At 41.6% G+C, this 288,358-nt stretch overlaps 4 protein-coding genes across 4 annotated transcripts in view; 3 read left to right on the top strand and 1 right to left on the bottom strand.

Moving 5' to 3' along the window:
* The first annotated feature begins 105,937 nt into the window (after positions 1–105,937).
* LOC117492041 (core histone macro-H2A.2) lies at positions 105,938–124,306 on the top strand. The gene is given in 10 exon segments (XM_034142179.1): positions 105,938–105,997; positions 113,047–113,224; positions 115,088–115,194; positions 116,662–116,736; positions 116,738–116,860; positions 117,349–117,447; positions 117,591–117,690; positions 117,772–117,861; positions 121,742–121,916; positions 123,793–124,306. Coding segments are annotated over 9 exon segments (1,107 nt in total). The 5' UTR covers positions 105,938–105,997; positions 113,047–113,052; the 3' UTR covers positions 123,959–124,306.
* A 4,979-nt stretch (positions 124,307–129,285) lies between these two features.
* On the bottom strand, positions 129,286–226,405 carry gbf1 (golgi brefeldin A resistant guanine nucleotide exchange factor 1). The gene is given in 40 exon segments (XM_034142161.1): positions 129,286–131,866; positions 131,868–131,902; positions 132,849–133,019; positions 133,135–133,312; positions 134,086–134,199; positions 137,328–137,429; positions 137,553–137,683; positions 139,490–139,640; positions 140,477–140,697; positions 143,263–143,494; positions 143,830–143,987; positions 146,933–147,158; positions 149,007–149,160; positions 149,474–149,568; positions 149,710–149,781; positions 150,526–150,649; positions 151,128–151,192; positions 151,850–152,026; positions 152,678–152,771; positions 153,724–153,960; positions 154,082–154,164; positions 156,428–156,553; positions 157,659–157,782; positions 157,939–158,141; positions 158,249–158,337; positions 158,427–158,564; positions 159,860–160,049; positions 162,242–162,436; positions 162,564–162,662; positions 163,141–163,352; positions 163,476–163,644; positions 163,806–163,990; positions 164,497–164,644; positions 170,336–170,390; positions 172,777–172,837; positions 173,534–173,642; positions 174,727–174,845; positions 182,449–182,580; positions 224,428–224,494; positions 226,310–226,405. Coding segments are annotated over 40 exon segments (5,544 nt in total). The 3' UTR covers positions 129,286–131,659.
* Positions 226,406–235,656: 9,251 nt separating this feature from the next.
* Positions 235,657–257,378, top strand: pitx3 (paired-like homeodomain 3). The gene is made up of 4 exons (XM_034142169.1): positions 235,657–235,836; positions 243,965–244,082; positions 252,393–252,598; positions 255,935–257,378. Exons 2-4 carry the CDS (start codon positions 243,974–243,976, stop codon positions 256,502–256,504), a joined length of 885 nt encoding a protein of 294 aa, XP_033998060.1. The 5' UTR covers positions 235,657–235,836; positions 243,965–243,973; the 3' UTR covers positions 256,505–257,378.
* A 24,109-nt stretch (positions 257,379–281,487) lies between these two features.
* Positions 281,488–288,358, top strand: part of LOC117492038 (inactive pancreatic lipase-related protein 1-like) — a 16,135-nt gene continuing 9,264 nt past the window's right edge. The window contains exons 1-7 of the mRNA XM_034142175.1: positions 281,488–281,536; positions 282,595–282,746; positions 283,254–283,373; positions 284,409–284,543; positions 285,404–285,512; positions 285,845–285,964; positions 286,364–286,480. Of these exons, the coding sequence (XP_033998066.1) occupies positions 281,488–281,536; positions 282,595–282,746; positions 283,254–283,373; positions 284,409–284,543; positions 285,404–285,512; positions 285,845–285,964; positions 286,364–286,480 (802 nt within the window). The remainder of the gene's footprint in view (positions 281,537–282,594; positions 282,747–283,253; positions 283,374–284,408; positions 284,544–285,403; positions 285,513–285,844; positions 285,965–286,363; positions 286,481–288,358) is intronic.

The following is a 288,358-nucleotide window of genomic DNA, read 5'->3' as shown; positions in this document are numbered from 1 at the left end:
CTCCCCAGGGCTTCTCTGATTCGCTTGGGAGAAAAGTGGGAAGGAAGAATCGACAAATCTCCGCCCCAAAGACAGATAGAAATACTGACGTTTGTGTGTGTAAAATTGCTTTTGGGTTTGGTGAGTGGCAGGTCCTGAGAACTGTGTCCGTATCGCATCACAAACCTGAAGTCCAATTTCTTTTTGGTTTGATGAGTTGGCGGGTCCTGACGCATTTGTCCGCATCGCATCACAAATCTAAAAGCCCGGGGTACCCGGAGTACTCTGTATAACTTGTATATGTGTTTGATTTCCTACCAGTAAACTCAGATAATTGTTGTAACTTTTGATTCCGGTGTTTTCAATTCCTTTCTTAATTTAATAGAGATCCAGCCTCATCCAACGAACGGCGCGTAGCAGAGGTATTCTACTCCTACAAGTGGTGACTCCCGACGTTTGTGAGCTGATCTCTAGAAAGGAACACCGATAGCCGGGGGACAGAATCCAGTCCAGGGGGAGGACACAGAGATACTGGTGACAACTAAACCAATGGCCATATACAAAAGGTGAGCAGACACCTGTTTTGATTATCGAAAATCTGTGATTGATTATACTAAAAAATTTAGAGTTGTCAGCAGCGTTCTCAGTGTTTTTAGTCACGGTGGGAAATACAATACATATTCTAGTTAAATTAGATTATTAGTGCTTAGAGAAGGGTATTCAGTCCTGGATCTAGAGCAAAAATAGTGTTTGAGTGTGGCGGGTAGATCCCAGCCCTTCACTCACTAAATACGAAGGCTGCAAGGCTAGAAAAAGAGGGTTAAATTCCCCGCAGATCATGATAAGATTGATTAATGCGGTTACCTTGCAAGCGCTTTTATTAAAGACTACAAAAGGCGTAAAAAAGGGTTGCATTCCCCGCAGGTCATGATCAGATTGATTAATGCGGTTACCTTTCGTGGTGCTTTAAATGTATAAAATGTCTGTAATTGTTATATGGTGGGTGATAGAGGAGGAGAGAGACGCGACCTCCAACTAATTATTTGGAACGACCGTATCTCATCACAAAACTGTTGTGGGGATAATCAGGCTCATTAAACGTGACGATAAAGAGATTTTGTTGACTGAGTTTTTAACTCTTGACCTGAAGTCGCAATCACCGTGAGGAGATTGTAGAAGCCTACTTCTGGAAGTCACGCTATCTGTTGAAATAAACATCGCATAATAAAAATTTGCCTGTATGTGATATGATAAGGTATGAGAAGCTCTGTGTGATTTTTTAAAGTCAAATCTGTGTAATACTTGAGAGACAGAGAGCAACGAGAAGGTGGTATAATGTCTGAGACCCTACCTCCACCCTAAGGAGATAAGGGCTCACAAATGCCACTTATGAGTATCCCATCTAATACTCCTAAAGGAAAACACATTGTTAGACCTGATATTCAGGGATAAGGAATGTTGGAAATAGTAATGGAAGATATTGAAAAATCTTAAACTGGATCAACCAACCATGTTAGTGAACCCTGCTAATATGGAGCTAATACATGTAGAAAGACTAGCAGCAGCTCTGGCAAAGACAATAGGTCCTAGCATGCAAGCACAGAGCGGTAATATGATAAGGGCTATTAAACTGACCCTTTTTGGAAATGGGATTTTCCGTTACATAACGGAAGACTCGATTCAGGCCTTAAAGAACGCTTTACAAACAAGTCAGGGAGTGTTAAATGTGGAGCTATGTTGCTCAAAAGGGAACTTACACTTTTGGGAAGAGATCTCCCTTTCTATGTCCTGAGGTGCTGCAGATTCAAAGCAGCATACAGGGTCAAAGACAGGCGTGACCTCTGGAGAGGAAGAAAATCTAAAATCTGAACAGACCACAGAGCCCATTAAAAGGTTTTATGGCCTCTACACTGAGAGGAAGATCTGGAGATTGTAAGGAACTCTCCCTGAATATCCACCCCCACACCATTGAGGGGAAGAGTGTTCCTTTCACCAATAAACAAATCATCTCTTAACCAAGTCAGATTTCAAAATAGCCATACCTCAAGTTGTTAAGAAAAGAGGGAGATTCAAAAAGTTATAGATAATTGCCCAGTATATTAAATAAATACAAACAGACACGTATCAATATAAGTCAGATAATGTAGACGAGGTCAATCATGGAAGAAGGCTGACATTTAATGCCTCATATATAGGTAATAGTAATAATAAATATATAGCTGATATTAAATAACTGATGTATAAGGCTCGATGTTTCTGAAAATAGGAACACCGTTAACGGCGTTCTATTTCAGTAAAAGGGGGAAAAGGATAGGATATACATCAGACAATATGTATGTGAGATTATTACGTTTTTAGGAGAAATTTATCAATTTAAAATACTAGTTATGGTATTTTTTGTTTTGTTTTATTTGTTGCTTTTAAGAGAAATTGATACAGTTAAAATAATCTAGCTTTGGTTATTTTTTGTTTTGTTAGTTTGTTCCTTTTTTGTTTTATTTTTATTTTTGTTCTATTTTTTATTTTTATTTGGATTTTTGATTTTTATTTTTGATTTTTATTTTTTGAGATGATTTCAAAACCATATACAAAAGCAACTTAAGGGCTTGGTATGAGACTTCTCCACACAGGCTGCTGACGTCAAAAGGGGGACCCGAGAAACACAAGGCCAACACAGCAGATTACGTCTGGTTGGAGGGGACCTCCCATGCCGTCCGCTCAGATGGAAAGGGAGACAACTGGTACCACTGGAGCCAGTGTGCGGTCGGGAAAAACACCTGCGAGGACCCTGGACGACATCAGGACAGAGTTGGCCCTCGTTGCGAGGACCCTGGACGACATCAGAACAGATCTGGCTCTCGTCAAGGCAGTCGACCCAGGAGGCGCCATCAGCGGGCCGGAGGAGGAGGATCAGGACATCTCTCCAGCATCGACCCGGAAGCCGCCATCAGCGGGCCGGGGGAGGACAATCAGGCCACATCTCTCTAGCAGGCACCCCAGAAGCCGCCGTCAGCGGGCTGGGGGGACGAAGACATGGCAAACCAAGACGGCACAGGGAACTCCATTTCCCGCTGAAACAGGTTGATATAGCCGGTGTGGAACTTTGTCTGAACAATCCATTTTTTTTGAGGAACTTTCAACTTTATTTTTATATCCCATAATGTAAGGGATTTGTATTTTTTATTCTACAGAACTATGTGTTACCAAAAGAGGGAAAAGTATGATAATGTCTTTCCTGATTTCTGTGGCTACTTTTATTGCCATTTTGGTGACATGTGGTTGTTGTTGTGTGCCTTGTATCTGCTCACTGTGTGTAAGACTCATCAGTTCCACCATTGAGGGAAAAGTAAAGATGACTCAGCTGACAAGGACTTTGCTTTTTAGACATATTTTATTCTCCCTCCACTGTCATAATAAGTTGTTGTTGTGGACTGTTCCTAAAGGTTTAAAGTGCTCTATATCCCAACTTCTGATGGGTTTATATAAATGTTGGGACAGACACAGTAAGAAGAAAATTGACAGTGGTAATGTTTCAAATGCTATATGTTGATCTCGTGAGGTGAGATCAAAAGAGGGATTGAAGTAAGAAGATATGATTCTACACTGTATTGAAGTAAACATGTATTGTTTGAACGGGTTTTGATAATCACTTAGAAAAAGAATGTTATTCTCACTTTTAAATTCACTGACTTAGAGATTCTGTGTTTCACACACCAACATTGATCCTTATCACCACTAAGAGCCAGATGCTGTTTCTAAGTCGTTAAAGACATCGTAAAATAAGAAAAGATCCCCTGGAAAAGGTAGGGAGGGGAGATCGGGACGGAGATAACATTGACTTTTGACCTAGTGTGGTTTGGGGTCTCACTCTGTTCGAAACTCTGATTGACCTCGGCCAGAAGTGAATCCAGCCAATCAGGACACTTGGAGGAGGTGGTCAGTTTAAACAGCTCCTCCCCAGGGCTTCTCTGATTCGCTTGGGAGAAAAGTGGGAAGGAAGAATCGACAAATCTCCGCCCCAAAGACAGATAGAAATACTGACGTTTGTGTGTGTAAAATTGCTTTTGGGTTTGGTGAGTGGCAGGTCCTGAGAACTGTGTCCGTATCGCATCACAAACCTGAAGTCCAATTTCTTTTTGGTTTGATGAGTTGGCGGGTCCTGACGCATTTGTCCGCATCGCATCACAAATCTAAAAGCCCGGGGTACCCGGAGTACTCTGTATAACTTGTATATGTGTTTGATTTCCTACCAGTAAACTCAGATAATTGTTGTAACTTTTGATTCCGGTGTTTTCAATTCCTTTCTTAATTTAATAGAGATCCAGCCTCATCCAACGAACGGCGCGTAGCAGAGGTATTCTACTCCTACAAGTGTTACACACCAAATCGTACGGACTTTAACACTACATCGATAGACATTAAGATATTATTACTGCTGAATATTAAATGGTCTAGTTGATCGTAGTGTTTACAGATACGTGAGAAGCTATGACGTCAGAGGGAATTTCCGTAAAATAAGAACTGCCGGAGCGGAACCACTAGGACTTCTAAACTAAGTATTACAGCTGTTTATAAGGTATTAAATAGAAAGTCATGACAGAGATAATGAGGAGAAAATGCTTAAGGAAGTAGGCAGAGAATATCAATGTCGAAATCATCTGTGCTCTCGCGATATCGAACCGGCAAATGAGTAGGGGGCCACCCACTATTTGCACAGCGGGAGACGACGAGACATGGATAAAAACAGCGGACAGAGGACCGCTCGCCCCTTTTCTTCGCTGCAGCCTCCCTGAAGACAACGCCGGCTTTGTCTCTCCATTACCCATGCTTGTTATTCAACCACGTTACTTAATTAAACTACCCATTTGAACCTTTTCAGAGACTCCATTAGGTCTCGTTATTTTAAGTTTCTTTCCTGGGAGCGAGAAGATCACGATTTATCAACATTTGGTGCCCCAGACATGTGATCGACACTGGGAGAGAAACCGCTAGTTTCGACGGAGATTTTGCGAACCAAAAGACACACAAAGGGCCCATACACAAACGGTAAGAAGAAGCCAGTTATATCAAATTCTTCAATAGCTTATATAGAACCATTTAGATTTGTGTGTTTTGAGGCGAGCAGGACATCCTGAGAACCGCTGTTAATGTAATGTTAAATATCTAAATTTAAACCAAACCACGTGGCGTTGTTTTATACCAAGCAAGGGTAAGTATTTTCCTTTCTTTGATTCATTAAACCAACTGCATGTTTTTAATATTAATCTTTTAAAGTCGGTTCAGCCGATACAAGTCGTTAGGGACGATAAATATTGTGTAGGACAATATTAAATGACACGGAGGGTGTGAAAGTCGTTAGGGACGACAAAACTAGTAAGGAAGGCTAGTAGGTGTTATACTGTTGTGTTTTCAACCAAGATATTGCAGAGTGGATTACGGTAATAGGAGTTACAGCAGCATTACGTTATATATGACGACGGTCTGTTCTTGGTAGCTGATAGGTCTCCATATTGGTCCCACACTAGCGTGTCTAAGCAACATCAGATAATCACCAGACCATAAGGTCAAATATTACGTGGATAGGTTTAAGGCTTATGACGTAAGGGCTCCTCATTTTAAGATAAGGATATCTCTAGGATAAAGCCCATATTCATCGAAATGTTATTTTGAATATAAAGTATAGTTTTGTGTTGTATTTTTAAACTTTGTCATACCACACCAGGGTTTCCATTTGTCCATTTAAAGATCACCAAGCCATTATTTGAACTTATCAGTTAGAACCACATGGGATATTTTCAACATCTTTTTGTTCTGGGGGTCAGAGTTCGAAATAATCAGTAGCCATCTTGTTTTGACTGTATTTCAAACAAGACACAAGGCAGTCGCCATTTCAAGAAATGCTAATTCGACAGACTCCTTTGTTCTTTGTAATCCATGTGGTCCTTTTTCTGACCTCCATCTTGTGAAGAATAAACCATTCTTCTTGACCCAGTTGGATTTAGGAAATAGTACATTTTGATAAATCAGGTTACCTATAGATATTGGAGTTGGTGTTTGGATCTGATCTTAAAAATTGTGTGTGCTGATGGCTGTTTTATGCTTTGTCGATTAATCCTAAAAATTGTGTGTGCTGATGGCTGTTTTATGCTTTGTCCATTAATCCTTAACATTGTGATTGCAAGTGTATTCGCTGGTTTAAGTTTGACTGTTTAATCATAAAGTCAATTTATTTCCCATATCAAAGGTAGTTATTAAGAAAATAAGCTTCTTGTTAAAAAGAAGTCCGTTTTTAGAAGAGCTAAAAAAGCTGAAAAATTACAACAGCACACTCTGCTGGTTGTACAGAATTGTTGCACAAGAAATAGGGGTAAAAGGACAAACGTATAAATACAACACCAATTGATTATAATTATGCTAAGGTTTACTTTCAAGTATTATAGATGAACACGTACTTCATCACACATAGATAGAATCACAGGTGGTTCCTGATATTAAGATAAGAAACCTTACATAAGTCTTTCAACCTAGACTGTAGAATACCTAAACACCACACAATTGAAGTAAAAACATAGTTTATGACATTAGCATAATTTCATGCACTTTGGAATACACTATACACAGTAAAGCTAGATTTTTACGAGATTTCTATTTGCATATTTCAAAGCCAAGCCACTGTACAAGGTTTATATATAAAAAAAAAAAAAAAATTATTAAAAAAAAAATTATTAAAAAATTAAAAAAAAAAAAATTAAAAACTTTTTTGCATATTTTTACTTTATTAATCTTTAAAAAAAAAAATAAAAAAAAGATTATTAAAAAAATTAAAAAAAAAAAAACTTTTTTGCATATTTTTATTTTTACTTTATTAATCTTTAAAAAAAAAAAAAAAAAAAATCCCAGGTATTGAAGTTAAGTTCGGATGACAGGATATTTTCTATCAGGAGCGAAGGTACTATTCAGAAGATTAGTGATTCATCTTGGATACATTTAATAACTATATCCAACTACTTAAGCAATATGTCGCCAAAATACACTAAGTTAGGAGCACCCGCAGAGCCAGGGTCAACTGCAGACATCAAGGCAAAGGTACATGTCAGATCAGATGCCACAACACATGCATCAGACAGACAAAAGAACTGGAAACAGATACAGGAATTGTTTGATCAATGGCAGACGAGAGGATTGATTCCAGCAGATGATCAACCTGGCCCAACAAAAGCCCATAGAAAAGCTGTAGTTGCTTATGAGAATGAGAGATACTTAGACCAGCAAGAAGCATGGATCCACACCAGACACCCCTTTTGGTATGGACCTGAAAAAAGCGCTATGAACAAAGCTGAAAAAAGAAAAACGACAGTTACAAGTCTGCTGCTCCATCTGAAATATGCCAGCCAGGGATTGACAAACAGCATACATGTGTTAGAAGCGGCAGATCGGCCAGTGAAGGAAGACACAGCAGGAATAACAGAAGAGGCTCCAGTTATCCAAACTCAAGAGCAGAATCCAAGTCTAACTGAAGTGTTTTTTTCCAACATATCAGAGAACAACCCTTTTCACCAAGCCCCTATAGGAGAAGTATTGGAGTTGGATGGACTCCCCACAGCTACACGTGTCAAAGACTTGGAGTATGAAGTAAGGATGCTATCTGGTGAAGTTAACCAGCTGAAGGAGGAACTCAAAAGAAGAGAGGAAGACGGATCTCAAGACGCTACAACAGTAGCTATAGCTGGAAGACTCAAGAACTGCACAATCCACATGTTACCGATGATAGCAGCTGGAGAAGGAGGATTTCAATACCAACCATGGACTCACAGGGACATGGAAACATTAGTGTCCAAGCTACCTCCACTCACCAAAGGAGGTCAGAAGTGGGTGGATGATCTGGAGAAGTACACTGTCCAAGACGACCTGTGCTTGGGAGACATGAGGGCACTGCTAGGACGGATAGAAGGAAGACTAAAGGCAAGAGCAGTAGATTTCGAGGCCAAATGCGCCAACTCTGCAGATGACATTTCATTCAACAAAATCAGGTCGAGCTATTGGGCTGCTATTCGTCACATCTACCCGACAGCATACAGTTTACATGCCCTCACCAGCCTGAAAAAAGGAACGGAGGAAGACATGCATGCCTTCTTGAAGAGATGTGAAGGAGTGTGGGAGGACAGCACTGGAGAACGACATGACGTTTCTCCGGCTGTCGTGATGTTGTGGAAGAATGCGGTCATTAAAGCCCTTCCCCAATCCGTGCAGGCATGCCTGGAAGACAAGGTGGGATTAGACATTAAACCCATTGAAGAATGGAGACAACATCTCATTCACCAAGACATGACATACCAGGCAACACAGAGGGAAAATGACGAAGTGATGAAAGCACTAAAACTAAGACTTTTGAAGATGCAGGTAGCTGAGAAAGACATTGAGGCTTGTAGGAAGAAGACAAGGAGAAGGGAGGAGAAGCTTTCAGAGATAGCCATAGAACCAGAGAAGGCAGGGCGAACACCTCTAACAGTTCAAACTCAGGAAGAACCAGAGAATCAAATGCAGAACCAACAAAGCGGAGGAGGAAGTTTCAGAGGAAGACGTTTCCAGAATGGTGGCTGCTACACATGTGGTCAGACGTCACATTGGTCCAATGCATGTCCCACACAACTCCAGCAACAGCAAGCACCTGTGTATCTTCCTACCCAAGTACAGCCACAAGCACCACAGTATCTTCAACAGCAAACACCTGCATATCTTCCTACCCAAGTACAGCCACAAGCACCACAGTATCTTCAACAGCAAACACCTGCATATCTGCCTACCCAAGTACAGCCGCAAGCACAGGTATACCCTCCCATACAACGAAGGGGCAGAGGAGGACGTTTTCAATCAACAGCAAGAGGTTCCCAAAGTGAAGGATGCTTCAAATGTGGTCAGCTGACACATTGGTCCAGAGAGTGTCCGCAGAACATTGCATCAAACAACGGCCCTCCACAAAGTTACCCCAGGGGAGGTTTCCATGACTATAACAGAGGCAGGGGGTCTCAGGGATGGCAAAGAGGAATAGTATTTCCAAACATGAATGTTATTTAACAATAGTGAGTAGCATATTGCATTTAAATATAAATCATCCACAGATTAGTATAAAAAGATTAAAACATAGTAGAACATTTAGCAGACTATTTTTGTAATTATGAGAAGGAAAGAGATTACGAGTGATGTTGTTCCCCCACACAGAAAACTATTGTGCCCACACAGCTAGAGAGGTCAAGACAATGGTTTTCGCCCAAAAGATGAAGATGAAAGCCTAGTCCTCGCCCAAGACGGAGGGTCCTTACCAAGTCCTCCTGTTTAAATCGACTGCAGTTCAAGGGGCAGTACAGGCTACACCTGATGTGCAGCTGCTAAGAAAAAAAAAAAAAACAGAAACTCGATTCTGCTGTGGTGAAGTCTGGCTACAAAGGGAGGTGTTTCAATAAGATCGCTTGTCTCAAACCAGTGAAGAAGTCAACAAGAACCCAGCAGAACTAGAGAGTGACTGTTAGCGGGAGAACAGTGACAGAGTGACAGAAACTGGCACAACATTTACCAGCCACCATAGATAGACCCCGTCAGAAGACCGGGGCTGTGTTTAAAGGGGAACTTCATTTATTAAGTTGAGGTATATATGGAGTCAGATTACATTCTCTCATAAACACATTTTTATAATAGGTCTGAAGTTTCTGATTTAAGGCATGAGCTGCCAACTAAATAACATAACACTGAGCTTGGATGAAGAAGTTGTAGGGTTTTTTACAACAGTTTCAAGAATCAGTCTTCATTTATTTATGTTCAAGTGAATTTGTTGATTTATAAAGTAGTGCATAAAGCAATATCTATTTTTAAGTGAGGGACATCAGCCCTTCATGTTCTTCTGCGTGCAACCCTCTGTGAGAGTAGTTCGTATTTCCCACTAGTTTAAAGACATATTATTTTGTCATGATTTGTTTGTTTAACAGTGTCAGCCAATCTCTAATACTAGAGCTATTAAGACGTATTAGCAACACCAGTGTGGTTTTTTCGCAGCAACACTGATACATAGTACCATGACAAAAGCCATTATTGAACTAACAAGAAGTAAACTATATTTTTGTGCTGATGGCAGATTTTTAGTCAATGTGCATTTATACCATTGGAAGACGATACATCACACAACATCTTTGTACGCCTTGTGGGTACACAGAGGATTTATATGTGTTTGCTACGACGTTATGGGTTTTCCATGTCCTATTCATAATAGAGTAATCATTGCGATATTAATTGAGCATTTTATGCTCAAAGGAGGGAAGGTCATGATTAGTCAGATAATGGATTTCGGTAACGTTGTAGTTGATAAATACTAACATGCTGTCAACAATAGGTCGCATAACAACAAAAGGTATACCAAAGCTTGGGCCTCCTCCAAGGAGGGAGTGGTCCAGTTTTAGATATTAGACAAATAGAAGTGGATGAATAAGTCAGAGCTCTGAGTAATATTTTCCAAGTTTTTGTCTACACAGGCTAGGAAAGACTGCACAGATACCAGACGAGACATCAGAAGAGACTCCTGTTCGGCCAGGTGATTGGGTGAGGGTGAAAGTTCCCAAAACACAGTGGGCTGATCCCCGGTGGTCGGAACCGTGACAAGTTGTAAAGAACTTCCCACGCGCTCCGGTTTAAAGGTAAAGAAAAAGGAGCAAATTGACACCACCTCACACATTGTCACCCTTCACTGGCAACTTCCAGAAAAGTTATTGGAAGCTAGGACTGATTTGGCAGAGCTGGAACAAAAACAATAAATAGAAATACGATTAAGATCAACAGCTCAAAAGACGAATTGTCTTTAGATTTTTATAGATTGTACACTAAAGTGAAAACCTATTTTGTTTTTTCACCTGAAAAAGAGTCCAACGTTTTGTTTCTATTTTCGTATACGTTATTTTTGTACTCATTTACATTTTATAACTGACACAACCATGGATAAAATGTCAAGAACAAAGCCAAAGCAATTATGGGGTCCCCTAGGGATAAGAGTCAGAATAGCATTGTTGATTGTGCTCATTACACTTGGCATCTTTCTGGTTGGATGGGGAGTACGATATCATGAAAGACATGGATCCATTAGTTCACTCGTAGAAAATGCCCACATCACTAACAAAACACCAGCTGTGTTTCAGAGACTTTCACTTATCCCCAGAGCCAAAAGATCAGTTGAGCAACAAGAGGAGGAGTTAGAAATACTCGTTCCCAAAGATGAGGAGGTTACAATCAAGATCATTCACCCCCCCTATATGCAGTTCTTGTATCAAATGATGAGATGGGTTTAAGTGATCGGAATATTTAAGTGATGGGAATTTACAATTTAGGGGAATCTCCAAATACACTGGACCCATGTTTTAGTCTGTACCAGAAACACCCCCGTTAAGACTATGGACAACCGACTGGTGACCTGAGCACAATTATTGAAAAGTTATTACAGTAGAAACAGGGTACTAACCCACGAGGACAACTGTATGTACAAACTCTATGAACAAAATTCCCCAACAGATTGTGGCGACTGTGCACAGATGTATCCAGTCACAAAAGTTACTATTGTTCTAAGTAATAGTGAGATTTAAAATATTGGAGAATATATGGAGACGTCCTTTTATAGTGTGTGAAACATGTGGTGCTTGAAACATGTAAGTATTTCAATTTATAGAAGAAAATGGTTTCCTGAAAGAGTTATTTGGAGTAGATGTGTTACAGTGGGAGAAAAAACAATGTTTAGAGATATAGTACATTTATTAGTAGACATTAATTGTGTTTAGATGGCATTTAACAATTAAAACAGATGGTATGATTAGAAGATAGAGTGGAGAAGGTTAGATTTACTTTACCTCAGTGTGTTAGAATTGCTATAGGTAATGCGTCCCGAGACCTGGACTCTCTCTCTCTGCCTGTCAGACTGCTACGACCCCTATCAGACAAAAGACCTCACTACAGGAGACTCCTCCTCCTCCTCCTCCTCCATCGAACAGACAGAGAACCAGAGCTGAACCAACAACGACAAGACTGCATCCAGAACCTTCTCCACCTGCGGCATCCAGAACCTTCTCCACCTGCGGCATCCAGAACCAGAACAGCATGCTGACATAAAGAGGCATACTCTCATCAGTCCCTAACCCAGGACATGAAGTTCCAAGCTGAGCCACGAGATTTGGCACAAGAGCAGAGTGTGGGACATGAAAGCAGAATACGCCCTCCATACAACAGCGAAGAGACTGTAAAGAAGGATGCAAATGCAAAGCAGTTGGGCCACTGAAAAGAGTACCAGCGAAAGGATTTAAGAGCTGATGGACTGAGGAGAAGACGGAACCAGAGGAGTTGGCATGGTCTAACAGAATGTGAGGGGGTCGTGGCTTGAGACAACAAGAGGAGGAGAAAAGGAAAACGGGAGTGAGTGAGTTTATACATAAACACACTTATTCACAAACAAACTTGAATTGACTTGATAAATACGTAAAGACAAAAAGATTTATTAGCCATGAATTAATAAATTGGTAAATTAAAATAGTAATAAAGAGGAAACTGTTAAAGTAAAATGAGGAAATAATCCTAAAACACACTGAGGGTACTGTGAGATAAAGGGGTAGACATGATGGAAATATTCACCACACTTTACACTTTAAGCAGTGATTGTTGTGGGACTTAGGAGTACAGAGTAGAACATATTTTTCAATCTTTCCATCATGGAAACAAATTATTCCCTAAAAGATTTTATTCATGGGTGAATTTGGTAGAGATCTAATGTGTTACAATATTGATCTACAGCTAAAGGGATAGTTTTAGTGACCACTCTATAAGAGCAGACAAATCTGTGTTTGTTGGACGATGTTAAAGGGAGAGCTAATACCAAGCCAAATATAGTATCCCAATCTAAAGTATTGTTTTCGCCATTGTAGCATAGTTATTACCATAGGATAACTGTTAAGGTGGAAATAACATTTGTTTGTCCAAGATGTAGAGTTTTAAAGGACACTGGGCAAAGAGCGATTGCAAATTTAATTTTGGAAAAAGCAATATAATTGGGAGTAATACATGCGGGGCCTTGGATCACTCATTGCAATGATGCATATTTTTGACAACCCATATCGTTTAGAGAGAAGGGGTCACTCAACCCACCCAGCAGTTGTTTTAAATCTTACTTGTAGCTTCACAGGGAGCGCACGGCACCAAATTATGAGTTTAAAAGACAAGCGCCACCACCTCCTGATGGTCATCCATTTAATCAGGGATGACCTGAAATTTAGAGATGTTATTTAAAGTAGAAACATATCCGCCATACAGATGAAGCGTCTTATTTTGGACAGTTTAAAGTGCGAGGGTCGTGATCGGTTCATGCACGTTCCGTGATGGCCGGCCGGCCCCCAGTCAGACTTGATACCGCCCCCATGATAAATACATTTAATTATTGTGAAGCCAGCTGCAATGGATCATTGATCCACCAGGGGGTGCAGTGGGGTTCCACACTGGAGTCATGTGAAATCAACTTCTAAATAATAGATGTTGTTTAGTCGGAAAAAACGAACGAGCCGGCTCTCCCGATTTTTAATCCTAATTTAATCATCATCATTGATGTTTATGTTCGCCGAATTGACATGAAATCACTGACAAATATGAATATTCTGTATTCAACTTCATTGAAACGATCAGGATGGGTGTTATTTTTCCCCACAATGACCAAGTCGCTGCAAATGATCCCATGTATTACATGTACATGGCCACATTCTCAACAAAGTTACATAACGAAACATTCTGTATTCCTTGCTTACTTTTTATTTAATGCTTTATAACAGCTGGAATAGTTCGTTTAGAACAGGCACCTCACTCGCAATCTGCTCCTCCGCAACGCCTACCACCTACCTCCGGCTGAAATTATGAATGTACAGTAAGGCATAGTAATCATAGATAACACGGCAGGGACCGTTACAGTTTGTTTTCATCTGATTTCAAATATTTCAAATGTCTGAAGTTAATAAATACATTCTCAGTGTTCAAGTCAATAATAGTCATATAAGAAAAGTACTGATCTAATAACAGAGATTTTATAAGGACTTTTCAATGTTCGACATCGCTCATGTGAAATACAGTAAACTGGATGTTGTGGTGCCGAGAGGCGGGGTATCAAAAGTACAAGCTAAACTTTTATTTAGCATCTGAACACACTTGTAAACAACGTGATGCCCGGGAAGCGAAGACCCGGCGGAAACAGCTGGTCTGGTTCACTAAAATGTCCGTGTACAGTATAGCTTTATAACAAATGAATAACGACTATATATTATAATAAAACTATATATTGAGCTTTAAAACAAATGATATATATTATAATAAAATAAACACCGGCTGTTGTTATGCCTGCTGTAACGTTTACTTTCTCCGTTCTCCGCTTAAGTAATTATTACTTCCTGGTTAGCTTTCCGCTCGAAATTTAAATCTGAAAATGGCAAAATAACGGAGAAAAAAACGTTCACAGAGAAGACGACAACAATTGTCACTTGCACTTGTCATTTAGCATCTGAACACACTTGTAAACAACGTGATGCCCGGGAAGCGAAGACCCGGCGGAAACAGCTGGTCTGGTTCACTAAAATGTCCGTGTACAGTATATCTGGTACTAATGTATAGCGGATCTTTGTTAAGATCCATATGTCAGTAGAGATGGGATGGCAGAAGGTGGGGTGCTATATATATATATATATATATATAATTCCAAAGCTGGTAAAGACCTTTCAAATTTAGCAATAATAGTCATATAAGAAAAGTACTGATTTGTTCTTGAATCAACTTTTTTATGGAAAATGTTTTATGTAATTTTATTTCATTTTAAATAAAATGAAAGACATTCACAGTTAATGTAATTAGATATACATTATTAATGCCATACATTTTTAAATGTAATTAGATATACATTATTAATGCCATACATTTTTGCATAAATATTTATTCAGTATGATAGCTGTCTAACAGAAGTTAAATCCATTTCTCACTTATTCTGACAATGTACTTAACCCCAAATAAAAGAACCCAATAAAAATAGTTGTTAAATAATAGTGAAGTCACGTTGTAATAACAATAACTCATCTCTCTCGGTTTTTTTTGTTTTCTTTGTGTGCTTTGCCAAAAGCCACTGTGTCAAGTGTCCTAGTTGGGTTACCGTAACGAACAGCAGCCGGCTCTCGATTTTTAATCCTAATTTAATCGTTTATGTTCGCCGAATTGACATGAAATCACTGACAAATATGAATATACTGTATTCAACTTCATTAAAATGTTATTAACGTGCCTAAACTCAGTAATTCACTAAAAATTACTGATCCCTGGGTGTTATTTTTCCCCATAATGACCAAGTCGCTGCAAATTATCCCGCTTATTACATGGCCACATTCTCAACAAAGTAACGACATGACTCCCAATATTAATTTAAATGCTTTTATGGATTTAGAAAATATTTTTATTGATTTAAAACATAGTTCTATGTATTGATTTAAATTTACATGCATCCGCTAAGAAAAATAGTCCGTTGTTACCGTTTTTTAAACAGTCAGAATGAAACGGCAGCTCTCAGCTGTGTGTTCACACTCCTAACTCTGATCTTTCTTTTCCAACAGTTAAGTTAACTGTAGGTTACTCTGAGTGACAAGCTTACAGTTAGTGAAGTAACACTTTTTTTTTGTGAGTCACGACCTCGCTGTTTCATTCTAACATAACGCTCCAAATATGACTGTTTCCACTCGGACTTCAATACAGCAACACCATTGTTTGGTTTCCATGGTAGCGTGTCTCTTTAGTAGCGTGCACTCCTTTCCTGTAAATTACAGGTCCAGCCAGGCAAAACAGTAATATGAAATATGAACGTTAGTTTTTAACTGAAATGATCAAATAAAGTGAAAATGTCACAGTGTTTACAAACATTGACCATACCGTTCACCAGCCCCCACCCCACTCTTTGTTTAAAACGAATTGGCCATCGGAATGTGTGTGTCCCAACCCCCCCCTGTGATATCTCTTCACAGGGGGGGAGAGAGTTAGACGCTCGTGAATTGTCAACGGGGGGGGGGGGCCTCTCTGCACGGAGGAGCCGCGGAGAAGTGAATCACAGTGATCTGCTATTTTAAAGTAAATTCAACACATATCGACCCTAAATATAGCATATATTAAGAACGAGAAAGTGTTAACATCGTTTTTTGTAAACATATGACCAATGTGCGAGGGTGATGACATCGTCCTATGGGCTTAGCCCCGGACAGGTACAACAGGTATTCACTCAGAGGGGGGTAGTTACTCATTTACATGTCAAAAAGCAACATACAGTAGGCGGGTGGGGGATGGTGAACGTTTACATTTCTCTACAGCAGTGGTTCCCAAACTCTTTGTGCCCAAGGCACACCAAAGGACAAGTAAAAATCTCAAGGCACACCTATTGTGCGAAATAGCCCTTATAACACGTGTTATCACTCATATCATGTAAAATATCTGTAAATGTGCATAATTATTTACTAATGCCAAATAAAATGTATAGATAGAACAATCAGTGGTTCAAGTTAGTATATTCCTCAGTGTAACATATCCACTAGTTGCAAAGCTTAAACATTTTTATATATTTTTTTATTTTAAGGGAAAGGATGTTTTCACTACTCAGTTTGTCAACTATGTTACGGACAAACTTGATGTCATTACAATCATTTGATTAAGTCCTGCACTTCAAGTAAAATCAAATTTGAAAGGCTCTTGAGTCTATTCTACCATATATCCAAAGATTTTTTAAAGTTTAAAAAATAATTGTATTAAAGTTTTGTTTTTTCATGTGATATGTTCAGCACTGTCATTAAGTTTAGGGATATTTTGTATTATAAAACTACCATACAGGTCATTTTGATAGTTTTAAGAGATGTCATGTAAAACTCCAACCTGTGTAGATATACATTATACTATAAAGGATATCAGAAGCACTATTTTAGATATTTTAAATTTGAAAAAATGAGGTGCAACATAGTTGACAATGAAAGTCAAACATTTGACGCAAATAACATAGTTGACTGGACACATTATTAACCATCAGCACTATGTTAATTTCAAGGCAGAAGTGCAAAATTCCATTGATAATGATGTGTAATGACGTCTACATGTCGTACAAATTGTCAACTAGGTTACCTGTCAACTAAGTTACTACAGTTATTACAGTACTGGGTAACTCAGTTGACAGGTAACCTAGTTGACAATTTCCCTATTTTGACCCATCATTTCAATGGTAGGCCTTGCCTGGATGACCACATGTCATTTTCTTGAACAGGTTAACATCACATTTGCACATATAATTGAATTAAAATCATTAAACAATTGTAAACCATAACAATGTACGTAACATTGTTGATTGTCAATGAGTATATTAATTGACCATGTGCTATTATACATAAAATATTGTAAAAATGTAGAGGACAATCACCACAGTGTGTTCAAAATGTCTGCCAAAGAGGAACATGGCATCATGTGATGCTGGTGACATGGTATTGGGACAAACAATTTTTGAGTTAAAGGGGGAAGTTCTGTTAGTAACATAGTTGACAGAACTTTTGCGGACATTCATATATTAAGATATTTAAATTATTTAAAGGGGGAAATCAATTAAAAATATGTTATTATTCTTTAGTATTTAGACTTTTGAAATAAATGAATCATTTTTTAAATTTACTTTAATGGTTTTTATTCATTATTTTGAATCCAAGACACCCTCAACTGAAAAACGGACATAGCAAAAACTGACAATTTAAGAACATCATGACACATTTCAAGCTAAATAAAGCATAGGATGCACATAATGTTTGTGTGATATTATAACATGCTTTCCAATAATAGGCAAAATATGATATTTTTGAAGAAAATAGTTAGAATAATTATAATTATCATCAATGGACATCAATGGACATGGAATGTACCCTAAATTGTAGAATCACTCAGCAGTTACATACACCAAACCTTCCAGTTATATTCCTATCAATATTATGAAGGCTTTTACAGAAGGGTTTGGTCATATATAATTCATAGCCTGAATTATATAACATTTTATACCTAAAAACATGGTGAAAATTGATATTTTAGGGCTGTTGACAGTATTTTCTGATTTATGGAGTGATACAAAGAGATATCCAAAATCCCTTCTGTAAAAGCCTTAGATACTAATATGACTACAAAATGAAACAATAATTTTGATCCTGGCTTTATCCAAAGTTCAGATTTCGGTTCCTGAAATGTGTTAAAATATGCGCATATTTCATGAGATAATGGTTCATTTGGATATTTAAACATGCTATTTCAGAAAACTTGTAATACAAAAAACAATTGCCTTATTGTAAGTAATTAACTGGAGAAATATTTAGCTGATATCTTTAAGTTAAAAATACCCTATTCACCTGGGGTGTCTCGCCTTAATTAGATGTTTGATAAGTGCAGATCACATAGTAAAACACGTACACAGATACATTATTTTGTATTTTTATTAAATTCGACAATGTCAATTTCACTTTCCACTATGTCCACCGTTGTTTTTCACAACCAATGGCAGAACTTTATTGAGGCCTGTAATTAGTCAACTACAGGTCTCTTGAGTCAGTCTTTTTCTTCCAAAAAGCTTGTGACAAGATGTTATTGCTCTTGGGGCATTAAAAACAAGATTTTAACTTTAGTTTTTTATATAATATCTGCATTTTCTATTGTGAAAAACTAAGTCTTAGTTATTTAATATATAGCGCCATCTCCTGGTTAAACCCTGAAATTGGAGAATAGTGGGAGGGCCTAACATTCCTGAATACTGGTCTTTGGCAGGCAACTGGCTGGCAACTGGCTGGCAGTCGGCAGGAAGCTGTATGCTGGGGTCCAAAATAAGAGGCTCCATCTGTAAGTGAAAATTCCTAAATTGAACTACAAACCATGGATGAAATAACTACTGTTTTTAAAATCCTTGATAGAGGAGGGAGTAACTGTTACATGCTCGGACACCCAAGGTTCCACACACTGTTAAAGGGGTTAGCATAGTTCTTTAAACAGACTAGAATTGAAGATAAATTAGTGAAATGAGTTATTGATATTCCACCGGTTTTCACACCATTTAAGGAACTTTATCACTGCATTAGAACAGACCACCCAAAGGTACTGAAGTAGGAACCATAAGTGATGAAATTCTCCAATTGTTGTAACTGACCAAAATCTTCTCCCAGAAATGACTGTATGAAATGCCGTATCCCAGAGTAGATGTTTGATGGTATCATGGAACTAAACCCTTGTATGCAGTCTTGCTACAGGATTAGACTGGGACCTGTGCACTTGTACAGCCAGTGATGTTTTATATGCAGTACCAATGACAGTGGGGCAGTTAATCAACATGGCGAAACACCCCAAAACCAGTAGGGCTAGGAGACCAGTCAAAGGAGGGAGTTTAGGCTCCACAGTGTACAAGGATAGCATAGGGGGGCCCAGGGGAGTGCTAGATGTTAGTTGCATTCCATGTACCCGCACCCTAACGTACCGATTGATCACCACGGCCTTTTCTAGAAGAACATATTACTTTCATACTTTAAAAAGTATGAAAGGGGGGAGGGTAAATTTCTCATAAGGGAACAGTTTCAATTGCTAGCAGAACAAGACGACTCAACCCATATACAGATATTGATGAAAATGAAGACAGTGTGTAAATGATGTTAAATGATATGGATGATAAATGATGAGATTGTTCAAAGAATGTCCAAATCATGTGATATTTCAAATGATGAAATCATTAGAATGAAGAACCAGCTACAAAGTGGTATTATTTTCCACTATTCTAAAATAGTTTCTTTTTTTTATGTTTTATACTGTTACCAGTGATGCGATTTTAAATTGTATGTTTTTTATGCTTTGTATAACAAGTGCCTTAACAACTGAATGTGGTATGGGAACGGTTTCTGTGAAAGGGAGTAAGAAATGTTCCAATACCACAAGTTGCTGCTATATTGAATGATTAAAACTAGAAGTTATGCACAAGGGAACACTTTTATGTTTGAAGACCAGCCAAAGTATTTTTTGTATTTGTTGTATTTTTGATGATGGTTATTTAAACCATTACATTTATGATTTTATGTTTTTTGATATGAGATATGTACTATGCACAGTTCAGATGAAGAACTCATTACTTTCAGTATTGTGTTCACACCTTAAAAGGTGTGAAAGGAGGGATTGTTAGAAATTAAAATTCAATGTTTTATGGCATGATTTAGTCTAAAACATACCGTCAGTTTAAAAGCAGTCAGATGAAGAACTTATTACTTTTAGTATTGTGTTCACACCTTAAATGGTGTGAAAGGAGGGATTGTTAGAAATTAAAATCAATGTTAAACAGCATAATTCAGTCTAAAACATATCGTCAGTTTAAAGCTGTTTTATTGTGGAAAAGCCCGGAAGTTCTCAGGAAATCAATGCCAAGCTTTTATTCTGAAAAATCCTTTATCCGGTTAGCTTGTGACTAATGTTGCGTTTTCTGAATGTAAAGTGAAAATGACTTGGAGTGTTACACACCAAATCGTACGGACTTTAACACTACATCGATAGACGTTAAGATATTATTACTGCTGAATATTAAATGGTCTAGTTGATCGTAGTGTTTACAGATACGTGAGAAGCTATGACGTCAGAGGGAATTTCCGTAAAATAAGAACTGCCGGAGCGGAACCACTAGGACTTCTAAACTAAGTATTACAGCTGTTTATAAGGTATTAAATAGAAAGTCATGACAGAGATAATGAGGAGAAAATGCTTAAGGAAGTAGGCAGAGAATATCAATGTCGAAATCATCTGTGCTCTCGCGATATCGAACCGGCAAATGAGTAGGGGGCCACCCACTATTTGCACAGCGGGAGACGACGAGACATGGATAAAAACAGCGGACAGAGGACCGCTCGCCCCTTTTCTTCGCTGCAGCCTCCCTGAAGACAACGCCGGCTTTGTCTCTCCATTACCCATGCTTGTTATTCAACCACGTTACTTAATTAAACTACCCATTTGAACCTTTTCAGAGACTCCATTAGTCTCGTTATTTTAAGTTTCTTTCCTGGGAGCGAGAAGATCACGATTTATCAACAACACCCATATGAAAAAGATCGGTTTACATTTTAATAATCAAATAAGTATGTGAACATAACCAATAACCTACCATAGCCAATAACAAATAAATGTAACGTATTTTATTTTTGTTGTTCATTTATATCACCAATGTCAAAAATTGTTTTTTTCTTTCCCAGAGCTACCAGCGCAGCGCCCCCCCACCGGACCTGAGGTACAGGCATGGAGCCGTGAACTTAGATTACCATAAAGAATGTATAAACAGTCCAGCAGTTAAATTCAGCAAATATCCTAAAGTAAAGTTTGATTTGTTTACTGTCTGAGAAAAACGTTGCAGCCCTTGATTTCTTATTCTTATTCTTGGAATGCAAACTGAGCCGATGTATTTCTCAGAACATATCACTGCACATATAATTTCATGAAAAGCCATACAGCGGTAATATCCGAGAACTGGACAGGCATTAAGGAATATGAATTTACTTTTCATTTTATTTTCATTTGCATGTTCTCAGTTTGGAGGTCACTGCCATACCCAGCAGTAGCTTAATTAGGTCACACAGTAAGTGTTTCCCAGGCTGCCTCCCTGCTCTCTGTTGCTGGGAACATGGAGCTCTGGCGGCTCAACAAACATCTGTATTTGTATGAGGGCAATTCTGTGTGTCGCAGCAGTAAATTCTCTCTTCTTTTTTTCAGGCACACATGCGTAGTCATAATGCCTTGCCAACCCACGGTGCTGCACGTAATGATTTATGAGCTTGACTTATTTTCCAGATGGATGCTTGACTGCTGCAGGATCTTACCTGCTGCAGCTCTGGCCACAACTCAAAACCACTCCGTCATAGTGTGTGTGTGTGTGTGTGTGTGTGTGTGTGTGTGTGTGTGTGTGTGTGTTGTGTGTGTGTGTGTGTGTGTGTGTGTGTGTGTGTGTGTGTGTGTGTGTGTGTGTGTGTGTGTGTGTGTGTGTGTGTGTGTGTGTGTGTGTGTGTGTCCACATGTGTATTTTGCCCTCATGTACCTGGGAGCAGCAGGTTGGTGGATGACTTATAACATTGGCTCTTTTTGAGGCTCTATCTTGAGGATGATGGAGGTGTTTGATGTTCTCCCATAAGGAACAGATGGTTGAGCGAACAGATATATTTCAATATTTGAGGATTAAAGACAGTTAAATCATGGGTCTGTAAAACGCAACAGTATTGTATTTTAAAGTAGCACAGCTGCTTTATAATGTAACTTACAATTCACCTTCTGTTTTAATCCGCTGCACTCGTACATTTTAAGAATTGCAACTTCAGACAGCTTGAAAACAGCTTTCTGGAGAACTGAAGTCAAATCAGAAATGCACTTTTTTTAAAAGATTGTACTCTTTTTATCTACTTGTACAGCACACAGGAAATGTGTTACTTATTTATAAGGTCTTGCTTTGTGTTAACAATGAAAGTAACACTTTGTTTTGAGGGAAATATGCTGTAGAGGGCTGGCAGGAGAGGGCTCATAAAATCAAAGCGGGCCATGCCAGTAACTGCTGAGTCTATCATCACTAATTAGCCTTCTCCCTGTCATGGAAAATCAGATGTCTTTAGGAAATATGTTGTCGACACTTCATGTGCGACATGACAGCCAGAAAATCAGGCTCGACACTTAGAGTGTTGTGCACAGGCGGAAACTTCTCATCATGAACTCATTTCACATGCCTGGCAGCAGTTTGCCTTTCCAAGCAGCTCTAAAGTCTGCTCCAGTAATGAATTAGCACTTTGCAGGAAGTTGTTGGTGTGAAGAAAGCATAATCTTTGTTTTGGGATGTGTGTAATGGAAACAACAATCCCTCTGTTCCCGAATGACCCGGCTGATGATGGGTGGAAACTCCACGCAGCGTCCTGTGAGCTGGATTCCAATTCATGTGACCGAAGAGGATTATCAAAGTGTTGGCATAAACAACATAGACAAAATGCTTGATGAAGACGGAACTTTAAAACAATTGTTGCTATGCAGGTCCACCTTCTTTGAATGTTAAATGATTCTTAAATATGTCTATTATAAGTGCACACATTTAATTTTACTACAGACTCGTATAGTGAGAACTAAACTCAATTGTGGAAAATTGCACAGGAATGATTACGAATTCCATTTAGCTGTCTTACTGCCTCAATGTCATGGGTTACTGGCACCCTTAAATAGAACAGAGCCATTGTGATTGCCATTAATACTTATTTGCTATTTAAACAATGACAAGCCCTAATGTCTGCTGGGAAAATTCAATTAGCTGTTTTTTTTTTAAATATACAACTGGAGATGTTAGAATGTAGTCAGCAGGCTTTACTCGTGGAAAACATGGAGTATAGTTTTTTGTAGCAGGAAAAAGGGTTTAATAATACCATTAATGATGGCTGTGCTTGATTTAGACGTGCCAGATAGCCTCTTTATGGAAGAAAGCCATATGAATGTGTTACTCCCAGTGGTGGATAGTACAGTAAAGTACATTTACTCAAGTACCGTACTACAGTACTTTACCTGAGTATACTCGGAAATTGGAAGACAATTTGTACTTATTTTTCCACTAGATTTATTTGACAGCTTTTAGTTACTAGTTACTTTTTTAATTTAGATTATTATCTAATACAGAATATAAATCTATAATTAAATAAACGTTGGTTATAATATCCAGCAGCATAATATATATTTAAATGAGCTCTTCATGTATTTGCTGATAAACACACATCATCATAATCCAGTCATTTAATAAGATTCTGAAATGGGCCATTACGTCTACCTTTGGAATTGTAGGTATATTTAAATGCTGATTCTTTGGTACTTTAACTTAAGTAACATTTTTGAATGCATAACCTCGACCTGTAAAAAGTATTTTTAAAATGTGTTATTGCTACTTTTCCTTCTTCTGCCTACTCCTGTTTGACAAGTCAAAGTGTCTGCAGGGACAGCAGTCTGCCCCCTCTGAAGTGTGAGTGAAAGTACAGCTGGAGCAAAGACACGATGGACACCTTACAGTTTGGCAGGGTTTAGAGCAGGGGTGGGGAACCTTTTTCCTCTCAAGGACCATTTCAATTTTTTCAACATCCTCCGAGGGCCGTACAAATGATTGACCTCTGCTTAAAAATACTAAAATCACAGCCCATTCATTTGGCCTTTCTTTCATGCTGTGCAAAGAAAAAGCAACCTCTTAATCCAGATATCTTACCATGACTCGCGCATGCATTCACGTGCACGGTTGTGGCATGACCACAACAACAGAAAGATATTGGACACACGATGTGTGCAAATGTATTTAGTATATGTATTTTATACCTGTTTACTTTATTCTCTTGTTTTTTTATAACTATAATGATCATATAAAGATGTGCCTTTACCTCACTGGTTGGAGAAAAAGCTTCTTATATTCGTTAGCATAGCTAGCTAACCAGATGCTAATAACAAGTTATTGACTGTATGATCAGTATGACAGATGAACAGATCGCCACTGGGCTTTTAACTAAAGACACAGCCACGCAGAAACTGCGGCATGTGTACGGCTCCTTATGGGTAGGCCTACTGCAATTTTTGGCCGGAGCGACGTTCTGGTGCTCTCCGTCAGAACTGCACCCCTTTCAGACGAGACATATACCACGGCTGCGTCTCAGGTCGGTTATTTTCATTTCCTCGCTCGTCGGTCCTCGGTATCACCGGAAGTTGATTTGTCTGCGCCATCTTGAGTAGCGTCCCATGGCGCTTATTTCCGCCAGAGGACCGAGGAGCGATAATGGAGGAGCGATAACCGAGGAACCACCAGACCATCCTCCGGTGAAATCCTCAGATACTCTCCCCGCGGCCCGCCCCCTTACGGACCGTCTACACAGCAGCGTTAAAAAAATCTTGAAACGCTTCACTTTGAATGGGGTGACGTCACTTTCCCTCACTTTTCGCCGAACTGCATTGTGGGCAGGCGAGCGGAGATTTTCAGGATTTTCAGGATTCAAAGTTGAACAATGTTCAACTTTTGAGGCTGAGGTGGAAGCGTCAGCCAATCAAATCCCGTGTACGCAAATCTGACAGTTCAAGCTCTAGCCAATCAAACGGCGTGTATGCTGGGAGAGACATACCGCAGGTCATTTCCTCATATTCCAAAAAATGGAGGAGAAATTAGCGGTAGGGAATCACCCGGTGCTTTATGACCAGACCTACCGGGATATAAACCGGAGGAGCCAGGCATGGAGGGAGGTGGCAGAGACAGTGGTAGGTTTTCGCCTGTTTGGGGAGTTTATATCCAGTTTACTTCAAACTTTTTTGCTTCGTATGTCGCGGGCGGGAGATTCATGTGATTGGTTGTTCGCAAAAAATCCCCAAGCTTCAGATACGCCCACCTCCAAGATTTTTTTAACGCTGCTGTGTAGACGGTCCGTTACTGTGTATCGTTCACTGATTGGACGATGCAGCGCATGCACTGATCTGTTGCTTCTTGACATGAGAGCAGTTTCCCAGCGGAGTGAAGAAAACACATGAAACTCACGGGACTCACTCCTCAGTTTATACTGTGTTTTGTTTCAATGAATGCATCATTCAGTTACAAATATGTGATATATCTGAACAACTAAGTGGTCAAAAATTATTTTATTCATTTATTGGAAACATTTTCATGATCGCTTTTTCGTTTTACATTTTCATTTATTGTCATTTCCATTCAGTCAGTCATTAAGTGCTATTTAAAATGTTAATTTGCTACATATCCACACAAACAAACTAAGTGTGCAATCCAATGAATGTTAATCTAACTGGGTTTTGATAGATAACATATCTCTTTTTCTTCTCTCAATTCTTTTATTTCTATTGTGCACTCTAATCAATATTAATCCAACTATTGTTCGTTTATACATTTTAAGAATGGCGTTTATATTTTTTGAGAATGAGTTCTTATTTTATTTAATGTATTTGGGTCTACAACAGATGATACAAATGTTTGTGTCAGTAAATGTGTACTAACAGAGGCGGGGGTGTTTGTGAAAATAACGGGGACAGAGCTGGCTGCTGTCAGACGAACAGCTGTGCGGCGTCATCACTAACAGACATCGCTTCACGTGACGCTCCGGAGGAAAGGACGTCCCATTGCTCTTAAAACTCATTTCCCTGCTTCTCGTGGTTTCCTTGCGTCTCTCCATGCTTCCCTGGTGGGAGGGACTAAACGCAGGGAAACAACGCAAGTGAGGGACGCAAGGATTCCATTTAATCGACCTGAGAAGCAGCCCACGTGATGAAACGTTAGGCTCGTGTTGTGTTCAAGGACCCTGACCTTGGCCAGGAAAAACAGGCACTCGCTTGTTTAATTTTTTTGCGGTCTAGATTTCTTTAATTTTTTTCTTTTTTGCGTGTGTTTATAAATTACCTCGAGGGCCGTATCAAATGGCCGGAGGTTCCCCACCCCTGGTTTAGAGGGTTACTATAAAAAAATGTGGTTACAAATATAATCAATCAAAAAATCATATACATCATCTATAATGATATATATATATCGAATGTAACGAGAGTACAATACTTTCTGTAATATATATATATATATATATATATATATATATATATATATATATATATATGTATGCTTTGTAACATTGTAATCCCTCTAGTTATCCCCATTTTTAAAGAATGTATCAGTAATCTGATTACATCCGTTTTTATGTAGCTGTAAGTGAATACAGTAACTTTTTTTTGTATCCTGATTACGTAATCCCTCAGTTTTGACAGGACAGTAAGATGTAAATAGCTCCACACAGTAAACTGCCTTCACATGGGCAGCGGTGCAGCACATTGTTTCCCTGATGCTGAGCTCAAGGTTCAAATGATGTCCTCGTTGACCTCAGTGGAGACCTACCTTCCAAAGGGAAACCAATCAGAGAGCAGCTGGAAGTGACGGATCTACTTTTGAATAATGTCTAGCTGCAGAAAGGAGAGCACATCTTGTATCATGGAGGCAGCTTAAGCTGAATGAAGAGACCAACTAACCTAATACATAACTGTACTTTCTGAGATTGTTTATGTTCCCACCACCATACACCACAGCCTTTCTTATATGTTTAAACATACCTGGCAATAAACTCGATTCTGATTCTGATTAGGTTATTTGCAATAATATGAAGTTGAATAAAAAATCAACCTAATATTTTTGCTTTTAACTAATCTAATATAGTTACAGTATGTGAAATCTGTTGACATAATACATTTAATTAAAATCAACGTTTTGTGTGGCTGATTCTTTTCTTTGAGGTCTTTCTATGAAATCTATGTCATTCAAATGTAATTAAAAAAAGCATTACGGAGCAGAGCGAGCTGTATTGTTAAGGTTAACATGACTCACAACTCACTGACAGAAGGCAAGAGCAGTGCTGATTTATACCTCCAACAGGAAGAGTTATAACTCCTGTCTGATTTTGATATATCATATTTCCAAGACCTCCTGGCTAGGTGGAAAACATGTTCTGAAGTTTGAATTAACTTCCTTTGTATGGTTTAAATAGATTTGCCTTGTCTTTTGAAAACGATTCTAAAACAATTTTACTTTACAAAATCGTCAATGGTATGCAGCATAAAATTAAAAGCACACAATTAATATCACAAGAAAGGTGAAGCAACTATGTATTCATGTATATATCAACACACAGTATTGTGCATATACATATGTATATGTATATACTATATGTAGGACCAAGTGAAATGAGATCATAATGAATCAAGAACACAAGAAACACACAATACAGAAATGTCTGACACATGCACAAAGTTATACAAAATCTACAACTACATCGAGACTTCACATACACTGCCTGGCACTAATGTTTCTCCACTTTTCCAACTTAAAAAATAAATGTGCGGCTCTGAAAGAAAACATTCTTGGATACATAAACGTCTACTGATATCATAACAGCTCAACATGGAAAAAGAGCTAAAAATTAAGCATGTTAAAATTTGGTGTTGGATCTAAACATTTCACCCAAATGTCACAACCTTAAAGGTCATCCTTAAATAAAGTGACACAATATTTGTGTCTTTTTGTCTTGAATGCACCATACTTCAAGAGGATAGGGCTGGAGACATACATTTTTAGTTTAATTGTCTTCCCAATCCCATGAAAGGATTGCGAGAGTCCTCCTTTCAATGGTCAACATTTGATCCCTGCCGAGTCGACGCACAACTGTTGATTGGTGTCAGTGCCAAAAAACTTTTTAGGAGCAATGCACTCATGGTATAGATGTGGCACATACATCTTAGTTCCTACTCTTTTCCCTCACCCTATCCTAAGGGAGTGCATGTACGTAGACACGTTGTGCCTCTCCACCTCTGTTCCTTACTTCTTACTTGCTACCCCTTTCCCTCAACCTATCCTAAGGGAGTGCATGTACGTAGACACGTTAGTTTAGCTGCTATAGGCTTAGACCAGGGGTGGGGAACCTCCGGCGTGACCATTTGGTACGGCCCTCGAGGTAATTTATAAACACACGCAAAAAAGAAAAACATTTAAGAAATCTAGACCGCAAAAAAATTAAACAAGCGAGTGCCTGTTTTTCCTGGGTTAGGTCAGGGTCCTTGAACACAACACGAGCCTAACGTGTCTTCACGTGGTATATGTCTCGTCTGAAAGGGGTTTAGAGCTGACGGAGAGCACCAGAACGCCACTCCGGGACTTCACAAATGTCAGTACCCATATGGAGCCGTACACATGCCGCAGTTTTTGCGTGGCTGTGTCTTTAGTTGTAAACCCAGTGGCGATCTGTTCATCTGTCATACTGATCATACAGTCAATAACTTTGTTGTTATTAGCATCTGGTTAGCTAGCTATGCTAACGAATTTAAGAAGCTTTTTCTCCAACCAGTGAGGTAAAGGCACATCTTTATATGATCATTATAGTTATAAAAAAATAAGAGAATAAAGTAAACAGGTATAAAATACTATATGACAGTAAAAAAAAGTGATTTGTAAAATATCCATAAATAAAATCTGCTTACAGTTCTGTTTCATATGGGTGTTGAGAGATGTATCCATAGATCTCCTAATGTTGCTCTCAAAGTGCCCCAGATTGATGCTTTTGACTTCAACATTTAAAAAAAAATCTTCCCGGGGGAGCATGCCCCCCGGACCCCCCTAGAGGAGGTTAGGTCCCCCCCCCACTTAAGTCATGTTCACATGGATAGGAATCTAAATACATTTGCACACATCGTGTGTCCATATCTTTCTGTCTTGGTGGTCATGCCACACCGTGCACATGAATGCATGCACGAGTCATGGTAAAATATCTGGATTAAGAGGTTGCTTTTTCTTTGCACAGCATGAAAGAAAGGCCAAATGAATGGGCTGTGATTTTAGTATTTTTAAGCAGAGGTCAATAATTTGTACGGCCCTCGGAGGATGTTGAAAAATGTAAATGGCCCTTGAGAGGAAAAAGGTTCCCCACCCCTTGCTTAGACTGTCGGGGGACGCCTTACTTCTTCCTTCTATCTGTCTGTACCTGTGTACTCTCATGTTCCGATTAACCCAGCTTCCCCCAAATTTCTTTTTGGTGTCTATCTACGCCGGGATCCTGAGTCGTGGCTGATCCTGTGTCCTGGATCCTGCATCCTGAGTCCTGGATCCTGTGTCCTGGACCCTCTATCCTGAGTTCTGGATTTGAGTCCTGGACTTCGAGTCGTGGCTGAAGCTATCACTGTGGTCCTGCCTGACTCATCATACTACTTCCCTGATGGCTCCCACAGGATTGTTGACATCCTCGTGGATTCTTCTTCTTATTATAGACACATGCATTTCCAGACATTTGGTCTACCTATGCTGTAAAATGTATTATCTCTTCGATTTACCCACGGCATCTATTGCACGTCTGTCCGTCCTGGGAGAGGGATCCCTCCTCTGTTGCTCTCCCTGAGGTTTCTCCCATGTTCCTTTAAACTGTGGGGTTTCTCTGGAAGTGTTTCCCTGTACGATGTGAGGGTCTAAGGACAGAGGGGGTCGTATTGTCATACTGATATTCTGTAAAAACTGTGAAGTCCACTGAGACAAATGTAACATTTGTGATATTGGGCTATATAAATAAACATTGATTGATTGATTGATTGATTGAGAGGAAGACGATGTTCCACCCACACATTGTTGCTTTGAGTTCGAGCATTGGATTTGTTGTCAGTGATAAAAAAAAAATACAAAATCACCATCTTCAAGGTCAGTTTTACATGTTTGAGACCAGCCAGCCAAACAATGTCAGATGTACCCAGAATGCAATGCAATTTAACACAGAGGAAATATACTGTATATATATATGTTTATAGTCTATGGCAGGAAACAGTAAGATGATAGAGCCGCTGAGAAAGGTCAGCTCCTCTCCTCCGTGGTCAGGATGATGCTGCCGTCTACAGATATTTCCAGACAGTGAGATGTTGCAGAGATTTCCCTCTCACAACCGCCACAAAGACTCAATTTGGCCTTTGAATTGCTTTTAGCCCCAAGATATTGTACTGTAGAAACATTCTTTCTTTCAGCACTATATGATTTGTGGTTTGAAATATAATTAAAAAAAGAAGAAGCAGAATCCTTTAGTGGTTTATATGATGGACTGTTAGCATGCATGTATTCTACCCAGCAGAGTCCTCTGTTCACATTTATTTTTCCTCTTCACCTATCTCTGCTGCTATTCTTCCCTCATAGAACACGTTGTGCATCGTATAAACAAAGACGTTCCTCTCTGCTAAAGTGCTGCAGCAGGCTGAGAGCTGAGATGAGTCGCTCATATCAGTTCCCTGAGATCTGAGAGTAGGGACATTAGTGGTCTCCTTCCCAGGGGATGGGACAGCCTGGCCTCCTCAGAGTCCACAGCCAGCCTCAGATTACATTTGTGAGGTGACTGACATGTCATGCTGGGTGTCACTGCATTCCACTTTCATGTTGCAGGAGCATAAATAACAGCTACCGTCAAACCCTCTGCCAGTGTGGCGGTGAGGATCACACGCAGAGTAGAAGTGAGAATAGTAGCAGTAAATTGGTTAAAATGACTGCTTTCACAGTTTGAGGATATGGTAACTTTAATTTGGTTCCGTACATTCTCTAACAAGTGAAATATTGAATACACTGCACTTACCAAAATGCTCAAAGGTATTTTCTTCTATCTTCCATGAAAAAAGTGAAACGTTGAATTTAATTAAATGTATAACGTCAACAGATTTAATATAACTGTATTAGGTTAGTAAGTAAAAAAAACGAGGTTAAACTTAATATTATTGCTTTTAACTAACCTAATACAGTTATGTGAAATGTGTTGACATAATACATTTGGTGTCCTTCTACCGGGCAACCATCGTGCTGTCATACTCCATCTCTGTGTGGTATGCTGGCTGTTCAGCTGCGGACAAGAAAGCCCTGCAGAGAGTGATTAGGATGGCAGAGAAAACCGTTGGCTGCCCCCTGCCCTCTCTGGAACACATCTCCACCTCCCGCTGCCTCAGCAGAGCAAATAAGATAATAAAGGACAGCTCTCACCCAGGTCACAGACTGTTCTCTCTCCTGCCTTCTGGGAGGAGATACAGGAGCTTCAAATCACGGACAAACAGACTAAAAGACTGTTTCTACCCCTGGGCCGTCAGGCTGCTTAACCACCAAACTTAATGCAATAACCGTAATCATCTTCACACATAATACACTTTATACACATTTTTAATGCACTTTTTAAATAATTTTTATATCATTATTTTTAACTATCTATTCCCCCCGTATGATTGTTTATGTTGTCCGTCCTACTGCCGTGTTTTTAATGTTAAGTATGTCCAGTTATTGCACACTGGGACAGGGTTGCACTCTGAATCTCGTTGTATTTTTGTACAATGACAATAAAAGGCTTTAACTTTAACTTAATTAAAGTCAATGTTTCACTTTGTCAGTTGACAAGCCCCAAGGAGCAGATTTCTGTATTGTTTGCCTCCTGCAAATGCAAAAGTGTTCACATGAGTGCCACATTCCTGCCAATGGTGTCACACTATTCCACTGAAGTGCAGGGGGGCGGGGTCTGCCAAGTCATGCAGCGATGTACTCAACACACTCTCACTCCCTGATAGTCCAATAGCGACGCTTGGTCAGGGTCCAGTGGCGTGCAGTTGTGACGCACCGAGGCTCCTTTAGCTTCATAAACGGACGCAAAGAGCTTTCAACTGATTGCAATGTATTCCCATCGGCGGCGGTATTTGACGCTCATGGAAGCACCGCATCGGTCCATGTCGGCGGCATTTAAAGGCAATGTGAGCGTCCATTCCCATTGGATAACGGAGGATTTTACACCCGGAAGTAAGTATTCTCCTTACTGTCGATTGATTTCACAGTGATATCTGCACTACTCATCAACTCAAAAACACCAGATTATCCTTGTTAATTACACAACATTGATTGGTTTAAATTGTGTACAATGCTTTTGTATTTTCCCCCTTCGATTCGGAGAAACAAATATTTTTTCTGAGTTTAGGATGGCAGAAGACACTACACTACCCAGAATCCTCAGCTATCATTTGGGACTACACCATGTGCTTTGCTTGACAAACCCCGTGATTAGTCCTCAAGCTCTGTGATTGGATGTTGGAGTGGCAGTGCGCGAAGTTCACGCCGAGCGTCAAACAGCACTTTGAAATGGAATGAAACCCATCGACGGCACACTATCCAAAACAGGACTCGAACGTGTCCACCCTCCCCCACTTGTATTGGTCATCCGTACGTAGCTACAGTGTAGTTATGACGATGAAATCTTAGGTCACAGGCTCCTCCAACAGTGCAACACAATAAAACAGATACACAGAAAATATAGTGCAAGTAAATACAAAAAGAAAAATAGTAAAAAGTGAAATAGTGCAATAAGAGTCTATTTCCAAGTGATTGGAATATGATATATTAGATAAATGATTTCTAAGTAGCAGCCAGATGAATATTATGGATGTTGTTTCTAAGTTCAGGTGTTTAATAGTCTTCTGGCCTGTGGGATGAAACTGTCCCTGAGTCTGGTGGTTTTAGTCCGGATGCTGCGGTATCGCCTGCCAGACGGCAGCAGACAGAACAGTTGGGGTGATGGGGGTCTTTTATAATCCTGAGGGCTTTCTTTAAGGTTAACCTGGTATTTTTACTACATTTATTTTAGTTACTTTACAGGTTTGGATTAATGATGTGAAATATAAACAACCCTTAAATCAGACTTTAGTTACACCTGAGTAAAATTCAGTGAAGGTGATTGTCAAGTGCAAACAATCAGGCGAGATATTTAATAGTTGGTGCTTGAGAAGACAAAAAATGTATCTGCAGATCCCTATAAAGCATATTCATTACTCGTTATTCTCTAATCCTTCATCATAAACTGTATATAATGGCTATTTTGCACATCCCTTTCAAGATTTCAAGATTTTCAAAGGTTTATTGAAATATCATACACACAACTAGGTGTAGTTATGCAATGATGACAAACTTGGGTCATAGGTTCCTCAACAAGAGATCTATCAATATGTGTGTACCTCCACCATTAAACTGTTATATTCTGCACATTTCTTATTCTATCTACATACATCTTATAAGAGTATAATTAATATGTATAATATCAGTTAAAATAAGTGCTTCAACATAGTTAACATTGCAGGAAAGTTGATTGTCAAGTCCCAAAACAAACCATGCAATATATTAGACTTTAAGTACTTTGTCAGGTTTAATATTTATCTGTAGATAGATACCCCCAAAGCTTTTTGCTTACATGTATTTAAAAGAAGACCTTAACCTAAAGTATTCCTTAATGTTTAAATAAAGGTTAATTAGTTTGTCTGTTTTGCACATCCTCCTATTAATATCTTTGTACATCCGGCACTAAACTGTTTTATTCTAGATACCATTTACAGTATCTTCTTGATATTTTCTATTCTATATTTCTATCACTGACCTTCTACTTTCCCCCTAATTTGTATATACTCTTAATATTTAAATGTTTTCATCAAATATAACACATTTAACAAAACATGCAGCAGACCTTAGTCAAGGCAAGTTTATTTATACAGCACCTTTCAACACAAGGCAATTCAAAGTGCTTCACAAAAATGAAAGACATTAAGAAAAAGGCATTTTAAACAGTCATTAAAAAGCAACACAATCTACCTGCATTGCAATTACTCTAAACGTGTAATAACGTGCTTTAACCAGTAGGAGGTTTGGGTTAAAAAGCTGTCAAGTTTACAGTGTTAACAAAATAAAATATAATGTTGAGTAAGTTTTATGTTAAAAAAGTACAGTAGGGGTACATAGAAACTGCTGGATGCTAACTTGCATATGTTGTGCAATTTGTTTTTGGATCACATCATTTAGCCATAATATTGAAGTTGGTATAATTTAGTGGGAATGCTGTTAACAGCAATCCCACTATATGTTATGCCACGGACGAAAAGTTTATTATTATTCCGTCCAATTATTTTGTCCGTCTTCTCCTCCCACATTCAACATCGCAGAAACTCCGTTCAAACATCAAAACGTTCAGCTCGGTCGGGAATCGACTGCTATTACTTTTATCATTCATAACTTTCATAATTCCAGAGATACATCCCATAATACATCACATTTTTAACCATTGGAGTCAATGGAGAAAATCTTCAGACTTCAACAAATCTTCATGCGACTTCAACTTTCACTCAGAAACCTCATTCCAACTTTCAAATGTCACACATCTTTCTGACATTATCCGTGTAACTCAACTTTTAAATCTGATTCTTATTTTTAGAGATATTAAACATTGTTCAGACCTTGTTAAAGAGGTTTTCTTCAGATTTTAACATTAACTAGAGTGCGTGATGTCACAGCTAGAGGGTGAGAAATCTTGAAATGTGCCTTCATATATTTTTTTAAAACTGCCATAATTCCCAAACCCCACATTCTTGAGACATCATTTTTCATGATAAACGTAGGAATACATCTCGTAGCTTGAAAAATGACAAATAATTAAGCAAAAATAATTAAACAAAATGCCTCTTGAGGGCATGAAGTGACAAAAACGTTCAACATGTCTCCATTAAAGCCCATTGTAATTTCAGGCAGATATTTCCTCACAGCAGCAGCCGCACACCTTTCTTAAACTGCCAAAAAGGCCACATTATTAACCCGAAAGTACACAAAAATTACACTTCAGATACTCAACTTCCTTGACATGCTTCACGTTTTGAAATTTCACAGATATCTGTTATCGTTCTTCCACAAAACGTTCACATGTAAGAGGTTCATCTCTCATTCAGAACAATGAAACCTTTGAAGTCTTGGCACCTCGTTAGCTCAACGATGAACACCTGTGCAATGGAACACGATGATGTCATCACTCCAACTGACAGCAGTCAGTTCTAACTGTTCATTTCATACTCACACACACACACTCTCTCTCTCTCTCTCTCTCACAAACTCTCTCTCTCTCTCTGTTAAAAAAGTGCTCAAAATTCACATGTGTGCTAACAGTCCAGCCGTGAAGACTAGACAGTTTTGAGATTTATTCAAATGCCGTTGCCATAGCAACACAATGCTCGCCATGAAGCACGATGTCGTTGTAAGTCCAATGGACACGGTCCGATCGTCCCCAATCTTAACTTGTATATCACCGGTCCATGCCTCAACAGCTCTACGCCAAATCTGAGATCTCACCATATGCCGTTTCCATGGAAACGCATCCCTCGCCATAAAAGACGATGTCGCTATAACTCCTATGAAAATGTTGAAAAAGTGCTCAAACTTCACATGTGTGCTAACAGTCCAGCCGTGAAGACATCTACGGGACAATTTTGAGATTTCTTCAAATGCCATTGCCATGGCGACAGACCACTCGCCATGAAGCACGATGTCGCTGTAAGTCCAATGGACACGGTCCGATCGTCCCCCAATCTTCACTTGTATATCACCGGTCCATGCCTCAACAGCTCTACGCCAAATCTGAGATCTCACCATATGCCGTTTCCATGGAAACGCATCCCTCGCCATAAAAGACGATGTCGCTGTAAGTCCAATGGACACGGTCCGATCGTCCCCCAATCTTCACTTGTATATCACCGGTCCATGCCTCAACAGCTCTACGCCAAATCTGAGATCTCACCATATGCCGTTTCCATGGAAACGCATCCCTCGCCATAAAAGACGATGTCGCTATAACTCCTATAAAAATGTTCAAAAAGTGCTCAAACTTCACATGTGTGCTAACAGTCCAGCCGTGAAGACATCTAGGGGACAGTTTTGAGATTTCTTCAAATGCCGTTGCCATGGCGACAGATCATTCACCATCAAGTTAGTTCAAAGGTTTGCAGTTCAAATATTCTGCTGCTTTTCCAAGTCTTTTTACTCTCTTTTCTTCTCTCATCACACATTCAAGCCCCCAGTGTTCATGTATCATTTCAATCTAAATTCTTCACTTACTTCTTACACATTACATTTCAGCATAAAGCATTCCCACTAGCAATTTCTTCAGGAATTGCATTCTCTAGTTGCCTTTGTTGTCACCAATATCCAATTTTCAACTCAGTGTATTGGTCCACCTGTTAGGCTTAACAGGCTTTTTTTTCACAAAACTGTGTCTCAGGGCTTCTTAAAATGTAATAAACGATGAATGTGTCATACTCCCTTAACGGGAAGAAACTAAGCTAACTGACAATATGAACCATTTTTACCGAAACAAAACACAAGTTTCACAAGATGCATCTAAATGAGCTCTGAGCGAAAGAATGCTAACGCACTTAGCACAGAACTCTAGGTATAAATCGATCGATATCGGATCTGCACAAACAAGCTTTGCTAGCAAACTGAGATTCCACAGATTCTAGAAATATAAGTATCATCACTGAGCGATCAGAACTCGCGACAGGGAAAGCAAAACCAGACAACACACAATGTAGCTTTAGGTAGCAAAACACGGAGATATGCTCACCTTTTGCTGTTATTCTGATCAAAAGTTGTGTTCAATGGCATTAAAACGAGAAAAACGCGGCTGAAGTTTAATCCATAGGTTAATCCAATGTGTCTGTCACTGAACAAATTATTGATAATCCATAATTAAATTTTTATGTCTAAAACTGAGTTTTCGTATTAGCTGCTAATGATAGCTTCCAGAGTGTATGACAGCTTCCTGTTTTGGCTACGCGTCACTCTCACTCCTTATTTGGTAACGTGTGTGTGTATGTGGAACTTCCCCTCGATTCCATTGGCTCTAACGGTTAAAAAGAGATGTCAATCATCAAAATCGACCAAGGGGGGCCAGAGATAGGTCAAATCCACCTAAATGACCCCAGAAGTGGGTTTTCTTTGCTAAATCTCTCTAAAAAGGTCAAGTTTCACTTGTTTTGCATCAATCTTGATACAGGGTACTTATTATATGTTGTACTTTGGATTCCTAAAGCTTTTAGTCTACTATCGATCATTCAAGGGTGGTTTTCACAATAAGTGGGCTAATGTTTTATTTTTGGACGGACACAATAATTTACATTTTTTTACTATGTTCAATCTGAATTTACTTTAAAATTAAAAAAAATCTATATTGATTCTGACACTTCTACATCCAACTCACAGGTTTATCATTGCTTTGAGAAAAAAGATTATTAATTTACCCCTTTTAGAAGTGAAGTTATGGTCATTTGATCTGGGAATGTCATTTTCGAGCCTGAGACCTGGAAAACAGGCTCGGGGCAGTGTTTTAAATTGTTAGAATAATTGTGGTCGGATATCCTACAACTTTTCACTGAGTTGAAGTAAACTTATTCAAAAAATATAATCTATCTGTACAACAAATGATCCAGATTCCTATAACGCTCAAAATTCCACTCAAAATGTACCAAAATCAGCCCACTTGGAGTACAAATATGACCACTTTCTGGTTAAAACTACAATTTTTATCAGAAATGCATTCAGCATCCTCAATAACCCACAAAACCAATTTTCCAAATCCGCTGTGGCATTTCTTTTTATAATGGTAATTCATGTTAATTAACCCAATTTATGGTTAGTGTGCAAATTATGCAAGTTAGTATCTGGCAGTTTCTATGTTCTGCAGACCCCTACTATACATTTCTGACCAAGAACTTTGGGGTACTCAACAATATGCTGGCAACTAGACTATTTTGCGATAATAAATAATCTTCCTGTGATTTAAATTCAGTCTTTTCACTTTAGTTTTGCCCTCCAAGCTGGTCCTCAAGCTCAGAGACCTCGGGCTCAACAGCGCCCTCTGTGACTGGATCCTGAACTTCCTGACGGGCAGACCCCAGGCAGTGCGGGTGGGAAACATCACATCCTCCACCCTGATCCTCAACACCGGAGCCCCTCAAGGCTGCGTGCTCAGCCCTTTCCTCTACTCCCTGTTCACACACGACTGCGTGGCCACACACAGCTCCAACACCATCGTGAAGTTTGCTGACGACTAGGGATGGGTATCGTTTGAAATGTATCGATTCCGATTCCGATTCCGGTTCTGCTTATCGATTCCGGTTCTTATCGATTCCCCGTTTCGATTCCAAAATTGTTAAAGAAAGAGGTCAAACGTTTAGATAACAAAAATATCTTTATTCTTTTAAGCTTTAACTGACATTTTTACAAAAAAAAATATACATGCAATACAAATGTATTGCACAATAGCTGTGCTTTATTTTAACTGAGCTATGCCTGTGGCAAGCTATTAACCTGTTCCACTCTGAGCCTGTTTTTCAGGTCTCAGGCTCGAAAATGACATTCCCAGAACAAATGACCATATCTTCCCTTCTAAAAGGGTTAAATTAATAATCTTTTTTCTCAAAGTAATAATAAACCTGTGAGTTGGATGTAGAAGTGTCAGAATCAATATAAATGTTTTTTATTTTAAAGAAAATTCAGATTTTACATAGTAAAAAACTGTAAATTATAGTGTCCGTCCAAAAATTATTTTTTACAGATAGTGAAAACTACCCTTGGATGATGGGTTAGTAGACTAAAAGCTTTAGGAATCCAAAGTACAACATATAATAAGTACCCTGTATCAAGATTGATGCAAAACAAGTGAAATTTGACCTTTTTAGAGAGATTTAGCCAAAAACTGGGCCATCTGGGGTCATTTGGGTGGATTTGACCTATCTCTGGCCCCCCTTGCTCGATCTGGTTGGTTGACATACCCTTGTGACCGTTAGAGCCAATAGAATCGAAGGAGGAGACTCACATACACATACATTGTAAAGAAAAAATGTGGCCGCTTCGCGTGTGGAAAGCGAAACTAAACTGGAGGAATGTCTCCTTCTGGAATTTGGAAACTAAAACGCAGTTGTATTGCTTATGGATTATCAGAAATAATTTCAAAGAAGGCACAGACACATAGGATGAACCTATGGATTAACTGCAGCATCGTTTTTTTATTGTTTTAATGCCATTGAAGACCACTTTTGACCAAGGTAAGCCATATTTACATGTTTAGCTTCTTGGCTCCACATGTGATGATGTACGCTTTCGTTGATAGCGTCGCGAATGTTTATCACTGAGTGTTGAGGTGGGCACCGGTAGATTCAGTGTCTCCAGGACACCAAAAAAGAGTGTTTGGTTGTGCATCTAGGATAAGTAATAAGGGAGTTCTGAGTGAGTTTATGTGCCTTTGTAGGTTACGTTTTTTTCGTCGAGGCTAATTCAGAGGCTGAGTGCTAGCATTGTGGGTTTTTTTTTGAAAAAAAAAATTAAAAAGATCAGTTAGCTGAGTTTCTTCCCGTTACATGGATATAACACATTCATAGTTTTATTCAATATTAAGATTCCTTAGACGTTGTTTCCTGCAAATGACGCGTTTATCCGCCCGGTACCGGGGGGAAGGCGTGAAACAGGTTAACAGGCATTACACTGTGCCTTGTCTTTTTCTTTTTTAGTGTAGTGGAGCCTCACTTTAGAGCGTTTACCGCGATCCATCTTTGGTGTTATTAAGTGACTGAGCTCGTGAACTGTCTACGGGAGGGCGGGGGGAGCCTCGCTGCGGGGAAACTGTGGACCTCTGTCGCCGCAACTTACATGATGCCGTTAAAATTAAGGGCGGTGCCGGCCGTCAGCGTACCGAGCCGGCCGTCAACGGCCCGCTGACGACCGGCCGTTCTGTGATTCTCCAGAACACACAGATGGCCAGTCCGCCCTTACCCTGACTGTATTCCACCGGGTCACCGCGGCGCCGCGGCGCAGACGGACCCGCGGTGCAGACGGACCCGCATTTAGGAACCGTTAAGCAGAACCGAAATTGTGTATTTTGTATGGGTACCCGGTACCCGGCATTTTCTTATCGGTTCTCATCTGGAACCGAGTTTCAGTTCCCAACCCTACTTGACGACACGACCGTCATCGGCCAGATCACCGACGGCGACGAGACGGCGTACAGAGAGGAGGTCGAAAACCTGACATCTTGGTGCCAGGATAACAACCTCCATCTCAACATCAGCAAAACAAAGGAGCTGATTGTGGATTACAGGAAGCAGAAGAGAGAGGGACACGCCCCCATCGCCATCAATGGGACTACGGTGGAGAGAGTCAGCAGCTTCAGGTTCCTCTGGGTCCACATCACTGAGGACCTGACATGGACATGGACATGGACTCCACCACCATCACCAAAAAAGCTCGACAGCGGCTCTTCTTCCTCCGCAGGCTGAGGAGGTTCAACATGGACCCCAGGATACTCTGCAACCTCTACAGGTGCACCATAGAGAGTATCCTGACCTTCTACAGGTGCACCATAGAGAGTATCCTGACCTTCTACAGGTGCACCATAGAGAGTATCCTGACCTTCTAGCACCATAGAGAGGATCCTGACCTTCTACAGGTGCACCATAGAGAGTATCCTGACCTTCTAGCACCATAGAGAGGATCCTGACGGGCTGCATCACGGCCTGGTACGGCAGCTGCACCGCCCTCAATCGTAAGACTTTACAGAGGGTGGTGAAAACTGCACAGAACATCACCAGGACTTTTACTCCCAGCGGCTCAGGAAGAAAGCCCTCAAGATTATAAAAGACCCCCATCACCCCAGCCACAAACTGTTCTGTCTGCTGCCGTCTGGCAGGCACTACCGCAGCATCCGGACTAAAACCACCAGACCCAGGGACAGTTCCATCCCACAGGCAATAAGACTGTTAAACACCTGAACTGTTGAAACAACTTCCACAATATTCATCTGGCTGCTACTAAGAAATTATTTATCTATTTACCTAATATATCATATTTCAATGACTTGCATATAGACTCTTATTGCACTATTTCACTATTTCACTTTTTTAAACTATTTTTCTTCTTGTATTTACTATTTACTTGCACTATATGTTTCTGTTTATCTGTGTTTTGTGTTGCACTGTTGGAGAAGCCGCTGTGACACAAGATTTTCATCGACATAACTACACTGTAGCTATGTTCGTTTGACAAATAAAGAACCTTGAACCTTAAAACAGTCCTGGGTGGTTTGGTGACAATTGAGGCCAGCAGGTGTATTTTACTACAACCTGTCCTACAAGTGAAGTTTACCCGTGGAATCACAGTACCTCTGGTGAGGGTTAGGCGTCATCAGGGTTTGAGTTATAAACTCCGCAGTGCCGCCCCCCTCCCTCCGGCTGAAATTATGAATGTACAGTAAGGCATATAGTAATCATAGATAACACGGCAGGGTCCGTTACAGTTTGTTTTCATCTGATTTCAAATAAACAAAGTCTTGGCTTTCAGAATATTAAACTTGTTTCGGCAAATTTAGATGATAAATACAACTATGAAGCTTGTAACGGCATAATTACAAGCGGAGAACGGAGTAATTTAACGTTACACCAGGCATAACAACAGCCGGTGTTTATTTTATTATTATATATAGTCGTTATTCATTTGTTTTAAAGCTCAATAAGGAAGATTTAAACTTTCACACACGTTGACCGGCGAAAAACTCTGCCCGGTTCCCTCGGCCCCCACCACGTTGAATAAACAGAAGGCTGCTTTTGTGGAGGAAGTTACAGCGCTACGTACAGGCTCGGCATATGTACTGCAGCTTTTTCCAGCGGTATCCATAAATCTCTTAATTTTGCCCTCAAAGTGCACCAGATTGATGCATTTAACTTCAATATAAAGAAAAACATCTTCAGTTGTAACAACAATAACATTATAAGTAGTAACATAGCTGAACATGGTATTGCACATTTAGCTTTCAGTGTTACTGACCTGAGATGTTTTTATTACATGAATTAAGGTGACTGAGGCTTTTTAACATAGACTTTTCAGATGTCTGAGTGTAATATCTGCATTTTCTATTTTGGTTTGATAAGGACACATCCTGGGGATTGTGTTTACAAACATTGACCATACCGTTCACCATCCCCCACCCCCCTACTGTATGTTGATTTTTGACTTTGTTTGCCTACATGTAAATGGGTGGCATTTAGTACCTACCCCCCTCTGAGTGAATACCTGCTTAGCTACTAAGTACAGATATGTCTACCCTTTCTTCTTAGAGTTAGCCAAGAGGCTATTTTTCATCTGTAGTTAGTTAGATTTTAAAAGTCAATCTAAAACACATTTCATTTTAAACAAGTAAATACAATATATTTAAAACATGCAACATACACTGTAAACAAAATCTGTAATCTAGGCAGTAAATTGCTGTATTACCCACAGTCATTTACTTTGAATTTGTAATACAGTGTGATACTGTACATTATGCTGCACTCTGGGAATATTATCCTTAGGCGGGAAATGTATGTAAGCTGGAGTCTGAAATAAGCTAAAAATATGTATTTCTTAATAAACTAAATAGGCCACCATTGGTAGCAGTTCTCATTATATACTTCTCAGTAACTGCTCCCCTTAAATTAAATGTATTCTGTAGATTTTGGGGATTCATTAATGCATTTATTGCCATCACCATGCTTTTTCAAGACTCTTTTAAATTCTATCATTTTATAGGCCTATTTAAGTTTCACTTTTCTGAAAATAACAAAGCAGGGTTGAGGAAATATTCCCAACTGCATCTTCAAAAGTAATCCAAATAGCTACATCAGCATCTAGCAAATGAAAAGCTTTCTTTGTAGACACACAGATCAACTGTAGTGACTATTTGGACGTTTTAGGAATATTTTCCCGTCAATTAGCACAAGTCTGAAGTTCTTCAGTAAATACCAAAAAAAGTATGAGACCTTGAGGCACGTGCAAGTCCAGAGGGATTTGTTTTATTTTTTTATTTATTTTTTTTTATTTAACCTTTATTTAACCAGATAAAAACATTGAGATACAATCTCATTTTCAATGCTGACCTGGCCAAGAAGGCAGCAAAGTTACACATAACACATAACACAAACATATAAAATACAGAGAACATAACTAAGAAAACAAAAGACGAAAAAGCAGTCACTACATTGTGCACATTAGCCGCGTTCACACCGGAGTACTTTCACCGTACTTTTCGCGTTTTAGTTCCGTGAGTCGCGTTCACACCAAAAATCGTACTTAATCTCGGGTACTTTTACCCCCATTTTTAGAGCCAACTCAGAGAGCGTACTTTTCTGTGGGTGAAAAGTTCTCCAAAAGTGCCCCAGTGCTGATTGGCTGGGCGAATTGCAAACCACGCCCGTACAACTTTGAAAATGTTGTGTAGAGCCGCCATTGTTTTTCCTCGCTACAAAAACACAACGCTCCGTGCGTTGTGTTTGTTTTTGAAAGCAGTTATGGCAAGCATCAAGAAATGATGAGGAGGTGTCGGCGCTTCTGGAGATCTACGCAGAGGACGCGACCCAGGGAATGCACTGAAGCCAGTTCAGTAGCTTTCACTCGACCTGGGAATGTGCACAGCCCCACGGCACACCGGCTAAAAATAAAGAAACTCGGGCAGGACTACAAACGGCGGATTCAGTGGCCAACGATGACGACCACGACGAAGGTAAAATCAACTACATGCACTGGGGTTTTAATCTGCACAATAATGGTCTCAGATGTACTTTTATTTGCTCAGTAGATCAAGCTAGCCATGCTAGCCATAATAGGCTAACACCGGCCCCGAGCACACAGTACACACACACACTGTAACTTTGTCTTGAAAGAACGTTACGCATCGAACTGATGTTCACAATCATGTTTATTTCATAATATTTTATGTTTAACTTGCCTCAACAACATTAAACAAAGTTCAAGCATACATGAAGCACTCTTCAAAAAGGAACAATCCTCCGTGTTTGAACCTCTTAAATCGCTGCATAGCCGATTTATTTGGACTGGATTATCCCAGAGGGTCTAAACATTCTTTATAACACAGTTTCAGATTTGTGAAACCTTAATTCTATTTGTGAAAATAAAAAAAAAAGGGAGATTTCAGTGCTTTTTTTACATGTAGACCACATTAGACCAGGTCCTGAACTAAAACCACTATACCTAGACTCATCAAATCTGGACTGGATTATCCCAGAGAGTCAAAAGATTCTTTATAACACAGTTTCAGATTTGTGAAACCTTAATTCTATTTGTGAAAATACAAAAAACACATTCCTAGTATGTTGTAAAACTACATGGCGACTAAACTTGTATATTGTATATTGCTTATTTTCCCCTCTTAGGAAAGCGGACACGGGATGCGAATTTCTTTGACACCGCCCAGGCGTTGGAGGACCGGCGTGCCGTGGTGAATGAGTCGCTGCGTGGAGATCAGATGGTGCTGTTCACCAAGGCCCAGGAAACGGAGGACAAGATGCTCACCTCGATGGTGTCAGGGTTGAGTAGCAGGCAGGACCCAAATGCAGATCTCCAAGAATATTCCTTTATTTCAAGGTACGAAGTAGAACACAGAACACTACCCTGTGACACACAGTCAAATACCAACAATGACAGACAGAAAAACCAGAACTAAAATACACACAAGACCAATCACACAAACTAGACACAGGTGAGGAGGGAGGAGAAAACACAGGGGCACCAGGTGAACACAATCGGGCAATCAGGCAGGACAGGGGTGAACACTTTTCAAAACAAAACAGGAAACAAAAGACAGAAAAAGACAAGAAAAAACCCAACACAGACAGATCGTAACAGTACCCCCCCCTCAAGGGATCCCAGACGTCCCAAAAAGTCCCAAAAAGTCCAAAACATTCCAGCAGGGTGGGTGGAGGGGGTCTGGAGGAGGGACGCACAAACAAGACCAACAGGGTGGGTGGAGGGGGTCTGGAGGAGGGACGCACAACCAGGACCAACAGGGTGGGTGGAGGGGGTCTGGAGGAGGGACGCACAACCAGGACCAACAGGGTGGGTGGAGGGGGTCCGGAGGACGGGCCCGGAAGGGGTCCCGGGCGGACGGCCCGGGAGCAAGGCAGAGTCCAAAAAGGGGCGAAGGCCACAGCGGGCGAACTCGGGGACCCAGGCATGAGAGCGAAGGCAGTGGTTGGGAGAGTCAGGGGGCCGGGCTCGAGGGCGAAGACCACGGCTGGGGAACTCAAGGGGCCGGGCTCGAGGGCGAAGGCAGCGGCTGGAAGAGTCAGGGGGCCGGGCTCGAGGGCGAAGACCACGGCTGGGGAACTCAGGAGGCCGGGCTCGAGGGCGAAGACCGCGGCACTCAGGGGGCCGGGCTCGAGGGCGAACAAGAAGGCGTCTACGGGACAGCTCCGGAGGACGGGCAGGAAGGCGCTGACGGGACAGCTCCGGAGGCCGGGCAGGAAGGCGCTGACGGGACAGCTCCGGAGGCCGGGCAGGAAGGTGCCGACGGGACAACTCCGGAGGCCGGGCAGGAAGGCGCCGACGGGACAGCTCCGGAGGCCGGGCAGGAAGGCGCCGACGGGACAGCTCCGGAGGACGAGCAGGAAGGCGCCGACGGGACAGCTCCGGAGGACGGGCAGGAAGGCGCCGACGGGACAGCTCCGGAGGCCGGGCGGGAAGGCGCCGATGGGACAGCTCCGGAGGCCGGGCAGGCAGGCGCTGACGGGACAGCTCCGGAGGCCGGGCAGGAAGGTGCCGACGGGACAACTCCGGAGGCCGGGCAGGAAGACGCCGACGGGACAGCTCCGGAGGCCGGGCAGGACCCAGTATCGGCCGGACAGGAACCGGAGCCGACGGGACAGGCGTAGACGGGATCCTGAACATGACATGGGCTGGTGTCAATGGGACCCCGGATGGAGCAAGGGCTGGTGTCGACTGGACCCCCAACGGAACAGGACACAGAGTTGGCAGGACCCCCGGCGGGACAGGTGTCGGCGGGACCCCCAACAGGACAGGATCTGGTGTTGGCAGGAAATCCGGCGGAGCAGGTGTCGGCGGGACCCCCAACGGGACAGGACAAGGGGTTGGCAGGACCCACAGCGGAACAGGTGTCGGCAGGACCTCCAACGATACTGGACGTGGAGTTGGCAGGACCCTCGGCAGGAGAGTTGTCGGCGGGACCCCCAACGGGACAGGACATGGAGTTGGCAAGACCCCCGGCAGGAGAGTTGTCGGCGGGACCCCCAACGGGACAGGACAAAGGATTGGCAAGACCCCCGGCAGAAGAGTAGTCGGCGAGATCCCCAACGGAACAGGACATGGAGTTGGCAAGACCCCCGGCAGGAGAGTTGTCGGCGGGACCCCCAACGGGACAGGACAAAGGATTGGCAAGACCCCCGGCAGAAGAGTAGTCGGCGAGATCCCCAACGGAACAGGACATGGAGTTGGCAAGACCCCCGGCAGGAGAGTTGTCTGCGGGACCCCCAACGGGACAGGACGCGGAGTTGGCAAGACCCCCGGCAGGAGAGTAGTCGGCGGGACCCCCAATGGGACAGGACGCGGAGTTGGCAAGACCCCCGGCAGGAGAGTAGTCGGCGGGACCTCCAACAGCACTGGACATAGGGTTGGCAAGACCCCCGGCAGAAGAGTAGTCGGCGGGACCTCCAACGGCACCGGACACAGGACCGGCAGGACCCCCGGCAGAAGAGCAGTCGGCGGGACAGGACATGGAGTTGGCAAGACCCCCGGCAGGAGAGTAGTCGGCGGGACCTCCAACAGCACAGGACATAGGGTTGGCAGGACCCCCGGCAGGAGAGTAGTCGGCGGGACCTCCAACGGTACAGGACATGGGGTAGGCGTCGGCCGTAGAGCCAACAGGACACGGGGGGCTGGCGTCGGCCGGAGAGCCAACAGGAGACGGGGGGCTGGAGTCGGCCGGACCACCGACAGGACACGAGGGGCTGGAGTGGGCCGGACCACCGACAGGACACGAGGTGCTGGAGTCGGCCGGACCACCGACAGGACACGAGGTGCTGGAGTCGGCCGGACCACCGACAGGACACGAGGTGCTGGAGTCGGCCGGACCACCGACAGGACACGGGGTGCTGGAGTCGGCCGGACCACCGACAGGACACGAGGTGCTGGAGTCGGCCGGACCACCGACAGGACACGGGGTGCTGGAGTCGGCCGGACCACCGACAGGACACGGGGTGCTGGAGTCGGCCGGACCACCGACAGGAGACGGGGTGCTGGAGTCGGCCGGACCACCGACAGGAGACGGGGTGCTGGAGTCGGCCGGACCACCGACAGGAGACGGGGTGCTGGAGTCGGCCGGACCACCGACAGGACACGAGGTGCTGGAGTCGGCCGGACCACCGACAGGAGACGGGGTGCTGGAGTCGGCCGGACCACCGACAGGAGACGGGGTGCTGGAGTCGGCCGGACCACCGACAGGACACGAGGTGCTGGAGTCGGCCGGACCACCGACAGGACACGAGGGGCTGGAGTGGAATCCACAGGTGGACTGGAGGAGGCAGGAAATGCAGCAGCAGACGTCAAAGTCGAGACCCGAGCAGCGAGGCCCGGGAAGCATAGAGCCAAGGACCGCTGGCTTTCCTCAAAGTCTCGCCACGCCTGCTCATGTTCCTGAGAAATGGCGTGCTGGAACGGAACAGAGGGCGGAACCATGGCTGCCGGGGCCAGAACTGGGGCTGGAACCATGGCTGCATGGGCCGGTTCTGGAGCCGGAACCATGGCTGTTGGGGCCAGAACTGGGGCTGGAACCATGGCTGTGTGGGCCGGTTCTGGAGACGGAACCATGGCTGCTGGGGCCTGTACTGGAGCCCAAAGCATGGCTTCTGGGGGTCGGGCTGCTAGCCTGGACTTGCGACTCCTTCTCCTAGGAGCCTTTTGGAGGCTCCGTGGACCTCCAAAAGCCAGACGAGTGCCCGCGAACGGCTCCTGGACAGGAGCAGGAAATGGGGAAGAAGCAGGGGTTGACTTCAGACGGAACACACCGAGATGTATGGTGTTAGGTTGGGAGTTGGGAGGCAGGGGGCTAGCATGCCTGGGGCTAGCAGGCCGGGAATCACACGTCGAGAGGAAATCCAAAATCCAGTCAGGTAAGAACTTAACTAGAGATGGATCCCCTGTTGCCACCTGGTGAGCCTCTGCCAGAGCAGCCTCTCTCTGCTGAACACTGGACGCTCCCCTCCACCTACTATAGCAGCAAGCCAAAGAAAAGGTAGAATGTTGTAATTCCACCTCAAATGGATCTGCTGGGCCCATTTCTGGTTGGTTCATTCTGTCAGGGTTGAGTAGCAGGCAGGACCCAAATGCAGATCTCCAAGAATATTCCTTTATTTCAAGGTACGAAGTAGAACACAGAACACTACCCTGTGACACACAGTCAAATACCAACAATGACAGACAGAAAAACCAGAACTAAAATACACACAAGACCAATCACACAAACTAGACACAGGTGAGGAGGGAGGAGAAAACACAGGGGCACCAGGTGAACACAATCGGGCAATCAGGCAGGACAGGGGTGAACACTTTTCAAAACAAAACAGGAAACAAAAGACAGAAAAAGACAAGAAAAAACCCAACACAGACAGATCGTAACAGATGGAGCGCCAGGCAGAAGTGTTCAAGCAGCAGATGGAGCGCCAGCAGCACCAGGATGAAGTGTGGGCGCTGCGCCATGAGGAAGCGTCGGCGCAGCGGCAGGATGAGCGACAAACTGCATTTAATAACAGTTTATTTGGTATAGTTTTTGTAAATACTGACACACGACACACAACGTTGCACTAAGGTGTGCATGCTGCTGAGAATATCCCTACACCTGGGACAGTTTATTTTATATTGTTATTACTGTTATGACTTTATTTTATATATAATGTTTACTGACATGTACAACTGACACTTTATTTACATTTAAAATTGTTCTATTTCATGTTATGTCTTGAGAGTGCAATAAAGAAAACCGACATGGCGATTAAGCTTATTTCTCCTGACACTTTATCTTTTGTGACCTGTGTAGCATCCTATACATCACATGTAAGTGATTATTCTGATACCATCATGTTTCATCGGTTATAAACTGGCAAAGCTTTATTTGTCATTTATTTATCATCAATGTTGCAACCTTGTGGGGGAATGGCAGGGGCACATACACAAATATGATAATTTATATCATTTTAAATATTATTTGACCTAAACTTTTAATTCCCCCCCATTTCACACAACACAACATGGAGTCCACTATGGGCCAAAACTAACATGTATGTTTGCATAGTGTTTATGGCAGACGGATGCAGTGGGTCTCAGGAAGATATATAATAAAGGTGGGTTTGCTGCTGAGACTCCCTACACCTGGGAGTTTATTTTATATTGTTATTACTGTTATTATATAGTACAACTGACACTTTATTTTATATTGACAATGTTTACTGACATGTACAACTGACACTTTAGTTACATTTAAAATATTTCTATTTAATGTTATGTCTTGAGAGTGCAATAAAGAAAACCGACATGGCGATTAAACAGATCCTGTATCAGTTTTTCTTCTTCTCTTGTTTTGTAGCGGGTTGCAAACAACTTTAAGGTGCTTACCGCCACCTACTGTACTTGTAATCTTCCCTCAGGGAAAAGTACTCCGGTGTGAACGCGATCTGTACTAAGTACCCTGGGGTTAAAAGCGCCAGGGCTCTTAGTGCCGGAACTAAGTACAGGAAAGTACTTGGTGTGAACGCGGCTAATAGGACAGTAAGAAAAGTACACTACTTGTTACTGCAAGAGCAGCTGGTGGTGAGGACTTCAGACAACTTCAATTTAAAACATGATATAGAGACAAATGCCATCAGTTTTAGGCGGGATTGAAGGTCATTCCAAGACCAAGGACCATAATAAGAAAGACTCCTTTTTCCAGCCTCAGTCCGCACAGCAGGTACCTGGAACCGTATCCAGGCACTGGATCTGAGGTTGTAAGAGTCGCAAACTGGGGCAAATCTGACACATATGTACAGTGGAAGCTTACCTAAAATGGCTTTATAGTATAGGCATAGTAAGTGAGGACCATCCAGTTAGGCTATACAGTGTGCAATGATGAGTCCTATAGGGTGCATTTGATATATAACGCAGTGCAGCATGGTAAAGTGGGTCAAGTTTGGCCAAAACAGTGGGACAGGCAAATCTATAGATTGTATCACCAGCTGGGACAGGAATAACCCAGAGACCAACCTTTTACGGGATGAAATTGAAAAACAACATTTAAGTCTGTAAAGGAAGCCAAGAGTGAATTTCAATTTCTTTGTTAAAACTTCAATATGGTGTTTAAAGTTCAGATTACTGTCCAACCGAAAGCCCAGATATTTGTAGGTATCAACAAACTCAACAGAAACGCCATCAAGGGTGTCAATGGAGAGGCAAGAGGAGGACGCTGACTTGGGAGCAAAAAGCATTGCTTTGGTTTTCTTACTGTTCAATAGCAGTTTGGAATCAAGAAGTGCATGCTGCAGCGTGACACAATCTGATTTTAAATTGGAAACGGCCATCTGCAGTGTGACTAAGCATGAAATTCCTAACTCAGGGTAGCCGCCTATGGTTTGCACGCTACCTCGGCTCCTGCTGAGGTGTGGTGTCACAGCGCTGTATTTATGCTGATGTGCCATCTCCCAACGCCCCCGTGGAAAATGACCAAGAACTCAGAAAATACAGAATAACCTCGGAATGTTAGGCCTCATTCAGAAATGTGCGAATGTTAAAACACAGGCAGTGAGTGGGTTGTAAGGAGCAGAAGATTGGGTCAGTGTTGGCAGAGCGTCTCCCCATCCCATTCAAATTCAAATTCTTGACTGAAAAAGCCTACAGTACATGTAAATAGATAGCATTGCCTATGCGCATTTGAAAATAATTAGTACCCCCCTCTGAGTGACTACGTGTTGAGTTCACATCACCATTCTCCCATATGCTACAAATGGCTGTCTAGCCCTGTTTGTTTTTTTGACCTTTCAGATGTTGTTGTATTGCCTCTGGCAGGGGTTAAATTGGTCCGGGGCTGTCCGGGGCTAAGCCCATAGGACGATGCTCCGATGTCATCACCCTCGCATATTTGTCATATGTTTACAAAAAACGATGTTAACACTTTCTCGTTCTTAATATATGCTATATTTAGGGTCGATATGTGTTGAATTTACTTTAAAACAGCAGATCACTGTGACCGGATATAGTTTTTTCGGCTCAGTGAACGTGTGTCTCTTCCTCCGCGGCTCCTCCGTGCAGAGAGTTTGCAGCGGTGTGTGTCAGCAACGTGCAGTCAGGGGAGGCACGGATTGGCCGTCGGGAGAGTCGGGACTTATCGCTGGCCAGCTGTGAGTTCTGGAGAATCACAGAACGGTTCGCTTACGGCCGACAACTGCCCCCCCCCCCCCCGTTGACAATTCACGAGCGTCTAACTCTCTCCCCCCCCCCCCTCCGTCGCACCTTCTAACAGAGCCCCCCTACATATCAAATCCCAATTTAACCCCTGGCCTCTGGGGCAGAAATGACAGAGTTTTAAAAATGTTTACGTTTTGGTAAGTTTTGGCCTTAGGTGGGAGCAGAATTTCTGTATTTCTACTCACATTGTCTGAATAAATATATTGAACAACTAAGGGTTAATTTGCAGGATTGATTGCTTACTTAGCCCTATATCAGTATATAGCATGAATAATAATCACACATCACTCATATTTGTTATGAATAATCATTTATCATTTATTAAATAGTAAGTCGCTTTGGATAAAAGCGTCAGCTAAATGCAATTTATGAAAGCCTCACTCAGGATTTTTTTACCAAGTGTTTTTATTGCTCTTGGGGCATTAAAAACAAGATTTTAACTTTAGTTTTTGATATAATATCTGCATTTTCTCTTTTGAAAAACTAAGTCTTAGTTTGGCCATAGTTTGGCCACTCATTTTTAATCACACACGTCTCCCCATCCCATTCAAATTCTTGACTGAGCCTATATGCATTTGAAAATAAATAGTAGCTACAGTACCCCCCTCTGAGTGAATACCTGTTGAATTCACATCTTGTACACATTTAATTAGGAGCAAAAACACACACTTCAAGTCAGATCATCACCCTTAGCTATTTTAATTACCTCTCAAACAACCTAAACTAGTTATAAATGTTTATTTTTACTGTCGGCCAGGTCAGCTGCTGCATGAGACAGACACTGAAAAGTATTATCATCTGAAATTAATCATTATGTTATTAGTATTAAATATATATAAGTATTTTTACAGCTTGTATTTTTTTACCAAGTGTTTTTATTGCTCTTAAATGGCATTAAAAACAAGATTTTAACTTTAGTTTTTTATATAATATCTGCATTTTCTCTTTTGAAAAACTAAGTCTTAGTTTGGCCATAGTTATTTAATATATAAAGACTATATATTATTGAATTACAAGATTAGATCTAAAATATTGATGTGTTCAAATGCTCTTCTAAACAAAACTGAAAGTCCATGAAAAGTTGTCTTCCTGTTTTTGTGAATGAAGCGCCATCTCCTGGTTAAATCCTGAAATTGAAAATCTGGCAACGCCCTCTTGGAAAATAGTGGGAGGGCTTAACATTCCCAGATACTGGTCTTTGGCAGGTCTTAGGCAGGTAACTGGCAGGTAGTAGGCAGGAAGCAGTAAGCTGGAGTCTGACATAAGCTGCTCCATCTGTATCTGCCAGTTGAGCTGGTTCTTCCACCAGCTCAACTCTCTGTCCCTCATCATGAACGCAGGAGGCTGGCTGTATATCTGAACTTGCGCCCTCATCGTTCTCTTCATCATCTTGCACTTGTTCTAAGCTGCTGATGATAGTGCTTGTGGCAGCACTGCTGCCAAAAAGGTCTGTCAATTTGCGACATTTATATGCTTCACCTGCGAGTGACTTCACCTATTTTTCTCTTGCCTTCTCAGGCCCACCTTTTTCTTTTCGTTTTCTTTGATTTGTATCCATGTTTTTTCATTCTCCCTGTCTGCCGCGGCGTCTAATCCCTTCTCTTCGTGTGGCCGGTCTTTTTTCTTCTTCGTGTGTGATTATTTGACAGATAAGAACCACACAACTGCATTAGCGGCCGCTGTCGGCCTCTGTCGGCTGTCAGCGCAACTTAAATGATGACGTTAAACAATTTCCTTTTAAAGGGCCGGCCGGCCGTCAACGGCCCTTGACGACCGGCCGTTCTGTGGTTCTCCAGATTCTACAGATGACCAGTCCGCCCCTGACTCGAACCCTGGGCGTCATTAACTGATGTGGGCAGTTGAGAGCCTGCCTGCAGCTTTATCTGGTTTCGAGGTTTGTCCAGGACTTAGTTCAGATTCTGCCTTTTCCCTTTTCAAATATTTATCAATCGCTGTTCATCTTTTCACCGCAACCTCTCACTTACTTAATTATACTGTCTAAAATAACAAGGTCATAATTTGGCCACCTACTGCCACCCACTGCCATGACAGAGTATTTAACTACTTAGCCAGCCCCGACACTGCAGGCACCGACGCTCAACAATGGCAAATTAGTTTTGTCTGTTATGAAGAAACTATAATGTCTTTGTGATGAACATTAAGAAGTTTAGAGTAATGATGGATAGATGAAAGGTTGCATTTATAGCTTAATAATATGAAAGCATCAGCACGACTGGGACTCGCTTTGGGAATGAATGGAACTGCAGCTTTGATTGCTTTAATGTATTTAGTGTTATGGACTATAGCTCTGTTTGTAAAAAGCTTTGCTTTAAGATCAGAGCGGACACATAGAAGAGCCTGGAAGAGCAAAGTGAATCTGCTGATCTATAACATATCTACTGCTCTGTGTTACTTTGTCAACTCTTTTGTCCCTGACAGGATCCTGTGGTGATGGATGTTGGCAAGTTTTTATCTGATCTCTAAAGTTAACCTGCTCTTGAGTGTGCAGCCAAGGTTACCATGGTGATCCACACTTGATGTAAGTTCATTTTGCTCATGCATTTCTCATTATTCATTCAAGTGTTTGACTGTGTGTGCTGCAGCCTGCAGCTTTAGTAAAGATGTTTCCGAATGTGAGTGTGACGCCTGACATTGGTCTGAGACTTAAAAGTCAATAAAGGTCATGTTTGCAGTGTTATTGACAGTGTACCAAAGTGAAACTCTTTTTATTACTTGCTTTTATATTTGGTAAAATAACTTTTACTGAGTACACATATGCCTATCTTTAGCTTCACTTTTTATAATGGGTGGTGATGTGTGCTTCCAAACGCCCCAAATTCACAAGAACAGGAAATGCACATGGTATGGGTATGTTATGTGTTGCCAAGTTTAAATGCCAGCACTAAAAATACCCAGCTGGAATGCAGGACTTGGCAACTGGGACGCGTTGGTGGCCCGGGCTTTGTCGCCACTCTCAGGGCCTATTTCTACACAAGAGGGCTGTCAGGTGGAAACCTGAAGCCGGCTCCTTGGTTCAGCGTCGCTTTAATCTTCTATTTTGCTCTGGGAGAGGTTTTTTTCAGGGGATACTTGCAGAGGCTCCAAGGGCAGATGATAGGGGGATTTGGAGCTGCTATTCCTGGGGAGAGTCTTCTCAAAGTTTTTTTTTGTCTGCCAGGCAGCAGTGCTCAGCCGTCTGGTAGCTATTAATACCTGTTATATGTAACCAGGCCTGACGGCACAACGGATCAGCTTGTTCTAACTTCAAACTTCCTGTTCCACCTCCGCCCCTCTGGGATGGACTCTGTCATTTCAGGAAGATGAGGAAACTGTCCTCCCAAGAAGTACAGCAGCATGCACTATTATTCAAATGACAAAGCAAATTGTGATATTTGGTATAATGACAAGTCTGTCACAGGGGGGCCGACAGTCAACATATATCTAAACCTTAATCATGGAATTATCCTTTTAACTGTCATGTGAACAAGTCATTTAAAATAAGGTTTTTACTTTAACCTAAGAAAATGTTTACCATAGTATTGTCACAGCATAAAATGTAATTATTTTCTAGATTTGTGGACCCAAAGCACCTCCTCTAAAGAAAATGTCAATGCTCTTTGTTGGGGTAGACTAGAAGATCAGCATCGCTTTACTCGTGCGACTTTCACCAGGGCTTGCAGTTCTGTTTACACACGTCATTCAAACTAGATAAGCTGGCGAGGAAGTGGAGCTTATTTCCATAGATACTATATTAGATACCAACAACACAATTAACATATTTTACTGTGATTAAATTGTAATACACGTATCAAAATGGTGCTGAAATAACTACATATTTGAGAAGACGCGAGCAATCGCTACTATCCTTAGAAAAAGGCAGGCATAGGGCAGTGACCACCAACTGGCGGCCCGCGGGCCACATCCGGCCCGCCAGAAATTCTCATCCGGCCCACACGACGGGGGTGACTGTGGCGTTGGCGGAGTGGTTAGCCCCCCACTCATTTTTTTTTTACAACGTCTCGTGAGTAATGTGCAGTACCGGAGTCCAACAGAGAGGCAGCAGCTGCGGGACAGTAGACTGCGTACTGCGAAACCTTCCCTGCCTTGAAGAAGAAGTGATCCTACGTTGTGAAGAGTCTGCTTTATGCGCTCTGCAGCACAGCAGTAGCCCCGCCTGCGACAGTCCAACAGAGAGGCAGGAGCTGCGGGACAGTAGCCTAGAAGTGAGCCTTCGTTAACGTGAAGCGTCTGCTAAGCTTTACGCGCTCAGCAGTAACTGAGCGTGCTCCACTAGCACCCCCCCACCCCCCCCGGTCAACAACTTCAAAATACTGGGCTATATAAAATTTGCTGGCCCGCGAAAGTGTCTATTGGGTACATTTTGGCCCTTGGACAAATGTAGTTGGTGATCCCTGGCATAGGGTCTCCATTGAACCTCATTCCTACTCTTTTCAGAGTTGAGAATATTTGGGCATTAAGGTTACTGTGCACCAAATATTTCCTTGTGGAAAACCAAATATGATGACTCTGTTTCCGTGATGAATGTGGTGTAGAGTATAGGTGTAGCACAAAATTGCACACTCCCCACTCTTCCCACTCCCATATGAAAATCACCTTTTGTAGATGTAATGAATGCAAAGGAGGTCAAAGCCAACATAACAAACAAAAACACACACACACACAGTGGCGGCTGGGGGAATTTTTTCTAGGTGGGCTGTGCCACATGCAATCAATGTATGATTATAAAATGCAATAACGTGCTTTAACCAGTAGGTGTCCCTTTCTATCAGCTGTGCACCGTTATGGTGTAAATACAGCCTATCTACCAATTGGATCAAATATAAAAGTCAGCCGAATTAGTGTTGATACTGCAAGGAGACGTATTGTGTGAAAAGAAATGGAAGATGTTGTTTAATTGCTTATATATTTATGATCCATGTCACGTTTTCAGTTTTGGCGGCAGTTCCTGTTTGTCTAGAAGTCTTGTCATCAGGGCTCTATAAATAGAGTTAACTACGGCAGATATGTCATATTTAATGCAGCCGAAACGTGTATTACAATGCCGTTATGTGATGACTTTCAAAGAGAAAAGCAAGCACACTCGGAATAATGTATTATTTAATTTTTATTAAATGTTTTCGGATTTCACATCGCATAAACACCAAATCCCAGCGTGCATCGCGGAATATCAGTATGAGAAAAACGGCATCATCTGTCCTTTGACCCTCACATCGTACAAGGAAAAACTTCCAGAGAAAAACCCACAGTTAATATGCACACATTCCTTCACATTTAAATTTAAATTTACATTAAAGTATTTCGTGAGGCCTTCTAACATGTTTTTAAATATAACTACGGTTGTAGTTGAAGAGTTTTTAAATTAACATGAACCGAAGCTGTTGCCTGTTGCAATATACAGTCTATGGTTGCTACAGAGGATTGTGGATAATGTAATGTCTTCGGCCATCGAAAACTCATAGAAAACGACTTGTTTCTCAGAATTGAAGGGGAAAACGTGACAAAAGCATTGTACACACACTAAAACCTATCAATGTCGTTTAATTAACAAGGATAATCTGGTGTTTTTGAGTTGATGAGTAGTGGAGATATCACTGTCAAATCAATCGACAGTAAGGGGAATACTGACTTCAGGGTGTACAATTCTCCGTTATCCAATGGGAATGGACGCTCACATTGCCTTTAACAGCCGCCGACACAAACGAATGCCGTGCTTCCATGAGCGTCAAATCCCGCCGCAGATGGGAATACATTGCAATCAGTTGAAAGCTATTTGCGTCCCTTTATGAAGCTGAAGGAGCCTAGGAGCGTCCCAACTGCACGCCTCGGGACCCTGACCAAGCGTCGCTCCTGGACGTTTATGGAGTGATAGTGTGTTGCACCTTGAGATAAAACCAAATTAAGGGCATGTGCATAACAGTGTATGAAAAGTGCCTGTGGGGTCAGTGTATGTTTTGGTCATTGGATTTTCTTTTCAAAAATGGAAATTCAAAAACAAAAAACGACTGGATATTTGATTTTCGTTTTCAAATTGAAAAACCAAAATTGAAATACGGTCAAAAGGGGATTTACTAAACTTAAAAAACGGGATGATTTTCATTTTCTACTTCTCAAAACAAAAAATAAAATCACTAGAAAACAGAAACAAAAAAAACCCCCGTTTTTTTATATTCTGCTACCGGAAGTTACCTTACAAAATAAGAGCGCAGACGAAACTCACGGAAGTGATTTCAAAACAAAAGCACTCGTAGGCTATGCTAAAATCACACTTTGAATCACTACAGTATCCTGTTGAAGCAACTGTGATTATTATAAACAAGGGGAATTTAGCGATCACAATGAAAACGGCCAAGGCACACTTTGAGCCCAGAAAATGAATGTTATAAAGGGCTGTAAATATAATAGGCCTATTTCTAAAATGGACAACATTGTTAGGAGATTTCAACTATACAGCGATTCTGCACTGCGGTCACTCAGCCGTCTGGGTGACCAGATGTCCCGCTTTGTGCGGTATATTGCACAGCATTTTCACGACTTTTGGTGCGTCCCGCAAATTGAAACGATGTCCCGCATATTTCATTTTGATTGGCTAAAACGCCTTTCTAAAATCTGATTTATGACATGAATCAGATGCGGAGAAAGGATTTTGTTCTCAGCAGGGGACTTTGACAGAGGATTTCTCAAAAAGTAAAGAGTAAATTACTTCAATGTATTGTAGTAGTAGGCCAACTAATACAAAGTCAAACAGTATCAATTTCATTAAGAACTAATGGTAAAATTTTCTTTTTATCACTCATCAAAGATAGCAGATAAACATACATTATGTAGGCTACTATGGAGGGGACTCTGACAGAGGATTACTCAAAAAGTACACAGTAAAAGTACTTCATTTAATTTCTGGTAGCAGTCAAACTAGTACCGAGTCCAACAGTGTCAGTTTTATTAAGAATTTGTGGTAAAAAACTCTAGAGTATGTTTGTGCCACAAGTGGGACAGAGCTCTGTCCCACTTGTGGCTTTCTGGCACCTGGTCACCTCAGCCGTCTCTCGAGTTTGATTTTTCAAATCAGCTGCTCTTCATTTTTTTCCCTGCTATATTCAATGAGTGATACAAATATTTTTGTCCACAAGTTCTTAATAAAACTGACACTGTTGGACTCTGTACTAATTTGACTGCTACTGTTACACCACTCAGACCGCAAGGGTATTATAGGTGTAGAAAACGTTCATTTATTAACTTCCACAAGGCACATGTGCAAGATGTCAGCATCTCAAACGATCTCAAAGCATATGGGTGCTTCACTACCAGAAATGAAATGAAGTACTTTTACTGTGTACTTTGTGAGTAATCCTCTATCAGAGTCCCCTCCATAGTAGCCTACACCTGTTGGAGCCTATCTCTAAAGAAGTTCCAAGGTGTAAAAATGCTGCTGCCGGAGTACTGACTGGAAGTAGTGCTGATATCATGTCTACCATCCTCTTAAAATACTCTGTCCAACAATATCAGTCTCAGGAAGAAATGTTTTTTAACGCTTATTAAAAGAAAAACATGCATTCTTGTACTCGCGAGGGGACATTGACAGAGGATTACTGGAAAAGTACACAGTAAGTACTTCATAGTAGCTACTTGTGGGGGTAGTTTCAGTAGTACTGAGTCCAACAGGATCAATCTCACGAAGAACTAATGGCAACAAAAAATGATTCCCTCATCAAACTTAGCAGAAGTGGCTTGATTTTGTTCTCAGCAGGGGACTTTGACAGAGGATTTCTCAAAAAGTACACAGTAAAATTACTTCAATGTATTGTTAGTAGTAATATATCCTTCAGCAAAGTAACACACTGTCACTCTGGTTGCCCTCTTATGATGCTGCTGTCTTTTAATATATAACTATTTCTCAGCCGCTAATTCGTTCCTCGCAGATTCTTCAGTCTCATCAGCCTCATCCTTCCATCAGTCCCAGTCAACGCCTCCAGCACACTTCCAGTGTCTGACTCCATATGATATTGTCCTGATGCTGTAAGGGTGATCCCCCATGATCACAAAATGACCCCTCTAGAGTCTGAGTGCCAAGGACCTCATATTATGTCTGTCATTAATGTTACATCACCCATTATAACAGTTTGCTTTCCTTTTTTCTCTTCTCTTAACTGAATAGTCCTGTCTATATATCTATAATACAATGTAAAGTCCTTTTCCTGCACCATTTTAAGGCTTCAAAAACAGGCATTGTTACTGTATGTGTTTGGAGAAATAACACAATCAATGGCCCAGAATTGTACTTTATAAACTATGAATCTTGTGGTGCTTGAAAAAATACACACTGGCTAAGCCGGCCAGGATATATGCCTTTTTTGGAGCCCTTTTTTTCAATATTTATTCAAATGTCACTAGTTATTTAAACAAACCCCTATCTGAGGATAATACAAGCAACCATAAAACACCCTTTATCTAGAGAGCCATTGAAGCCCATGAAGAATTTATCCTTCCACAAATCTTTTCATCTGCCACGTGTTTTCAAATTCAAGTTAAGGCACTATCTGTCCAGAACATTACAAATATTCTTAATTTGCAGTATTTTATTTTAAAAGTGTTCAGAAAGACTGCATCAAATATGCTATATCTATATATCTATATAATATCAATATTGTTATTAACTTCAATCAAAGTCAATTTAAATAGCGGGCAAGACTTTCCAAGGGGTAAAAATGCTGCTGCCGGACTACTGACTGGAAGTATTGCTGATATCATGTCTACCATATCCTCTTAAAATACTCTGTCCAACAATATCAGTCTCATGAAGAAAGGTGTTTTAACGCTGATTCAAAATAGCAGAGAAACATGCATTCTTGTTCTCAGGAGGGGACATTGACAGAGGATTACTCAAAAAGTACACAGTAAGTACTTCATAGTAGCCTACTTGTGGGAGTAGTTTCACTACTAGCCTACTGAGTCCAACAGGATCGATCTCACGAAGAACTAATGGCAGAAAAAATTATAACAAACTCGAGAGACGGCTGAGCTGACCGCAGTGCAGAATCGCTGTATAGTTTAAATCTCCTAACAATGTTGTCCATTTTAGACATAGGCCTATTATATTTACAGCCCTTAATAACATTCATTTTCTGGGCTCAATATGTGTCTTGGCTGTTTTCGTTGTGAAAACAAATGGACCGTAGATACACGGATTGACCGTCCTCATCTGCGCTCTTATTTTGAAAGACAACTTCCGGTAGCAGAATATGAAAAAACTGGGGTTTTTTTTGTTTCTGTTTTCTAGTGATTTTATTTTTTGTTTTGAGAAGTAGAAAATGAAAATCATCCCGTTTTTTAAGTTTAGTAAATCCCTTTTTGACCGTGATAAAGAAAAACGCCTTGTATTTCAATTTTGGTTTTTCAATTTGAAAACGAAAATCAAATATCCAGTCGTTTTTTGTTTTTGAATTTCCATTTGTGAAAAGAAAATCCAATGACCAAAACATACACTGACCCTGTGGGATCTTTTCCTTGACCTTGGCTTGGACTACGTTCAGCCCGGATGCCATAACGGCAGCACCGTCATAGCACTGTGCAAAACATAGCAGACTCGTGCGGACTCAAAGCCGTAACCGTATAGCAGCAGATCCAGAGATCCAGACTCGTCGTCATGCACGAGTCAACAGCAGACTCAGATTCGCCAAATCGCAAAATAACCCTTTTTTTGTGATCAACATTTTTTATTAAAGCAAAAGACACTGTAGCGGAGGTTAATATAATGTCAGTTTAATATGCTTGTGAAATGCAACAACTTTTCGGTTTCACCGGTAGGATTTCTACGCTCTTGGTGATACTGACTCATATGACTCAAAGGACTCGTATGATCCGGATCTCTTCAATGACTGACTCAGCCGTTTCTCAATGTCGAGTAGAGCTGCTGCAGTGCCACTATTTCAAGTATACTATGTCATCGAGTGGCGCCTAAGGACTGTTTAAATGCATGTTAAATGCCCAGCATTCGGCGGCACTCGATGACGTAGTATACTTGAAATAGTGGCTCTGCAGCAGGTATACTCGACATTGAGAAACGGCCCCTGAGTCCGTAAAAGGATCCGGATTTGCCATCTCTAACTGCAAGAGAGCAGAATCAGGTTACCAGCATGCTTTTTACTGTGAGCTCGATTACCTGATTCTGATCAGCTGTCTGGTGTCCGGCCGAGCCACTCCCAGCAGCCGGCGCTCTAACCACACCCCGCTGCCACAATAAACAATAGTCCTAATCCGAGTGTGGAGTAAAATGGGAGGTGGGGTTGTTGATCAGAGTTTGAAAGTTAGAGTGAATAAGGGAATAAGTGAAATATAAAATAAACTCACTGCGCCTTCAGGAGCATTGCGTTTGGACATGCAGTTCTTACATAAATGTCTTATTAGGCAAAGTGTTTCATAGAAGAAAAAACGTAATATTAATTTACCATGAAAAGTTGTTGATTTACACTATGTCCTCATCAATAATTATTTATGTGCATCATTTTGGATCTACAGGCTGTGTTTCATTTACTGTTAAATCAGGAGCATTTGTCAGACGTTCTGAATGAGTTCCACGTCTCATTTCATACTTCAGTGGCAGCTCCTCAGCACCATCCACCCTCACCACCTGTCAAAATGTTTTTACAATGTCAGGTGGTTTCAGGTGTTCTCAACACTGACACGTTGAATGTTGTTCCAACATCACTGAACAAATTGTTGTAACAGTCAGGACAGTAATTTAGGTACAGCAAATCTCTGACTGAGTCCAACTCAAATAAAGTGATCTGGGGTGGTCTCAACAGGCCCCGGATGCTTCAGGTTCCTCTTTGTGAGTTCCCTGCTTAAGGGCTGAGAGCAGGAGTTATACAGTACTGTAGCCACAGAGCTACACTTTCTAAAACACACCAATGATGCACTGGGTCACATGTTTCTCTATTACAACACACAAACACACACGGAAAATCATAAGCTATACGCAACGACATGATTAACCTTTAACAGTTGTTGATGCCTGCTCCCCATTACTGTACTTACAGTAACTTACACCTGTCCTATAAAAGGTTTTCATACTGTTTATGTCTTAGCATATTCATATTCCATAACTGCCTTTATCTACATTCTATGTATTATTGTTGATTCTACACTAGGTCTGCCTATGTTCTGAGACACATTCTGGAGCTTCTTATGACTGATATGTACATTCTTTAACGGTGTGCAGCAGCTTTTGTCCACTTTCCTGCCAAATTAAACTTTAGTGAAGGCACTGAAGGCTCCTCACATGGTCATGTTATTTATATCTTAACATTACACTTAACACCCTCAGTGTGTCATACACAGTTTTCTTTTGTGTTTAATGCTCATTAATCCATCCTAAAATGTTCCTCCTTTCAGTCTATCGTATGGATAACTTCAGTCAAACCAGCAAAACAAATAGTCCACTATGGTCTTTACACAAATTAAGTGGATGCCAATTAATGGCACCTATTCATCCTTATTTAAGGCTCAATAAAGCAACCCCTGTCCCTTCAAAAGCCCCTTTAGCATTATTCTGCTCTTTTTATGCAAATCAAGGCATTTAATCTACATCCTTAAAAAAATGGGATGATGGTCATCTCCTACCTGCACCACATGTGACCTGATATTGGCACTGTTATGAAAATCAAGCTCTCCAAGACCTATTTAATGCTAAATCATGTACATAATTACTGGGGGTGTACTGGTTAATGGCTGACCATAACATTGCCACATCTGATGAGTTCAACCTGGTCACTGGATATGACCTCTAACTTGGTATTTGTTGATCACATTGAGGCCCTATGTCTGTGTCTGTTTATGGCTGGAGGCACCAAGACCAAAACTCCTGCTGATGTGACTGGGTGGGAAAAAAAGAAAGACTTTGGGCCTGAAGTGCATTAGTTCTTTAAAGGAACACTTAGCGGCTATCCCCGGAGCTAATTTGGATCAAAGATTCTGCAGACCTTTGGAGCCCAGGCAGGCTGAAGTATCAGAAGTAATTCAAAATAAGGTTTGATCATTATCCTACATGAGTCATAAAGGCATGGGAAATGTGGGCCAAACAGACAGAAAGTAAACAGTCAGATAGCTTTTCCAGCTGCCTCTGCAGTACCACCTGAGTGTGGTTTGGAAGACAACTTTTCTAGGGGATCCTCTGCTGGGAAAGAGATCTGAGACCATCCCACATGATGCTGTGTTTGTCACACAGGCTGGAATAGTAAATGGGCTTCATCTGACTTTAATTATAGCGATCATCACAAACCCACAGGATGTTGGGAAGATCAAACAAGCTGAATTGGCTTAAGGGACTGCTGACACACTTTAATATATGTATTTATGTAAGAGGTTGAAAAGAAGAAGAATTACATTTATTATGTATTACTATTTTTCAGACATACAGTAGAGCTGGCAGTGAAATGTCTACATCGTCTTTGTTCCGGAAGCGTCTTGGCTCTTTATTTGTTTTCACAGATATTATGTAATGGAGATTCCAGATGATTCCGCTCATTCAGTCAATAACATCATTTACAGTGAAAGAGTAATGGATAATGTGCAGATAACAGATTGATGTGAGGATAGTATAAGGAAAGGACTATAGTTCCATGATGCTTTATTCAGTGGGGTTTTAGATGGTTGTGTAACAGTTATTTTATTCTTCTTCAGGATAGAGCCATTTTGGCAGCTTTATGAGACGTATGATATGTACGTGCTAATGCTTTGAGCAATATGTTAACATCCGCATGAGAATAAACTCACAATGTTAACATGCTGATGTTAAGCAGGTACAATGTTAACCATGTTCAGCCTTTAGTTTAGCGTGTTAGTATGCTAACATTTGCTAAAGAGTAGTAGCAGTAGATGTCAAGATATGTCATGGTGAAGTGATGGCGCAGACTGACCAATTAGAAAAATGACTAACTTAGTCACAGTACCACCATACAATGTATCTCTATTGGTATAATATTAACACCATCGCTGTCCCGATGTTGCCTGTTTTTCTAAGAAATTATCTAATAAGCGATCATTTTAATCTTAATGCAACATATTATAATTGTTTTTATAATTATACCAGTACTCCCAATACTACTCAATTTGTAGTGTTCCAACACAACAGAGGGTTATTGAACTTACCTGGTCTGAATGATGTCAGGCACTAAGCTGGGAACGGGAAGATAGTGGCAGCTTCCTTTTGGAAAACATTTAATTGGCAATTTGATTGAAGGTGTTCATTCTAAGAAACAAAAAAAGAAATACAGTTAGCACTAGCACAGTCTTGTTTGGAATATATTGTGTGGTGTGCCTGTTTGTAATTACAAAACAGTAATTTGGGGTGTGCAAATCCACCAAGATAAACATGGGTAACAAGCCAGCACAATGGGAAGTCATCCATGAGGAGACTATAACTGAACCCAAGAGCTGAAGGTTAACAATGAATAAGCTTCAACCACAACAGGAAATAACAAGTGTCAGAGTATCATACGTCATTATTCCCTACTCTCATCTGGGCTAAGTGGTCTTTGTTGTGCAAAGGGTTGAAATGCTTCAATTACAAAACCTGGCAGATAGGACCTGACTCCATCACATTCACCCTGACCTGCAGCGTACAGGTCACAATGCAAAGAACAATAGCACTGAAATAAACACAGTGACCCCGAAACCTGTCATATTTGTCCATAAATGGCCGGCAGAGGAAAGGCAGGGTTTCCCTCTCATGTCAGACATGTGTAGGTGACAAGCTAGTCTCGGGAAAAGGATGGGAGGAAGTCCCGCCCGGCCAGCGGGGTCACTTTCCCATGCATGACATACAGGAGATTAAATTAAATTCCTCACCATTTTCAAAATAATTCATCGATAACAGCAAATAAGTAAAGTTACCTGATAAACTGATACTCGTTAAACCTTTTTTTGTTGTTGCAAAAACGGAAGCAATCATTTAATTATTTAACGATGACAGCATTTTCCAGGGGTTTTCACATCCAACAATACTTATTTCCTGGATTGAACAAACAACACACCGATTATTGTGCAACTCTGGTTGGTTGACTTTGTGCTGAGGGTGGCCTGACGAAAGCTTCATTAAAGTTGAATGGTCTCCTCTACCTATCTATAACTTGTGCACATAAGGTGTCACTAAAGAGAGCAGCGAGGTGTCCAAAATGGAAAAGGGTTCATCCTCTTGGAATCATGAATGCAATTATCCTAACAATATCCCCCAGATGTGATCCTAACATTCCTAAACCTCAGAGGGCAACATTGAAGAGGTGTGACTATCTAAAAGTGTGTTATTCAGACCACACTAAAACCCCAGACTTTACACTGTTCTGTGTACTGTGCTGAAAACAACTTTCATAAAGCACAAACTAAACTGTATTTAAAAAGTGTAGCTTCTGTATTGTGTCTGTGTTTGATCACTATTGATAGCCATATCTCTATAACAAACATTCTTATTGGATTCTTCCTCGTGTCTTTGAAGGAATTAATTTTTTTACTTCCTGTTCTGTTCTTTGTGATACCACACAACGCTGAATGATATATGTTATAAGGGTTCTGTAACACTCATTATTAAGTCATAAAACTTGATCTGCTTTCAGAGGTCAGGCTGATGTAAGCAGGTAGACAACATGCATCGAGTAAACTATCTTAAACACAAAGAAATATACATCTTATTCTATAACACTCCACGCAGACAAAGTATTCCCGCCAACTGTCAGCAGAACAAGTAGACCTAGATAAATAATGGTCATGCACCTACAGCAATCCTCGTTCATCATGTCCGACATGTGTCTGTTGCTTGGATACACTCTTAAACTAACAAAAGGGAAAAGTTTGTATGTAGTTAAATGATCAGCCAGACGTTCAGCGGGCCGAAGGATAACATGGAGTCATCCCCTGAGCCTGGCAGTAGATAAACCTGTAGACACATACTGAAGCTTTCTTGTTCTGTTCTATCTGTGTCTGCATTATATATGTGATACAATGTGGTCAGAAGTGTGTAGCAGAACATTATCAGCAAGAACAGCAATAAAGTAATGTGCACAAATTAACTGATATTTCACTCATGGAGTATTTTTTGCAGAAACAGAAGCAAGACTAAAGTTCCAAAACTATCGTAGTATGCTCTTGAGGCTTTACGGTGAATTAGAACTAACAAAACATATTTGTTGGATGTATCAAACAAAACACAATATTATGTCACTACACTGAAAGAACTGAACCGTTGACTTTATTAAATGTATTATGTCAACAGATTTCCCATAACTGTATTAGGTTAGTAAAAAGCAATAATATTAGGTTTAACCTAATATTTTGTATGCAAACTTATTTAGTATTTAGTATTGCTTTCAACTAACCTAATACAGTTATGGGGAATTTGTTGACATAATACATTTAATTGAAGTCAAGATGTTTGCGGTTTGTTTTAGTTTGTCCTGTGGGGGTCTAAGGGAAAGTTCATAAATCCAAATGATTCGTCTTCTCAACACATTTCTCTATGAGGACTATCTGAATATCTATTATTGTCGGCCAAGCGCTGATAGTAGAAACAAATTGAATTGCCTCTGGCCAGGTTGATATTCAGAATTAATAAATGAGGTCACATCTTGTCCAGAAATCTTCAACCTGTATGGCCAGCTTCTATCACCTGACTCTCTGTATCATTTGTATTGCTGTGTTAAAATGTGAACCCACTGAAAAATCCCCCAGCAGTTACTGTACACTGAACATCACATGGCCTCCTGCAGCAGTCTTCCACATTAGGAGCTGGTTTGTTTAGACTACCTTTGTGTCCATGTGTTTTCTACATCCACAGTGCATGCTGACGAAGAGTGTCCATGCCCTCTAGCTGAGGGGCTCCGGGGCCCCCTCCCTCCCTGAAGCAGCAGTGAGGCTGGGGAAGCCATCTGAAGGAGGATGCTAGCATCTGCTACAGTAGTAAGTCCAGCCGTCTTACTGAGCGGACTCATCACATCCTGTAGGTTCAGGTCATAAAAGTGGATCCAGCATCCTGTAGAATCCCCCACAGTGACTGAACCTGCCTGTTCAAACTCACAAGTGCCAGCTCACTGTGACAGACAATCTGAGGATGCTCAGTCTACAGCTCCGTGTTGAGGACGAGCTGGATCATATTGTAATGTCTAATTCAGAAGGAAAAGCTTTGCTGATTGATCTCTTCCCAAAGGTCAGAACTAAAGAGAAACAGTGTCTAATTTAAGGATCACAGATGTTTCCGTCATTGCCTTCGGGAAGCCATTCAGGATTTTTAGACAATGATTATGTTTCTTTTTAAGCGCCTACACAGAGATCCCTGTAAACATCAGACCTGCTCCACTGACTGCAAATGGAAAAAGAAGAATTAAAAAAAGTTTGAAGCTCTATAATCATGTGATGTATATTGTAGCTGTGCTCCTATTTCATTTTTTAAAAGCTCAATCTCAATAGAGTTTAACATTTGTATGCCTGCAAGCTAGCGACAGGTGGCCTTAAAAGTATGTTTAAGACAACAAGTTAATTTGATACAATTTCTATACGTTTTTATAATTAATTAATTTGTGTAATGCGTTAAATTAAACACACATGCGCGCACACACACACACACACACACACACACACACACACACACACACACACACACACACACACACACACACACACACACACACACACACACACACACACACACACACACACACACACACACACACACACACACACACACACACACACACACACACACACACACACAAAAATGGCCCTCTGCACCTGGCCCTGTGATAATCATCCCATATCAGCATAGCAACCACATAGCAACCAGTTGTAATTATTTAGATTGGAGGGGAAAAAATGAATATTTAAACTGAGGAGCGCTCTGATTGGTCACTCGTTTTTTTTTAATTTGTATATACTGTAGTTGAACTTTTGCTCTTCCTCTCTTACATCTTTTTTGGGGTGAGTGATTTGCCCTCTTAGTAACTCATTGTGTAGCTGGCCTGCTAGATGTTCATTTCAGTCTCTCTGATAAGCACTGTTTGGTGGTGAGCTTTGTGTGCTGTTGGTGTGATGCACCATAAAAATCACAACTGGGGACTTCCGGTTGGGCAGGATGGAGTAGAGACGTGCGTAGTCCTGCTCCCGCAAACTTTTATGTTTTAACTTTTCCGAAGCCCGTAACTCTTCTTTAACTTACATTCAAGTGAACATTAATACTATTCCGCTCACAACGCCACCGTAATATGCCGTCCAAATCGGTGAAAATCAACAAAAAATAACAAAACGCCAGGACTGATAGCCCCGAGCTAACTAGCAACAATCTCAGCATGGCGGACATAGCTAGCCTTCTGGAAGACCACCGTAAAGCTCTCTCTGCCGACTTTAAGTCTGCCATCTCAACTCTCGAGATTTAAAAACCCTCAAAGCAAAGCTTTCTCTTTCTTCTCACACGTCCACCACACATTCTCGCGAATTGATTTTTTTCTGCTTGATGATAGCTTGCTACACCTTGCCAGCTCGTGTCAATACCATCCTATAGCCACCTCAGATCATGCCCCTGTATCAATTGACATTCACTTCCCTCTTAGTGTTACCCCCGCTAAGTCAGGGTTGCCAACTCTCACGCATCTGGTGTGTGACACACGCTTTCACTCTCAATCTCACGCTCTCACGCTGCCCAAACTATTCTCACGCCAAAAACAAGATGAACCAGCGATCGTTTTTTGGTTATTTACAATGTTGAGTTGACAGCTGCTCAAGCTGTCAATCCGCTCCCTCCCCGCCCCCACCACTCTTAACAACGTTAACAGACAGCAGAGCAGTGGGAGCCGGTTGGTCAATCCCCGACCCGTATTGCGCATGCGCAGATCTAAGATCCAGTAGAAATGATCAAAAGTAAAAGTCTGCTGCTTATTGTTCTACTTATTGTGAGAGTGTGTTAATTAATATATTTGGCAGTTTGGAGTAAGTCTGTAGATTTGTTTGTGTCTGTGTGTTTCATGTATAGGCCTCTCACGATAATTAATTTTGTTGGATACATTTTCCCGGAAATTATTGCGATAAACGATAATATTGTCCAATATTGTGTATTTGTATATATTGTATATATATCATATATATATGCTAAGGTCCCGCTACTGACACGATAGCAGTCATTTAGTGCGCATATGTGTAATTAAATCCATGATATCAAAATCTCACTCCAGCCAGGTACCCAAAGTTGGCAACCCTGCGCTAAGTTGTGGAGGTTCAGATGACAAGTTTAAGGATTTTGTTAATTCACAGATTCATTTATATATTGAAATTAATGACACTGCTGACGTAAGTTGTGGAACAGTGTGGGACGCTCTCAAAGTCTATGTTCGGGGGCAGGTCATAGCGTATGTTTCCAAACTAAGAAAGAATGAAAGGGTTCGGCCTTCGGCAATTTCGGAAATTAATCGCACATTTTTTATCTGTTCTAGATGTACCTTAGAGGGATATTTTTCAAGTTTTGAATACTCTTATCAACATATGAGTGGACAAATATGCTTTATGCAAATGTTTGTTTATTATCATTTGAACAATGACAAATATTCTAATGAATATTAAACACAACAACCTCTGAACATTACAAATATTCGCCTTTTCAACCTGGAACCTCTCTCATACAATACCATAATACAATACAAAGTATGTGTGTGTGTGTGTGTGTGTGTGTGTGTGTGTGTGTGTGTGTGTGTGTGTGTGTGTGTGTGTGTGTGTGTGTGTGTGTGTGTGTGTGTGTGTGTGTGTGTGTGCAGTTGTCGGCGAAATGCCGCTCCTCTGTTTTCATAACTGTCAAAGCATGAGACTGAAGTTCCCACTGTGGGTCAAAATAATGCGCTGTGACCCCGAGGTAACTGTCATTACTGAGTGAAGTCCAATAGTCTCCGGTGAGCGCAACTGTGGAAGTCTTTCTTAAATCCTCCACTACTTTCGCTTTTTGGACTTCATACAAGTTGTGTATTTTCGACACAGTGGTGGCTCTGGAAGGCAATTCATAAGTGCAGTCGTTGGATGCGACCCGAATTATATCACGCAGCCCCTCGTCCTCCACAATGTTAATTGGCCTGCAAGCTGTAGCCACCCATTTAGCGATCTTTGTTTGAAGTTTGCTGCTCGTAGACGTGTCCAGGCGTCTCCCCCGCACACTTTCAAGTGTGGTCTGCCGCAAGCGGGCGGCAGGAGCGGGGCTGTCTGCATCAGCAGTGTGCTTGGATTGTATAGATGGTATTTTAAACTCGATGCGCTCTGAAACTACGGGCGGCCGAGGATAAAAAATGCACATGCGTTAATCGCGTTAAAATAATTAGTGGCGTTAATATTTTGTTATGTTATTAACGCGTTAACTTGACAGCCCTAAAAAAACCGCATACTATTACATTCGGAACATGACCTTTTAATGACGAGCATAGTGGAGAGACAACAGAGGAAAACCAAACAGCGCTTTTTTGAACAAGGGGACAAGGCTGGGAGGCTCCTGGCTCAACAGGCTCGGACAGTCAACGCCTCCAGATTAATCCCCAAAGTAAAGTCGCCCGAAGGCAATTTAGTCTCTGACCCGATTGAAATAAACAAGTCTTTCTTTGAATTCTATAATAATTTGTACACTTCTGAATGCCCCACAATTGGCACAATAAACCCAAATCCTCTTGACTCCTTAACTTTCCCCCAAATTGACGTAGTTAACGCAGGCAGAATGGGGGACCCCATTTCCACTTTAGAGATACAGGAAGCCATCAAATCTATGCAAAATGGGAAATCCCCTGGTCCGGACGGCTTCACAGTCGAATTCTACAAGGCATATTCGTCTCTTTTGGCCCCAATTCTAGCAAGGATGTATAATGATTCCCTTAAAGAAGGCAGAGTACCTCAAACCCTATCCATGGCATCCATCTCTCTACTATTGAAGAAGGATAACGATCCTACTCTTTGTGGCAGCTACAGACCAATCTCCCTACTAAATGTTGATTGTAAAATACTGGCTAAGATTTTGTCCCTCCGCCTCCAACTCGTGATACCTTCTATAGTTCCGCTTGACCAAACAGGCTTTACGATAGGGAGACAATCTTTCTTCAACACCAGGAGGCTACTTAACGTTATTTTTCTCGCCCCCGTCCAATGTTCCCGAAGTCATAGTCTCACTCGATGCAGAAAAAGCTTTTGATAGGGTGGAGTGGAGCTACTTGTTCTTCATTTTAGAAAAATGTGGCTTTGACTCAAAATGTATTTCTTAGATTAAGCTTTTATATGTCTCCCCTTCTGCATCGGTAAACACAAACGGCATTCAATCGTCTGCCTTCCCTCTCCAACGTGGGACACGCCAGGGCTGCCCACTTTCTCCCCTATTGTTTAACTTAGCTATCGAGCCTCTAGCTATCTGGCTCAGAGGCCACAATGGGTTTGAGGGCATCACTCGCCATGGCCTAGTTCACAAACTTTCTCTTTACGCGGATGACCTTCTCCTATACGTCTCCAATCCTGTGTCCTCTCTCCCTCCTATATTGTCAATTATTGAGCAGTTTGGTCTTTTATCAGGCTACAAATTAAATCTCCAAAAGAGCAAACTATTTTTTGTAAACCAACTGGCAAAGACACTCCCCCCAACTGCTTTTCCCTTTAATATTGCATCAGACGGCTTCAGATACTTGGGGGTGTCCATCACCAGCTCCTTTAAAGATCTGTTTCCCAAAAATGTTCAACCACTCTTAGCTAAATGCAAATCGGATCTATCTAGGTGGTCTTTCCTACCCCTATCCCTTGTTGGCCGTGTCAATCTTATTAAAATGGTAATTCTGCTGAAATTCTTATATCTCTTCCAGCATATCCCAATTTGCATCAATAAATATTTTTTCACCATTCTTTACCGTCAGCTAAATCTCCTCCTCCCCTAGCTCCTTACACTCTGTGATTTACTCCCAGCTTCCCGTAATGACGCACAAAATCTCAGACAACCCAATTGTCACCAGTGCTATTAAGATTTGGCTTCAATTCAGAAGGCAACATGGCCTACACAGAGCCTCAATCCAAGCTCCGATATTAAATAATCACTCATTCTCTCCATCCTGCTCGGACTCCACTTTCCGAATGTGGGCTGCCAACGGGCTTGTCACAATCAGTAATCTATACAAGGATGGGGTTTTCTCTGACTTTGCATCTCTGTCAGCCAAATATCACCTGCCAAACAGTCATCTTTTCCGCTTCTTCCAAATTAGGCATTTAGCTCAAAAGCAATTTCCCCATTTTCCCAACCGCCCAGGAATTGACCAGTTTCTCACCCTTGATTGTGTGTAGCCATGGTCCCTGCTCCAGAACCGGACCTTACAGCCATGTTTCCATGCTCCAGTGCCGGGCCCACACAGTCATGGTACCGTGCTCCAGTACCATCCCACACAGCCATGGTTCCGTGTTCCGGTTCCGTGCCCAGCAGCCATGGTCCCTGCTCCAATACCGGCCCACACAGCCATGTTTCCGGCTTCAGAACCGGCCCACGCAGCCATGTTTCCGGCTCCAGAACCGGCCCACACAGCCATAATCCAGGCTTCAGTTCCGGTCCCCACAGCCATGGTCCCTGCTCCAGAACCGGCGCATACAGCCATGGTTCCGGCTCCAGTTCCAGCCATGGTTCCGGCTCCAGAACCGGCCCATACAGCCATGGTCCAGGCCTCTGTTCCGGTCCCAGCAGCCATGGTCCCAGCTCCAGTTCCAGACATGGTTCCGGCTCAAGTACCGGATCCAGCAGCCATGGTCTCGACTCCGGCTCCTCGTCACCTGTTGGCTCTCCGGCCGACGCCAGCTCCCCGTGTTCTGTCGGCGTACCGACCGACTCAAGTCCTCTCTCAAGTCACCTCTCAAGTCTCCTCTCGAGTCACCTCTCGAGTTCCCTCTCAAGTCTCTTCTCAAGTTCCTTCTCGAGTCTCCTCTCGAGTCTCCTCTCGAGTCTCCTCTCGAGTCCCCTCTCAAGTTCCTTCTCAGGTCACCTCTCGAGTCTCTTCTCGAGTCTCCTCTCGAGTCTCCTCTCGAGTCTCCTCTTGAGTCCCCTCTCAAGTTCCTTCTCAGGTCACCTCTCGAGTCTCTTCTCGAGTCCCATTTCAAGTCACCTCTCAAGTCTCCTCTCGAGTCTCCTCTCGAGTCTCTTCTCGAGTCTCCTCTCGAGTCTCTTCTCGAGTCTCCTCTCGAGTCCCCTCTCGAGATCCTTCTCAGGTCCCCTCTCGAGTCCCCTTTCAAGTCACCTCTCAAGTCTCCTCTCGAGTTCCCTCTCGAGTCACCTCTCAAGTCTCCTCTCGAGTCCCCTCTCAAGTCCCTACCCAATGTCCTGGTCCGTTGGAGGTTCCGCTGGGGATCCTGCCAACTCCATGTCCTGTCCCGTTGGGGGTCCAGCCGACACCTGTTTCGTCGGAGGTCCTGCCAACTCCATGTCCTGTCCCGTTGGGGGTCCCGCCGACTACTCTTCTGCCGGGGGTCCTGCCAACCCTATGTCCTGTGCCGTTGGAGGCCCCGCCGACTACTGTTCTGCCGGGGGTCCGGCCAACCCTATGTCCTGTGCCGTTGGAGGTCCAGCCGACACCTGATTCGTCGGGGGTCCTGCCAACTCCATGTCCTGTGTCCACCTATCCTTTTCGAAGTTTGGATTTGGACGTCTAGAATCCGTCCCTTGAGGGGGGGGTTCTGTCACGATCTTGGTGTTATGTGTTAAGTGTGTACTACCTTGACCAGGTGAGGACAATACCTGCTGACTCAGCAATCTCTGTAAGTTATATTGTTGTTTAAATAGACCTCTCTGTTTCATTTATTCTACTCTGTATAATTGTTCTGTAGTTATTCTAGCTAAAACTGGGCTTTTGTGAGATTTTAAATCTCAGATCTGCTCAAAATAACCTGTTACATAGGACTCAGTGGGGCACTTGTCTCAACTGTGCATTACAATAGGCAGGAAGACTCTGCTGTCGCCCATCAGCTGTAGAAAGTTAATTAATTAAAGGGGCGTGGCCCCACAGCTGTGAGAACTCAGCAATCAGGACAAGCTTCCATGTTAGGCAGCTCTTTCCAGGAGCGTCAGCTTCAGCGTCAGAAAGACGAAGACATTGGATTCCTGCGGGAGTCACGAGGGAGGCACAGAGGAGGCAAATCCTACTTTAAATTACCTAAGTATCGCTGGTGTTTTATTTTATTTTGTTTTTTAGCCCCCCATGCTATAATCATGTGTATTTTCTCCATCTCTGTTCATGTGTCTTCTCGCAATTATTACTACCTGTCCTCTGGACCCTATCCCCTCAAACCTCCTTCAGACTATCGCTCCTGATATTCTACCGTTTCTCACCCATTTCATCAACACTTCTCTAACTTCTGGTCACTTTCCAAACAGTCTCAAGGAGGCAAGAGTAAACCCTCTCCTAAAGAAACCCACTCTCAACCTGTGTCAAGTTCTTCAGGGTTTTGGCATGTACATAGTGATTTGCCCGAACTTGAGAGGCTGGAGGGCAACAGAGGACGCTTGGACAACTCGGATTTTGTTCTTTTTTGTCTTTATTTTTAAAAGACCACTCCAAGAATTTTCATCAGATTGAAAACCTTCAAAACACAAAGGACAAACAAATGTTAGCTCACATGCAAACACAAATTACAAACATTTTGCATGCCTCATTGCATTTTTCCTAATTATAATAACACCAGTCACATAGTCACATTTCTGCCTTTTCAGGGTATTTTGAGTAAAAGGATAAAGTGTGAGTTATTTTACAACCACATCATTACTTAAAGTGGACCTATCATGCTATATTTAAATGATATATTGTAGGGCCATACCTATATAAGGTATATTTATACGCTTCTGTTTTCAAAATACCAAACAGATCATGCATTTTAGCCATGCCTCATTTCGCTCTATGTGCTGTTTGCTGTCTACGGGGCTGATCTCTGTGAGCTGCAGCTGACCACGCCCCCCTGCAGGACAGGGGAGCCGTGCTCTGATCAAGTCAAGAGGGGGAGAAAAAAAGATCTCCGTCCTCCGTGTTTTATTATATAGAGTCGTTATTCATTTGTTTTAAAGCTCAATAAATAACAAAGAAGACCTTTGACCAGCACTTTCCTAATTTTGTCCGGAAGATTTAAACTTTAACGGACATCTTGACCGGCGAAAGAAACTGAAACTGAAACTCTGCCGCACGGTCCCCTCGTTCCTTGGAAGAGGCGGAGAGGTGGGTGTTTGTCATCTGCTGGTGGACTAACCGGAGAGAATTACAGTGCTTGCCTCGACAGGGAGGGATTGCATTGAATTAAAGCAGCGGGAGCAAACGCTTGCCTCGGGGAGGGAGAAAAAAAGCCACAGCGGAGAATAAACAGAAGGGTAACCATGGTAACTATGGGCGGGAAGTCTTCTTCGCTGCTTTTGTGGCAGACTACAGCGCCACTTACAGGCCTGGCATATGTACTACAGCGTCTCCAGCGCTTTCGAGCGGCAATGGCCGGCCGTGGCCCAACCCCACATTCCCCTGATAGGTGGAGAGTTGGCCCAATAGCCGTAGCGCCACTTCTGTGACGTAATAGAAGTGTTCAAATCTGGATCAGTCTGTATCAGATCCGTTGCAGCCCCTTTTTTAGAGATTTGGGTATGGAGGAAAATAGAGAGGGTTGTGTTTTCTGACACTTGGTGAGTTCCCTGGAACACCGGGGACACATATTCATATATAAAAGACGTACAAAAATGCATTTTGCATGATAGGTCCCCTTTAAATTAATTAATAAGAGAGTGTTTTGTTTGGACACAAGCACCAGAGAAAACCTCAACTGAACACCACCTGCGCTGTCTAAAATATACATCAAACAAGCGGAGCGCAGGCAGACCACGCTGCGTAAAAAAACGTTAATTGCGCAACAGCACTCACAAAATAAGGCAACAGATCAAGTACATAAAACACAATAAACACCGGAGAAACATACCAACGGCGTCTCTGGAGCCTCACACACACTGTCGCCAACTTCTCCCTCCGTGGCTTTGGGAACAAGAGACCGGCCATCATAATTCCTGCCCCTTTTGTTGCCGTGTTACCGGAAGCGGCATTAATTCTTTTTAATGACAGCTCGCTTCTCATTGATAAAAAGTAGCCTACGCTATTCAAAATAAAAACGAATACCTGCTATTGAACACCTATAATAACAACAATCTAAATGAAAATACATACAAATAATTATTTGTCCATCCGTTTTCATCAGATATTATTTTTTTCCTTTTTATACTGACTTTCGTCTCGACAACCCATCTGATGTTATAAACTACAGGCCTGTTTCTCTCCTCCCATTCCTGTCTAAAACACTTGAACGCACTGTCTTTAAACAACTCCTGTTATCTCCATCAGAACAACCTTCTGGATCCGCACCAGTCTGGTTTCAAGGCAGGTCACTCCACAGAGACTGCTCTCCTTGCTGTCTCTGAGGAACTGCACACTGCTAAAGCAGCCTCCCTCTCCTCTGTCATCATCCTTTTGGACCTGTCTGCTGCATTCGACACGGTGAACCATCAGATCCTCCGTTGCACTCTCCAAGAGCTTGGAGTTTCAGGCACTGCACTTTCCCTCCTCACCTCATACCTCAAAGGCCGTACCTACAGGGTAACTTGGAGAGGGTCCGAGTCCGACCCTTGTCAATTAACTACAGGGGTCCCTCAGGGCTCTGTTCTTGGTCCCCTCCTCTTCTCCTTGTACACAAACTCGCTCGGATCTGTCATTAGCCCGCATGGTTTTGACACCCAATTAATTCTGTCCTTTCCCCGCTCAGAGACCCAGGTCGTCGCACGCATCTCTGCTTGTCTAGCTGACATCTCTCAGTGGATGTCTGCTCACCACCTCAAGCTCAACCTTGACAAGACTGAACTGCTTTTCCTTCCGGGAAAAGATTGTCCCACTCTTGACCTAACAATCAACATCGGCTCCTCTGTTGTTTCCCCAACTCAGACTGCAAGGAATCTGGGTGTGACCCTAGATAACAAACTGTCCTTCACTGCAAACATCGCTGCTACAACCCGCTGCTGCAGATACACCCTTTACAACATCAGGACGATACGTCCGCACCTGACCCAGGAAGCGACGCAGGTTCTGGCCCAGGCTCTCGTCATCTCACGCCTAGACTACTGCAACTCCCTCCTGGCTGGTCTACCTGCATGTGCCTTCCGACCTCTCCAGCTCATCCAGAATGCAGCGGCTCGTCTGGTCTTCAACCTTCCAAAGTTTTCCCATACCACGCCGCTCCTCCACTCACTTCACTGGCTTCCAGTAACTGCTAGAACCCACTTCAAAACAATGGTATTTGCATACCATGCTGCGAATGGATCTGGCCCTTCCTACATCCAGGACATGGTTAAACTGTACACCCCAGCGCGTGCACTTCGCTCTGCATCGGCCAAACGGCTCGCTGCACCAGCACTGTGAGGGGGACCCAAGTTCCCATCAGCAAAAACACGTCGGTTTGCTATCCTGGCTCCAAAATGGTGGAATGAGCTCCCCATTGACATCAGGACAGCAGATAGCTTGCACATCTTCCGGCGCAGACTGAAAACTCATCTCTTTCGACTCCACTTCGAGCGATAGAATTACTAACAAATAACTGCTAACAGAGCACTTACAGATGGAGCCTCTTATTTTGGACCCCAGCATACAGCTTCCTGCCGACTGCCAGCCAGTTGCCAGCCAGTTGCCTGCCAAAGACCAGTATTCAGGAATGTTAGGCCCTCCCACTATTCTCCAATTTCAGGGTTTAACCAGGAGATGGCGCTATATATTAAATAACTAAGACTTAGTTTTTCACAATAGAAAATGCAGATATTATATAAAAAACTAAAGTTAAAATCTTGTTTTTAATGCCCCAAGAGCAATAACATCTTGTCACAAGCTTTTTGGAAGAAAAAGACTGACTCAAGAGACCTGTAGTTGACTAATTACAGGCCTCAATAAAGTTCTGCCATTGGTTGTGAAAAACAACGGTGGACATAGTGGAAAGTGAAATTGACATTGTCGAATTTAATAAAAATACAAAATAATGTATCTGTGTACGTGTTTTACTATGTGATCTGCACTTATCAAACATCTAATTAAGGCGAGACACCCCAGGTGAATAGGGTATTTTTAACTTAAAGATATCAGCTAAATATTTCTCCAGTTAATTACTTACAATAAGGCAATTGTTTTTTGTATTACAAGTTTTCTGAAATAGCATTTTTAAATATCCAAATGAACCATTATCTCATGAAATATGCGCATATTTTAACACATTTCAGGAACCGAAATCTGAACTTTGGATAAAGCCAGGATCAAAATTATTGTTTCATTTTGTAGTCATATTAGTATCTAAGGCTTTTACAGAAGGGATTTTGGATATCTCTTTGTATCACTCCATAAATCAGAAAATACTGTCAACAGCCAAATATCAATTTTCACCATGTTTTTAGGTATAAAATGTTATATAATTCAGGCTATGAATTATATATGACCAAACCCTTCTGTAAAAGCCTTCATAATATTGATAGGAATATAACTGGAAGGTTTGGTGTATGTAACTGCTGAGTGATTCTACAATTTAGGGTACATTCCATGTCCATTGATGTCCATTGATGATAATTATAATTATTCTAACTATTTTCTTCAAAAATATCATATTTTGCCTATTATTGGAAAGCATGTTATAATATCACACAAACATTATGTGCATCCTATGCTTTATTTAGCTTGAAATGTGTCATGATGTTCTTAAATTGTCAGTTTTTGCTATGTCCGTTTTTCAGTTGAGGGTGTCTTGGATTCAAAATAATGAATAAAAACCATTAAAGTAAATTTAAAAAATGATTAATTTATTTCAAAAGTCTAAATACTAAAGAATAATAACATATTTTTAATTGATTTCCCCCTTTAAATAATTTAAATATCTTAATATATGAATGTCCGCAAAAGTTCTGTCAACTATGTTACTAACAGAACTTCCCCCTTTAACTCAAAAATTGTTTGTCCCAATACCATGTCACCAGCATCACATGATGCCATGTTCCTCTTTGGCAGACATTTTGAACACACTGTGGTGATTGTCCTCTACATTTTTACAATATTTTATGTATAATAGCACATGGTCAATTAATATACTCATTGACAATCAACAATGTTACGTACATTGTTATGGTTTACAATTGTTTAATGATTTTAATTCAATTATATGTGCAAATGTGATGTTAACCTGTTCAAGAAAATGACATGTGGTCATCCAGGCAAGGCCTACCATTGAAATGATGGGTCAAAATAGGGAAATTGTCAACTAGGTTACCTGTCAACTCAGTTACCCAGTACTGTAATAACTGTAGTAACTTAGTTGACAGGTAACCTAGTTGACCATTTGTACGACATGTAGACGTCATTACACATCATTATCAATGGAATTTTGCACTTCTGCCTTGAAATTAACATAGTGCTGATGGTTAATAATGTGTCCAGTCAACTATGTTATTTGCGTCAAATGTTTGACTTTCATTGTCAACTATGTTGCACCTCATTTTTTCAAATTTAAAATATCTAAAATAGTGCTTCTGATATCCTTTATAGTATAATGTATATCTACACAGGTTGGAGTTTTACATGACATCTCTTAAAACTATCAAAATGACCTGTATGGTAGTTTTATAATACAAAATATCCCTAAACTTAATGACAGTGCTGAACATATCACATGAAAAAACAAAACTTTAATACAATTATTTTTTAAACTTTAAAAAATCTTTGGATATATGGTAGAATAGACTCAAGAGCCTTTCAAATTTGATTTTACTTGAAGTGCAGGACTTAATCAAATGATTGTAATGACATCAAGTTTGTCCGTAACATAGTTGACAAACTGAGTAGTGAAAACATCCTTTTCCTTAAAATAAAAAAATATATAAAAATGTTTAAGCTTTGCAACTAGTGGATATGTTACACTGAGGAATATACTAACTTGAACCACTGATTGTTCTATCTATACATTTTATTTGGCATTAGTAAATAATTATGCACATTTACAGATATTTACATGATATGAGTGATAACACGTGTTATAAGGGCTATTTCGCACAATAGGTGTGCCTTGAGATTTTTACTTGTCCTTTGGTGTGCCTTGGGCACAAAAAGTTTGGGAACCACTGCTGTAGAGAAATGTAAACGTTCACCATCCCCCACCCGCCTACTGTATGTTGCTTTTTGACATGTAAATGGTAACTACCCCCCTCTGAGTGAATACCTGTTGTACCTGTCCGGGGCTAAGCCCATAGGACGATGCTCTGATGTCATCACCCTCGCACATTGGTCATATGTTTACAAAAAACGATGTTAACACTTTCTCGTTCTTAATATATGCTATATTTAGGGTCGATATGTGTTGAATTTACTTTAAAATAGCAGATCACTGTGATTCACTTCTCCGCGGCTCCTCCGTGCAGAGAGGCCCCCCCCCCCGTTGACAATTCACGAGCGTCTAACTCTCTCCCCCCTGTGAAGAGATATCACAGGGGGGGGTTGGGACACACACATTCCGATGGCCAATTCGTTTTAAACAAAGAGTGGGGTGGGGGCTGGTGAACGGTATGGTCAATGTTTGTAAACACTGTGACATTTTGACTTTATTTGATCATTTCAGTTAAAAACTAACGTTCATATTTCATATTACTGTTTTGCCTGGCTGGACCTGTAATTTACAGGAAAGGAGTGCACGCTACTAAAGAGACACGCTACCATGGAAACCAAACAATGGTGTTGCTGTATTGAAGTCCGAGTGGAAACAGTCATATTTGGAGCGTTATGTTAGAATGAAACAGCGAGGTCGTGACTCACAAAAAAAAAGTGTTACTTCACTAACTGTAAGCTTGTCACTCAGAGTAACCTACAGTTAACTTAACTGTTGGAAAAGAAAGATCAGAGTTAGGAGTGTGAACACACAGCTGAGAGCTGCCGTTTCATTCTGACTGTTTAAAAAACGGTAACAACGGACTATTTTTCTTAGCGGATGCATGTAAATTTAAATCAATACATAGAACTATGTTTTAAATCAATAAAAATATTTTCTAAATCCATAAAAGCATTTTAATTAATATTTGGAGTCATGTCGTTACTTTGTTGAGAATGTGGCCATGTAATAAGCGGGATAATTTGCAGCGACTTGGTCATTATGGGGAAAAATAACACCCAGGGATCAAGATCCCTCCGCGACGCGGAGGGATCAGTAATTTTTAGTGAATTACTGAGTTTAGGCACGTTAATAACATTTTAATGAAGTTGAATACAGTATATTCATATTTGTCAGTGATTTCATGTCAATTCGGCGAACATAAACGATTAAATTAGGATTAAAAATCGAGAGCCGGCTGCTGTTCGTTACGGTAACCCAACTAGGACACTTGACACAGTGGCTTTTGGCAAAGCACACAAAGAAAACAAAAAAAACCGAGAGAGATGAGTTATTGTTATTACAACGTGACTTCACTATTATTTAACAACTATTTTTATTGGGTTCTTTTATTTGGGGTTAAGTACATTGTCAGAATAAGTGAGAAATGGATTTAACTTCTGTTAGACAGCTATCATACTGAATAAATATTTATGCAAAAATGTATGGCATTAATAATGTATATCTAATTACATTTAAAAATGTATGGCATTAATAATGTATATCTAATTACATTAACTGTGAATGTCTTTCATTTTATTTAAAATGAAATAAAATTACATAAAACATTTTCCATAAAAAAGTTGATTCAAGAACAAATCAGTACTTTTCTTATATGACTATTATTGCTAAATTTGAAAGGTCTTTACCAGCTTTGGAATTATATATATATATATATATATATAGCACCTTCTGCCATCCCATCTCTACTGACATATGGATCTTAACAAAGATCCGCTATACATTAGTACCAGATATACTGTACACGGACATTTTAGTGAACCAGACCAGCTGTTTCCGCCGGGTCTTCGCTTCCCGGGCATCACGTTGTTTACAAGTGTGTTCAGATGCTAAATGACAAGTGCAAGTGACAATTGTTGTCGTCTTCTCTGTGAACGTTTTTTTCTCCGTTATTTTGCCATTTTCAGATTTAAATTTCGAGCGGAAAGCTAACCAGGAAGTAATAATTACTTAAGCGGAGAACGGAGAAAGTAAACGTTACAGCAGGCATAACAACAGCCCGTGTTTATTTTATTATAATATATATCATTTGTTTTAAAGCTCAATATATAGTTTTATTATAATATATAGTCGTTATTCATTTGTTATAAAGCTATACTGTACACGGACATTTTAGTGAACCAGACCAGCTGTTTCCGCCGGGTCTTCGCTTCCCGGGCATCACGTTGTTTACAAGTGTGTTCAGATGCTAAATAAAAGTTTAGCTTGTACTTTTGATACCCCGCCTCTCGGCACCACAACATCCAGTTTACTGTATTTCACATGAGCGATGTCGAACATTGAAAAGTCCTTATAAAATCTCTGTTATTAGATCAGTACTTTTCTTATATGACTATTATTGACTTGAACACTGAGAATGTATTTATTAACTTCAGACATTTGAAATATTTGAAATCAGATGAAAACAAACTGTAACGGACCCTGCCGTGTTATCTATGATTACTATGCCTTACTGTACATTCATAATTTCAGCCGGAGGTAGGTGGTAGGCGTTGCGGAGGAGCAGATTGCGAGTGAGGTGCCTGTTCTAAACGAACTATTCCAGCTGTTATAAAGCATTAAATAAAAAGTAAGCAAGGAATACAGAATGTTTCGTTACGTAACTTTGTTGAGAATGTGGCCATGTACATGTAATACATGGGATCATTTGCAGCGACTTGGTCATTGTGGGGAAAAATAACACCCATCCTGATCGTTTCAATGAAGTTGAATACAGAATATTCATATTTGTCAGTGATTTCATGTCAATTCGGCGAACATAAACATCAATGATGATGATTAAATTAGGATTAAAAATCGGGAGAGCCGGCTCGTTCGTTTTTTCCGACTAAACAACATCTATTATTTAGAAGTTGATTTCACATGACTCCAGTGTGGAACCCCACTGCACCCCCTGGTGGATCAATGATCCATTGCAGCTGGCTTCACAATAATTAAATGTATTTATCATGGGGGCGGTATCAAGTCTGACTGGGGGCCGGCCGGCCATCACGGAACGTGCACAAACCGATCACGACCCTCGCATTTTAAACTGTCCAAAATAAGACGCTTCATCTGTATATACGAATAAAGAACTGGCTTATCTAAAGCCAGTTGAGTAGCACTTGTAATGTTTTTGGCTCTATGAAACCTGATGTACTTATATGATTCTGTTTTCTTCAAGTTTGTATCTTCCTGGTCGAATGTACTTATTGTAAGTCGCTTTGGATAAAAGCGTCAGCTAAATGCAATGTAATGTAATGTAATGTAATGTCACGGTTTTAGTTTTGTGTGTCTGGTAATGGGTTTTGTTTTGCTGTTCTTTTCTCCCTGTTTCATGTTTTCCTCCTTGTTTCTTGTCTGGTCCTTCTCCATGGTTGCTTTCGAATACTCCAAAAAAACAGCTCCTAAGTTCTAACCCTATCGTCTATTCCTTGACCTCGGAGTGAAACGTCATGGGGTTAAGGGATAGTGGATAGGAGAATTCAAAAGGATTTAGGAGAAGAGACTGCGACACTTTAGAGAATCCGACTGCACTTTCACTATCCGACGTGTTTATGATGCGCCAGCGGAGGTCATAAATGTGCGCCTGCTGCTGTGGGGAAACTATGGAAACTACAGTTTTCTATACAGCGGACTACAACATGGATGTTTAATAAGAACGAGGGACTACTGTAAACTCATCTAGAGACTCTGCACCGTGCTCTGATGCTGTTGTTTTATGCTTTATGAACGGGGACAACAGAGAAACATATTCTTCATGACCAAAGTTGGAATTGAAATAAAAAAGGAAAGTGAAACTTATGCTCGTCACCCTCTCCCTCCGGTCCACATTAATACAAATGATCCCAATACATATGATTGTATGAAAAGATCTTAAAATCAATACAAATGTATTTATTATAAACGTTAGTCCTTAACATCTATCACTGTGTATATCACCATTCAAACATCTTTTAAAAGTTGAACAAACCCCACACAGCTCAGTAAAGACTGTGAAATGTTGACTTTATTTGATCATTTCAGTAAAAACTAACGTTCATATTTCTCTTTTTGATTATAATACTGATGAACGTTCAAAACAAAGCACTTTGGCAACTTACCACATACGTTTTAAAATGCTTAATAAGCACCGTAACTTTCATGATATAATTTCTCGTTCATAATCGGTTGTTTCCGTGAACGGCCGACTGTTGTGTGACGGCAAATGCTGCGGCCGCAAGGCATTGTGGGGCAGCATTTTCTCCTCTCCTTTCGGTTAGGGAGGTCCAGTGGTTCCTAGGCTAAAGGAGGTTATAAAGGAAGTTTGAAACCTCCTTTCCTTTTAATTTAGAGAATTCGAACGGCACTTATCATGGCTGCCACTGAGGGACTTCCGGGTCATTTCACTCCGTTAGGAAGGTTCCTAAGCTAAATGGACTATTCGAATGCAACCCCTGTGTTTTTCTTCCCTGTCGTTAGCTTCCCTGGTATGTCTGATTGTGTTCACCTGTTGCCCTTGTGTTTCTCCTTCCCTGCCCGGCTGTTTCTCGTCTCGTGATTACCCCTCCCTGTATTTAGTCTTGTCTTTTCCTGTGTTTTCTCGTCGGTTCATTGTTTGTCTCTAATGTCTCCCTCCATGTTGGTCACGGTCAGTTTTGTGAGTTTATGCTACCTTGTTCTATCTATGTTTTTTGATTCATGCCATGTTTTTGTTTTTCAGCTTTTAAATAAAGCTCACTTTTGTTTATAACCTTTACCTTTTTGTAGTCTGCATTTGGGTCCTACCTTTTTCCGCGATTCTTAACAGTGATTCTAACAGTGAGCTGGGTGTAGACATAACTATTTTATTTTCTTACAGACCAACTTTTCTATGTGTGAACCTACTGTGTTCTAATTGCGATTGTCTGTCAAAAAGCCAATACAAAGATTTTAAAAAAGAAAAAGAAATCACAACTGTATTATTTCACAAACAAAATGCAATGTTGGAAGGCTTGTTTCTCAAAGGTGTATACACTGGAACTGTGTAGTCATATCTTTCTAGTTCAGTCTAACTTGGCATTTTGTAAGATTTCACTGCCGCTTGACCTTTGGTTTAAATTATGTGCACTATTTTATATGTGAATTTACATAGAACTGTGTTGTTAGGCAGAACCCAGTGGCTTAGAAGGGGGAAAGTATGATATTAATCACAGAGTAATGTAAATGTATACTGCTGTGTTCTAATAAGATAATCTCTATGGTTGTTTGTGCTCGTTAATGGAAAGTAGGATTGTCTTTCTGGTATGGTTAAGGTTATGGTAAGTATTTGCTATCATTGCTTGGATGAGGATAACATGTCTGACAGTAAAGACACACACAGACACACAGCTCTAAGTATGGCTCCAGTTTCTTTAAACAAATTATTGAACACTGAAGTAATGCTAAATATGAAGAAAAGTACTGCAAATATGGCAACGGTGGTAAAGACTACAACGGCCATAATCCCATTATTTATGTCATGACTCTCTGCACCTGGCCCTCATATGTCAAACTCATCTCATATCAGCATAGCAACCGCATAGCAACCAGTTGATCTTTTAATATAAATGTTGACTATTTCGATTGGAAGAAAAATAAAGGAATATTTAACCCCAGGACAGCTGTGATTGGTCGCTCTTTTATTTTGTATTTGATATACAGGTATACCGCAGTTCAACTTTCCTTATCCTCATTGTAACTCATTGTGTGGCTGGCCTGCTAACTGTTCTAAACTCCTCTGGACATGTTCCAAACGGCCCAAAACTTCATGTGGTGATGCCTGAAGACATCTATATGACAATTTTGACTTTTATGAAATACTGTTGCCATGGCAACACATTACTCACCATGAAACACGTCACTGTAGACCAGGGGTCGGCAACCTTTTTGATATGAAGTGCCATTCAAAAAAAATGTTTTTATCAGCGTGCCGACGGTCGTGAATTATCAACGGGGGGGGGGGGGGGGTGAAGAGCTCGACGCTCGTGAACTGTCAACAGGAGGGCGGGGGAGCCTCGCTGCGGGGAAGCAGTGTGTGGACCTGTCAGCGCAACTTACATTAGGGATGCTCCGATCGCCGATCCGATCGAGTGGGCGGGTCCTATGGGGATCTTCCATTTAAAGTGATGTTTAAAACTCAGTTAATGGGGCTCATTCACTGGCGCTTCCACAAACAACCAACATAATTGTTACATTCAAATGAAGTAGCCTACATTATTCAAGTTTACATTCACTTTGGATAATAACACGGGAGAAATGAGCTGAAGCGCTCTCTTTTCCTCTCTCCCCCTCTCTCTCTCAGTATCTCATGCAGCTCACTGATCCAGTAATGAGTGACAGTGAAGAATACATATATTTATAACTAGTTCCAGAGGTAGATAAAATAGCTAAGTGTGTTAGGTCTAACTCTTGTGTGTTTCGCTCCGCTCACCGGTCCGTCACAGCGGGTGGAGCTGCAGGATTTCTGCTTCACACACGTTGCATACCGCTATTTTATTGTCCTTTTCGGACACCTTAAAATACTGCCAGACTGGTGAAGCCATTTTGGCGAGCTTGTTTTGCTGCGCACAGAGAAAATGTCATGTATTTTACGTCATGCGATCGGCTCTCGTGATCGGCATTTTTAGAGAGCACCGATCGATCGGCAGAGAGTGAGTATCGGCCGATATCGATCGCCACGCAAAAACTGCGGCATTTTTACAGCTCCTTATGGGTACTGCAATTTGTGAAGTGCTTTCCTCTGTGGTGAAACTATCAGCACTGCATTACTATGAAGGTAGATATGGTGCAAAATGCACTTGTGAGCACTTGCAGAAAAGAAATCTGAGCTTGTGTGCATACATTTACACTTGTATAAAATATCCACGTATCTGTGAACCACATTTGAAGTCACAGAAGAAAAAAAAAAGTTTTGTAGCTTGTAGAAAAAAAATGAACTTAGTGATGAAATGTTCACTTGCAGAAAAATATATATTTTTTAAATATATTTTCCATGACAACTGCAACTTGGTTATTACAACCTCTCAAATCAGTCATTACAACTTCACGAATCTGCTCTGTGGCAGTATAAATCGACGAATCTGCGGCCTTGACTTTTGCTACACTTCTTGTGATGAATGTGTCGCAAAAGTAATTTTCACCTGTAGATGTGGGGGGAGGGAGGGAGGGGGGTTGGAGCGAAGGGGCGGAGCTATCAGAACGACGAGGCTCGGGTCAGTCACACAGTCACAGCCATAGTCAGGTCGAACCGGATGACTGCGGGGCTAACGGTCGCAGCACACTTTTGACCCCCGCAACATATGTGAAAACTCAACAAATTTTGCACGCGCGTCAGAAGTGGCGCAACTTGCGATATGTAATTGGTTCCGGAACTTTGCGTAAAAAATTGCGTAGGCCACGCCCACTTCCGTTTTTAACGTTAACTCCCCCCACTTTAACTTTCACGTAAACTAACGAAACTCGCTACGCATATCTAGGGTGCGGAGACGAACAAAAAAGCCTCTTGGAGGGGTATAAAATAACGTACAGGAAGTCGGCCATTTTGAATTTGGCGTCGGAAAAACGCGATTTATCGCGTTTTTCGTCCTCCGCGCAAAATCTATCTTCTCCCAGGGACTTTATCCGTACGACTCGAAATTCGTCGGGTAGCATCTCGAGACATGGGCAATTCAAAGTTATCACGGAAGTTTGCGTTCGCTCGATGCTAGGCCCATCCCTCGCCATGGAACACGATGATGTCATAACGCCAACTGACATACTCAGAACGCCACCAAACTTCACATGATGGTTAACACTGCGGCCCTGAACAGCTCTACCTCAAATTTGATGTTACTTAATATGGCGTTACCATGGCAACGAATCCCTCGCCATAAAACACGGTGTTGCTGTAACTCCAATGGACACGGTCCCATCGTCCCCCAATCTTCACTTTTATATCACCGGTCCATGCCCCAACAGCTCTACGTGAAATCTGAGATCTCACCGTATGCCGTTTCCATGGCAACGCATCCCTCGCCGTAAAACACAATGTTGTCTTAAATCAATGGAAAAGGTTCCAAACGGCACCACACTTCAGATGACAGTTAATGGTCCGGCCCTCAACAGCTCTACGCCAATTATGGGATGTCATCATATGCCGTTTCCATGGCAACGCATCCCTCGCCATAAAACACAATGTTGTCTTAACTCAATGGAAAAGGTTCCAAACTGCACCAGACTTCAGATGACAGTTAATGGTCCGGCCCTCAACAGCTCTACGCCAATTCTGGGATGTCATCATATGCCGTTTCCATGGCAACGCATCCCTCGCCAAAACACACAATGTTGTCTTAAATCAATGGAAAAGGTTCCAAACGGCACCACACTTCAGATGACAGTTAATGGTCCGGCCCTCAACAGCTCTACGCCAATTATGGGATGTCATCATATGCCATTTCCATGGCAACGCATCCCTCGCCATAAAACACAATGTTGTCTTAACTCAATGGAAAAGGTTCCAAACTGCACCAGACTTCAGATGACAGTTAATGGTCCGGCCCTCAACAGCTCTACGCCAATTCTGGGATGTCATCATATGCCGTTTTCATGGCAACGCATCTCTCGCCATTAAACACGGTGTCGCTGTAAATCCAATGGGCACAGTCCCATCGTCCCCCAATCCTCACTTTTATATCACCGGTCCATGCCTCAACAGCTCTACGTGAAATCTCAGATCTCACCGTATGCCGTTTCCATGGCAACGCATCCCTCGCCAAAAAAACCGATGTTTCCGTTACTCCTATGAAAATCATCCAAATGGCACCAGACTTCAGATAATGGCTAATGGTCTGGCCCTCAACAGCTCTACGCCAATTATGGGATGTCATCATATGCCGTTTCCATGGCAACGCATCCCTCGCCAAAAAACACAATGTTGTCTTAAGTCAATGGAAAATGATCCAAACTGCACCACACTTCAGATGACAGTTAATGGTCCGGCCCTCAACAGCTCTACGCCAATTATGGGATGTCATCATATGCCGTTGCCATGGCGACAGATCCCTCGCCATGAAACACAGTGTTGTCATAACTCGATGGAAAATGGTCCAAACTGCACCAGACTTCAGATGACAGTTAATGGTCCGGCCCTCAACACCTCAATATGACAATAGTGAGTTTTCCTCAAAAGCTGTTGCCATGGCAACGCATCCCTCGCCAAAAAACACGAAGTTGCAGTTACTCCTATGAAAATGGTTCCAAACGGCACCAGACATCAGATGATGACTAATGGTCCGGCCTTCAACAGCTCTAAGCCAATTATGGGGTGTCATCATATGCCGTTGCCATGGCGATGCATCCCTCGCCATGAAACACGGTGTTGTCCTAACTCGATGGAAAATCGTTCAAACGGCACCAGATTTCAGATGATGACTAATGGTCCGGCCCTCAACACCTCAATATGACAATAGTGAGTTTTCCTCAAATGATGTTGCCATGGCAACGCATCCCTCGCCGTTAAGCACAATATTGCTATAACTCCTGTCTAAATGGTAAAAAAGTGTTCAAATTTCACATGTGTGCTAAACATCAAGCCCTCGAGACATATATGTGTCAGTTTTGAGATTTCGTCAAATGTCGTTGCTATGGTAACAAAATGGTCGCCATGAAACACGGTTTTCTCATAACTCCAGTTAACATGCTCCAAACGGCACAAAACTTCACAGGTTTGATAACGATGCAGCCCTCAACACATCTAGGCATATTATGGGGTGTCATCAAATGCCGTTGCCATGGCGACAGATCACTCGCCATCAAACACAATGTTTATGATACTGCTGTAACTCGTACGTATGTATGTACGTTGTCCGATCGGCCTGAAACTTCCCACGTTTGCCAACGGCCGAGTCCTCGAGACACCTACACACACACCTCGACGTGCGGACAACAGCCTGCGGAGCGTTGAAGACCCGCTCAACGCTGCTTGCAGCTTTAATTTTATTTGTATTCATAATAATCTTTTATTTTTCGTCAGAATGTAAAAATTACATTAGTTACGAATTTTTGTTCTCAAAAAACAGTGCATTGTGTGTAATACAACTGTGATTTTTATTAAATTAGTTAGTTTTTAAGGAAGGCCAGAGCTTCAGCTGTGTCAAATAGATTGTTCCCTTTAGTTAACGTTATTTAAAAGATAATTATATTCCTATTTGATCATGTCCCCTTTATTGTATTACGGACGCAAAGAGCAATGTGAGCGTCCATTCCCATTGGATAACGGAGGATTTTACACCCGGAAATAAGTATTCTCCTTACTGTCGATTGATTTTACAGTGATATCTGCACTACTCATCAACTCAAAAACGCCAGATTATCCTTGTTAATTACACAACATTGATTGGTTTAAATTGTGTACAATGCTTTTGTATTTTCCCCTTTCGATTCGGAGAAACACTACACTACCCAGAATCCTCAGCTATCGTTTGGGACTACACCATGTGCTTAGCTTGACAAACCCTGTGATCAGTCCTCAAGCTCTGTGATTGGATGTTGGAGTGGCAGTGCGCGAAGTTTACACGGAGCGTCAAAAAGCACTTTGAAATGGAATGAAACCCATCGACGGCACACTATCCAAAACAGGAATCGAACGTGTCCTACCCCCCCCTAGTCCGGATGCTGCGGTACCGCCTGCCAGACGGCAGCAGACAGAACAGTTTGTGGCTGGGGTGATGGGGGTCTTTTATAATCCTGAGGGCTTTCTTTAAGGTTAACCTGGTATTTTTACTCCACTACATTTATTTGAGTTACTTTACAGATTTGGATTAATGATGTGAAATATAAACAACCCTTAAATCAGACTTTAGTTACACCTGAGCAAAATTCAGTGAAGGTGATTGTCAAGTGCCAACAATCAGGTGAGATATTTGATAGTTGGTGCTTGAGAAGACTAAATATGTATCTGCAGATCCCTATAAAGTATATTCATTACTCGTTGTTCTCTAATCGTTCATTAAAAACTGTATATAATGGCTATTTTGCACATCCCTTTCAAGATTTTAAGATTTTCTAAGGTTTATTCACATATCATATACACAACTACGGTGTAGTTATGCAATGAATGAAAAACTTGGGTCACAGGTTCCTCAACAGTGCATTACAAGACATCTATCGATATCTGTGTTCCTCCACCATTAAACTGTCAAATTCTGCACATTTCTTATACTATCTACATACATCTTATAAGAGTATAATACATATGTATAATATCAGTTAAAATAAGTGCTTCAACATAGTTAACATTGCAGGAAAGTTGATTGTCAAGTTCCAAAACAAACCATGCAATATATTAGACGTTAAGTACTTTGTCAGGCTTAATATCTGTAGATACCCCCAAAGCTTTTTTCTTATTTAAAAGAAGACCTTAACCTAAAGTATTCTTTAATGTTTAAATAAAGCCTTGTTAGTTTGTCTGTTTTGCACATCCTCCTATCAGGCACTAAACTGTTTTATTGTAGATATTATTTACAGTATCTTCTTGATATTTTCTATTCTATATTTATATCATTGACCTTCTACTTTCCCACTATTTTGTATGTACTCTTAATATTTAAATGTTTTCATCAAATATAACACATTCAAAAGTGCTTTACAAAAATGAAAGATATTAAGAAAAAGGCATTTTAAAACAGTCATTAAAAAGCAACACAATCTACCTGCATTGCAATTACTCTAAACGTGTAATAACGTGCTTTAACCAGTAGGAGGTGCGGGTTAAAAAGCTGTCAAGTTTACAGTGTTAACAAAATAAAATATACTGCTGTTTCTGGTTTAGTTTACGACGGATATATTTTGTTATTGTTTTGATATTTGTAACACAAAAGCGATGTAAAAAACCCACAGCAACACAGAAAAGATGGTCTTAACATGACCCAGCGGTCTAGTAGTTAATAAAAAACAATAATATCTCTGTAGATAAATAAAGAACTACGACAGATGTGCAATATTTAATGCGGCCAAACCATTTATTACAATGCATTCATGTGATGACTTTCAAAGACTAAAACAAGCACTGCTGAATGAAGTATGATTTTATCTTTTACGAAACGTTTTTTTTCATATGGAATGCAGTTGGAGGTCAACCAATCACAGAGCTTGAGACTGATCACGGGGTTTGTCAAGCTAAGCACATGGTGTAGTCCCAAACGATAGCTGAGGATTCTGGGTTGTGTAGTGTCTTCTGCCATCCAAGAACTCCGAAAAAATATTTGTTTCTCCGAATCGAAAGGGGAAAATACAAAAGCATTGCACACAATTTAAACCAATCAATGTTGTGTAATTAACAAGGATAATCTGGTGTTTTTGAGTTGATGAGTAGTGCAGATATCACTGTAAAATCAATCGACAGTAAGGAGAATACTTACTTCCGGGTGTAAAATCCTCCGTTATCCAATGGGAATGGACGCTCACATTGCTCTTTGGGTCCGTAATACTATAAAAGGGACATGATCAAATAGGAATATAATTATCTTTTAAATAACGTTAACTAAAGGGAACAATCTATTTGACACAGCTGAAGCTCTGGCCTTCCTTAAAAACTAACTAATTTAATAAAAATCACAGTTGTATTACACACAATGCACTGTTTTTTGAGAACAAAAATTCGTAACTAATGTAATTTTTACATTCTGACGAAAAATAAAAATTATTATGAATACAAATAAAATAAAAGAAGCCTCCCGTGAGTTACTACAAGCTGCCTATAAAGTAGATTTTAAAAACGTTTTATAGAATAAAAGCTCACTGCGGGACGTTGTAAAAATGCGTGTGTGCACCACGACAAAGGAGCCTCATTCACTTTACATTAGGGTTGTTGCGTGGTGCCGACACATAAATGTAGCGTGACTCCACCACGCACTGCGGTGTTAAGGAGTCGTGGTGGAGTCACGCATTCTGGTTGGTTGAGTTGGTTAAAGGACATATCCTGTTCAAAGATAATAACACATGTTGTCTGTCTTTGTTCTCTAGAAGGACAAGTGGAGCATATATTGATATGAGGCTCTTTCAGCAGGATATTACAGTTTTTCTGCTATTGTATTGGTATTGTAAAGGTGTGGGCACTAAAACAACCAAGTAAGGCTGAGGGAAAGATCATGATTGATGTTAAACTTCTTGTAAAGGCTAGCGGACCTTTGTTGCCATGGTACCAGTAATGGCCACTTAGTTAAGGATAGAGAATAAACATGGTAATTTATAAACCAGAATGATTCTTGATTGGAAACAGGATACAGCAGGTTCTTCATCTTCCAGTACAACCTTTTGTTGACTCATCCCCCAGTCCCTGACTCCCCCCTGTGTGCACACTGCATCTCTGTAGTTCCATCTCCTGACTTCCTCTAAAGCAATGGTTCTCAACTGGTGGGTCGCGACCCAAAAGTGGGTCGCAGACCCGTTTCGAGTGGGTCGCAGATGTGTGAGTGAAGAAAAAAAAAGTTGAATAAAAAATAGTTTTTCCTTTTTTTTTTTTTGGGGAAAAAAGTCAAACTTTTATTTTGAAGGCCCGATGTTCTAACGCTGTGCATGCATTAGGCATAGAGACCATAAACGGTTTTGAAAACTTCTGTCCATCTTCTCAATAAAACATCTTTGCTGATGTTTTTTCGAGTCTTCTGGCCAATCAGAATCAAGATTGTTGCCGGAAGTCCCCACGGAGAATAACTTTGCGGTAGAACTATTCTTTATACATCCATGGGTACAACTTCAGATACAAATGAACACATAATGAAATATGACCCCCGGTTTGATGATTGACAGGTCAGAGGTCACAGAACAATGGGAGCTATCTACCCTTACCCACAATTTAAAGTAATTCACACAAACTATCTCCTCTTTGCTCTTCTCTGTGTGAGGAGCAGCAAGTTCAGCTGTCAGAACAAAGTGAAAAACTAACAATGGCATAAAATATTATTAAAATGTCGGGTAGTAATAGATGTATTTATTTTCTTCTCAAGAGTGTACCAGAATGTGTAGTTTATATGTTAGTATTTCTAAAAATCTCCTGGGGGGGTATCCCCGCAGACCCCCCTTCTGGGGTTGGGTTTTCAGCATCTGTGCCTTTTTATGTTATACAGTTCAGCTTTGATTCCATCATCTCATTAAACCTTATTTAAAAGCATACTTTAGTTCTGTGAAGGGATATATGCACTGTACTTCACTTTAATTAATCATGTATGCTGAAAAGCGTATATATTACTGCACGTTTTTTTGTTGAATAGATTTGAGTGGTTCAACATTTCGGGTCGCGATCTATTGACTAAGGAAAAAGTGGTTCCCGAGGCCTGACCAGTTGAGAACCACTGCTCTAAAGAATATGCCACTAAAACAGGGCAGTGTCACCTGATACATTTCCCTAAACAACTGATTTCTTTGGGAGGTTATTCTTTACAGGCTGATCTCCACTGTCTCCAATAACCCTTTCCATTGCAAATGAATCCCTATCAACAGCCTCCTTTTTAATTACAGATCCAATTAATCAATGAAGCTGGTGTTTATCGAGGAGAATCAATATCCTATAATGAAAAACACATACTTCATTTTGCTTCTTAACTTAAGTTATTTGGAAACAATGTACTATGGAACATTAAATATTTATAGAGTTTTAACAGCTTTGGATCCTCTCACAGTTTCTGTAGTTATTCTGTCCAGTTTCCAAACAAGTTCTCTTTGCCAATGAACACTAATTAGCTCCCTCTGTTTGACAATCAGCAGAGCCGGGGTTATTCCTGACACCCTGCAATATTTCTTCCAACATTAACGTTTACAGACATGTGTATGTCACAAACCAAATCAAGATGGAGAGAAAGAGCTAAATAATTATTGAAAGCACATCATTTATGCTAGTCCAGCCCAGCTAATATTGTCATGTTTAGATTAAATGTGTTAGATCTCATCTTTAATCGTGTTTGCTGTGTTGTACAGCAATCCCCCCTTGAACTGAAAATGACTTTAAATGATATATATTTCTCTAACTGTCAGACTGTCTGTCCTGCACTGACATCTGCTGGTGAACATTTAAAATAGCAACAGTTAAGACGATAACCCATAGTGCCACAGAAATAATCACAATTATGTTCACTTTTAATATAAGTCCTATTTATCAAATCACCAATGTATGAACTATTAAATTATATCTTAATGTGTCGCCAATAGTCTGTTTTAGACCAAAAAGATTTCTTTCAATTAAATTATTTCAATTAATTAAACCAAATTCCTCGTTATTAGGTTTGAAACTAGAAAATGCATTTCCTGCTGAAAATGCGTGTGAATGCTGTAAACTGTGTATATTTGTTGCTGAATTTAGCTGAAAATGCAGAAAAAGCTGAATATTGTATTAGTTGAATGGTTTATTTAGCTGCTTTTAGCTACAAAAACCAAGTAAGTGTGTTGTTGAACTTAGCGGAGAAATGCAGAAAAGTATGAAAAATATGTCATACAGTTATTTTGATTTGCTAAATGTATGTTTACATTAAGAACAAAGAATGATTAGATAAATAGAGAAAACAGATATAATTTGTAAGTGAATGTATTAATGTGTTTAATAAATTCTGGCTAGAACGACCAGACAAACGGCAGCAACTTTAGGGTTAGGGTTTGAACATCGCAGAAACTCTGTTCAAACATCAAAACGTTCAGCTCGGTCGGGAATCAATGGCTATTACTTTTATTATTCATAACTTTCATAATTCCAGAGATACATCCCATAATACATCCCATTTTTAACATGGAAGTCAATGGAGAACTCTTCAGACTTCAACAATCTTCATGCAACTTCAACGGCTCCTTCTTCAACTGCTAACTGCTCCTTCATACTTTCACCAGAAACCTCATTCCAACTTTAAAATGTTACACATCTTTCTGACATTATTCGTGTAAGACAACTTTTAAATCTGATTCTTACTTTTGATATAAAACATTGTCCAGACCTTGGTAAAGAGGCCTTCTTCAGATTTTAGAGTGCGTGATGTCACAGCTAGAGTGGAGGACAGATTTAATTTTGCCTTCATATTTTCTTTTAAACCTGACATAATTCCCAAACCCTACATTCCTGAGACATAATTTTTCATGACAAACGTAGGAAAACATCTCGTAGCTTGAAAGATATAAAAACATTAAGCAAAATAATTAAACAAAATGCCTCTTGAGGGCATGAAGTGACAAAAACTTTCAACATGTCTCCATTAAAACCCATTGTAAATTCAGCCTCACCTTTCCCCACCACAGCAGCCGCACACCTTTAGTTAATCTGCCAAAAAGGCCACATTATTAACCCGAAAGTACACAAAAAGCACACTTCAGATGCTCAAGTTCCTTGACATGCTTCACGCTTTGAAATTTCACCGATATCTGTTACGGTTCTTCAACAAAACGTTGACATGTAACAGGTTTATCTCTCATTCAGAACAATGAAAATGCTCTCCTCTCACTAATCACCATGGAAACCTCTGATCTCTGGACACGTCGTTAGCTCAAATATAAACACCTGTGTCATGGAACACGATGATGTCATAACTCCAATTGACATAATTAGAGCAGCAGCATGACGTGGTCACTGGAGTTTAACAGACTGTCTCAGCCTATTCTTTTCCGTCTGATGGAGACTTCATACTGACTTCAACATGTTCCACATATTTTAGACATTATTGGTGACGTATGCTTTTAGTTCTAAAGTTTTCAGTTCAAATATTCTGCTGTTCTCTAGTTCTTTTCTCCTGTTCAACAGGCTTATTATCTGATTACCAGCTCTGCACAGCGGACTTGTAACACTAGCAGCAGTGGAGATGGAGCATCAGAACCTGAAGGCTTCTACTCTTCTGAAGAAGAAGAATACAGCAACAACAACAAGGATCCATTTGAAGATAGGTAAGTGTAAATATTACAGTAATAGTGTACTTGCACTGTGTGGGTGTAACATAGTTAAATAGGTTGTAGTAAAATCCTACTAAATGGTAGAACTACGCCTTCTAGTGTCGTAAATGTGTGCCTGCATTATTAAGACATGGCAGTGGATTTGGGGTAATCATCAATGCGTTGAGGATCGCTAATGGAACGTGATGCACAACATAACAGTGTCCTTTTTATTCGTTTGTCCTCTGCCATGGAATTGAAGATGGAATAAAGCAGCTGTTATCAAAAGCCTGACAATCTCAGAGTGATCCATCAAAAAGAGAAGACATAACACAGGGGTTACATGGGGAATACCGCAAAAATGAACGATAGGTTTATTGATCCATTTTTTGTTATCGATAGTCATGAGCTTTCTCTTGTGACAAAATATACTCTCCGTTAGTAAACGTTTACTCTGTGTAAAAGTTATTTCTGTGTGTAAAAGTGAGGAAACATGTGTAGATGAACAACATAAACTTTTATTCGTCCCACACATATAGATGTATTTATATTTGTGTCTTTGATTTTATACTTAAAGTGGACCTATCATGCTATATTTAAATGATATATTGTAGGGCCATACCTATATAAGGTATATTTATACGTTTCTGTTTTCAAAATACCAAACAGATCATGCATTTTAGCCTTGCCTCATTTCCCTCTATGTGCTGTTTGCTGTCTACGGGTCTGATTCTGCTGACCACGCCCCCCTGCAGGAGAGGGGAGACGTGCTCTGATCAGCTGCTGGGCTGTCAGAAGAGGGGGAGAAAAAGAGATCTCCGTCCTCCGTGTTTTATTATATAGAGTCGTTATTCATTTGTTTTAAAGCTCAATAAATAACAAAGAAGACCTTTGACCGGCACTTTTCTAATTTTGTCCCGAAGATTTAAACTTTAACGGACATCTTGACCGGCGAAAGAAACTGAAACTGAAACTCTGCCGCACGGTCCCCTCGTTCCTTGGAAGAGGTGGAGAGGTGGGTGTTTGTCATCTGCTGGTGGACTAACCGGAGAGAATTACAGTGCTTGCCTGCTCAATGCAATCCCTCCCCGCAAGCGTTTGCAGCGGGAGCAAACGCTTGCCTCGGGGAGGGAGAAAAAAAGCCACAGCGGAGAATAAACAGAAGGGTAACCATGGTAACTATGGGCGAGAAGTCTTCTTCGCTGCTTTTGTGGCAGACTACAGCGCCACTTACAGGCCTGGCATATGTACTACAGCGTCTCCAGCGCTTTTTAGCGGCAATGGCCGGCCGTGGCCCAACCCCACATTCCCCTGATAGGTGGAGAGTTGGCCCAATAGCCGTAGCGCCACCGTCCTGACGTCAGGACAGTGTTCAAATCTGGATCAGTTTTTATCAGATCCGTTGCAGCCTTTTTTAGAGATTTGGGTATGGAGGAAAATAGAGAGGGTTGTGTTTTCTGACACTTGGTGAGTTCCCTGGAACACCGGGGACACATATTCATGTATAAAAGACGTACAAAAGTGCATTTTGCATGATAGGTCCCCTTTAATGTAACATAACTGGAAATACCTGTGTGTGTGTGTGTGTGTGTGTGTGTGGGAGAGAGAGAGATTTTGTTATTTGTGCTTGAGTAACATTCCACTTGAACTTTATTTTAATGAACTTAGTAGTAATTATTGTCCTACATTTTTACAGATTTCACAGCTGCCTGGGCCCAGTGGCCCACAGGCGGCGTTTATCCAGCTGCCTCCACCTCCATCTGTGCCTGTCCCCAGGTCAAGATCTACCATGGTTCAAGGGCCTTCACCATAGCCATCGCCACCAAGGACCAGAGGACCAGCATCACTACAGCTGCCTCCATCTGTGCCTGCCACAAGATTAAGATACACCTCGGTACAAAGGCCTCCACCACAGCCATCACGATCAACCCAGCCAGCAAAGAAGTCTCACCTAGCACACGTACCTCCCACCAGGGTCGGCGTCATGGGGGGTCATTCGCGGGCCATGGCCCACCAAATGAGTCACTATGTCCCCCCAATGCAGGGCGGGCAAGCCTTGCCACTTTGCCGTTTTCTTTTTTTTTAAAATCATATAAGTGAAAACGTTTCCACTAAAGGTTTTTTGTGTGAAATAAATCAGAAATAAAGAATACAAATATAAAGCCTGAGGTGTGCTCACTGCTGCTCTCTGATTGGTGTGTTGCTTGACCAATGACCCCCGACCTTTGTTTTGTTATCTTTACGTGGCTGTGTGTTTAGATGAAAGCCCAGTGGCGATCTGTTCATCTGTTATACTGATTATACAACCCAGTCTCACGGCATTTCGTGTTATTAGTCACGAAATTAATTTAATCTATTGATTCGTGTTCACCAACACGATTTTCACCTTTTTTTCGTGTCACACAGAACGATTTTAAATGCAATGTATTTCTATTGGTAGTATGTTTCGTGCCTGCAACACGTCTTTTTGTCCGGTCGGGTCTTGGAAGACCAGAAGCTGTGTGGTTCATAAAAACATGTTCTTACTCAATATCTTACCCGAAGCCTAACCCTATCCCTTTTATTTTAAATTGTATAATGTCTGAGTTTTTTTGCCGTCAGTGAGGAAAAGAAATGGCTCAGAGCCTCAGAATACTGACATCTGTATTTTATGTCATCTTTTTTTCCTTCTAATTTGTTATTATTTGGTGCAGGCACGAAACATACTATCAATATAAATACATTGCTTCTAAAATCGTTCTGTGTCAGAATACTTAAATCTGTATTTTTTTAAATGTCTTTTTCCTTCTAATTTGTTATTATTTACATTGCTTTTAAAATCGTTCTGTGTGACACGAAAAAAATGGCGAAATCGTGTTGGTGAACACGAATCAATAGATTAATTTCGTGACTATAACACGAAATGCCGTGAGACTGTGTTGGATTATACAGTAAAGCCATCGAAAATAATATGATATACAGTACAAGTACTCCTGGGTCTCTGTGTTTCATTCAAGCTCGGCTCTGTGTGTGTGTGGCACGAGCGCATTTTGTGAGTGCACGAGCGGTAACGTGGAATGTTGTTGTTAGCATCTGGTTAGCTAGCTATGCTAACAGATATAAAGAGCTGTTTCTACACCAAGGTGGAGGAGAGTCCTCTCCTGTCAGACTGAGAGGATCTTATAACGTCAGCTCAGTGAGGTAAAGGACTCTCTCAGTGTTTAGATAGTTAACTTTAGTGCAAGTTATCTCATGCGGCTTTCACACCAGCGCTTTTCCCTTTCTAGCTCCGAGCTAGAGCTTTTCTGGTTCAGCTCCGGTTTCCCTTTTCTGCTCCCGCTCTGTTCACACCACTCAGAGCCGGGATGGTGCTGCCGCTGCTGCGTCATGACGTCACCGTTTACATCGCTGATTTGCTCCCCAACGGCGCTCACAACAACAACAACAACAACGGGGGACTGCGTTGGGTCGATGATCGTGTTGCTTTTAATCATACGAAGCCAGATTAAATTAAATAACGACTTCTCCAACCTTATACTTTTCTCCAGAGTGCCGTGGTTCATTGTTTATTAATGTGTTTCAGCGGCATTTACCGACCGCTGCAGTGCTGGCTGCTCTTCCACGGGAGTTTATTCTCCCGTTAGCTCCGGGTTAGCTCACACGGCTCTAAAGTATTCACTGTCTGACTGTCACACAAGCAGCTGATACATATCCCCAGTTCCCCTTAAGTGAATGTGTGTCAGTCTGAATTGACGCTGTTTGGCATCACAACGCTGTTATGAAAGTTTCTCTGGTATAACATGGGTGATGCTAGCATAGCAACCGAAGCTAAACTGACTACTTGCTAAGCCGTTTTCTACAGGCACATTTTACCGGCGTATTTTTCATTATGATTCTACTTGTGATAGTCGGACATGACAACCTGTGCAGCCCATGTATTGATTCCATCCGATAGCTTCTATAATAAAAAACAAAACGTCTGCCTGCTCTCCACAATGATCAATAACAGTGAACGGATGGTCAAAGTAAGGTACAAATAAACAGAATAACACGAAGCCTGGTTAGTGTTGCCTGACTTTATAAAGTGTGTTTTTTTTTATAAGTGTGTGGTTGCCTTCTAGTCACTTTGCTCAGCGCTACTGCTTTTAGGCAGGCATGACGAGACTCTTCAGTCGACCCATGTTCAGGGAAGGTGGGTTTAGTTTCCTGCACGCCTCGACGTAAGAGAGACGTAAGCGACGCCGCCTCTTAGCTCTGGAGTCTTGCTTCTAGACCGACCATTTTTTGGAGCTGGAAACGAACTGGATTCCGGAGCTAAGAGGCGGCGCCGCTGCGGTGTGAACAGGAAAAACCGGTACTTTTCAGGCTCTAGCTCCGAGCCTGCGCTGAAAACGCGTTGGTGTGAAAGGGGCATTTGTGGGTCTCAAACGGTTTGGTCACCATTTATGTAAACAAGTATTTGCGAGGAACACCTTTATATGATCATTATAGTTATTCAAAAATAAGAGAATAAATAAAAAACAGGTATGAAATACTATAGGACAGTAACACAAGAATAAAGTTTAAAAGGGGAGTGATTAGTAAAATATCCATAAAGAAAAAGTACATCTGTTTACAGTTCTGTTTTATATGGGTGTTGGGAGATGTATCCATAGATCTCTTAATGTTGCTTTCAAAGTGCACCAGATTGATGCTTTTAACTTCAATATTTAAAAAAAAATCTTCCCGGGGGAGCATGCCCCCGGACCCCCCTAGAGGAGGTTAGGTCCACCCCCCACCTAAGACATGTTCACATGGATAGGATACTAAATACATTTGCACACTTTTTATATGGTGGCCTATGTCCATATGTTTCTGTTTTGGTGGTCGTGCCACAACCGTCATAGGTGCCTATAAAATAGCACTATACCCCTGCAATGTGTGTGACTTTACAGCATGTTTTTTAAAATTGAAGTTGCGTTGGTGTTTGTGTGTTGGTTGTTGACGGCAGTGTGTGCCCCCCCGTGGTAAATGATTGCCCCCCATTCGATTTGTTCTAGAGCCGACCCTGCCTCCCACACAGCCACCAGCATCAACCCGGGACAATCACACCTACCTCCCTCCAACACAGCCACCAGCAGCCCATGCACCATCACCCCCACCTGCACAGCAGCCAGACCCATTGTCTTGGAAGACAGACAAAGACGATGACACTGCTCCCCCTGTCAAAAATAGCGATTGGATTAGGTATAGAAAATGTATGGCAACAAAGTGACATTTAATATTATTAAGTAAATGTAAATTAATTTCAGCCAGATATTCAATAAATAAAAAATTAATTTCACACAGATATTAAGTAAATGTTAATAATTTTTACCCAAATTGTTAATTAATTCAAATAAATTTCTCTTTGATAATTTAGTGGGAATGCTGATACAGCATTCCAACTATATATTATTCAAAATCTTGATTCCGCCCGTTATTTTGCCGGTCTTCTTCTCCCACATTCCACATCGCAGAAACTCCGTTCAAACATCAAAACGTTCAGCTCGGTCAGGAATCGATGGCTATTACTTTTCTCATTCAGAACTTTCATAATTCCCGAGATATATCCCATAATTCATCACATTTTTAACCATTGAAGTCAATGGAGAAAATCTTCAGACTTGAACAATCTTCATGCGACTTCAACTGCTAACTGTTCCTTCATACTTTCACTCAGAAACCTCATTCCAACTTTAAAATGTTACACATCTTTCTAACATTATTCGTGTAACACAACTTTTAAATCTGATTCTTACTTTTAGAGATATTAAACATTGTTCAGACCTTGGTACAGAGGCCTTCTTCAGATTTGAACATTAACTAGAGTTCGTGATGTCACAGCAAGAGTGTAGGAAATCTTGAAATTTGCCTTCATTTTTTTTTTTAAACTGCCATAATTCCCAAACCCTACATTCTTGAGACATAATTTTTCATGACAAACGTAGGAAACATCTACATCTTTCCAAGCTACATCTCGTAGCTTGGAAAATGACAAATAATTAAGCAAAATAATTAAACAAAATGCCTCTTGAGGGCATGAAGTGACAAAAACGTTCAACATGTCTCCATTAAAGCCCATTGTAATTTCAGGCTGATATTTCCTCACAGCAGCAGCCGCACACCTTTAGTTAATCTGCCAAAAAGGCCACATTATTGACCCGAAAGTACATAAAAAGCACACTTCAGATACTCAAGGTCCTTGACATGCTTCACACTTTGAAATTCCACCGATATCTGTTACGGTTCTTCAACAAAACGTTCACATGTAACAGGTTTATCTGTCATTCAGAACAATGGAAACCTTTGATCCAACTGACATGCTCAGAGCAGCAGACTTCAGATAATGGTTAATGGTCCTGCCCTCAACAGCTCTACGTCAATTATGGGGTGTCATCATATGCCGTTTCCATGGAAACACATCCCTCGCCATAAAAGACGATGTCGCTATACATTAACTCCTATGAAAATGTTCTCAAACTTCACATGTGTGCTAACAGTCCAGCCGTGAAGACATCTACGGGACAGTTTTGAGATTTCTTCAAATGCCGTTGCCATGGCAACACAATGCTCGCCATGAAACACGGTTTTCTCATAACTTCAGTGAAAATGCTCCAAACGGCCCAAAACTTCACAGGTTTGGTAACGATGCAGCCATCAACGCATCTACTCCATACTTCTACTTCACAACAATTCAAAGGGAAACAATGTACTTTTTATTTAGATTTACTTTAGAAATGTAGTTAGGTACTTCATAAGTTGCAATTTTTACACACAGACCTTAGGAAGAACTTGTGTAATATGATGCCATCCAACATTATATTAAAGTACCAATAAGTAGGTTGACAACAAATTATTGGCAGCAATTTTGCTAATTGTTTAGGTCGTTTCGTTAAGAAACATTTCTCAATTTCAGCTTCTCAAAAGCGAAGACTTGATTATTTTGAGTTTATCTCTGCGATAAGTACCTTTACTCCTTGCAGAGGCAGGTGTCATTTACACTGGGGACGCTGGGGACATGATGTGCCAAACACTTTTTGAAAGTATAACTTAGAAATGTTCCGAAAGATAGCGTGCACAGAGAAATGTAATAAACCAGAACACTGGTTTATTTTGCACACGATAACATGTACATCTTGTAAACAGTTTGTCTGTTCACACTTGGTGGATGTGTTTCTGGGGACCCAAGTCAGTAAACTTAGGCACTGCACACAAAAAAGGAAATGTAAACTCAAAATAATTCCTCCTTACTCTACTGACTCGAAAAGGACCCAAAACATGTAAGGGGCAATGTTGCTTGGCCTGTTAGCTTAAATTAAATGTTGTCTTTTTGGTTTATTCTCTTCTCAAAGAGTACCCAAAATGCATAGCTTGCATGTACAAATAAAAATAAATCTTCTGGGGGGACATACAGATGACATGTCATATTTTTCACAACTTGTCAGTTGCAGGTGTGTGTTTCTGCGTGGAGAACAGGTGGAAGTCTCCTAAAAAAAGACAGAGATTTTTGGCTTCCTCAATAATTTCCCCAGGCACATATAATGGTTCCTACGAAAATAGTGTGTAGCCTGGCACTGTGAACCCTGTGTCTACAGGTGTTGCTGACAAATAGTAGGGAAACTAGTGTGTACATAAAAAAGGGTGGCGCGCAATACAGTTTTATTTTAATCCCCACCACATTTCAACAAAGTGCTGCTGAGAGTCTCTCAGCCTAGGGATTTCCCTTCTGATGATCAGACAGGCTGCCAGGATCCTCTGATCCACTGCCACACTCTGCATGTTCAGGGACAGAGGAAGTGTTCCACTGCCTGTTAGACCTGGTCCTGTGCAGCTTTCACTGAGCCTAGTGTAGCCTCCTGCCTGGCTGGAAAGCATCAAGTGAACTACCCAGTAGGCTATATCCTGCTGCAAGGCCTCATGCGAGGCACATTTAGAGTACCAATTACTGGCCTCAGTGGTACAAATATTTTCAATGTATATAGCCTATTATATTAGGATTGACTTCATGCTAAGTAAGCACACTGCATTTCCCTCAACAACATCATCCCTCTTTAAGCCATGTTAGGGGGGCGTTTTCTGAATTTTTCCCCTTTGCAGCATCAGTAGCACAGAGCCAGCCTCCTCCAGACTACGCTGTTCCTGCAGCTCCGTGGGGTTCCTCTCAGGTTGGGAAGCTAGAACACGGTGAGAAGGACAACAGAGGAACGGAACCAAAACACCGCGCGCCGTCTCTCACCGGGGGCTTCTGTCACGCGCGGATCCGCCTAAAGCAGCACTAACAGGTAGAGAGCAAACACTGGATATGGAGGAACTTGGAAGCTTTTCCGCTGCACATCCGGATTAACTGGACGCTACTTTCCATGTCTGATGTGATACACATGCAGAGGGTTCGATGCGGGGGGGGGGCGCTTCAGAGAAAAGGGTCGTTGTGTTCATGTTGTCTCTATTTAACAGTGCACGCGAAAGTGCCTCGCGGAATATGTAGCCTAATGAGTATTTTTATTTGGACGTACCCAGCCGACCTCTCGTAGCTGACACTGACATACCCTTAGCTTTACGTTCTCTTGAATTAGTGGAAGAATGAGAAATAATAATAAAATATATATCAACGTTTGATTAAGTGTTGCTGTGAAAGGCTTCTCTACGATTTACATAACCAGAAAGTAATTTGAACGTCTGCGTAGCTACGTCGAAAGCAGTTGCTGCCTCGCTGTACGTAATGCTCGATACAGTAGGCTACCGTTAGCTTACATGGCCCCGGTCACATTCCCGTCTTTTTCCACCGAACACGGTACGTACATCCTACGTCCCCTTCTGACAGCAGCTGTGAGCGGCTGTGTTAATGAGTGCATACGTGTAGGGGATGCGGGCTCCAAGGGGTTGCTGCAGGCCGCAGCCCGGCTCCCTGCCTCCCGGCTGGGACTTGTTTACATGGAAGCCTCGGGGGTAATGGTATCCTTTCCACCTTGGTCAACATAGTTTGTTGGAGAAAAAGACGACTGGCTTTCATTATGGCGTCCTATACAGACAGTGGACGTCACGGATGTTTTTCTCCTGCAGCAGCAGCTTGTTTAAAGGCTTCCTTCCCTCCTTCCTCAGGGTGTCACCATACAGTCTATGGGTGTCACTCACCTTGGGCTGATACCTGCCTGACTCCATCAGGTTTTACACTGAATATAATAGGTGAAAGAAGTGTTCGGATTATTTACTCAAGTAAAAATACTAATTTTGCAGAATGGGCCATTTAAGAATTGAATTATTATAAATATTTATGAATGAATGTGTTGATCACCTTAATTTTGCACTTGGTAGAGGCAGGGTTTATTTGAACTACTTTATATACTACTGGGTAGCCTAACCTATATAATATATGATCATTTAATAGTTAATTTATATTTAGAATAAATAATCTAAATCTTCAAAATAGTCAGTAACTAAATATAGGCGCGTTCACACCAAGTACTTTTCCCACAATAGTTCATGAGAACTTTAGTTCATCAGAACTCTTTTAGTTCTGATGAACTAAAGCAGATCGCGTTCACACCAAAATGAGTTCCTGGGGGTGGATTTGGCCAATGAACCGCTGACGTCACTTCTTCTTCTTCTGCTTTGGGTTTACTGGCAGGCCGCAAACAACTTCACGGCGAGCACAGTAGGTGGCGGTATGCACCTTAAAGTTGCAATCCGCCAAAAAACCGAGAGAAAAAGAAGAAGAAAAACCTCCCGCGTATACTGCCGCGCCCACCTGCTGTATATGAGGCGTCTGTTTACCTTCCGACCTCAGACATGAGCTTCGTCTGAGTTATTTAAGCAAACACAAATACAGATCGTCGACCAGTCAAATGCAATAGCAATGCTGATTCGGAAGCGAAGGCGGTTAAGAAGGATTGACAAAAGGATTGGACGACGACATGCACGCGCTACCCTACGTGTGAAATGAATAAACTGTGCCAGGTGTGTCGTATGCACACTAAATAGGCTCAGCAGCTAACACACCTTTATTATATATCCTCCTGAGAGCAACTGCATCCGTCTGCCATGAACCCTACAGAAACCTACGTGTTAGTTTTGGCCCATAGTGGCCTCCATTTGTGTCGTGTAAAATGGGGGAAATCAAAAGTTAGCAAATCCCCATGTCATGTTCATAAAAACATTTAGTTTTAGGTCAAATAATTATTACACTGCTCTGAAACTCACTACACTAACTCCTAAGATGTTCCCTTACTATAATTAATTAAAAATATTGAACTCACAACACTGGTAATAACAAACTTAACCATTTCTCTTTCTATAAATAAATAGTGCTTGTGTTGGACGCCATTTTGAAATACAATGAAATTATCTTTTTGAAAGCCACAATAAATAAAGCTTCGCCAGTTTATAACCGATGAAACATGATGGTATCAGAATAATCACTTGCATGTGATGTATAGGATGCTACACAGGTCACTGTAAAGATAAAGTGTCAGAGGAGAAATAAGCAAGCTTAGTTACATGAAATGTAATGAAAAATGTAAGATACAGGCTCTGTTTAATCGCCATGTAGGTTCTCTTTTATTGCACACTCAAGACAATATCAATAACAGCATCACGCTGTCCCAGGTGTGTCGTATGCATGTAAATAGAAGTTAACATTTTCAATATCAAATAAAGTGTCAGTAGTATCAAAACATATATATATATATATATATATATAATAACAATAGATAGGCTCAGCAGCAGACACACCTTAGTGCAAAGTGAAGTGTCAGTATTAATAACAGTGGCATATATATAATCACAATAATACAAAATTAACTGTCCCAGGTGTAGGCAATTTGGGGTGAAGTGTCTTGCCCAGGGACACAACGACATGCTGACTGCAGTGGGGTTTGAACCTGTGCTCCCCTGATCCGAACACCAACGCACCACACGCCTCCCAACAAGTCATTGTACAGTTTATCAACAACGACAAGTTTTTCTTAATTTTTTTATTGAAGGCCTGTTGGATTTAATCAGCTCGCTTAGCACTGCCAGAAGCCCAGCCTGAAAGGTATTTTGTTGCTCCACCTGGCGCGCCGACACCTCCACCTGGCGCGCCGCCGAGTCAGCATGGCGCGGCATCACCATGAGCAGCTGGTCGTCCGATTCCTGGGCCTTGTGTGAATGCAGCAGCCGTTCGTCGTGCATCTCCTTGGCACGCAGGTCCTCATTCTCCTTGCTGACCATGGCACGGCAGTTCTCCATCACCATGATGGTGTCAAGGAAGCTGTCATCCCGTGCCCGCTTTCCTAAGGAGAAATAAGCAAGATACAAGATCAGTTTGATCGCCTAGTAGGTTGTCAACAGAGACAACATTGGACATGGTGCAGACAGGGACAGGGTACAAAATGCAGGTGTAAAGTAGAAGATAAGATAGCATCAAATAGCTGACGCTCAAAGTGCCCTTATTTATTGTTTTATATTTTTTTAGAGTGCTTAATGTACGCTTGAACTTTGTCCAAAAATTATACGTTTTCTTACCGGAAGTCATGTGACCTCTAGCCCGGATGTTTATGAGAGAGTGAAAAGGGCGCTAAAAGTGTAAACGATGTTTTTTCACGGTGTTTCATAATTGTACCAAGAAGGAAATAAACGTGATTAGTGGACATCAGTTCGATGCGTAACGTTCTTTCAAGACCAGAGTAGTTACAGTGTGTTTGTACGTACTTTTGCGTTTGGATGGTTGAAAAGGAGACGAGAAAGTGCTGCTGTTGTGATCCGGAGGGGAAAGCTCACTTGTTTCCAATCCAGAGAGTTGTCCTGCCTCGCCTGAAACACACAATTAGTGCCATGAGTTAGTGAAGCAAATTACAGAAAACATTACACACTTATTCACAAGTCAAAAACGTTTTTATAGCGGCCGAGAATGATGTTATTAGCCATGCTAGGCTGAACTGGCTAGCAGTGTTAGCCAGTTCTGGCTAGCATGGCTAGCTCGATCTACTGAGCAAATAAAAGTACATCTGAGACCAGGATTGTGCAGATTAAAACAGTGCAGTGCATGTAGTTTATTTTACCTTCGTAGTAGTTGTCGTTGGACAATTCACAGGCCACTGAATCCGCCGTTTCACCACAAGTGCCGGAGAATGAGGGTCTGGCCGAGCAGAGCATCCAATCGATCATACCATTTACGGGTCTTCCGGCCGTTACCACTCTTGTTATTATGGTCTTTTATTTGTTTGTAGTCCTGCTTTAGTTTCTTTATTTTGTCCCGGCATGAGTGTGCGCTGTGGAAGATTCCCATGTCGGCTAACTTTACCGAACAACGCTGATACATTTTGCAGTTGGAAACTGCCTTCAGTAGAAGCTGCTGGATCCCATCCTCCGAGTAAATCGCCAGACGTGCCGACACATCCTCATCACTCAAGGTTCAAGGTTCAAGGTTCTTTATTGTCAATCTGACATAGCTACAGAGTAATTATGCAGTTGAAAATCTTATGTCACAGGCTTCTCCAACAATGCAACATAATAACATAACATAATAACAATAAGAGCAAGAGCAATACAAAAATAATAATAGTTATAAAAATGAAATAAAGTTATGATGTGGAATAGTGCAGTATGAGTCTATATACAAGTTATTGGAATGATATATATATATTAGGTATTAGATACATACTACTGAGTAGCAGTTGAATGTTTGAAGTTGTTTCAACAGTTCAATTTTTTAACAGTCTCACTGCCCGCGGGAAGAAACTGTCTCCGAATCTTCTTGTCCTTGCCAGGATGCTGCGGTAACGTGTGCCAGACGGCAACAGAAAGAACAGTTTGTGGCTGGGGTGATGGGGGTCTTTGATAATCCGTAGTGATTTCTTCCTGAGCCGCTGGGAGTAAAGGTCCTCCATGGATGGCAGCTCCGTCCTGGTGATGTGCTGTGCAGTTTTCACCACCCTCTGTAAAGCCTTACGATCGAGGTCGGTGCAGCTGCCGTACCAGGCCGTCATGCTGCCAGTGAGGATACTCTCTATCGTGCACCTGTAGAAGTTGCAGAGTATCCTGGAATCCATTTTGAACCTCCTCAACCTGCGGAGGAAGAAGAGCCGCTGTCGAGCTTTCTTAGTGATGGTGGTGGTGTGAAGAGACCATGTCAGGTCCTCAGTGATGTGGACCCCAAGGAACCTGAAGCTTTTGACTCTCTCCACCGTAGTCCCATTGATGGCGATGGGGGCGTGTCCCTCTCCCTGCTGCTTCCTGTAGTCCACAATCAGCTCCTTTGTTTTGCTGATGTTGAGATGGAGGTTGTTCTCCTGGCACCAAGATGTCAGGTTTTCGACCTCCTCTCTGTATGCCGTCTCGTCATCGTCTGTGATCTGGCCGATGACGGTCGTGTCATCAGCAAACTTCACGATGGTGTTGGAGCTGTGTGTGGCCACGCAGTCGTGGGTGAACAGGGAGTAGAGGAGAGGGCTGAGCACGCAGCCTTGAGGGGCACCGGTGTTGAGAATCAGGGTGGAGGATGTGATATTTCCCACCCGCACTGCCTGGGGTCTGCCCGTCAGAAAGTTCAGGATCCAGTCGCAGAGGGCGCTGTTGAGTCCGAGGTCTCTGAGCTTGATGGCCAGCTTGGAGGGCACAATGGTGTTGAATGCTGAACTGTAGTCAATGAACAGCATTCTCACATATGTGTTCCTCTTTTTCGGGTCCAGGTGTGAGAGGGCAGTGTGGAGGGTGAGGGCTATGGCGTCGTCTGTGGACCTGTTTGCTCTGTAGGCAAACTGCAGGGGGTCCAGAGATTCAGGGAGGGAGGAGGTGATGAATAATTTGACTAACCGCTCAAAGCACTTCATTATGATGGAGGTGAGTGCTACTGGGCGGTAGTCGTTGGGGCAGGTGATGATTGTCTTTTTGGGGACAGGAATGATGGTGGAGTGTTTAAGACATGTGGGGACTACAGACTGCAGCAGGGACCTGTTGAAGATGTCTGTGAACACCTCTGCCAGCTGAACTGCACACACCCTGAGAACACGGCCAGGGATGCCATCAGGTCCAGGAGCCTTGTGTGGGTTAACCCTTTTAAAGGATTTACACACATCTGCCCTATTTAAAACAAAAGGGCAGTGTAGCTCCTGGTCCCTCTGTACCTCCACAGCCTGGCTGCTCTCAAAGCGTGCAAAAAAACTGTTTAGCTCATCTGGGAGAGATGCGCACGCAGACACTCCCGCAGCACTCCACCGCTCCGATGATTTTCGTATTCTTATTGTTGCCATAATAACTGCTTTCACAAAAGTACTCTCGTTGGTGCGCTGGGCTAATAATGCCAGCAAATACAATGGCCGCTCCAAAAAAAAATTCAGAGTTAAACGGGGCGTGGTATGCATTCCGCACAGCCAATCAGACGTGTGAACTTTTTTCTCCCACGAAAGTCCCTGCTCTCTAGCAGGGACTGAAAACGGGGTAAAAATGGTTCTGATTAACTAATTCAGTTCCTGGGGCTTTTTGGTGTGAACGCAAATATATCGTAGTTCTGATGAACTATTGTGGGAAAAGTACTCCGGCGTGAACGCGCTACTTGATAATAAATGTTGTGGAGTATAAAGTACAGCATTTGCCTTCAAAATGTAGTACAAGTATAAAGTAGTATAATGTGAAATTACTCAAGTAAAGTATAGTAAAAGTACCTAAATGTGTTTTTAAGTACAGTACTTGAGTAAATGTACTGTGATACAAATTATTTATCTAGGATTTTATTTGGCAAATAATCGTAAAAAAAATGGGCTTCTATGAGAGAAAAAAAACACAGCAAAAATCTCTAAATGTCCCAGTGTCTTAACATCCTCTGTGGACAGTTTGCACTCCGGTGCAATTTATTTGTGATCAATTCACTATCAATGTACTTATGTGTTTGTCAAACTAGCACTGTCAGTCCCCAGTTGTGTAGAGCACTCTGGTTATATTCACACAGTTTTTACTTGTATTATAACATTTAAATACACATTAATAATAAATATGTGGCTGGAAAATGTACAAAAGAAAACAATGTTCAAATGCTGTTTTGGTTTTGTTTGTCTAGGTTTTGACATTTGAAAACCAATAATTTAATTTAAAAGTGCGGTTTACAATCTTAACTACTTTAGAACAAAGAAATAGTGCTTATGTAAACGTTTTCTTTGTGCAGGAGAACTAACCCTATGTTCTGTTTCAAAAGCTGCTGTATGTGTCACAGTGTGATGTGTTTCCCCCCACCCCACCCCCCGCCCCGCCCCGCTGTGCAGATCAAGATGTCAGCCAGAGGAGGGAAGAAGAAGGCCACCAAGATGTCCCGCTCAGCCAGGGCGGGGGTCATCTTCCCTGTGGGGAGGATGATGAGGTACCTGCGCATCGGCACACACAAATACCGCATCGGCATGGGGGCTCCGGTGTACATGGCCGCGGTCATCGAGTACCTGGCAGGTGGGTGACACGTTCTGTTACAGCATGTAGTGTAAGGGCATGATTCCAGGTGTACTGTTGTATGTGTAAAAAATACATTATATGTAAATATTCTTCGGTCCAACGGACATTGTTAAAAAATAATCCAAAATATACGTGTTTTAGTTGTCTTCTAAAGGCAATAAAAGTAGTTTCACATTTTGATGTGCGCCATTGTCATGTATCACATAGTTTTACTACTTTAATATCTAGTTTTATGATCTATATGATCTGATGTTATAGTCCCTGATCTTACATACTTATCATTTTATAAAATAAACATTTATAAATAATATAACACCTTTAAAAAGCACAAGACATCTACACTAAAGAAAATATGGAAGAGAATACATCTGCATCTAACAATCTTAAATTAAATTCCAAGCATTATGACTATAAATTATAATAATATGATATTAATTGTAACACAAACATTGTTCATTATAGCACAGGTCTATATTTTTGGATGGGTCTAAGGCCCCGTCCACACGGAGACGAGACGAAAACGAACCGAATTCGATATCAAAAAAGTCTTCCGTCCACACGGAATCGGCTCAAGAAACGTGTTTCCGTGTCGGCCTCGTGTGGACGAACCGTCTATACCAGTGTTTCTCAACTGGTGGGTCGCGACCCAAAAGGGGGTCGCGGACCCGTTTCGAGTGGGTCGAAGATGTGTGAGTGAAGGAAAAAAAAAGTTGAACAAAATATATATATCTTTTTTTTTGGAAAAAAGTCAACATTTTATTTTGAAGGCCCGATTTTCTAACGCTGTGCATGCAGTAGGCGTTGGACTGGAAGTACCGGAGACCATAAACGGTTTTGAAAACTTCTGTCACGTAGTGATCATCTTCTCAATAAAACATCTTTGCTGATGTTTTTTCGAGTCTTCTGGCCAATCAGAATCAAGATTGTTGTCGGAAGTCCCCACGGAGAATAACTTTGCGGTAGAACTATTCTTTATACATCCATGGGTACAACTTCAGATAAAAATGAACACATAATGAAATATGACCCCCGGTTTGATGACTGACAGGTCACAGAACAATGGGAGCTATCTACCCTTACCCACAATTTAAAGTAAGTCACACAGACTATCTCCTCTTTGCTCTTCTCTCTGTGAGGAGCAGCAAGTTCAGCTGTCAGAACAAAGTGAAAAACAAACAATGGCATAAAATATTATTAATATGTCGGGTAGTAATAGATTTATTTATTTTCTTCTCAGAGTGTACCAGAATGCGTAGTTTATATGTTAGTATTTCTAAAAATCTCCTGTGGGAGAATACCCCCAGACCCCCTGCTGGGGTTGGGTTTTCAGCATGTGTGCCTTTTGATATTATACAGTTCAGCTTTGATTCCATCATTTCATTAAACCTTATTTAAAAGCATTCTTTAGTTCTGTGAAGGGATATAAGGGATGCACTGTACTTCACTTTAATTCATATTGTATGCTGAAAAGCGTATATATATTACAGCACGATTTTTTTGTTGAATAGATTTCAGTGGTTCAAATTTCGGGTCGCGATTTATTGACAAAGGAAAAAGTGGGTCCCGAGGCCTGACCAGTTGAGAACCACTAGTCTATACGATAGAGAACGTTAGCGGATTCAACTGATATCGTCTCCGTGTGGACGGGGCCTAAGTTGTCCGGGCCTTAAAGCCAGTAACACAGAGGCAAACAAGATGTTTACTGGATGTTTATTTGCTGTGTCAGGTGTCAGTCCGAACCCGTCGGTTGTTACATTCTTGGTGCTCGGCTGGGAGTCTCACAGTGGGAAGTAACCATGTTTAAATAGCAGAACACACATGTATGTTTGACAGGTTTCCACAATGTGTTTTCTCTCTAAGCTGAGATCTTGGAGCTGGCTGGAAACGCAGCACGGGACAACAAGAAAGGCAGAATAACTCCCCGGCACATAAAGCTGGCTGTGGCCAACGACGAGGAGCTCAACCAGGTACCAGCCGCTCACTGATGGGTGTCTCCATTACAGCTGGTCATGATGAAGCTGCTCTAATCAACATTATCAAGTACAAGCAAATACTTCTCTGACTTTATGTTGACAAAATATATTGGGCTATGCTTATTTCCTAACACAGTTATGACAAAGTTGCTTTCAAAACAAAGAAATATGTGTTAAAGGTCCCATGTCATGGCCATTTCTACTGATCATAATTCCATTGTTGAGGTCTACTAGAATAGATTTATATTGTTCAATGTTCCAAACTCACATTGGTTTCTCATACAGCATCTCTGTAAAGTATGTGTATTCACTCTCTGTCCTAAACGGCTTGTTGGAGCTCCTGCCCCCCCCTCCCTGTGAGCCCAGTGGCCGTCTGCGAGACAGCGAGACACAGCGAGACACAGTGAAACCCAGCCCGAAACCAGCCCAAACACACACACACACACCCGCAGCCTGGCTGGGAGTTTGTGTGTGTGCTCACACACCGACCCGCAGCCTGGCTGGGAGTTTGTGTGTGTGCTCACACACCGACCCGCAGCCTGGCTGGGAGTTTGTGTGTGTGCTCACACACCGACCCGCAGCCTCGCCGTCCCGCCGTCTCAGGGAGGAGAAATCGGCGGAGCTGCAGCTGAGAAAAGATTGAGTGTGTGTGTGTGAGGAAGTCCGTGGCTCCGCGGACGTAAGGTAACGGCTCCACGGATTGGTCCATTTGGACCAATGGGTCCATTTGGGTATGGGCACGTCACTGTACCCAGGAAGAAAACAATGGAAAAAGAGAAATCTCCAACGAGGTGTTCTGAGGCAGCATAGACAGGTCTTTTCTGTGTTAGAGTTTTACAGGGTGTACTTTCAGGGTTTGTGACTTTGCAGACCGGTTACATGCATAAAAACCTTCATAACACACAAGGGGACGGGTAATAACCGGAAAAGCATGACATGGGCCCTTTAAAGGGATTTTGAACTGTGCCCTGCTGCATTCTGAAGTTGGTTCTGGCTAAAAGAAGACACAGAGGAGTAGAAATCTGTTTAATTCAGACAGCATTCAGAATCTGTTTTCACCAGACGTCATTGAAGGGTAAAGTGAGGAGAAGCTTGAAGAGCAGCTGCTAATGCAAAATGAAATCATGACATTTTGAGGGAAGAGTAACAAGCTGAAAACATCTGACATGCTGTAATATCACCTCATCAAACTATTGACACATCACATTAGCATCCATTTGCAGTGATGTTGAATGAATGTCATATTCTCTCTCAGCTCTGTTTTGGTCTTCATACCTTGGCTTAGAAAATAAAGAAATTATTGCTTTATGAGTAACAAGGTTATGTCCTTTCATTGTGATTTGAGTTAAAGTCTTGTTCCTGGAGAGTGAGGTGTGTGTGGTAATGCAAGTTTCAGCTGAGTCAGATGTTTCCGCTGATACACACCTCAAACTCTTTGTTTTGGAAATGTCTCTCCACCAGCTTCTGCGGGGGGTGACCATATCAAGCGGAGGGGTTCTGCCTCGCATCCACCCAGAGCTGCTCTCCAAGAAGAGGGGGGGGCCGGGTGAGGGTGGACAGCCAGGCGTCCGTCCCTGAGAAGCAGGAAGAACGCCCAAAGAGCAAGAAACCCGTCAAACCCCTCAAAAAGGTTAAAGGCAAACGAGGCCGCAAGCCAAAGGTCAGTCAAGGGAACAGGGGGGAGGGGTGGATTCAAAATGAAATGCTTGTCAGATTCTCAAACAACAGAATGCATCTCATTAACACTTAACAAGTATGTTTGCAAAAAACTCAGACCTTCACTAGAACACGTCTGTAGCTATCAGGGGAACAATCATTTCCAAATCATATTTTTCAGTAGCTGAATTTCACACCGTTTGCTTCAGAAAACTGTGAGATATAAAGCTCCAGAAAGAGCTTATGTGGACCTTGTGTTCGGGTCACATATGTAATCTTTATTTCATTCAACCCAATATGCCAAACTGCTCAATGTTTTTGTGTCAAAAAACTGTCATGATCAAATGAGCTAGAGCTAGGAACACTGAGACTCAAGAAATACTGCATATCAGGAGAAAGATTAGGTGAATAAAGAGTATGGTTTTAGGCTTATACTCTGTACACTCTTACTGTTACCTTAAACAATGGAATATATTTTTTCCATGTGCACAGAGCACAGAGAACGAGTCTGTACCAAACTCCACGGTGGAGGACGGTCCTGGAGACGGGTTCACCATCCTGTCAGCAAAGAGCCTGTTCCTGGGACAGAAGGTAAGGGACTGAAGCTGCTGATGCATCAACCTCTAGTCTACTTCCAGTGCAAATATGATATCATGAGAGCCAAATCAGTGTCATTTAGACTCAGTCAGAAACTCAGCAGCTGTTTCTCTGTTGATGAACTTGTGTTTCCACAGCTGTCACTCACAGAGAGTGAAATCAGTAAAATCGGAACAATCAAAGTGGAGGGGATAATCAACCCGACAAACGCAGAGATGGACATGAAAGACGGAGTGGGTAAGGAGACATGTTCACTTGTACTTCATTTCTTATTAAGTCCCCCCAGTCTGGTGTTCACCTGCTGCTGTCCTGTTCCAGGCACCGCCCTGGAGAAGGCTGGGGGCCGAGAGTTCCTGGACGGGGTCAAGGAGCTGCGCAAGGGACACGGGCCCCTGGAGGTGGCTTCAGGTACTGCACTCATGGGACACTGCTGTGCTGTTGAGGCTTTTTTAATGTAGAGATATAACCACACGACAGAATGCAGAGAGATGTGCCCCCCCTCTCCCTCTGTACTCAGACTCGTCTCTCTCCAACCTAGACCCAGCAGAAGGTTTAAGTAGATCTGGGTCTGGGGCAGAGTTGGGTGGGTAATAATATTACTTTTGTCGGTAACGGAGTAGTGTAACGCGTTACTTTTATAATTCAGTAATCACACTACAGTTACCATTGCCCCGACACGCGTTACTTCGTTACTTTTATAAAATCAGTCATAATCACACTGACAGACAAGAGGGGTTTCCACCGCAGGTTTATATGTACGTAATCTGCACGACTTGCGCGTCCACATCTCCACGTGCAGTGCTGCATAAACATGGCAGAGTCAGCTATAACTTTCGAGGGGTGGAGGTATGCCCATTATTTTGAGTTCGTCCGAAGAATAGACAGGAGTGTGACGGTGAGGTGCAAACTGTGTCCAGGCCAGAAGCTGTTATCCACTGCTGCAAACACCACGTCAAACCTCAACAAACACCTGCAAAGAACACATGCTAAGGTGAAGCTAATAGCTAAGGACCCCCGAACCCAGAGTGAGGATGTTGTGAGTGTGCCGCCGCCGACTCCGAAGCAGCACAAATTAGAATTTGGAGGACCGGTAACCAAAGCAGAGATGGACAGGCTTGTAGCATCCTTCATAGTAGAGAAAATGTTGCCCATTTGCACAGTGGAATCACCATCGCATCGTTCAGAGATATACTGCGCAAAATACAGATAGCAGGAGACAGAGAACAGCCATGGTCTGGGGCCTCATTTATAAAGGGATATACGCTCAAAAAATGGCGTACGCCAGTTTCTACGCAATGTTTGCGATTTATAAAATACTAACTTGACGGGAAAATGTGCTGTCCTCCACGCAAACTCTAACCCATGCGTACGCACTAAGCACAAAAACGGGAGAGACGAGAAACTGCGACACTGTTGGCAGAAGGAAGAATGGAGAGAAATATGTGGAAATAATACCATAAATAAAATGTTACCTCTCATTTATCAAATATGAAGAATTCATTTTCAAACATTGATTAAAGCCAATCTTAAAATGATTAAACAAACGCCTGTTTGAGACTCCTCAGTGCACACAAAAACATAACTTGGAGAAATAAATAAATACGGATATGTTATTTAAAACCACCTCGAATATGTTGTGTTAATGTTATGAAATGTTTTCTCATAAATGATGCGGTAAGCAGGAGGACAGAATTACGTCTAAACTGACGCCGTTTTGCATTTCTATAGGTTGTAGATACGAGCATGGTTTTATATACTATCACGTTTAATCGTGTTTTATGCCGTTTGCCAAGACTTGATAAGTCGCTCGTAAAACACAGGAGGTATGGAAACTAAGAACACCATATGTGGTAAATTGTACAGCTAATATAACACAACACATTGTATTTCCTTTAACTGGTGGATTATGGATATATAGTTGCTGATCGACAGCTGGAACACAAACCACCAAATACAAAAAAATAATTCAGATCCAGTCGTCATGACTCCACTCCGGAGGGATTCCCCGATCATTTCTAACAGTTTCTCATCAAGGGGGTGTCTCCTGTCCCCGGTACAAACACACTGCCTGAGGAAGGTTATGTGTATTTTTTTTGTCATTAACTTTTTTCGGACCACTTATTTATTTACTTTGGTGACGATCCGACCTCCATGCTGCTACTCTGGTTCAAACTGCATCCACCAAACAATATGATTTATCTCCACCTCCCCAAAATAACCCAAATCTGACACGGTGTGAGATGTCTTTTTTAGCTGTTGTCGTCATTTCCTGCGATCTTCTTCATGCAGTCAGTCAAAATGAATGAATGAATGGGCGTTTCTTTGACTATTTATAGGCAAATATGGGCGTTACGTGAAGCCTGCAAAAGCTGCGCCGCATTTCGAGTCGATTGTGATTTATAAAGGGAAACAGGCGTAGGAAGTGCCGTACACACTTCCCTCGCCGGTACGTAATGTTTTGTGAATCGGAAAATGTCGGAACATTTCTTTACCTATTTTTTTGCTTTGTACTACGTAAGCAACCTTCCCACGTGAATCCTACGCAAGGCGTTATAAATGAGGCCCCTGAGCTATCTGGATCAGTTTTATGCGACAATGGAAACTGAACTAAAGAGAACATTTGAAACTTTAGCAGTCTGCGTGATCTGCCTGTAGGGAGGGGCGGGCCGGCCCTGCGAGTAAAGTAGCGAGTAAAGTAACGAGTAAAGTAACAAGTTACTTTATGTAGAGAGTAACGAAGTGGTGTAATATATTACTTTTTTTTAATGTAATATGTAATATATTACTTTTTTTTAGTAACGACCCCATCTCTGGTCTGGGGTGTGGTTACTGTTTGAACTTTAAAGACTTGAATGAGTCCAGCACTGTTGAAGCTACAGCTGTTCATCACGTCCACCTGAGTCTGGACCTCAGGCTAAAACAGTTTTCTCTTTAAGCCCTGTTGCCAGAAATCTGAAAAAAACATCTGAGTGTCAAAGAAGTCATATTGTTTTACCTAGTAAATTCACACTAAATCTGTGAGCCCTTCATACCATTTTATTTACAGTGAGCTTTTTATCTTCATATTTTATTTAGGTAATTTATTCAAACTAGATTGAAATACATGTTTTTATTCTAAAGAAAGGCACACTGTCTGATGACTTGAAGCCCTTCTGGGCCTTCTGTCATAAAAACATCTTAAAGCTAAGATCATTTAAAAAGCTTACCTTAGTTAAGAATTCATTGATAACAAATATTTAATTCAGTTTCATGGCTTTGAGAAACAAAACTAAAGAAGACTGATAACTTAAAGGTAGGGTAGGTAATTTTGGAGAAACCAGCTCGAGATCGCTAGGATTTGAAAATACACAGCCGGAAAAAATCTGCCACTTCCTTACAGAGCCCCTCCTCCAACACACACGAACGCGCACATGACCAATGAGGGCACGAGATAAGTTTGTGCACAGATGGAAGGCTGACAGGCAGGTAGGCCATCCAATCATTTTAGCCGGGCCGGCTAAAATGATTGGTCGTGCTTTTTACAGTACTACGGCTTCCACAGATGATATTTATTTATGGATTTTTTGTCAAAGCACTTCAGATATTCATTGCTATCAGGATGTTAAGAGCATTCCATGGAATATAACAAAAAGTGTATCTCGAGCCGGTTTCTCAAACTTACCTACCCCACCTTTAAGATAGTTTAGAAAAAATGTGTTAGTGCCTTATGTTCTTTGTTAAGTGAAATAAAATAAACAATAATGTGTAAATTAGGCAAGGGTAACATCATTTTAAACTAACAAACACAAAAATGATCAAACAGTTTGTGTCATCGTAACACGACCTTCCTTTCCTGCAGCGTCTTATCAGCTCCCTGTCACTCAGCGAGAGGGAAAAGATCAGACAAACATTTACGACAACTGTGACACCAGAGTATTTATACATTACAAGAGGGCTATGAATTAAAGAGTGTGTGTGTGTGTGTGTGTGTGTGTGTGTGTGTGTGTGTGTGTGTGTGTGTGTGTGTGTGTGGGTGGTTGTGTGTGTGTGTGTGTGTGTGTGTGTGTGTGTGTGTGTGTGTGGTGTGTGTGTGGTGTGTGTGTGTGTGTGTGTGTGTGTGTGTGTGTGTGTGTGTGTGTGTGTGTGTGTGTGTGGTGTGTGTGTGTGTGTGTGTGTGTGTGTGTGTGTGTGTGTGTGTGTGTGTGTGTGTGTGTGTGTGTGTGTGTGTGTGTGTGTGTGTGTGTGTGTGTGTGTGTGTGTGTGTGTGTGTGTGTGTGTGTGTGTGTGTGTGTGTGTTTCCACGGTGCAGTGGCAGTGGGCCAGGCCACTGGGATGGCAGCCCGCTTCATCATCCACTGTAACGTCCCTCAGTGGGGCTCCGACAAGTGTGAGGACCAGCTGGAGAAGACGGTGAAGAACTGTCTGTCTGCGGCCGAGGACAAGAAGCTCAAGTCTGTGGCCTTCCCCTCACTTCCTGCTGGACGGTGAGCACCCTCACACTCACCAACACACAGCTCAGATCCTCTCACTGAGACTTAGAAATGATTGGCTGATCCGCAGTCTGTGCACTTCACTCAGCAGGTAACTATAGTAACACTCAACATGGCCACCCTGCAGTCTGATGATGTAAAGAAGACAGCAGCTCAATGTCAAACATAACAAATAAATGTCCAGCACATGAGCAAACAGGAAGAGAGTCCCAACTCCACATCAGAAACTGCTGTGGAGGCCGTACCACAGAATGACCTTTGACCTTCCACTGTTCTGCAGCAGCCCACACACCATTTTTCTCTTTCTGTAACACCTTAGTAGGGATGTAACGATGCATCGTGAACCGGTTAAAAATCGGTACAGATGCGTTAAGATTAAAATCGGTTGAGCTAAAAAATGAATCGCGATGCAATTTTTTAAACAGCACAGGGCGTGAACTAATTTTGATTTGATTTGATTCGCTGGACATGATTGAACGCTATCTAGAACAACAACTTGCCGTGGCAGCTGCTCTCCTCAGTGCAGACGTCCGACGAAATGCCTGTGAAATCGCCACGCTGGATAACTCGGACATCCGTGATGCCGGGGACCAGGGGTGTACCCATAAGGAGCTGTACACATGCCACAGTTTTTGCGTGGCTGTGTCTTTAGTTGAAAGCCCAGTGGCGATCTGTCATACTGATCATACAATAAAACCATTGAAAATAATATGATACAGTACAGTGTCAGTACAAGTACGTATGGGTCTCTGTGTTTCCTTCAAGCTCGGCTCTGTGTGTGTGCGCGAGCGAGCGACAGCAGGGACGGTTCTGGGGGTTAGGGTTAGGGGGCAACATGTAACACTGACCAGGCTCCGGTACTTGTAAAAATAGCACTACACCCCTGCCGAGGACATTGTGAAACTTCTCAAACCACTCAAAACAGCCACCACCATGCTGAGTGACGGAAAAAATCCAACCGTGTCACTCATTGTGCCGTTAAAGCACATGATCGAGCAGAGCATACATTTCAAGCTGCACTTTTTTCTTTCTTTTTTTTAAGGGATTTTTTCTTTTGATGGAGTCATTTTGATGTGGGATTTGTTTTCAAAATCCAATTATGTATCTTTTTGTTATTTAAGATAAAATACAGTTGCACAATTTAAAGTTTACAGTTGCAATTTTGATGAGAACATGTACGTTGTTTTGTACAGTTTATATAAATACAGAAATATTTTTCAGTCATTTGTCATTCTGTTTAAAAAAAAAAAAAACTCGTATCGTGAACTTAAAATGGTTACATCCCTACACCTAGTGATAACCTGAAGACAGAGTGAGAGAGTGACGGATGAAGGCAGCAGGTTACACACTATCACTGAGGGTTTCATACCGGCAGCAGAACTGACCTCTGACCTGATTTTCATCACTTACTGTCAGCTAGGGCTCAGCAGGGGCTTATGTAGCATCACCCGGCAACAAGGATAAACAAAGGCTGAGATTTTGCCACCAAAAAAAATGATGTCATCGGTGAAGGCGTTGTGCTGGCCAATCAGAAACATGCAGGCTCTCACTGGTCGAAGCTCATCTGTCCAGTGTTTACGGTCCGTGTGTAACACCTGACACAACTTTCCTGAAGTTGGAGTATTACCAGAGGCAGAAGAAGTACTCAAACTCTTTACTTAAGTAAAAGTAGAAATACTATGCTATATATACCTAATTACAAGTCGAAATGAAAATGTTACTTGAGTAGAAGTAGAGAAGTATTATCAGGTAAATGTACTTAAAGTAAGAAAAGTAATCTGCTCAATGTCACTTCACAGGATAACTACTATAGAATATTCTTTCTTGACTTGATATACTTGTGTCTTCACACCCTGTCTGTGTCTCACAGGAACGGATTCCCAAAACAAACGGCCGCCCAGCTCATCCTCAAGGCCATCTCCAACCATTTTGTGTCGTCCACCAGCTCCTCTCTGAAAAACATTTACTTTGTTCTGTTTGACAGCGAGAGCATCGGAATATATCTTCAGGAAATGGCCAAGCTGGACGCCAAGTGAGGACGCTGGTTGTGGTTTGTTTTCTAACTGTTGTTTGTTGCAGGTTTAGAGAGGACAGACGGAGTTTGATGTGGGGTCTGTCTTGGTTAAAGAGGAAAAAAAACATAAGTGTGAGTGGAGTGCTGTTCCCTTTCGTTCCAGTGTCCCTTCAACAGATCACTTTCTTTATAGATTAGATCATAAGTCCGTACAGTTTTCCATGATGGTTCCTTGTTTACTAATGTTTTTACTTTCTATGTACAAATATAACAGTTTTCCTGGCCTCTGTAGTTTCTGATACAGTTAGTTTACTAAAAAAACTGTGGTTCTCATTCTGCTTTGAAATAAAACTCAGATGTTTTACACCAATTCGCTCACACTTTGTCTCTATCGCCTCATATTCAAAATGTTTCACATGATAACGTAAGTATATCTGAAGTCTTACAATACAGTAAGAACATTTACACTCAAGTCAAGTGAATACCATTCATTTGTTTAATATAACGTTTGTAATTATACAATTAAATGCTGGAAGCCATTATGCACAAAATATCCTTTGCCTAAAAGAAGCCGCTAGAAAATCAATCTGCAAATGGTAAGGGTTGACAGGACAGAGAGATATATCAATATATCTCTATCTTTAAATCTATATCTGAGAGGTGTGGATTGCTTAAAGGAGAGGTGTCATGCTTTCCCGGTTATTACCCGTCCCCTTGTGTGTTATGAAGGTTTTTCTGCATGTAAACGGTCTGCAGAGTCAAAAACCCTCAAAGTACACCCTGTAGCGAGTAAAACTCTAACACAGAAAATACCTCCCCAAAACGCCTCGTTGGAGATACGTCATTGTCCATTTGATTCTTCCGGGACGGCATGATGTCAACCCGTACCCGGAACGAAATGGACCAATCCGTGGAGCCGTTACGTCCGCGGAGCCGTTACATTAAGCCCCAGCTGATTGGTCCAAATTGACCAATCCACGGACTTCCTCACACACACATCTGTGTGCAGGGAGCAGGCAGCTCAGCTGATTTCTCCTCCCTGGCTGCAGGCTGATAACAGACAGTTGGGATCGCGGCGAAATTCTCTCTGCAGACCCATTCTCACAGCGTTTATCAACCTTTTTCTTACTCAATATCAAGCCACACTTATTGTTTTTACTTCGGCTGTGACTTTGTGTGTGCTCAGGATGAGTTTGGCTGTGTTTCGCTATGTATCCTAAACAAGGAAACAACACCTCCACGGAGCTCAGCGCGATTCACAACGTCCCGACCAATCAGAGCACACTGTGCTCACAGGGAGGGTGGGGGCTGGAGCTATGGGAGCTACAACGAGCCGTTAAAGGCAGAGAGTGAAATTCAGTGAATACACGTAGTTTACAGAGATGCTGTATGAGAAACCAATGTGAGTTTGGAAAATTGCACAGTATAAATCTATTCTAGTAGACCTCAACAATGGAATTATGATCAGTGGAAATGGCCATGACACCTCTCCTTTAATAGTTCACAGAATATTTAAACACTAAATCCAGCTCGATAGTTCAATAGGATTCAGAGAGGAGCTACAGTCAGTGTTCTGTTTAAAAATGATCGTATTAAACTCATATTATATACATATCTACATATATACATAAACTTAACACAAAAAGTAACGAAATCTGCGTTTGGTAGATTATTTCCTTGTTTAAACAATGCTTCTTGGCAATACATATTTTTCTACGCGGCACAGTGGAGGAGGCTCCGTCATGATCTGGGGTGCTTCTTCCTTCATTGGCACACCCCGTCCCGTCCCAGCGCAGGTGACATTGTAGTGGTAGTGGGTCTACCATTTGACTTTTTTGTCCCGTAACCCTCAATATCTTTTAAGAAATGTAAACTGAGCGTCTGAGCCTCGGCAGCGACGGTGCGAGGCCTTCTGCAGCTCAACAGTCCGGCCACGTTCAAACACAGAGAGACTTTCTCTCTGTGCCATCAGGAGGTCATGACCGTGTGAAGGCCTGAATGCAAATGACATGAAAGGCCGATTGTTGAGCAGATTTGGACTTTTTAAGGCTATGGTCTTAAACTTTTGATCAGCTGATGAACAGCCTGTTTGAGTTTAAATGCAGTTTTCAATAAATTGCCTACTCTCTATTTTTGGTCTCTTGCTCCTGTTTCTTCTTTCTGCATTTTGGAGGTTTACAAAAAATCTGGCTAGAATCCACAAATTCGGATTGAGAATTCTTGTAATTTTCCCCCCGGTCTTAAAGGTCCCCTATCCCAAAGTGGGGGTCGCGAGATGATTTAAAAAAAATAATAATAATAATAATACTTTTTTTATAATTATTATCAACGTGTGCTTAGACATTTTTCAGGGGCGGACTGACCATCTGTAGAATTTCCCCGCAGCGAGGCTCCCCCCGTTGATAATCCACTAGCGCAGTGGTTCCTAACCTTTTTCTGTCAGGCTCTGTCAGGCTAATACCTTGTGTAATTGGAAATATTTTCGAGCCCCCCCTAATCCGGTTCTCACCGAGATTGGTAGAATTTATTGTATATAGTTGTACAAACAATACATTTTTTCTGCTAATAATAACAAGACAAAAAGATCCAACTATAATTTTATATTTTATTATGGATTGAACATGAACAAAAGTGCTTGTATTGGCAGATGATCCTGTGCCACTGTGAAATAATGAGGCCTAATTGAAACAATTACAAATACTGCTTAGCGATCCGGTTCTTTAACAGTATTTTTATAGGTTATTTTTTTAGGGGAAAAACTAAACAGAATTCACATTGATTCATTTTATGTATAGTGTGGGTGATGGGCTACTAGCAGACATAAAATACCTGCAGTGGTGGTAGTAAGTACATTTACTCAAGTACTGTACTTATTTTGAGGTACTTAAGTATTTCCACTTTTGCTTTGTAATTCTGCTCCTCTACAGTCCAGAGGTAAATGGTGTACTTCTACTCCACTACACGCATTTAATACCTTTAGTTACTTCACAGATCTGGATGAATGATGTGAAATATAATGAACTCTTAAATCAGACTTTAGTTACACCTGGAGTAAATTCACAAGCTACCCTGCAGTATACTACTTTTACTTAAGTACTTGATCGGAGTACTTCTCCCACCTTACACGTAATTGGAGTAACAGAACTCCGAGTTAAGGAAGTTGAAAACGGTGCATTTCTCCGTATGAATGATGCCTTTTGGCCAGCTGATGGACAGATTGCTCGTGTTTCCTGTCATGACCTGGCTCTTGGCCATAACAAAAGCGTGGAAAGGACAAGATATATGAAAAGATATGTATTAACCACAACCCAACGTTAAACAAAACTAACATAAAGGCAAGGCAAAAGCATAAACGAAAAGGCTGCTCTCCCAAAACAGGTCCTCTGCGGAGAGTCATCGAGAGTCTGGCTCAGGGGCCTCATTTATAACGCCTTGCGTAGGATTCACGTGGGAAGGTTGCTTACGTAGTACAAAGCAAAAAAATAGGTAGTGGCCGTTTCTCAATCGCGAGGATATTGGCTTCCAAGCCAATATTTCAAGGATGCTACGTCATCGAGTGCCGCCGAAGGACTGTTCCAATCTCCAGCATACTTGGAATTCCACCGAGGCCGCGTCCTTGGTTTGGGGGAAATTTCGAGGCTGCACATGGGTAGACTTCGCGTCCTTAAAATCCCCACAATGCTTTGCGCATGGACCAATTTCCCCAAATCTGTGGCGGAAGATGTAAGGCGGGCCTCTCGTATGACGCACACCTGCACACTTGCTAGCCTGTTCCACTCTTCGTTTTCCGAATAGCAGGAAGCATTCTTGCCTTGCTTCTGAAGCAAGATGCTCGGCTCGGCTGTGCTACCAAGCCAGCATCCTCGCGATTGATTAACGGCCACAGACATTTTCCGATTCACAAAACATTGCGTACCGGCGAGGGAAGTGCGTACGGCACTTCCTACGCCTGTTTCCCTTTATAAATCACAATCGACACGAAATGCGGCGCAGCTTTTGCGGGCTTCACGTAACGCCCATATTTGCCTATAAATGGTCAAAGAAACACCCATTCATTCATTCATTCTGACTGACTGCATGAAGAGGATCGCAGGAAATGACGACAGCACAGCTAAAAAAGACATCTCACACCGTGTCAGATTTTGGGGAGGTCGAGATAAATCATATTGTTTGGTGGATGCAGTTTGAACTACAGCCAGGTGTCCTCAATCAATGCTGACAGACAAAGGGAGAACATTAAAGGGCCACACACACAACAGGAGATAGCAAAGCAGGGGTCGTCACATTCCGCGAAAATACTTATGGCAAATGAGCATTGACCACATCGAGCTCTGTAGATTAGATTGTAACTTTTGAACGCTATGTTCTCCACCGGCAGATCTCTGTGTGCACGGTGTTGCAGCGAGTCTGAGCGAGATGCCCCGCCCCCAACACAGACGAGAGAGAGAGAGAAAGAGAAAGAGGGATCTCCGCACCGAACACGTTCGATGTCAAGGGAGATATATGCCTCATCATACATACTTTGTTGATGTGGGCATTATAGCTGAAAGGCCACTTTTCTTTTAACTGCCGGTTGTGTTAAAAATGTGTCAATTCTATTGATTTTACGAGCAAACAATGTTTGTTTACAACTTATTCCCAAGCTTCACGCGCCCACCCTGCAATAGCGCTCCGCCCCCCCCAGGTTGGGGGTCTGAGCTGAGGCTTGGCACGACCATTCGGAGAAACAACCAAAACTGACACAGGACAGGGGAGAGACAGGACTATTTAAACATGAGGTGAGTGGGAACAGGTGGCGATCGGGGGGGGGGGGCAGACACTGATGATGGCGGGAAAAACACACAAGGGGAGGAAGAAACAGGGCCTGAAATGAAAGACAAGAGGTAAGTACAAAATAAAACAAGAAATGACAGACAAAATACATCAACATAACTAACACATTTGACGAGACACAACAGTTTATATAGATTCTTTATTTTTGTAAAATGATTTTACACAGTCTGCCATTTCTTTGGGATAAGTTCTAATGTGGTTTTTCATTTTAAGGCAGCTGACCTGTCAACATTTAAACGGATGAGTTTTATACAAATTAAACCCCCTACAATTTAAAAATAATAATACATTTCATATATTAAAACGCTTTACATTGGTAAAAAAAACAAGATAAGATAGAAGTCTAAATAAAATGGAGCAATCAAACCACATTGATCACAAGCACACGGCATCAATCAACATGAAAAGCTCTATCTTAGCAGCAGACGGCAGCCTGAGAGCCTCAGAGAACACCCAGGACCTGCAGCTCTGCATTGGCTTCACTTCTCAGTTTGAAAGAAAACACCAACACCAGAATGAGCACTTTCTTTACATTATATTTATTACATAGTAAAAAGTACATTACCTTTCATTTATATATACACATTATGTTTATGTCATTTCCTGTTCAAGCAAGACTCCTGATCAGAGTCCCTACAACAGATGAACACACAGCTGACACACTGTCTATAGACTGTAGTGTTACAGGACTCACGCTACTGCAGGGGACTTCTTCTCTCACTAAATAAATAACATCATCATCATCATCATCATCATCATCATCATCATCACTGAGAGCATGTCAGCCACCACATCCTGCTCTAGGTCACATATTTGGCATTTCAATGGAGAATAGTTCCCCTCCCGGGCAGGCTCCATGTCAGCGAACACAAGGCACTGCCAGCAGCTCAACACCTCACTGAACGGAACCACAACTGAACACAAGGATTTAAAGAGCTACAATCATTTACTTTCAAAACTATGTGAACACCTGGTGTAACCTCACGTTTAGGGAACTCAAAGCAGTGCCCTGTCAAAAACTACATTTGTTTTATGTTGCTCAAATGTAGCAAGATTCAAGCCGGGTCAAAGAATCCCCGTCATTGGATGTCAGAAGTGAATAATAGCAACAAACACGTCCACACGAGAGGGGGGGGGGGCTGTGCAGACCATATCGTTAGGCCTGTTTTACTCTGTTATAGAACTGCTAAAATAACAGAACACACTTCTCAGGTGTAGATTATTTTTGCATTATGATGTATGCCTACATGCATGTGTTACCATAGTTACCAGCTGTTATTACAGTGGATGTAAGAATAGTTTAAGTTTGGAGTTAAAAACTGAAATCGCAGTGTTGTAGAAATATTTATGTTGGTTATTTAAATGTGTTATATTGGCTCTTTCTTCGATATGCGTGTGCTCTGCAGTGTAAACCTGTTAATGGTCCCACTGAGATGAATACAGATGTTCAATTGAAATAATGATGTTGAAATTAAACCATTTGAAATAACCTGCTGAAACATGAAAACTGCGTGCATGGAGCTGGATGCTTTTTGAATCAAAATATTTCTCTACATACCATAGTAAGTATTCAGTTATGCTACCATTGAACAAAGAGGTGTTGAGAGGTTTCCACAGATTGGCGTGTGATATGATGAGTGTTACAGAGCTCAGAGTCATGTGTGAAGCAGCGAGCTACAAACATGACAACGTATTCATTCAACTCTAAAGTCACTAGCTGGATCGACCTCTCCGTACAGAGGACCAATCAACAGTCTCCATGTGGAATGTTGGAGATCTGTCAGAGAATGCTGTCCCTCTTTGTTCAGAGGAAGAAGATGCCCAAATTCAAAGCTTGTTTTAGTCGTTCAGAAAGAGCTCATGCAGAGTTCAAAAGAAATCAACAGAACAGGAGAGCTGGCCTCTGAAACTAAAAGTGACTGCTGTATAAATCATTCTGTGGAACAGCTGACTGAAGTCAAAGCCCGGGAGATCCAGTTTAATCAACAACATGCAGCCCCTTTAACTTACTCCTCTGAAACATTAATACGAAGCCATAAGGTCATCCTGGTTGGGGGGTGGGGGGGGGGGTTATCCTTCAAATGGAAATGTCAAAATGATTTCCAACAGTGAGAAAACATGGGAGTGACGTCTGTAAACTAACCCAGCCTTATCATTCCTACCTCTGATAGCACATGTTCATACGCAGCGGATGGAGGGCTCCTAACAACACTGTTCTACTGAAGGCTTGGTGTGTGTGTGTGTGTGTGTGTGTGTGTGTGTGTGTGTGTGTGTGTGTGTGTGTGTGTGTGTGTGTGTGTGTGTGTAGCCACACTGATGCACTGCCATGTTTCTTCATTATCATGAACACACACACACTGCACTTTCTTTGTGAGGTGTTGTTAAAGATGAAGTGTTCAGTATGAAACAGGAAGTCAGAGTATGGAGAGACATCACATCGAGAGTCACATGAGCTCCGGGGCTTAATACGATTTTCAGATATTTAGATTTCTATAAAATTACTGTGGTGTGGAAATACATCGTGGAAATGTGTATTTGACTGTATAATTGTTATATAAATGTAATGCGATTAGTTGGGAAATCAGCCAATTAAAAATCTAAATTCTCCCCCAAATACCTCTAGTATCCCCTGGTCTCACTTTGGGTCTGCATGCTCCTCCCTGACGAGAGAGAGAACCCTACACACACAGACCATGACATGTTCACAGGGATGGGTTTAGAACAATGTCAGTTATCTAGGAGGATTCCTCTTTTAAATGAAATGTGTCTCGTCTGTCAGTTCGGACATATCGCCTCCTGTAAATAAACCTGGGGGGGGGGGCTCTTGAAGCTGTTGAGTGTTGGATCCTGTTGTTAGAGAGGGGGGGGGTCTGAAGATGGGCTTCAGTTCTTACTTGACTTCATCAGGTCTGGGCGGTGGGAGCAGGGGGACGGGGGACGATGCCTCGATGAGGGCGGGGTTCAGGATGATTGGCAGGGACATGGGCGGGACTCCCACCTGCAGAGGGGAGGCGAGGGGCTGCAGGATGAAGGGGGGCTGGCTCCGGGGGGAGGAAGCCTGGGGGGGGGAGGTTGTTAACGGCACCGGCATGGGGGGGGGTGGAGGCTGGGGGGGGAGAGGAGCGGTCCGACCCTGAAACAGAGAAGAGGGGGGGGGTCACACAGCTGAGCTTCACAAAGACACACAGGTGACATCACATCGAGAGTCACATGAACTCAACTGATGGAGATATGTAGATCTAAGTGAAAGAAAACAGTAAAAGTATTCCTCTCCTATTCCCTTTTTTAAGTTATTCATCATATTTCTTTGACTTATAGAGGTCATATTTTTTTGCAGTGTTTGTTTTTTTCTGTGTTTCCATTCTTGCCAATATGCTGAGCTTGTTCTCCTGAAACAGACAGTGGGGGCAGGATGGTGACACTGCTGTGCTCGTACTGCTCATGAACACCAAGGAACTACTGATGCCAAAGAGAACACATGTCAAATCCATGTATCCAGCTCAACCCATCCTGTTCAGACTGAGAGCACAGCATGGTACACCGCATGGTGCGCACCATTGCACCTGCAGGACCTGGACTAAAGACATCCATTTTTGAACTACAAATATATGAGAAAAATAAAGAACATTAACTTAACCGTTTAATGTTTATGACACGACTAGTGCATTAAGGGCGTATGCTCTACTGGTGCTGGTTGTAGGGCCAGTGTGTAGGCACATCATCTGGGTACAACGTAAGGCCCAAGAAGCAAAGAGGGTTTTCTTGATGAATGAAAGGTGTGTTCAACCTCATCAGAGCCTCATCAGAGCCTCATCAGAGCCTCATCAGAGCCTCATCAGAGCCTCATCAGAGCCTCATCAGAGCCTCATCAGAGCCTCATCAGAGCCTCATCCTCTTTGAAAGCCGGGTGCATTGCTAGTTGTATTGCTGATTCAGTGAATAGAAGGAGAGAGCTGTTTTGTGCTGCATTTCTGTCGGCCATGTGAATGGTACACACTTCAGATAGCAGGAATACTGACTTTAGCAGGGATGTGTTGGTCACTACAGACAGTCCCAAAGAGTGTATCTTAAGATTTTACCGTTGGCACTGGCTGCTGGGGGTTCAAGGGGAGACGCTGGCCTGCTGGGGGTCCTGGTCTCTGCAGGGGACACGGGCACTGGGGAGGGCGGCTGAGAAACCCGGGGGGAGGAAGGCTGACCTGCTGAGGGTGTGGGCTGCACAGACTCTGCTGGAGGACTGGGTCCTGGATCTGGAACCATCGAACAGATACACCAGAGTCAAAGCTGCTACCACAACAACTCCCATGTTTTAATACTCCATATATGCGTGTTTCTCTACAGTCTGAAGGGAGTGAAGTGTTGTACCTGCTATGACGGTCTGTTTGAAAAGCTCCTCCCTCAGGAGAGGCAGGAAGCAGTCGATGCGCTCCCAGGTGATCTCCCACAGGTCAGAGTATCCGGTCCGGGAGTCAGCGCTGTGGAAGATCCCCGCTGTGTCCATCACCAGCAGCATGTTCTTCAGAGACTCAGGGATAGCCTCCAACTACACACACACACACACACACACACACACACACACACACACACACACACACACACACACACACACACACACACACACACACACACAACACACCACACACACACACAGCACACACACACACACACACACCACACACACACACACACACACACCACACACACACACACACACAACACACACACACACACACACCACACACACACACACCACACACACACACACACACACACACACACACACACACACACACACACACACACACACACACACACACACACACACACACACACACACACACACTTCAGATTACTGAAGGATTACTTTCATGTCTTGAGATCATTTTCTAATTGACAGGCCACTGAAAACAACCACTGGAGGATTTGAACCTTATTCAGTCTCTGTGTTCATGTTCAGACATGATACATCATCAAAACACAGAACACAGGAGTAAGAGGACATTGTGTGCCAGAACAAAAAATAAATGACAAACTAGAAGTTATTGTGTAGTCCCATGAACTGCTGCAATATTTACATATACAGAAGACATTTATTAGCAACACATGCTAATGAAACCAATATACATTTCATATTTGATTTCTGGTACATCTTCATAGGATCAGCCCTGATTCAGATCCTGCAGAATGCATCCAGGTAGCCTTTAAATAGCATCACGTCAGAGGTGGAGAAGAAAGAGCCACTGAGGTGTGAAAAGGCATCAGATCATCTGTTTGATAATCTCACTACAACACTGTTAGTATTATAAATGTCCTCACTAGTAAGTCACTGGATCCTGCGTGCATGTATTTGTCCATGAAGTCCAGGATGGTGAGCCAGAGGGCGGCAAAGGTGGGCAGAGAGAGCAGAGGAGAGAGGTGCTGCAGGAACACCTGGACAGAGAGGAGCACAGGTGAGCAGCTGCTGCAGTAACCACGGTAACAGGGTTCAGAGGAGACACAGCCCACACCAAAACACAACAGGGAGGTCAAAGTAAATGTTTTTGTGTTGGACGATAAAGGTTTTTTTCTTCCTTCAATGGCAGGATTTAAGCTGTGATGGATTTCACTTAATACAGTATTTGAATCAAATCCATGGGACACATTGCAGCAGAGACAGCATCCAGTGCAAGGGCAGGGTTAGAGCATGTCCAGTTGGGGGTGTATTATTAGATTAGTGAATACAATCACTCGTAGTGTTACATTCATAGTTGTCCAAACTGCCTATTGTAACTGTTGAGTAGATTTTGAATGTATTTGACCTCTAAACTTATTGATTTAGCAGACTGGGTTGAACAGTGATGGTTATGTTTGTGTCGCCCCATGTGCTCCACTGTAAGGCTACTTACTACTGCCCCCCCCGTAATTAAGATCCATGTTGAATTCAAATGAAAGTATAGATTGCTATGGTACATCTGCACTTGCTGTTTCTGAACACGATAACTGGTGCCCAACAGCTGGGGACTGATGACGGGTAATACTGCTTATTCAATGATCTTCCTCTTGCTCACTCTTCTCCTTTAAATCTATATTCTCATTCTCTAAAGGAAACGCTTACATGTTGCAACAGCACTATCAATTAAGCATCTTTTTACAAAGCAGTCTTCATCGAAGAAAGGCCTCTGCTCATGTGAAAACATGTTTTGGTTGATGCAGTGTGTGTTGCAGTGTGTGTTGCAGTGTGTGTTGCAGTGTGTGATGCAGTGTGTGATGCAGGGTGTGATGCAGTGTGTGTTGCAGTGTGTGTTGCAGGGTGTGTTGCAGTGTGTGATGCAGTGTGTGATGCAGGGTGTGATGCAGTGTGTGATGCAGTGTGTGATGCAGTGTGTGATGCAGTGTGTGATGCAGGGTGCGATGCAGTGTGTGATGCAGTGTGTGATGCAGTGTGTGTTGCAGTGTGTGTTGCAGGGTGTGTTGCAGTGTGTGATGCAGTGTGTGATGCAGGGTGTGATGCAGTGTGTGATGCAGTGTGTGTTGCAGTGTGTGTTGCAGTGTGTGATGCAGTGTGTGATGCAGGGTGTGATGCAGTGTGTGTTGCAGTGTGTGATGCAGTGTGTGTTGCAGTGTGTGTTGCAGTGTGTGATGCAGTGTGTGATGCAGGGTGTGTTGCAGTGTGTGTTGCAGTGTGTGTTGCAGTGTGTGTTGCAGTGTGTGATGCAGGGTGCGTTGCAGGGTGTGTTGCAGTGTGTGTTGCAGTGTGTGTTGCAGTGTGTGTTGCAGTGTGTGTTGCAGGGTGTGATGCAGTGTGTGTTGCAGTGTGTGTTGCAGTGTGTGTTGCAGGGTGTGATGCAGGGTGCGTTGCAGTGTGCGTTGCAGTGTGTGATGCAGGGTGCGTTGCAGGGTGCGTTGCAGGGTGCGATGCAGGGTGCGATGCAGGGTGCGTTGCAGTGTGTGTTGCAGTGTGTGTTGCAGGGTATGTTGCAGGGTGTGTTGCAGTGTGTGATGCAGTGTGTGTTGCAGTGTGTGTTGCAGGGTGTGTTGCAGGGTGTGTTGCAGGGTGTGTTGCAGTGTGTGTTGCAGGGTGTGTTGCAGGGTGTGATGCAGGGTGTGTTGCAGGGTGTGTTGCAGTGTGTGTTGCAGGGTGTGTTGCAGGGTGTGATGCAGGGTGTGTTGCAGTGTGTGTTGCAGGGTGTGATGCAGTGTGTGTTGCAGTGTGTGTTGCAGGGTGTGATGCAGTGTGTGTTGCAGGGTGTGTTGCAGTGTGTGTTGCAGGGTGTGATGCAGGGTGTGTTGCAGTGTGTGTTGCAGGGTGTGTTGCAGTGTGTGATGCAGTGTGTGTTGCAGTGTGTGTTGCAGTGTGTGCTGCAGTGTGTGTTGCAGGGTGTGTTGCAGGGTGTGATGCAGGGTGCGTTGCAGGGTGCGTTGCAGGGTGCGTTGCAGGGTACGTTGCAGGGTGCGTTGCAGTGTGCGTTGCAGTGTGTGTTGCAGTGTGTGTTGCAGTGTGTGTTGCAGTGTGTGTTGCAGTGTGTGTTGCAGTGTGTGTTGCAGTGTGTGTTGCAGGGTGTGTTGCAGGGTGTGTTGCAGGGTGTGTTGCAGTGTGTGTTGCAGTGTGTGTTGCAGGGTGTGTTGCAGGGTGTGTTGCAGGGTGTGTTGCAGTGTGTGTTGCAGGGTGTGTTGCAGTGTGTGTTGCAGGGTGTGTTGCAGTGTGTGTTGCAGGGTGTGTTGCAGTGTGTGTTGCAGGGTGTGTTGCAGGGTGTGTTGCAGGGTGTGTTGCAGTGTGTGTTGCAGGGTGTGTTGCAGTGTGTGTTGCAGGGTGTGTTGCAGTGTGTGTTGCAGTGTGCGTTGCAGTGTGTGTTGCAGTGTGCGTTGCAGTGTGCGATGCAGTGTGTGTTGCAGGGTGCGTTGCAGTGTGTGTTGCAGTGTGCGTTGCAGGGTGTGTTGCAGTGTGTGTTGCAGGGTGTGTTGCAGTGTGTGTTGCAGGGTGTGTTGCAGTGTGTGTTGCAGTGTGTGTTGCAGGGTGTGTTGCAGTGTGTGTTGCAGGGTGTGTTGCAGTGTGTGTTGCAGGGTGTGTTGCAGGGTGTGTTGCAGGGTGTGTTGCAGTGTGCGTTGCAGTGTGCGTTGCAGTGTGTGTTGCAGTGTGTGATGCAGTGTGTGTTGCAGGGTGTGTTGCAGTGTGTGTTGCAGTGTGTGTTGCAGGGTGTGTTGCAGTGTGTGTTGCAGTGTGTGATGCAGTGTGTGTTGCAGTGTGTGTTGCAGTGTGTGTTGCAGTGTGTGTTGCAGTGTGTGTTGCAGTGTGTGTTGCAGGGTGTGTTGCAGTGTGTGATGCAGGGTGCGTTGCAGGGTGTGTTGCAGTGTGCGTTGCAGTGTGTGTTGCAGGGTGTGTTGCAGGGTGTGTTGCAGTGTGCGTTGCAGTGTGTGTTGCAGTGTGTGTTGCAGTGTGTGATGCAGTGTGTGTTGCAGGGTGTGTTGCAGTGTGTGTTGCAGTGTGTGTTGCAGGGTGTGTTGCAGTGTGTGTTGCAGGGTGTGTTGCAGTGTGTGTTGCAGGGTGCGTTGCAGTGTGTGTTGCAGGGTGTGCTATGAACCTTTGACAGGAGGGTGCATGCTCTCATCCTGGTCTCCTCCATCCCCCCAACATCTGCTGGGCTGATGTTGTCGAGCAGCTTAGTCAGCAGGGGGAAAAGCACCTACACACACACACACACACAGTGTGAGGACAGGCCAATGATTTGGTTTATAATATGTTTTACACATTTAATCCACTGACTCTCTGTGTGATATAAGAGCAGATGCACCCCCCCTCCTCTCACCTTATTGAAGCAGGACTCCCACTCTGTGGCGTCCAGAGTCTGCAGGTCATGCACCAGCAGCGCCCTCTGCAGGTAGGTGAGGGCCTGCATACGCACCTGACGCCTGGCATCACAGCACAGCCACGCAATGCCTGCAGCGTGAACACAGGACAATAAGACAGGAGTCAGGGCAGCCTGAAACTGACCTGAACACTGCTCAACATGGGATACATCAGAGTGAAACAGGGGTAAAGATGCTGAAACTAAACTAAACAGTAAGCATTTGTCTTCTCCAAATCAGAGGCATGGATATGCACACTCCTAACATATTGCACACATGTATAGATGCTGGGGGAAGTTACAGGCACCATCAATCAAACATTACCATTGTAATATACGTGAGGACACATGTTTGAGTTAATAATCAACATGACCCCCCCCTGAGGTTTCATAAAGGTAATCATGCGCTTAAGTTAAGTAAGAAGTAACTACATAGCGTACCAATCACAGGGAACGGAGAAGTTACATTTTTATTATTCATTTTCTTTCATAGTAGATATATAAGTCACACTTCTTCAAAAACTATTTGAATAACCTACTTTAAAACTTGTTGAATATGTTGTCTTAACGCTAAGAAATAAATATCAGCCAAATTAATTATTATATTGTTTTTTATACTCATAACTGTCTCATATCTAATCTTGGCCTTTTCACACCTAATTTTTAACCTTTATTTATTATTAATTATATACAATCAGTGTACATCTAACACATAATCAAATGGGCATGGTTTGCTAATCTTCAATTAGTTAAACTATTGTTTTACCCTGAAACCAGTATATCACTGCAACCCAACAGGAAATACGCTTAAACAGTAAACCTTGTAAGACTGGCAATATTTGTTAGTCTGAAATAAATGAGCACTAACAGCTCCAGTGAGGTATTTGTACCTGCTCCAAAGCAGTTAGCTTGTAGCCTGTGTTAGCCAAGCCCCCAGGAAGTGCGCCGGACTCTGAGGAAAATATTCGTTGTGGCCAAACGGCGGTACTACACTTCCGTATCAGTCGCTGGGCCCGGAAACACTTTTTCCCCATTGACTTACATTGGGAAAGAGTGGTCTGTAAATTGTTGGATACTTTACTAACTAAATAAACTACCCAGTATAAACATTTGTATAGACCTTATTAAAAACATTCGGTCCTCAAGTTGTAAAATGTACTAATAACGTTATTCTGGGGCGGCAGTGGCTTAGTCTGTAGGGACTTGGTCTTGGAAGCGAAGGGTCGCCGGTTCACGTCCCGATCGGACCAAAAAAAGTTGGAGTGAGCTGGTAGCTGGAGAGGTGCCAGTTCACCTCCAAGGCCACTGCCGAGGTGCCCTTGAGCAAGGCACCTAACCTCGAAACTGCTCCCTTGGCGCCGGGTACCTGGCAGCCTCTCTGCTCTGCCACCTCTCCTATCTGCATGTGGTTGTGTGTGTGTGCATGTATATCCTCTGTGTGTGTGCATGTATATCCTCTGTGTGTGTGCATGTATATCCTCCCTGTGTGTGTAATGTGTGTAAACACAACAGAGTGGGGAAAGACATTTCCCTGTAAGGGATTAATAAAGTGTATCTTCTTCTTCTTCTTCTGAGAGTTATTTTCCTCGACATTATGAACGCGGATCTGAGAGTGGGAGCTCGGGGGCGGGGCTTAAGGGGCAACTCAACTGCGCATGCTCTATGAGCACACATACGGGTACTTCTGCTCTGACAGCCAGCCATGATGGGTAATCTGTGACGTTTCGCTCTCTCAAAAGTTGGGCCATTTTGTCCTCATGCGCCAATGAGCAGCTCTCATAGGAAAGAACGAGACCCCGCCTCCCACGCTGTATCCAGTTCTTATTATACATCCATGGTGTTAGCGTGTAGCCTGTGTTAGCTTGTAGCTTGTGTTAGCGTGTAGCCTGTTAGCATACCTTGCAGCAGTGGGCACCAGCAGCTGCTCCACAGAGTCTGAGAGTCCGCCTCGATCCTCCGGCCGGCCGCCTCCAGGTGGCGCTGCTCCTCCGCCCAGGAGCTGTAGATGCTGGCAGCCCGGGTGTGCAGTGTGTGCATCAGATCCAGCAGCTGAACCAAACATACACACACACACCAATGTTTACAATAACTCCAAGTTTGGCTTTAGAGATCTACAGTTTAGGTCTAAATGTATAGAGACACATGAAGACTAGGTGTACTGTATATGGAGTCATTTACTACAACAAACATACATGGGGTCAGTCACAAATGATTTATGAAGCCCTTCAAACATCTGGGTCATTGAACATATTGTATGTGTTTTCTTACAATCACTTACACCTTTTACTCCTTTTATGTATTAGCTACTAATCAATTAAAGACTGCATGTATCAAAGTAAAGATATACAGAGTTACGTATCAGTTCTAAACTGTTTTCAGAATTATAATTTATTCAGAATTCCCTTATATCTATTAACTGTCTGATAATAATTATAATGGCAACATGATAACAATACTCTTGACTGGTATTATCGTTCAGCCTTACATGCACACACAACCCAACACTACACCAGAAACGACAGGGATACTGTCAGGCAGGTGCATTGCTCTGTTCAAATAATGACATGGTATATGACATTGTATAAGCTATTTTGACAGCTCTAATGAAAGATTAAATATGCAACATTTTCAATTCTTTCCTTATAGACATGTACACCTGCCGTAGAGGTCCATTTGTGAGCCAAAGCTTTTTGATTTCCCAAAAACCTCTTGATGCTACGACCATATTCACCTAAAGCTCTGTTTACCAAGCCACTGAGCAGAGAGCTGCTTTGAATCAATCATTGTTGGATCTGCTTAATGAAGCTAAATCCCCCCCTCCCTGAAACAAGAAGCTGGGCCTCCATCAGGAGAGGTAGAAAGGTAGAGACTGCTGTGGTACTTACGTCCTGACTAACCTGTAATGACACCGTGTGGTAGCTGGCCGGCACTCCCTCGTCCTCCTCCTCGTCGCTATGGGAACGTGATGGACGCTGGCTGGACACCCGGCTGCCCCCTCGCCTCGTGCCTCCTCCCCCCTCCTTGTCCCTCCCCCCTGCCTTCTTCCTCATCCGGGATTTGGACGAGTCGTACTTGTGGCTCTTCTTCTTGTCGTGGTTGCGGTAACCTAAGGGAGCAAATAATCAAATGAGATACAGATCTTTAGTATTTAGGATATAAAACTAGAGGCAGAGGAGGTGATTCCTTTCCTTGGGGGGGGGTGGATCTGACCCTTGAATGCCCATTGATGGCTATAACTATGGTACCGACCACTACGTTTTTCTAGCATTCCAAAAGCGCCTGACTAATCTCTTCTGATTTCAAGTCTTCCCAAAGATGTTTAGGTGAGTTGAGGTATGCTGAGCAAAGAGGAAAAACACTCCAATAGACCTGCAGAAGCTTTAATGCATTTCTGTGATGGCAGCTAAGTTATGTTTTGAGTGAAGGTCACCCACACGGAATAAGAAAGACACAGAAATGCTCCCCGCAGAGTAAACCCCCCTTTTTTAAATAATACCATGTTTCCTCTGGTACTACCCTCAAAAAAAATGTGATATGCTTTGATTAGTATATTTAATCTTTGCATCAATATGTGGGGTGTGGGTTCATTTACAGAAAATCTTAGTCTTGTGTTTTGTCTTTTGAAGTTCTTCAGCAGAGCAGCCTACATGTCACGTCCAGGAACTAGCACTGTGGTTCTATAAGTGTGCATGTGTGAGGTTGGGAGTCTGACCTACAGCACAAATGAATTGTGTTTACATTTTACAGACAAGCACCTGTACGAGGTGGGAATTAGAACAGTTGTTTCTGGGAAGGAAAAGTGGAAGTAGTAGGAGGTTGTTCTAAGGAGGAGGGGGGGGGGTGTATGTTGAGTACACAGTGTGTGTCATTGATACTGGGGCTTCTAACCAACGGTTACACTGTTACCGCTTAAATGTTCAAAACCTTTGGGTCTATATACAGCATTTTTGTAACATTCTTTGAAAATGTATTTGGTATCCCATAACAGTTTGGAGAACACCTTGAAAATGTATAGACACATTCTCCAGCATCTGCACTAATGTACCGATGTCTTAAATGTATTATCTTTTTCATTAACACACAAAATCTATTGCTCCTCTGTTGCTCTCCTCGAGGTTTCTTCCATTTTCCCATTAACTGTGGGGTTTCTTTGGAAGTTTTTCCTTGTTCGATGTGAGGGTCCAAGGACAGAGGGTGTCGTATTCATATTCTGTACAAGTGGTAAAGTCCACTGAGACAAATGTAAAATGTGTGATATTGGGCTATATAAATACAATTTGATTGATTGATTGAGCTAATGGAAAAAAAACCATGATGGGCCTGCCTACGGTGCTGCTGTGTGAAGCTGACCTATAGGCACACTACAGGTGTATTAGGCCAGAGAGTGGATCAGACTCTGAAGACACTGCAAAGACTCGGTGACAAACATCAAACTCAATATGTTCACTGCAACCCATTGTTACTGGCATGCAGTCATTGCACACACCCAAGTGTTAAATGCTTTTTCATGCAAAAAAAGTACTTTCATGACCTCATCACACCCAAAGTGATCCTCAAAACAACCACAGAGCTATGGGCCATTTCCAAAACAAACCTTCCATTTATATTGGAACCACCTTCAATCGAAAGTGAAGTGGGACCACAGGCCTGAATGGAGTAATAGCAGGTGTTGCACTTTCTATTAGTATCTCATACAGATTAGCGCCGTGCCTCAGCCCAGTGCTTTGATCGACCCATCGCTTTTGTTGTCTGCGTAAAGCTCTGTTGACAGCGTGTATCTAATGGCCTGAAGCACAGGGAGAAAATGAATAGGCCATCAGCTCAAGTGCACCACAGCCATTTCTCAAGCCTAATCCCTGTCATACTGTAGATCACAACAGCACAGGCAGGGATGAATGGAAACAGGGGAGGAAAAGGTTTTAGGGGCAGATGACAAGGATGTTAAAGGGCTGAGAGAGGGTGAGGAATGTAGGGCAGGACACTGAGGTGGGGTGGGGGGGGGCTGGGGGGGGGGAGAAGACAAGCAGACTGAAGACAAATGGCTGCTGCTGTAAACAGGATGTACGATTTTGTACTTGTATTTCAGTCAAATGATTTCTACAGACTGATTCATAAAACATCCTTTCTCTTAAAGTTATTGGGGTGTGTAAATGCAAGACTGGTGAATTCGTGCAGAAGTACCTGCCATATACTGGATATTTAGGTTAACACTCAGATAAGCCAAATCAAATTCTTTCTAAAAGAATATCTAACTTTTCTCTAAATAACTAATACCCAGTCAATAAGATGAATTTGAATCACAGCCCTAATAAAAGGAACACTCAGGATGGATCAACAGTTTTAGATTGTGTTCTGTTTGCTCTGACACTTCACATACTTAATGGAAAGCCTGCATTACAAGGTGGGGACATGGAGTCTCTGCCTCTGCTGACGGATTGGACCAATATCATTAATCCCCCAGCTTCACGGATGTGCAGTACTAAATCACCCTGTAATGAGTGAAGCAAAATGGTGCCTCACATGGAGGACCTATTGAAGCTTCTGCTCACAAGCTGTAACACTATCCAGTTACTATCTATTTGTAATCATCTCTGGGTAGTTTTATATCTTTATCCGAGTGCCTTCTTTTAAATAGCTCCCGTGACATTTAAAATGTAGTTCAATGTCTCACCTCCGTTGAGACTGGCCTCCACAAACACTCGTATAGCGCGGACACACAGCTCAAAGTTATCAGGGGTGACATGGGCGGCGTCACGGACGATGAAGGACAGCGTCTCCACACACTTGATGAGAGACTTGGTGTCATGCTGGCCCAGGTCCTGACCCAGAGTCAGACTGTACTGGTTGACCAGGGGGTTATTGAGCTGAGCTTTAGAGTTCACTGCAGTGTCATCTTTCCCAACCTGAAACACATACAGATCACAGAAATATAAATAAACAGCAGTAGCTGGACACCTGATTTATGAAACACTCTATGCTTTTAATTAATGTGTTACGCTTATACAGCATTTGTAAACTTTACTCGAACTACATTTTTTAAGTATCTTGGTTTCTTCTTTTCTAAGGTTACATTGTTACATGTGTGTGTGTTCGTGTATGTGTGAGTGAGTGAGTGAGTGAGTGAGTGAGTGAGTGAGTGAGTGAGTGAGTGAGTGAGTGAGTGAGTGAGTGAGTGAGTGAGTGAGTGAGTGAGTGAGTGAGTGAGTGAGTGAGTGAGTGAGTGAGTGAGTGAGTGTACCAGGAGCCAGCCGCTGCTTGCTACATCCAGGTCTGTGGCAGAGCGAGGGACCCTGGTCTTGCTGTGCTCCGTGTAGACTCCTGAGTCTGAGGTGTAGCCGCGCTCTGAGTCCACTTCGCTGACATGATGAGACGCCAGCTCGCTGTCCGACTGCGCCCCTGCACACACACAGGACAATACATTTTTATTAGAATTTCACTGGGTGAACAAAATAACATGGTCTCTTTGTTTAATGGATAATCCACAGCCTTTATGGGTTCACAAACAAAACATGTTGGGACAATCTCTTAAATCCTTAAATGGGAAATCAAATATACTTTTTGGGAAAATAAACTGATTGCTTTTTTCTACATTACACTTATATTAGGCTGTTATCACACCAATATTACACATAAATACATCCCCATTGTTACAACCATATCAATCCATTATTACACCCATGTTAAACCCAAATTACATGGTTTTTACACCCATATTACAATGTTATTACACCAATATTACATCCGTATTACACCCATGTTCTACACATGGAGCTTGTGAAATGACTGTTTCTCCTAGGATACAGAAACCGTTTAAGGGTTGCATCATCTTATTTCATATTTTCAATGTCTTTTTAATCCATTTAAAAACTAAACCAATGAGGTTTAGCATACATATGCTAGTACTGTGCTTTGAACTTCTTTTAGGGATTAACGGCTGCTTATTGTAAACTCAATCAGTCCGAGGGAAATGTCTGTAGTCCAATAACATTATTAAAAACTAGAGAATGCAATTCCTGAAGAAATTGCTAGTGGGAATGCTTTACGCTGAAAAGCTGACGCTAAACTGCTATGCTGAAAAGTAATGTGTAAGAAGAAAGTGAAGAATTTAGATTGAAATGATACATGAACACTGGGGGCTTGAATGTGTGATGAGTGAAGAAAAGAAAGTAAAAAGGCTTGGAAAAGCAGCAGAATATTTGAACTGCAAACTTTTGAACTAACTTGATGGCGAATGATGTCGCCATGGCAACGGCATTTGATGACACCCCATAATACGCTTAGATGTGTTGATGGCTGTGTTACCAAACCTGTGAAGTTTTGGGCCGTTTCGAGCATTTGAACTGAAGTTGTGAGAAAACCGTGTTTCATAGTGAGCATTGTGTTGCCAAGGCAACGGCATTTGAAGAAATCTTAAAACTGTCAAATAGATGTCTTCACGGCTGGACTGTTAGCACACATGTGAAGTTTAAGCACTTTTTGACCATTTTCATAGGAGTTATAGCACAGGGTATATGCAGGAATCCTGAAGTCAAATGTAATGCCATGTAATGCCTTTTAAGACCTTTTTTAAGACCCTTTCCATACATTTTAAGACCTCATCGCCACTTTGAGTTTTAACCGGTTACATTGGCGACACACTTTACCTCACATTTACTATATACAGTATTGATTGTCCTTCCTCCTTATCTTCCAACCATTTGGACGCAAACTTGCATTTCCCCATAACGATGTTGTTTAACAACCGGCGTAAACGGACCTTCGCACGCTATCAAGCAGTGAGCGTGCGATGTCCTGTTCAGATGACGTCCAATCCAACGGGATGCCATAAACAAACTACACAGAATCACACTACACACCTACGCAATGATTACATTCAGGCAGACTGTAGAATACAACCTCTTTGGACAATTGATATACTTATTGAAAACAAGCTACAAAATGTAATACCTTGGAAAATGCCCTTTAATACTTTTTAATAGCCTTAATTTTTGCTAAATTGATTTATCAACTTTTAATACTTTTTAAGACCCCGCGGACACCCTGTAGCAATATCGTGTTTTACGGCGAGGGATACATTGCCATGGCAACAGCTTTTGAGGAAAACTCACTAATGGCACATAGACATGTTGAAGGCTGGACCATTAACCATTATCTGAAGTCTGCTGCTCTGAGCATGTCAGTTGGAGTTATGACATCATCGTGTTCCATGACACAGGTGTTTATATTTGAGCTAACAACGTGTCCAGAGATCAAAGGTTTCCATGGTGATTAGTGAGAGGAGAGCATTTGCATTGTTCTGAATGAGAGATAAACCTCTTACATGCGAACACTTTGTTGAAGAACCGTAACAGATATCGGTGAAATTTCAAAGCGTGAAGCATCTCAAGAACTCTGAGCATCTGAAGTGTGCTTTTTGTGTACTTTCGGGTTAATAATGTGGCCTTTTTGGCAGATTAACTAAAGGTGTGCGGCTGCTGTGGTGGGGAAAGATGAGGCTGAACTTACAATGGGATTTAATGGAGACATGTTGAAAGTCACTTCATGCCCTCAAGAGGCATTTTATTTAATTATTTTGCTTAATTTCTTTTCATTTTTCAAGCTACGAGATGTTTTCCGACGTTTCTCATGAAAAATTATGTCTCAGGAATGTAGGGTTTGGGAATTATGGCAGGTTTAAAAAAATATATGAAGGCGAATTTCAAGCTGTCCTCCACTCTAGCTGTGACATCACGCACTCTAGCCTTAACGAGCTGCGCAATACACACTAATTTTAAAATCTGAAGAAGGCCTCTTTAACAAGGTCTGAACAATGTTTAATATCTCTAAAAGTATGAATCCGATTTAAAAGTTGTTTAATATGAATAATGTCAGAAAGATGTGTAACATTTTAAAGTTGGAATGAGGTTTCTGAGTGAAAGTGTGAAGGAGCAGTTAGCAGTTGAAGTCGCATGAAGATTGTTCAAGTCTGAAGAGTTTCTCCATTGACTTCCATGTTAAAAATGTGATGAATTATGGGATGTATCTCTGGAATTATGAAAGTTATGAATGAGAAAAGTAATAGCCATCGACTCCCGACCGAGCTGAACGTTTTGATGTTTGAACGGAGTTTCTGCGATGTTCAATGTGGGAGAAGAAGAGGTACAAAATAACCCGGTGGAATAATAAAGAATTTCGTGCGTCGAAGAACAAGTAGTTGGAATGCTGTATCAGCATTCCAACTAAATGATTGGCTTTAAGTTTAAGAAGTATTGATGGTGCCAAAGAATGCGTAATAAAGGTTGTGTTCATCAGTGTAACACGTTTTATTAGATGTTTTTGTTGAGATGTGGAGAGACATATACCTGCGTCGTGGTCGCTGTGGGTGGAGGAGAGCTGGAAGGAGGCGGGAGGTTTGACTCCAGCTCCGATGCACTCCAGCAGGGAGAAGAGTGTGAACCAGTCGTTGGTGCAGTGGATGTTGGCTGCGTTAGTCTTCAGTAGCTCATGGAGGCCATAGGCCACCTCCCTGCTGACCCGGGACAGGACGTGAGGCTTCATCATCAGCAGGAGGCGCAGCGAGTGTAGGACCTGCGGGGGCACATGGAGAGACCATCAGGGGGTAATATATGCAATATAATTACTTTAGGTCAAATACAGGATTTTCAATGATTTTTAATAAAGTACTACTTTGCGGATCACTTCAACAGTAAAGTTCTCTTCCTAGCTGCTTATATTTGATCTGAAGTAGTGGATCATCATGGCTGAAAAACAGCTGCTGCAACAACAATCCCTCACCACTCTGATACAGAGCCTCAATTTGAAATGTTACTGATATTTTATGATTCCAACATCACTTTGTCAGAAAAAAGGTCACATACTGTACAAACATTTTTAGTCAAATGTCCTCCTCTACATGTTTTCTTTATTATTCAGTTCATTTTAAACAGCCACAAACATTGGAAATATTCTCCTAAGTCAACATTTACTTTATGAAATCTATCCAAAAAACGATTTAAACAGGTAAGATGTTTAGAGGATAGTATGGAGTATTTTAAATTAACTTCAAGTCATTGAAATATATTAAATGCTGTACTCAGAGTTCAAACTGTGTATTTGTACATATACACAGACCAACACACATACAAGACATGCAATGCTGATTGCTCAGTATTAAATCAGGGGGTTTAAATGTAGGTCACCCTCCTAGTAAGAGGTCAGGTCAGCATTAAATTACCTTCTTATCAGTACACATGTCACAGAGTCTTTGTTTGGACACAATGCAGGACTGCTGATGATATTAGTGTTCAGACAGTGGTCATATTGAAAAGTAGGTTTGACACAAAACATAAACACCTGCAGTCCACCTGTGAACCTTACTGTAGTATACTGTAGGTCATCAGCGCTGACATGATAACATGACTCATCCCTATTGTCAGTGACCACCTGTCTTTAATGACTGGATGTCAGATTAGCTCTGGGACCCTGGTGAAAGAGTTTTCAGATCAAGCAGATCACTGACCCTACATTTTGTGTCCCATTTATATTTGTTGTGCCATGAAAGCATTAAAGAGGAACAGGCTGGTGGATTTATCTTACTGTAAACTAGTTCCGTTAAAACACTAATGTCTTATTTGATTATTTTCTCTTTCAAGGTTCAAGGCTTTAATTAGTCATACGTACATAGCTACAGTGTAGTTATGATGATGAAATAAACGAATAAAATAAATAGTGCAAGTAAATACAAACATACTCCAGTGAGTATTTGAGGCAGATGGGTGCTTTGGTTTGTCTGTGTACATTGGGCTGCATGTGTTCCAGTCTTCCATTCATTAATACTGCTCTATACTCTTTGGCAGCATATTATTCACCAAGCACATCTTTGTAAAACCTCGTTAGAAAGTATGTGTACCCAAGTTGTTTGAAGTTTACCGAATTACATGAATTAAAGATGAAAGAGCAGCAACGTTTGTAATGCAAAAAGCGCAGTGAATGCTCTTTCAGCTTCACAAATATTGAGATCATATTTAAGTGAATATTCTTTTCAATTTGCACTGACAAGAGACAACATTTAAAGACATCACCTTAGACTTTTAGGAACTGTGATGGACAATTTTTCAGATTTTTTTATTTCATACACAGATGAATCAGTAATTAACATATCATAGATTACAGGCCTTTTGGAAAATAAAAAGCATCTATATAAAAGCCAGCTCCAGATGCAGCATGATTTATGTTTAAAGAGAGATTTTAGACAGACGATGTCTTTCAGACCTGCTGGTCAAGGACAGGAAAAGACACATGTCTGTGGAGCAGCATCAGCTGTTTGGATGTGAGCTGACCTTTCAGTGTGCTGACCTGAGATGATTATCTTAGCCTGTAACATCACACCAACCCTGCTGCTGCAGTGTGTGGGTCCATGTGTGTGTGTGTGTGTACCTGAGAGCTAATGTCTTCACGCCGCAGCAGGCGGATAGCGAGGCGGAGGAGTCCCACCACGGCCCTCTCCACCAGGAAGCAGCTCTCGTTGGGGTGAACACAGAGATGGCAGAGATGGTCCCGCACTGTCTGCCACACACATGACACACGGTCTCTACACAACACACACACACACACACACACACACACACACACACACACACACACACACACACACACACACACACACACACACACACACACACACACACACACACACACACACACACACACACACACACACCACACACACACACACACACACACACACACACACACACACCACACACACACACACACACACACACACACACACACACACACACACACACACACACACACACACACACACACACACACACACACACAAATAAGACAACACACGTAACTGAGCTGTAAAGGTGTGGCTGACAGAGTGTCCTTCCTACCGGTTCTCCAGGATGATTCGCAGCAGCATCTCCAAGCAGAAGGCAGCATCCTCTTCATCATAGGTCTCTTCATCTGGGGTGACTGATATCAGAGCCTGAAGAGAGGAATGTGGTTTGTCTTTATGAATAAACATTCCTAAGCACCTTGAGTAAATACTTCTACCCCATCAGTTATTATCAATTACAGAGCAAGACATTGATGTAATACATATAGGTTGAACATAAATATGAATAACCTTCATTAGCTCCTGTAGAGACTCCAGCTGTAGAAATTTACTCTCTGTGATCAGCTTCTCTGGGTCACATTGCTAGAAAGACAAAAAAAGAGAAATGTGATGTCATATTAATACGGCGAAAGCTACATGAATGAGTGATGTCATGGAACAAATAATGCAGTCATTAAAACAAAGAATATTTAAGGCATTAGCCAGAAGCTTTAAAACTATTCATAGACAGACTGATGACCACGAGATAAAGAGAGAAGAAAAGGAACTGAAGATGCATTTATCTCACAGTGATCATGCAGCAAGAAACATTGACGTATCAGCACAAAAACATAATAATAACTATCTATGGCATTAAAATACATCATTTATTTGTATTTCTTTGCCTTGGTATAACACATTAGGGTAGTCCTTAAAATTGAAAGTCGGAAAGTCTAAGCTCCAACCCCCAGAATTCATTCTATTAGTCAAGAAAACTCTCCTGTTGAATTCAGCCTCAGTTGCAGCACCGTGGCTGCTGGTGTGGCAGCTCGATGACATGTTGTCAGATTGAGGAAAGAATTCACCAGGAGCGTTTTCTTGACTAATAGAATGAATTCTGGGGGTTGGAGCTTAGACTTTTCGACTTTCAATTTTAAGGACCACCCTACGTGAGGCTAAACTTCAAGGTTGATGAGGGAGGGGTACATGTTGTTGGAATTTGAATAAAATTTACCAGGAGAGTTTTCTTGACTACCATAACAAATTCCGGAGGTTGGAGCTTAAACATTTGAAAATGTACATGGCACTAAGGACCACCCTAATAACACATGTTGTACTGCACAGCACCTTGATGCAGAGCAGGGCGGCCTGCTTGGCCTCCTGGTTCTCCGTGGACGGCCCTCTCAGTCCTGACTGCTCGGCTCCACTCAGAGTCAACCAGTTGACAAAACTCAGCACCGCCGACTCACCACTGACAAACAGATCACACTTTTAGGTTTACACTTTTGCCGCTAGTCCAGATTGTATTATGGAATACATTGTTCCTTATTATAAAAAGCTGGTCTCTGTTTCTAGGAATCAAAGAGTACTAAATGAAAACATTTCAAAGGCTGGAGTGATAAAGAAACGCATAACTTTAGTTACAGCTCTGGAAAAAATGAATAGACCACTGCAGCATTATCAGTTTCTCTGGTTTCACTATTTATAGGTATGTGTTTGAGTACAATAAAAAAGATTGTATTTTATTCTATAAACTACTGACAACATTTCTCTGTGTTGGAATTCAACAAACACTCGAATGGAATGGCTGCCATACATGTAAAGATTGAGATTTAAGAACAATTTGTTCTTAATGTCTTCATTTTTCAAGAGCAGTATACCTTGAAAAATATCATACTGTGATAGCATGAAAACATATTCTTATGAACTTCGGTGAGATATGTGCATACCGATTTGAAGGCGTTTCTTCTCTTTGAAGAGAGATTTTCCCATTGGGCTCCACAAAATCCTCCACCTGAGGCAAGAAGCACAGTGTTGAGCAGTGACCAGTAGATGGCAGCAGAACATTTAGGACAGGGGCATCCAAACTCTTTTCACTGAGGGCCACATACAGAAGAACATACAAGGGCGGGGGCCCCTCACTAGAGGTGAGGTAAATTGCCTCATAAGTGAAGTTATAAGTTAGCTAAATCAAAATGATCTAACTAAATTATTCTTGATACTTGAATATGCTATAAGAAAACAAACAGCCTATCACAGCTCTCCAGAGGGTTTCATTTATTTTGTTACAAAAAGGTTTGGCAGCTCATCCCTTAAACCAGAAGCCTCACATTGCTTATAATAAGTGGAAATATGAAGATTATATTTAATTGACAATCAATTGACTGTATTTGAAAAGTGGGCTTACTAAAACATGAATACTACTATGTAATATATGTTCACAATATAAGACAAGCACAAGTTTCAAGTGTGTGACATATTCCATTATATTTTAAGAATTAGCTGAGGGCCATTTCAAAATGGACAACGGGCCACAGTTTCCCCCTGGGCCGTAGTTTGGACCCCCCTGATGTAGGGTGTTTCTTCACACCCCAGCACACTGTACTGTGTGTGCAGTGTTACCACACAGCAGCTCAGTCACTGACAGAGGGAAACAGTGTTTAGTCCTGACCTCCACCATGGCTTTGGGCAGCAGCTCGGCTCTGAACAGCTGGAGCATGGAGTCCATGATGTTCTTCCAGCCCTCCCTCAGGATGTTGCCGTGCCGATGGGCGAGGTCAAACACCGTCTTGGCTGCCGTCTGGGCCTTGTTGTTACTGCCGAACACTGTGGGGAGGTTCTCCACAGACTGCACAGGGAGAGGACACAGCCCTCAGTCAACAGACATGCTCATACAGACACTGCATCTGCTCATCCTGCCCAAATGATACCTTGCTTCCATGTAGGACATCCAACAGTTTCTTGTTTGTGCATTGCTATTATATAGATATTCCTACATTAAGATGTGGATGTATGGATATGTGTTGTTTTCTTTTTCTTTTGATGTTGTTGTGTCGTAGTTTCCAGAGGATATGTGACAATGTTTTGCTCCACTCAGCTAGGGATTGGCTTTAGGAATAAAGCATTTATCAAATGTTATTTAAACATGCTTTTTATATATAAAATACTTCTATAATAGTCTATTTTTGAGCTGACATTAAATATGTGCAGCACTGATAAATAACAAAAAAAATGAGTTATCAAGTTATCGATATCAGATTTTCAGAGATAGGAGCAAAGCAATTCATGATCAGAAACTCTGGCAGCGAACAATTCTTACCAATGTCTTTATGTAGTTCAGGACAGGTTCTTAATTTGTACTTTATGTGAACAATAGACTTTTGACTGCACTTTGTTGACATGTGAATAATGTCAGCTTTAAGTGTTGTGTTGTGTCCACACCCTGCAGTGCTGAAACAGTGGAGCACGTTAGCAGCACAGGATTCTGGGAGAGGCTCACCTCACTGCTCAGGGTGGTGAACTTGCAGAGGGAGATGATCAAATTGTCGAAAACATCACTGAAGCCATAGTGAGCCGCTATCATTGCACATTTCCTGCAAGGACAGAAACACATATGATTACAGCATAAAACCCACCTAAAAACCATCCAGAACACATGGCAATCTGAGGGTGACAGCGATTGGTCTACTGTGGTATACGAGTAGATACCTTTCATTCCAGTTCGCACAACATACATCTCAGAGGCTCCCTCCTCAGAGCACCAGTAAGCAGGGAGAGTCTTCCAGTGACTCGCTCCCTCAAGAAAGTGCTCAACTGTTCAAACCAGCCTTTGTGGAAATACACGTATGCATTTTCTAACAACTGCATACGTGTCTTTTTCGTGTCGATTTCTTTAGATACTTGAGTATTAATGTAACACCACTTGTAGGAGCCGGGGATGTCATTGCTCTACCTCCTGATCAACAGCGGCCCAAATATTTAAATCAGGCGCATAATTATGTATGGTAAATATTGATGTTGACAAGATAGTTGTATATTCTTTGAATTGAATTTAAATGAATGTAATAATCATGGTTTATAATAATAATGTTTTGGTATTGTTTTGTATGTATCCACGTTTCATGGACTGTGCAAAGTTTTATTTGTATAACTGTTTACGACCTACTTTCATGCCGTAAAGCAGACTTTAGTGCGCAGGGCCAAGAGTTTAAAAAGCTGTTACGCCAGTGAGACAATGGATATCTGCAAGCGAGGAACGAAAAAGTCCGCTTTCAACCCTTGATAGGGTGATAGTACTTGTGTTTATTTGACTGTATCCAGTTTAAACGCGTCTTGAAGTATGGATTTGGAATCTGTGTTATTGACATGAATAAACCCCAGAGACTTGTGAGTACATTGGGTCTTCATTAAAGGTATTTGGACGCTTTCAAATGCGAGTCAGAGCTTGAATTCCTGTGGACTTAGAACAATGTGCTTTTGATAAACGGCCAGAACACAGTTGTCCCTGTCCCGCCACATAGCTGCTGGCTCTGTAAAGTAGTATACCTGAAGCCAGTGATGGCCTTCTGGATGATGTTCTCGTCCAGGCTCTTGTCGAAGACGTAGGAGAGGGCAGCGATGGTAGGACCCCAGGTCATGGTAAACAAGTCATGGTCGTAGCTGCCAGCAGGCAGGTGGAGGAAAATACCCTCAGGTGTGGCGCCTCGGTGTAGCAACACACTCCATACATAGTTATCCTTCACTAACCCCGACTGCTCATCAGGCATCACAATCTCCTCATTCCTACGGAGGAAAAACACCTCAGCTGTTATCTCCAATGCAGAATGATAAAGGCTCTTACAAAAATGCCTATGTTTTATATATATATATATATAAAAACATTTATAGGTGTGTGTCAGCTTACTTGATAGCATTGTAGATATCCTCCAACATGTCCTGGTCAAAGTCTTTGTTTCCATTAACTCCCTTCAGATTTTTCCTAAATTGCTGTAAAAGAGAATATGAGTTCAGAATACGAGTTGGAATATTCATCCTTTATTCAGAAGCTTTATTCAAATAACTTCCATTCTTCTGGGGGCAAATACACTGTCATCTCTCCACCATCATTGTGTCAGTCAATGCATCTCAACACAGGAGCTTAGCTCAGACAGCCTCTGGCATTCAGGGCTTCGTTAACGGAGCATCCAGCAACCAACAATTAAAAGGGCTTTATGTGGAAACGCACTGGCCATGTGTTACTTAATATGCTTTAGTTGCAGTGTTAGGAAAACAGGGATTAAAGCCCAGAGCCTCCTGTAAATAAACACCAGCACCCTGCGATGACTGACGGCCTCAAGGCTGGGGGTTCTGCCCCCATCAGACGGTCTGTCCTCCTGGCTGCTAAGAAGAGGAGGATCTGAACTGCAGCTTCTCTGCAGGGACATGCAGGAAAATAAACATCGGCAGAGAGGCCACCGAGGATCACTCTGTTATCTACTTCCATCTGCAAGACTCATGTGAGGGACTGGCACACAGTCAGTCACTATCAGAGAGACGTTTCCAGAGCAGCCAATGTTAACCAAACCCATAACACACAGGCTGCAAAACAAAGCAGCATTCTGTATTTATTAGACACTATGAAGATCATCACACTGACCTTACCTGTACCTCACTTAACACACGTCATCTCACTGTCAGATCCTTGGAAATAGGATCTGATTTACACAGTGAGGCTAAGTATAGTTTTCCCATTCAAAAATAACCCCACTGCCAACACATGCTGTGGTGAATGCTACACATTGCAAGCTGCTAAGTAACCAAAGTGCCAGGCGCCACTTTTACTGGCCATCTACAAACTATTGTGTGGAAGCCTCTGCCTGGTGTCTGAGCCTGGAGGTCAACCAGCCTTCATCAAACCACACAGACCTTTGAGAATGTGTCGGGATCATGAAAAACATACAGCAGCTGAATGATGAGCTAGGACTGCACACAAGACAGATCATTTCTACAAAGTGTGTGTCTATAATAGAGAGTGACCCAGAGAGAAAGTAAGTACTTGCTATTGTTTGCCAGTGAGAGTGGCCCACCCACAAACTGCTCACAGGCTAGCCCAGAGACTCTGTTTAGTCTTCAGCCGCTGTCAATCACAGACAGAGAAAACAGAGAAAGAGACGACAGAAGAAGGGAGAGGCAGAGACCGCCCCCCCCCGGTCAGGATGAGTCCTCCTCTCAGACGGACCACCTCTGCCTACAGCTGTTGGCTCTATCTTTAGTTTTGCTGTAATAGTACATTCCCCCTCTGTAGGGATGAGTAAAGGAATTCTGATTCCTTAAATACATCTAGAAACTAAAATGTGTTAAACACAAAAGTACATTATTTTTCAGTTTTCTCCCTATTTTACAAAGGCTATATTTCTCATTACTTGGCAGAATAAAGCATGTTGATAGTGACTTTTCATTGGTCCTTCACTACTAACACTTCCCAATCTTTTTGTGACTACATTCTGTTTTGTGTAGGATAAAGGAAATTGGAAATGTTCCACTTTTGTCGGCTAAATGTCGACAGATGGAAATATTAAAGGATGAATTAACCAAGTCTCACACAGAAACATTTTTAACAGCGGAAACTTGAGAAAAGCAGTAAGCCCCTCTGAAGTTGGCCCACAACAATAGAACAAAAATAATGGTGGAGAAAAGAATTTGCTGCAAGAAACGAAACCCCCAGGAAGTTCGCTGAGGCAAAATCCATAGTGGCCAAAAGGCAGTACTACACCTTCTGTGTCAGTCCGTGACATCCCAGGGTCCAAAAATGCTTTTTACCATTGACTTATATTTGGAAAGAGACGTCTGTAAATCAGCGGATACTTCTTTTTAAAACTAAATTAACTATCCAGCACGAACACTTTTATAGCTCTTATTTGAATCATTACGGTCTAAAAGTTGTAAAATGCTCTTAAAGCCGAAACCAGAATTACTTTCTCTCCCCACTCATTCTACTGAGCCGAGACCGAGACTGAGCTACATATGGTACTTCTGCTCCAGGCATGATGGGTAAACAACCAACAAACCTAGGTGTTTATATTTCCATTTACACAACGTGTGTGTGTGTGTGTGTGTGTGTGTGTGTGTGTGTGTGTGTGTGTGTGTGTGTGTGTGTGTGTGTGTGTGTGTGTGTGTGTGTGTGTGTGTGTGTGTGTGTGTGTGTGTGTGTGTGTGTGTGTGCGCGTGCGTGCGTGCGTGCGTGCGTGCGTGCGTGCGTGGGACCACTCACCTCTATGGTCATGGGGATGTTCTGCTTGCGGACGTTGTGGTTGTGCTGGTCAGTGTTCAGCATGATGACAGCGTAGGCCAAGGCGAAGCCCGCATCGTTGGTCATGAAAGGAGAGCCGTTCACTTTCTACAAACACACACACACACAGAACACACATAAATAGCACATCATGTGAGGCTATGAAAGACTCACCTTGCACTTCCTGCTGATATAACAGTGAACTCAGAGTGGAAAAGTCATTTACACAGTCACTGTCTACAATTACTCAGCAACTCTTTCAAGGCCACTATCTGAGTGTATGTGTGCGGCCTAAGAAAAGGACATTACTACGCATAGTTTCCAGCACACATGGCTCCTTCTGCTATTTTCAGAAGTCAAATGTTCCCCCTGGGGAGTTTGTCCATCACTGTGTGTCTGTGTTAACACTTATGTCATCCTACTACTATAACCCGGAGGGACCATCATGTGACAGTGTTTGATTTATACTTTCACCACCTTTACAACAGCTGGAATTATCTGATGAAGGAAAGGTCCATTTGTAGCTGGTGTGTCATAAAGGCACCAGCCTAAAGTATTTACTGCAATGAATCAGAAAAATGATTGTGTTTGAAGATATGGGAAATGTAGCAGGTGGGACCAAGTCATTGTTTTACAAATCACAAAGTAGAAAGGAGCTGGGAAAAGAACATGATGCTACAGGCAAAATATCATGTATTTACGAAGCCTTAAAAGTCAGACAAAGTTGGAAGCTGGGCTGCTGATGAGTTCTTTTATGTTATATATTGTCAGAAAAAGGACGAGATAGTTGTCCGCACTACACTTGTCATTCTAAGTCAAAAGCTCAAGTGAAGTCACGAGTCTCTGTTGTTCAGGTCACTGAGGAGTTGAAAGTCTTTTTTTGAGCCTTGAGTCCACATTTATGAGTCTGTATGTCAAAATGCATCTAATTCCATTCAACAACAAAAAAATCATCAGTTCAAGCTCAGTCTTAGATTGGCTCCTATTTTATCATCATTCATGTTCTGATTATGCTGCTGTCACTCAAGATTAAAGTGTAGTGGCTTTTTAAAGTCTGACTTTTAGAAGAACAACAGTCAGGTCCACAGATCTGGTATGATGTGCTCCTAACCCAATTCTTTGTTAATCTGAAGGTCAAATTGCTGCTGATACATTGTAAAAAGTACCTATCCAGAAGAAAAACTAATTCTCCAATTGAGCAAAAGTGCCTCACATGCCAGTTGTCGGTAAAGGTTTCGAGGAGTCTCTGGATGACAGGAGCCTCTCCTGGGAGTCTGAAGGCCTCCAGGTAGAGCCGCAGGGCCTCATCGATACGGAGCCCCTGGAAGCCGAATGTGCTGCAAAAAGGATTGACTTTATTAGAACTTCAAATATTTTACCACAAGCATTATTTACTATTGACATCAAACATAGCGATGTTTCATGGGAACTAAAACATCGACACCCTATCAACCCTAGAACAAATGGCAGTCATGCTCTGAATTGTCCCCTACTTTACAAAGCTGTCCAGGAGCTCCATGTGCTTGCGATCGCTGACAAACTCGCCGATCATCTTTTTGTCCAGTCGAGGGTTTTCTCTGAGCCACTGGGCCACCTGGTTGTTGTCTATGGGGTTACTGAGAAGACCTTTCTCCTGGAGGAACTGGATCCCTTTCTTGGGCTTCTGGTTGAACTGCTCTGTGCCTGTGATCAGTAGCTGGGAACAGGACACACAACAGCAGTTTGAAGGTATTGCAGTGGCTTTTATAATTAGTTATGCATATGTCTTGCTTATATAAATCTAGATCAATCAACACCACTGACCTTTTTCTTTGTTCTAATGTCCATCAACTCTTGGGAATCAGGTAAACATGAAGAGAAGCGTTGAGGCTTTTTCGAGGCACTCTTCTCAGCTGGATGAAAAACATTAAAACTTACATAAGCCTCCATCCCAATGCTTATGGAGACTTAAAAGTGAATGTGTATAAGATGAAGTTCTCACCAGGGTCATTGTCCCCTTGGTCCTCTCGGCCCAGTGTCATCTTCTCTGCCATCAGATGTCCACTGGTTGGTGGACACACCGGGGCGTCCTCAGCCTGTGGAAGACTCAGACCGTTGGTACTGCCCTGTCTGTTCAAATCTGAGGACCAAAAGGAGAATGGGTTTTGTCAAAAAGAAAATATATACATACATGTCAGGGCCCAACTGGCATTTTTTAAATGAAGCTATTGATATCTCAGGTTCTTCATTCTATTTTTTATCTTTACACATTACATGATGAAATAAATCAAAGTTTATTTATATAGCCCAATATCATAAAAGACGTTTGTCTCAGTAGGATTTATAGATTAACAAACGCAGAAAATAATAAATGATAGTATGTGAAATACAAATAAAATAGATACAAATAAAATGAGATGAAAACAACAACAAAAAGACAATAAAATAAAATACCATAAAATGTAGGACTCAAGAGGACAAAATAATCTTACACCAGCATTAACTTTATGCTTTTCTTTTGTTAAAGCAAGGTCTTCAGCACACTCTTAAAGGGGACCTATCATGCAAAATGCACGTTTTGATGTCTTTTCTACATAAATATGTGTCCCCGGTGAGTCGGGGAACTCACGCAGCGTCAGAAAATAAAACCCTCTCTCTTTTCCTCCGTACCCAAATCTCTAAAAACGGGGCTACAACGGAGCTGATCCAGATTTGCGTCCGATTTGACGTAATATCGGAAATGTGGGCCGGCTTTACACCCACGGACCTATCAGAAACAATGCCCGACTGTTTTGGACGTAATATGGTCGGTGCATGTTTACATTAGCATTGCTAACACTCAGAGCTAACCTGTACTGCACAGAGCATGTGTGTGAAGAAGCAGGAAATAAAAAGGAACTGACCTTGTGGTATAACCGGCAAGAGAGAAAGCCTTTGAGCGCCATACTGTTTCAGAAATAATCCTTGATAATCCATGATATGGCGTTTCATCACCGCAGTATTTAGTTTAGACAGTAGGCAAAGCTTTATACCCAAATCAGCACTTTTGAAACAGGAAGTGAAATGGAGGGATATGAGGCATGGCTAGAATGGGTGATCTGTTTGGTATTTTGAGCAAAACACTTCATAGATATGTTTTTTATATATTTTTATATATCTGAGACCTATGGTATTGCCTAAAAATAGCATGATAGGTGAACTTTAAAAGTATGGACACTGTCTGCCTTCCTGGGCACAAGAAGAATTTGATTCTGTACTTTAATGGGAACAGTGTATAGCTGCTAAAATTGGTAATTATTTTAGCATTAGACAAAAGTGAAATACTACCAGTAAAAACATCACAGCAAAAAGCTCTAATTTATTAGAGCCTTCTAACAGTATTTAAGATATAATATACGGTTTCATATCCACAAAGTCAGTCAGCCGTGTGTGTACCGGTTGTAGTATCGGTCCCGTTCCTGCTGTTCTCTCCCTCTGCCTGCAGGGTGTCTGTGTGGTCCTGCTGAGCGCTGCTGTTCAGCACCTTGGCCTGGCAGTGGGCTTCAGTGCTGTCGATCACGGTGAGCAGAGCCTCCAGAGACAGCAGGTGGGTGGTGTACAGCTGCCCCGACACCGGGAACGCATTCTGTAGCCAGGGGGGAGATTGGAATCCATTGGACATTAGGGCTGTCATGATATTAGAGTATCAAGGCTGAAATAATTCACAATAACAAAATATTCTGTGGACAAGTTTAGGAAAAAAAAATCAACCTAATTCATCTTTTTGGTTTTTACTGTGTGTTTTGTCTCTTTTGATGTTAATGAATTACAACTTAAAACAACAGAAAGTCTGTAACCAGAACTGTACACAAAGAACAGTAACATTAATGGGTAGTGAGAAGGCCACTACACTAAATGAACTAAAAACACTAGAATGAATCCAACTTCTGCGCGAACAGTCACCTGTTGCATCAGTGTCACTTGTAGTTTATACATTTATAACATCTCCTGATGGCTCACAAACCAAATATAAACAACAACCTCAACTCAGCAGATGTCCCCACAGTGTCGCATGATAGAGGACAAAACAGTTGGAGCTTGTATTTGTTTTCTAGTCCAGAGCAAAATCTAAGTACAATGTGCCTCTAAATATTGAGTTAGGGTGGGGCTTCTTTGTGGCCCTCTGCAGTCTACTCAGTGGTTATTAAAGATGTTTACACAAGGATCTGTCCATAGTATGTTCAAATCAAATCAAGTTTTATTTATATAGCACATTTTTAAACGATTTTTGGTCGAGCCAAAGTGCTGTACATATAATAAAAATACCCTACAGTAAAGAAACTTTACAGCAAATACAACAGCACAGTTTGTACAGAATATCAGTATGAGAAAACGACACCCTCTGTCCTTAGACCCTCACATCGTACAAGGAAAAACCTCCGGAGAAAAACCCACATTTTAAAGGGGAAAATGGGAGAAACCTCAGGGAGAGCAACAGAGGAGGGATCCCTCTCCCAGGATGGACAGACGTGCAAAGTATGTTCAGCTGATATTCCCTGATGCAGCCCAGCAGAGCTAACCCTGTTCTAAGCTTCCATCTCTACTGCTGAAGCAACACGTTGCTTGTTAATTACAGCTTGTTGAGACATAAGCCCTTTCTCATTTCTCTAATTTTCACCTCCTCTGTAGTGACCCAGAAATGGATTTCAGCGCGCCATGTTGAAGGACATCCTATTGCTCAAAATGCACATCGAGGATCAAGCATGGAGGAGGCTCTCTGGAGGAGCTATAACCGAGGATACACTGATGTATCCTCCGCGGATGTATTTCCGGCAACAGTGATGTTTAAAAGAGGCGTGACGCATGGCTGGACTTATCTGCAAAATGTTCCCGTTGTGATTATGTTGTGGTTATTTAAGATTATTAAATGTGCATCCAACTTTCTGCCCTTTACCGTTAGTTTACTCACTAATCACATCTCCCCTGGATATTAGGCTACTTATGTTTTTAATACAACAACTGCTTTAATCGGGTTTCCCCTGCTTACTTAAAAAAAAATTAAAAAACACTTTTGAGCCGTAATTAATTTATATATTTATATATATTATTATTATTCAGCATGTCTACAGGATATTTAATAGTTAAATCTGTTTCCCCCTCCGTCAAATCATAACGGCGCCTGTCCGCATCGGTAGCCTATTATTGTCTCCTTATACCACACTGTGAATGGAAATAAAAGTAAATATATAAGTTGTCATGAACACAGTTATGTCCATCTTACAGAGGAGATCAAATACAGCGGTTTATCAAAACATTGGACAGATGATGCTGCTGTGCTTCCTGTCATCATTAATGGACGTCTCTTTAAAATGACCGCTCAGAGGAGAGGAGTTCTCATTTCTCTAAACGCCTCGTCTTCCACTCCTCTCTCCTTGGTTCCCCTCCTCGACTCCTCCGTTCGCATCTCTTGTGGGCGGGACTAGGACGCGAGGCGAGGAGTCAAGGAGAAGAGTCGAGGAGGTGAAAACTGGGAAATAAGAAAGGGCTATTATTGTGCACCCAACACTGAAACAGGAAGCTGTTCATTGTAAAATGTGCACGCATTTGGATGCTAAGCTTACCGACTGTGCATAACTAATGTTCCTTACGACAGCAGGACGTAAAAAGTGTTCAAGAACTTGTAAAATAACAGCTAATCCAATTTCAATGTTTTTGAAGACTTAATGGACTTAAGTTCGAAAATAATGAAAAACTAAGAATTTGATTAAAGCTTGCCCTATCTTACAAGGACTTTCATGGTCTTATGTGCAACAGTAATAAGCACCATAACGATGTTACCTTGGACAGCAGCTTGGTGAGGTCTTCGAACAGATTGGAGAAGTAGAAGTCACAGTCATAGTTGATGTACAGCTCAGTGACAAAGCTAGGAATCCTCCACAGCTGGACCAGAGCCTCCAGAGCCATCTCCTTCAGCTCGTAGGGCATCTTCATGTTCTCTGAAGTGATGATGTCCATCAGCTTCTTCAAGTACATCTGACAGGACACAGGGTGAGGATTATTAGGTTTAACATTTATTTGGATCAACTAAGTTACTTTTGAAGGTTGACAGAGCGTGAAGATCATTGAGTAAAAGATCAGATAATGCACACCAGTTACATACCTCAAGCTGAAACTTCAGATGTACTCTCATGCTTTCAAAAAGCAAGAAGCAAACTCGTATGGAGGAAGCATACAGATTCATACGGTCCACACTCAGCAGCTACAACACAGACAAAATGATCAGAAAAGATTCATTACAATATTAATATAGCAAATCAGTCCAGCTTTTCCTAAATACAATTTTAATTTTGCAGATCTCTCCATCACTGAATTGCTGTTCCTACTACGATGAAAGACTGAAGGCACAATGACTTATGCAATAGTAGAGCACCACTTTAAGGTTAACAAACACAAGAATATGCACAGCTGATGGGTTTAAACATATACATGCTTTGGTGCCCATCAAAGCAGATCTTACAAGATTCAACCAATCTACGATGGAAGTCCCTTGCTAGCAGGTCCTGTTTTTAAGTCTGTTAATCATTTCTGAATTAGTTAAAAATAGTTCAAATGGTTTATCACAAAAGAACTTTTCCGCAAAGCACCTGTCACTTATGCAGAGAAAATATAATAAAGTATATATTAGAAGATATACAACACATGTAAATACTGTACAACAAGCATTTATTTCTATTTACCTGGAAAAGGTGTCTGCAGAGCTCATCTTTGACCAGTCCCAGTAAAGACTGGTAGTTAGTGAAGTGTGCTGACTCGAGTGCAACAGTCAGCAGCTGCAGGCCCATGTGCATCATGGCGTCAGTGTTGTGGCGGTCGTGGGGGTTGGTCAGGGAGATCAGGAAGCGAAAGAGCTCCCTTAGACATGGCAAGCCATAAGGGATGATGGACGCTCCTGCAGAGAAAACAAGAGTAAATACATCCTTTTCATGCAAGTTAACAGTGGCATGAAACAATACAAAAACACAACTGTAAAAAAGTCGAGAAAGAAATCGGAGAAATCCTGGTATAGTCTTACCGTCTCTTTGAGTGGACTGAGTAAAGCGCACTCCTCGTGGGTTGACATAGTCCATGTCATGTATAGAGGCGCTGTCTGACTGATCCGTAGCGTTGTCTTTGTCCCCCAGAACCTCAGGGATGGACTCCACTGAGGCCGACTGAGCTGGTCCAACTTGACTGCCCTCAGACTAGAGACAATTTAAAACAGAAAATAAATCATTAGTCATCCTTCAAGTGACCAGCTCCAAAAGCAATTCAGGAATTTCACTTTAGCACACTCACTAACAAAAGACACAACTTCAGAAATTCAACATGGAAATGGGGAAAGCGAAACATTTGTTTTATGTACCTGTGCATCTGGAGAGCCAGGCTCAGAGTCAGGAAGCATGGTGGCAGAGGAGCTGCAGGGCTCCAGGTCGGAGAGGTCCTCCCTGGAGGTGGCTTTGGAGCAGGTGTCCAGGCCACTGTCTGTGGTTGTAGGGCTGGAGACTGACGAAGCAGCACTGTCTGAGCACTCGATGAACGGGACGCCGCCTAGAAAGAGATGCAGTCACACACAATGTAACGTTATGCCTTTTCACCGTGTCTCATTTTATTCTATTTTACTTGCATATCATTCATTCTCCTTCATAACTTGCACATTAGTCTTGCCACATTTGCTTGGACTATTTCTATTTTTATCCTATGTATATACATGTTGCATTGTTGCCGGAGCCCATGACTTTGGGATGCAATTTTCATTGCATAACTACACTGTAGCTGTGCATATGACAAAAAAGCCTTTTGAACTTTAATATGACATAATCTATAAAGTACAATCAGAAGTAAAATGTAAGGTCCACCACAGACTTATTATGTGATGCTAGAGAATAGGGCCAATATTACACAATTCATAAAAAAGAGCATGTTCTCCCTGTCTACTTTACCCTACCATGATAGAAAAAAATAAATTGGAGAATATGATTTGAGCTTATTGAGCATCTTGAAGCTAGGGTTGGGTCATTGATTATGGGTGAGTGTATGTTCACAGTTTGTCTGACCTGAGAGGTTGTTGTTGCTGAGGGTGCTGGGCTGGGTGGGGTCCATCTGACCGGAGGGACTTCGGACCATGTGGTGAGGCGGCCTCGGTGAACGCTTTTGCTTCTTCCATTTGGATGACTCACTCATCCCACCGGCGCGCATCTTCAACTAGAGGAAACACAGTGGATCACTTAGAGTTCTACAAACAACAACATTACTGATTAAGGCCTTGATCATCTAGGAAGCTTCATGCCTCCTAAACTGTTCATGTTTTCTTTGAACAATAAGAGGAAGCTGTGAGCATTTCTAGTCACTCCCAGCTTAAAGGGACAGTTAACCCATTACATAGAATTCCTTTGACCTGTGTGGCTATGTATCAACCTAGCATGTTTTGGAGTGAGTTGTTGAGTTTTGCAGATCTTGACCGTAGGATGACTGCTTCCTCTCCAATACAATGGAACTCAAATATTCTTCCTTTGTGGGGCTCACAGTTCAAAAGAATGCATCTGATGTACTCCACGGCAGTGCATCTTTTCAGTAATCATGAATCAATATAATCTACAGTGCAGACCCTGTTTCATGTTGTTTTACTGATGATACACAGCACAGTGGAAAGAGGGAAATGTACTTATGGACAAGAGGCTAGCCAACGTACGAGCTCAGCCGAGGAGGACACCACTTACATCTCGCACTGTAACCGTCACTGAGTGCACATGCTTTGTTCTGCAGAGTGTTTTGGGATGAATCAAATAGTTCCTGAATGTATCTGCTCACAACAAGGTCTGTAGATTATCTTGAGCACCTTGGTCATGAATTTGGGCGAGAGGCCTTTCTGTTCATTAAATGTATTTTCTTTTGACCTTTGATCACTTTAAGGGACATACTATGTCATTCCATTATATTGAACGTAAGACAAACATTTCCCGATTAAAAATCACCTGTCAACTAAACCAAAACAATATAGATTGATAAACAGCACTATAAATAGGAAGAGAAATATGAATTTGGATTTTGGGTTAAACTATCCCTTTCATAGGGTACAATACAACTAAATGTTATGTATTAAAGCATTTTGAAGCCACTATTTGAAGCTGTGCTTGAACATGAAGGGAATGAATGGTACTCCTATTATAATGTATGTGAACATGTGTTTCCAGGTGTTAGGGAGTACTAATGTAAATGTGAAAGAAGTAGCATCATATAAATGTATTCTTTACATCATTTCAGTGCAAAACTCTTTGGCTTAACTACAGTTCATTATAGTCATGCAAGTAAAGGTCATTTAAACATCTGAAGCAAAGACAGATCTGCAATAATCATCATATGTAACAACACTTGGGCAAAAGTGTAGATGCACATACAAACAACAACATGAAGAGAAACTGCTTCTCCTTTAGAGTTTCAGACTCTTTTAAATCTGTAGTGTGACATTATCTTAACTTTCTTTAGACAAAAAGACAACTGAGACATGCTTTATCCTGCAACAGCTGAGAGTAAATGCGTAGCATGATATGCAGCAACTCAGACATATGGTGGTGGAATTAAAAACAAAATGCTCCTATAATATACATTTAATGTGAGCAATCACAAGCACAGACATGTCATAATGAGGTAGGTTTAACTTGCTAACAAATGTCCAGAATCATTTCTTAAAATCAGCACATGTGATGTTTCTCCTCCCAGTTTAGAGAAGGTCAAACTTATTGAGGTCTTCAAATGAGAGTTACAGGGAGAGATCTCCCACCTTAACACTGAAAGCCATCTTCCTTACCTGCACTCGTTTGTTTTTCCACATGATATTGTAAGCCTCAGAAGAGAAGGGGAGGGGCATGTGCCCGTGATTAGTGGTGGGTAACATGTCAGCATTGGGACCAACACAAAACACACTGGAACATACATGTTTGTGCATGGTGGCAGGGCAGGGGGGGTCCAAACAGAGTGCAGGTGGGGGGGGCACAGACACAGCCACTACAGGCTCCAACCACAAGAGAAAGTGCAGCCAGCCAATGAGCAGGCAGTATGAGCGGGCGGCAGACACCATGCAGAAAGCAAAACTGCTGCAACTACTGCTACTTCATTACTGAGGTCCCACATCAACACTACATGTACAACAGCATTACCACAGCCATTCAAACAGAACAGGGAAACTCGAGGTATGGTGTATTTGTACAGTGTGTAGCTTGTAAGGTGTAATATCCAATCCCAGCCCAGCTTTGGACTAAACCAACTAGTTAGCCCTCATCCATGAAGTCTTCTCTCGGTTTCCAGTGTGCAATGGACTCATTAGCCGCGTTCACACCGGAGTACTTTTCACTGTACTTTTCGCGTTTAGTTCCGTTAGTACCCCTTATGTCGCGTTCACACCAAAAAGAATACTTAGTGCCGGGAGCTTTTACCCCCATTTTTAGTGCCTGCTGAGAGATGGTACTTTCCTGGGGGAAAAAAGTGCCCCAGTTCTGATTGGCTGGGCGAATTGCAAACCACGCCCCGTAAAACTCTGAAATGTTTTTTAGAGCCGCCATTTTATTATCCTCGCATTAGCATTATTAGCATTAGCATTCGCCCAGCGCACAAACGCAGAGAGACTAACTTATGGCAACACAAAAGAAAACATGAGAGCGGTGGAGCTGGGAGTCCCAGCAGCTTCTACTGAAGCCAGTCCCCAACTCCGGGGACTTCCGGCCGGGGACAGTAAAGCCAAAACAGAAGAAGACAAAGTGACGTCAGCGGCTCATTTGCGTAATCTTCCCTCAGGGAATTTATTCCGGTGTGAACGCGATCTGTACTAAGTGCCCTGGGGTAATAAGTGCTGGGGCACTAAGTGCCGGCACTAAGTACAGCAAAGTACTTGGTGTGAACGCGGCTATTGTTGACCTCGCGTTACTACTACAGCCGTGCCCAAAAGTTTGGATATACATTTTCACAAAGTCTGCTGCCAAAAAGAACATTTACACTGCATTTCCGCCCTGCCACAAAGGAATAGCAAACATCATGTCAGTGATTCTCTCGTTAACACAGATGAGAGTGTTGACTGGAGAATACTCTGTCATGCTGATAGAGTTAGAATAACAGATTGGAAGCTTTAAAATGAGGGTGGTGCTTGAAATCATTGTTCTTCCTCTGTTAACCTGCAAGGAAACCCGTGCAGTTGTCCTTGCTTTGCCAAAAACGGGCTTCAAAGGCAAGGATATTGCTGCTAGTAACATTGGACCTAAATCCACCATTTATCGGATCATCAAGAACTTCAAGGAGAGGGGTTCAATTGTTGTGAAGAAGGGTTCAGGGCCTCCAAGTAGGTCCAGCAAGCACCAGGACCGTCTCCTAAAGTCGATTCAGCTGCGGGATCGGGGCACCACCAGTGCAGAGCCTGCTCAGGAATGGCAGCAGGCAGGTGTGAGTGCATCTGCACGCACAGTGAGGCTTTGGAGGATGGCCTTGTGTCGAGAAGGGCAGCAAAGAAGCCACTTCTCTCCAGGAAAAACATCAGGGACCGACTGAAATTCTGTAAAACATTACAGGGATTGGATGGCTGAGGACTGTGGTAAAGTCATGTTTTCTTGTTGAATCCCCTTTCTTATTTATTTGGGGCATCCGGAAAAAAAGCTTTGTCCAGAGAAGAAAAATGTGAGCGCTACCATCAGTCCTGGGTCATGCCAACAGACCATTCATGTTGCTTCTCAACCAAGGGCGTGGGGGCTCACTCAATTTTGCAAAGGAACTCAGCCCTGAATTAAGAATGGTACCAAAACATCCTCCGATTGCAACATCCAAGAACAGTTTGGTGACGAACAATGCCTTTTCCAGCATGATTGAGCACCTTGCCATGAGGCGAAAGTGATAACTCAGTGGCTCGGGGAACACAACATAGACATTTTGGGTCCATGTCCAGGAAACTCCCCAGACCTTAATCCAAATGAGAACTTGTTGTCAATCTTCAAGTGGCGGGTGGACAAACAAAAACCCACAAATTCTGATAAACTCCAAGCATTGATTATGCAAGAATGGGCTGCCATCAGGATGTGGCGCTGAAGTTCATTGACAGCATGCCAGGGCCAATTGCAGACGTCTTGAAAAAGAAGGGTCAACACTGCAAATATTGACTATTGACTCTAATTGTCAATAAAAGCCTTTGACACTTGTGAAATGCTTGTAATTATACTTCAGTATACCAAAGTAACATCTGACAAAAAGATCTAAAAACACTGAAGCAGCACATTTTGTGAAAACCAATACTTGAGTCATTCTAAAAGCTTTTGGGCACGGCTGTACACTGGCATGCAGTGAAAGAGTTACATTTATGATCAATCTTTGACCATTTCATGCATAAAGCTGAACACGGTTTGAGCTGCCCCACATAACAGTCACAGTGGGCAGAGGGTCCCTTTTGGACTTTAGTGCATCATGCCACATCTCCAGTGTATGAGTCCACATGAGTGAATCAATAGGCCATTATTATTTTAATGAAACCTATGCAATGAATAGTATTAGTCCACAGATTTAAGGGACTTTATCACGGTGTTTTTCAAAATGATAATGGTATCATGGTATATCATGGTAGTTCTTTTTCAATGATTGGAAATGTATTTACATTTAAACGTTTTTTCTATCATAGGCAGTCCCCCGAACAAATGCGTCTTCAAGCCACACTTGACTCAACTTTGCTTTAAACATTTCACCAGCGTTGCTTGTTGAAGCACATCGTATTTTCATTCATTCTTCGTACTCCAATAAGTGCTTTCTTTTGAGATGGTGGAGTAAATTAGTTGTGTTACCTCCTCGGGGATTAATTTGAGTTCCACAACATTTCTGTAATAAATGTTTGTTTGGTCCACGTCAGATTTCTTTAATCCAAAAAACCTCCAAACGACAGACACAGCTCTTCTCGGCACAAGTTCTTCTAGTGTGTCATATCTCCATCTCCAGTCTCATTTTCTTAAGTGTCCATCTTTACATTCAGCTTCACATGTTATACTACTGCTACTACACTTGGCGCTGGTACCCCAGCATGCATTTCAGCGAGCGCCCTTCGCCACTTTTTCAACGGTATTGCGAAAAAATTGGTTGCATTACAAAATATTTATTTCTGAGTAAGTGTTTGAAACAGTGTGGTGGTCCTAATCAATCAAGCCTTTTTCACTCAGCCTGGCCCAGACAAGCCTTACATTTGATCAGCAATACTTCTACTTGAGGTGGGGACATTGGTAACAAATTGCCTTTAAGGATGTTTTTAAATCTCAAAGTTCCGACTTTCATTCATTGAGAGCAACTAAAATGTGTCATGGTGAAAAGCTTAAAGGGAATTGATTCAGTGATGATTTAAAGGCATTCAAAATGTGCGTGAAAACATTGAAAAGTTGAATAGCAACCCAAAGCCCACCCATACATGCCACTTATAAGTCAAACCCTGCAGAAATAAGACCCTAAGGATACAGGATAGGTCTGTGGAAAGGACAACAGGCAGCAGAGAAATGGGCAGCTCAAACCAAAACAACTCAAAGTTTCCAAATGTAAATAAAAGGAGAGAAATGAGATTAGAGGATACTGCGTGTTTAGGAACAGAAGACAGGAATAGGATCATTAGAACTGGTGGATTCAAAGTTTATCCAGATTTTGAAACCTAATTATTTTGTTGCATGAATGTTGGTCATTTAACCGACAGATTACATGTGCAGGAATAATTGGTGCTCTTGGTTTTTTTGAACATGTTCAGCTAACATGCTATTTCCTGGATAACAATAAAAAGACCGAAAACTTAAAAACAACACAATGACAGTGAGATAAACCAAGACTGGAAATTGTGAATAAGGGAACAATAATAGCGAGCAGATGAAATACAAATGAAACATTAAAGTTCCTTACCTTCTTCATGTTGGCACCAACGTAACTCTTGGCCTCCTCTTTGAACTGTGGTAGTCTGGAAGAAACGACACATAGTTCAGTTGAGACCATGTTTGGGAAAGGCTTCCTCTTGTAGATGCAGGACATTGAATATCAACAACTTGCAGGTAAACATTTATTTTTTAATTGATGGTTCAGGTGATGAGTTTAAAAAAGGTCCATATTCCATGATGGAGAAAAATAAATAATGTATGCAGCGCACATCTCCATCAGAACTAAAACAAAACCCAACTGAGCAGGTGAACCTCACAGAGCATGAGGTGGTGAAGCAGACACATGTTGAACTGTAGTGAGGCTCAACTCATCAGGTGACTTTTCAGAATTGGATGTGAAATGAATAGTTACCTGAATGCTTAACTATTCTGGCTTTGGTTTTAGTTTAAGAGTGTTCATCATTGTTCATTTGAATCCAACTGCATATAAAGCTTAGCCTGTTATTCAGGAGCTTTTAGATATGATTTGTTCTAAATGAAGCAGAAGCTGGTGTCGGGTTAATCTGATTTAGCACTAAGTATTAGCACTATTTATTTGGTTCCTTTGTGTCGGTCAGTCTGGACCCATACTAGGGAACTCAAAGCCAGTAACTATGATTCATTATTTTAAGTATGAATCAATCAATCATTTGGTCTATACTGTATATTGTCAGCAAATAGTGAAAAATTACAAGCTTCTGAAATTCCATCAAGATTGAGATTTTTGATTTATAACAAAAAAACAGAAGAAACAATTAATCCAAAAGGAATGTGGAACTTGTTTTAGGCTGAGTGCTTCTGAAAAGGCAATATCAGGGTGGGAATCTCTCTGTGTGTGTGTGTGTGTGTGTGTGTGTGTGTGTGTGTGTGTGTGTGTGTGTGTGTGTGTGTGTGTCACTAGCTTCTGTGGACTTTATCGCTTTGCAGGAAAATGAGATGTCACTAGCTGTCACGCACACATACACACAGACAAACACATTAAAAATAAGAGGGGCCTGCGCCCCCCCCCCCCATTAACTGGGCTTTAATAGAGTGTTGTCTTGCGAGCGCGATTATTGGATGATCTGTGGGTCCAACAGATTAACATGCCTAATACTTTCAGCAGGCAATCTTAGACTCCTGAGGAGAGCTGTTCATCACTCCCTGATGGGGGGTGGGGCAGCGCAGACCCTCTCACATCTCTATTATCCAGGGTCTGAGACAGTGGGGGCTGGGAGTTGAACTGGAGGGAAATGAGATGTGGTGTCTGTGTGTGTGTGTGTGTGTGTCTGTGTGTGTGTGTGAGCAGTATCAGAAGGATGTAATACAAGGCCAACACTACATTTAAATATGTGGTACAGGGAGCCTCTGTTTACGACCGTGCCGCCATGCTTCTCTATTGCCATGCTTGCGCAGTAAAACCTTTTAAAGTCATTTACTGGGAGGACTCTCATATGGCAATATGAGAGTCCTCCCAGTAAATGAAAACAGGCCGAGAATGCTTGGAGGGAGCGTTTGCGCATGGCGACAAGCTTGGCAAAAAACAACACTGGACTCTACTGGAGGGAAGATTATCCATCACTTTGTGACAAATCTTGTGTCAAATAGTCCTGCTGGAGACATGCCGTCAGAGAGCAGGTGAATAACACCAGAACTTTATTTTGAGCTCTGTTTGTTCTGCAGGTGTGCTCCTTCACATTCAGATCAGCAGGAAGATTTTTTTTGTAGCAGATTTTCCTGATTGCTTCTGTCTGGTATCGCTGGCAATGCTAATTCTGTATGTGTGAGTGTGTGTGTATGTGTGAGTGTGTGTGTATGTGTGAGTGTGTGTGTATGTGTGAGTGTGTGTGTCTGTGTGTGTGCGTGTGTGCTTCTTAGTATTTATGGGGCTGGGAGCTGTAGCTTCATCTGTATGCAGATCATGTGTTGTGCAGCTCAATTGGCTCATCCCCTTGTCTGTGACTGAATGTGACTGGCACTCTGATGCATCTGGACTGGCTGCTGTGTGGGGGGGTGATGGGAAGAGAGGAGCCCTTATGCTAAATGCCAAAGGAGAAATCATGTTATGGCATTAGTGAATCAGTGGCCCATTGACCCTGTGCACAGAGCAAAATGAAATTCATGAGCTTCATGGGAATAATGAGGCCTGAGAGACAGATATATGCAGAAAACTGATGATGTGTAATCCAGAGGTGATGAAGAGCGCAGCAGCAGTCCGCCTGCTCTTCCTCTGTGGAGAGGTAACTTAAGAGTTGGGATTTGAAACCACTCTTTACTCGTTGTTCAGGGTAGAAACACCAAAGCAGCATCCAATGTTCAACTCTAGAAGTATTTCTTTGCTTGAATGACATAGTTCAGTCCATCAGAAAGAACCAATGGGAATCCTACACACGTCAGCATTCAAACGTTAAACCTAATGCTGCACCCATCTTCATCAACCACTGGCCTTACCTAGAGAACAGTAGCTGCACCATGTCAACCAGTGTGTGTTCAGCTGATTTCCTGAGGAGCTCTGCAAACACAGAGAAGAAACAGACATTAGAAGCACGCTGCAGGAAAAAGAGGAGCAAGCAAAGCAGAAAAAGGGACATTTTAAACAAATAACTAACTAAATAACTAGTCCGAACGAAAGCTGAGAGAGCAGGAGCAAGAGAAGTCACAACTCTTAAAAGATGAGTGTGGGCTTTTGCAGCCTGTTTCATTTATTTCTGAATACAAAATAATATCATTATAGTATAAGAAAAACAAGAAAAATGTAATTATATTTGTTACTGCTAGAATGAACTGATGTATTTGACCATCTGATTGTTGAATTTAAAACATGTCAAAGGCATGATGGGTGAAAGCATTCAGTATTTTACAATACAATATAAATGGTTCTAGAGAAGTCTGGCAAAAACCTTTTGTTCCACAGAGCATTTTTCTGATTATATTTCTATGCCATTCCTCATCTCATTCACGTTACTATTAATATTGACCCATTTGGAGGTCCTGACCCCCCAAGTTTGTAACCACTGTTTTACATGATGGTCAAAAACAAAATAAATAAATACATAAGAAGCTTATGCACACAAAACATAGAAGTTACTAAAAATACTGTGTAGCATGAGTTGATGTGGTTGTAACTGAAGCATACAATCTAACATCAGCTCTCCCTGAAAGGATACACAGCAGAAATGGATGTGGATGAGTGTGTGTTGCTGCTCACCACTCAGACGCATCTCAAAGCAGATCCTGAAGCAGGACTGCATGATCTCACAGACCGACTCGTTGGTCAGATGGGCTCCGACCGGTGTGAGCAGCAGAGTCCTGAGGACCTGAAACACAGCATCACACCAATGTCATCAAACACACACTGTGGAGGAATCAAAGTTCGCTCTGCCACATCGGCACAGACACATACTGTTCAAAGCACAGAGCTCCACAGCACTCATTCATACACAGCATAAGCATCACTGCCAAAGGAAATGCTGGGATTTATGAACGTAAGTAGAATATGGGAGGCTGTGGCTCAGTGGATAGTGTGCTGGACTTGGAATCAGGGGGTAGCAAGTTCGAATCCCACTGCAGTCAGCATGTCGTTGTGTCCCTGGGCAAGACACTTCACCCAAATTGCTCCTGTGGGGATTGTCCACAGTGCTGAATGTATGTAAGTCGTAAGTCGTACATGTAATGTAATGTAATATATGCACACCACAATGTATGCTACCATAGGCAAACTTTAAAGATACTTTATAAATACAACTAACATGATAATAAAACAGTAACACAGAATGTTGTTTTGCCTTCTTCCAGACTCTGCAAAACCAATGTTTTTAGTTTTTTTTAAAGAAGAAATATTATGCTCATCAGGTTTAAATTAGTATTTGGGGTGTAGAAAATAAATGGTGCTTATACTGTCTGCACTTCAGCACTTATCTCCTATCTGCAGCAGTAGTATCTACTCTTGTTGTAGCATATCAGCACAATAACTACTAAACCCAAAACTTCAAACGGCACAGGTTCCAGTTGAAATCTGATCCAAATGTGTATATCTCCTAATATATATACTCTGTAAACAGTAAACATATACTACGTTTGACATGTGTCCTTACAGGAGCATTTCTGAGATAAGACCTACAGAGCCAAGAAAATAAGAAAGCATTGTTTTTACTTGTGTTCCAACTACACGTATGCTGTAGGGCCGCAGGAAAGCCATTGAATTACCATGAAAATAAATGTACACTTCTCTCTCACATTCTTAATTAAACATAATAGAAACTTACCTTATTACAAAAAACTAATGACTTAAAACTAAAAAAAGTGTATTTTATTGGAAGGCTGGATTGAGACAACCTTATGAGCCGGGCTCCATCAGGTTGGTGCAGACAGCTGAGGCTCCAATGAGGAAACATGTCATACCTGCAGAATTTTCATAAGGACCACTTCATCGCTGGCAGGGTCGGTTCCCACAAAGCGAGCGTGTGTGACTGCGTCGGCCATGTTCTCTATGGCCTCTGCTGCTGCTTCATGGTTAGCATCTGCAAACAGACAAGAAACACACGTTTATCTAAAGGCTGACTCAGAAAAGGCTCTTTGATTAGTTTGGGAATGTGTTTCAAGGTTATATTCCTTTTTCATTTTCAAAAGAACAAAACGAGAACAAAAAAGAGTTGTTCATAGTCAGGGTCATTCTGAAGAAGGCTCCATTGAACACCTCTGGAAAACATTTATTTATTTATTTATTAGATGAAAGTTGAAAAAGAAGACAAAGAAAAAGGGATATATAGGGCGCTGGTGGCGAAGTCCATAGGGACTTGGCTTGGGAACCGGAAGGTCACCGGTTCAAGTCCCCGAAAGACCAAGTGCTACCGAGGTGTCCCTGAGCAAGCCACCGTTCCCTACACTGCTCCCCGGGCGCCGTACATAATGGCAGCCCACTGCTCCTAACACTAGGAAGGGTCAAATGCACAATGTACATTTCCCCTCTATGGCACGATTAAGGGTATATAGAATAAAATCAAATAGAATAAAACAGGGCTTTCAAACATTATTAGTTCCGTTTTGTCTTGAACTGAGCTTAAGTTTTATGATCAGCCCAGTACAGTTACATGGCACGCTGTATAGCTGAGAATTACCATGGATGTATAAAGAGAACTTGATACAGGCTGGAGGCAGGACATAGACACATAGAGCGTGCACACTTGAGTTTTCCCTTAAGCCCTGCCTCGTTTAACGACTTTCAGACCCTAATGATTCAAATAAGGGTTATAAAAGTGTTCGTACTGGGTAGTTGATTTAGTACAAAAAATCATCTGCTAATTTACACACGTCTCTTTCCCAATTTAAGTTAATAGGTGATAATGAGTCACCAATCCAGCAGTCATTTAAAAGTTGTCTGAGATTTTAAGTAAACTCCAAGATCACAGCTCCAGCAGCACAACTCATTAATAAACCAAACAAATCTGGTTTGGCCTCTCCACATTGTCCTTCATCCGTGGCCTATAATGACCAGATGTGGCCTTTTGTGTGAGGCAGGCTGGGACAAATTGGCTGTCAGAGCAACAGGAGCCTGTGTTTTTGAAACCCGAGCGGCTGCCTCCTGGAGACAGCCTGTTTTCCTTTCCCATCGCACTCAGGAGCAGCAATTCATTAACTAATAAGCACAGGGGGGGGGGAGTGGAAGAATGGAGGCAGAGTTGGATAAAATGATGATTATTTTCCAAGTAATGCAACCATGCTGCGTCTCAACATGTGGACAAGATGGGCAGCTCTGGGTTTAAAGGGACACTGAACCTTTCTGTTTGAGCATGTGATTACCTAAAAACATAACTTTGTAATGTTATTTGTTAGGAAACTGCCCTCTTAGCAAATGTTTGTGACAAGTTGGCAGCTGCCGTGAAGACTTTGAGTGCAGAAAGTCAGTGACAGTAAGTGAGAAGCCGGTTAATGGCTAAGAATTGGAGTATTGAGGCCGTTCAGACACAGCAATGCCAACATCCCTCCAGAGGCAAGGGCGACAACAAGCGTGGAAGTTGTGCTGAAATCATCCAATGTCCACACAGAAACTGGAGCCACAGGGGGATCCAGCAGAATGTCAGAAGTGATATAAAACACTAATCCTTCTCTTGGCACACAGTCTATACAAGCGGCGTCAAAAATAAGGGTGTGGGGGGGGGGGGCATTGTTAAAATAACATTGAGGAAAGGAGAGTCTCTACATGAGTGTGTGTTTGTGCCTGAGGGTATGGGGGCAAAGTCAATAGGGGTTTGAACCAGCTGCCACACAAAGCAGTTAAAGTAATATCAAACTCTGGTCACAGAGTCACAGTGGTGGCGTGAGGGAAACACAGACACACACACAAAGCTCTCAGGCTGCACTCTGCATAAGGACCAATACATCTTTAGAAACCAAACAAAGAGACCGCTGCTTTTCCATCTCCAGATAAGAAATGAGTTTGTTCACCTGTTCATCTACTGAATAGCACTAGATCACCTTTCAGACAGGCTGCCCTGCTCTCATCTTAGCTACACAGAGTGCACATCAGTAAATGCATGGTACACGTACATAGGATTTTGTGGTCTTGAGAGCAAGTGCTGGTGATCTTGCATTTACTTTTCACAAGACTGAGCAACCAACATATTCCCTAGTATGTGTTAGGTTCCCAAAACAAATCCAAGAAAAAGGCAACATTAAAGGTCACCTATCATGCATTTTTTAGACAATAGCATAGGTCTCAGATATATAAAAATGTATGAAAAACACGTCTATGAAGTGTTTTGCTCAAAATACCAAACAGATCACCCATTCTAGCCATGCCTCAAATCCCTCTAGTTCACTTCCTGTCAGAGTCCTGCATCGGGTCGAGTACCCGCGGGTATACCCCGAATCAGCACTTCCCCCACGGGACCGCGCATAATCCTAACCTCTGCACCGCATCAATCTGCTGCTGAGCGCGCCACATTCGAAATGGCTGAGGTGAAGCTCTCTAGCGGAGGATACAGCATTGTCAATAACTCTTCCTCAAGAGCGAAATCCAACGTCTGGGAGGCTTTTGGTGTCATCCTAGATGGAGAACATAACCAACATCCCACGCTTTTTGAGCCAAATATGCAACTGCGTGTATATGTGCGGGTGGCGGGGCGGGTTCAGTATTGCACGTCGCGGGGCGGGAGCGGGTCTTGAAAATCAGACCCGTGCAAGACTCTGCTTCCTGTTACTAAAGTACTGATTCGGGGTATAAAGCTTCTTTTTTTTTTTTAAAGAGGGGACGGAGTTTACGCCTGCTCATGCGGGACCCGGCAGATACTGTCTAAAATAAATGCTGCCGTGATGAAATGCCAAAACCACATCAAGGATTATTTCTGAAACAGTATGGAGCTCAAACGCTTTCTCTCTCAGGTTTACCACAAGGTGAGTTCCTTTTTATATCCTGCTTCTTTACACATACTCTCCCCAGTACAGGTTAGCTCTGAGTGTTAGCGAACCTTGCTAATGTAAACCATGACCATATTACGTCCAAAACACGTCGAGCATTGATTCTGATAACGAAGTTTCTGATAGGGCCGTGGGTCCACCGTCCGATATGACGATGGCAAATCTGGATCAGCTCCGTTGTTACCCCGTTTTCAGAGATATGGGCACGGAGGAAAAGAGAGAGGGTTTTGCTTTCTGACACTTTGTGAGTTCCCCGACTCACCGGGGACACATATTTATGTATAAAAGACATCAAAAAGTGCATTTTGCATGATAGGTCCCCTTTAAAAGTAAAGAAAAAAAAGAACTACTTTCAGAATCAGTTTTATTAAGTATGTGTTCACATAAAAGGACATTGACTCTGGTTTATATTGCTCTTAGTGGGTTGCACAGAACAGAAGAGTGCCGGAATAAATCATGAATGGGTTGAGTATTATTTAGTGCATTACCAACTCCTAGATTGTAGTTAATGACCAAACAAAAAGTATAAGCAATGTATAGAAAACCGCAATCAGTGTTAAGAAAAGGCTACAGCCCATGATTATGAGGGACCAGTCTGAGCACTAACTCACAGCATGGATCCTGATCTCCGTCGCCAACCAACCATAGATTGGGAGAATACAGGACTGTGAGTCTAACATGATTGTTTGCAGCATGGGGGCTCCTCCCTCTTCACCCTTTACACTACAAACTTCACATACAATTCAGCTAACTGCCACCTGTAAAGGTTCTCCGACTGCTCTTCAGTCCTCAGCAGACGGTGAGCACAGAGAACTGACCAAGGGCTTTGTGGCCTCCAGATCAATGCAGGGGAAACCAAGGTTCCTGCACTGGTGAGCCTCCAGGGAGAGGACAAGGAGATTGTCAAATCTTCAGAGTACCTGGGAGTTCACCTGACCAGTAAACTGAGTGATTTCACAGGATACATTTGACTTTTAATTTAACAAAAGCTACTGTTCACAATTTATTTATGCATACAGTACACTATGTTTATATGTTTAGTAGATGAGAGAGTATTAAATGATTTTCTGTATGTTTCATAGTGTTTGGATACTCCTCTGAATATATATAGTTTTTTTATTTTCAATGTGTATTTTGATTTCTATTCTATTTTTAAGAAATGTTATGCATTTACATTGCATTTCAAAATGTGACCATCATTTTCCCAAATTGGGAAGTAAAAGGCCAAATCAACCTTGTTGAAATCATTGGGTTATTTTCCACGTCAGACTTTTTCCTCCCTTTGAATCTTTCTACTCTGTAAACCATTTGATTTTCCCTTCACTTTTACCATGCTTACTGCGTCATATTCATTTGATTTATGTCCAAGGATTTCGAGAAATAGGTGATGCTCCTTTTTTTGTTGAACTACATGTAATGTTGACGGTAATGAGAAATACACACTCCTTTCTTTTCTTATGACATCCATTTAATTGAAGAATAACAATGTTTTTACCCCTCAAATGAAAGGCAGGCCACAGCTGTACTGTAAGCTCATCACTTCTGCCAGTGGCTGCAGTTTAAGCCTGAGCTGAGCCCCGCGCTGAGCCTCGCTCTGAGCCCCGCTCTGAGCCCCGCTCTGAGCCCCACTCTGAGTCCTCTGTGGGCTACTGACCATGGATGCTCCAGCACAGTGAGGGGCTTTGCTGACTCTACTGGGCAGGGGAGAAAGGGGGAGGAGGACGACCACGGAGGGAGAGATGAGCAGTGGGAAAGAGAGGATAGAGCAGAGATCTGGGTATCTGTCAGCAACAAGGCTTAGTTACTGCTTTCTCCATGCCATAGAATGTGAGGAATAACCTCAAAGTAAATAAAGGAGTGAGCGGAATGAGTGGGTTGTTGTAGGAAATGATTGCCTCCCTCTTTCTGTTATGCCCTAGACAAGCAAAACATTTAAAAAGAGGATGGTGCAGGGGACCCTGCTCAGGGTGACACACTTAAGGGAGGATCATATTCAACACAACACCCAGGATCATTTGGAACACAGCGGCCTGCTGGAGGCAGATCTCCCTGCTGATTAGAGGGGGGTGTGATGTGTTAAAACCTGCTGAGCATCAACATCAACACACTCTATCCTACACCTTAAGCCTACAATCATTAAATGGTGACATCAATCATTCAGCAAGTATCATAATGAAACAGTGATATCCTTTAAGAAGCACACCAAACAGCTTCAGTCTTACTAAAGATACATCAAACAAATGGATTACAGAGTGGAGGATCACATGTAAACATAATGCTAAGTCAAATTGTTTAAATACAAATTGAATCCAGAAGATGACTAAGAAACATTTTTGAGGCGTGCAGACTTTTTTTGTATTTATTCCTAGCCAGGAGATGGCAGTACTTGACAAACCAGTGTTGCTGTTCTTTCTGTCCATTTAACATCATATGTCCCAGCTGCCCTGAAGGCAGCACAGTTTCTACATCCTGACTTCAGATAGGGTATTAGCTAAAACATTGTACTGATGAATACAGTCAGTACATTTGAAGCATCAAGGTCTGGATTTATTTTCTAAATGTTTAAAATTCATGTTGATATTATTATTAATATTGATTTTATTTTTGAACTACAGTAAGGGGAACTCGTGCTGATCAAATCAAATAATCACATTTTACTGTTAGTTAACAGTTCTATTTTTCTACTGTTGTTTTTTTTGCTTAGGTGGTGTTAAATGATGTAGTTGGCGTACAGTACACTCCCAAAGTACAATAGAGTTATTATTTATTTATAAGTATATATATTTATATATATTTATAAATGAATACGCTGTATTAAACATTTTGCAATTACTTACAAAAATTACTTTTACACAATCAAGAATTTTCACTGGGCATTAAAAAAGAAGCACAATTTCATTAGAAAAACTATTTGGAAAGCTATGTAATATTTTGCAGCTATACATATATATATATATATATATATATATATATATATATATATATATATATATATATATATATACACATATATATATACACACATATATATATATATATATATTATATATGAAATACTGCTTGGTGTAAATGCTGAACCCAGTCACTGCTCTCATGAGGAATTATATCTGTGATCTCCTCCAGAGTCTCTGACACATGCTTCAGATCGGGTTTCAATTCTCTTTGAACTTGCATTAAATATCACATCATATCCCTCCCACACTACCAAAGAAACGGATGCATGGCTAAGTTAAACAAGAGAAGAGGGGGTGTTAACAGTCTGTACTGTTTGAGCAACTAAAGTCAGACTGTTAATACAGTTCTCAAACTACAGACTATTTCTTCTTCTTAAAACAACAGGAGCTGTGCTTGAGAGCGAGCGTGCAGCATCGGCACAATGGTGCGGCCCTTGGAACAATGCTGATGATCTGCTGCTGGGGGAGCGATGGCGTCGGGGTGGGGGTGGGGGGGATTAAGGGAGCTGGTGTCAGGTCTGGAGTGACAGACAGAGGCTCTGGGACACAGGGGACTATTTGTGAGGTGATCTTTGAACACATATTGTGTGTACATCTGTGTGAGCCTTAGCAGGCAGAGGCCCATTTGTTCCAGAAATGGTTTCACATATACATGCTTGGCTTCTTTTTTTTTTTAAAGAAAGCTCAGTTCCAACATTAAATCCTAATGTCTATTTTTGCTCACTTCAACGTAGTAAAAACGTAGGAACTGTTTAAAAGGACCCAAAAATGCAAATGTTATGAGGACCCCGGCTTGCAGTAGCCCACCATGTGAAGATGCCGAAGGTCGGCTGGGAATTTTGAAAGAGTCGTAATGTGTGGCCCGGTGAGAGTGTGTGAATGAGACAGAAAGCTAATGGTGTGTGGATGTGCTCAGAGCAGATCAGCTGTTGTCGATTGTTGCCGAGAGGAAATTACAGCCAAGTTTAGGAAATCTAGGATACGGTATCACACAAACACAGACTTCTAAAATGAGTCCAGGGAATAAGTAGGGTATGTCAACTGGATACAAATATGCTGAGATGTGATTTATTTTGGATTTGAATGCGTCAGAACAAGGGCCGTGCACCTATCACCATCACTGTAGTAATGTCCAGTATTCCTGTAAGCTCAAACGCTCAGTTAGCTAAGCAATGGCTGCAGCTGTTTCTGTTGACAGCATTGTAACATTCAGTCCACCCCTGCTATTTAGACCAACATCTGGTGATGCATGCTCATTTCACACTTAACAAAACAACTGGCAGACACTGGGCCATACTTCCATGATGAGGCTAATGGGGACAGGCAGTCCTGACTGTACGCCAGAACCAGCCCGCTTCTGCACCCATGATGACAAATTCATTCCTGGCATTCCTACACTGATCCGACCATAAACAACAGAAAACTCTTCTGCACGTTTGAGAGTGCCAGGAAGATGTATACATTGATTGTAACTTACTGTTAATTAAAAAACGTACTTACCAAGCTACCACCAGTTAAGAAGCTTGCAATCTCTAGTACTTGGCTTGGCATTTTTCCTTTTCCTAAAAATGGTCAATATGGTCTATAAACATGCATACAAAACACACAATATTGAAAGAGAAAGGCCAGAAAAGAAACCCCCTGATATAACAAAAGTCTTTGAATACAGGTTCAGTAAAGAAGCCCTGCCATTGAAACAGTGTTTGGAGTGCAGGAGCAGAGAAAACACTTGCCGAGGGGAAGCATTTCTTACCTATAAGGCCGTAGGAGAGGAATTTGTTGACAGAAGTAAGGGCGAGGCCTGTGATTGGTCCAGTGGTGTCCTCAGAGCGGACCACCTCGAGGAAGGGCCTGAGAAAAACGTTGGGTTCCACATCTGAGAGCTCTGAAATAGAGAAACATATACAACATGAGGTCCTGGGAATCTAACGGTTAACTTTAGATCCAATACCTTTCATGTATATGTACATTTTCACCAGTAATTCATTATCATTTCAATTTTAGAGAGCAGTGAAAGCTGTAGACATTTCATTTAGTAGAGATTACAACTTTGGTGAGTAGTATAGACGAACATGTGCACTAACTGCCAACTTATTTAGGGCTTTAGTTTCTTCTTTGTTCACTAAGTCATTTGTTTATTTCTTTAAAGAAAAACTGATGTAGTGCTGGATGTAGTGCTGGATGTAGTGCTGGATGTAGTGCTGGATCAATACTATATGGATTTTGTGATAGGAGTCTATACATCTTCTTATATTTTGTATATTGTTGTATCCCATACGTGTCTCCTGGTTGGAAAGGCCAGTAAAGGGATGTACTTTCTATACTTACACCACTGTTCTAGCTGTAAACTTCAGTAACACCTCCTTTTTTTTCAGAAAGCCATGAGGGTTGTTTCGTTGAGAGATGACTTTTAAGCTTGCTTAGGACCTTGGGAGCAGTGTCAGATATTATTTGCAGCGACTAGATCATATTTTTGGGGACAGATAAATTGAAATTGGACAATTTCCCATGGCACACCTGCCGATCTCTCACAGCACAGTGGTTGAAAATCACTGCTCTATATGACAGTATGTGTGAATAGCACTGTGTCCCTAAGTGGGACATATCACTGAGGAATAACTTCACAGGAGGCAGGAAGCCCTCTTACTCAGAGAGGGAGGCAGAAAGGGGGGGGAGAGAGGGGAGAACATAGAAGGCAGGATGAAAAGAGGGATGTATACAGTTTGAGGAAGAAGAAAAGAGATGGAAAAAATAAGTCTGCTTTGAGAAGCTGAATTAAAGGAACACTACACCATTTGGGAGTGTTGACTTATTTCAAGATGATAACCTCATGTTGCATTTTCAATATAGAATGGAGTATAAAAAAAGAAGATAATTAACATTACTGTCAATAAGCCAGGCCAATTGAATCCTACAGTGTATTAAATGCAGCTGCAGAATGAGATGAGGAGATGTACTGAGTTCCCAGGGGGGGGGCTTCACTGGGCATTCCTCTCTGGGAAACCACCTTTAGCCAATCCCCCCCATTTCAATAGTCTCTCTCTTTCTCTGGAGAATTCAGAGAAAGGGGGTCAAGGGGGCCAAGCAAAAATACAAAACAGGTAAAACAACAACGGGGAAAATGAGTGGAGTCAGGCATGCCGCTGCCAAAGGTTCTGCCAGCAGAGCGCTCGCCGCAGCAATACCGCCAGGATTATGGCTTTCTTAAGAGCAGCTCCACTTCAGACAGGGAGAAAACGTGGACATCAAAAGCGCCTGGTGGAGTGTCCAAACAATTTCACAAATGCACATGTGACCGCCGTGCATTAGCGTGTGATATTCAATACCCCTGCAGCTTGTTTAGAAATGAAATATGAAATGATTTGGGAAATGTACACAGTCCCTTTATCGGCTGCCAGGTCACTTTAAGGCCTTGCTTTCAAAAGCAAATCTCTCGCTTGCTGCTTTATTGAATATTTTTTCATAGTATTTGATTTGAGTTATTGTTGAATCTAGAAGCTTGGAAGAGTTTTGCTTCAAAGGGTGAGGGGGTGACAGTAAATTAAACAACTACTACCTCATGCAAGATAAAATAAAAACATAAACCTTTAAATTAAGTAAATAAAAATAAAATCAGTGTTAGCTGGTGAATGAGTGAGATGCTTGTCCATCAGCTGCCAGAAAACTTTTTAAAGAGGGCTTTTGTGTCCCATTTCTTTACAGTGTAGTAAGGGCAGAAGGATGGTGCTCAAATGAATCTGTCAATAGATCCTGATGAAGATTTCATCAGAGGCGATCACCCTGTAAGTGCTGTGGCTGCGTTCCCAAAGACCGCAGATTGGAAAACCCAATTGTGTTGTATTGATCCAGCTGGCCATCGGTGAACACGGGCTGACTGCAGCGGTCTGTCGGTGGCCACCACCAATCTTCTTAAATAAAGTCTAAATACAGGCTCTGTACTTCAGCTCAATCTCCAGGGCTTGTGGAGTGAAGTGAGATAAATACAGCCGGGGTGAGGCAATCATTCTATAACCAGGTTAACCTCTGGCTGACATTGACCAAAATAAAATAAAAACGCAGGATTAACGCGGCTCACCCAGGCGTGCATGTTGCCATCCGCGGGCTGGTTCGTTGGATACAAGTACTGATATAAGAGTGCGTACAAGTCCAACTCAAGTTCATCTTAATTGGTAAAAAAAGGGGCTTGTGAAAAGAGCCCATTACCCTTCACCATGAGCCTAATCCCATCTACCTTTACCAGGCTGTGGTGAGAGTATCCAGCCATGTGTGGATTACCTCTGCAAATGACCCCAGCAAGAAGAGAAGGGAGAGGTGGGGGTGAACATTTGCCCCCAGGAGAGCACCTCAGGATGAAACAGAAGCCATCTTTAACACATGCACATGTATTGGCAGTGGAGCAGAAAAGGCTTAGAACACAGAAAGAGGAATCTGGACAACAAGGGAGAGGAAGCTGCACAGGGATCTACACCCAGCCTGACCACCTCAAATGAGAGCATGCACATTCAGCAGGCTCCAAAGATCTCTGCAGGTCTTTGTGAGCAGATTCAAAATCCGGACGAACAGCGCAGTCTTTCACAGAACGGCTGCAGGGACGAGCTGAGCACTACAACAAAACTAGCTCTTTAAATTGACGATAAAGGATAAACAGGATGATTTTCATTTCCATGGTACTGGCTTTGCAACTGACTGATTTCAGTGTATTGTAAAGCATCTTAAGCAAAGAACACAGTTAATACAAATAACTTAATAATATTCTATATATTATTATTACTTGTCAAAATGTATTTGCTAAAATATTGTCAAGCTTTTATGCTTGTAAAATCTTAAAGTATTGTAACACAGAATTTGGGCTCTACAGGGCTAGCACTTCGTGTGTATGATTTAATCTTTGGGTTTTAGGTTGGGAGACAAAAAAAATGATTGAGCAATATTATACAGAAACGCAGTATAACAGGGCATTGCATCACAGAGAGGTATCTAATGTAGCGAGAATTAATGCAATTTCAAAGCAAGAAAGTCACTTTCGCTGCAGCCACATCCTTCATCTCTAGCAGAACTGCATCAATAATATATAATATATTACTTAATAAAATGACAAGAAAATATCAAAATATTCAAAGAAAAATCATTATAGCCTATTTTCACCAATACATTTGGTTATTTGTAAACACAATCCATCCTCCTTTCTTTCCCTAACAAAGTTCAGTTACTCTGTTGCACAGATGATCCGAGTGTTCAAGTTCCAATAATAAGTCCTGTTCTATCACCATGGAGGCTAATGCTGAAAGTCCAGTCTGTCCAGTCGTATTTCTGGTAAAAACCATTGTGGAGCGTTTTCCCACACACTTCTTCGTTAAACTCTAGATCCACTCAGGCTTCCCCTTTTCAAAAGTGTCCGGCAGTGCTTTGGTGTCTCGCTGCTGCCTTGGTTAGACAACTAAAGTTTCAAACCCTCTCTGGCTCCAAACAGTGGATCAGTTGTGAATATCAGGCATTCCCAGCAATACAGTGTGCAGTGCTCCTCGGAGGCTGAGAGCCAAGGTACCGCATGAGGGAGTATGTTTACCATGCAGTAATTCTACTTTTACTTGAAAGATCTGAGTACTTCTTCCACCTCTGCTAAACAGATAGATGTTCAATAGTGCTTCTGACATATCCGGACATGAAAACAATCAGTGTGTCTATGTGCTGACAGCAGCAGAATAATTACGTGAAGAACAACTGTGTAATTCTCAGACATCACAGCAGTATACCTGCGTGCATGGCACATGCACACAAATCTTAAACTGACCCAGAGATGACAAGATTTCTGAGAAATTGGACAAAACTAAATGACACCTTCTATAAAGGTGGGGGAGCAGTAGAGGAGGGAGGGAGGGGGGAATCCCCCCATTTGACCGGCGCAGCGGGCCAAAACCAAACACTGATGGTTATTGATCTGGAGCTCTTCAGCTGCTAAAATTAAGAGTCAGGGTCCTTGGCTGCGATGTTGAAGAGAGAAGCAACGCTCTAACAAGACCAGCAAGGCCAAATGAAATCCAGGGAGAGTGGTGCTGCTCATCTGCTGAACAAAGTGTAGCACGACAGTATCCTCATCCATCTGTCGGGAGAACTCTGATGAATGTCAGCTCTCTTCACCCTCAGCCCCCCCTCTCGTCTCATCCATTCTTCTTTTCTGCCCTTGGTCCTTGTATTCTCCTGAATGAAATCGACACTTGTAGAAGGGGGCAATTAGGATGAAACAATGCTATGGAGCTCCATATGGTCATTGCATTGGGCCACAGTGGTATTTTATAGATGCTTGGAACAATGCCTCTGCACAACCTAAACAGGCAATTTGAAAGCCCTGGAGAAATTAAAAGTTTCTAAAAATGCTTTGGAGAATGGCTGTAATGGCTACTGCAGGGGAGCATTTCCTGAAGGGCTGCATGGAATATAGTTTGCATTTGTATTTACTAGCCCACTGTTACTGGAGTGTTCAAGGAGCACAGAGCCGATATCCCTTACCACCAGCACTTATAATCTCCAAAAGCCTAATCAATCACCATGTCAATCAAAAGATGTCCTTAAAATGTGACACTTGCTAATTTAACTCAGAACAAATACAATGGCAATTAAACAGCGTTGAAGCTCAGTCAGGTGAGTTCTAAATGGACAACCTTGTAAGACTAATTTGAAAAACTTTATTGGAGGATATGTGTGCAGTGCACAATTATTGGGCAACTATATTAGTGTGCAGAATTATTATGCAACTAAATGAAAACTAAAATGTTCCCACCTCACTTGTTTATTTTCACCTTTTAAAGTGAGAATAATAAACAAACAACTCAAAATGTACAAATAAACATTTATGACATTAAGAACAATTTAAAAGGAAAAGAAATGCCAGGCAATATACCAAAGCCTTCCATTGATGGAGTCTGTCCGTTGTTGTAGTCCACAGGGAACCCAAAATGTTCCCACACAGCTGATTTAAACGAAGCAGGTGGGTCTTCTAGCTCCTGTGTGTTATCTGAAATCGCCATTACTAACTTTTCTTCTTCTTGTATTTTGTTCGTTTTGTTGTGTTTTCTTCTTGTTCTTCATTTGTTGTTTAAGGGCGGCTGGCAAACCGCTTTTAGGTGCAATACCGCCTCCTGGATTATATATAGTGTAATGGATACTGCCCTGAGTGACAGACTTTTTTCCCACTCATAAAAAAAGGCGTATTCGTTGTGTGACTGCATGTGCCGAACCGTGACGTCCGAACCGTGACGTCCGAACCGTGACTTCCGAACCGTGACGGTTCGGGACGAATACGGATACCGTTACACCCCTACTCAATAGGGTTTAGGTCAGGTGAGGAAGGGGTCATTATTATTTCATTGTTAAGGGATAGTGGATAGGAGAATTCAAAAGGACTTAGGAGAAGAGACTGCGGTGCTTTGAGAATCCGACTGCACTTTCACTATCCGACGTATTTATGATGCGCCAGCGGACGTCATAAATGTGCGTCTGCTGTGGGGAAACTACAGTTTTCTATACAGCGGACTACAACATGGATGTATAATAAGAACGAGGGACTACTGTAAACTCATCTAGAGACTCTGCACCGTGCTCTTATGGTGCTGTTTTAGGCTTTATGATTGTGGACAACAGAGAAAAAATATTCTTCATGACCAAGGTTGGAATTGAAATAAAAAAGGAAAGTGAAACTTATGCTCGTCACCCTCTCCCTCCGGTCCACATTAACCTCTTAAGCCCTGAGCCTGTTTTTCAGGTCTCAGGCTCGAAAATGACATTCCCAGAACAAATGACCATATCTTCCCTTCTAAAAGTGTTAAATTAATAATCTTTATTCTCAAAGTAATGATAAACCTGTGAGTTGGATGTAGAAAAGTCAGAATCAATATAGATGTTTTTTATTTTAAAGAAAATTCAGATTTTACATAGTAAAAAACTGTAAATTATAGTGTCCGTCCAAAAATTCTTTTTTACTTATAGTGAAAACTACCCTTGGATGATGGGTTAGTAGACTTTAGGAATCCAAAGTACAACATATAATAAGTACCCTGTATCAAGATTGACGCAAAACAAGTGAAATTTGACCTTTTTAGAGAGATTTAGCCAAAAAAAAACACTTCTGGGGTCATTTGGGTGGATTTGACCTATCTCTGGCCCCCCTTGCTCGATTTTGAAGAATGAAATCTCTTTATAACCGCTAGAGCCAATGGAATTGAGGGAAAGTTCTATACACACCAAAACGTTTACAAATAAGGAGTGAGAGTGACGCGTAACCAAAACCGGAAGCTGCATACACTCTGGTGGCTACCATTAGCAGCTAACTTTTCCGCTCCGATTTTTACATAAAAATGGAATTATGGATTATAAATAATTTTTTCAAAGGCACAGGTACATTATTAACCTATGGATCAACAGTTGTAGCATTTTTTTTTTTTTTTTTTTAATGCTATTGAACACGTCTTTTGACCTAATTGACAGCTACGGTGAGACGATCTGCCGTAAAAGCTCCGTAAAGGTACGTGTTGTGATGTCTGTGTTTGCTTCCCCTGTCGCAAGTTCGGATCGCTCAGTGATGATACTATACCTAAATAATCTGTGGAGTCTCAGCTTTAATCGGATATATTGTATGTGCAGCTACGATAAGTAATAAGGGTATTTTTATCTTGAATTGTGTGCCAAAGTCAGTTTGCATTTTTTCGCTCAGGGGTCATTTAGACGCTTCTTATGAGACTTGTGTTTTGTTTTGGTAAAAATGGTTCATATCTTCAGTTAGCTGAGATTCTTCCCGTTAATCTGGTGCTACACATTAATAGTTTCATAAATGTTAAGAAGCCCTGAGACATTGTCTCGAAAAAAAAACGGTGGGAGGGGTCCAATGGGGGGACCGCCGTGCTTAAGAGGTTAATACAAATGATCCCAATACGTATGATTGTATGAAAAGATCTTAAAATAAATACAAATGTATTTATTATAAACGTGTTGGGCCTTAACATCTATCACTGTGTATATCACCATTCAAACATCTTTTAAATGTTTAACAAACCCCATACAGCTCAGTAAAGACTGTGAAATGTTGACTTTATTTGATCATTTCAGTAAAAACTAACGTTCATATTTCTCTTTTTGATTATAATACTGATGAACGTTCAAAACAAAGCACTTTGGCAACTTACCACATACGTTTTAAAATGCTTAATAAGCACCGTAACTTTCATGATATCATTTCTCGGTCATAATCGGTTGTTTCCGTTAACGGCCGAATGTTGTGTGACGGCAAATGTTGCGGCCGCAAGGTATTGTGGGGCAGCATTTTCTCCTTTCCTTTCGTAAAGGAAGGTCCAGTGGTTCCTAAGCTAAAGGAGGTTATAAAGGACGTTTCAAACCTCCTTTCCTATCATCTTCTAGGCAATTCGAACGGCTCTTATCATGGCTGCCACTGAGGTACTTCCGGGTCATTTCACTCCGTTAGGAAGGTTCCTAAGCAAAACTGACAATTAAACCTCAGCCCTGGAATATGACAGCACTGGAGGATAATGGCTTCCTGGTAGCTTCATCTTTGATTCTTCTCAGATCTTTGGCAGTTTATTTGCGTCTTTTTTGTCTTTCTTGACAATTTGCAAGAACAAGTTTGATGGCTCTGTGATCTGAGCCCAATATCTTAGCCGTTTCAAGAGTGCTGCATCCCTCTGAAAGACTTTTAAGATGTTTGACTTTTCAAAAGTAAGTTAAATCTCTCTTTTGGTCCATTTTGCCAGAGGAAAATAAGCTTCCTAATAATTATGAACACTTTGAGGGTGTTCATTTCCTTAGGTCGCACCCTCCCTCATTACACAAATACACATCACCTGATGTGCATAAATCCAATACGCATTACAGGGGACATATCATGCAAAATGCACTTTTTTATGTCTTTCATACATAAATATGTGTCCCCGGTGAGTCAGGGAACTCACAAAGTGTCAGAAAATAAAACCCTCTCTTTTCCTCCGTGCGCAAATCCCCAAATACGGGGGAACAACGGAGCTGATCCAGATTTGCCATCCGATATGACGTAAATGACGAAGCTTACGAAATTACGTACAGAGTACACTCTGTACTGGAGAGAGTATGTGTAAAGAAGCAGGATATAAAAAGGAACTCACCTTGTGGTAAACCCGCGCGAGAAAAAGCATTTGAGCTCCATACTGTTTCAGGAATAATCCTTGATGTGGTTTTGAACATGATATGGCGTTTCATCACCGCAGCATTTAGACAGTATCTGCCGGGTCCCACATGAGCAGGCATAAGCTCCGCCCCCTCTTTTTTTTTTTTTTTTAAAGCTTTATACCCCGAATCAGCACTTTAGTAACAGGAAGTGAAATAGAGGGATATGAGGCATGGCTAGAATGGTTGATCTGTTTGGTATTTTGAGCAAAACACTTCATAGACATGTTTTTTATATATTGTTATATATCTGAGACCTATGCTATTGCCTAAAAATAGCATGTTAGGTGACCTTTAAAGTTTATACAGCTTGCAGTTGGAAAATATGCCTAAAAATTATGATATGGTATACTCCTAATAATTATGCACACATTGTATATCAATAAATATAAAAGTGAAGAAATAATTGCGTCAGGTCTGTAGAACTGAACGTCTCTTCTCTGTCTGGGTGCTGCACCATCCAAACTGATCCATCATAACAGCACAACCCCCCTGCAAGACCTATCTCCAGCATTACGAATAACAAATAAATGTTTGTAACGTCATCAATATTGACCTACTTTGGCCAGAAATGTGTGCTTTTCAAATAATTAATGCATTTGTAATGTGTGCCAAAAGCTCCCTCTCTCGATTATTAGGCATTAAAGCCAAGGTGATAGGGCTTGCATAAAGGGTTAATTAATGTTGCCAACAAAGTCAACAACAATGCTGTAGGCACTTCAAATAGATTTTAAAAAACATATTTTTATTTAAACTTTTTTTTTTGCGTTTTTTAAAGCTTGACTTAAAGGTAGGGTAGGTAAGAATGGAGAAACCAGCTCGAGTGCGCTAGAATTTGAAAGTACACGCACGAACGCGCACATGACCAATGAGGACACGAGATAAGTTTGTGCACGAGATGGAAGGCTGACAGGCAGGTAGGCCATCCAGTTATTTTAGCCGGCCCGGCTCAGATAATTGGTCGTGCTTTTTACAGCGCCACGGCTTCCACAGATGACATTTTTTAATGTATTTATTGTCAAAGCATTTAATATATTCATTGCTATCGGGATGTTAAGAGCATTCCACGGAATATAACAAAAAGTGTTTCTGAAGTGAATTACCTAACCTACCTTTAATAGTTGTTGTATTAACAGTGTATAATATCTTTAAAGATAATCTGTTCTATATTTAGAGCATTAATATAAAACAGCTTTGCAATGCCTTTGTTTGATGGTTACCACTGATAACACAGCAACCCTCTGGTTCCCCTTTAGATGAATACTGTTAGCACCGTTAGCCGTTAGCCGCTGGCTCAGCCAACGCCATGTGGAGGCAATCCCCATTCTCTGAATTCCATATTGAGAACCTTCAAATATGACCTTTCTTATGCTGAATCCAAAGTGTCAGGCGATATAATCAAATTACAGCATTGTTACACAAAAAGGTCAGAATACTAGTCATGGGATTACGCTTCAGCCTGTGAAAACATTTGTATAATGTGGCTCTGAAGAAGCTTAGTCAAATGTGAGGGAATAGCTTGGAGAAATCTTCCATTACAAACTAGAAATGTGGAGTTGGAAAGACATTTAGTAGGTAATGATAACATAAGTATAATTCGATTTTGATGAATCTGTTTTAAATATTTATTTTGTGTGTACTACAATTTCATGTTGATAATTGTAAAATGATGGTCTGAAGTAGTACAGGAGACAAAAGCCGACTACTGGATTGGTCTTAAGTCATGACAGAACTGTAAACTTCAGGCCATTATAAGGCTGGTTAGTAACATCATTGCGTGTTGAACACACCTGTTGCACCTGAGCTGCTTGGATCAGCTGGATCTGGTCAGAGAGAAGTGGGAAATGTGCCAGTAGGGGCGCTTCTTTTTGTAAATCATTAGTGTCCACTACTGTTGCCAGCAGAGTTACATTTTCAGACTAGGCTATGAAACAAACGTGTAAAAAGAATATAACTATTCAGTAAATCTTTATTTACAATCACTGCTTAGCAGAGGTTAAGCCATGTTAGTCAGCTGAACAGATTCTATTTTGTTCTGATGTTATACAATCACAAAGCTAATGCTGACATCAGATCTTTCGAGGTTTCATTAATGTAGTGAGATGATTTAGATGTAGCTGAAACCGATTATTAAGTTGGATGTCCCCGCTACTTATTAGGAAAAAAAAGCCTATGAAATAACATGTAGACCTTGGATGTCCAAAAGTCTGCAATAAAATCTGAATTGTTACCAAAATGCTTTACTATGTTAAAGCTGATTTCTTTCAACAGCATTGTGTTTCCACCTGAAAGAGCAGAAGCAGTAAAAATAAAGTAGGTGCAGTGAAACAGCATGACTTCATCACCAAACCTTGCCTGGGCCGGAGCCTGCCAGCCACTGTGCTGCTCTGCACCTGTTATCCTGTACATAAAATGTATTTTCTATGCTGCATACTTTGCACAGAGGCCACATTATTCCGGCAGAGAGCTGGCCGAGCCCCAACGTCCACTTAATGTGTTCCACAGCCTGCTGTCCCTCTGTGATGGATGGGCATACTTTACGCTCAGTGTACTTATAAATAACGGATGTTGTATTATGCTGAATTCAAACCTGAGGGGGGCGCAGGAAGATTTCTCTATGAATGGGTTGCGTATAGGCGGGAAATATGTCGTAGCATTATAAGCGCAAAGAGTTTTTTTCATCAGATCATTCATGTAAAATAACATAATAAATCCTCAAATGAATGTATCCGTCATGGTTCAGTATCTTTGTCCTTCAATGGAGCTATCAAAACATGAACTCTTTAAACATTTCTTCAAATACATGTTAGGCTGGCCCCTACACTGACAAAACTGAAACATTGACTTAAATTAAGATTAAATAAGGTTAAACATAACATTATTGCCGTCATCTAACCTAATACAGCTACATGAAATTTGTTGACATAATACAATTAATCAAAATCAATGTCTCCGTTTTTTCAGTGTACACTTCCTGTTAGAGATGTCCCGATCCGATCACGTGATTTTCAAAAGATCGGAATCGGGAGAAAAAGATCGGGGATTTCTTTCTTTTTTTATAAAATATTTGTATTATTTTATTTAATGTTACAAAACAAAAATGACCATGTTCACGTCTTAAAGTCATCCTGAGGCCTTAGTTTTGGTTGAAAATTACACATCATGTGTTGCTTCTTTTGGGCTTGTTTTCATAGACCTGGTTGCCTATTTCTCTCAAATCTGGCAACAGAGTGGGCAGGGTGCAGTGTCTAATAGTAGCAGTAAGCTAACAAGAGGCTACGTTCAGCTGATGACTCGGGAGTCGGGACAGAGAAAATGTCAGGAGTTTGGAAGTATTATAAAATTGAAAGCGAAGGCAGTGTAACAGCCAGATGCAATGTTTGCAAGGCGGAGGTTCCGCGTGGTGGAAAGAACAGAGCTACGTTCAACACGACCAATCTAATACAAACACCAACAACAACACGACGAGTACACAGCGGCCACTCAGGTAACGGCACTGAAACAACCGACACTTTCAGAGACTTTTAAAAGGAAAGAGAAACTGCCCCAGAACAGTGAAAAGGCCAACAAAATAACAGCCAAGATAGCTGAATTCATCGCGTTGGATGACCAGCCGTTATCTGTGGTGGAGAACGTGGGGTTTCGCCGTCTCATGGAGCAAACAAACAAAAAAAAACAGTGCCTTGACATTTTATATTTGAATTGTGTTACTCCAGTAAGATGGAAATATAATACTTTGTTTATTCATGTTATGTTAAGCTGCTGTTGTTCATTGCATTCATACTAGACTAGTTAGTCTTAAGGCTAGAATTCTGCACTAAGCCACATTTTTATTTTATTTTATTATTTGTGACTGAATGTGAACTTGTGAAGCTAGTCAAGCTACCTCTTTCCAGTAGAGTTATTTTTGTTTTGTTACTGCACTATCTGCACTCAATTTGTTTACATGGTTATTTTGTGGTGGACCACTGATAAGCTTTATTTTGTTTTGATCCAATGCTGCACAACTGAACTGATCCAATGCTGCTGTGAAAAAAAGAAGCTATATCCATGTTGGATAGAATGGGTAGTTGGGTACTGTCATTTAAATAAAAAAATAACCTTAAGGGACAACTTGAATGCTTTTTTCCTTTTTTTTCTCTTAATGCATTGCATAAAGATCGGATCGGGAAAAATCGGTATCGGCAGATTGTCAAAATCAAATGATCGGAATCCGATCGGGAGCAAAAAAAGGTGATCGGGACATCCCTACTTCCTGTTTTTTAAATTCCGTCTTAGAACACATTTCACTGTGATAGCTGCTTTCTATATTATTGTCTTTTGTCTTTAAAACTGGTCATTTTATTTGATTCTTGTTATTTTAATAATTGTTCATTATTAATACATTTTTCAATTGGATTGCCATAAATGCGGTCATCACATACAAATCAGTCCATTTCTTATTGACAGAACAGAAGTGTTTGCTTGAAGAGTCACAGCCATGTGCCCTTCAGAGGAGGCAGGCTCGTATTATCACCTCTATTTCCAGTGGAGAGCAAGACGCACAATTTCCATCCCATCCTTTCACCATGTACCCTTGTCACTGTGAGCATGTGTCTTGGTTAGGATGTTGGGCAGGCAAGAAAAAGGGTGATGAGGACCGACCAGGAAGGCAGAAGGAGGGAGGGGGGCACACAGTTGCCATCCTCAAACGAAAGGAACGAATCAGAGATGGAGGCCGAGTAAGGTGAGATAGTAAAGCAACTACATTTAGAACTAATTCTCGCAAATGCAGTGACTTTGGCTGACATGACTACCAGATATTAGCGTAGAGATTCAAGACCATTTAGGTCTGCTCAAAGAAATTACAAATGAACCCAACAAAACAGCAAAACACGCATCATAACATCTCCTGATCAGTAGGTGTCCTTGCCACAATTCCTGCTTCCTCACTGTTCACTCATGTTTTGTTTGGAAGCACTTTGTCAGATGTGAACATAGACAAACTTATAGAGGACCGTCCGATAGGAAATCATGTAACTTCATCATTCAACCAGAAAGTCAAGGAAAGAGTTTTTGTGTTTATAGGTCTGACTGCTGTACCCAGCACAACAGTTCCACAGCAAGGATACCTATTGGCATTGAGGAAAAGCCTGAATGTGGGAAAATAGGAGTTGATGAGAGAATAAAGGCACAAATATGTCAGATGGTGGGAGAGAGAGGGAATACTGAGGCAAAGCAGCGAACAAAGAGAGGAGCTGTGGTGTGTGGAGGGGTGGAGAGTTATCGTCCCTGTTTGTTTCACCTGCTGCACTCCTTCAGCTCTCCACTAATGGCATTCCCATGGGGCAGGAGAGATTCCAGAGAGCCTGCACTGCACAGGCAGCCTGAGCTGTGTTCACACAGGACACACTGCAACCTCATGTTAAGGGCTGACAGTGGGGATATTCACTACATTTTAATACACAGATTTGGTAACGCAAGCTTTAGAAATCTCTTATTAGACCTCTTGTTACTTCGTACTCTTTTTGAGCAGAAATACATCTAGAAAGTATACAGGTAATGTTAGCAGGTCACTCATTTTAGCCAGTGCTGGCAGTAACTTTTACAAATGAAAATGACAAACATCCCAGTTGTCTGTTAATACAAGTAGCAACTTAAAGAACAGACCACATTTGGGGTAATGTATGGTGAGTATACTTTCCAAAGGAAAGGGTAGGATCAAAAAGTTTGGGTAATTCTAGAAAGACCCAAGCGAAGTCTAGAATTCCTTTCATATCCTTTCATCCCCATCAACTGTAGGTGTTCCTTATAGTTCAGTTTAACCATCTTATCTTGGTAACAGGCCATCAAATTGTGAATACATAATCAAACTAATCCCTGTTATTTAGAAATGTTGTTGTTTGTAAATGTTATAAGCTAAAACTAATTACATTTAAACAAAGACAAAATAATTCGGATTCAATTTAATAAAAAAGATTCATGGGTCTGACTTTGGTTCGAACACTTCTGTTAAAGGCATACTGTTCTCCCTCACCAGCTTCCCCCAAGTGACCTATCCAAGTCACTTAAACTCAGACTGACCAATCACAGCATGTGCGTGCTCCGACAGCTGTATGGCTCTGCTCTACACACTCTCATGCAACCCTTTCAGATTTTCTTCATTCTCCTGCAGGTTTTGTTTATTTTGAGCTAGTCACGGTTGAACATAGGACATTTGTAATAGTGATACTCATTAACCAGAAAAGGTGGAAGGAGAAATGTCACGTTTCAACATAAAACAAATCTGAGGAGCTAAAATTAGATGAGTTGATATATATATATTAGGGCTGTCAAGTTAACGCGTTAATAACGCGTTAACGCAAAAAAAAATTAACGCCACTAATTATTTTAACGCGATTAACGCATGTGTATTTTTTGTCCTCGGCCGCCGTAGTTTCAGAGCGCATCGAGTGTAAAATACCATCGACAAGCTGATGCTGACAGCCCCGCTCCTGCTGCCCGCTTGTGGCAGACCACACTTCCACGCTCACTGGCAGGCCCGGACTGGCCATCGGGAGGACCGGGAGGGAGTGTGTGTGTGTGTGTGTGTGTGTGTGTGTGTGTGTGTGTGTGTGTGTATGTGTGTATGTGTGTATGTGTGTATGTGTGTATGTGTGTGTGTGTATGTGTGTATGTGTGTATGTGTGTATGTATGTATGTGTGTATGTATGTATGTGTGGCGCGACTCGCGCGAGCGAGGCACACCTTACGTGTTGTTGTTAGCATCTGGTGCTAGCTAGCTGCGCTAACGGATATAAGGAGCTGTTTCAATGACATTTCGCCGACAACTGCGCCGAGCACTTGACTTTATGCAGGTAGCCAGACAGTGGGACATTGTACGAAAAGTCAGCGCAACATGATTGCAGCGTCCAGGCAGCTCCCATTCGAGCATATATGCCTTGAGCTGCACATAGCTCCAACGATCCATCACAGTGTGTGTGTACACACACACACACACACACACACACACACACACACACACACACACACACACACACCACACACACACACACACACACACACACACACCACACACACACACACACACACACACACACCACACACACACACACACACACACACCACACACACACACACACACCACACACACACACACACACACACACACACACACACACACACACACACACACACACACACACACACACACACACACACACACACACACACACACACACACACACACACACACACACACACACACAGTATTGTATGAGAGGTTCCAGGTTGAATTGAGGCGAATATTTGTAATGTTCAGAGGTTGTTGTGTTTAATATTCATGAGAATATTTGTCATTGTTCAAATGATAATAAACAAACATATAAAGCATATTTGTCCACTCATATGTTGATAAGAGTATTAAAAAACTTGAAAGATATCCCTCTAAGGTACATTTAGAACAGATAAAAAATGTGCGATTAATTTGCGATTAATCGCGATTAACTATGGACAATCATGCGATTAATCGCAATTAAATATTTTAATCGACTGACAGCCCTAATATATATATATATATTAATTTTACACGTGATTGTAGAACATGCTGAAGTATTTCTACATCATGTAGTAATCAAGATTCAGTGGAAAGCCCGGTCATCCCATCTCATCCCTGCCTCAGTGTGCAAACCCCTCATTTGAATGTAACCACAGCACATCTCATCAGTATTAATGATCTGATACCACTGTATTTAGACATGATGCCGGGTTTATAACTACCCAGCATTGACAGCAAATCCTCTGTGTGCGTTTAATAAATCGCAGCAGTTAGGTAGGATGGCTTATTCTCAAGTCACCTATGACTATATTATGAGCCACAGCATTACGAGAGATTAATACTAATCTTGGCTGTTTTAGTTTACCCTGGCTGAGTGTGTGGGTGGTTTGAGGGGACAGACAGCAGTGTGTGTCCCCCGGCCAGCAGCTAGTCAGACAGTTCCCAAACAAAGCAAACGTGCATTACAGAGTTGATTTTGCATGCTGATCACTGCCAAAGAAAAAGCCTGGCTGATGATCCATCTCCAGGACTACATGTTGTTTAGCTAGTCTGGAGCACACATAAATAAAGAGCCTCCTCCGCACATAGCACCTCACCCTGTGCTCTGTAGCTGGGATAAACACCCAAACAAACACAATCTGAGAGAGGGTACACATAGTCAAAGCCTCAAGGTCCACTCAGTGATCTGTCTTGTTACCCCGGCAAGTCCCACCTCGTTCTACGAGCAGCACTTTGTAATAAGAATAAAAAACGATATGAGCGACAGTGTAGAGAGTATATGTGGCAACATGTATAACACACTTAAAATGCAGAAAACTACACAAAAAAACACAAGACAAGCTCTTCAGGACAAATATATATTAAGGAATATATTGTATTTTAATATTATATTAAGGAAAATTGCGCAACCACTGCTTTATTGGTTAAACAAGGGCACCATTTTATTCCAAGTGGATCTCAACCAGCTGTGTTACAGTAGGTTGCCCTGACTGAGCCACTGAGATATAAGTATGGACATTATTTCAATCTGATGTTTTAGCCCTGATGACTTTGATGAAACTATACTTTCAAATGGGACTAGTAACAAACTGTAAATTAAAGCGTATATTTATGTAGCAGCAAAAGATATGGAATGTTGATTAAATATGTATCCTAACATTAAAATAAAAGGGTGCAGCCTACTAAATTCAGAACTCCTTGTTTTTGAAAGTCAACTTTAAAGGTGGGGTAGGTAAGTTTGAGAAACCGGCTCGAGATACACTTTTTGTTATATTCCATGGAATGCTCTTAACATCCCGATAGCAATGAATATCTTAAGTGCTTTGACAAAAAATCCATAACAAAATTTCATCTGTGGAAGCCGTAGTACTGTAAAAAGCACGACCAATCATTTTAGCCGGCCCGGCTAAAATAACTGGATGGCCTACCTGCCTGTCAGCCTTCCATCTGTGCACAAACTTATCTCGTGCCCTCATTGGTCATGTGCGCGTTCGTGTGTGTTGGAGGAGGGGCTCTGTAAGGAAGTTGCCGTTTTTTTTTACCGGCTGTGTATTTTCAAATTCTAGCGCACTCGAGCCGGTTTCTCCAAAATTACCTACCCCACCTTTAAGGTCCCCTATTATACTGTTTTTCATCAATATATTATAGGTCTCAGATATATACAAAACATGTCTCTGAAGTGTTTGGCTGAAACACCAAACAGATCATTGCAGCATCCCATAATCCCCTCTGTTTCAGCCCTGTTTCAAAAGTGCTGATTATGACTGTTACTTTAGATGAAAATAAGGAGCCACTCCCCACGCCCCTCTGAGAGATATTTGGTTAAAAAGAACACAATGGTGCTCTAGGAGGAGATTCAGGTGATAAGGTGTGTGGGGGGGTTTACCTTGGTTGGTGATTGGCTAATGGTTACACAAGCCAAAAAATCGTTATGACATAAAGTGGCCAAAATCTGATCAGCTCATTTTCAGACAGGTTTTTATATAAATGGATCAGGACAAAAAGAGAGAGGATCTTTGTTCCTGAAACTTTCAGAGTCTCTTTACACAGAGGGGACACATGTTGATGTAGAAGAGACATGAAAAAGTGGATTTTGCATAATAGGTGACCTTTAACACAAATACCAAACGTCCTGATGTTAAACTATAACATTCTTCAATTTAAAGGTCCCATGACATGGCCAATTCTACTGATCATAATTCCATTGTTGAGGTCTACTAGAATAGATTTACATTGTTCAATGTTCCAAACTCACATTGGTTTCTCATACAGCATCTCTGTATAGTATGTGTATTCACTCTCTGTCCTACACACCTTGTTGGACCTCCTGCCCCCCCCCCCCCCCCCCTCCCCCCTCCCCTCCCTATGAGCCCACTATGCTCTGATGAGTCCACCACCGTTACAGCGGAACATCAGTGATTAGGTGTTACAATGGCGTTAGCAACCAGAAAATGACACCAGTAATGACAAACAGATGAGAATGCTGCGTGGGGTCTGGGTGCCGTGTTGGCGGGACGTTGCGGGGCTCGCTGCTCCGCCCTTTGAGACTCGAGGAGCCGACAGTGTGAGCTATATTACTGGTGTCGTTTTCTGGTTGCTGCGTGGGGTCTGCGAGACAGCGAGACACTTAGCCTGAACTCAGCCTGAGCACACACACGTGAGTGTGTGGCGAACTGTGAGTGGAGATCCACGCAGCTGCGGCTGATAAAAGATACGTTTGAGTGTGCCGGCAAAACTCCGCGGATGAAAAAATGCGGCTGAGTGTGTGTGTGCGGAGCTCCACGGATTGGTCCATTTGGACCAATTGGTCCATTTGGATCGTCATTACGTCACTTGGTTCCCGGAAGAAAAAAATGGAAAAAGAAAAATCTCCAACGAGGCGTTCTGGGGCAGCATAGACAGGTCTTTTCTGTGTTAGAGTTTTGTACTTTGAGGGTTTGTGACTTTGCAGACCGTTTACATGCAGGAAAAGCTACATCACACACAAGGGGACGGGTTATTTAAAGGACATGGGACCTTTAACCTCTTAAGCACGACGGTCCCCCCATTGGACCCCTCCCACTGTTTATTTTTTAGACAATGTCTCAGGGCTTCTTAACATTTATGAAACTATTCATGTGTAGCACCAGATTAACGGGAATAATCTCAGCTAACTGAAGATATGAACCATTTTTAGCTAAAAGAAACACAAGAGTAATACCAAGCCTTTGAATTAGCATTTTGCGAAAAAATGCTAACTAATGCTAACAGACTTTTGCACAGCACTCACTCTCAAAATGCCCTTATTACTTATCGTAACTGCACAAACAAGATATCCGATTAAAGCTGAGACTCCACAGATTCCATACATGTAGTGTCATCACTGTACGACCCCGATTTTGCGGAGCTTTCAGCCAGAAAAGAGAAAGTAAACAACATCCGGTTTCAAAAATATTACAATAATTACATCTTACCTTTTTTGATTTGTGATCAAAAGTTGTCCTCAACGGAATAAAAACTCCGCTCAAGGTTAATCCAATGTGTCTGTGTCACGTAGATTTTTTTTACTGATAATCCATCATCATATTTATGGCAATAAACTGGGTATAAAGTTTTGCAGTCAAGGCTTGTACTTTCAGATATGCTTCGTTTGCTTCTCTATTACCTCCGCAATGAAAATGTTTACTTGGATTTGGGAACTGCCCATCGGATTCTATTGGATCTAATGGTTAAGAAAAAGGTGTAAATCACTCAAATCGACCAATGGGTTCCATAGATATGGTCCTGCGTAAAGTATAAAGTATGACAGCCAGCGGCAGACCCATTACGCAGCAGACTCTACGCCGTGTTTAGTACGTAAACAACAGGAATTGCAGCAGGACCCAGAGCGCACAGAGCGGACAGCAGATAACGGAGCAGATTACAAGATTGGCGTTTAGGACTTTTATACTTTGACTTTTGTCAAATAATGGCTTGCAGGAAAGAGATGCTTACTACTTTACAGGCAATGGAAATTGTGACTAATGTTGACAGCGATGCAGATATGTTACCCGTTGATTCTGAGTCAGACAACGAGGACCTCTTGCAGCCAGAACGGAACCCGGAGCGTTGTGACTGATGATGAAATTCCACCACGGGAAAGGTATGTAATCTCTCTGTTTTTATCTATTACTTATTTATTTGGTGTACGATTATTCATATAGTAAATAAAAGCGTCTGCTAAATGTAATGTACGCTCAAAATGGCATGTTTGGCAGGAATTAGAGGGATTATTTACAAAAATAGTGTTTCTTGTCTGTTACTGTACATTTACTAAAAGTATAGGCCAGTGTTCATCTATAGTCACTAAATGTATTGCATTCACACACTCAAAATGGCATGTTTACTGCAAAGGAAACAGGAATTACAGGAATTTATCTAATCTCTTTTTTCCACATTTGTTTTCATAGTGATGGAGATGAGGATGAAATGGCTTCAGCATTGTCTACTTTCACCCAGCCCACACCTGCCTCACCCTCACATTCCTCAACTTATTATAATTTTCTCAGGCCTCGTCACCGTTCACAACCGATCGGACTACTGGAGGAAGAAATGGCCATATAACTTCCAGGCTGGTGTGTGGCAGACAAAGATTGTCCCGTTCCTGGCGCTGTGTTGGACTACAACCGAAGCATGGGCGGCGTGGATGTGTCTGACGCTTTGATCGGGTACTACATCGTTCTCCACAAAACGATTAAATGGTACAAGACTTTTTTTTACCATTTTATGGACATTGCAGTTGTGAACAGCTTCCTTCTCCACAAGGAGCTGTACAAGATGAAGAGTGACCCCAGCAGGACAAAGCCACACACACAGAAGACTTTCAGGGAGCAGCTTGCTGCAGAAATGTTGGAATATGCTGAAGGCTCTGCACCTCCACCACCCCCCCCCACCACTCACATGCGGGCCCATGTTTTATGGGAAAGATGTCCGTATCAGGAAGAACTGCAGGAACTGCCGTGATGCTGGCAAAAAGAGGGTGAAGACACCTTGGCACTGCGTGAAGTGCCAGGTCCCTCTGTGCTTGAATATCAAAAATAATTGTTACCAGGAGTGGCATGCCAAAATATTGTAACATTCAGGAGGTAAGTATAACGTTTTACATTCAGGAGGTAAGTATAAAGTCTACCTATCTAGAGTGTTGTTTTATTGTATAGTGTGTTTGTAAAATGTTTGAAATAAATCTGTAAAATGTTTGAAATAAATCTGCTCCAATTGGAGTCAAACTTCATTTTGTATGTTTTCTTTTATTTTTTTGTTTTACAACAGTTGTATTTGGATGGAATGAATACCTATAGTGATAATTCAAAGTAATAAAATGATTTTTACAGTGAAAAAGGTCAAATGGAACTGATGGTTCCCAAATTACCCAGAGGTGAGTCCGCCTGGACTTTATTTTTCTAAACCTCTCTAAAAAAGTCAAATGTCACTTGTTTTGCATCAATCTTGATACAGGGTACTTATTATATGTTATAGTTTGGATTCCTAAAGCTTTTAGTCTACTAACCCATCATTCAAGGATGGTTTTCACTGTAAGTAATGGGTTTTTTTAGGCGGAGATTAGAATTTACATGTTTTTACTATGTTCCATCTGAATTTACTTTAAAATAAAAACATCTATATTGATTCTGACACTTCTACATCCAACTCACAGATGTAACCTTGCTTTGAGAAAAAAGATTATTAATTTACCCCTTTTAGAAGTGAAGATATAGTCTTTGTTGTGTTAGTGGCATTTTCAAGCCTGAAACCTGAAAAACAGGCTCAGGGCTTAAGAGGTTAAATAACTATAATTATCAAGAAAAAGACAATTATTTTCAGAACTGACAACATTTTTGAAATGATAAATTTAGAAGGATTATTTAAGTTTTTAGGAAAATTAATAACCTTATTCTGCATAGTTTTAAAAGTTTTGTGGATGTATTTTTTGTATGATTCGTCAACATAAAACTGTATCCAATTTATCCTTTATGAAAGTTATTCAGAAATTATTACTAAACATGATTTGAGGAGCACTTCTCTGAAGTGTAATGAGGCCTTAAAGATGGCACAATCATGCCAATTGGTTTACAAATGTAACTTTATTCATTGGATTAGAAAAGTGACCAGAGTGCTAACATTTTTTTTTCATCACTTGCATTTCATAAAAGCTCTTTCCACAAAAGACATGGCTCAGCCAGCCTTAGCGTGATGTAAGCTCTCCATATGCAACAGGTTGCCCTCTCCATGGCAACAAATGGTGACTTTTGAACAACAGAGGATTACAGGGGACATTTCTAACAACTGATGCCACACAGGCTCCAGAGCAGGGTAACATTAAAGCCTATCAGGTTTATCCCCACTGGGGCCCTGAATGGCTCCTCTCAGAGTGGCTGGAGATGTCCCTGGCTGGCTTAACAGACCAAGGCGACAAATGTCATAAATGACTCCCCTGAGGGCCTGCATGTCTGCCATACTAGAAACAGCTTTAGGGAAACTCATAGGCAACAGGCCAGGATTTAGAGTTCATACCTTTTCACCTATAGGGATCAGCATTAAAAAACGTTTTTGGTATTTTCGCCATTGGAGAGGCATTGTATTTTTGTTTTATTTCTATATCTATGTACAAATAAATATGATATCTTCGATACTCAAACAATTTTATTAAAAGAGGTTAATCCCTTGCAGACACTGCAGCCTTCTCTTATGCGAGTTCTATGTTTCCTTGTTCTTCTTAGGATGTCAACTGGAGGAGGGGCTGAGTGGTTGAAGAGGAGAAAAAAATGAGCCACTTCACTGCTGTTCACATGGCAGCTCACTTTCACTGATGTATAAAGTGCACTTCCCTTGGGCTTGCTGTTTGTCATAAAACATCTCTCAGCACATCATTTAACCAAACTTGAGAGGCAAAAAGAAAAAAAGGAATACAAACATAATTTTCTAAAGGGGAGTCTAATGCTGAGGCTGTTTGCCAGGAGTGCAGTAATTCTAAACCATGCTGCAGTAAGTGGCTCCTCAAAGATACTGTGGGGTAATGTCAGACAGCTGAGCAAATGGGATGGGATCCAGGGAGTGCATTATCTATATGAATTCATGACTACATTTATACTGAAAGTGACAGGCGTAGGTGTTTGTAAACACGTTGTCTTTTGGTCTGTTCTCACAAAATAATTTGACAGAGCCAAAATGTACAGTGTACAGTAGGCTTCAATGTGCCTTCATTTGTCTCATCTAACTTATGCCTGCAATATCAAAGAAGACTTAGTGTCATGGCTACTGCAGGCATCACCCGTTCAAAATCAGACATTTCACTGCACAACATATGGAAAAGCAAAATTGTGGCTTCAAAAAAAAATAGCCCCAACTAACCATTAAAAAACAAAACCTAAAAGTAAAAAGTTTACAGTTATTTGGCCAGAACTATACATACTTTACAAGAATTATCTAAAAACCACAAATGGTGGGCCTTCCGCTCTTTGCAAAATAATGTGTAAAGGTGCCAGTGTCAACATGGTAAACCTCTGGGATTCACACTGGAATGGTAAAAAGACTCAAAAGACAGATTCAAAGTGACTCGAATCACGAAATTGACAGAAAAGCAAAGCTCAAAATATTTCTGTTATTTCTGTTTGCCGTTTCCTCTTCCAAACATGTGGACTGATTCTTTCCCATAAAGTTGGTTTCTGCAGTGCAATGTGTCTCCCTCACACCAAGCTCGTTCTGCACACGCAAGGCTGCGCCTATCCAATCCGACTGGCATCACGGCCATGGAATGCTGAAGTCCACATTTTTCCCATTCAGCAAGGAAAAACGGCCTTTCAAAGCCAATCAGCTAGAAATGTTGCTTTGTTTTTATTTTCGACTGAACTTCCTGGAACCTATTATGGAGCTGTCAGGGATGTATATTTAGCTATGGCAACACAGGGCCTCCTCGCCCCCTTGCGCCACTGGTCATGTCACCTCTGATAAACAGAAAAACAATTGGTTATCCCTTTTGTCACCTTTAAAGAAAATGGCATGGGTAGTGTGTCTGTTGGTGTAAGTGACAGATACCGTCTATATGGCTAAACACAACTTCTCTTTCAACTGTAGAGGGATGTAAGCTAAATGTAATCTTATTTACTATAATCACACCTTTGCCTTATTAAATTAAGTGACGAGAGATAATATTTCTGGTAAATCAATGACATTTTGTCTGAAAAATGTCCGTCAAATAGGATAGGCATCCCTTACAACCTATCCTGTTATGGACACATACATCTACTCAGAGACAACCAACTCTACTGCATTAGCATCTATACAGCTGTGTATCAGGGGTTCACAGGAAGCACCATATCATATAGCCTAAAAAGCTGGGATGCTGTAATACTCTTTGTAAAGAAAACTAAGCTGTCAGATGGTCAAAAGGTGACGTACAAAATGTAGTTTTTATATATTAGTCATGATAAAGTAAAAATGACAGGTTGGTTCATTTCAACAATCACAATGTCAACTATGATTGATCATTACATTCCATTAACCTGCCGCTTGTATCTAGACTTACAATAAGGGCAATGAAAAATAAAACTCAGAATAACAACATATCTGCATTTACATACACTACATGAGGTAAACTATTGGAAGTGCCGATGCATTATTAACAGGCTTTACCTTTTAACAACTATATGTTTTTGTGTGAGGTTTACTGGCCAAAGTGCATTTGAACAGCTGTGTTTTTAAATCTGCGACAGAAGATGTGTAGACTTTCTGCTGTCCTCATATCAGTGAGGAGCTTGGGCTGTTTGGCAAAAGATTGGCTTCTAGTTTATTATTCTTAAATACATGGTGAATTAATATTAAAAGACTACCGTATTTTCCGGACTACAAGTCGCACCTGAGTATAAGTCGTTAAGAGAAAAAAACCATGTACAAGTCGTTTCGGTGTATAAGTTGTATTTATCCACTGAAGTCTTCATCCTCTGTGTCGCTGTGAAGGTCTCACTATCACCGAGCTAGCTATCCATCCAGTTAAACACTTTCAAAGAAACTCCGGCACAGATGTCAGCTTCACTGAAGTTTAATGAGTTGGTGAAACTGTAAACACAATACAGACATGACACAATGTTATTAACTGCCCGACTGACGAGCTGAATAAACAAAATAATCCATACAATGAGCTACGGCACATAATACTGATACGCTAATTAGCCTAGCCGGTGTGGATGAAGCAGCATGTCCTGCTCCGGGCTGTCCTCAGACTCACCACCAGAATCAGCTCCGATTAGACCTTTCTGAATCCCGACAGGATGGTGTCGGTCGTCACTGAAGCCCATGCTGTGTCCATCCATCCCACAACATCCTGGAAAGTTACGTGACGCATCCTGCCAGTTGCCGTGACTTTTTTTTCTTCGGTGGTACAGCAGTTTTCAGTTGTCAGGATTGTATACAGTGCCATCTATTGGCCGGAGTTTGAACGCAGTCAGACAAAATTCAATATATAAGTCGCTTCGGAATATAAGTCGCAGGACCAGCCAGACAGGTAAAAAAAACGCGACTTATAGTCCGGAAAATACGGTAATGTGATTTTCTTTCATGTTAAAAAAGCACAATTTTCATCAATCTACTTGAAAAAGATGCTCTGTTAAGCAACTGTAGCTGTCAAATTCTTATTTCGTGATGAAAACGCAAAGGGTGGTGCTCTGGCTCTGACTCGATGCTTCCGTCAAGCAGAAGTGGGCGTGGTTAAATCTCAACTGGGTTGGAAAAACCATAGATGCAGAAGGGCCTGATCCATTCGCAGCACAGTAGGCCAGTACTAGTGTCTTGAAGAGGATTTGGGCAGCTTCTGGCAGCCAGTGAAGGAAGCAGAGGAGGGGTGTATTGCAGCACAACTTAGTAATGTTGACAACCAGTTAGGCTGCTGCATTTAAGATGAGTTGAAGAGTTCGGGTTTGGGCAAGCATAGGAGATGACATGAGGAGCCTGGAGCAAAACCGACATTGCTTTCTGGGTTATTACGGGACATACTCCCTGATATTGTAGAGAGTGCATTTGCAGGAGTGTGTTGTTAAGCGATGTGGGTAAAAACAGAGATGCTGATGTTAATAGAAAGGTCATGGATGGGAGAGCAGGTTTGTTTTGTTAAAATTGAGTTTCAAGTGGTGAGCAGACATCCACTGAGATGATGTAAGCAGGCAAAGTGCATAGCCTGAGACTCCCAGTTCTTGGAGGGTTAAAAGGAGAATCAATATCATCTTAGTTTAAGGTGTTTGCATCCATTTGCTGAAATGCAAATTGGAACTAAACACAAACTAAAGTTAAGGTGAATGATAATGTTATTAGGTAATAGTACCAGAGTATCTAGATTGAAGGTGAAGAGATCAACACGATCACCATACGTGCTAGCCGGATGCTAGCTAAACTTTTTTTTCCATACACATGCCCTGGCTTAGTTTGACTAGTCCAGCACAGCAAGGTTTTGCATCTCCATTAAAATCAACACCAGGAATTGTTGGGTTGTTATTAGCAGTAACTCAAAACAACAGCTATTTAGAGCCAGTGCTCATATGAATATGTTTAACTGACTAGTATTTATAGAACCGACTATGGGTCTACCAGTCGACTGAGCATGGATATCCCTAAACATTGTCAATAATAAGTAAGCTGTAGCAAACTAGTCAACAGCTGTTATTAAAATGTGACGGATATACAATATATTCAATCAACATTATATAAGTATTGGATCGCACTCAGTATCAGCATACCGTATACTCAACATCAAAGGACATTCATCTGAATCAGGGGCCAAAAAATACTTATCCAGACATCTTACCCTAATAAAATAAAATCACTCTTTGTATTATAAAATGAATACATTGGGTTGAATATGAATTAAAAGGCTGCATAGAAAAAGAAAGAAAACCAATTAATTCTTCTGTCAATGGGTCACAACTGGCTTTTCCGCACTAGCTTTGACTCTAGCTGTAGTGTGCTCGTCTTTTTTTCCTTTAACCTGCCTCTGGAAGTGCTAAGGACATACACATGGCAGTATGTAGGGCACAGAAAATGTATTTAACTCTTTATACATTTCTGGCACCTGCATGGTTTTTCAGTGAATGATTACATTCACTACCAACATTCCAAGAAAGTAGGGATGAGAGATGTTGAAAAATAGCTTCATAAATGAATAAGAATATGTGTTGACCAATCTCTCGTCACTGAAAGAGCAGGCAAACCAGTGTCTGGGTACAAAATTGTACCAAAATGCATCCACAATCATTTTTCTTCAAATTCAGATCCTGCCAGCTCTGACCATGTCCAACTGAAAATACCTAAAACATTGCCAGTGCAAAATTGATATGACGCAACAGACAGACATCAACAATGCAAGATAAATCTGTGCATTCCTTCTCAAAATGCTCCAGCCCCGGTATAAAAGTACAAGTACAGTGTTTTGCAGAGCACACACAGGAAAAATCCCAGACCGATACATCTGCGGTGTTGAGTTGAGAGGAATCTGTGCTTTGAGCCCTGGATTAGTTTGACCTATACTTGACTTCAACATTGATGCCCACTAGTTCAAAAGTTCATTCTCCACTGACCTCTGCGTCTGACTCTTCACCACCCCCCAACACCAACCCCATCTTTGTCCACCAACCCCTGAGCGGCTGCACGTCACAAGTCCTTCCAGGTCGTAAATTTAGCACCATTCACCACTCATAAACTGCTTAGCTCCTGCCAGTTTGAAGGATTTTTTCCCAGTTAAAAACCAACATAGACATATCTGCATATCTGGGATGGCTGCTAGCTGCCTTGTGCATACAGACGCTGGTCAGACTGGGAGGATGCTTGTCTCACACAGGGATTACAAAGTACAATGCACATATCTAGGGATAAATATCTCCAATTGCTATACACTACATTATTACCACCTGTGGGGAAACTGTATGTGTTAACGATGTAGAGAATAAACACACAAACCATTGTTCACATGTGCGCTTGCAGTAGCCTAGCTTTAGAGTCCAACTTAAGAACATAAGATGCAACTTTTGCTAATATTTCTTCATTTGATAACAATCCCGTGGTATTATTCAACTGCTTCTGTAATGAAGTGTCTCCCTTTACTTTAATGTCAAAGTACAGTCATGGTTTTGTTATTTGTAGTGTATTTGCGATTTTCTCAATCACAGAAGGACTTCCAAATTGACATTACGAACGTACTCGGTTTTCAAAAATACAACCATTGAACTGATCTTCTTCACGCCTGGAGCATAACATTATTTGGATAAGCTGTTCTGTAGAAAAAGGCAAAAGCCCCGTTTGCCCGGCCAGACGTAAAACTAAAAGACGTGCATCAAAATCCGGTAACACCCCCCTGCGGGCACTATGGAAAGTCTTTGTATGTTTTAAATACGTTCCATGTTAAGTAGTACAGTTAAAGCCTACAGGGAGCAGCCAGAAAGGTGCACTTACTTTTGAATGAAGACATCCTTATGTGTGTGGGGCGAGTTGAACTAGGGTATATGCTGCTATAAATTCAGGGTAACATTCATATAAACATAGTCATACTGAATGCGACGGCACACTGTTTTATTTCTTTTAGTGTCAAAGACAGAAATGATCCTCTTGCTTGGGACTGAGGTCACAACTTTGGTTACATATTTTAATTTGTGTCAAGATAAAGAAAAGTTTAAGCATTCGGTATTACACTGCAGTAACACCAAAACAAACACTTTCCCAACAGCCAACAACAGGCTATAAAACTGAAAAGCATCTTATGGTTGAGTTATATTCCATTTAAAATGCAGATTGCTTCAGAAATAGTGTAAACCAGTTCTGTTTTTGTATCTGAAAAAAACAGAACTGGTTTGTTTGCTTGATCAGAGGGGATAAGGAGTTCGGCTCATCTGGGTGATGCTATTAAATGTGTGTTAGCGTACAACGGTGGCGCAGCGGCAATACACCATCCTACACATCTCTCTACGCACTGCTGTCGTAGCTGAGCGGGAACCCAGGGCCTGGAGTGAGCAGTGATTTACAGAGCAGGGAGTGAACATGGCTGAATATAACGGCATTTCTATTTTGCTTCAGAGCAATCAACACCTTCTTTTTGTCACAGGTTGTTAGCATGTCTCGTGGTCAGCTGCAATGCTCTCTCCACTGATCCCCCTCTATTTAAGAAGGGGCACGTCAACAGGTTTAAGACCCTCTTGCTGAATGTGTCACCTCTTTTTCATTCAATATTTGTGCCATGAAATATGGCCAGTTGTTTAATCGGCCGCCAACTATGCCCACCAGTACGACTGTCCTCCTTCACCCACCAGGCACCAGTCACCTCCCCACCATTCTCCCACACAAAATGTTTGACCTATGTCACCTTTACAGCACACAATCGTTTCAAAGCCCCAGCTGCAGCCCAGAAATAGGACAGCTTTTTTTTATTCTGGGTGTCCACTGAAAAGGCGAGTGCCCTGTGCCAGTGTCCTGTTCCAAGCTCAAACAGGAGGCGGATGACAATGATGGATGTTGTGTAGAGTTTGTCAAGTGATTTCTGGAACCTACCTTTCCATTTTCAGTGAATAGGCCTGCATATCGTCAGGGTTTCTTTATATTTATTCAACAAAACTCTTTCCATTTTCTAAAGCAACGTGCAATACGTTTGATAAACAATAATGATACCAACTCATAACAACAAAAACATGCAGGTTTATTCACTTCAAAAAAGACAAACCATTGTAAATGCCAGTGCATCAGTTTCAAAGTGCTACCATTTTAGTTTTTTGTGTTGTCTTTCATAGTCAAGGTACAAGCGAAACAGGTGGGTGTCAGTCTGCCAATCTTGTCCAATACCTGATACTAACTAACTTTTGCCATTCATCCAAACTTGCTTCAGACAGACAAAAGATGTCATTTTTAAGTGATTGGTTTCTGATGGGTTAAATGTTAAGACTTAGCTCATGGACTCATAGTCAGCTAATTCAATTCTGTTCTAAAATGGCAACCTTATGTTTTATAATGTGGTCAGGGCCATGGTGAGTTCAATCACACCATAAACATATCTACAGTTGACTGTTCCTAAAATATATTTGTCCTAAATAGAACAGAAGAATATTGTTAAATCAACTGTGACACCGACTTTAGAAACATGACTTCCAACTGCCAATAGTGAACAATATGAAGTGACCAGATAAACTAAGAAAAAAAGCCTGAAACAAACAACTACAATGTGCTAAGATAAATGGTGCAACTAAATGTTAAATGTGAGTAAAGTCCTGCTGGAAATAAAAGAGTATTTCGAGACTGACAAGAAAATAAATAGTATGTCCAGTACGATAGAGCATATACTGTATGTATCTGTGAGAATCCCAGCTTGAGACCAATGCGCAATGCAATGCTTGGCTAATTGGATATGTGTATTACAATGTCCGTGGTCACAGCACCCTTATGGGGCATGAAATAACAAGCAGCTGTGTGTGTCAAGAGACTTCACATGTGTGTGTGCTCAGTTTGTCTGTGTGTGTGTGTGTGTGTGTGTGTGTGTGTGTGTGTGTGTGTGTGTGTGTGTGTGTGTGTGTGTGTGTGTGTGTGTGTGAGGGATGGTTGCTGAGAGGTTTATTAACCCAGTCCATCAAGGCAGTGTGGGATTCACACTGAGACACCAAAGGCTTAAGGATGTGAGCGCCACACAAGCAAGACAGCAAGACAGCGTCCGTCCGAAATACTAATATGGACCCTTATTTTTTACCACAACCACCCCCCAACCACCCCCCCTACACAGCCAACCCCTCTATATCAGCTCTGCTTCCACAGCTAGTGGACTGTGTGCTTGATTTGACCGGCTTTGCTGACCCACTCAGGAGATTATCAACACCATCCTCGATTCTTCAGCATTGCCTTTCCATTGTGATTCACACTGCACAACACTGTTTGTTTATGGTAATGACCGACAGGACGGTGTGAAGCCCACTTTACAGGACTTTACACTATATAACTGTCAATATGGAATTACAGAGCACTGTCAAAAGTGCAGCGAATTTAAACACCTATTTTAGTCACTGTTCTCAATAACACATTTTACAACCAGCAGCATGGACACATACCAGACATCAGAATGGCTGCAACAACATTAACTAGCCATGCATTGTTCACATAATACAACTCCCTGACAAGACAAACTACAGTTCTGTGACATAAGCATGCTCGCCTTATTTCTGTGGGGATGTGTTCCAGCAATAAACTATCCAACCTCTCCACAATGAGAACATTATTAAAGATGGTTAAGGTAGATTTACTTCATGTAGAAAGTAGAAACCATTCTAGAAGGGCTACAAATCTCGTTGTCAATTTATTTTAAAAGCTAAATTAAATATAAAGAAAATAAACCTGATAAGATGTCTTGAAATGCAGGCTAGGTTTAACTTGTATCATAATACTCTTATTGTAAATAAACATTTCCAAATGTTTGTTGGTTGATAAAACTATTTTCAATGGGGGATATTACATGTCGTTGGTGTTTTTTTAGGGTGAAACATGGCAGTTGTGCCTGCCGTGGGAACACTGTGCAGGATCTCTGAAATCTTGGGATAGGAAACTTGCAAATAATCGATCAATCAAACCTTTAAAAAACTGCCAATTTCTGTAGTGCCACAAGAAAATATAGATAGATAGATAGATAGATTGTACTTTATTGATCCCAAATTGGGAAATTGTTTTTGTTACAGCAGCATAAAAGGCATTTTACAATAAAACTAAATATACAAGAATAGAAATAAAATAAAATATAAAATATACATGTCGAAATAGAAAATATACATGCAGATATATATATATATATATATATATATATATATATATATATATATATATATATATATATATATATATATATTCAAAATATATGGAATATGGAGTATTAAATAAATATAGGAAAGAGAATGACAAAACATTCGTCACACAGTCTTCATGAGCAGGTTGATATTGCTAAATCGTCTTAATATTAAAAGCTAAAGTAAAAATATTAAGTATATTTGTATTTAACAAAGGTCAATCAAACTACTACTTCCAAGTTCAAGACCAAACCTATTAGTCGTAAATTATATGGATAGAATTTAGTTTGTTTCATTTGACGAGATGACAATCTGAATCTTGCACCAACAAACTAGAATTAGAGGTTAAAAACTTAAACAATCACTCCATAAGCTTGGATATGAACAAATGTATATACCATTATTCCAGATGAAACCATAATAATACATGGCATCAAAGCAGACCATCAGACTAAACTAAGGCAAGTGTTTCCCCTACCATTGTCTTGGCGGGGCGCTGCCCCGAGCAGCGCCCCGCCAAGACAGTAAACCTAGGGGAAACACTGAAGGCCCCGTCCAGAAGAAGAGGAGACGAAAACGAGCCGAAGTCATTTTCAAAAAAGTCTTCCGTCCACACGGAATCGGCTCAAGAAACGTGTTTGTGCACACGAAAACGCTCGAAAACGCTGGAGACGCTGTAGCACATATGCCGGGCCTGTAAGTGGCGCTGTACTTCCGCCACAAAATACACCAAAAGCAGCAAAGAAGACCGATGACGATGACGATTATTATTATATTATATTATATTATTATTGTTGCTGATGGTTGTGGTTGTGGTAGAGGAGCTGTACATTTTGCACTAAAATCTGTATCATGGTCAGTAGCGTCTGGAGCACGAACACAACCGTGTGATCCGCCATTGTTGTTGTTGTTGGCGAAATGCATCAGCAATGACGTGGGGGTGAGCAGGAGAGGTGGGGAGAGGCGGGGCTATGGCGTCATCGTTTTCAGGAAATGATCGTATAGGGCGTGCACACGGAGCCGCAAGCATTTCGTCCTCAGACCTACCCACTTTGGGAGCCGTTATCAAAGTGTATCGGATTCGGGTTCCGAATCCGCGGCTCTGTGTCGGCCTTGTGTGGACGAACCGTCTATACGATAGAGAACGTTAGCGGATACAACTGATATCGTCTCTGTGTGGACGGGGCCTAAGACTGTAAGTGGTACATTAGATGTTTAACGCGTTTGTTTTCTCTCCTGTGATGAATGGATGTGGGCATCATGGGAATTTCAAGTGACAGTAAGTCACACTGCAGGTCATGCAAAAGCAATTCAGATGCTCACTAACTCTGCCTAGCATAGGGGCTAAACTTAGAGGCACATTCATTTACACATTCAAAACCTACACCTGACATCTTCAGAAATTGTCAATACCAGCTTGTATAGTCAATCTGTAATGCTGTTCAGCCGATCAACTTGTCAGCACGGTCAGAGCACAGGGCTGTTTTTAGAGCAGACCTTCAGGTGATGAGTGGCCGCTGGATTCAGAGGTGTTGAAACAGCTTTAAACCCTACCTGGATACCCGCTGTTGTATAAATGCTCAGTGATCAGGTTGAGTAATTAAAGCAACACTTAACTTAAAGCTCGCTAGCTCTGGAGTAAGCTTAAGCAAGGTTGTTGTGTGTCAGGGTATCTGTCTGTGCTGAACCCCAATTACCACCTCATAACAATATGCTTAACAGAATATTAAACAGAATCCAGGTTGCACAGAGGAAAACACTAAATTGTCAGCAACGAGTCACAGCTGACAACACAGAGAAGGTCTCTAGACCTTCACTGATCCATCTGACACTGTGGGCCATGCGTGGAAAAGACAAGGGCCAGCTTAACATAAGTCTGAAAGGATAAAAAAAAACTAAAACCCGAGTGGTCAGAAAACACTTTAATTGAAGGTAAAACAACGAGTACAGTGGTCAAAGTCGCAGCAGGGAGTGAGCCTTTAAACTGTGATGGATGTTGAAAGACAAAGCACATTCTCTCAAATATGTGTTCATAGCAATATTTGGAAGATAATTAATAGCCAGTTGAAATTAAAAACACTGCAGTGTACTGTAAATTCATGTACGGAATTTCTAGCTGTGCTGATGTGAGAAAATCAAGCTGATAGGCGAGTAGGTCACACTATGGTGAGAGCCGATGAAACTACGGACATGAAGACCCAACAACGGGTTCCTGACAGCAACCGATAAAAATGTGTGTATTAGAGGAGGATTGTGTATTAAGTTTCCTTTATCAGTTAAATAATAATTGAAACGGAAACCATTAAGGAAAATGCTTTATCAATATCAAGCCAGAGCAGTGTTTGTTTAAAACTCTTACACTTCTGTCTCTTTAAAGTAAATACAAATAAAAAAATCCTGAGTTAATATATAAACATTCTTAAGGGTCATATCATTGTTTTTCATACTGTCTGTGCTATTTAGCTTTTATCCTTGCTTATATATCCGATTTGATGTCTGTTGCATGTTAATGATATTCTAAAAAGGGCTTTTAACTGGGCCCATGTGTTTTATGTGCTTCAATCGTAAGTTGTAAGCTTATGTGTTTTAATTCTGCTCATGTGTTTTTCTGTGCTTATGTGTATGTTTTCTTGTAATGCCATCAACCTGCCAGGGACTGCAGATGAAAATAAGCCTTTATGGCAGGGGTGTCCAAACTACGGCCCGGGGACCAAATTGCGGCCACGGTCCATTATGAATTGGCCCTCAGCAGATTCTAAAAGTATAATGGACAATGGCCCACACATGAAACTTGTGCTTGTCTTACGTATATTACACAGTAGTATTCATGTGTTGATAGGGCCACTTCTCAAATAAATTCTATCATTTCAATTTGAAAACATTTTCTAACAAATCTTAGTTGATAAAAAAATCCCAATAACTTATTTGCATAACAAGCTTGAAATATACCCTTCTGATTTCCACTTATTATAAGCAGTCTGAGGCTTCTGTTTTAAGGGTAGAGTTGTCAAACCTTTTTGTAACAAAGTAAATAACATGACTCAAGTGCTCATGTTGATTAATGTGCATTGTCCCTTCTTAAAAAATTAAATAAGGAAACAACATAAGAAAAATAAAGAATTCCTTCTGTACATGCTGGAGGCTTTGTTGTGTCTTTTGTGGTGTGTCCCCCTCGGTCCAGCCTGCCCTCCACCTCACCCTCCTCTCTTGGTGCTCAGGGGGGATAGTTTGTTTTGCTCACATCTTGCCCACTGTTCCTGTCAGCACATCCGTATCCTCGGCGGCACCCTGGATGGGCTCTGTCTATGCCTGAGCCCGACCCTACAGACACCCCCAGCATGATTAATAGCCCTCTGCTGGGACGCTCCATCCACTCAGCACATTGTTGAGAGCCGTTGAAACAGTACAACAGTTGCATCCCCTCTTCACACCGGGCATAAGCCCTGCCTGTCAGGCCCCGGTTAGGGTACTGTTAACTGGCCAGATTTACAGCTACTAACCAGTACTAGGTGGCAGTGTGTCTGGGGAGGGGGGGGACACTCCTATTAATCATAGTTATTGTGATGGGGGCTTTTACAACCAGTAGGCCAAAGGCTTGCCACTGTATAACACCTGTATAATCCATGGCGCCTCCCATCAACCATACATCAAAAACTACACACCAATGTAGCTAGCATTGTAATTCTCTGTGATACCATGGCTTGTTGGATCCATTGAAGATTAACAGGTGACCTGAATCTTGTTTATCAGTCAGTTCTGCATAATCAATAAATCAAATGTACTACAAATGGAGATTCAAGAGTTTTAAAATCCCAATCTAAATTCAGATTAGAAATGAATAGACACTATTTTTTATTAAATAACTGTTTTTAACTGTCATATCAAATAATAGGCTGACAGAAAAGGATTTTCCAACAATTCAAACAGTTGAATGATGAAGTAATGTATCAAGGAAAAAACATGTTAGGCTTTGCAGCTTTTAAATTGTAGAGTGAATATCTTTGGGTTTTAAACTGTCGGTCAGCAAACTCTTTCAGCCCGGGCTCTAGGAAGTTTGTTTTTTTACATTTTATAGACAAAACAAGAACAATTTAAAATAAATCAAATCATTAATAATACAATAAAAAATGTATTGATTGAAAGGTTGAACATGAAATGAGCAACAGTTAAGGAAACTCAGATTTTTCAGTACCTGATGTTACCATACATGCATCGTTTATTATGCATATAGATGGGAAGTTGCTATACAAACTACGCTTGCCTTACTGAATATGTCAGTTATGAGAATGAAACGATGACAAAGACATGCGAGCAAGAACACCTTTAGCCATGTGGATGAAATTCAGGCCCAAAACATTGTGCAGGTTGCCAACACTATTTTCCATTAAAATACTTTATTGTTGTAGTTTTTCTGAATTGCTGTTGCCTTGACTAGACTAGAGCACAAATAATGTATTAATCAGTCATTCCATTATTGTAATAATCAAAAATTCTACGAGTTTAGGGTTCTCAAATGTAAAGATTTGCTGCTTTTTTTAGTATATATATATATATATATATATATGAAATATATAGGCGTGTGGTGCAGTGGATTGTGCGTTGGTGTTGGGATCAGGGGGTGACAGGTTCAAACCCCACTGCAGTCAGCATGTCGTTGTGTCCCTGAGACACTTCACCCCAAATTGCTCCTGTGGGGATTGCCCACAGTATTGAGTATGTAAGTCGCTTTGGATAAAAGCGTCTAACAAGTCACATGTAATCTAACAAGTGACATGTAATGTAAAATATCTTTGGGGTTTTCAGTGCAACAACCAATTTCAAGATACTAGCTTTAATTTAAGAAACTGTAATGGACAAGCTTTATTATTTTTCTGTCATTTTATGATCCAAAGAAATGATCTAATGAATCAATAGTGGAAATAATCAGAGTTTTCTCTGTGCATGTAAAATATTAAGGGATTCATTTATCTGAGACTATGGGTGTTTCTCAATGTCGAGGAAAGCTGCTCCAGAGCCACTATTTCAAGGATACTACGTCATCGAGTCCCGCCGAAGGACTGTTCCAATGTCCAGGATGCTTGGAATTCCACCGAGGCCGGCGTACTTCGTTGCAGGAAATGTTGAGGCTGCACATGTGTAGCCTCCGCGGTCTTAAAATCCCCACAATGCTTTGCGCACGGACCAATTTCCCAAATCTTTGGCGGAAAATGTAAGGCGGGGCCTCTCATATGACGCCTGCACACTTGCTAGCCTGTTCCATTCTTGGTTCTCCGAATGCCAGGAAGGATTCTTGCCTAGCCTCTGATGGACCTGACTCGTAAGAAAAGGAAGCGTCCTCGACATTGAGAAACACCCTATGTTGACCCAACCTGAGGCTATAAATCTGACAGACATTAATGTAAGTGACATCTCCGCCCACCCAGTTTATTGTCTTTTGACCATGTCATAAAAATAACTGACAGCAGGACTGAGAATGTAACCCCTGATCTCATGGTTAAAGCTTCAAGACAGCGGGGCCACGCGGCAGACATGTAAAGAATTGCCGTGAGTCAGATTATCCTTGCTCAGAATGCCTCCATGAGTAAACATATTTGCATAAGTGGCTGAGCGACATGAATTATGGCTCCTCTTCCTCGGCATTTACCAGCTGCCTTCTGCCAGTTCAATTGGGAGTGATATATGTGTGAAGATCAGGTGGCTGGAAAGAGGAAGGGAGGGGTGAGAGGGTGTAAGGGGGGGTAAAAGGCCACAACTAGATCCCAAGTGCTGGGGCTGCACCCCCCGTAGGCCCACCAGCGCCTGCCTGACTACAGCTGGGGACCAAGACAACACACACTCACGCTTGACCTTGAAATAACACAGAGACGGCATGTGTGCATTCTCTCCTGATGACTGACATGACGGCAAAATGTGATGAATTAGTGAGGTTGTCAGTAATGCATGGATTAGACTGTGAAAACATGAAGGAAATATATTCAAAACATCATAGTATCACAGTGTTTCCCACAGATATGAAATATACTTGTGGTGGTAGCGGGGGGAGGGGGAAGGGGGGCTGGCTGGCTTTGTGACGTGCAACAACATTAACATTAACCTTTCTGTTGGTCGCTTGTTAGCAGACCCTTCACGCGATAGCAGAGCGAACAGGTACAGGAGGTGTAGAGCGAGGGATCATTGTCCACTAGTTAATCGATCGCAGATGGCGTCGTGCTCACGGACGGATACAAAAAAAAAAACGAAATGGGTCGCAAAGTATACTTTGGCGGCCGTTAATATACCTGGGCGGCCCGCCCAGGTAAAGTCTATGTGTGGGAAACCCTGGTATCATTATACCGCTGCCACTGAGCACCTTTTTATTGCAACAAAAAAGAAAAAACAGTGCATACAACGAGCATTACACGTCGGTGCCTCAAACTATGTAATTCAAAAGATATATTTTTTGCAATAATTCTACTATTCCATGCAGAATTAGCTTTGTTTTGTGCTTATCTTTGGGGAAACCAGCGTAATTATTGTAAAGGTCAGCTGGAGAGTAATGAAATCATCCTCTACAATGTTCACTCTGCAAATCCACTTCCATGCCCCCTGATATCTACCTCCGGTGCTGTGCTGGTGATTACAGTCAATTAGAGGTGTGCTTGTGAATTTCGTTAGTGTTTGGATGAAAAGGAGAAAGCTGTCAGTCAAAAGGCCACTCTGGCTTTGTATCTGGGGGCTGCAAGGGGCTCTAAACCTGTATTTGTATGAATAAAAATGAAGGGATTTAGCAGCAGACTGTTTCTTCTGCAGACTTGTCAAAAATCTGACCTTCGCTGCAGCAGAGGGAGGTGATGGGAGGAAAGAATTGAAGATTTAAGAAGCTGAGTGACTTCTGGATAAAAGAAGTCCAACTGAAAAAAGATAGAGGGAAAAATATGTATGTCAGATTGAGAGGCGGTTCTCCGGTCTTTCTAACTCTCTGAGGTATAGTCCCGCAATAAAATAAATTCATAGAATTATTCAACAAGAGATTGAGAGAGATTTGTCTGTGCGATGAAAATGGTATACAGGAGAGACCCCCTGCCAGTGTCAGGTGGGAGGGAAATACTACAGCTGCAGATCAATACAATGTTCCAGAACATTTAATACAATAATACTTTCACTATTTCTGTTTTCTTTGTTAGTTGATAATCAAAGTTCAAGCTTATATGCAATAACAAAATATAAAAGCCAGTTTGTCCTACATCAGTTGCTTGTTTTTTATTCCAGTTTAGACCCTGTTATACACAATCCAGATGGCCTATTCATGTCATCTAAAAAGCTACTGCTCACAAACTAGCACGGGTGAAGTCAAATCACACCTGAAGGATACTTAAAGGTAGGGTAGGTAAGTTTGAGAAACCGGCTCGAGATCGCTAGAATTTGAAAATACACAACCGGAGAAAATCTGCCACTTCCTTACAGAGCCTCCCAACACACACGAACGCGAACATGACCAATGAGGGCACGAGATAAGTTTGTGCACAGATGGAAGGCTGACAGGCAGGTAGGCCATCCAGTTATTTTAGCCGGGCCGGCTAAAATGATTGGTCGTGCTTTTTACAGTGCTACAGCTTCCACAGATGATATTTTTTTATGGATTTTTTGTCAAAGCACTTAAGATATTCATTGCTATCGGGTTGTTAAGAGCATTCCATGGAATATAACAAAAAGTGTATCTCGAGCCGGTTTCTCAAACTTACCTACCCAACCTTTAAGGTTAAACAATAAATGAACATATTCAAAATAATAAAAACACTAATATTAAGTTGTGCACAATATATAGCAACAACGTATTTAAGGAACAAGGCATACGAGTCATTATTACTCAAAGTTTAAAGCTATCTACTATTTTACTATTTAAGCGTAAACCAAAGAACCTTGTGGGACCTTTTCTAAGCCAGTACATATTTAAAGACAGATGCTGGCCACAAAGCTGTGGAAAGCACTCAATGATATGGGTCTAATGAGGTTAGGGATGGGGCATTAGATATCAAGCTCAACCCAAACCATCCCATTTAAATCAGAGGAAAGTCCCCTGCTTCCTGGGACTGATTTGCCTGGATGACTGAGCAAGGTGGAGCTGAAGCATCACAACACATGGTCCATCGTTGGCCCGTCTGCGTCAACTGTGCTCTCATTGTTCAGGAGCGGGGAGACGACCTTACATTCTCCAGGAGCAGAAGGAAACTTTTTTTTCCTGCTTTAAGAAAAGTGAGACAAGACTTCCTTTCCCAGAACAATTTATCTCTCTGCTTGACAAGACTCCCTGCTATATTTACCCAACTAAAATTGCAGATGATATACTTCCAGCTGCACTGCTCTCCAGCTCTTTGGCACATGGTCCTGTCAATCACATTAGTTACAACAGAACAGGACCACAAGGGCAGTGAGACCCTCAGCCAGACGGAGAGAGGGACTGAGAAATATGGAAAGAAAGGAAATTAGAGAAGAAAGACAGAGGGGCTGAGAAACCTTGTGGGGACTAATTCATATTGCCTTCGCTGGTTGGTGTTAGTTGTTAGAAGGAGCGGAGTTACACACCAGAGTGAATGGAATTACTGGGCTTTTATTAAGCAGACAGCTGGGTTGCTGCGAAGCCTCAAAGCAGCAACAAAACACAGCCCACCCACAAGACTTCCTGCCAAAATATTGCTGTGTTTCTTTACGAGATCTATTAGGTTGGTATGCTGCTGCAAAAACAAAACAAATTGATCAGTCTGTCAGGCACAGAATTGAGCCCTACTGTGGTTATTTGATCTCCATTTTGTCTCTCATCAGGGCAGGGATGTAACATTTCAGAGACTGGGGGCACAGGGGATTTGGGCTTAAGGATGCAACAAAGGCTTTCAAACCTCCTTGACATGGATTCATTACTTCATGCAAATGCCCTAAAAAAGCTGAAAATAATTCAGTATTTTTTATTCGACTTCCATTCTATTCAAATACAATACAGTACAGTGTAAGAGAATGGGTTTAAGTGAGGGGAACAGAGGAGCACAGGCTTGTGGTGATTTAAGGGCTGTGGGGAAAGGGTTAAAGAGGGAGGAAAAAGAAAAAGAAAAGAGGTGGGTAGATTCCTCCTCAGCCAGCAGTGCCTGTCCATCTCACAGCAGCACTGGCATTCCCTGGAGGAAGGCAGCAGCAGGGGGAGTGGGGGGGGGGCTCACACTGTGCAGCTTCATGTTTTGCATCTCTGCCATTGCTCACAACTTCTACAACTTGAGCTGCAGGGCTGTGGGAGCTGCCAGAGCTCTCATTGCAAAGGCATGACAACATGCAGGACTGTCCTCAGGCCAGCTTGGCTCTCTCATAAGAAGGGGTGCTGTCAGACACCACCACTGCATTTACACACTCAGGGACTCGCAAATGATCAGGCACCACACTGAGTGTTAGTGTGACTAGACTGGAGAAGGTCTAGGATTATTAGATTACATTGCATTTAGCTGACGCTTTTGTCCAGAGCCAATAAACAATAAATTGATCAATCTCAACCCCTGATTAAAAGCTTAAAGGTAGGGTAGGTAATTCACTTCAGAAACACTTTTTGTTATATTCCATGGAATGCTCTCAACATCCCGAGAGCAAGGAATACATTAAATGCTTTGACAATAAATATATACAAATATTTAATCTGTGGAAGCCGTAGCGCTGTAAAAAGCAAGTCCAGTTATCTGCCTCGGCCCGGCTAAAATAACTGGATGGCCTACCTGCCTGTCAGCCTTCCATCTGTGCACAAACTTATCTCGTGCCCTCATTGGTCATGTGCGCGTTCGTGTGTGTTGGAGGAGGGGCTCTGTAAGGAAGTCTGAAGGAAGAGGCAGATTTTTTTCGGTTGTGTACTTTCAAATTCTAGCGCACTCGAGCTGGTTTCTCCATTCTTACCTACCCTACCTTTAAGTATTTTATCACTGCAAACCTGATGGACAAAGAGAGAAAGGGGCCCAATGCACGTGCTGTTGGCCCCACCAATACGATCAGCTCCAGTGCTGAATTCATGGCTTTTCCTGAACCAGACCAGACCCTGGTACCACTCTCATTTCAGCCACCCAGTGTTATTCATATTTCAGTTGACATGGTACGAGAGCCTCATTTCATGTCAACATGAGGTCAAACAGCTTGTGAAACCTGAACTAATCCCATCACCGTACACCCTATCAGCCCCACGTACCTTTAATGTAGTTGAGGGTTTCTTTCAGGTGGGCAAAGCTGTTAAGTAGAGGGTCCTGCTCTTCATCCTGGGCAGAGAAAAACATGATGAGAGCACTAAGAGAGCAGGGTAGGACATCTTAAACACCATTTGACATTCAAAGTAGTTCAATCAAATATAATATAATATTCAGTTTCAGGGTCTATTACATTGAATGTGTGCTATAAAACCAACAACTCTAGTAACAGCAATTATTTAGAATATTAAGTTGTGACTTTTTAATTACAGCAGCATGTCAAAAGTATATGGATCTGCATGGAGAAAAAGATTATCTCTAAATAAGCCAAATCTTGGTACTGCTCAAATGTCCTGCTGTACAATTAAACGTAATATTACTCTTAATGTTATGTTGTCATTACAACAAATGTGATGGCACACATTTTATAGCTTTATCAAAGGTTTGTGTTTGGTTGCTTTCACTTTATCTTAAGGCTCTTAAAAGAGGCGTTGGTTAATACAGGGTATATGCAGGAATCCTGAAGTCAAATGTAATGCCTTTTAAGACCTTTTCTAAGACCCTTTCCATACATTTTAAGACCTCATCGTCACTTCGAGTTTTAACCGGTTACATTGGCGACACACTTTACCTCACATTTACTATATACAGTATTGATTGTCCTTCCTCCTTATCTTCCAACCATTTGGACGCAAACTTGCATTTCCCCATAACGATGTTGTTTAACAACCGGCGTAAACGGACCTTCGCGCGCTATCAAGCAGTGAGCGTGCGATGTCCTGTTCAGATGACGTCCAATCCAACGGGATGCCATAAATAAACTACACACCTACGCAATGATTACATTCAGGCAAACTGTAGAATACAACCTCTTTGGACAATTGATATACTTATTGGAAACAAGCTACAAAATGTAATACCTTGGAAAATGCTGTTTAATACTTTTCGCTAAATTGATTTATCAACTTTTAATACTTTTTAAGACCCCGCGGACACCCTGTAATAGGTCATAAGGCCCCTATAAATCCTATATGCTTAGAAGTCATCCAGAATGTGCCACTGAAAAGAGCTTGGCTTAATGTGGAGTGTCTTTGTAGCCGAGTGGTCACAGCCATGTTACCTCGCTGCAAGGGCCCGGGTTCCAAAAAGCCTTAGGAACTTGAGCTACATATTTTAGATTCTTTTTTTCCTTTTTTTTTTAAAGAAGCATTATTTAAATTGAGTAAATTCATTGTAAAAAGTATTAATAACACATCTGTCTCACTTCAGATCAAGTATCTGAAAAATCATCCCTATAGTTTCTAAAACAGGGACCCAAATGCATGCTGGTCCTTCTACACTAGCAGGCAAAAGAAGTAAAGATGAGAGCTTATTCAGACGTTTTGTGGACTCTTTAGCCACTCCTGAGATTATCATTGGGAAAACAGTTCATTTCAAAATGAAGCTTTCATCACAATATCAGAGTTATGATGAGCAGAGAAAGAATTAGTGGCAAGAAAAAGTTCTACCCTCAAGGGGGGATATGTTCAAATGCTCCGCCACCATAAGCCCAACAACCAAAATACAGTATGTCTGGATATGGGTTTGAGAGGCAGAGCATCATAAAACAAACTTCAAATCAAAAAGGAAATGTACCAAAATCATTGTTTTCCTCACTGATCCAACAGTCACAAACGTTGGTTAGATGGGGAATCCTACAGACTCCAAAGTGTTGGCTCTCTTTCTGCCCACTGAGCAGCCCCTCTGTCGTTGTTTGGAAGCAGTTTATTCAAATGTTTTGTCAAATCACAAAACCTTATACCATTTAGTCCATTTGTATATCTTTATTAGAGCTAGTCTTTATTCAAATACAGTATAGTACAAATATAATTGTTGTGATTAACTCACCAGTGGAGTGTGGGTATTCCACCTGGAGTTCCTCTTGATAGCTCCAACAACGGTACTAATCTCACCCTGGACGATGTAGATGTTCTTGTCCACCATGCTGCTTTCTGAGAGACAAACGGAGAAGGAGAAGGTTAGTTTGGCCCATACTGATATATCATCAATTGTATTGTATACAATACAAGCTATGCGTTGCTATGTATGTATGTATACATGTATGTATGTATGTATGTATTTTATTCAAATATTTCATCAAATAACCCCTGTTTCTCAAATCTTTCATTTGAAATGTGTCTTCCTTCTACTATTTAAAAAGGTTTCAGTCAGCCTGATGAACACTTCTCAGCTCTTCAGGATACATTGTACATTATACAGTGACTTCAGTGTCAGTGAGACATCACTGATATCTGTTGTGAATTTGAGACAAAAAAACAACAAACCGCTTAACATATTGTTAACACATTGTTATCTATTATGTTGTGACATTATCAGAAAATGAACTTCTATAGTATATACTTCTATGTCTATACAAAAGAAACAGAATTTACATGAGATATAGGAATAAACGGCCTACTATAAATAATGAAATTGATACCACCTCGACATTAATTACATCTGTCTGATTGTGGTTCTCATGGCAAACATTTTGTCATGAGATTCATGTATTTCAAGTTGGATATGCAATCATTTAGACAATATTAAATTATGAAATTCTGCAAGAAGTATATAATAGATTAGACTGTAAGCTTATATTTCAACTCAAAACCTTTACCCTAAAATGAATATACATTCTGAGAAGCAAACAGCACATTTCCATGTGTACATTGGGAATGCCTTAAACCAATATGGATAACCAAACAAAATCAGAATGACATACTGTTCATATTTGACAAGCAGTATACCACAAAGTGGTTGGATTAACCTTTTTCCCTGTGTCATGAAAGCCATGGCATATAATACTCTTACATTACAGGAAGAGTTATGAATGTATGGACTAGGTGACAGAGGCCACATTCTTTAAATTCAAGGTAAGCACCCTATTCAATAAGATAAGACGATTAAAATATGGAAGGTAGAGGCCGGGATGTAGAGGCATAGGGATAGGCGTACAGCTGATAAGACTGTCATATATGAGGCTCCACTAGCGAATAGGATTTTCAAACCAACTATTCTTATTTGAATCAGTGGGGTTAAGTCCGGGTCTGATATTGTATTTCCCAAGAAACTGCACAGTGCAGGGACAGTAAACAGTCAACTTGGTGGAAACAGATTAGTTCAGGAAAAACCTGCAACACAGTTTACCTTTAATCATTGGAAAATGTTTTAACAATAGTCTCTCTTTCCTTCATATTAGTAATAAATGCTCTATTTTTATTTAGCCGGCAAGTAAAAGTCACTGCATAGTGTCTCACATCAGCTGCTTATTGGAGCAGGAAGCAATGTACAGTACAGACCATTGTTTCATAAGACTGGGTACCAGACAGGAAAACAAATGCTTCCAATCAACACTTTCAACTCATCAAAGTAGATAAAGCCATCTGAAACGTTGACAGGTCTCCCTTTCACTCCATGTGAATGGAAGCTCAGGGGCCAGAGGGACTCTATGCTTTTCATAATGGTTCTAGATAATCTAGATTAAAAGCGTTTATGGAACAGTTTATTTTTGCCAGGTGATGGTGTTAACACATTCTCTGCATGAAAAGAGCTTTTCTAGAGACAGACTTGCAAAGAAGCACATGGACCACTGAACTTTTTGGAGAAAATGTAAGACTCCCTCCCTTGCTCTGATATCAATGCTAACAATCAGCTGGGTGGATGGACATCTCTGCCTGTCACTCCCAACACATAAGTAACATAATGCAGTCATAGAATAAAAGCTACTGATACAAGTCAGCTTGTTGTCTCTTAGGTAAGAAGGTGCTAGCAGGCTAATTAGGTTACCTAGCTACAGTATGTCAGTGGCATATATTCAGAGGCGAAACTATCAAGCTAGCTCTTCACCATACCATGGTATTGAAAACCTGTTGACAGACCTCTGGGACAAACACAAACACAATAAAAGGACAAGTGACTACTATTAAGTTAATATAAATCGACCTACTAGTTTTAAAAATAGTTTCATATATTTCCTACCCAGAAAGACCACAGCTAACTACTTAGCTACGTGTTCATTTGCTAAGGAGAGGTGTCTTCCGTGTATGTCCTCTCGGACAACAGTAATCTTTTCATGACATAATATCAAAACGCCTGTTGAAAGATATATATACGTACGCGTCTGTGGTTGTTAAGAAATAATGAGGTTACCTGTGTGTGGCTGCTATTTCAGAGATGGAGTCCTGCTGTAGCTTATGCTAGCCTAGCTCGGCAAGCTAGCAGGCTAGCCGGCCAACAGTGAATGAAGAAGACCAAAGTTCAGTTCAGCACGACAACAGGAAAAACTAATGTTTTCGGACATTCCACTGCGTGATACCGTAATAATTCCAAACACCACGTATTCATTCACTCTTCAAAATAATGCTCCATAAGTGAATAAAGTGAACACCTTCCTGCAGCTGTCAATCTGGCCTTGGTAAACACACTGACGTGGAAAAGCTCCGCAGTCTCAACCTAGCCTGATGACGAGTTATGATTGACAGGCTACTAAACTCTTCACTTTAACCGTAATATTACGCTTTACAGTTCAAGAAACATCAGATAAGAGTTTCAGATTTGGTAAATGTTTTGTTTTTGTTTTTTTCTAACTAGATAGACAAGATACTGATTCCACAAAAGGAAATATCACTTGTGGTGCAGAGAAATAAAGGCGGGACAAAGGCAGCAGTACAGAAGTAAGTTTGGTTGCGCCGGGCTGATGACGAAAGCACGAGCTGCAGCTCCATGGCAGAGTCCAGCCTGGAGGCTGCTTTCTGTTCACTCTCTTTCTCAGGCTCAACTTCACTGAGACTGTGTAGAGGCTGCTTTCTGTTCACTCTCTTTCTCAGGCTCAACTTCACTCTCCAACCCACTCTCAGTGTGTCTCAGCTTCTTGCTCTGGCTCTCATTGTGGGGTTAATTACTCTGAAGAAGAATATTGTATTACTGATTTAGAGACATTTTTTCTCTCATGCTGATCTGTTAAACTTTGCCATGAATTATAAATAAGCATATGCTATAAAGCCTAGTTTTGCATGTGGAATTAGCAACAGAGCAAAAGCTAATGCCAACTGTAAGGTACAGCTTGAATGCTTACCAAGAGCCCCATGAAAAATAAAACATATATTTTTATGATGGACATAATTTACTATTTTATATATGATATTATATTATATTGTATCATATTATATAATATGTTAAATTATATTATAATATATTGTATTATTATATTTGTATATGTTATATTATATTGTGTATAGGAGCAAATTAACTCTGTTAAACTGTGTAAGTGTATACTTAGTTTTTACTGCATCTACAGTTTGCAAATGAAAATCAGATTGTGATGATTCAGTAACATAAACATATCTCTCAAGGTTGGTTTTAGACTGTTGGTCAAATAAAACCATCAACCATATGGCATTACCTTGAGTTTTAGAAAATGCTTATGAACATGTTTCACTATATTTAGATATTGTGCATATCAAATAATCAATTATAAAAAATAGGTTTGCAAATGTATTGATAATAAATAGATATGTTTTGGTTGCTGCCCAATTTGGTTTAGAGCTAACCATCCAACAAAGCATTTAACATGACTGGCATACATTGGATATAAACACTGTAGAAGTGAAAGATTGATGTCTTTGTTCACCTGAGTTTACAACCCGACATCACGTGACCCAAGTCATTTGGTCCAAGTCTCAAATGACTTGGGTCATGAACAACAGAATGGATGTTTCTGATGTTCATCCATTCTTTTGTTAAGGGTCATTGCTGCTTCACTAATGTGGTTTTCCCCAAATATATGATCAATGTTCAGTATTATGCTTATTCACAAGCTACAAAAACCATCTTGTGGGGTATAATTGTTTGCTGTTGAGGTTTTGTTTTTAGGATTCTTCATGGGAACATATGAAGGGTTGCTCTGTGTTTAAAGCTTGTAGAATCTAAGCATGTGTTTTCCACAGTAAGGAATATGTCTGCACCTCTGAGGCAATGAAAACGATTTGTATTGTTTGTCATGCACTTGTTGATACATTGCAATGTTCTCACAAATAGGAAATCAAACGTGCGGTGGAAGATTGATTTAATCCCCATTCCCTAAAGAACCAGCTTTAGTCATCCAAGAAACATTATCTTTTTGAGAACTCATCTGTTATCACTATGAAGTTGTGTTGCATATCCTCATCTGATCCACCATATCCTGATCCCATCCCCGTTCAGCTGCATATGAAACAGCTGGATTTCTCTTGATTACATTTTCTTCGTCCAAACAAAAAATATTTATGTGAGCTAGTGTCTTTGACGTGAGTCTGTTCATCATTAATTACAGCCATGAAATAAGAGTGGGGAGATTCTTTTATTTTTATCATTTCAATCTCATAGTTTACAAAAATGTCTGCTTAGTTTATAAGATCACTCGTGGGTTGGCTCCTCCTCCTCTGGCTGGCTTCATCAGCCTAAAGTCCACCTCAACCAGGGGGCTACTAGAGGTGCTGCTAGGGGAGACTGCACCATCCCATTGAAGTGCATTCTGCCAGGCTGTCTTTTCAATCCACGCATCCCATCAATGGAATTCAATACCACCATCTATAAGAGAATCCTCATCCTACTACACATTCAAGCACAGTGTTAAAAAGTGGCTCATTAATAATCAACAGTGTCAGCACTGATGTGTGGGTGTAGGTGTTAGTATGAGTGCGTATTGTGAATGTTTTATTTATTATCATGACTTGCTCTTATCTGTATTCAGTGATGTCATCTATTGTAAATATGTACATTTTATTTTATTTTATTTTTTGGTATAACAATGTTGTGGTATTTTTTATTATTGCTTTTAGATATTACCATCTGGCAAAGGGACTATCGGTGAAAACTAGCCTTTTGGCTAATTCGAGTACTTTTACATGTTTTTAATATGTTGATTAATGTACACTGTCCCTTGTTTTAAATAAATCAATTCAATTCAATTCTCTAAAGCTAAAACATCATAATGACACTTTGACAGCTCTGCGTCTCTCTCCAGGGGAGGGTGTGTGCTTGAGTAAATGATGCCAATGTCAGGTTGACTTTCTGCTTTGCCTTGTTGTGTAAAGTTTATAGTCTGTCCTGTTGCTAAGAGGAAAAATAATGAGAAATGTGGCTTTAACAAACATACATGCATAAACTCAGAGGATGTCAAATGCTTTGTATTGCAAAATGTCATATTTGGCAAGCATATTTTTGTTTGAAAGATGTGGAAGGGATAAATGGAGTCTTGTCTCATGATCCTCCCACATTGTCAGAGATATTTTTGCACATTGTTTGAGGCCTGAGTGCATATTCATGGGTATGAAAATGTGTGCATGACAGGATATAATAATATTAAAACTTATCATTAATCAATGATAGTGTTTCCCCCCTACTGAATTACCACTTACCACCATTTTTATTTGAATATATCCTCAATGTTAATGAACAAAGGAGCACAGGTCCCTCCTCTATAGTGACAATCCCATATCTGGTTTTTGCATTGCAAAATGTATCAAATGTATCCAAAACGAGGAGAGCCTGGAAGAGAGCTACGCTAACCCAGAATCCCTTGGAACACTCCTTCGGCCACACCAGGGTCAATTCCCGGATCTTGGTCCGTAGCTTATTTAAATCAAATAATGTATAAGAAATGGATGTACTCTCTCTGAGGTCACCATTTGGTTTCTGAGGAGCCGTTGGCAAGCTCAATATCGGGGGCTTCAGCCGTTGCCATTGACCACACTGCTAATCTTGCAGCTTATCCAAAGATGGGCAAAGAGGTGGATCAATGCTGGAACTGAGGCGGGCCCAAGTGATACAGCATAGCAGACAGCTAGCAGCTAGCTTCCTGTGAAGGCCCGTCTGTCACTCAAAGCAACCACGCTCTTAATGATGTATAACCTTAATCCTTGATATCAAATGGTGAGTTAAAAACTCCTACAACTGTCAGAAGAACTGTTTCTAAAACACAGCTTTATGTTTCCAAACTTACATTTATATAGCGATTACAATTTTACATTGCATCGTTATATATAATTAATGTTCGTATAAACAACTTTCATTTGATATATATTTGGTTTAAAATGTATTGCTGGCGGGGTTTGGGGAAACAAAGTAAAAAAATTGAAAATCAGAAATAAGAAAAGGTCACCTATCATGCAAAATGCACTTTTTGATGTCTTTTATACATAAATATGTGTCCCCGGTGTGTAAGGAGACTCTCAAAGTGTCAGAAAATACAACCCTCTCTCTTTTCCTCCGTACCCTAATCTCTAAAAACGGGGGAACAATGGAGCTGATCCAGATTTGTTGTGGTCATGACGACATTACTAAAATGTGGGCTGGCTTTACGTTAAACTCCTGGCAACGTCCCCCCCACGTCCCCACCTATCATCCCCATATACAGTCGCTAGCTGAATCCCCTCCCTCAGCTGTGTGGCTGTGTGTTCAGCCTGTGTCTACGAGAGGGACTTAGAGTAAAGTTGTTATAATACATATAATGGCACTGTTCTCGCTGTAAACACTGAATAAAGAACATGTCAAGCTATGTGCTGAATCAGAAACAATGTGAGACGTGTTCTGGAAGTAATATGTGTAACCGATGTGTAACTTGACGTGTTTATATTTCACCAAAATCATTTTTGTCCATATTTTCTTTGTAAAACTTGTCACTGTATTTTTATTTTCTAGGCCAGACCCAGAATCAGCACTTTAGTAACAGGGCTGAAATAGAGGGCTACGAGGCATGCTACAATGGGTGAGTTGTTTGGTATTTTGAGCAAAACACTTCAGATACATGTTTTTTATAGAAATGGCCCTATAATATATTGTTCAAATATAGCATAATAGGTGAGCTTTAAGGAATTAAAACAGTTTTTCAACTTTGCCACCGACACTTTAATTGTTCTTATCCCTCACACAGTTATACCACATCTCTTATTATTGAAGAGCTTGCATGCCTCTGATGACACTTCAACTGATACGTCCAGCTCAATTAATCATTACACTTCCTCTAATCAGCTCAAATTAATTTGTACACCTTAGAGGTTTGGAGCATTCAGAGCTTTACTAATCAGCAAACAACTACTTGCTATGTAAAGATATTTTGTGGTAACGTCTAGATGAGCAGAAATGAAGTCTGTCGCCCTGTGATTTGTTCATGTAGCCGTTCAGAGTAAGTCCCTGACTGTGGCTATGGTTGCTGCTCTGCACTGCGCCCTTACGGTGGTTACTGTTGAGGTCGTTGTTCTCAAAGCCCCTCAGGTTAATAATGCTAGCTCTTTTGCACTGATGCCACTGTTAGCTGCTCACACTCCCCATGTTGAGAGCCGTGCAGAGTCCCTCGATCATAGATATGCTCTGAGCTTTGACAGAGAATCTTCAAACTTCATTTCATTCTTTATCTCCTTTCAGCACTTTTAAACTTCCAAGATACTTTAATTTTACACATAAACATCTTTCAGTCATTTTTTGTCCGCCACTACAACTTTACCTGTTTTAACTGCTTCAAACGTGTTATCTCTAAATCTTCTGCAGCATTTGAACATTTTGTTCCGAATGTCGTGCCTTCTCTTCTTCCCTTTGCTCTATTTTAACATGCTTGTACATGTTTGTGTCATCATTGGCAATGAAGCTGTATCTTTGTGCTAAAACTAACTGTATGTCAACAAGTGTCAAAATGGTATCTGTTTCTCTGACAGACATCAATACATCTCCATAAATAACTGTCACCCCTTCACCACCCGGCTCACTCATGGTGTCCCCTAGGGTTCAGTTCTCGACCCCCCTACTATTCTTCCTGCACAACCTTCCCCTTGGACGAATCCTTCGCCAACATGGCATCGGTTTCAACAGCTTTAGCTCTCCTCCCAGACCATCACACCAACCACCCAGTCCACTCCCATTATCTTATGAATATTATATCATGTATGCAAAAAAACTTCCGTCAACTTCAACAAATCAGAAACACTGATCCTCGGCCCAAAATCCCTAATCCATTCTTTCCAGTCCTTCTCATTAACCATTAAGGGTCCAACGTCACCCCCTCTATCCAGGTCTGCAACCTTGGTATCATTCTCAACCCCCTACCTCTTGCCTCCAATGCAGACTAAAAACTTTTTCTACCTCAGAAACATTACCTGCCTCAAACCCTCTCTATCTTATTGGCTACAGAAACACTTATCCATGCCCTCATCCCTTCTAAACTCAATTCTGCAACAAAAAGACGTATAAAATAAAATACGTCCAGAAACCCACTACCCATCTGCTCAGCTCCTCCTCCCGTTTAACCCCTCCCCCCACCTCATCACTCTTTTGTCTCTGGTTGTACAGTTTGTTTGTTCTTTCATTGCCTTGCATATTGTGTTTTTGGGGCAGGCATTGGCCAAGTACAAGTCCCGATCGGACTAAAATAATACGGAGTGTTGACTGGTATCTGGAAAGAGGACAGTTCACCTCCTGGGCACTGCCGAGGTGCCCTTGAGCAAGGCCCCAAGCCCCTGGGCAAAATGCAGCCGGATAAACTGACAGCCTGTTTGCTCTGACATCTCTACATGTCATAAAAGGCATGTATTCAGAGGCAACTGAGTGAACACCTGAAGGTTCTTCTTCTTTTTATTTTGGAATGTTTGTTTGAACGTTTGTGTTCAATTAAACAGGAGGTAAAGTTTATTTCAGTATTTGTATTGTATTGTATTGTATTTGTATTTGTATTGTATTTATATATATATATATATATATATATATATATATATATATATATATATGTACTTTTTTTTAATTATCATTATTACCCTTTTTAGGTGTTTAACTTTTTTCCTAAAAAGTATAGCACTTGTAAGCTCCAGCAGGCAGGTATACAAAGCTGATCTTGTGGAGGCTGCAGGGAGGAAGAGATGGAGAGAGGAGTGTTTGTAGACACAGAGCCAATGGAAAAGGGAGGTGGGAGAGTGTGTGTGTGTGTGTTTGCACTTTGAGTGAATGCGTGCGTGAGTGAGAGAGAGAAAATAGAAAGAGGGAGAGAGAGAAAGAGAGAGAGAGAGAGTAGGGGCCGCCCTTTCTACAGTGGACCTGTCACGCATAATATTTAGCATGAAAAGTAACCACCCCCCCCCCCCCCACACACACTCCTCCTCCCTATACTCTGTTTAGGGATCAAGCCTCACTCCTCCACAGCCTTCAGGTCTGACAGCACACAGGGAAGAAGACAAGAAGAAGGAAAGTGTCCAAACTGACTCTCTGTTCCTCTGACTGTTTCTGAGCCCGACCGACGCACCGGGAAACTTTTTGTCCATGTCACCGGCCACCCTGAGGCCAGGACACCCATCAGCCTGCAGCCGAGCCCAAAGCCTTTTCCACGGATTAATTTAACCAAACCGGGATTTGATGTAAGTGTAAATCACCGCGTTTTGTTCTCTCTGTGTGTGTTCAGGATCCAGCCAGCTCTTTTTCATGTGTAAAAGTTTACTAAAGCTAGCCGAAATGTAAAGCAGGGCTTTATCAACTCTCTTCTACAATTTGCGGCTTTCTATACCAGCAGCGTTTACTACATCGTGTGCACGACACCAGAACTCTTTTAAAGCCTCTGGATATGGGTTTAAAGAATTATAAAAGGTAAAAAACCTGAACAGCAGTTTCCTAAAGTGTGCGTCCACGGAGCACATTATTATTGTTGATGAGAGGAGACACATGTAGCCTATCTCATTCTATTGCATCCTCCTTAATACAAAAGTATACAAGTTACAAAAACATTTACTTTTGGCTAATTCTAATATCTTAAACACGCTCTGTGTAAAGGCCCGTGTCAGACTCATTTTAGGCCACGAAGAACGCTTTGCTTTAATTTAACATTTGTACATTAGTGCTGTTTTTATCAGTTTTAAAAGTTCCCCCTCTGTGTGAGGAGATCTTAGCATTTAGGAAGTAGCAGCCTGTGGAGTTATGAATTATCATCTTCAGAGCATGTTGTGTTTCCTACAAAATCCGTAGACTCCACAGAGGCGGTCGTTATGAAAATATTTGAATATTTGGGAGGTCAAAAATATTTGGGGATGTAGAGGAAATTGATAGGTGGCAGGTGGCTGCCGGGGCAACAGGAGACCGCGGACAGAAAAACAAAGCCCCCCCCCCCACACACACACACACATGAGCGCCCGCCACAAACGAACTTATAATAACAAACACTCATACTATTTCATCCATATTGCAAACAGCATGACACGATCATTTCAGGGTTTTAAGATCTCAATATTTAAGAATGATTTTTTTATGGACAATGAATTTGTCAATAATAAAAAAATATATAATAATAATAATAATAATAATAATAATAATAATAATAATAATAATAATAATAATAATAATAATAATAATAATAATAATATCAATAATAATAATAATGAATATTATAATTATATATTATAACTTTGATAATTACAATACGAAACAAATTATATGGAAATGAAGGTCAAATTAGCTCTCATGGACGGATGTTTTCAAATGATGTATATTTCGGTCAATATTGATTTGATCAATTCTTTCTTTTTCGGCCAGATGGAAACAGATGGAAACCTGCAGCCTATTCGGCATTACTCGTTCAAAATAAATGCATGAATAAATAAATATAGGCCTACTGTCATTTAATCAAAAATAAATTAAATGAAGTTAAATAAATCAAAGCCTAGTGAGAACATTATATTCAACATCAGGACTTTTAAAAGGCCCAATGCTGTAAATTAAAAGGCTACGGTTTTGCACACATATTTAATTTCGCTATTTCAAGCCCGTACTGATAAAGGTATAGCGCTTTATTTATAAAAACAAATCAAAGTGGAGATGGATGTATTAAGATCCCCTGGTGGTGTGATGTCCTCCTGCAGGCCTCAGGTTGTAGCCTCAGCTCTTTGCATGTTCCCGGGTCATCGCATGTAAATAACATTTGTTTAATTGAACATCCGTTTGTCCTCGGGCTCAATGTATATCTGCAGCGCGTGCACAGGCCGGGCCGCGGGCCGCAGAGAGGCCCACCTGCACCACACTGTCCGTTATCAGATAAATACGTTTCATTTCAAATATTATGTAGGCTATCACTTTCAGGATCAACCTCATTGTTCTTAACAAGTGGTAATCTGCATGAGACCGTAACTTCATTATGTAATTAAATAACATATTCACAAAGCGTTTAAAATAGTTAAAACACCTTTAAAAAAAAGCTAAAATAAATACTATTCACATCAATGAAAATGTGCATTTGAAATGAAAGCGGTGGTCAGCATATTTAATTTATCTATGTTTAATTTAAAAGAAAAACGGAAACTTGCTTAACTCGCATTCTGAACATGTTATCGCCCATTTAACTTCACAGTGCATCCTTATCAACAATAACCATGTACTGTTATTTTAGCCTATGGTCTCACTTCGTTAATATAACTATTTTAATATATAGGCCACATTAGATACGTTGTTATAAAGAGTGAAATAAAATGATATGTTGTGGGTGTACAGGATAACGTGTGTGTGTGTGTTAGTCCTACTCGGCCTCTCTCTCTCAATCATATGCAAATGGCTGTTATAGGAGGGCAGAAATTAACATCTACAAACATTGGACCGAAATTCCATCTGCCGCCTCTTCGAGGAGGCCCTTAATAAGTTCTCAGACAGCAAAGTGACACACATCTTAATCAACTCTTAATCCCGGGAATTAATTCACCACGCGTTTATGAATAATTCCCGCGCTAATGCATGCAGTCCGTGGAAATGCAAGCAGTCTGCCGCGCGCACCGCCAGATGGACCGGCCAGACCCCGAAAATGAGAGGATTTTTACTTCCACTATTATTATTTTTTATTATTATCAGCAGATATATTTTAATGAGATCGCTGTCACCGGTTTATGCAAAACGCTCGTGCTTGTGCAAACTGGAGAGTCTCATAGCTGCTGATCATCTGAGAGCACGAGGCCTCAGCAGAGTTCACAGTGATTTCAGAGGAGCATGTCAGGTGGATGGAACAGTGCTCCAGGAAATAGGCCGAGCCTTCTGATGTCCAAGATCAAGATTCAGAGATTCAAAGGTCTTATCATCATATGCACAGTAGCTACATCTTAAATCGCAGGCTCTTTTAACAATGCAACATAAATATATATAAGCCATTAAGAAATACAAACAAAAAGAAAACAGAAAAATAAATAGTGCAAGAGAATGTTGCAAACTGACCAATGTGCAAGTAAATGTGTAATTAAACATGTGAAACAGACATGATGAGCTATACATAGAATGTAAAATGAAAGGTTCTGGAATAAAATACCGTTTGTTGTAAAAGTAAATACATGTGTGGAGAGAGGGTAAAATCTTCAGGTTTATTTGAGATTTTTATGAAATTCTCTCAGAGTCACTTCAGTGTGAGCCTCAGAGCTCCATCACTGTCAGCCTCTGCTTGTTAGCTCAGTGATACTGTAGTTTGTTGGCCATATTGAGATCAGGGAGGGGGGGCTCTTGATTTTGAAAATATAATCATGTGGCACCCCTGGTGCATGTGTAGGTGGTTGGAGAAAGGGGGGGGGGGGGGAGTACTGACACCTTGTTCTGGACAAAATGACCTGCCCCCCCCCCCACTCTGCCAAGCCTCTGAGCAGCACTGTCATCGGGCCGGGTGTCCATCCATCACAGCACATTTAGCCTTCGGACTGGATCACATTTATTATTCTGACCAAAATACTGGACCCTGCTCATCCTGGACCTGGGCCCTGCTCTCACAGGGGACAGCTGCTGCTCATCCTGGACCTGGGCCCTGCTCACCCTGGACCTGGGCCCTGCTCACCCTGGACCTGGGCCCTGCTCATCCTGGACCTGGGCCCTGCTCTCACAGGGGACAGCTGCTGCTCTTCAGGCGAGGCCAAACTGAACTGCAGCGGCCCCGGACACTGAGATTTTAAACGCACAAGAAAAGGCTCTACACACATCTACAGAAACAAAGACATGGTCTACTTGGGATATTTGAAGTGTTAAAAGTGAAATACGTCCTCTGTGACTCTCTGCTGTGTGCTGTTCTGCTTTTAACAAAGGGAAAGCTCTGATTTAGCTTCTTCCGCAGGATATTAAACAGTTTGGCCTTTGTTGAAATAAGTGGTAGGAATCCTCCAGCTCAGGTGATAGTATGATGGTTGGATTTGTTTGCCAGATCAGTGATTTGTCTGTATCTCATTAGATGTCAGCAGGTGTTGAACACGGCTCCATCAGATCAGGCTCGCTGAAATGTCACATCTCACATTTGACAAATCAACCAGGCAAAACTATCTGCAAAGCTAACATATGGACTTGAAATACGAGCTATTTTTCTGTTAACCTTTTAAAATCCCAAAACAGATGGATCATTTTCTGTTGAGTCATTTAACTAAACACAGAAAAAATAAACAATATTTGCTTGGTCATGAACAGGAGTAAGAATAATCCTTGTGACCCACAGGCCGATCAGAGGCTCATTAATCCAGATCCTCACAGAGTAATCCTCCTGCTGGGAGACTGACCTCACCCTCAGTCTCCCTCCTGCTTTCCCAGCGACGCTGTGGCCCCCGGCCTTCAGCAGAATACCCATTTTCCTGTCTCCTAATCTTTTGTGAAATGCTCCCATCATTCTCACGGATTCTAAACAGAAACAGATGCAGGTCTTTCTTTAATGTCTCTGGAAAATGTTACTTGTGTGAAGGGACAAATATGAAAGTGCATTGGGTGGCATTTTTAAGGGTTGATGCGTGCATGTCTGGCTGAAGTTGGACGGCAGATGTGTTTGATGGATGTTAGCTCACCTATCAGATGTCACAGATATTCAGCGGTAATAAGGTGCTAAACCTTTAATCAGAATATGCAGGTTGGCTTTGGTGGAGCATTATGTAGCTTGTCAGAGTGAGTGACGCAATGCTAAGTGAGGGTTAGGGATAGAACAATGATGACATGTGGGCCGGATTCAAATCATTGTATATAGCTCTGTGGGAACAAAAGGACAAATTAACTTATATTTGATCATCATAATGGAATACGCACTTAAAAAACTGAAACATTTGCTTTAATTAAATATATCATGTCAACAGATTAGGATAGGCAAAAATATAAAGTTTAAATAAAAAATATTAGGTTCAATTTAATAATATTGCTTTTAACCAACCTAAGTTATGTGAAATTTGTTGACATAATTACAATTAAAGTATACGTTTCAGTTTTCTTAGTGTTATTTAAAGAGTTCGTGCAATTTGCTTGCTCGTCTGAATTTCTTTTAAATACTGGATCTTTTATTTCCGTTCAAGATCTGTTCAACAATGACTATTTAACAGTTATGTTATCAAATGTGTCTGCGTTGGGTTTTATGATCCGTGTGTGTCTTCAGTGTTATCTCCGCGGTCATAAGGAATGTGTTTGGAATGGCCATTTATAATCTACAGTTCTTCATTTGAACAGATTAGGGGTTTGAAGAGTAATCTTTATGCTTTGTTGGCTGCATTTGTTAAAAGGAATATCATATTAAAAAGCGAGTATTGATCAGGGATACGGTGTCACTGACAGCCGGCCACTCTAACATCTGGCTGATATAAAGAAGTGATGTTCAAAGAGCGCAGGGGGAAATGATGTCATTTCGACTATTTCAAACAGTGACAGTGAGTCTGGTTGAAGAGTTCAACCCAGTTGTACTATGTATTGTTGGCTGTGGTTGTGTGGTGGTGGTGGGGGGGGGGGGTTGACTAGACACCATGCCATGCTCTGTACTCCGCCTCCCCCCAGCGAGGCTTCGGATTTAACCCCAGCAGAAGTCACATGTGACTGGCAGTGGCACACAAAGGACTGGCATGGTGGCAAACGGAGCGCAGGGAAACACGGAAGGGGAGTGGGGGGCTCATTCTGCACAGGCAAAGTGAGGTGAGGGGTAGGGGGGGGCACACGCCTCCCCCAGAATAGCTGGAATACACTGCTTCTAAGGCTTGTAACCACATTGGTGACCAGCAGGATGCTAAAGTGTCTGAGTCTCAGGAGGAGCTGATCACCTGTTCTGATCTTTGAAGACGCTGAGCCTGCTCTCTTCAGACAGCAGAAACACATCAGGAGGGAAACACTATTCAGATTCCTTTGAGTCAAAGTACCAATACCTCACTCTGAAAATAATCCATTTCAAGTAAAAGTACTGCCTCGAGGATGGTAATAAAGTAAAAGTATCTAAGTATGTTAAGGTAAATGTACTTCAAGTACCAGGAATAAAAGTACTCATTGCAGAATTACTCCAAAAATGTAAATATTTTAAAATATCTTATAGGTAAAAGTAGCAAATCTTCACATTTAAGGAGCTGGAAAGGTCAAATGTTTTTGATCAAAAACCTTTTAGCAAAATGCTGCCACTTCATTTTCAATAACCAACTCATGGTTTACTTACTTATTAATGTATTTACAATATTAATACTCGTTTCCTACATCTCATAGAGATTTCACATTTAGTCTTTAATGGGACTTTTCTTGCCCTGAATAACTTCTAAGTGTGATCACAGGGATAATAACTACATGACATGAGAACAATGGAGCAAAACTGTTTATTCCTCTTTTCTGATCAAACACATATAGTGTTAGACAAATATGATGTTTATTTGTTACTTTATTTATATCCATAAACCCTGTCCACATATTGAAGCTGTTAACTGCTCTGGGATGATTAAACGGCCAGTTGTTTCTGAGTAACAGGTCCACCTCGGTGGCTAGAATCTGACTTGGAAATGTCATCGTGTATTTTACAGCAATAACTCTGCTGCTCTCACCATGCAGCCCAGAATAGAGAGAGATCAGGGGCTGTTATAGCTGCTGATGTCAGCCTCAGATACTGGATCAGGATTACAACCACAGCAGGGTGAAGGGAAAGATCAAAGAGGAAAATAGAAACACACACACACACACACACACGTCTATAGTATAGTGATTTATATAAACTGATGTTTCCCTATTAAAGAGTCCATAAGACTGTGTGGTTTATTTTGGGGAGGTGTTTTTAACCCAAAGACACAAAAAGCACATGATGACACTGGGAATGTTTTTGAAGAAGAGTTGGTTGTATTTAATATATTTACTGAGAGGTGCTAGTGCTTCACATGAATCTGTTAAGAACAGTGGTGGAAGGAGTATTCAGATGATCTACTCAAAACATTCTCTTGCACTATTTCTATTTTTTATTTGTATTTACTTGCTGATCTCAAAACATTGTCTTGCACTATTTTATTTGTTTTATGTCCCAAAGATATATATATATATATATATATTCATGTTGCACTGAGCCTGAGCCATGACAATAAAGCCTTGAATATTGAATCTATTTAAGTACTACAGTGTAAAATACTCTGTTATAGTAAAAGTACTGCATTCAAGTGTGTAGCTAACTTAATTAGGCCTACAATATATTTCAAGTACAAAAAGTTAAAGTACTGGCTATGCAGAAAGGCACATTAAACAAAAATATATTTGTTGATGATTTTATTCAAATGATTGGTGCATCATGTGTTGGTGAAGGCAGGGTTTATTTGAATTACTTTATACACTGGGTTGATTAGCCTATAATAATGTATGATAATGTATGTGTCGATTTACATTTTGCATTAACCTAAATCTACAGAGTAACTACATGTATTGGATTAAAAATGAATTGAATTGAACATAGCCTACAATTAAATGTTTAACTTAAGTAGGCTACAGTACTTGAGTAAATGTACTTAGTGACATTACACTGCTGGTTAAGAATAATGTACAATCAATTTCGTATTTTTCTGTTGCCAAAATAACAGAATGTTGCAGAAATGATATATAAAACGGACTCTGTTAAAAACGAAACTCAATGAAAAGCATCCATTTAACCCTCCTGTCGTGCTACATTAAAAAGGTCACGTGTTCATGAAGTTGAATGAATGCATGGCCTCCTCTCTTAAGCCTGGTTGGAGGTTGAACCTGCTGAGGTGTACCTGATCGTGGATCAGCTGCACATCAGCTGTGTGTGATGGAAAGCGATCCGTGTTAGTGCAGCGTTATTAAAGTTATTTCAGAATATCACCGGAACAGAGACACACGACAACAACAACAACAGATCAGGGTCACACCGAACCTTCATTCAGCCTAGATCAATGCATACTGTAAGACTTTTCGGGAGCTATTACAACTGAAATATAATAGGAGACACAACACGAAGCCCGACTTTATAAAGTGGATATTTAATTTGGAGAGGAAAGCGACATCCTAATATAAGTAGGCCTAGGCGAATTATCAATTCAAATAAACGTGCTTATTTATGACAAAAACACAAGCTGTCCCGACACCAGCGGGACTTACATGAGGATGATGGAGATGTTGGTCAAAGAAGGCTTGCTCTCAACTGCCTTTCTGTGTGTGTGTGTGTGTGTGTGTGTGTGTGTGTGTGTGTGTGTGTGTGTGTGTGTGTGTGTGTGTGTGTGTGTGTGTGTGTGTGTGTGTGTGTGTGTGTGTGTGTGTGTGTGTGTGTGTGTTCAGAGCCTGCTGATGGATTTTAACCTGCTGACGGACAGCGAGGCCCGCAGCCCGGCTCTCTCCCTCTCTGACTCCGGGACCCCGCAGCACGAGGCGGGGTGTAAGGGCCAGGACACCAGCGGTGAGTAACCTGTGCAGAGTAATAATAATAATAATAATAATAATAATAATAATATAAATGTCATTATTGCTGTTATAATTAATCGGGAGGCTGTATTTCCTCGGAATAGCTTCATAAATGATGGATGCAGATTATGAAGACAAACAGCGGATGTCCTGCCCTCGTGTCTCTTATGCTGCAGGACATCCATTCCTGCAATCCACCGATTACTCATAATTTCAGCTCGAGCACACTTTAATCAGAGCCAATTGATAAAAAGAAAATATGTTATTATGCAGTGTTTATCTTGTAAAAGGCTTTGAGAGGAGTTAAATCTGATTGGATATCAGACACTGCAGTCCTAATGCTCTGATGGGTTTATAACTCACGTGAAAACTCAAATAAATATCTAAACAGCTAAAGCGTTTCTCCTGAGAGCAGCAGACACCTGCAGGAACTGGATTTGAGTCCGCACAATTCTAAATCTATGTTCAGTCATCTCCATCTGATCTCCTCCGGGATATTTGCATCATCTGTGCACTGCAGTGGCGGCGCCAGAGATTTTCTTTTTGGGGGTGCTGTGGGGTAGCTTGACGTTTCACAGAGGGTGCTCAAACATTTAGGGTTTTCCCTTAATGTACCGGGCGCTACAGTTGAATTTTCTACTGCTACACTCCCCACACACATACACATACTTGTTACAATGAAGGCTCGATAATCAGCTCACGGCATATAGGTGTAGTGTAGGCAGAGGTAAAGTGCTATTTCTATAAGTAGGGGGTGGACCTAATATCCTCTAGGTGGGTCCGGGCATGCTCCCCCAGGAAGATTTATTTTTAAAATATTGAAGTTAAAAGCATCAATCTGGTGCACTTTGAGAGCAACATGGAGAGATCTATGGATACATCTCTCAACACCCATATGAAACAACTGTAAGCAGATTTACTTTTTCTTTATGGATATTTTACAAATCACTCCCCTTTTAAACTTTATTCTTGTTTTAATGTCATATAGTATTTCCAACCCGGTATCGCGGCAAGACGTGAACATGTGACGATCTACCATGCTGGGAGACGTGAATATGTCACGGTTTCGTCCCTTCAAACGTGACAGTTACACGGTATTGTTAACATGGCCCAACCAGTGGAGAAATACCCGGAAGTGCCAAGCAAATGGTCTACCAAGACTATTGGTCGGTTTTTATTGTCAATATTAGATGTTTTTAATTTATTTTTTAATCGTTACACTTGATTTCGCCGATTTTCTTGTTGCCCCAGCTGGTCGACACCTCTTTTAGCAGAAACAAAGGCTACATTAATGTATTAAATCGATGTTAATCCATGTGTGTGGATCATAGACTGTATATATAAAGGTGTGGATGTGGAATTAACGGACGTGACGTTGTGCGATTGCGTTACCAGGCAACGCAATTTACAAACTCTTCAACTACAACCCTAATTATATTTAAAAACATTTTAGAAGGCCTCACGAAATACTTTAATGTAAATTCAAATGTAAATGTGAAGGGATGTGTGTAATGTGGTGATTGACATTATTCACCCACGGATCTATGGGTTGGGGGTATTGTTCCGCACGGACATTTTAGTTAACCGGACTTCCTGTTGATGTGAAATCCGAAAACATTTTTTAAAAATAAAATAATACTTTATTCCGAGTGTGCTTGCTTTTCTCTTTGAAAGTCATCACATAACGGCATTGTAATACACGGTTCGGTTGCATTAAATGTTACATATCTGCCGTAGTTGTCTATTTATAGAGCCCTGAGAAGACTTCTGGACAAACAGGAAGCACTGCCGCCAAAACTGAAAACGTGACATGGATCATAAATATATAAGCAATTAAACAACATCTTACATTTCTTTTCACACAATACGTCTCCTTGCAGTATCAATATTAATTCGGCTGACTTTTATATTTGATCCAATTGGTAGATAAGCTGTATTTACACCATAACGGTGCACAGCTGATAGAAAGGGACACCTAGTGGTTAAAGCACGTTATTGAATTTTATTATTTTATTATTTTTCACAAAAATGAAACCATCAATAGCAAAAACAGAATTAACTGTCATTAGTAAACCACTCAAATAAAAAGATCATAAGTGGTTTTGTTTTACATATATTTTAAGGATAATAATAGCAATGTAACACTGTCTATGACACTTACTGTATAACACTGATTTGAAAAACATACAGAAAAAACAAATTCACTGCCCTTAATAAAGTATTTAAATATACATTTCAGGTGTGCTGTTTTGTTTAGATCATTAACATCTGGAGGTCTTTTAATGTCCTTTTTGATTATTGTTACACCAGGTCTTGTCAAAACCTTTATTCCATATTCAATATCCATTACTAAACAAAACAGCAATTCTACTCCACTACAATTCTGAGGTTAACCTGGTATTTTTACTCCACTACATTTATTTTAGTTACTTTGCAGATTCTGATTAATGATGTGAAATATAAACAACCCTTAAATCAGGCTTTAGTTACACCTGAGTAAAATTCAGGGAAGGTGATTGTCAAGTGCCAACAATCAGGAGAGATATTTGATAGTTGCTGCTTGAGAAGACTAAACATTTATCTGCAGATCCCTATAAAGTATATTCATTACTCGTTATTCTCTACTAATAGTTCATTAAAGACTGTATATAATGGCTATTTTGCACATCCCTTTCAAGATTTCAAGATTTTCTAAGGTTCATTGACATATCATATACACAACTAATTCAATAACGTGCTTTAACCACTAGGCGGTGCACACAAGGTACACACAGCCATAATAACTTTGTATTATTAGTGTAGGACACTTGTGTATGTATAACATCTGAAGATGTGTAGTTTTATTCATGTTTTCACATAATTGTACAGGATATTGCTATATTATTTCACATGTTTTACTTCTAATATCTGATTTGTAAAACATCACAGACAGAAAGGTATATCCGTCATTCAACAGTAAGCTATTGAAATTCTGAATCCATAGATGTGTCTCCCATCACCCAAATCCCCTGACTATTCTCTCAACTCAGTATTTACATTCTTATATTCAAAGAAAATCAGTAATATCTTTAAAAACTACAAGTCCTTTTCTATCAGCTGTGCACCGTTATGGTGTAAATATAACCTATCTACCAATTGGATCAAATATAAAAGTCAGCCGAATTAGTGTTGATACTGCAAGGAGACGTATTGTGTGAAAAGAAATGTAAGATGTTGTTTAATTGCTGATATATTTATGATCCACGTCACGTTTTCAGTTTTGGTGGCAGTGCTTCCTGTTTGTCAGACTTGTTATATCTATGATCCACACACATGGATTAACATCGATTTAATACATTAATGTAGCCTTTGTTTCTGCTAAAAGAGGTGTCGACCAGCTAGGGCAACAAGAAAATTGGCGAAATCGAGTGTGACGATTAAAAAATAAATTAAAAACATGTAATTTTGACAATAAAAACCGACCAATAGGCGCGGTAGAGCATTTGCTTGGCACTTCCGGGTATTTCTCCACTGGTTGGGCCATGTTAACAATACCGTGTAACTGTCAAGTTTGAAGGGACGAAACCGTGACATATTCACGTCTCCCAGCATGGTAGATCGTCACATGTTCACGTCTTGCCGTGATACCGGGTTGAGTATTTCATAACTGTTTTTCATTTATTCTCTTATTGTTTTATAACTATAATGATCATATGAAGGTGTGCCTCGGAAATACTTGTTTACATAAATGGTGACCAAACTGTTTGAGACCCACTGAGATAACTTAGACTAAAGTTAACTATCTAAACACTCAGAGAGTCCTTTAGCTCACCTGAGTCCCTCAGTCTGACAGGAGAGGACTTTCCCTTCACCTTGTTGTAGAAACAGCTCCTTCTATCCGTTAGTGCAGCTAGCTAAACAGATGCTAACAACACGGTCCCTGGCACGGTGTGCTCTCTCTCTCTCTCGCTCGCTTAATCACACTTAATGCGCGCCTGCCACACACACACACACACACACACATAGGGATGGGTATCGTTAAGGTTTTAACGGTACTACTACTTTTATCGATACCGCTTATCGGTCCGGTCTTTTAACGGTACTCTTATCGGTTCTTTTGGAGAGAAAAATGAGGTAAACTAACTATATGTTGTATGTCAGGGACGACGGATGGAAATTAGCTCAAAGCTAAAATCCGGCATATTTACACTTGAAGCATTATTTGTCTAAAGTATTCATTAATGTGCATTGTCCCTATTCAAATAAACAATTAAATGAAAATTAACAAATTGTGAACAAAACTAACATTGCTTTTTATTTAAATGAAATACATAATATTTCACATCAACAGAAACAACAACGTTTTAGCAAATCATATTAAATAATCTGATGACAGAACTGTGAACAGAATGGCTGAAACTTTAACAAACTAAATAACTCAGTTCCCTCTAATCATTAACCCATGTTTGAATCATTGAGTTAGCTCCGTGTGTTGCTGCTAGCATACATAATATACCTGACGTGGAAACGTTACTCGTGGATGGGGCAACAGAGCTACTAGAGAGACAGTCGAACCCGGTGCATTTCTCCGTCTGAACGTGGTGCACTTTTGCAAGATGTTTTGACAAATTGCTCGTGTTACCGCCCTGACATGCTAAACTCTTATTGCACTTTAGGCAACGAGCGAGACGGGTAAAGTTTAACCACACCTCGGAGCGCGTTCTCTCCGCCATCTCCTCCGTGTGTGTGTGTGTTGCTGCATGTAGCAGCTGCGTGTGTGTAAACTGCCCCGCCCCCTCGCACACAGGCGGGGGAGAGAGATCTCTCGTCTGGATTGGAGAGATCGAAAATACAAAAAATGACGCATTTTGCAGTCTTTTTGCATATTAGAAACGGAGCTGGCGACACTAAAACTGAAATATAATGTTTGTGTAGCAATAATACACATGACATATTTTTTAGATGTCTCCAGTACCGATAAAAAGACCGATAACGTCGGAGCTTAACGGTACCACGGTCTTTAATAATTCAGCCCCGAGGCCCGTTTAATACCGGGGCTCGGTACCCATCCCTACACACACACACACACACACACACACACACACACACACACACACACACACACACACAACACACACACACACACACACACACACACACACACACACACACACACACACAGAGCCGAGCTTGAATGAAACACAGAGACCCAGAAGTACTTGTTCTGAACTGTGGCATATTATTTTCGAATCAATCATTTTTCAAATTATGAATTTCACACGTAAAAAAAAATGAAAGACACATACATTTCTTGGGGGTCCTTGGGGGGTGCTATGGCTATCCTAGGGGAGCTTCAGCACCCCCTAGCACCCCCCTGGCACCGCCTATGTGCACTGGAAACATTGAAACGTTGACTTTAATTAAATGTATTATGACAACACATTTCACACGACTGTATAAGATTGAAAGCAATAATATTAAGTTGAACCTAATATTTTGTATTTAAACTTAATATTATTGCTTTCAACTAACCTAATACAGTTATGTGAAATATGTTGACATTATAAATTAATTAAATTCAACGTTTAAGTCTTTTCAGTGTTTTTAATCATCTACAAAGCAAATCAATAAAACATATAAAGTAGCCTTAACTATTATATCAGAACAAATTAAGACTAAAAACCACAAAAATACACTTTGTATTGCTTGTAAAGATAACTGTTTGAAACTTCGGTCATGCCATTAAAGGTCAGATCGAAGGAATGACGTAATGCTGAATGTTGATTGGTCAGGTGGGTTAGGGATAAGACTAACACTAGTTTCTCTCCCTTTGCATAAACAGACCACCTTAGCTCGTCCAACGATGCTATGAACACGTGTTAAACAGGACAAGTCATCTCCGTATGTTTCTCATAGCTTTAACACTTAAACCCACCCATATCTGTATTTATATCTATCTTGGGTGTGTGTGTGTGTGTGTGTGTGTGTGTGTGTGTGTGTGTGTGTGTGTGTGTGTGTGTGTGTGTGTGTGTGTGTGTGTGTGTGTGTGTGTGTGTGTGTGTGTGTGTGTGTGCGTAACCCAATCTAATTGCTAAACTGTGTGTGGTTAGAAATCCAGCCCTAACAAACTGTCAAACACAAACTATTTTGGAGTGAAATGTGGTGTAAAATGCTTGGTGTGTGTGTGTGCAGTCTTAAAGAGGTCTTGTGCAGCTCAGTTACGTAGCTCTCATGAATTCTGTCGGAAGTAAAACTCATGTGCTGCCTGTAAAGCCTTCCTCCATCTGTTTATGAATGTGAAATGGGTCCTATGGAGGTACACAGAGAAGCAGCAATAATGCAGTGATTACATTTCTGTGTAGATGTAAGTGAAATGTGTTTGATAAAGCTATTAATTTAATCGTTATATTCCCAATAAAAGCCTTACAAATCGTAGATTTTCTCTACTGTTCAATTAACCACAACAATTTAAATTAAATAAAGAAATGTTCCTATTTTGCAATAAAAAAATATGACATATTTAGCTTACACTCTATTTTTAGATGTATGATTAATAACTCTTAGGGTCTAGTAAATACACCCCTAACGGCTTACTGGCATTGTGTGTAATTATTCGTTTTATTTTAAGTTTAATATTTTTGATGTAGAGAACTTCGGGTTCTTGTCTTGATCAGTTCATTTAAATACAGATGATTCCAGCAGATAGCCCTGACATGGTGCTTGCTAAATCACAAAACAATATTGAAAACAAAATCACAAAACAATATTGAAAGCACAATAGTCATGAATGGATTTTTAAAGATTCTAACGGCAAACACATCTCCTACAGTTTGTTGGGTTTTGTTCTCCTTGTAACGAACACTAGATTCCCCCTTCAATCAGGGCTGGGTTACAGTGAGGAATAAAAGAGTGCACCGCGGTACACAGCGCTGACGCCCATGCTTCAGGCTCTGTGTCTCACACCCAGGACTGAGCTGACCGAGTCTCTTCATAATGAGCGTCCTCTCTGAAAATAGGTGCAGCTCCTGTTAAAACTGACTTTGATTTGACCCTTGAGAGACTGTTTGGCTTTTAAAAGCTTTGACCTGGACCAAATATGTGATGGTCTGTATGTCATGATTTCTGTTGATAAATTCTGCATTTTGCTGTTTTCCAGATGTTTAAAAGGGATTTAGTTAAAAGCCTTGTGTAGTTGTTTTCCAGATTAGAGCTGTGAGAGAGGCTGACCTGGAACAGCTCTGTCATGTCGGCACATTATCAGTCAGATTGCTCCTATTGTTGGTCCGCGCGCCACTCTAAAAAGGGCTGCCCTTTCCGCAGTATTGTGTTTTAGACTTTGGCCTTAAGTGACAGCTTACCCAGTGTCAGTTTACTGGCAGATAACAGCCCTGCCTGGCCCTTATTGGTTTTGCCGGCGGCCCTGTGGAGCCTCTTTTTAAACCCTGCTGATCATTTCGAACTGCTCCGTGAGCTAAGCCCTCGCCAAACAGAGCCCAACTTGCCCCAGTCACAAAAGCCTGATCCGCAGGATTAGCTGGCCAACTAATTTCACTCCTTTCTGTGAGGTCCTCAAATTGTGGGAGAGATCTGGCAGGGTGACGCCTGGCAGACACAACATGGATGTGTGGTCCTTTAAACCGTCGCGCTGGGGGCCAAATGCAATCACACACTGCTGCTGCACATCTTTGAACGTAATGCAGTGTTTGGAATTATTATCTATTGGCAAGGTCACACCCATGCTTGACAGGAGGGATTTCAGATGATGTGGGATCTGACAATAAAAGGCAGTCAGTTTCAGCAGACAGAGCTGCAGGCGTCAGAATAACTGCAGAAACCGGCTGTGTGAAGGTTTCACTGCAGTGTCTTTGAAAGGAACTAGGGAATCTGGTACTAATTATAGGGAAAACGGAAACAATGTTGGTACATTTTCATTTAATTAAATCAGTCTTACTGAAAGCTCAGCAGGTCAGCTGAAAATCAAGGGTCAGAGTATATATAGTTCTTCAGTTATAAAAGGGAACAATCATTATTATAAATCATAAGTTGGCTTGAACTGATTCTTTTTCCATCATTATGCTTTTAGCAACAAGTCCACCAAACATATTTAAATAGAAATACCGGAAGAAAGTTCAGGTATACACTTGTACTTCAATGTGGTGCTACAGCATTAATAACTTACATACATAGATCAAAAATCCCCAAAATCAAATGAATACACAATGATAAATTAGATAGTGAGTCTATATGTACTAGACTGTTCGGTTGTTTCTGTCTACTCCCCTCCATGTTCCCAGTGTCCTCATGTCACCCTTTCTCTCTGATGCAGACACAGAGAAATCCCAGCAGAACCAGCTGGATGAGTCCAGCGCTGAGGACGGCTCCCTGAAGAAGAAGCAGAGGAGGCAGAGGACTCACTTCACCAGCCAGCAGCTGCAGGAGCTGGAGGCCACCTTCCAGAGGAACCGCTACCCCGACATGAGCACCAGGGAGGAGATCGCAGTGTGGACCAACCTCACAGAGGCCCGGGTCAGGGTGAGTACCAACCCCGCTCAGAGAGCCAGAGCTCCGGACACACTTCTCCCAGTGTCCAGCTTCACCCTGTCCCACCAGGACATCTTTTATATTAATATGCCAGTATCATTGCCAAAACCATATCCTAGTTCAGGGGTAGGCAACCCCTCTGAAGTGGCTCCCTGTAGCTTTGACAAAAAATAACATGGCAAGGAATAACAGCTATTTGTTGAACAATGGACTCACCCTTTATCTTGGAGTTTGAGGTGATACTGTGACAGTGAAAAAATAGGAATATTTCGTCAGCTAATGTATGTGCCTCGTCCTTACGGGGGTGGCTAATACTAGATATTAGACCCACGGCTTTGGAAAACTATATCCGTTGTTAAATCCAAAAAAAGTCACAAATGAAATAGACAGTCAAATTCTGCGTGCGGATTCCTTTGCCTTTACTGCCAACAATGCTGGCTTTACTGCATGCTTGATATATTGTGAGAAATTAGCAACCACAGAACATTTAATCTTGAAAGACATTTCAAGAACAAGCGCACAGCATTTGCTGCTTCCTCTGTTGTAACAAGTAAAAATAGCAATAGTAATTTTTTTGTATTGAGGCAACAAACACATTTTTGTAAATATATTTATTTAAAACGTTATAATATGTGTTATCAAATAAGTTATACGACTCCAGACAAACCTTATTTGGTGGCAGAGGGGGAAAAATTGCCCTTTTAATTGCAGGAATAAAACAATTAATTTAAACATATCATGTACTAGGTCTGATGTTTTATTCCCTCCTGCCAAAGCTGGGGTCCACACACCTCAGAGTCAGAGGGGCAGCACAGGGGGCTTTGGTCCCTGTAGCTATATATATATATATATATATATATATGGAGCAGGAGGACACATTCTGATGGATGACAATACAATCCCTGGCCTGCCTTATAGCAATGGATCAAATGAATGCTGGCTGGATGAAAGGTCACATAGCACACACTCTTGTTATTTTTGAAAAGGACGACAGGCTACACATGGTCCCTGATGGAGTCTATCATCTGTCCCCTACATGTGCCCTTTCAGAGCTGCTGTTAGCATCACAGCGGCAGCCTCATGGAACATATTGATAATAGAGGGATGTTGGATCAGTTGCTATTCAAGCTAATGTGTCTTTGGCACATTTAAACTGTACAGATTTAATGTATTTATGTTGACTTAACTGGTGTTAAAGTGAGAGCAGCCTTTAGCAGCATTTAGCACAAATGTGCTTCAAAATATACTTGCCTCCCATGGCCAAACATGCATACGTGTGCGTTATCTTATCCATATAACGTAATGGGACCACCAGAGAATGCCACACACATCTGATATACTCCTGACACAACCCTGCTAGTGGCTGGACTTCAGCTAACTGCTAACATCAGCATGCTAACATGCTCACTATTAAAATGTTAAAATGTTTAGCAGGTATCTCCTTAGTGTGTGACCTCAAATGGATCAGAATACCTAAACAGTAATATAGGGTTAAGTCATCATCTATTGCATGGGAAATATTATTATAGGAGTACATGATCATGATTAAAGCTGCACTTATCGACCATATTTCTTTCAGGGTGCATGCCACACAGGCGCTAAAGCCCTGAACAGTGAGTCCAAGGTTAGCCACATTTAAGGTCTCTCTCCACTATCTCTATTAAATGGATGAATTAAATAAATAAAAAATAGACTCTTGCAAGAAAAATAGGGCTGATGAATGTTATGAAGCACCAGGTTTATGGGACTGTTTGCTAACAATGGGCCAACTTTTTGCTAGCATGTGAATGAGGTGATTAAATATCTATGTCTATTACATATTCATTAAATATGAAGGTCAGCAAAACGTTGTATGTGTTACTTCCACGCTCTTAACTTTTGTTGATTTACAATAAAGAAATGAAACTTCACTGGCCATGACATAAAAAGCAAATAGTTACATGTTTTAAATTTGATGCTGTGTGTAATTCCTACACTATGCTGACATCACCAAGAATGTTCATACAGTTATATAGAGTTCATACTGATGCTTCATTTAAATGAAATCAAATACATATCAGTGCCTTTTAGAGAGATATTATGATATCCTTCTCATGCAGTCATTCACAGAAGGCGTATAAACGTGTCTGCAGTGGATCTGTTGGATAACCTTGACATTCAGCCTCTTCACACACCTTCCAGCCTTGGCTCCGGGGCACTGGACTACTGATTGGGTGACTTCCTCTGGCGGGGGTTTCCCCTGCTGTCACTGAGCGGGATGGAAAACTCAGAGTCATGCACTTTAAACTCATATTAATGATCAACAGCATACTGTTACTATACCAACAGAGCATTGGATGATACACAGCATGTACAGTGGGTCAGAGAGCAGAGAGACGGAGAGTATAAACACGATAAGACAGGTAGAAGATGTACAAGGATAAAAGGGATCAAACATTTAACAACAAAAAGAAATTACGTTCAGCAAATACATAGTTAACCAAGAAACTTCTGTCACACGGATACACAAATCGAAACACAGTCTGGTTGCTGTGTAATTCAGCAAAAGTTGCACAACTTCACACAAAGAGAAACTTTGTGGGTTTCATTTCTTAAAACCCTCAATTTAGATTTTTCCACTAAGCTTTAATCCAATTCATATCCTCCAAATATAGGACTATAAAATGACAAATGTGAAGATTGCCCTCCCCTGACATTTCTTTCATTGGGATCTCACTATTCAAATAAGTCAATGATTAGTTTTAATAAGCCTTGCCTAATATGACTGTTTGACGATACACTTCAACTTACTTTCGGGGATCATTGTGTCTTTCAAAAATTCTGGAGACAATATTACTGAAATAATTTTTTGAAGGGGGGGGTGTTGGATACTCTGACTATATGTGCTTTAGAATTAGACTTTATTGACTGGCGGGCACATTTTGATAGAAAAAAGGAATAAAGTCCTTTAAAAGTAATTTCCTTAGTCACTCAAGTTCTTCCTGCACAAATAATATTTATCAGTATTGTCGGTAAAGCCCTGAAAATAGTGGGGAAAAGGTTATAAGCATACAGACAGGCTGTGAGCAGGCCACTGATTTTACTTTTCACAATGCCACTCGTCTCACTCAATTTCTCACCTGGACAGGTGAACTGTATTTTCATCACTTGTTCTGATATTCTTAGTTTTAGTTAAGCAGCCACATCACTAAAACCAGGAAAAGGTTTCTTAAGAAAAACGTTGAGAAACTAACTTGTTAAGGGCTTTAAGGGAAGCACCAGGGTTCAAAGAGGGTTCACCAGATAGACGGTACACTAAAAACTTTTTTTCTTCTTTTGCTTTCTTAGGTATGGTTCAAGAACCGCCGTGCCAAGTGGAGAAAGCGAGAGAGGAACCAGCAGGCGGAGCTATGCAAAAACGGCTTTGGTGCCCAGTTCAATGGACTCATGCAGCCCTACGATGACATGTACACAGGCTACTCCTACAACAACTGGGCCACCAAGAGCCTAGCAAGCAGCCCCCTCTCCGCCAAGAGCTTCCCATTCTTCAACTCAATGAATGTAAGCCCCCTATCATCCCAGCCCATGTTCTCCCCCCAAAGCTCCATCCCCTCCATGAACATGGCCTCCAGCATGGTGCCCTCAGCAGTGGCCGGGGTTCCCACTACGGGGCTTAACAACCTGGGTAACCTGAACAACCTCAATAGCCCTACAGCGCTCAACTCGGTGGCGGTGTCTGCGGCCACGTGCCCCTACGCCTCCACCGCCAGCCCCTACATGTACAGAGACACCTGCAACTCCAGCCTGGCCAGCCTGCGGCTCAAAGCCAAGCAGCACACCAACTTCGCCTACCCGGCAGTGCAGAACCCCGTGTCCAACCTGAGCCCCTGCCAGTACGCTGTGGACCGGCCGGTATGAAGGAGAAGCTCCGGCGACCATCCCTAACCAACTGACCAGCTGTTAGTCCACTGTTACTCCACTCCTCATCTCACACTGCCAGATGTGCTGCAGCCTGGCAGATTGTGTTTCGATGGTACACAAAGAGAATAATCTTCAAAACTGACACAACAAATAGAATTGCCCAGATGGACCACCGTGCTTCAAAGGAATTCTTTCCAGTTTGTGGGACTTTGTCGCTGACCAACTGCCTAAAGGATTTCTAAAGATTATATGAATTATCTTTTTTTTTTTGCCTTCTTTTGAACTGCATGATTAGAATAAACGTAGAAAACAAGAGTAAATAAAACATGGATGCTTCAACTGGACTGGTGTTCAACATGTTGACCCACAAACATCAGATGCGATCTGCGCGACTGTCGCAGGAAAAGGGACCTGTGGTTGCTATGCAGGAGAAATGGAGGATGTATATAACGGACCTTTTTGTTTTGTATGTGACAAAAAATATATGAAAACGTACTTTAAAGATGAGAAAAGCATGTTCTTCAAAAGCAAAGGCCCGAGGTTTATGTACTATGAGCACATCCTTTAGGAACTTTAAACTTTGTTGTGATTCTTCTCTACGTGGAAGGTCACAGGTCAAAGGTCAGCCTGGATGGGCAACAGGAGGGCCGTCCTGGAAAGTGAACACAACAACAACAAGTTACTCACACATACCGGAACATCAGCAAGATTTTTCAAGTAAAAACTCTAAGCCATTGAGTATATAGATTTGTGTGGTGTTTTACGAAGCAAGTCCATGACTGTAAAAAGTGTATGTAAGAGTGCAGTTGTCATTGCAAAAAAACAAGCTTTTTTTCCTGGTGTAGCCTGCTCTGTCTCATTAAAGAACCAATTAAAGCATCACGTTTTATGAACTACACATGGACTTTGACCGTCATAAGAACAGAACACGTCCTCCATATCTCTGATCTATAACCTGTGGTGGAAAGTAACTCAATTCATGTATGTATCATACAACTTTCAGGTACTTGTACTCTAGCATTTACATTTTCTGCCACGCTATACATCTCCTCCACTACAATTTGGAGAGTTTTTGCCCCACTAGATGCATTTAATAACTTTAGTTACTAGTTACTTAACAGTATTAGAATGATATATTGAGTATTTTCAACAAATACATAATGATGTATATATTATTATAGATTGAGATGATGTGTCACCATTGAATGATTTGACAAGCTACCTATAGCAGTAGATACATACGTTTAAATGAGCTTCACTTTTACCAGCCCATATTAAAGTAATGTGCACATTAATGCATCAATAATGAATTATAGTTATAATATTGATTATAAGAACTATATCATTTATGAATCTGAAATGGGCAATTCTCCATATAAGGCACTTTTACTTTTGGTCCTTAAAGTATATTTTAGATATTAATACTTTGTACTTTTACTCAAGTAAGCTTTTGATGCAGGATTGAACCTGTAGTATTTCTACAGTATATGACGTATTGCTACTTTTTTAAACTTTAAAAAAATCTGTCTATAGTCTATAAAAACCAAAACACAACGTTCTCAAAGCTATGAGCACAACACCATGGTAACGCAGACTCACTTCCATGGCAACCAGTAAGCAACACTGGAGCGGGCAGTGGGCTGCTGGGAGATATAGATGTTCCGGAGCCGTCTCACTGATACGTTTGACCTACACTCTGAGGGGGGGCCGCAGGCTATCCAGTAACACAGCAGAAATTCACGGCTGAAGCAGGGCCAGGATTACACAAGGGCCCGGAGGAGAGGGGGGTCCCAGCGGAGCCACAACCAGGAGTTAGCAGCCCATCAATTTCCATCAGCCCCCCCAACTGTTTATTGCTCTGACATTTCCACTGTGTGTTCCTTTTACACTCAATTATAAAACGTCACATTTTCAACTGAAATGCTGCCATTAATACAAACACACACATTCTACTAATACTGCTTCGACTAATATAAGTGCTAGTCCACAAATATATTTTAAACAATTGTTTATAATAAAGTAACATTACAACTTGAACACATGATGTTTTAAAGCAGAGAAATGTAACTAAACAAACCAGATTTTCTAAAGTAAGTTTAAATAATATGCAATATCAGATGCTAATAATAATGAAGGTAATAATAAGTACAGAATCTAATAACTCAGCTAAAATGTTAATTTTAGGCATACAATTTGTATTGCAATTGTTATTGTAAAACGTTCCTTTTTTTTAACCTATTTGAATCTTCCGTTAAATGATTTGAACCTGAAGAAATGGAACATGGAATATAACATTCTAATCTTGGCTGACGGTCCACACAGCTCATTGCTACAAATCACTGTCTTTCCTCTAAAGAAAGTTACAGCATCTTTAGTTCTGATTGTTTAGTCAAACATTCAGGATGTAATGAAAAGGAACTTTACAAAACATTATAACATTAAATAAAATTATAAAGCTTTTCTATGAACCGTAGTGGAAATTAAAAGACAAAACACTATAATAACTGTCTCTATTTTCCCTAAAATGACTTCATAGTTTCACACAGGAGACCTACAGACTGATACTGAATGAAGGTTAACACAACATGAAAGCCCTCTTCATCTTGATTGTAGTTAAGAAAATCAAAACACTAACTAATACTGGCTCCAAAAAATAACTTTGTAAGTTTTAACTTCATAATGAAAACTTCCCTTAAAGTGGACCTATCATGCTATATTTGAATAATATAGTGTAGGACCATACCTATATAAGGCATATTTCTACTTTTTTTTTTTCAAAATACCAAACAGATCATGCATTTTAGCCATGCCTCATTTCGCTCAATTTGAAAGATGTTAGCTCTGTTTTTGCAAGGGCTGATTCTGTGAGAACAGCACCATCTACAGGCCTGGCATATGTACTACAGCGTCTCCAGCGCTTTCGAACGGCAATGGCCGTGGCTGTCTCCTCCTGATTGGTGGAGTTGGCCCAATAGCCGTAGCGCCACCGTCCTGACGTCAGGACAGTGTTCAAATGTGGATCAGTTTTTATCAGATCCGTATGGAGGAAAATAGAGAGGGTTGTGTTTTCTGACACTTGGTGAGTTCCCTGGAACACCGGGGACACATATTCATGTATACAAGACGTACAAAAGTGCATTTTGCATGATAGGTCCCCTTTAAGGTTTTCCTTCATTTGAAACAGCCATAGAGACTGAGTCAGTGATAATCAGAAGCAGGGACATCCTGGCATACAAGGAGTGCCTAATATAGAATATTGAAAAGTGACATGTAAAGAAACATCACTCAGAGCCAGAGCCGGGCTCATGGTGAGGAAAGCTGTGCTCTGAACACATGAGCAGCTCTCAGCCTGCAGCGTGCTCACCCCGGGAGGGACTGAGCCGGGGTGAGCACGCTGACGGCTGGCAGAACACACAGACGGTACTCAGAGCTGAAAGATTATATGATTAGCGGTGGGACACTTAGAAAAAAGTTACCAAAAATACTCTTTTTTTAATTTGTCCGAATGTTGGTTTTGATGTAACAAGTATATATCAAGGTTCAAAGGCTTTTAATGCACGGCTAAAGTGGCAATGCAAACGTCTCAGTCGCTTCCAGCAATGCAACATTATTTTATATATATCAGACATAAAACAGTAAAACTAATTTAAAAAACAACGTTAGCTTAGCCGATCTCCATTTAGAAAACACGCATTTTAAAAGGTTTTTCGCCTGCCGTCTGTCTGCAGACTTGTCAAAGCATTAATTCATGGTTTTTACTAACCGGTATCAGTATGTTGTTACTTCGGCATCATTTTGAAACGTGTATTACAATTAAATCACGGTCAAATATGTTCATCTTGTTGTAGTTGTAGCCCCCTTGCCAGCGATTCTCTCTCTAGTTTAGCATACTCAGCCCGACTCAGCCTGGTTGTTCCTGGCCCTAGAACCACGATTTTATGGGGCCAGAAAAACTGTGAATTAGGACCCGCTAGCCGGTACTAGGCCAAGTGGAAACGCAACCAAAGACGGGCCGCTGACGTCACAGCTCTCTTAAACGGGGCTCCGCGCTGTAGTGCCTGTCAGCCTTCCATCTGTGCACAAACTTATCTCGTGCCCTCATTGGTCATGTGCGCGTTCGTGTGTGTTGGAGGAGGGGCTCTATAAGGAAGTGGCAGATTTTCTCCGGTTGTGTATTTTCAAATTCTAGCGATATCGATCCGGTTTCTCAAACTTACCTACCCTACCTTTAACTACAAGTAAATAGTATTTATAAGATGAAAACGTAAAATGAAATATTGTACAGTGAAACAAAATACTGCTTATTGTAATAATGATCACCCATACAGGGTCTAGCAAGGGTTAGACAGGGTCTAACAATATTGATATGTGCCGTTAAAAGAGGATTCAGATCAAAGAATATCATCTAAATGAAATGGAGGCATTCCGGAACATCAGCGTGGAATAGTTTTTGGATGTCACATAGATAATCTGAATAATGAGAAACGCTCAGTTAACCACATGTATTTGCCCTTTGATTTGAACATCTCCACTCCTCAGGTGGAGATGTTCCACTTCTTAATTAGACACAGAGTTTGAATGTATCACATTCAGCATCAGACAGGGCCTTTCCAAAGTGTACAACTGGCAGAGGAGCTTTTTAAATCGAGCTGCTGACCCGAGAGCAGCCTCCTCCTGGTGGACTGCAGAGCTGTGGAGCGAGGTGGAGCGTCACAGTGTGTGCTTCATCGATCAATATTCCACCGGAGGGGAGATGTGTGCGGTCCCTGATGTTTACTCACAGTACAGATACAGCAGGAGCAGAGATCACAGGCCGGAAACAAATACAGAGGCATCTGAAGTTCTAACAATCTCCTCGGAGAATAGAGAGGAGACAAAACAACAGATGGAGAAACATGGACAGCAGCTCTGCTGAAATAGATAGACCTCATATTTCAGGAATTAGTGTTTATTTATTTTTTCCTATCTTTAAATGTTTTTCTCTTGAGAAGAAATAAATGCAAACACCCACCATGATATCTGCTTCAGAGTACTGAGGTACATATGACCTTTGGTTTATAACAATTGTGTGACATCACATTATTGTTTTTATTATTATTTAAAGGGGACCTATCATGCAAAATGCACTTTTGTACGTCTTTTATACATGAATATGTGTCCCCGGTGTTCCAGGGAACTCATCAAGTGTCAGAAAACACAACCCTCTCTATTTTCCTCCATACCCAAATCTCTAAAAAAGGGGCTGCAACGGATCTGATAAAAACTGATCCAGATTTGAACACTGTCCTGACGTCAGGACAGTGGCGCTACGGCTATTGGGCCAACTCCACCAATCAGGAGGAGACAGCCACAACCATTGCCGTTCGAAAGCGCTGGAGACGCTGTAGTACATATGCCAGGCCTGTAGATGGTGCTGTTCTCACAGAATCAGCCCTTGCAAAAACAGAGCTAGAAATTGTCAAATTGAGCAAAATGAGGCATGGCTCAAATGCATGATCTGTTTGGTATTTTGAAAAAAAAAAAAAAATATGCCTTATATAGGTATGGTCCTACACTATATTATTCAAATATAGCATGATAGGTCCACTTTAAATAATGAAATGTAAGTAACTAAATCACACATTTAAAGGTGCTATGTTAACTAATTCAATTGTCTAATTATGTCCAGCATAAACTGTAAGAATCTGGCTTTATAGGTCTAAAAATGCATTATCTAGAAATGATGTAAACCTGTAGCTTTTACAGAAGATCAAACTAAACTGTAAGAGCTTAAATACAAAAAATACTTAATTTGTGAGTTTTCTAACTCATAATCCGGTACATCATCCCTGGAGTTTTTTGTCTCATGGTGCAGGTTACGTCTGGGAGCAGAACAGTGTAGAGCCCGCTGAACTGAACCATTGCATTTCTCACTGTACACTGTAAAAAGAAAAATTTTAAACAATTTTTTCCCAATCCTTTTTTTACAGTGTATTAAACAACTACGGGAGTTTACAAGGAGTAGGTTTGGACAAAGCCTAGCTGTTTCCCTCTGCCTCAAGTCTTTTTTGCTAAACTAGGCTAACCCCGTCCTGACAGGAGATTGATATCCATGTTATTTAGAGATGATTCTTAGATCTATAGCACTATTACACAACTATTTAATGGAGATTATAAAGGTGCCAAAGATATCCATCAATCCTGCATCAAATATTGGTAACACTTCCTATGAGGAGATAATAAATAATATAACATATAATGCTTTATGAATACACACGTGATGCTTTCCAGTCATAACAAATTATTGTGTGATGTGTGGTGCCGAGAGACGGGAGTCGGAGGCGGGGTATCAAAAGTACAAGCTAGACTTTTATTTAGCATCTGAACTCACATGTAAACAACTTCATGCCCGGGAAGCGAAGACCGGCGGAAACAGAAAGTCCGGTTCACTAAAATGTCCGTGCGGAACAATACCCCAACCCATAGATCTGTGGGTGGATAATGTCAATCACCACACAAGCCCCCCCAGAATTCACCCATAGTCAAAATCCTCGTGCCTGGGAGGAAGTACCACCCGACCCCGGCGCGTACGGACCACAGGGGCCGAGGAGGGCGGGGCCGCAGGCGAGGGCAGGGGCAGGGGCGCCAACGAGGGCGAGGGCATCCCCACAGGGGGCGGGGGGCAGGCCATGGGAGGGCGGCCCCGACGTGGGGGCAGAGCCAACTCCAACGGCCTGGAAACGTCCACGTGAGCAGGCTTAACCCGATCAACGGACACAGTCTCAGGCCTGCCACCAACGTCCACCACCAGGCTCTTGTCCCCGTGACGTATGACCCTGAACGGACCATCGTAAGGGGGCCGCAGGGGGCCGCGGTGGGCGTCGTGGCGAATAAAAACGTAATCCGCCGACCGTAATCCGGGGGACACCCGGAAAGCTGGGCTGCTGTGCTGCGAAGTGGGGACGGGCGCGAATGTCCCGGCGGTCTCCAGCAGGGAGGAGCGCTGCCCGGCCGCAGACCAGGGCACAGTGGCGGTGGGAATGAATTCCCCGGGGACCCGTAGCGTCTGGCCATAAACGAGCTCCGCCGACGAGGACTGCAGGTCTTCTTTGGGGGCACACCTGAGGCCGAGCATAACCCATGGGAGCTTATCCACCCAGTTGCCGTCTGTCAAGCCGGCACGCAGCGACGCCTTCATGGATCGGTGAAACCGCTCACACAATCCGTTAGCCTGGGGGTGATAAGCGGTGGTGCGGTGCAGCTTGACCCCCAAACCCACAGCAACAGCGTTCCACAGCTCCGAGGTGAACTGAGAACCGCGGTCAGAGGAGAGGTCAGACGGGGTCCCGAAGCGCGCCACCCACATGCCGATGAAAGCGCGGGCGACGTCGGAAGCTGACGTCGAGGTGAGGGGAACGGCCTCGGGCCAGCGGGTCGTCCTGTCCACCATCGTAAACAGGTAGGTGAAACCGTGAGAGGGGGGAAGCGGACCTACGAGGTCGACATTGACATGGTCAAACCTCCTCTCAGGAACCGCAAAAAGTTCAAAAGGGGCCCTAGTATGGCGGTGGACTTTGGCCCGTTGACAGGCCATGCATGAGTCGACCCAGGACCTCACGTCCTTCTTAAGCCCCTGCCACACGAACTTCTGCGACAACAACCTCACGGACGGCTTCCTACCGGGGTGGGAAAGATTGTGAACCGCCTCAAAAACGGGTCGGCGCCAGTCTGCAGGGACCAGCGGTCGAGGCTGGCCCGTGGAGACGTCACACCACAGCTTCGCGCCCGAGTCACCGACCGTGACCTCCTCCAGGCGTAATCCCGTGACCGAGGCCTTGAGGGTTTGGACCCCGTGGTCAGAGGCCTGGTCAGCGCCCATGCGGAGGTAATCGAGGCCCAGCTGCACAGCTCCGACAACCGCTCTGGAGAGGCAGTCCGCGACCACGTTAGCCTTGCCAGCGATGTGTCGAATGTCCGTGGTGTACTCGGAGATGTACGAAAGCTGGCGTTGCTGTCGGGCGGACCACGGCTCGGCCACCTTGGACATGCAGAAGGTAAGCGGCTTGTGATCCACGAACGCCGCAAACTCCCGGCCTTCCAGCAGGAAACGGAAGTGGCGAACCGCCAAATAGAGACCAAGGAGTTCTCTGTCGAAAGCGCTGTACTTGCGCTCCCTGGGAGTCAACTGGCGGCTGAAAAAGGCGAGCGGTTGCCAGGCGCCGTCGACAAATTGTTCATGCACCGCGCCCACCGCGTAGTCAGACGCGTCGGTGGTGATAGCGATGGGGGCCCTGTGCGACGGGTGAGCCAACATGGCGGCTTCGCTCAGGGCGGCTTTGGTGGCGTCGAAAGCAACCTCCCTCTCAGCCGTCCAGTCTATGGCCTGGCCGGGGGACTTGTCCTTGAGGCCCTCGTACAGCGGGTGCATCGTGTGGGCCGCCCGGCGGATGAACCGGTGATAAAACGTCACCATCCCGAGGAACTCTCGGAGCGCCCGAGCTGTAGGCGGTCGTGGAAAGGCGGACACGGCCTCCACTTTCGACGGGAGGGGGGCGGCCCCACCCTTGTTGATGAGGTGCCCGAGGAATTGGATGGAGGACAACCCGAACTGACACTTCACCGGGTTGATAATCAGGCCGTGTTGGTCGAGCCTTGCGAAAAGGACCCGGAGATGTGCCTGGTGCTCTTCGGAGGAGGAGCTGGCGACCAGGATGTCGTCTAAATAGACGAAGATGAATGGCATGTCTCTGAGCGCCGAATCCATCAGCCGCTGAAAGGACTGAGCAGCGTTCTTAAGTCCAAACGGCATACGCAGGAACTCGAAAAGCCCGAACGGCATAATTACCGCAGTTTTGGGGACGTCCGAGGGGTGCACCGGAACCTGGTGGTAGCCCCGCACCAGATCCACCTTGGAGAAGACCAGCTTGCCCGCCAGGTGTGCAGAGAAGTCCTGGATGTGAGGGACCGGGTAGCGGTCTGGCGTAGTGGCGTCGTTAAGGCGGCGGTAGTCACCACACGGTCGCCAGCCACCGGCTGCTTTAGGGACCATGTGAAGCGGCGAAGCCCAAGGGCTGTCTGAGCGGCGGATGATGCCCAGACGCTCCATGTTGACGAACTCCGACTTGGCGACTGCCAGCATGTCAGGGTTGAGCCGCCGGGCCCTAGCGTAGACTGGGGGGCCCACAGTGTCAATGTGGTGCTCTACCCCGTGTTTGGCAGTGGCAGCGGAAAAGGTGGGCTGCGTCAAGTCGGGAAACTCACTGAGAAGGTGCTGGAACTTGTCACCCTGTGAGAGTGAGCTGGAGAGCCCGCTGAATGACGCCTCGCCGCGGATACATGTGAACGAGGCAAACGTCAGTGCGTCCACCAGGCGGTTGTTCTTGACGTCCACCAGCAGTCCGTGAGCGCACAGGAAGTCTGCGCCGAGGAGGATGTCAGGAGGATGTCAGCCGTGACGAAATCCCACCTAAACCGCTGACCCTCAAAGCACAGGTCCACTGTCTTTGTGCCATAGGTTCGAATAGGGGTGTCGTTAGCGGATGTCAAAGGTGGGCCGTGGCCCCCACCGGTGGCGTCCTCCACGGTAGCCGGCAGGACGCTCCGCTGGGCTCCTGTGTCACAAAGGAGTCTGCGACCAGAGAGGGTGTCCCTGATGAACAGGAGCCGGTTGGACGTGCCCACGCTCGCGGCCACTACCGAGCGCAGGCCTTGGCGTTTCCCGTTACCTTGTAGGTGCAGGGGGGACGGCACATCTTCGCTTTCGCCCCGTAGCGTGCATGGTAATAACACAGGCCAGGGCTGGACGTCGGCCCTGGAGCTTCTGCTAGGTGGCATGCCTGTACCCGGGAAGGTGCCGCTGTTTGTCGGGGCCAGCACCTCAGGGGTAAAACACTGGGTTGCCAGGAAGAACCGGTCAGCCTCTTCGGCCAAAGCGCGGGGCTCGGTAATAGCCGTATTAGCGAGCGCTGTCTGCACATGCGGCGGCATGTGCCGAAGAAACAGTTCAATAAACAAAACATTAGGCTCCTCCGTACCCAGCAGGCTGAGCATCATCTCCATATGGTCGGAAGGCTTGTTGTCCCCCAGGCCATGAATAGCGAGTAGGCGTCGGGCCCGCTCCGACCGTGACAGCTCGAACGTCTTTAGCAGGAAAGCCTTGAACGCTGCATATTTATCCTGGGCAGGGGGAGATGTGATAAAGCCCACCGTCCGGGTCGCAGTGCAGCTCCCCAGCGCCGAAACGACGTGAAAATAGCGCGCTGCGTCATCAGTAACTCCGCGGAGGGCGAACTGAGCCTCCGCCTGAGCGAACCATGCAGCCGCAGATGTCTCCCAAAACTCCGGCAGTTTGAAAAAAACTGCGTTATTTGCCATGTTCGGAACAGTCTCGGATCCTTCAACGAGACTTACGTAGGGGTCACCAATGTGGTGCCGAGAGACGCGAGTCGGAGGCGGGGTATCAAAAGAACAAGCTAGACTTTTATTTAGCATCTGAACTCACATGTAAACAACTTCATGCCCGGGAAGCGAAGACCGGCGGAAACAGAAAGTCCGGTTCACTAAAATGTCCGTGCGGAACAATACCCCAACCCATAGATCTGTGGGTGGATAATGTCAATCACCACAGATGAACAATTAAGCATTTTATGGATAATCACGACACGTTCTAAATTTTAGGTTGACCAATGAGCTCAAAATATATGATACTCACCTACACACACTTTGAATTATAAACTGTAGTAAAGTCTTAAAGTATTCTTAATAATCCAAACAGTATCATAAATGATGATAGTATGTGTTGGGACAGTTTATTTGTTTGTATACCTAAGTATAAGTAGTTATTGTAATACTATAATCCCCATCAGTGAACCGAGTTTAGAAGAGCATCCATAAAGCACAGATTTACAGAGAGGGTATAATGCCCCAGAATGCATTAGTATGAGGTCACACGGCTTTGTATATCCAATTCACTGTTAATGCCTCCTAGCATTATTGATATCTTCTTCATAGATAGAGTTAGCAACATATTTGCATGTCTGCCCAGCAACATTGAATCATTTTGCACCAACAGGTGATGGCCCGTTTCTCTACTTAAATGAAGCTACATAAAAAAAAAGTGATTTATCTCAGACACTGATTTTGCATAAGTTTCTTTGTAAAATCTAATATGTAGATGATGATGATGATGATGAGGATGATGATGATGTACGTTACATGTTTCCTGTCCACAGGGTCAGTTCAGTGAACACTCTGACCTGTGACTGTTTATCTGTTGTATTAAGTATCATGTACAGTCTATTTGCATTTCATTATTCCTCGATGATATGGTAGATTATTGTCTCAGAGGAGGCGGACTAAATGAAAAGACGGAGAGAGTCATTCAGCGGACTCATTACTGTGTGTTCCATGGAGAGGATTAGAATACACATTTTAAGTGGCTGATACAAGCTTTAGGAAGTTATTAACTAAACAAAGTTACTTTTGGTTTACTTTTAATGAGCTGTTTGATCAATCTATTTAAAGTGGGATGAATCTCAGGAGCTAATTGTGAGCACTGATTTATTAAAGTGTTCATAGATTGGAAGGTAAGATGAAGAAATTAAAAAATGTTTGCCACACGTGTTTTCATGTAGCTGCGGTCAATAAGGAAACCTCCATTGTGGTAAAAGAGGACAGTTTGACCAGAGACATGAGGTCACCACTGAGAGAAAAAGACAGATGACCGCTGGGACTAAAACATGATAATAGATATACTCTGATATGTTTGTTTTTAATATTTGATGAAATAGAAAAAAAAGTTCTCATGGACAAAACTGTTTCCACTTTTTACATGTTTCTAATCGTTGCTTGGTATTGGATTCTCAAATACAACACAGACACAGCTCAGACATGGCATGACAGGTAAGGTGCGTAGGTGAGAGTGAGAAATAAACACTGGTCAGTACACGGATCCCCAAACACCATTCTCTACCCGAGGGAAAGAGGCAACCACAAACAGAAAATTAAATGATAATAATTATTAAAAATAAATAAATACAGACACATGTATAAACAGGTTACAAGATAACAAGAGAACAATGAGAAAAAGTGGTATTGGATTTGACTTTATACTTAAATTGTTGTATGTTATGCCAATAACTCTGAAATCATGTTACAATGGTCAAACAATAACTGATTTCTCTTACCAGATGTCTTGCAATTCTTTATTACAACACCCACGTGTATTTCATTTATCCCCCCCACAAAAGTATTAATCATGATTATTCACAGATTATAACTGTGATAACCCAATTAAAACTTTTTTTTTATTCAAAGCACTTTTCAATAGAAATACGCAAATGTTTTCTTTTTTTAGAAGTGAGAAGCTCAACTTCAACTTCATTTCTGTGTGTTAGTTATAAGGAAGAGTATAGGCAGAGTAAATCATGCCTAAATGAGAACAGCAGCAGGAGATTCAATCTGTGAAAGCATTCGGAGCCTAACTGCATTAGAGTTTTGTGTTTGATTAAATGAATAAAGACATTACCATCTACACATTGATGCAGATAAAACACACACACACACACACACACACACACACACACACACACACACACACACACACACACACACACACACACACACACACACACACACACACACACACACACATACAGTACGTATTGTGCGTAAGTGTTGTACTTAAGTGCAAATTGAACGTATTCTTGTACTTGAGTTCTTTGAGCTTTTCTGCCATTTTATACTTCAACCTCACAGTTCAAAGGGATAGAGTGCCATTTTTAGAGTGGTATTAGTACTTCCACTTGAGTAAAGTGTATGAATACGTCTTTGTTTCGCAGGCACAAATGCACAGACACTGATTATCAATCTCACTCCATTTCAGGCGTGTGGCGCAGTGGACTAGTGCATTGGTGGTCGGATGAGGGGAGCACAGGTTCAAACCCCATTGCAGTCAGCATGTCGTGTCCCTGAGACACTTCAACCCAAATTGCCCACAGTGAGTATGTAAGTCGCTTTGGATAAAAGCGTCTAACAAGTAACATGTAATTTCACCTTAAGTCTTTTTTCTTCTCCCCACATCTTCCCATCTCTCCCCCCCCCCGCCCTGGAGCCCTGCTTCAGCCTGTGGTCCTGCTCTTCCTCCAACTGTAATACATTAGCAGGATTAACATTCCAGCAGTAAGCCTGTGCAGCGTGGACCCCGCCCCCCCCAGCTTTCCTGTCCTCTGCACCGGCCCCCGCAGCTTGTGCTGTCTTGCATGTAATTTCCCGTTTGCCTTATAACTCCCCATCTTCCTAATCATGGACTCCAACACGCATGCTATGCACACCGATAGTGTGTGTGTGTGTGTGTGTGTGTGCGTGTGCATGTGTGTGTGTGTGTGTGTGTGTGTGTGTGTGTGTGTGTGTGTGTGTGTGTGTGTGTGTGTGTGTGTGTAAGCATGTACTGCTTCTATTTTTACATGTGGGAAAACAAAGAGACGGTCTTTTCCTTCTGATGGTGCTTAGGGTCATTTCAATATTACTATACTATAAATACTATTTCACGAAAATTGAAAAGTTGTTTGTATATTTTTCTCAATCTGTTCACAAAAAAATCAATAACGTCTCTTAAAGGTCCCATGACATGGCCATTGATCATTTAAGTGAATGGGCAGAAGCGTTGAAGCTTGCCAGCGGGCGTGTCTGAAGCTCGACCAACAACCAATCACATGAATCTCCCGCCCCGGACACACAAGCACGCGGTTTGATTGGCTAGAGCTTGTACTGGCATATGATTCGATTGGCTGACGCTTCCGTCGAAGCTTAAAAAGTAGAACATTGCTCTACTTTTGAAGCGAGCAACGCGAGCAAAGCGAAGCTTTGCTCCCACAATGCAGTTCGGCAAAGCGTGATGTCACCCCATTCAGCCGCCGTGTGTAGGGGCCGTTACTGGTGTGGTTTCCTGCTGCGAGACATCGCGAAAGGATGCGGGAAGTGGGGGGGGGCTGCTGAGGAGGCTGCGTGGCTCCACTAGCATAACTTTTAGAATACACCCATGTACATCAGAGATGGGGTCGTTACTAAAAAAAAGTAATATATTACATATTACATATTACTTTAAAAAAAAGTTATATATTACACTACTTCGTTACTCTCTACATAAAGTAACTCGTTACTTTACTCGTTACTTTACTCGCAGGGCCGGCCCGCCCCTCCCTACAGGCAGATCACGCAGACTGCTAAAGTTTCAAATGTTCTCTTTAGTTCAGTTTCCATTGTCGCATAAAACTGATCCAGATAGCTCTGACCATGGCTGTCCTCTGTCTCCTGCTATCTGTATTTTGCGCAGAATATCTCTGAACGATGCGATGGTGATTCCACTGTGCAAATGGGCAACATTACCTCTACTATGAAGGATGCTACAAGCCTGTCCATCTCTGCTTTGGTTACCGGTAATTGTTGCTGCTTCGGAGTCGGCGGCGGCGCACTCACAACATCCTCACTCTGGGTTCGGGGGTCCTTAGCTATTAGCTTCACCTTAGCATGTGTTCTTTGCAGGTGTTTGTTGAGGTTTGACGTGGTGTTTACAGCAGTGGATAACAGCTTCTGGCCTGGACACAGTTTGCACCTCACCGTCACATTCCTGTCTATTCTTCGGACAAACTCAAAATAATGGGCATACCTCCACCCCTCGAAAGTTATCGCTGACTCAGCCATGTTTATTCACACAGCCTCTTCCCTCTTCTCTCTGTGAGGAGCAGCAGGTTCAGCTTTCAGAACAGAGTCACAAAAAACAAAAATGGCATTCATTTTTTTAAATATGTCGTGTAGTAATAGATTTATTTATTTTTCTTCGCAAGAGAGTACCAGAATGTGTATTTTATGTTAGTATTTAAAAAAATCTCCTGGGGGACAATCCCCCTGACCCCCCTGCAGGGGTTGGGTTTTCAGCATGTCAACTCTTTCACCTGTGGGGAAATTGCAGGATTGGCTCCAGGTCGCCCTTTTTATTTACTACAAGACAAATGTGCCTTTTTATTTCATACAGTTCAATTTGGATTGAGACAGGGAAATCATCTAAACCTCACACGTGGCGTTTCACTGTCGGGGGGAGCGTGTATGTAATTACATTGCAAATACTGACTTGAGCCCCACCACTGTATGGGTTAGCCGGCCCTACCATAGATTACCCAACAAAATTACTCTGGAGCCGCAACTGCCGACCCGTATTGCGCATGCGCAGATCTAAGATCCAGTAGAAATGATAAAAAAGTAAAAGTCTGCTGCTTATTGTTCTACTAGGCCAAAATAGAGTCAAAGAGTATATGAGAGTGAGAGTGTGTTAATTAATATATTTGGCAGTTTGGAGTAAGTCTGTAGATTTGTTTGTGTCTGTGTGTTTCATGTATAGGCCTCTCACGATAATTAATTTTGTTGGATACATTTTCCCGGAAATTATTGCGATAAACGATAATATTGTCGGCACCGTTGTATGACCATTTTAGACCACTGACATAATGATAATATATAATAATAATTCAAGTACATCCTTTCAAACTGCTAGTCACATCCTCATGTAAATGGCAATTTATCGAGGTCAGAAAAGTTATCGAGTTCATTTTTATTTATCGTACGATAAGTCAATTAATTGCTTATCGCGACAGGCACACAATAAAACAGTGGAAACTAACATGTTTGACTTTCATTAGTGAATGAAACTGTGTGCCCTTTATAGTCTGTGTCCATTATTGTGTATTTGTATATATTGTATATATATCCTATATGCTAAGGTCCCGCTGCTGACACGATAGCAGTCATTTCGTGCGCATATGTGTAATTAAACCGAATTAAACCCATGATATCAAAATCTCACTCCAGCCAGGTACCAAAGTTGGCAACCCTGCCCAACTCTGATGTACATATAGTTTCAAAAGGTTAAGGTTGCCCAAGCAGGAACATTTTGCCTGAATATCCTACGGGGATAAATCAAATGGATTATCTTATTTTATGTTGAACATCTGCCAGGGGATGCATGGAGAGATGGAGTAGCTCAGTAGTTTGGTTCAACCCAAAAAAGAGTAATACATGCCCAAATATGATAGGTTGTTGAGAGGCTTATATTAAGTATATTTATTGTTATAATGCAATCAAATATACTAGCTTGTACGACAGGCCGCCTGCAGGACAAATCCAATAGGAACAGATAATGTGGTACACATCAAATAGAAATCACTTGAGACATCTATTTCATGAGAGAACCACATGAGTCGCTCAAAAGTTCAAAATGAGCTCCCACACACTGTTTTAGTTGCCAATACCTTTCAGTTCTATAACTTCATCAAACAGAAAGGATGGACCTGTTTTTGTGATTATTTTTGGCAGCATGACGGTGTATTTGTTCATTTTAATACAGAAAGGTGCCAGTGGGCTCACTGATCCGTTTGATCCGCTCCACAGTAAGGAAAGAGAGTTCAGGGTCTACACACAACACTTGTTAGGACACACACCGTTGGATTGATCTGCGTTAGGGATTAGTTCCCTGCAGAAGAAAATAAAATATATTTTTTATTATTATGCAATATTGCCAGCCTTATCCTTAAATGTTTGATTGCACTCTCAATTAGTTTGTGATCATTTAAGGTATGTAATTGGTCATATTAGATGAATGATCTGAATACTAGAAATAGATGTTTTCATACATCACATTATATTCCAATCTATGTGATCTTCCACCCAAACAGAAAGTGTCTGACTCTCTCAGCCTGCAGCAGCTGAAGCTGCAGCTCTGCTCTCAAACTGATCCCAGACACCTCTAATTGGCCGGTATTTATCCAGGAGCCCAGGAGAGCAGAGTGCATGCAGGGCTGTTTTCACATGGGATTAACCCAGGTCCAAATCCTAACACACTTCACAGAGAAAACCTCAACACTCTTACTGCATCATCTGGCACTCATTGTGGTTGCCCTAGGTCTTGAAATGAATCCCATGAACCAGATCAGGTAAATATTGTTGGATTAATACACAGAACTTCTACTTAGAACCTTGAATTAACACAATCTGTTGCCCCACAAATATAGACAATATAGTCCCCCCCCCCCCCCCCCCCCCCCCCCCCCACACTGTACTGTATGTCTATGTTCTCTCGTCTATGCTTTGCTGTAAAACCAATTGTCCTCCAGGGACCTATATAAATAAGTTAAATTAAGAACTTCTGAATCTCTACATCAGGGGTCATCTGCCACAATTGTCCACACTATTTTATGAAGTGAATTTCTTCCTTTCAGTCAGCGTCATTTTTCATGTTATACATATTTATACAATAAAAGTATGGGGAAGTCAAAGTTATTTTTAGCAGCATACTTGCATTCTATTTCTAAAGAATGTGTTCTTCTTCATCTCACTTAAGAAGCCGGCTCAGCTCTGCAGGAGGTCTGTATGTTCATGAACAGACAACGTTTTGTACTTAAGGTTTTGTCTGAAGACATGCAAAATGGAAGCGTTGTATCGATCAATTACCGCGCTCAAAACTGTGATATTTTTTGCATGATTTTTGTATCATTTTGTCACACTTAAAACATAACGAGATTAGTTTGCAGTGAGCACTTTAGGGACAGATGTGGGAACCTTGCGTAGATGTAAAGAAACACTACAGAACAACAACATCATTAATGTGACATACATACTGATTACATGTTTAAACAAAAATAAGCCAAATGTAACATACATGATGAATTAGTCAAAAAAAGCACTGTTTAAAACACAATGTTATATTGCTTTCTGCATCTGTGGTCATCATGAGTGAAGGGGTTCACAGATAGCACATTGAAACATCATTGGTGCACCAGGATCAGTTCAAACAGCTCTCAGCATGGACAGATGGAGACAGTGGTGCCCTCACTTTCTCTTTACTGCCATCTATTGGACAAATACAAGATGTGCAAAATGGGGAAAGGCAACTAATGACATGTCAACAGCTACACTTCACTGAAGGGCGGCCGCGCAGTACATATTGCATTTATTTACAAGAAATGTACCAGGTGGTTAATAACATACTCAAATATGGTTTTAGTAGTTATCTATGTGAACACCCATATTTTGAAGGCTCCTTTTCAATCAGATAATACATGAGAACTGCTGACAACATAAAATATGTTTTTGTAGGATAAGTTACAACTTTTGGCAAATATAGAATGAAAAATATTAAAGCTTTAATTACCTAACTCATATGCACTTTATAGATTTGTATGCCATTGCTCTTAACTGTTTATCATATCGTATGATAGTTTACATTGCCTTATCTGGGGATAAAGCAATGATGTCCAATTATAGACCTATCAGCATCCTCCCCTGTGTCTCTAAGGTGCTGTTTACACGGGAACGAAACGGGTTGTATCTGCTACTTTTCTCTTTCGTATAGCCCGTTCGTTCACACGAGGCCGTAACGCAGGGGTCACCAACCTTTTTTAGGATGAGAGCTACTTTCAAAAAAGAAAACAACTCGGGGGCTACTTTTACTCCTCTTTTTTTGTTTTTTGCACATTTTAACATTATGATATGCTGACCTTTAACCTTTGTGTGCTGTTTGGGTCTGTGGGACCCGTTTTCAGTGTTTACTAAAATAAAATGTATGCAATTTAATTATTTTAACTTGATTTATTTGAGGGTGGACCTCACATCCTCTAGGGGGTCCGGGGGCATGTTCCCCCGGGAAGATTTTTGTTTAAATGTTGAAGTGAAATACATCAATCTGGAGCACTTTGAGCACAACATGAATTGATGGATACAGCTCTCAACACTCAGATGAAAGGGAGCTGTATACTTTTCAATAATCCAAACATCTTTAGAATATGATCACAACCAATAACAAATCATTTAAACTGGTTTATTCTTATCTTATGTTACCTAGTTAGCATTCTTTCTTTCTATTTATGCTTATTTTACTAATCACTCCACTTTTAAACTGTTTTTGTTTTTTTACTCTTCTATAGTACACATTGGAATGATTTCTTATAGGGATGCTCCGATCACCAATTTTGGGGCCGATCGCCGATCGCCGGAATCAGTATCGGCCGATACCGATCGCCGATCCGATCGAGTGGGCGGGGCCTAAATGGAAGATTTAAACATCACTTTAAATCTTCCATTTAAAGTGATGTTGAAAAACTCAGTTAAAGGGGCTCATTCACTGGCGCTTCCACAAACAACAATCAACTTAATTATTACATTCAAATGAAGTACATTATTCAAGTTTACATTCACTTTGGATAATAAGTTAACACGGGAGAAATGAGCGGAAGCGCTCTCTTTTCCTCTCTCCCTCTCTCTCTCCCCCTCTCTCTCCCCCTCTCTCCCTCTCTCTCTCTCTCCTGACAGCCTGTCAGTATCTCATGCAGCTCACTGATCCAGTAATGAGTGACCCGACAGTGAAGAATACATATATTTATATCTAGTTTAGCTAGTTCCAGAGGTAGATCAAATAGCTAAGTGTGTTAGGTCTAACTCTTAGTGTGTGTGTTGCTCTGCTCACCGGTCCGTCACAGTGAGTGGAGCTGCAGGATTTCTGCTTCACACACGTTGTATACCGCTATTTTAATAATAATTTAATAATGCCAGACCGGTGAAGCCATTTTGGCGAGCTTGTTTTGCCGCGCACAGAGAAAAGTGTCATGTATTTTACGTCATGCGATCGGCTCTCGCGATCGGCATGTTTAGAGAGCACCGATCGATCGGTAGAGAGTGAGTATCGCCAGATCTCGATCGGTGACCGATCGATCGGAGCACCCCTAATTTCTTACTTTATCTATATTAAATAGATAAAGGTGTGCTCTCTCTCTCTCTCTCTCTCTCTCTCTCTCTCTCTCTCTCTCTCTCTCTCTCTCTCTCTCTCTCTCTCTCTCTCTCTGTCTCGCTCGCTCACAGAGGCTGTGTGCTCCTCCGTGGCGATGCCGGCTTGCGTTAACAAATAATAATAAACATATTTGTAAAGTGGGGGGGACACAAACGGGATTTCGAAAAGTGGGGGGGATATGTCCCCCCTGTCCCCAGTGGAAATTACGCCATGCGTGTGTGTGCTTCAAGTGCAATAAATATATATGCAAGTTGCAACACACACAGAGTAAAACTCTGGCCCTCATGTGTTGTATAGGCTGGCACGACTAGGCTGTTCAATGGGGCTGATGTGTTGTGTAGATTCTGCCAGAAGGAAAGGTTAAACTCCTTATGAAGCGCTACTGACAGTAGCAGTAGCTACTGTCAGTAGCTACTGCTACTGCTACTGACCATGCTACAGATGTTAGTGCAAAATCTACAGCTCCTCTACCACAACCATCAGGAACATGTGGACATGGAGAACTACATGAACTACATGTTGCTAAATCCACCGCAGAGAATAAACAGCAGAGCAACCAGGCAACCATGGCAACCATGCTGCTTTTGGTGTATTTTGTGGCGGAAGTACAGCGCCACTTACAGGCCCGGCATATGTACTACAGCGTCTCCAGCGGGTCGAGCGGTCTCGTGTGAAGGGACACGTTTATTGAGCTGTATCCGTGTGAACGGAAGACTTTTTTGATATCGAATTCGGTTCGTTTGCGTTTCGTTTGCATTCCCGTGTAAATGGGGCCTAAGGCGCTGTTTACATGGGAACGAAACGGGTTGTATCTGCTACTTTTCTCTTTCGTATAGCCCGTTCGTTCACACAAGGCCGTAACGGAACCGCTGAAACGGACCCCTCAAATGATAACGGATCCCAAGGTGGGTAGATCTGCGGACGGAACGCTCTGGGGGGCCAAACGGCTCCGTGTGTACGTCCTATACGATGATTTCCTGATAACGATGAAGCCATAGCCCCGCCTCTCCCCACCTCTGCTGCTCACTGCTGTAGCATGGTCAGTAGCTGAGTGATTCTACAATTTAGGGTACATTCCATGTCCATTGATGTCCATTGATGATAATTATAATTATTCTAACTATTTTCTTCAAAAATATCATATTTTGCCTATTATTGGAAAGCATGTTATAATATCACACAAACATTATGTGCATCCTATGCTTTATTTAGCTTGAAATGTGTCATGATGTTCTTAAATTGTCAGTTTTTGCTATGTCCGTTTTTCAGTTGAGGGTGTCTTGGATTCAAAATAATGAATAAAAACCATTAAAGTAAATTTAAAAAATGATTCATTTATTTAAAAGTCTAAATACTAAAGAATAATAACATATTTTTAATTGATTTCCCCCTTTAAATAATTTAAATATCTTAATATATGAATGTCCGCAAAAGTTCTGTCAACTATGTTACTAACAGAACTTCCCCCTTTAACTCAAAAATTGTTTGTCCCAATACCATGTCACCAGCATCACATGATGCCATGTTCCTCTTTGGCAGACATTTTGAACACACTGTGGTGATTGTCCTCTACATTTTTACAATATTTTATGTATAATAGCACATGGTCAATTAATATACTCATTAACAATCAACAATGTTACGTACATTGTTATGGTTTACAATTGTTTAATGATTTTAATTCAATTATATGTTCAAATGTGATGTTAACCTGTTCAAGAAAATGACATGTGGTCATCCAGGCAAGGCCTACCATTGAAATGATGGGTCAAAATAGGGAAATTGTCAACTAGGTTACCTGTCAACTAAGTTACCCAGTACTGTAATAACTGTAGTAACTTAGTTGACAGGTAACCTAGTTGACAATTTGTATGACATGTAGACGTCATTACACATCATTATCAATGGAATTTTGCACTTCTGCCTTGAAATTAACATAGTGCTGATGGTTAATAATGTGTCCAGTCAACTATGTTATTTGCGTCAAATGTTTGACTTTCATTGTCAACTATGTTGCACCTCATTTTTTCAAATTTAAAATATCTAAAATAGTGCTTCTGATATCCTTTATAGTATAATGTATATCTACACAGGTTGGAGTTTTACATGACATATCTTAAAACTATCAAAATGACCTGTATGGTAGTTTTATAATACAAAATATCCCTAAACTTAATGACAGTGCTGAACATATCACATGAAAAAACAAAATTTAATACAATTATTTTTTAAACTTTAAAAAATCTTTGGATATATGGTAGAATAGACTCAAGAGCCTTTCAAATTTGATTTTACTTGAAGTGCAGGACTTCATCAAATGATTGTAATGACATCAAGTTTGTCCGTAACATAGTTGACAAACTGAGTAGTGAAAACATCCTTTCCCTTAAAATAAAAAAAAAAATAAAAATGTTTAAGCTTTGCAACTAGTGGATATGTTACACTGAGGAATATACTAACTTGAACCACTGATTGTTCTATTGAGAAAGAACACTTTCTTTGTACTGTTTTGTTGATGTGAAATGCACCCTAAATTATAGAATCAGTCAGCTACTGTCAGTAGCTACTGCTAGTGCTACTGCTACTGACCATGCTAAAGATGTTAGTGCACAATCTACAGCTCCTCTACCACAACCATCAGGAACAAGTGGACATGGAGAACTACATGAACTACATGTTGCTAAATCCACCGCGGAGAATAAATAGAAGGGCAACCAGGCAACCATGGCAACCATGCTCGGGGGTCTTCTTCGCTGCTTTTGGTGTATTTTGTGGCGGAAGTACAGCGCCACTTACAGGCCCAGCATATGTACTACAGAGTCTCCAGCGGGTCGAGCGGTCTCGTGTGAAGGGACACGTTTATTGAGCTGTATCCGTGTGAACGGAAGACTTTTTTGATATCGAATTCGGTTCGTTTGCGCTTTTCGTTCCTGTGTAAATGGGGCCTAAGGTAGCTGAGAAATGGGTGTCAAAACCAATCACCAAACATTTAGACAAAGGTTTCGCTTCACTCCACCCAATGCAGTTTGGTTTTCTTGCTCACCACTCCACTGAGACAGCTAACTGTGTCTTTGTGGAAAAGGTTAAATGTATGTTGGACACGAGCCCATATGTAGGTGCTGTCTTCCTTGATCTCAGGAAGGCTTTTGACACTGTTGACCACCAAGTGCTCCTTACAAAGCTGACTTATTTAAATGTTTCTGCAGTTTCAATACATTGGTTCAAGTCTTACTTATCGAACAGAAAACAGTTGGTTTTGGTCAACGGTTCCAAATCCCCCTACCTTGTGAACCCTGTTGGGGTTCCACAAGGTTCCATTCTTGGACCGTTACTTTTTTCACTGTACATTAATGACTTGCCTAATGTATGTCCTGAGTTGAATGTACAAACACTGAAATAATCTCATCTTGTCTCTCAAATGCTTTGGACAAGGTTCAACACTGGCAGAACAATATTTGCTTACAGTTAAATGTAAAAAAAACAGTATGCATGATGTTCAGTAAACGACCAGTCAAAATCGAAGGATCCAACGTGTTTTTAAACGGAGCAGAAATAGAACTAGTCTCCCACTTCAAGTATCTTGGAGTCATACTGGACTCGAACTTGACTTTTAAGAAACATATTAAGAAAGTATCAAATACCATTCAATTCAACTTGCAACATTTTAAACAAATTAGACCTTTCTTAACTGTCAATGCTGCAAAGTCATACCTCCACTGTATGATTCTATCTCACATTGAATACTGTTTGACAAACTGGTCGTTTGCTTGTGCCACCAACCTGAAACCTATAGAACAGCTGTACAAGAGAGCTATCAAGGTGTTTGACAGAAAGCCAAATTCATACCACCACTTGAGAAACACCATTTCTTGAGTTTTGACCATTTTAAGTCTTTTAAAAGTATGTGTTTTTTTTATAAATGTTTACATGGACTGGCCCCCCCTCCCTCCCTTAGGGGAATTCATCCACAAAAAACACACTGGACGCTGAACTAGGTCAGAAACCAGAGGAGACTGTGAAGTCCACCGTAGACGGACCACTTTTGGACAAAATGTCCTCTCCATTAAAGGCAGCTCATTCTGGAACAGCCTCCCAACTGAGATACGGGATTGTCCCACTCTCAATAGCTTTAAAGGTCAACTCAAAGAATGGTTGAGAAACAAACAGATGTGCAATCACCGCTAAATCCACTTTAATACAGGGGTATCTTCTCTTGCACTTTAGGTATCGATGCTGCTATATTGTATTGCCATGTCATACATACTTGTGTATTCTGCTCTTGCTCTTTTGCACTTTTCTTGCATTTCATGTATTTGTATTTGTATTTGTATTTGCTATGTTTGTAAATTTCATTTTCTTAAATGTTTTATATGAGGGATGGAAAGTAGCTCAAAGCTAAATCCGGCATATTTACGCTTGGCACATTTATTGTAAGTGTTCATTGATGTGCATTGTCCCTACCAAATAAACGATTAAAATAAATAAAATGTTTTAGTTGTTTGTCTGTATTCGTTACTGCGCACTGGGACAGGGTTGCACTCCAAAACCTTGTTGTATATTTTTCTACGATGACAACAAAGGCTTTCAGCGTTAACTGTGTAATCGTGTGGTGTAATGTCTATGTAATGTTTATATGCTGATGATGATACTTCAGCTTTAACAGTTTATTGGGTTCCCCAGCTGCCGATATAGAACAGACATGTTCCAGTCACTGAGGACATCTGCATTGGAACAGTTCAGAGCATGAAGAACACGTGTGAAGAACCCATGTAACTGCTGACCTGTTCCTCACCTCTACATGTGTGTGTGCCTCACCTGTGTGTTTCCCACTGCTGTGTGGCACACCGGCAGCTGGCTGCAGTATTTAAAGAGCTGACCAGTGTGCTCACAACGTTGTGGTCTGGACTCAAGGTAAGTACACAACATGTGCCTGTTCATCACTCTGTTCCTTTATGACTGTTCCTTGTGTTTTTTTTATTTTATTTTATTTTTTATATATATCTGTTGTAATTTATTGTCTTTTATTGTGATTGTAGTAATGTGTTTTTTATTACATGTACAGCACTTTGGCTCGACCAAAAATCGCTTTTAAATGTGCTATATAAATAAAACCTGATTTGATTTGATTTGATTTGATTTATTTAACAACTAAAAACCCTCATGTCCACAGATGTCACACATGTGGAGTCTGCTCTTTTTCCTCATCGGAACAGCATATGGTAAATTGGATTTATCGATTTGCTTTCACTGAAATTAGATTAGTTTAGATTACTTTATTCTCATTACATAATGCAAGCAGAGTGTAACGAAATTAAGAGGGTCTAACCAGAGTGCGAACAGTCAGTTATATACACATCTATCAGCAGTCTACAAAATAAATGATACAAGTAAAGGTAAATAGATGTCAAATGTATAAATAAGAATAAATACACTGATCGTAAATACAGCAGTATATACTGTATTTAAATGCAAAGTAAAGGGGTCTTAGAGTTTGATTGGTTCAATATATAAGTAGCTCTGCACCGTGGTGTCGTTGTGTGCATGTGCTGTGTGAAGTGTTTTACTGGAGAACCATAATGGAAAAACGCCTTCAGGCTTTCATGTGTTTTTATTCTATGTAATGAGTTTTGTCTTTAAATAAATTCAATCAATCAAAGCTCAAACATGTCTGACAGTATCACAAACTGCAGCCTGGTCACTTCTTTATTAAAGCTATATAACAGTTCAATATGCAGGCCTAAGTGTCCATGTTCCTTATTGATACAATATTCAATCAAATGCAAATACTCTAAATGTCTTAAGGATTGCTTTTACACGTTCAGACACATTTGGTGTGTTTCCCAGAAAACTGGATACAGTCAAAATAAATCGAATCCACTTTAGACTGAACATGAAATCTAATGTATTTGTTTAATGACTTTGAATTTGTGATGTGTTATAGTTTGTGTTTTTGTTTTGTGTGTCTTGTATCTTGTTTTTACTTTTTGTTGTTGTGCTTTCTTAATTTAGTTTTAATATATTTTATCGTAAAGCTATAATCTGGTAAAGTGCATATAATAAACCAAAGGTATGTTTGAAACTTGTCCCTTTTAAATAACAATATATGAAATGTTTCCAAGATGAATGGTTTGCAACTTTCATCATCTGTCTTTTTCCTAAAGTTCTGTAGAAAAAGTCATTTCTGATAAAACAATGTGTCCGAGGTGTCAGGATGCATGAGGGGTTGTGGACCCTCACATGTGGTCAGGTCTCAGTTCTGTGTCCTGCGTGTCCTCAGCGGCTGAGGTCTGTTTCGATGGGCTCGGCTGCTTTGATGACCTGCCTCCATGGGGGGGCACCGCTCAGAGACCATCCTCCGTCCTGCCCTGGCACCCTGAGGAGATCGGCACCCGCTTCCTCCTCTTCACCCAGAAGGACCGTTACTACCAGGCAAGAGCAGCTTTCATTTCATTTAGTGTGTTCCAGCTAAGAAAGAGATGCTGTCTCTCATCCTGTGTGAGTATGGAAACACTATCTGTGGATCCTCTGGATCAGTGAATCAATACAGAGGGTTACCATTAGTTTGAGATACTATATAACCATTTCACCATGCCCACATGAACATTCAGATGGTTAATCAGGGCTAAAATGTCTCCTCTCCTCTAAACTGGCAGCCAATACATCCTCTTCTATAATGATGTCAACATGATGGATGAAAAAAACACATTCTTTGGATGATATCGTTAGACGATTAAAGTGGGTTACATTCTCAAGCTTCACATCAACTTCAATCAGTTGTTTTTTTCAAAATGTTGCTGTGGACTGTCCACTTCCTGTGGATGTAAGGGATCTATGTGGATACTTTAATATTGGGCAAGTGAGTATTGTGTTAATGAAGACTAAAGCTAGATACATTTTTCAATTAGTTTACCTTTGCTTTTCTTTTGAAACTGTCAGGAGATAAAGGCTGATAAAAGCATCCAGGCGTCAAACTACAGCGGGACGAGGAAGACCCGCTTCATCATTCCTGGGTATCTGAAGGAAGGAGACGAGGACTGGCCCCAGGAGATGTGTAAGGTGAGCAGGCCCTCCATATCAATATTATTCCAGCTTGTTAGAGTCATCATTTGCACTTGACACTCAAATCCTCTTTGATACTTTTCCAAGTGACGTGAATGATTTCTTTTATTCCTTTCAACTTTGTCTCTTTTGCCCTTACATTGTGAGTCTGTAAACCAGGTTGTTCTTGATGTACCGAGTAAACCCTTCACCAACTTATATTGAACTGTAAAGAGGATGTTCTATAAGCGAAAACACGAGAGCCCATTCTCACATATAGTGTGTGTGGTCCTCTCAGACAGACGACCCAATCACAGTGTGTGGCAGCAGATTCCAAACTTATGGAGTGTGTCTATACAAATAAAGGCCTTCAGAGCCTGCAGCTCTATTTGAACTCACCTGCTCTAGTGAGGCCTTCAGGGTGAGGTCACACTGCAAAACAGACTGTACTGATGCAAACAGTATAAACACAGTGTTTGCAGTGGTTGGCAGTTCATGAGGTCAGGGCAGGAAAATAAGGAACTGATCCCAAAGGATTGATTTTGGGACTCAAAACAGTTACAGCACTGATAATCCACAAAGTACTTTCTACCAGAGAAACAGTCCCTTTGAAAACATTCACACACTGATCTGTGTGATAGAGTAACATGCTGTGAACTCTACAAACACAATCACTTATATTGTATTTTGTTGATAACAGAAAAATAAGAAACTGATACTAACATCCAGTGGTGCACCTGGGCTGAATGCTATCAGGGGGGGGGGGGGGGGGGGGGGGGGAGCGCATGTGGTTAGAGAGTCCCAGCAGATGTGTGGGTTCTCAACTAGAAGCAAAGTGAGGCCACTGAGCACATTTCTGAAAGGTTGTGTACAGCTTTATCAACTAGTGTTTGTAAATGCAGGGAATAAAAACATTCCCTACATTTTTTATTAGTTCCCGGTCACTATCAGATCATCCGATTTAACTTTTTATTTAAACTACTTTAACTCACTTAGTATTCCTCTGCTTTTATTTACCTGACGCTCACACACCTCTGCTGCTGCTGTCTCCAGGCCATGCTGACCTGGGAGAATGTGAACTGCGTTGCTGTGGAGTGGAAGAAAGCCGTGAGGACTCAGTATGTGCAGGCTGCCAACAACGCCAGGGTGGTGTCCGCCCAGGTGGTCTCCATGATCACCTTCCTCAAGGTAACCTCAGAGCCCCTCACTAACTGTGCCTAATCCTTCTGAAAGGCAGAGACATTTTGGGGAATACTGCTTGTTGCTGTCTGACTCTGCAGAGGAACAGTAAACATGTTTTACAGATGACAGGGCTTGGTTTAGTCCTAACCAAGGTTATAAACATCCTGGACTGCACCTTAAACGGGCATTTACATATTCATATTTGCAAATGTTTTAATTGCTTTTTTTTGGTATTACACCCATATTATACTGTTATAACAGCCATATTACACGTTAAAACAACCCATATTACACCATTATTACACCTTTATTATACCAATTTTAAACAATTATAACACCTGTACTCTCCTTATAACACCCATAATAGACTGTTATTTCACCCTCATTCCCCCCCGTTATTACACTGGCATTACACTCCTATTACACATTTATAAACCCCTATTACACCATTACACCTCTATTACGCCCATATTATACCCATGTTACACCCAGGATATACTATCATCACACCCTTATTAGACGAGTATTACACCCATGTAAGACCAATATTTCACCCATATTACACTGTTATTACACTGTTATTACACTGTTATTACACTGTTATTACACTCATTTTTATGGGTTAAGGGTTAGAGGAGTATTCCAGCTGAGTTCGGTAGAGACAGATTTTAGTAAAGACTTTAATAATAGTTTCTACACGTACATACACTCATCCTCATACACATATGCTAAATTGTATATGAAACATTTTCATGCTGCCTCCAACAGCTAAAAGTGTCATCCCTATATCTAAATTCTCAGGGGGGGGACACGACACACGACACACAGTGTGTACAGTATCTCTGAATTGAACACACATGTTACAGAGCCAGTACAGGCAGCAGGCTGATAAGTTCCACATCATCGGACACAGCCTCGGAGCTCACGCTGCAGGAGCCGCCGGCAGCAAGATCCCCGGCCTCGCACGCATCACAGGTACACACACACACACACACACACACACACACACACACACACACACACACACACACACACACACACACACACACACACACACACACACACACACACACACACACACACGCACGCACACACACACTGCACACCTGCTGCAACACACATCACAGGTAACACACACACACACACACACACACACACACACACACACACACACACACACACACACACACACACACACACACACACACACACACACACACTGCCCACCTTTTTAGACATGTGCTGCAGTGATAGAGTCTGATAAATGACAGGGAACCCTCAGTGATTGAACACCTCTCTCTGCTCAGGACTGGACCCAGTTGAGCCGTACTTCCAGGACACTGATGCGTCTGTCCGCCTGGACACCAGTGACGCCACCTTTGTGGACGTCATTCACACTGATGGACTTCCTTTCAACTCCAAACTTGGTACACATCACTTTTCATTATGATGAATGAGATCAATGTGGGCAAAATTGCTTAATGTTTCTTTAAGTGTGTTTGTTTCATTTTTTCTGGTACAACAGTGTTCCCCTTTAAATCACATAAGGTCCATATAATAAAGAGGATAATGTACAGATATGAAGACTTTTTTTCTATGAAGTGTATTTCAAATATATGCAATGTTTTCTTAAGTTCCTTAAAGATATGATTCTTTTCAAATGTACCTCTTAGTTGTAAGGCCACAGATAAATGCAGCATGATAACTGTTGTTTAAAGTTGCATCATAGGGTAGGCATTAAGGGAACTTTGTGGCCTTATCATCTGTGTTAAATCTTGATCAAATCAATAAAAGAAACATATGTGTCTGTAAAACCATCCCATAAGGTCTGGGGATGTCCCAATCTGTCGGCCACATCGACTTCTACCCCAACGGAGGAGAGCTGATGCCTGGCTGCTCCGCCAACAAAGGCCAGCCCAAGGACCTGGACGCCATCTGGCAGGGTGAGACATACACATCTCACTAAACATGGAATCAAAATGGGAACTCAATGATCACAATGATGATTTTAGTATAATCAAATGATCAAACAAGGACTGTAGCACTTCACTCAAAGGCTAGGAAAGTGCTACATAAATATAGTTCTTTACTGTCATGTTGGCTATTTCACTTTTTTTACATTGTTGTGTGTGTGAATGCTGACTCAATTAAACCTACATAAGCTACTGTCAGGAAAGAGAAACAGTGCACCCCTCCCTGAGCCACACCTGGGAGAAGAGCCTGACAGAGAGCGTCAGGTAGCCGGGCCTTGACCCAGGGGTCCTGGTCTTGGCACCCCCCAACAACTATTCATACTCAGTACCCCCCTGGCCGAGTGTTGGTGTGCTGGAATCGCCTAGATGAGGTCTCTGACAGGTTGTTTGAACAGCAGTTCAGAGTGGCTGGCCTTCTTGGAGTCTCTGAGGCAGGGTCTCATGCTGGAAGGGAAACCAAAGGGGGACTATAGTTGTGTTCAATGCTGACATGGGCAGTGATGGAGAGAGCAGGGTGAAGGGGGATTGGAGGCAGGGCGGTCCTGATCTGAAACCAACTGCTGCTTTGCTGTTGGACTTCTGTGCTAGACATTGATGGACCATTAAAAGCACCATTTATGTGCGAGTGGCTTCACGAGTGTACAAGAGCGACCTAGGCCAGCCGGTATTAATGGACTGTGTGGTTGTACCATAAGATCTGCCGCCACATTAGCAGAGTTCTCAACAGATCACCTTATCAAGTTAGAGGAACATTTTATGCATTGAGTGTTGGACTAAAGGTTGTGCATAGTGCCAGCAACCCCAGAACCCACTGGTGGACACTGCGGTGAAGAAGGGGTCAGGCTGAAGAAGGGGGTCTTTCTGGCTGCAGGCCCCTGATGAACAGAAGATATTGGAGGGATGGATGTATCAAAGTAGTCTCAAATTGTATTGAGGAGACTCAACTAATTTAAGTAAGCTTCTAAAACAAGTTACCTTTCAGCATTTTTGAGAGTCAACATGTTCCTAGAGACCCCTCATGTTAGCCTCATAACCTGTGTTTATAAACAATGATAACCCTTGTATGTATTTTGAGGTGCTGAGCTGTTTCTGTTATTCAGCATACCCTGAGTACATCAAACATAATGCATTACATTACTTTTCAGCACCATAAATAACATCTTCTAAAAGGATCATACAGTTTAAAAAAAACGATTTCTTAATAAAGGATTAGGTTTATTGCAGTTTAATATTGTCGAATTAGACCGTATAAAAATACAACAATGACTCATTCATCCTTTTTCATCTACCATGCAACTTACAGTGCAGAATCCCCCCCCCCCCCCTCTCCCTGTAATATTGGAGTTGCCCCAATGGAAAAATCGTGAAGAAACCTCAGGCAGAGTTATTCCTGCAGGACCTATCTGAGCAAATATTTTTCTGATATGACGACGGCCTTCTTTTGAAATGTGCCGCCGAGCAGCAGGCTCAAGTAGCAGCATTGGTGCAATGCCCGGGTCTGGGGGGGGGGGGGGGGTTGGCACAGCTGAATCTTCCACTTTTGATCCTATAGATATGATGGGGAGAGGGGGAGCAGGGGGAGAGGGGGGAGCAGGGCTGCATAGCTGGAGGTGTTGGAGCGCCTGGAGTTGGCCCTCACTGAGAAACAACAGAAGCTGTGACCTCTCTCTCTATCTGTCTGTCTGTCTGCCTGTCTGTCTGTCTGTCTGTCTGTCTGTCTGTCTGTCTGTCTGTCTGTCTGTCTGTCTGTCTGTCTGTCTGTCTGTCTGTCTGTCTGTCTGTCTGTCTGTCTGTCTGTCTGTCTGTCTGTCTTGTCTGTCTGTCTGTCTGTCTGTCTGTTTGTCTGCA

This window comes from Trematomus bernacchii, unplaced genomic scaffold (genome assembly GCF_902827165.1).
Source record: "Trematomus bernacchii unplaced genomic scaffold, fTreBer1.1, whole genome shotgun sequence".
Taxonomy (NCBI): domain Eukaryota; kingdom Metazoa; phylum Chordata; class Actinopteri; order Perciformes; family Nototheniidae; genus Trematomus; species Trematomus bernacchii.
Note: the sequence above shows the minus strand (reverse complement) of the source record. Positions and strands in the feature narration are given on the sequence as shown.

Bases quoted from the DNA above. Each gene is read 5' to 3' on its own strand.
- pitx3 (XM_034142169.1), top strand. From the start codon at position 243,974: ATGGATTTTAACCTGCTGACGGACAGCGAGGCCCGCAGCCCGGCTCTC. The intron at 244,083-252,392 runs GTGAGTAACCTG...TCTCTGATGCAG, and splicing joins TAAGGGCCAGGACACCAGCG to ACACAGAGAAATCCCAGCAG. The intron at 252,599-255,934 runs GTGAGTACCAAC...TTGCTTTCTTAG, and splicing joins TCACAGAGGCCCGGGTCAGG to GTATGGTTCAAGAACCGCCG.